At 46.7% G+C, this 268401-nt stretch overlaps 14 protein-coding genes, 1 long non-coding RNA gene and 2 other non-coding genes across 34 annotated transcripts; 6 read left to right on the plus strand and 11 right to left on the minus strand.

Moving 5' to 3' along the window:
- Nucleotides 1-19642: 19642 nt before the first annotated feature.
- Nucleotides 19643-20528, minus strand: LOC138766137 (uncharacterized). The gene is made up of 3 exons (XR_011358681.1): nt 20445-20528; nt 20237-20269; nt 19643-19913 (listed from the first exon to the last, which is right to left on the minus strand). It is a non-coding gene; the product is annotated as an uncharacterized lncRNA (long non-coding RNA).
- Nucleotides 20529-33981: 13453 nt separating this feature from the next.
- ZMYND19 (zinc finger MYND-type containing 19) lies at nt 33982-39965 on the minus strand. 2 transcript variants are annotated; one of them, XM_069986200.1, is made up of 6 exons: nt 39661-39965; nt 37328-37387; nt 37134-37240; nt 36622-36762; nt 34706-34886; nt 33982-34617 (listed from the first exon to the last, which is right to left on the minus strand). In XM_069986200.1, exons 1-6 carry the CDS (start codon nt 39709-39711, stop codon nt 34474-34476), a joined length of 684 nt encoding a protein of 227 aa, XP_069842301.1. In that variant the 5' UTR covers nt 39712-39965; the 3' UTR covers nt 33982-34473. The 2 variants fall into 2 exon arrangements, with proteins under 2 accessions (XP_069842301.1, XP_069842302.1); XM_069986201.1 differs by lacking the exon at nt 39661-39965 and adding an exon at nt 39440-39526.
- Nucleotides 39966-48857: 8892 nt separating this feature from the next.
- RPL12 (ribosomal protein L12) lies at nt 48858-54974 on the minus strand. The gene is made up of 7 exons (XM_069942920.1): nt 54811-54974; nt 52931-53004; nt 52720-52818; nt 49498-49579; nt 49188-49274; nt 48994-49106; nt 48858-48915 (listed from the first exon to the last, which is right to left on the minus strand). Exons 1-7 carry the CDS (start codon nt 54845-54847, stop codon nt 48910-48912), a joined length of 498 nt encoding a protein of 165 aa, XP_069799021.1. The 5' UTR covers nt 54848-54974; the 3' UTR covers nt 48858-48909.
- Nucleotides 50240-50366, minus strand: LOC138766718 (small nucleolar RNA SNORA65). Its single transcript, XR_011358757.1, has one exon. It is a non-coding gene; the product is annotated as a small nucleolar RNA SNORA65 (small nucleolar RNA).
- On the minus strand, nt 53078-53201 carry LOC138766717 (small nucleolar RNA SNORA65). The gene has a single exon (XR_011358756.1). It is a non-coding gene; the product is annotated as a small nucleolar RNA SNORA65 (small nucleolar RNA).
- A 236-nt stretch (nt 54975-55210) lies between the features above and the next one.
- LRSAM1 (leucine rich repeat and sterile alpha motif containing 1) lies at nt 55211-86173 on the plus strand. Of its 2 annotated transcripts, XM_069942918.1 has the most exons (25): nt 55215-55385; nt 62916-63025; nt 63633-63689; nt 67042-67086; nt 67443-67520; nt 67600-67668; nt 67753-67837; nt 68483-68604; nt 68686-68776; nt 68851-68981; nt 69106-69135; nt 70124-70246; nt 70326-70465; nt 71126-71170; nt 71758-71828; nt 72185-72284; nt 73503-73590; nt 73669-73743; nt 77532-77612; nt 79724-79819; nt 80125-80223; nt 80302-80433; nt 80686-80758; nt 81889-82037; nt 82123-86173. In XM_069942918.1, exons 2-25 carry the CDS (start codon nt 62951-62953, stop codon nt 82246-82248), a joined length of 2181 nt encoding a protein of 726 aa, XP_069799019.1. In that variant the 5' UTR covers nt 55215-55385; nt 62916-62950; the 3' UTR covers nt 82249-86173. The 2 variants fall into 2 exon arrangements, with proteins under 2 accessions (XP_069799020.1, XP_069799019.1); XM_069942919.1 differs by lacking the exon at nt 77532-77612 and having other exon boundaries at nt 55211-55385.
- Nucleotides 86174-90811: 4638 nt separating this feature from the next.
- Nucleotides 90812-118318, minus strand: FKBP15 (FKBP prolyl isomerase family member 15). 4 transcript variants are annotated; one of them, XM_069986194.1, is made up of 30 exons: nt 118142-118318; nt 113018-113130; nt 112806-112887; nt 110701-110770; nt 110532-110606; nt 109496-109594; nt 109262-109411; nt 105182-105250; nt 104744-104887; nt 104485-104612; nt 104308-104356; nt 104103-104222; nt 101917-102013; nt 101713-101816; nt 101322-101427; nt 100665-100774; nt 100474-100587; nt 99435-99529; nt 99142-99244; nt 97329-97500; nt 97039-97175; nt 95434-95580; nt 94848-94928; nt 94653-94754; nt 94224-94277; nt 94041-94142; nt 93712-93819; nt 92825-93495; nt 92483-92573; nt 90812-91697 (listed from the first exon to the last, which is right to left on the minus strand). In XM_069986194.1, exons 1-30 carry the CDS (start codon nt 118189-118191, stop codon nt 91620-91622), a joined length of 3621 nt encoding a protein of 1206 aa, XP_069842295.1. In that variant the 5' UTR covers nt 118192-118318; the 3' UTR covers nt 90812-91619. The 4 variants fall into 4 exon arrangements, with proteins under 4 accessions (XP_069842295.1, XP_069842298.1, XP_069842296.1 ...); XM_069986197.1 differs by lacking the exons at nt 112806-112887; nt 118142-118318 and having other exon boundaries at nt 110532-110601; nt 113018-113099; XM_069986195.1 differs by lacking the exons at nt 113018-113130; nt 118142-118318 and having other exon boundaries at nt 110532-110601; nt 112806-112888.
- Nucleotides 118319-118519: 201 nt separating this feature from the next.
- On the plus strand, nt 118520-133434 carry SLC31A1 (solute carrier family 31 member 1). 2 transcript variants are annotated; one of them, XM_069986394.1, is made up of 5 exons: nt 118520-118620; nt 129931-130093; nt 130429-130501; nt 132036-132204; nt 132351-133434. In XM_069986394.1, exons 2-5 carry the CDS (start codon nt 129971-129973, stop codon nt 132550-132552), a joined length of 567 nt encoding a protein of 188 aa, XP_069842495.1. In that variant the 5' UTR covers nt 118520-118620; nt 129931-129970; the 3' UTR covers nt 132553-133434. The 2 variants fall into 2 exon arrangements, with proteins under 2 accessions (XP_069842495.1, XP_069842496.1); XM_069986395.1 differs by lacking the exon at nt 118520-118620 and adding an exon at nt 126579-126663.
- On the minus strand, nt 133313-140541 carry CDC26 (cell division cycle 26). The gene is made up of 3 exons (XM_069986399.1): nt 140487-140541; nt 137394-137482; nt 133313-136079 (listed from the first exon to the last, which is right to left on the minus strand). The coding sequence occupies exons 2-3, from the start codon at nt 137472-137474 to the stop codon at nt 135903-135905; spliced, it is 258 nt and encodes an 85-aa protein (XP_069842500.1). The 5' UTR covers nt 137475-137482; nt 140487-140541; the 3' UTR covers nt 133313-135902.
- On the plus strand, nt 140522-154493 carry PRPF4 (pre-mRNA splicing tri-snRNP complex factor PRPF4). The gene is made up of 14 exons (XM_069986393.1): nt 140522-140605; nt 141923-142090; nt 142899-143085; nt 144132-144219; nt 144840-144919; nt 145994-146087; nt 146570-146664; nt 147196-147254; nt 147559-147682; nt 151424-151513; nt 151594-151716; nt 152261-152368; nt 152534-152652; nt 154083-154493. Exons 2-14 carry the CDS (start codon nt 141931-141933, stop codon nt 154274-154276), a joined length of 1521 nt encoding a protein of 506 aa, XP_069842494.1. The 5' UTR covers nt 140522-140605; nt 141923-141930; the 3' UTR covers nt 154277-154493.
- A 655-nt stretch (nt 154494-155148) lies between these two features.
- Nucleotides 155149-161164, minus strand: RNF183 (ring finger protein 183). Of its 2 annotated transcripts, none has more exons than XM_069986396.1 (2): nt 161067-161164; nt 155149-156069 (listed from the first exon to the last, which is right to left on the minus strand). In XM_069986396.1, the coding sequence occupies exon 2, from the start codon at nt 156012-156014 to the stop codon at nt 155460-155462; it is 555 nt and encodes a 184-aa protein (XP_069842497.1). In that variant the 5' UTR covers nt 156015-156069; nt 161067-161164; the 3' UTR covers nt 155149-155459. The 2 variants fall into 2 exon arrangements, with proteins under 2 accessions (XP_069842497.1, XP_069842499.1); XM_069986398.1 differs by having other exon boundaries at nt 161061-161159.
- Nucleotides 161165-164511: 3347 nt separating this feature from the next.
- On the plus strand, nt 164512-165126 carry LOC138765844 (RING finger protein 223-like). Its single transcript, XM_069942938.1, has one exon. It carries the CDS (start codon nt 164512-164514, stop codon nt 165124-165126), a length of 615 nt encoding a protein of 204 aa, XP_069799039.1.
- A 3209-nt stretch (nt 165127-168335) lies between these two features.
- On the minus strand, nt 168336-200473 carry WDR31 (WD repeat domain 31). 2 transcript variants are annotated; one of them, XM_069986862.1, is made up of 11 exons: nt 200349-200473; nt 190277-190398; nt 189338-189467; nt 188580-188654; nt 188332-188476; nt 187629-187729; nt 186732-186799; nt 185203-185344; nt 184600-184762; nt 183331-183476; nt 168336-168468 (listed from the first exon to the last, which is right to left on the minus strand). In XM_069986862.1, exons 2-11 carry the CDS (start codon nt 190321-190323, stop codon nt 168430-168432), a joined length of 1056 nt encoding a protein of 351 aa, XP_069842963.1. In that variant the 5' UTR covers nt 190324-190398; nt 200349-200473; the 3' UTR covers nt 168336-168429. The 2 variants fall into 2 exon arrangements, with proteins under 2 accessions (XP_069842963.1, XP_069842964.1); XM_069986863.1 differs by lacking the exon at nt 168336-168468 and having other exon boundaries at nt 182959-183476; nt 200349-200471.
- On the plus strand, nt 169442-172776 carry LOC138802584 (RING finger protein 223-like). Its single transcript, XM_069986053.1, has 2 exons — nt 169442-169485; nt 169721-172776. The coding sequence occupies exons 1-2, from the start codon at nt 169442-169444 to the stop codon at nt 170430-170432; spliced, it is 756 nt and encodes a 251-aa protein (XP_069842154.1). The 3' UTR covers nt 170433-172776.
- A 9103-nt stretch (nt 200474-209576) lies between the features above and the next one.
- Nucleotides 209577-221807, plus strand: BSPRY (B-box and SPRY domain containing). 2 transcript variants are annotated; one of them, XM_069985878.1, is made up of 6 exons: nt 209577-210061; nt 215788-215886; nt 216342-216572; nt 217345-217370; nt 219026-219150; nt 220071-221807. In XM_069985878.1, the coding sequence occupies exons 1-6, from the start codon at nt 209639-209641 to the stop codon at nt 220589-220591; spliced, it is 1425 nt and encodes a 474-aa protein (XP_069841979.1). In that variant the 5' UTR covers nt 209577-209638; the 3' UTR covers nt 220592-221807. The 2 variants fall into 2 exon arrangements, with proteins under 2 accessions (XP_069841979.1, XP_069841980.1); XM_069985879.1 differs by lacking the exon at nt 215788-215886.
- Nucleotides 221808-223522: 1715 nt separating this feature from the next.
- On the minus strand, nt 223523-240396 carry HDHD3 (haloacid dehalogenase like hydrolase domain containing 3). 9 transcript variants are annotated; one of them, XM_069986278.1, is made up of 5 exons: nt 240141-240158; nt 231252-231319; nt 230309-230414; nt 226388-226493; nt 223523-224524 (listed from the first exon to the last, which is right to left on the minus strand). In XM_069986278.1, exon 5 carries the CDS (start codon nt 224478-224480, stop codon nt 223770-223772), a length of 711 nt encoding a protein of 236 aa, XP_069842379.1. In that variant the 5' UTR covers nt 224481-224524; nt 226388-226493; nt 230309-230414; nt 231252-231319; nt 240141-240158; the 3' UTR covers nt 223523-223769. The 9 variants fall into 9 exon arrangements, with proteins under 9 accessions (XP_069842379.1, XP_069842383.1, XP_069842377.1 ...); XM_069986282.1 differs by lacking the exons at nt 231252-231319; nt 240141-240158 and adding an exon at nt 240378-240396; XM_069986276.1 differs by lacking the exons at nt 231252-231319; nt 240141-240158 and adding an exon at nt 240283-240370.
- Nucleotides 240397-242744: 2348 nt separating this feature from the next.
- Nucleotides 242745-258756, minus strand: ALAD (aminolevulinate dehydratase). The gene is made up of 12 exons (XM_069986744.1): nt 258693-258756; nt 252151-252279; nt 252027-252077; nt 250878-250974; nt 250637-250772; nt 250375-250458; nt 250210-250298; nt 249947-250002; nt 249006-249093; nt 245421-245507; nt 244975-245104; nt 242745-243972 (listed from the first exon to the last, which is right to left on the minus strand). The coding sequence occupies exons 2-12, from the start codon at nt 252261-252263 to the stop codon at nt 243911-243913; spliced, it is 993 nt and encodes a 330-aa protein (XP_069842845.1). The 5' UTR covers nt 252264-252279; nt 258693-258756; the 3' UTR covers nt 242745-243910.
- Nucleotides 258757-268401: the final 9645 nt, after the last annotated feature.

Consider the following 268401-nt stretch of genomic DNA (forward strand, 5'->3'; position numbering starts at 1 on the left):
CGCCCTTGGCAGGGACTCAGCCTCTTGCAAACTAGAACGCAGACAGACGGGATGCGGTGATTTATCCGTCATCGGACGCGCAGATATAACTGGCCAGGTAAGAAAGACTTTCCTTTCTTACGTACTATCTGTGCCTCAGGGGAACGGATCGAATGAGATTCCCGTCACCTGTGTTCTCTATATGTTTGTAAAGCTGAGTCTAATTTGTTAGACAAAGAACTCTGTAACCCAGGAAAGGACAAGGTTAAAGTGCTGCATTGCCGTCGCAAACTGTTGTGTGATTGAGATAAGCTGTTGCTGTATTTATGCTGAATTAAGGAAAGGGATTGCCGAACTTATTCATTTCTGCGTCCTTACGGGGAGGCTGTGATTAATGCTTAACCCTTGTAATACAGCATGGCATCGAGAACAGCTGCGAGGTCACAGACAGTAGGCATATAACTTTTGGAGTGAACGGGTTCCTGATAAGTGATATCTGTCTCGAGCAGCGGGAACAATACTTGTATTGATCCCATTATTTGTGCTTGTACTGTGGTAGAGAGCAGGTCAGAAGATCTGTGAAATACCCCCTTGCCCCCTAGGAGGAATTAGCAACGAGGGACAGTAGGTTGCTGTAGTGCGTCGCCATAGTGTGTCACTGTGACGGCTGGGCCTATAGCGGCTGTGCTTGTTAAAACCTAAGGTTTAGGTTTCGTTCCCCAATACGCTACCTAGGGATTAGCTGAGCAAGGATGAGACAGTTATTCTCTAAAAGAAGGGATCCCCAGTCTCCACAAGAAGTTTATGTGAAGCTGATGTGAAGCTAAGGAAGATATAGTTAGCGATGGGCATGAGAAGATGCAGTGCAAGATCTAGAGCAGATCTTTAGGAGGTTTGATATGAAGGCAGATGCATGCCTTACCCCCACCAACCTCTGGATCTCTGACCAACACCTGGGAAACCCCTTACACTCCTGTGCACACTTATTTTTGCCTTGTGGGTAGGTAACCAGACCTACATGTAACATGCAGGGCAAATGGGTCCTTGGAATTTCCAGGAACCTTGGGGGTTAATCGAAGTACTATCCCTAAGGGGGAATCAAGGATTAGAGTTCTAAGAGGGGAGGGTGTGGAGTAGATAGATGAGAGCCAGAGGGTCAGACAGAAGGAAAACATTTAGGATAATGGGTGGGAAGCACAGGTCCAGCTGGGTGGACATGTCATGTGCCGGTGACCAACACTATCTAGATAAGACAGAATATTGTAGTGTGTGGCAGACCTAAGCCACATCATTATGTTACATTATTGTACCCAGTTTATATCTGTATACAAACCCCAGATCCTGCGAAAAGCCAACCTACGTCCAATGGTGGCGTATAGACCCTTTGTTCTGCAGAAATCTTCCCCTTGGTCGGCTGTTGAAGTAGTTACTGTGATTTAAAGTGCCCCTGACCTGATAGTAAGACCAATGCCTTTGTGGAGGTGGGCAGCCTAACCTCAAATAGTGTACAGTGCCATATAAGTGTCTAAGTACAATGCCACGTACTCAGACAAGGAGAACAGTCCAGCTCATTGCTAGATACAGTACTGAGAGAGCTGAAGAGGTTAATTAATGCTGCGTAGTGAAGCAGCATACAAAGTACATAATGTGTGTTATTTGTTATGTTTTGTACAAGGCCATCAACCAGCTCTGAGGGCTGCAGATCACATGCAAGCAGCATTAGAAAAAAAAAAAAAATCAGAGCTGTTAGTGTAATGTAATGTACGCTCCTACATTATACTGTATTTCAGCCAGTTTTACTAAGCTGATGTCCCCTCTAGAAGTATGTTACGTGTTAAAAAAAATGTTGATCATTTTCTGTTGTCCCGACCGTGGAACATTTGCTTATTTAGCTACGCCACTTTTCTGTAATCAGCCCTCAAAGATGGCGACTGAAAGCCAACCACTCCCCATATCATCCACGTCTGTATTATAATTGTGACGTCTCAAAACCATGCCCTAAGCCAACAACCCTATATCCGGTTATCTAGTCCGGTGGCCATTTTAACTCCTGGCATTTCTGTCCTCCGCCCATATTGCTTAGTGTCACTGAGGGGGCGGGCACAGGACTTTCCGATAGAGTCTAACAACTGTTTTGCACATTTATTAATGAATATTATTACCTGATGGTGAAGAAAGTTAGACAAAGGTTTGTTGAAAGGAAAAGTATAGAGATTGTTTGAAGGAATCAGGTCTAGTAGACCTGTTAGTGTATAAGATTGTTATACGGAAGTGTCAGTAGGAGGAGTCAGAGGGAAAAAGCACGTTTATTAGGAATGTCAAGAGAAAGTGATAATTGGTAAAGATCAAACACAGACGTTTGTGCACTTATTAAGAAGAAGTAGTTTACTACTGTAATATATATATATATATATATATATATGTGTATATATGTGTACACAACTATCCTAATAAGTTCTACGCAAATTGTTTTTTTTTATTCTACTAAGTTATAAGTATGTGTGTCACTGTCCAAGGTTACAGTCTGGTGTATAGGAGCACATCTGATATCTTCTGTAACTTCAAGGATGTTTAGAAAAAAAAAAAAAAAAAACTTCCAAAAAGTTTTAACTCTTGTATCTATGATTTTACTGCTCACTGCTCAAGGTTAGAAGTGAGGTACAGAGCGTTCTACTTACTGATAAGAGACGCTTACTAGAGGAATGGATTCATTTCAGCTAATGATGGTACAAATTAAGCTGAAGGTTCTGACAAAAAGAATTATTCTATATACCGTATGTTTTACATTTCATCTTTAAGGTGTGTTTTATTTAATTTTTTTATCAAAAGAAGGTTAATATGGGACGAGTGTACAATGTTTAATTATTTTTATTTGTTATTTTTAGGGGTAACAGTTTTGTGATGATTATAGCAAACTAGCTCATGACTATATTTATATATTGTCTTATCACTAGTAAAGCCACACCCATATCCATGGCTCCAGTCTGCACTCCTTATGCCCCCCCCAATATATATATATCTTGTGCTAAGTGCATTGAATCCAGCATATCTGTTGACTCTTGATGTGGATTCAAATGGGGGAGGGGATAGAGGTAAATGGAAATGGAGTAGCCAATTTTAATGTTTTAAAAAAAAAAAAATTTAAACCCCGTACAAACTTTATATTTTTGAATAAGGATGTTTTTGTTACTTATTGTGTTTGATATTTTAAATTGTGAAAGATGAAAATGTAATTGAAAGCCCAATATTAATGAAAGTTTAAAAGTTGTTTATTGTAGATTATCCCAGACTTTTCAAAGATGGATGACACAAGACGCAAGGATATATGGTGACCGCCATGCAGCGTGACGTTCCACTGCAGAAACCGCTCCTGCCATAAGCTGGAGGTGAGGACAATCACTGAGACATGTAGGATGGTTGAAGGTAACTGTGCAGATATCTATATGAAGCCCACCATTATGGGTTAATTGGCAAATTAGAGATTTGTTTGGTCCCTGGGCTTACCAAAAACACTTGTAAAAAAAAAAAAAAAAAACTGTTCAAAGAAGAAAAGCTGCCATAGAGCGGCTGACGCAACGTTCACGCAGACAAACCCTGATGCCAAAAAGGGTGATGGATGATGGATAAAGCTGGTGATGCGGTGGTTTCTGTGCTCTTCCCAAGGTAACAGCGTACAAAGCGTACAAGGGAATGGGGAGATGTTTCCAGTCTCTTCCTGAGGTAACCGTACATAGTGTACAGGTGGAGGGGAGATGTGGATCTGTTTGTTTTTAAATCTTTTCCAGAGACGATCAGCAACAAGCTGAGAGACCAGCGGATGGAGAAGAGGTACTGGGTAAAGATGGCATGCAGACAGTAAGTAAGTAACTGTGTTTGCCGCCTGCCTTGTATCCCACTGTAAGTTATCTGACAAAACCAGCAGAAGGAAGCCATGTGTAATGTGGTGCAGTATCCTCACATTGGGCGGCCCAGGGGTCAACAAATATAGCAGAGAGGGTTGTGTAGGGCTGTATTATCTTCACCTGTCATAACCTACTGTAAGTAACACGGTAAAGTGCCTGTCTGCATAGTCTGTCATCTTCCTGCCTGTTTTAGGGAATGTAAGTGGACGTCATCCACCTGCCACAGGTGGCTATATAGGTATGTCCTTGTCTGTATTGGTGTCTTCTTTACAGGTCAAGCCAAAACTATGGGAGACGACAAAGCCAATGTCTGAGGTGATATTAGTGGCCTTAAAAGAAGCAATATAACTGAGGCCAAGAGTCCAAGTGTCTGTAAAGAGGCCTGTCAGTCAAAAGATGGGTTTAAGGATAAAGGATCCATACCAATGTTACTATTACAAAAAGGATCATATGATATATATTATTCTCATAAAAAGGCTTTGAAACCTTAGGTGATGTATCATTTACACTTTGCTGTTATTTCTATGGTGGTTATCTTATGTGTAATATTTGATGATCTCAGTCAGACAAGAGACAATTCAGTAGGATCCAAATATTATATCGGTAATAAGCGCCCAGTTACTTCATATTATTGGTGTATGTATTATACTATATGATTATGTACAGGAAGAGATGTGACCATGCGACCAGTCATTAGTCCTGTGTGATCTAATCATAAAGACGTTTTCTAGGTACAAAATGAAGTAAAAAGACTAAAAAGAAGTGGAAATTTTGAGAATCCCTTACTGAAGATTGTGAACTCACTAATTGGTTATTATAAGTGAATCTAGTGGTTACATAGTAGGTCACATTGTGGAGATTTTATTGCATTTACCTGTTATGCTGTTTTTGGTTTATGTATCAATCAACTTTTATTTTTGCTTTTGCCATGAGATAAGATTTGCTCACATCAAAATTTTTTCTTTTCAGAAACTTTTTAAAGTTAGTTGTTGTGACTTTCCAATACCCACATGATGCCGAAGTGGTAGAGTCCTTGTGATAGAGTCACGTCTGTTATATACAGTGAAGAACTTATTGTCTGATCACTCAGTGTCACAGGGAGACGTAGGAGTGACAGGAGACTAGTTAGGTTCGGGACGGAGGATTGTCTTACCTTTAAAGCAGTCCTACGGTAAAGGGACCTAGAGAAGGGGGCTACATCTGTAGTCAAGATTAGGGACAAATCTTAGGGACAGGAGTGATGAGACAATAAGGTTTGGTTATTTTGATAAAATCCGGAGAGGTATTTGTCATATATATATGATTGTTTGAGTATTGATAATAAGCTTTTATTTGTTTTGTTGTAACTGCTGTAAGTTTGTTCCGCCATCTATAACTTTCAATAAAACGTATGGTACTATTTTTGTCTATCCTATGGTGATGCCCATAAACTAATGGGAGTCCTTCAGGGTCTCTTCCAAGTGGTCTTATGCATAATACTGATCTGTTTTTCAGTAAAAGTGTTCATGTGTATTTTCTCTCGTATAAAACCTCGACAAACAGGAAGAAGCTTCACCCTCATATAAGAGACTAACGTTACTATGCTTTCTTTCTCTTATCGGTTCTCTTGAATCTGTGCCGCCTGGACATTTCTGGAGGTTGGATGCTGTACTAGTACTTGGAGGATGTTTTCACCTGTGGTCCCTTGATCAACCTGCGGCTGAGGGTAGAGTCCTTAAAACCTCCGGCTACGACCCAACCACCAGTGATGAACCATATCCATGCTCCACGGATGTCAAATGGGGGAATGATAAGGCCAGCGATACGATTTTACCTACCTGCACCGTACCTATATGACTACACCTATATATATTGCCCTCTTAAGAGACTGGAGATGATCAGAGCGTGATGAGAGCGTGATCAGAGGGTGACAGAGAGATGTTCTGGATAAAGAAGAGGAATGCTGGAAGCACGTCACTGAGAACAACTCCTGGAAAGTTATCATTTGTAGACACAATCCCCAAGGACCCAGAGACTCTTATCTATAAACAATTTATGGAAAACAAATACATTGTGCTCTTGGATTCATGAAAAAGTATCTTTGTACAGAATGTATTGTTTTAACCTTTTTGACCTTTTTGAATAATAATAATGAATACTAATATAGATGCCATTGCGCATGACTGAATATCTAAATCACTAGCACCGCCTCATCTATGTCTTATTAGCATTTGTTACCACCCTATATTTTATCTGTCTATAAAATGTGATTACCATAATAAAACTTGGGCCATTTTCTCCAGGCTTATAATCATGATACACTGTCTTATCTGTGTCAGTGACGTATAAGTAACGAGCTGGTAATACTGCAGGATTCCAACTCTAGATATAATTAAAAAACCATCCTTTACCTGGGTTTTTGGCTTCTCTCCATAGAGAGAGGTCAACATATAAATTTAACCTCAACAGTATATACTGGTATATAATCCCCTCATGTGGCTCCTCAGTATACCACCAGTATAATACAGTGAGGTGTGACTGGTATATAATCCCCCATGTGGCTCCTCAGTATACACCAGTATAATACAGTGTGGTGTGACTGGTATATACTGGTATATAATCCCCCATGTGGCTCCTCAGTATACACCAGTATAATACAGTGTGGTGTGACTGGTATATACTGGTATATAATCCCCCATGTGGCTCCTCAGTATACACCAGTATAATACAGTGAGGTGTGACTGGTATATACTGGTATATAATCCCCCATGTGGCTCCTCAGTATACACCAGTATAATACAGTGTGGTGTGACTGGTATATACTGGTATATAATCCCCCATGTGGCTCCTCAGTATACACCAGTATAATACAGTGAGGTGTGACTGGTATATACTGGTATATAATCCCCCATGTGGCTCCTCAGTATACACCAGTATAATACAGTGAGGTGTGACTGGTATATACTGGTATATAATCCCCCATGTGGCTCCTCAGTATACACCAGTATAATACAGTGAGGTGTGACTGGTATATACTGGTATATAATCCCCCATGTGGCCCTCAGTATACACCAGTATAATACAGTGAGGTGTGAGGCTGCTGGTATACTGAGGAGCCCACATGAGGGGATGATGCTGCAGGAGGTATATAGCTATATACATTGGTGTGAGAGGTTGGTAATCAGAGCTGTGTATACAGTATATACCAGTCAGGGCCGTCTTAACAGCATTATGGGCCCCTGGGCAGAGGTGCGAATTACCCCCCCCCCCCCCCCCCCCTAGCGGCCGCTGCCCCTCTTATCTGGTAAGGTACAGTGGTACCTTGGTTTAAGAGTAAATTGGTTTAAGAGATCACAGTTTTTCAAAACTGTGACTTGGTTTAAGAGCATTGTTTTGGTTTAAGAGCTCCCTGTATTGGGTGGGAGGGCGGGTGGAGGAGGGACATGGTCTGAATAGCAGGGTCTACAGCTCTGTACTCTGACCCAGGAAGTCTCCCTCACCTGCCAAATCATAGCAGATCCACTTCAGGCTGGGGCTTACATCAGGGGACAGGACTGTGGGGGGGGGGGGTAATCTCTCCATAGCTGTAACCCCTCTCTCCCCGTACAGGAGCGCTGCATGTATGTGCCCACATCTGTCCTGCTCATCCCATCATGCTCCCTGCAGTCTCTATCAGCCCTTGTGTTTCCCATTCGCTCCATTACTGTACAGTAACTTATAATATCACAATATGTTTGTTTCATCTGTTTTACATGTTATTCAGAATAATAAATCATTATTTTTTGGGTGTGGAACCAATTGTCTGCATTTCTATAATTTCTTATGGGAAAATTTGCTTTGGTTTAAGAGTGATTTGGATTACAAGCACGGTCCTGGAACGAATTATGCTCGTAATCCAAGGCACCACTGTATATTGCCTATAATAGTGATTGTCATATATGTTGCACACATACAGTATATCACTATTACAGGCAATATACCTTACCACCTATTTATCTACCATATAGATACAGGTATAAGGGTGGAGCAGTAGGTAGGTGGTTATATAGCCTATAATAGTGATATATGTGTACAAATATATATATGGGGGGTACAGGTATATGTGGGGTATACAGGTGGTGGGTAAAAGCCTAATTAATATATATTGGTGCCCCTCTCTATATATGAGACATTTGCTGTCCCTCTGCATATACGCCATGTTGTCTCCCTGTATACTGTATAATACAGGGAGTCTGTGTATACTGTATTATACAGTATACAGGGAAACAACACAGCTTATATATATAGAGAAGGGCAAAACAACATGTCTTATATATACAGAGGGGCAACAACATGATTATTATATATGAGAACCATGTTGTCTCCCTGTATGTATACTGTATAATACAATATACAGGGAAACAACATGTCTCATATATAGAGAAGGGCAAAACAACATGGTTCTCATATATAATAGTCATGTTGTTGCCCCTCTGTATATATGAGACATGTTGTTTTGCCCTTCTCTATATATAAGCCATGTTGTTTCCCTGTATATTGTATTATACAGTATACATACAGGGAGACAACAATGGAGTGATAGGTGAAGGATAAGTATATAATACACTGCTGTATACACTGAATGGAGATATATATATACACTCAGGAGGAGGATAAGTATATAATACACTGCTGTATACACTGAATGGAGATATATATATACACTCAGGAGGAGGATAAGTATATAATACATTGCTGTATACACTGAATGGAGATATATATATACACACTCAGGAGGAGGATAAGTATATAATACACTGCTGTATACACTGAATGGAGATATATATATACACTCAGGAGGAGGATAAGTATATAATACATTGCTGTATACACTGAATGGAGATATATATATACACACTCAGGAGGAGGATAAGTATATAATACACTGCTGTATACACTGAATGGAGATATATATACACACTCAGGAGGAGGATAAGTATATAATACACTGCTGTATACAATGAATGGAGATATATATACACACTCAGGAGGAGGATAAGTATATAATACACTGCTGTATACAATGAATGGAGATATATATACACACTCAGGAGGAGGATAAGTATATAATACATTGCTGTATACAATGAATGGAGATATATATACACACTCAGGAGGAGGATAAGTATATAATACACTGCTATATACACTGAATGGAGATATATATACACACTCAGGAGGAGGATAAGTATATAATACATTGCTGTATACACTGAATGGAGATATATATACACACACTCAGAGGAGTTACACCCCCGATCCCTCCCCCTCCCTGTTTACCAGTTCACCCACGGCCCTGTCTGCATCCCTGCAGAGAGCACTCCCATGATTAACCCCTTCCCTGCCAGCTAGCCTCCCCCCTCTGGTATCAGCACATACTCACTCAGGCTTTGTGCTTCAGGCCTCCAGCTTCTCCTTCCTCTCAGGGCTCTGCTGGTGACGTCACTCTCCTGCTCCGCAGGGGAATGCAGGGGGTGAGAGAGACCTCTAGTGGCCGGAAGCAGAATGCAGCTTCCGGCCACAAGAGCGAGCTGTGCACAGCCCCTATGTACCAGCGCTGATCAGGAGCACTCCCAGTTACAGGGCCAGGGAATATGACACAGGGCAGGGGCCCCCTAGGACGCATGGGCCCCCGGGCAGCCGCCTACCATGCCCAATGGTTAAGACGGCCCTGATACCAGTCACAGCTCTGATTCTCCTGGCCTCTCACACCAATGTATATAGCTTTTCCCCTCATGTGGGCTCCTCACCATTACCTGGCTCCCTGCAGCACACGGCCATCTTCATCCTTCAGGCTCTTCTGGGGCAGGAGTGGTGTCCCTGCCCGGCCCTGTAGCTGGGAGGAGAGAGCGGCCTCTAGTGGCTGGAGGCAGAATATACAGACTCCAGCGTATACTGACAGCTTTACCTTATTTACTTATGGTTTGCTTTGGGGGCCCTTACGGGGACGGGGCATGACGTCATGGGGACTGTTGGCAACTATGGGTATGTAGCCCTGAAATCCCACAGAGGGTTGTGACAGAATATGGACAGTTTAACCCCTTCAGGACAGAGCCCTTTGATGCACCAAAGTCCGGGTCAGATTAGTGCAATGTTCCTCCTCGCCTTCTAAGAGCCAGAGCGCTTTTATTTTTCCACCTACAGGGCTGGATGGGGTCATTTTTTGCTAAATGATCTCTAGTTTTTATTAATATCGTATTGGTGTAACAGAAAAATTGTGATCGCTTTTTATTAATTTGTTTCTGATATATAATTTATTAAAATCAGCAATGCTGGTGTGTTTTTTTTTTTTTTCCGTTTAGGCCGTTCATCGCGCGGGAACAATAATGTTATATTTTAATAGATCGGACAATTCCGCAAGCTAATATGTTTATTTATTAATATTTTTATTTTTATAATGGGCAAGGGGGTATTTTAAACTTTTATTGGGAGGGGGTTTATAAGGGGTTTTTAATACTTTTAAAAACTCTTTTTTTATTACACTTTTTTTTCTCCACTTTTTATCACTGTCAAACATGCAATCAATAGACTGCAAGTACTGGTCTATGCTATGCCATAGCATAGCATAGATCAGTGTTATCGGTGATCTATGTATAGAGCCTGCCTGAGAGCAGACTCTATACATGGATCGCCGATCCAACAGGACGGAGGTAAGTTACTTACCCCTGCCTGTCGGCACAAGCGATCGGGACCCCCGCAGTCCCAATTACTCAGTGACAGATACCTGTTCTGTCACTGAGTAGCTTAAACGCTTCGATCGCTATAGATTGCAGCGTTTAAGGGGTTAACGAGACGCAGCTGCGGGATCGCAGCTGCCTCTCATTACCTCCGGCCCCAGACACAATGATGTGTGCGGGACCGCTCTCACTGCAGCAGTCTCGCACACATCAGTAACCCCATCAGTGCAGGAACGTACATATACCTTCCTACTGAACGGGGTATGTGCATTAGGAATGTATATATACATGTTACTGACGGGAAGGGGTTAAAGGGGTAGTTCACCCCCCCCCCCCCCAAAAAAAAAATATAAAAAAATAAAATAAACGGGTACCAGAGATTTGTAATTTACTTTTATTAAAAAATCTTCCAGTACTTATCAGCTGCTTTATGTCCTGCAGGAATTGGTGTATTCTTCCCAGTCTGACACAGTGCTCTCTGCTGCCACCTCTGTCCATGTCAGGAACTGTCCAGAGCAGGAGAAAATCCCCATAGAAAACCTCTCCTGCTCTGGACAGTTTCATGAACAGAGGTGGCAGCAGAGAGCACTGTGTCAGACTAGCAAGAATACATCAGTTCCTGCAGGACATACAGCAGCTGATAAGTACTGGAAGACTGGAGATTTTTCTAATAGAAGCAAATTACACTGGAGCTTTCTAGCACCAGTTGATTTGAAAAATTCCGTCACCCAGGTGATACCAATAAAGGAGTCTTTATGGAAACCCTTAAAGTAAAGGCCGTTCAGGTAGGCGAAGTGACAGGCCCTGAACCACAAGCCGCCCTTGTACAGACTCCCGCAGTTGGCGGACGCGTGGGCGTCATTGTCATCGTCATACGTGGAGAACTTCATGTTGTTGTGCTGAAGCAAAGAGTCTCCTGGAGAAACAGAAAGCGCAATCTATATTATAAAAATGAAAGTCTGTCTGTCTGTCTGTCTGTCTGTCCTCTATAGACTTCCAAACGCCTGAACCGTTTGACCCCAAATTTGGCACACAGATACATTGGATGCCCGGGAAGGTTATTGCGAAGGTCCCGTCCCCGCCAGATGTACAGGAGGGGAGGGGGAGGGGAAAGAGAGGCGCCCCATAGAGATGAATGGGAAAATCTCCTCACTGCAAACACAGGTGATATAATTAGCTGCAGCAGACACGGCAGTTGGAGCCTTAGCAACCAATAGGATTACTGCTTTCATTTTCACAGGGAGCAATGGTTGCTAGGGAAGCTGCCTCACAACATCCACAGTAATAACTGGTAGACCCCCTACTCCATCTATACAGTACAGGTATACAGGACCCCCTACTCCATCTATACAGTACATGTACACAGGACCCCCTACTCCATCTATACAGTACATGTATATACAGGACCCCCTACTCCATTTATACAGTACATGTATATACAGGACCCCCTACTCCATCTATACAGTACATGTATATACAGGACCCCCTACTCCATCTATACAGTACATGTATATACAGGACCCCCTACTCCATCTATACAGTACATGTATATACAGGACCCCCTACTCCATCTATACAGTACATGTATATACAGGACCCCCTACTCCATCTATACAGTACATGTATATACAGGACCCCCTACTCCATCTATACAGTACATGTATATACAGGACCCCCTACTCCATCTATACAGTACATGTATATACAGGACCCCCTACTCCATCTATACAGTACATGTATATACAGGACCCCCTACTCCATCTATACAGTACATGTATATACAGGACCCCCTACTCCATCTATACAGTACATGTATATACAGGACCCCCTACTCCATCTATACAGTACATGTATATACAGGACCCCCTACTCCATCTATACAGTACATGTATATACAGGACCCCCTACTCCATCTATACAGTACATGTATATACAGGACCCCCTACTCCATCTATACAGTACATGTATATACAGGACCCCCTACTCCATCTATACAGTACATGTATATACAGGACCCCCTACTCCATCTATACAGTACATGTATATACAGGACCCCCTACTCCATCTATACAGTACATGTATATACAGGACCCCCTACTCAATCTATACAGTACATGTATATACAGGGCCCCCTACTCCATCTATACAGTACATGTATATACAGGACCCCCTACTCCATCTATACAGTACATGTATATACAGGACCCCCTACTCCATCTATACAGTACATGTATATACAGGAGCCCCTACTCCATCTATACAGTACATGTATATACAGGGCACAACAGGTATACAGGGCCCCCTACTCCATCTATACAGTACATGTATATACAGGACCCCTTACTCCATCTATACAGTACATGTATATACAGGGCACTACAGGTATACCAAACTGTGACTGGGTAACACTGCCACACCAGACCTGACCAATACCGCCATACAGTGCTGGATAACACTGTCATATCAGACCTGACCAATACCACCATACTGTGACTGGATAACACCGCCATACCAGACCTGACCAATACCGCCATACTGTGCTGGATAACACTGTCATACCAGACCTGACCAATACCACCATACTGTGACTGGATAACACCGCCATACCAGACCTAACCAATACTGCCATACTGTGCTGGATAACACTGCCATACCAGACCTGACCAATACCACCATACTGTGCTGGATAACACGGTCATACCAGACCTGACCAATACCACCATACTGTGACTGGATAACACCGCCATACCAGACCTAACCAATACTGCCATACTGTGCTGGATAACACTGCCATACCAGACCTGACCAATACCACCATACTGTGCTGGATAACACGGTCATACCAGACCTGACCAATACCGCCATACTGTGACTGGATAGCACTGCCATACCAGACCTGACCAATACCGCCAAACTGTGACTGGGTAACACCGCCACACCAGACCTGACCAATACCGCCATACTGTGACTGGATAACACCATCATATCATACCTGACCAATACCGCCATACTGTGACTGGATAACACCGCTATACCAGACCTGACCAATACCGCCATACTGTGACTGGATAACACCATCATATCATACCTGACCAATACCGCCATACTGTGACTGGATAACACCGCTATACCAGACCTGACCAATACCGCCATACAGTGCTGGATAACACTGTCATACCAGACCTGACCAATACCGCCATACTGTGACTGGATAACACCGCTATACCAGACCTGACCAATACCACCATACTGTGACTGGATAACACCGCCATACCAGACCTGACCAATACCGCCATACTGTGCTGGATAACACCCCCATACCAGACCTGACCAATACCGCCATACTGTGCTGGATAACACTGCCATACCAGACCTGACCAATACCGCCATACTGTGACTGGATAACACTGTCATACCAGACCTGACCAATACCGCCATACTGTGCTGGATAACACTGCCATACCAGACCTGACCAATACCGCCATACTGTGCTGGATAACACTGTCATACCAGACCTGACCAATACCACCATACTGTGCTGGATAACACGGTCATACCAGACCTGACCAATACCGCCATACTGTGACTGGATAGCACTGCCATACCAGACCTGACCAATAATGCCAAACTGTGACTGGGTAACACCGCCACACCAGACCTGACCAATACCGCCATACTGTGACTGGATAACACCATCATATCAGACCTGACCAATACCGCCATACTGTGACTGGATAACACCGCTATACCAGACCTCACCAATACCACCATACTGTGACTGGGTAACACTGTCATAACACACTTGACCAATACCACCATACTGTGACTGGATAACACTGCCATACCAGACCTGACCAATACCGCCATACTATGACTGGATAACACCTCCATACCAGACCTGACCAATACTGCCATACTGTGACTGGATAACACTGCCATACCACACCTGACCAATACCGCCATACTGTGACTGGATAACACCACTATACCAGACCTGACCAATACCAACACACTGTGACTGAATAACACTGCCATACGGGTAAATACGACCCTGCAGGTATACAGGACACTACAGGTATACAGGACCCCAAAACTATACACTACAGGTGCACGGGACCTCCACCAACTATATACTACAGGTATATAGGACCCCAAACTATACACTACAGGTATACAGGACCTACACCAACTCTATAATACAGATATACAGCACCTTCAACAACTCTATACTACAGGTATACAGGACCCCAAAGCTATATACTACAGGTATACAGGAACTCCACCAACTATATACTTACTACAGGTATATAGGACCCCAAACTATACACTACAGGTATACAGGACCTCCACCAACTCTATACTATTGTTACACAGGACCCTCAAACTATGCACTACAGGTATACTGGACCCCCGAACTATATACTACAGGTATACAAAACCTCCACCAATTATACACTACAGGTATCCAGGACCCTCAAACTATAAACTACAGGTATACAAGACCTCCACCAACTATACATTACAGGTATACAGGACCCCCGAACTATACCAGTACAGGTATACAGGACCTTCACCAACTGTACACTGCAGGTATACAGGACCTCCCTCAACTATACACTACAGGTATACAGCCCCCCCCCAACTACACACTACAGGTATACAGGACCCCCCCCCCCCCAACTATACACTTTAGGTATACAGCCCCCCCAACTATGCACTACAGATATGGGAGACCCCTAAAAACTATACATTGTGGGTATACAGAACCCCTTCAACTATGCACTACAGGTATACACTAATTCCACTGATTAACTCAGATGAAACAATACCTTTAGCTTGGCCTCTTGGGCACCTTAGAACAAATCTAATTAAAACACTGACACTTTATACCCGGGCAGCGCCGGGTACATTTTCTAGTATAATATAAATCCCCCCAATATACCGCACATCCAGGAATACCACTGGTCCCAGTTACAGTTTCCTGTGTGAGTACCTACAGTTACAGTTTACTGTGTGAGTACTTACAGTTACAGTTTACTGTGTGAGTACTTACAGTTATAGTTTCCTGTGTGAGTACTTACAGTTAGTTTCCTGTGTGAGTACTTAGTTACAGTTTCCTGTGTGAGTACTTAGTTATAGTTTCCTGTGTGAGTACTTACAGTTAGTTTCCTGTGTGAGTACTTAGTTACAGTTTCCTGTGTGAGTACTTACAGTTATAGTTTCCTGTGTGAGTACATACAGTTAGTTTCCTGTGTGAGTACTTAGTTACAGTTTCCTGTGAGTACGTACAGTTAGTTTCCTTTGTGAGTACTTAGTTACAGTTTCCTGTGTGAGTACTTACAGTAACAGTTTCCTGTGTGAGTACTTACAGTTATAGTTTCCTGTGTGAGTACTTACAGTTACAGTTTCCTGAGTGAGTACTTAGTTACAGTTTCCTGTGTGAGTACTTACAGTTACAGTTTCCTGAGTGAGTGCTTAGTTACAGTTTCCTGTGTGAGTACTCAGTTACAGTTTCCTGTGTGAGTACTTACAGGTATAGTTTCCTGTGTGAGTACTTAGTTACAGTTTCCTTTGTGAGTACTTACAGTTACAGTTTTCTGTGTGAGTACTTAGTTACAGTTTCCTGTGTGAGTACTTACAGTTATAGTTTCCTGTGTGAGTACTTACAGTTAGTTTCCTGTGTGAGTACTTAGTTACAGTTTCCTGTGTGAGTACTTAGTTACAGTTTCCTGTGTGAGTATGTACAGTTAGTTTCCTTTGTGAGTACTTACAGTTACAGTTTCCTGTGTGAGTACTTACAGTAACAGTTTCCTGTGTGAGTACTTACAGTTATAGTTTCCTGTGTGAGTACTTACAGTTTCCTGAGTGAGCACTTAGTTACAGTTTCCTGTGTGAGTACTTACAGTTAGTTTCCTGAGTGAGTACTTAGTTACAGTTTCCTGTGTAAGTACTTACAGTTACAGTTTCCTGAGTGAGTACTTAGTTACAGTTTCCTGTGTGAGTACTTACAGTTACAGTTTCCTGAGTGAGTACTTAGTTACAGTTTCCTGTGTGAGTACTCAGTTACAGTTTCCTGTGTGAGTATTTAGTTACAGTTTCCTTTGTGAGTACTTACAGTTACAGTTTCCTGTGTGAGTACTTACAGGTATAGTTTCCTGTGTGAGTACTTAGTTACAGTTTCCTTTGTGAGTACTTACAGTTACAGTTTCCTGTGTGAGTACTTACAGGTATAGTTTCCTGTGTGAGTAAGTACAGTTACAGTTTCCTGTGTGAGTACTTACAGTAACAGTTTCCTGTGTGAGTACTTACAGTTACAGTTTTCTGTGTGAGTACTTAGTTAGTTTCCTGTGTGAGTACTTACAGTTATAGTTTCCTGTGTGAGTACTTAGTTACAGTTTCCTGTGTGAGTACGTACAGTTAGTTTCCTGAGTGAGTACTTAGTTACAGTTTCCTGTGTGAGTACTTACAGTAACAGTTTCCTGTGTGAGTACTTACAGTTATAGTTTCCTGTGTGAGTACTTAGTTACAGTTTCCTGTGTGAGTACGTACAGTTAGTTTCCTGAGTGAGTACTTAGTTACAGTTTCCTGTGTGAGTACTTAATTACAGTTTCCTGTGTGAGTACGTACAGTTACAGTTTCCTGAGTGAGTACTTAGTTCCAGTTTCCTGTGTGAGTACTTACAGTTACAGTTTCCTGTGTGAGTACTTACAGTAAGTTTCCTGTGTGAGTACTTACAGTTATAGTTTATGCAAAAGAGGAGCCTGTGGAGCCTCATTGAAGAGTCTCAAAACACAGGACTAGCCAGATATCCCTCCGGGAAGGACCCAGCCAAGTGGTGGCTCCTGTAAGGAAACCACCAAAACCACCATATTGAGTGGCCCTATAAGTCAATGTAATGACAAGGGATAAACCAAGGTTAGGTATCCATCCACACACAGCTGTTTCAGGGTGTTGCCCCTCATCAGTGTGGAGCAGGATTCATGTTTCCCAGGGGGCAATGCATCTAGGACTTCACTGCATTGAGCGCTTTCACTAGCAGCCGGCAGTGTTGTCGTTTGGCTGGTCTCCCTGAGTTCAGCAACCTGTTTCTCTTATGGCTCTACTAGGCATTGCTCCCACCTAGCCAGAATCCTGCTCCACACTGATGAGGGGCAACACCCCGAAACAGCTGTATGTGAATGGTTACCTGGCCTTGGTTTATCCCTTGTCATTACATTGACTTATAGGGCCACTTAATATGGTGGTTTTGGTGGTTTCCTTACAGGAGCCGCCCCTTGGCCGGGTCCTTCCCGGAGGGATATCTGGCTAGTCCTGTGTTTTGAGACTCTTCAATGAGGCTCCACCGGCTCACTAACCTGTGGCTCTCCAGGCAGAAGAACTGTGGGACAGTGGCACAGTACATTAGAGAGGACAGTGGCACAATACAGTAGAGAGGACAGTGGCACAGTACATTAGAGAGGACAGTGGCACAATACAGTAGAGAGGACAGTGGCACAGTACATTAGAGAGGACAGTGGTAGAGTACATTAGAGAGGACAGTGGCACAGTACATTAGAGAGGACAGTGGCACAGTACATTAGAGGACAGTGGCACAGTACATTAGAGAGGACAGTGGTACAGTACATTAGGGGGTACAGTGGTAGAGTACATTAGAGAGGACAGTGGCACAGTACATTAGAGAGGACAGTGGTAGAGTACATTAGAGAGGACAGTGGCACAGTACATTAGAGGACAGTGGTACAGTACATTAGAGAGGACAGTGGTACAGTACATTAGAGGACAGTGGTACAGTACATTAGAGAGGACAGTGGTACAGTACAGTAGAAAGTAAAGTCACACAGTTCAGTGTTGTCCAGTTCACCATGTTTAGTGCTCTCCCCTCTCTGGTCCCCCATGTCCCCTTTGTTCACTTCTCACTGGCTCCAGGGGTCTTCTCCTATCTACTGCTGTAATGTCCAAGTACAGGTGTAGCGCTATGTCTGTTATACCAGTGGGGCAAAGTGCCTAAGCCAAAGTATCCTCCTGGTATCTGCTCGGCCTTCTCTGGAAATCTTGAGGGGTTAGCTTCTCCCAGTAGTTCAAGCATGGGTAGTCGCGCTACCGAACCTGACACTCAGTGGACTTGTTTGGTAAAAAGTGGTTGTTCACTTATCTTAAGTGTGAATACGAAGATTTCTTCTTGTGCAACCCTAAGTCACTATTCATGTTATCTTGGTACTCCACTACTTAGGCAAGGTCCCCAAGACAGCCCCTGAGCCTAACCCAAGTGAAGCTACACTTCTTCTATCGGTCACTACCTCAAGCACAACTCACACCTGTGTCTGCACTTGTTTCTATATTAACCTTTATTGCACTAAAGATCTTCCTTGTTCAGCTGTTCCTTGCTCAAGTGCTGGACCTGCACCCACACATTATGCTCCCCTTTACAAAGACCAGTGCCAGTGAGAACGGGGGTGGGTAATGCCACACCTGGCCACCATGACAAGTGATAACACCAGAGCCCACCTGCTGTATACCACACGTATGCACCCCGGGCCATGGCACTGCTGAGGCCAGTGATTGACTAAGCCTATTGGTCCTTTCACACGGAGCGATAATTCGCCCAATCGATCGTTTAACGATTTTGAAGTAACAATGTGTTTTCTATAACGATCAGCGTTTAGACAGAACGATAGATCGTTTAAAAAGATCAGTATTGCGATCGTTTTAAGATCGCTTAAGCCCATCTCACACATAGGGTAAATTTGAGAACTTGTTGAAAGATCAAAATGAATGATTTCTCGCTCGTTGTTTGATCGTTTGCAGCGTTTACACGAGCCGATTATCGCTCAAGTGCGATTGTTATCGCGAAAATTTGAACGATAATGGTTCCGTGTAAAAGCACCATATCTCAGTATTACACCCCCAGCAGTAACTTGTACTTGTCCTTCTCACATAGAGTACTGAAGGAGGAGTATTTGGCGTGATACTTAACGGCGTCAAAATCCTGGAGGTCAACGCATAGCTCCCAGTTACCTGTGAGGAGACAGAGGTCATAGTGACAGCCATATCTTTATGTCTGTTACCTGCTGATCTGAGCACTGGGTGTATACAGAAGAGGCGGATGTATCACAGTCTGATAGGAGCAGGGCCTACAGCAGCACAGAATATTTCAGAACACAGTTTGCTGATCTGGTGGGAGGAGACACTATCCCGTCCATTTATATTAGTAGGGGTCATTCAGCTTGTGGATGTTTTCATTCCCCAGCCAGAATTCCTGATGGCTTCCGAATCCTTCTGTGTAAGATTTCCAGTCACGGTTGAAATCTACGGATCCATCCCAACGTCTCTGGAACACCTGCACATGGGAACAGAGAGGACAATACCAGTCACTTATGATGGCCCCTTGCTCCTGCAGAGTTTTGCAGTCTTGGGCACCTATATACTGTACACACAGTGAGAGGAAGGTGACTGGTGCCATCTGGTGGCTATTCTGCAGAATGCAGGCTCTTGGAGGCCATCACAGTGGCCCCTTTGTCGGGCTGGTATATGTTAGTATATCATTTTATGTGGCATGGAGTAACATGGCAAATCTTGCAGCATGTGGTAAAGTGACAATAGATTCCTCTGGTATTCAGGAATGTTATAACCAGCGATTCTTCCCCTCATGAGGCCACTTACCTTGGTACCTGGAGTCTTTGCAGTACCCGCCACCTACAGGATACATGAGAGAATTATCACCATTATAGGATCACGTATCCAGGGAGTGGATTAAAGGTTCCATGGGCCCCAGGCTGTTCAGAGATTGTGAGCCACCTGTCACCCAACTAACCACGTCTGCTAATCTTATACCCTTGCTGAGGGGGCTGTATAACATCAGATCATTTACCTTGGGCGATGGCGGCCAGGCTCAGGGTCATCCACATGTCTACCCTCTCACTGTGTGGCAGTCTATACAACCTCTTTATATACCACGCAACCTCTGCACTGTGAGCAAACCCAGAATCAGGGATGAATGGAGCCGCAGACGGACAGTAAACTTTGTGCAGTAAATACATGAAGCAATCCATCGGTTCAGCAAGGTTCCTGGTAAAAATTCTTTGCAATCCATTAACCCCTTCCTGTTCTTGCCAATCCCATTTTTCCCTTGGAGGAAGTGTGGTGTCCCACCACGGGTGTTGCTATTGGTTACACCCTTCGCAAAAGCCTGTACTTATTGTGTGTGTAAGTGGTGATGTAGTAGTGATAAAGTTTCGCCACAAGATGTCACTATTGTAGGTATATGTACTTCGTTGCTGCACAGCTGAAGTATGGAAAGGGTTATTGTTTGTTTATGTGTCACATGGATCTGTGAACCAATGGGAGTATCTTCTGTCCTATCATCTTCTTCTTTACTTCTTCTGTATGCACTCTTCACCCATTCACAGCACACTTTACAGTAGCTGTAGATAGGAAATCACGTGGGTAGAGGAAGTGTAGTGGTCTTTTATGTCTGGACTTTGTAGAGGAAGGACGCAAGCTAGAACACTCTCTACAGAGGTCTTTTGGGCCCTGGCCCTTTGCCAGGTCCCCAGTCTCAAGAGTCAGTCTTATTCAGCTAACAGTTTCTCCCTCAGTAACTCTACAAAACACTATGCAGTGTCAAGCCCTTCACATGAGAGGACAAGTCAGAGATTAACCCAACCCACGCCGTGGACTAGGAGACTCCACAACAGCAGAAAGCTTGGAACTGATCCGGATAGAGCAAAGTTGCTAAGAGCTTATGAACTCTATCTCGCAGCTTGGGTGGCAGCAGGAAACCCTCAGCATTCCGCTCATCCCAGGTAACAAGGTCTGGGTCTCGTGTCACCCTCTAAGACGGGTCCCCCGAAACTGATAGGGCAAGAGGTGGTTCATTCTGACAAGAGTCGATGCACGGGCACAAGTATTCTCTTTCAAGTATTCTTCTATTTCTACCTCATCCTCCAACATCTCCGCAGAGCACAGTACTACTTGGGGTGGGACTCTCACAACATCCTCTTCTCTGCTCTTATGATCCTTTATATCTCTTAACATGCAACTCACTCAGCACAGCTGTGCTACTTGCTTTACTGTTATTACAGATCTGGTTCTCAAACTATCAAGTGTCATATGAAGCCTAAAGTACTCTGTCAATGCAAAGCTGTATGTTCTACTGCACACAACTATTTTCAGAGTAAACAAGAGTTTATTTATTGTAAAGAGACTCTGTGATTCTTCGTCCTGCACTAACACAGCACACACCATATGCTTGGGACATTTCCCCTTTCTGTGGGTGGTAGTTTCAGTAGTCCGGGTGTGTCACTACACCACTCCGGACCACCGTGATAACAACCCAAGGGACCCCGTAGCAGCCCGGCAGGTCACTGACCACAGGGGAACAAGGTGTAACCGGCCCTTTAAAATAAAAGCAGGTGTGCCCCCATACCTGTGTGCCCAACCGGCACTGGCATCATGACATAACATCTCAGGGTCCGGTTACATCTCGGCCAACCACCATACCGCTGGCCTCACACTTCACCACCTAGCAAGTGACTAGCAGAGCCTCTGCTATAATACCGCGAGGGCTCATCACAGGAGCTCCGTAAGGACTTGTTTTCCTGCAGTCATGGCCGGGTATGTCCACCTACAGCCCCTGAGCCCCTCTGTACCTGCTCTATACCTGCTGAGCCCCTCTGTACCTGTTCTATACCCGCTGATCCCCTCTGTACCTGTTCTATACCCGCTGATCCCCTCTGTACCTGTTCTATACCCGCTGAGCCCCTCTGTACCTGCTCTATACCCGCTGATCCCCTCTATACCTGCTCTATACCTGATGATCCCCTCTGTACCTGATGAGCCCCTCTGTACCTGATGAGCCCCTCTGTACCTGCTCTATACCCGCTGAGCCCCTCTGTACCTGCTCTATACCTGCTGAGCCCCTCTGTACCTGCTCTATACCCGCTGATCCCCTCTATACCTGCTCTATACCTGATGATCCCCTCTGTACCCGCTGAGCCCCTCTGTCCCTGCTCTATACCCGCTGAGCCCCTCTGTCCCTGCTCTATACCCGCTGAGCCCCTCTGTCCCTGCTCTATACCCGCTGAGCCCCTCTGTCCCTGCTCTATACCCGCTGAGCCCCTCTGTCCCTGCTCTATACCCGCTGAGCCCCTCTGTCCCTGCTCTATACCCGCTGAGCCCCTCTGTACCTGCTCTATACCCGCTGAGCCCCTCTGTACCTGCTCTATACCCGCTGAGCCCCTCTGTACCTGCTCTATACCCGCTGAGCCCCTCTGTACCTGCTCTATACCCGCTGAGCCCCTCTGTACCTGCTCTATATCCGCTGAGCCCCTCTGTACCTGCTCTATACCCGCTGAGCCCCTCTGTACCTGCTCTACACCCGCTGAGCCCCTCTGTACCTGCTCTACACCCGCTGAGCCCCTCTGTACCTGCTCTACACCCGCTGAGCCCCTCTGTACCTGCTCTACACCCGCTGAGCCCCTCTGTACCTGCTCTACACCCGCTGAGCCCCTCTGTACCTGCTCTACACCCGCTGAGCCCCTCTGTACCTGCTCTACACCCGCTGAGCCCCTCTGTACCTGCTCTATAACTGCTGAGCCTCTCTGCTGTCTGAGGAGAGCCTATCCTTTCCCCATGTGAGGCCATCCTAGCCTCCCAGCTTCCTGAGGCAAACCTTCTCATTCACCCTTCTCTGTCCTGTAGAATGGGAGAATGATATGCTGATATACCTACAGCTAACAACTATTGTTCCCGATTGTCTTGAGGTAACCAATTGTTTTCTGTATGATGGCACCGCCTATCAGACACGTTCTAATACTATACCCTGACCAAACTGGGAGGTATAAATCTATTGGAATTGATGGAAGAGAACTAGTTAGTATACCCCTTTTCCCCCGGTGGTTAAGAATGAATTTTTATTGAATCTTTTAAAATTACGTATACACCCGTGTGAAATGTGCAAATCACTACGCTGAATAGTATAGTCCCGATTATACGCTACAGTATTTCTTCATACTGCAGTGCGAACCCAGTAGACTATTGTGACATTGGGATCAGTCTGAGGCATGGTTTTTAATTGTAATATGGGCATGGATCACTGTATGAAGCCACTAAGAAGGGAGCTAGTGAGCATTAAAAGTTATGACAGCAGCGCACACTATAAAGATCAGGCAGGAACTGTCCAAAGCAGCAGCAAATCCCAATAGAAAACCTCTGGACAGTTCCTGACATGGACAGAGGTGGCAGCAGAGAGCACTGTGTCAGACGGGAGAGAATTCATCACTTCCTGCGGGACATACAGCAGTTGATAAGTACTAGAAGATGGGAGATTTTTACAAATCTGTATAACTTTTTGGGACCAGTAAATCAATCACTAAGGTACCCCTTTAAGGAAGCATACAAAAAAAACCTCCAACACCGGCAGAAAATCAATAGATAAAAAGGACTAAAAAAGAAAAATCTGGCAGATGTAACATGAATTTTTAACTACTTGAACTTTAGAATTTGACCCGAGGTCGGTAAACTTGCCGTGCACTGCCCACACGTCCATTGGCTGTGAAGCGTCAGCCTTTCCTTTGATCATACAAAGTAATCTCGCCCCACACACCCGCTTCCCTCCTCTTTACACCTGAGCTATAGATCTATCCTTTTCCATTGTATATCTGCAGATCACTGTTTGGACTTTTATATCAGCAATGCTTCTTACTTATGTTTTATAGTATCGGTTTACAATCAATGCTTTTAACTACATCCATCCTATGTTTTGCACTGTTATCATACCTTGGACCTGATGAAGGGAGTAGTAATATTCCTGAAATGCGTTGGCTGCATGATTCATAATATATATGTGCTGACGCACCCCCGTGGTAGTGTGGAGGTACGGCGGGTCACTTGCTAAGTGGTAGAGTGTGAGGCCAGCGGTATGGTGGTTGGCCGAGATGTAACCGGACCCTGAGATGTTATGTCGTGACGCCAGTGCCGGTTGGGCACACAGGTATGGTGGCACACCTGCTTTTATTTTAAAGGGCCGGTTACACCTTGCAACACACTTGATAGTACAGGATCCAGAGCTGAGATAAGAGTATAGCGAGTGGTACAGTCATGCCGACTGGGTTGCATGTTGTGAGATACAAAGAATCAGAGGAGCAGTGAGGAGGATGTCGTGAGAGTCCCGACCCAAGTAGTACTGTGCTCTGCCGAGATGTTGTAGGATGAGGTAGAAATAGAAGAATACTTGAGAATACCTGTGCCCGTGCTCGTCGGAATGAACCACCTATTGTCGGAATGACCCACCAGTGTCGGGTGACCCGTCCTAGAGGGTGAAACAAGGCCCAGACCTTGTTACCTGGGGTGAGCAGACTGCTGAGGGTTTCCTGCCGACACCAACGCTGCGAGATAGAGTTCCAAGGCTTCTAGCAACTTTTCTCTATCCTAGCTTTCTGCAGATACTGTCCTGCACTGTGACTCTCCTAGTCCACGGCGTGGGTTGAGTTACTCTCTGACTTGTCCTCTCTTGTGAAGAACTTAACTCTGCATAGTGTTGTGTAGAGTTACTTAAAGAGAAACTGTTAGCTATGTCTTGTCTTGCTTCCTCACTGTACAGAAACCTGACTAATGCTACGTTTGCACGGAACGATAATTCGCCCGATCGTACGATTAACAATGTCGGAGTAAGGTTTTTTTTTTTCATAACGATCAGCGTTTAGATGGTACGATATATTGTACAGAAATTCGTTTTGCGATCTCTTAAGCCTATCTCACACATTGGTTAAAATCGGCGAACGACTGTTCACATGGAACGATCTGCGATCTACGATTATCGTTCAAATTCGACTGTTATCGTGAGAATTCGCACAATAATCGTTCCGTGTAAACACAGCATAAGACTGACTTTTAAGGCTGGGGACATGGCAGAGGGCTAGGGCCCAATCAAACCACTGTAGGAAGCGCTCTAGCCTGTGTCCTTCCTATACAAAGTCCAACATCAAAAGACCCACACTTTCTTACACGATTTCCTATCTGCAGCCACTGTAAGGTGTAATGTGAATGGGTGAAGTGTGCACATAGAAGAAGTAGAGAAGATGATAGGAAAGGAGAAGAAGATACTCTTATTGGTTCACAGATCCCCGTGACATCTTACATAGCAGCATCTTGTGGTGAAATTTTATCACTACTACATCACCACTTACCTACAATAAGTACAGGCTTTTGCAAAAGGGTGTAACCAATAGCAACACGTGTGGTAGGACACCGCATCTACATCATATACAAAGTATTTCTTGTTCACATGAGTCCTTTCCGCTAACAACTAATGCCTAGGTCCTGGGTTTGGGGCCCTTGAGAAGCCAGAATTGTGATGCAGGGACATCTCCCTGTTTGTATCACTGTGGCTTGCATCAGGACCGGCCAGGGATATCCAGACAAGTGTTTGATGTCAATACCGTTCATGTTCAGCATCTAAAGGTGAGAGTAACACTATACAAAAACATCTCTCCTTTGTGTGACAGTGGCACATATGTTGTGGCTTGTATGTTTTTCAAATAATATCAAATAAAGTCTAGCCTCACTTGTGGCTGCTATAAACCTAGCCTCTCTTGCGGCTGCTATAAACCTAGCCTCTCTTGCGGCTGCTATAAACCTAGCCTCTCTTGTGGCTGCTATAAACCTAGCCTCACTTGTGGCTGCTATAAACCTAGCCTCACTTGTGGCTGCTATAAACCTAGCCTCTCTTGTGGCTGCTATAAACCTAGCCTCTCTTGTGGCTGCTATAAACCTAGCCTCTCTTGCGGCTGCTATAAACCTAGCCTCTCTTGCGGCTGCTATAAACCTAGCCTCTCTTAATATAGCATACAGCATAGATACAGTAAGGCGTTGTATTCTGATCCGGACAGAAATCTGTATAGAGTACATCCGCAATCCATATTTTATTGTGTATCCCCCCACCAAAAAAAAAATAAAATAAAATGCAGTGCTCGGTAATATCGTTGAACTGGTTCAAAAAAGATGCCGAACCCCTAAAAAGGTCACATGATCTGTGGATCAGAATGCGTACTTTTAAACTACAGATTGCGTGAACACTAACTTTAATACATAACTGCAGATCCGCAATTTCGGGCTGAATTACGGGTAATTACATGTAAATGAGCCCCAACAGAGTCAATCGGTAATAGAACCAAACCTACAACATAGATACGCTAATAGATCCAGGCTTTGTGCATAGGTACGGTAATAGAACCAAGCCTATTACATAGATACGCTAATAGAACATGAATTAGTGCATAGATACGGTAATGGAATCAAGCCAACTACATAGATACAGTAATAGAACCAAGCTTACGGAAATAAAATTTGTCACCTGTAATTTTCTTTTCCTGGAGTCCGAAGGCAGCACAACAATGGGTTAAGTTCAGGTTCCCTGGAACAAGTCAGAAGAGACTAATTAGCAGTAATTAACAATCAAAGATAATTAAGCTCCTATAAGACCGCAGAGAGACCACCAACACACTGAGTAGTATGCAGCAAAAAACAACTTTATTGGGGGGGCCTTTGTGCTGCCTTCGGACTCCAGGAAAAGAAAATTACAGGTGACAAATTTTATTTCCTTCCTGGACGTCCTCCGGCAGCACAACAATGGGATTTGTGAAGCCTTTTAAGGGGGGGAAATACTCTCTGCAGCCCCTCGTAGCACTTTTTTGCCGAAGGCTGAGTAGGTAGACATGTCTAATCTGTAATGTCGGATGAAGGTGGCCGGACTTGCCCACGTCGCCGCTCTGCAGATTTCTTCCTGCGGAACGCATCTGGATTCTGCCCAGGAGGTGGCAGTAGATCTCGTCGAATGAGCTCGGAGATGACTTGGAATTTCAAGACCTTCTTTATTGTAGCAGAAAGCTATAGTGTCTCTAATCCACCTGGACAGGGTGGGCTTGGATGCTTTATTACCTTCTGTTGATGAAGAAAAAAGAAGGAAGAGGTGTTCAGATTTTCTTACTGCACTGACTCTGCTCAGATAGCATAAGACTGATCTCCTCACATCCAGTAGTGCCACTGCAGGATCCGTAGAGTCAATGGAAGGCAGGACGATCTCCTGATTCATGTTGAAGGATGATGATACTTTGGGGCGAAACCCCGGAAGGGTACGTAATACTAAACAGTCACCCAGGTCTCTCAGGTAAGGTTCCCTCGATGACAGCGCCTGGAGTTCGCTCACCCTTCTTGCTGAAGCCATAGCGACCAGAAAAAGTGTTTTCCATGACACATATTTTATGTCTGCCGTTTCAAGTGGTTCGAATGGTTCTTGAACCAGATGCTTTAACACCAGGAGTAGATCCCAGGAAGGCAAGGGACTTCTTACTGCAGGTACTATATTCTTCACAGCTTTGAAGAAAGTCTTGACCATCGGATTATTCGAAAATTTCCCATTAAGATGTGCATTAATCGCTGTGAATTGCAGCTTCAAAGTATTTAGTTTCAGACCTTTTTTCAATCCTTCTTGCAAGAAGTGTAGAACTGAAGGGAGGGAAACTTCTGAGGTAGAAGGGCTGATGGTAGACTTAAAGACCTTCCAGATTCTTTCATGTCTTGAGCGTGTTTGGTTTCCTGGCTTTTGCTAAGGTTTGTATGACTTCTTCTGAGAAACCTTCTTGGCGAAGTTGATCTAGTTCACCAACCAGGCTGTTACGTGGAGTCTCTCGAGATCTGGGTGGTATAGTCCCCTCTGGGAAAGGAGGTCGGGACGAGGTGGTAGCTTCCAGAATCTTCCTCTCTAGAGTGACCAGACGAGCGAGAACCAGGCCCTGCGAGGCCAGAACGGGAGAATTAAGATGGCTTTGGCCCTCTCTTGTTTGACTTTTTCTAGAACCTTCTGAATCAGAGGAACCGGAGGGTAGGCATAGACAAAAGTTGTCTTCCAAGACATGGACATCCCGTCCAGCACGTAGGGGTTCTGATGACGGACCAGGGAACAAAACTTCTTGAGTTTTGCATTCTGACTGGTGGCCATCACGTCTACTTCTGGGAGACCAAACTTTTGGGTTATTTCCCTGAAGATCTTGGGGTTCAGGCACCATTCGCCCGGCATCAGGCGATGCCTGCTGAGGGCATCTGCTGTCACATTCAGGACCCCTCTTATGTGAACTGCTGAAATGGCAAGAATGTTCTTCTCTGCCCACTGGAATAGTAGTCTGCATTCCGACATCAAGGAATCGGATCTCGTTCCCCCTTGCTTCTTCAGATAGAAGACTGTTGCCATGTTGTCTGACTGCACCAAGACCTCTTTGTGGCGAATCAGAGGAAGAAAATGCTGTAACGCCAATCTGACTGCGTGCAGCTCTTTCCAGTTTGATGACATCATCCTCTCTTGTGAGGACCAAGCATTCTGGATCCACCTTTTCCCTACATGGGCACCCCAAGCCCAGAACGAGGCATCCGTGGTGACGGTCACTTTCGGACGAGGTAAGAGAGATACTCCTGTCTCTAGACGGCCTGGATGCAACCACCATGTCAGGTCTTGTCTTGTCTTGTGAGAAATGAATAGTGGCTTGTCTAAGGTTGAAGAAGTCCTCTTCCATGATGTCAGGATGTCCTCCTGAAGAGCTCTCGTGTGTGCCCGTGCCCAGTTCACAGCGTCTATGGATGATGTTAGGCAGCCTAGAGTCCTCATCGCTCGTCTTACTGAAGAATGAGGATGGACTATTACATTTCGGACTTCTGCTCTCAGTTTCCGGATTCTTTCGGTTGAAAGAGTAAGAGTCATTTGGTGCAAATCCAGAACAAATCCTAGATATTGGACCCTTTGTGCGGGAACCAGTTGAGACTTTTCTCCGTTTATGATAAACCCGTGTTCTTGAAGAAAGTTTAGAGTGGTGGCCAGCTGAGAGCGAAGGAGAGACTCTGACTGTGCTTTGATGAGCCAATCGTCTAAGTACGGTATTACGGTTATTCCCTGTAGACGAAGAGCTGCTGTTAGAACTACGGCCACTTTTGTAAATACCCTTGGCGCGGAGGACAGGCCGAAGGGAAGGCATGTAAACTGGTAGTGATTCTGAGTCTGATGATCGAGGATAGCTACTCGCAGAAACTTCCTGTGAGCTGGAATCACTGGAATATGCAGGTATGCATCTGTTAAGTCTATTAATGCAAAAAAATCGTTTGGCTGCAGACAGGCGATGACTGATTTTATATTTTCCATTTTGAAGTGTTTGGATACCAGGTGCCTGTTTAGGTAGGTTAGGTCTATTACTAGCCGGAACTTTTTGTTTGGCTTTGGCACGGTGAATAGTCTGGAATATACCCCTCGGCCTCTTTGACTGAATGGAACCTCTTCCAGGGCACCTTTCAACAGGAACTGCTGGACCAGGGGGGGGGAAGGTGAGGATCGGATGAGGTGTTTATGAAGAACTTGTCCTGAGGAATGGTTCTGAACTCTAGTGAGAGACCCACGGAGACGACTTTGTGCACCCACAAATCTTCTGTAGACTTCCGCCAGGTGGAAGAAAAATGTAGCAGCCTTGCCCCCACTGGTGGAACTGATAGCCTGGCGTCATTGCTCTGTAGATCTTTTGGACTGCGGCTTTTCCTTTTTAGGATTGTAGGTTGTCGAGTCTCTGGTCTGTCGGGAATTGCGAAAGCGAAAAGGCCTATAGTTTTTCTTAAATTTTGGTGAGGTGCGTCTCCGATGAAACGGTTTCCCAGGTTGTTTCTTCACAGATGAAGGATACACCGCCTCCTTGTCTTCATTGATATCTTTTAGAATTGGGTGAAGTTGGGGTCCGAACAGGCTTTCTGGATCAAAGGGGAGAGAGCAGAAATTATTCTTAGAGGAGAGATCACCCGACCATTGTTTAATCCAGAGACACCTGCGTATGGAATTCGTTAATGCCAGAGTGCGAGAACTCAAACGGAGAACATCAACCGGATAGTCACATAAAAATTCAGCGGCTCTTTTCATCTGAGGGATTTTATTAATAATATCCTCACGTGGTATTCCTTCTTCCAAATCTCTGGTCAGATGACTGAGCCAGGTGCGGAGAGCTCGGGCGACTGGGACTGCTGCAAGTGAAGCCTTAGCTGTAAAGGAAGCAGAGGAATAAGCTTTTTTAGACAGCGTATCTGCTTTCTTATCCATAGCATCCTTCAGTAATGTTGCTTCATCAGAAGGATAAACCGAGTTCTTGGATAGCTTAGCTACAGCTAGGTTTATTTTAGGGGGCAACTCCCATGCTTCACACTCTGTAGCGTCTATTTTATACAGATTTTTGAACCTGGCCCCAGGGTCCACCCTTTTCTCGGGTTTTTTCCAGTCTGCTTCGGGCCGCGCGTCACTTCCGGTTTGGGCACTTCCGGTGACGTCACTTCCGGATTTCCTGGCGCGCACGATTGGTCCGCAATCTTTGTGCCTCCCGCCGGAAGCACGTCATCCCCGGCCGTAACGTCACATCCGGTCTGACCTCCAATCCCGGAAACGCCATCTTGACACGTGGAGGACACCGGAGGACCCTAACTTCAGCAGAAACACCGGGGATATGCGGGACCGCACACAGGATAGAGTTATTGCAGGTACTCGCTGCATGGAACTCTAGAATAAACCTTCCTTAGCAGGAACCCTCGCTGCTATATTTAGGAAGGTTTAAGCCCACAATAGTGTTCTGAAACAAATAAAACATAATATTAGTATAAGACAAAAGTAAAAATATATAAATATAATAATAAAAAACCTGACTCCTAAGAGTCCACAGTCTCTTCTAAGATGTTTGCAGAAGAAATAAAACTCAGTGTGTTGGTGGTCTCTCTGCGGTCTTATAGGAGCTTAATTATCTTTGATTGTTAATTACTGCTAATTAGTCTCTTCTGACTTGTTCCAGGGAACCTGAACTTAACCCATTGTTGTGCTGCCGGAGGACGTCCAGGAATACATATATACGCTAATAGAACCAAGCTAACTACATAGATACGACAGTCAAGCCTGCTGCACAGTTACGGTAACAGAACCAGGCTTAGTGCATAGGTACGGTAATAGAACCAAGCCTATTGCATAGATACACTAATAGATCCAGGCTTAGTGCATAGATACGGTAACAGAACCAGGCTTAGTGCATAGGTACGGTAATAGAACCAAGCCTACTGCATAGATACGCTAATAGATCCAGGCTTAGTGCATAGACTGTAACCAGACTTCGTTCATAGATTCGGTAATAGCACCAATGTATAACACCTATGTGCCCTCACAATGTACGGCCCACACAGAACATTCCACCAGTTCAGGAGGTGCAGTGTTGTATATCCACAGGATACGCCATACTGGTAGGGAGCTGCATCTATCCTGAGAATAACCCCCTACCCCCCGGCCTGCCTGCAATAGGCACCCCGATACATCTACAAGAGTTGGCAGCAGAGAGCACTGTGTCAGACTCAGACTGGAATGAATACACCACTACCTGCAGGACATACAACTGATAAGTACTGGACTGGAGCCTGATTGACTGAGCAAGCTGGAAGCCATGCGATGTGATCCAGCTGGAGCTGACGGGGACCACGACTCATACTAGGTCCCTAGTATGAAATCTAGGTTTGTCAGTGTTTTTTCCTTCCTAGTGCCGGAGCTCTCCCTTAGGTGTTTTAGCCATCCAGATTATTGCACCGTTCATATGCCCCTACTAACCTACTGACTGCAGTAACCTCTCTGCTGCCCCAGTCAGATGCATCTTTGAGGAGAAGTGCCATGCGTATATCATTTTAGTAGTAAGGATACAGATATACATGCCCCTCATCCTTTTAGGCCCCAGCATTGCCCCGTTGACTCCCCAGCTCTTTATAGCACTTGTTTTCAGAATAATCTGATGCTATTGATTCCTGCTGCTTTGCCGCCATCTTGTGGCCACATTGTGTTTTGCCTTCAGTAGATTCTACTTTTTCTTTCCAACAGCCGAGGGCATGTGACGCCACCTAGTGTACAAAAAATGGAATAACCCTCTTCCTGATGGGGACACTTTCACTGTACAGGTCGCAAGTCTGGAAACTCTTCTCCCTCGATCTACCAGGGTTGCAGTCATCTGGGTAAAGGAGTTCAGAGTCATTGCCATTAGTGCATTCATCTGGAGATTAACCCCCCAAAAAAGGGTCCACATTAAAGGGGTACTCCGGCAAAAATATTTTCCTTTCAAATCAACTAGTTTTAGAACTTTATATAGATTTGTAAATTACTTCTATTTAAAAAAAAAAAAAATCCACAGAGTTCCAGTACTTATCAGCTGCCGTATGTTCTCCAGGACTGGAGAGAATACACAACTTCCTGCAGGACATACAGCAGCTGATAAGTACTGGAAATCTGGAGATTTTTTTTTAAAGAGAAGTGATTTACAAATCTGCATAACTTTCTGAAACCAGTTGATTTGGAAAAACTTTACTGGAGCACCCCTTTACCTACAATGCTGTAAATCATCAGCATGGATGGGTGTGGGGTCCTGTCATTTCATCTAGCGACTACAGTCCAAATGGGCTCAGCCTCAAAAGTCCAAGTCCCCTGGAGTGCTGAAGGATAGACCGCCTCCTCGCTCCCCTTCCATCTCTGAGCCCTGACTGTCAAAGAAGTGAGGAGACGTTCTATCCTTCAGCACGCCAGGTTCTGGGAACGTCTGTGACACCGGAGAATAAAAGCACTCTCCCATTCTATTACACAGCGTCCATGCAGAACCATACATTTCCATAGCTACAAGCAAAAAGATGAAACTGTGACCATGGAAATAAAGAGATACCGGATTATCAGATCTTCTGGATTACTGGAGAGTATAAACTAATACAAACTCTGCGGCATGTACTGTGTGATCGGGCCGGGTATGTGTACATAATATATACATACCAGCCACATATACATATTATATATACACACACGCACGCCTTACCACTCCTTTTAGGGCAGAGTGATGGACGGTAACTTAGACAACAAATTATATATATATATACTGTACAGAGTTGTGGGGGAGCTGCAATACTCAGCTGATGTCCATAATACAATTTGGCGATGACCAAGCTACCCTGATCATGTGATAGGGCCGAGCATACCTGCACACCAGAACAGCAGTCAGTTTCCTCATCTCACAGTGACTTGTATGGAGAGCGGCCAGGTAGAGAGCACAGGGGTTCCCACCCCACCCCCCCAGGGGGGTCTATCCCCATACAATAACCCCACCCCCCAGGGGGGTCTATCCCCATACAATAACCCCGCCCCCAGGGGGGTCTATCCCCATACAATAACCCCGCCCCCAGGGGGGTCTATCCCCATACAATAACCCCACCCCCAGGGGGGGGGGGGGTCTACCCCCATACAATAACCCCGCCCCCAGGGGGGGGTCTACCCCCATACAATAACCCCGCCCCTCAGGTACAATAACAGCATCAGACTGGGCAGCCACCATCTACTTTTCTTTTAATTTTACATGCATAATATTTCAGATCCGGACAGACCAGACTTTATGCATCCAGATGGATTTGTGCCTCGTTCCTGGTAAAAAAACAAAAAAACAAAATGGGCACAATGAATGGCAGAAAGCCGTCCCGAGAGCTGCGGCCTGAAACATTATAAAAACGGCAAAAAGAACGACTGTACATAAAACTTTACAAACAACATAAATTACAAGCCCCGGGGCGGGAGCTTTCACAGTAGTCTGTGAGACGGTAATACTGGAAGGGAGGGTCCCGCTCCTCACAAAGTCCCCCCACCAGGCGGCATAGGCCAAGTGTCCGGGCCCTCCGGCCGCTCAAGCGTCACAGGATTATCTTCAGTGCCTCTGGCGTCCATGACCAGTCACATGTAACGTGTGCAAAAAAACACAACATCCCGGCCTCCATGTACAAAATAATGGAGCACGTACAGCAAAGGAAGAGCTGCTGCTGCAGGGGGGAGGGAGTCACCGCTCAGGGTCCGGCTCGCAGTGCATGATCCGGATCTTCTCTGAACAGTGTTTTTTGTGAGCGGGCCAGTCCTTCTGTTGGCACTGAGTACCACAGTATCTCGCTAGTTGGCATCTACCACATATATTAAACTCACGGAGCTGAAAAACAAAGAAAAAAAAATGATATACTACAACTCCCAGCAGCCTCAGCCCCCTCTCCCTATACCCCAAGGAGCCCCGTACTCACCTGTTTTTCTATCATAGTACATGGGGGGTAGTGACATTCGTAGTAAGTACAGGAATTCTCTTCTTCTCGGACGACTTCTCCGTTAGCGTTATAGCAGCGAGTGACGTTCAGCAGAGGAAACAAGTCTTCTATGGGGTCAGTGGGAAGCTGCTGGATGGCCAACCAATAGAGAGACTGCTCCCTGCAAACAGATCAACACAGTCACCCCACCAGCAGAATAGTGATTACAGCTCTGGAGTATAATACAGGATGTAACTCAGGATCAGTAATGTATGTACACAGTGACCCCACCAGCAGAATAGTGAGTGCAGCTCTGGGGTATAATACAGGATGTAACTCAGGATCAGTACAGGATCAGTAATGTAATGTATGTACACAGTGACCCCACCACCAGCAGAATAGTGAGTGCAGCTCTGGAGTATAATACAGGATGTAACTCAGGATCAGTACAGGATCAGTAATGTAATGTATGTACACAGTGACCCCACCACCAGCAGAATAGTGAGTGCAGCTCTGGGGTATAATACAGGATGTAACTCAGGATCAGTAATGTAATGTATGTACACAGTGACCCCACCACCAGCAGAATAGTGAGTGCAGCTCTGGGGTATAATACAGGATGTAACTCAGGATCAGTAATGTAATGTATGTACACAGTGACCCCACCACCAGCAGAATAGTGAGTGCAGCTCTGGGGTATAATACAGGATGTAACTCAGGATCAGTAATGTATGTGCACAGTGACCCCACCAGCAGCAGCAGCAGAATAGTTATTACAGCTCTGGAGTATAATACAGGATGTAACTCAGGATCAGTAATGTATGTACACAGTGACCCCACCAGCAGAATAGTGAGTGCAGCTCTGGAGTATAATACAGGATGTAACTCAGGATCAGTAATGTATGTACACAGTGACCCCAGCAGCAGAATAGTGAGTGCAGCTCTGGAGTATAATACAGGATGTAACTCAGGATCAGTAATGTATGTACACAGTGACCCCAGCAGCAGAATAGTGAGTGCAGCTCTGGAGTATAATACATTACTGATCCTGAGTTACATCCTGTATTATACCCCAGAGCTGCACTCACTATTCTGCTGGTGGGGTCACTGTGTACATACATTACATTACTGATCCTGAGTTACATCCTGTATTATACCCCAGAGCAGCACTCACTATTCTGCTGGTGGGGGTCACTGTGTACATACATTACATTACTGATCCTGAGTTGCATCCTGTATTATACACCAGAGCTGTAATCACTATTCTGCTGGTGGGGTCACTGTGTACATATATTACTTATCCTGAGTTACATCCTGTATGTACACAGTGACCCCACCAGCAGAATACAGAGTGCAGCTCTGGAGTATAATACAGGATGTAACTCAGGATCAGTAATGTAATGTATGTACACAGTGACCCCACCAGCAGAATAGTGAGTGCAGCTCTGGAGTATAATACAGGATGTAACTCAGGATCAGTAATGTAATGTATGTACACAGTGACCCCACCAGCAGAATAGTGAGTACAGCTCTGGGGTATAATACAGGATGTAACTCAGGATCAGTAATGTCTGTACACAGTGACCCCACCAGCAGAATAGTGAGTGCAGCTCTGGAGTAGTATAGTTATGTTGGGTATTGTGCCCACATTCTGTTATTATAGTCATTACATGTCAGGTGTTATGTGCTCAGAGTATGGGGCTGGTGATCACACACTTTACTATTTGTATGGCGGCCTGGCACCCGCTGCAGGTATGGCCTCTAGTCCTCAGACTGGCTGATGATTCTATGTGATCTGTAACCCTCTTCCATCTGGTGAACTACTACTCCTTTCTCCCTAAGTCCACTAGTGCATACTAGGAGTTGTAATTCCACAACAGCAGATTAGCCACAGGTTACGTGACATCCGCCATTACCTCTGCTTGCTCGACACTTCTTCTATCTCAGGTTTCCATCCCCAGGGAACCAGCTGCAGATTGTCCAGTCTATTATCCACCGTGATGCCGTTGAGGTGTAAGACCTGGAAGCCGGGTGCAATCCCTCCTTTATGCCTCTGCCTAAAACAGGGTCAGGATTATTAAAGGGGTAGTTCACAAAAAAAAAAAAAAAAAATCTTTCAAATCAACTGATGCCAGAGATCTGTAATTTACTTCATTAAAAAATTTCCAGTCTTCCAGTACTTATCAGCTGCTGTATGTCCTGCAGGAAGTGGTGTATTCTTTCCAATCTTTCTATGGGGATTTGCTGCTGCTCTGGACAGTTCCTGACATGGACAGAGGTGGCAGCAGAGAGCACTGTGTCAGACTGGAAAGAATACACCACTTCCTGCAGTTGATTTCTTGAAAGGAAAAAAAAAAAACAACAACCCCTTTAAAACATGATATCTAATAATCACTGTATACACACACAGGGGTGGCCGGGTACTCACCATAACAATTCATGGAGCAGGCGTCCTGACCCCCGACCCTTGTACTTGTCAAAGGCGTAAGCAAAGATCTTGGCCCCATTGCCATCGGCGTCCACCTCCATCCGAGCCTGAGAAAGAGGGGGAAGAGGAAGATTTTACTATAAGAAAATCCCTTTAAATATCTGGATCCTATAAATGACTACAGTAAAACTTACTTCAAATGAGTAGTTGTCCACCAGGGGGATGTCCTGCTCATCGATCAGCGTATACTTTATCTGAAAGGAAAATGTCGGGTTAATTCTGCAGCCAATACAAGATCTCTGCTTGCTGTCAGTGAATGGGGCATCCCTGGTTATAGCCTGAGGCTGCAGAGGGGGTGATGCTCCACCTGAAAGCTAAGTGTAACAGTCTGCAGCCCGGAGTGATCAGCACAGGGGATTGTTCACACTGGATGAAACTGCAACAAACCCTCAGCTGTGATAATACATAAATGGGATTGTTTACCGCTCCCTGACAGCAAACAGGGATCCTGCACGTGAGGCCGGTGACGTAACCGAGGCCTGAGAGATCCCGGCAGCTTCAGGCAGGGACACACCCAATGTGTGGGAACAATCCGCAGGTGTCACACACCCAGCAGCAGGAGGAGCCATGGCCGACACTGAGAGAACAATGCACCCACCGCCCTACAGCCGGCACTGACTACAATCCCCATCATGCTAAAGCTTTGGCTGCCCACACATGATGGGGACTGTAGTTCTGTAACAGCCGAAGGGCCACAAGTGGGACACCTGTGCCATAGTGTTATCTGCCGCTGAGCATGATGGGAGTTGTAGTTCTGCCCCAGGTCAGAACCCTGGCAGATCAGACAGTAAATCTGGTCCATGTGCTGTTTGGCTGGGGCAGTCTATCGCTCGCTGTTATCAGCCACATGGGCTGGGGGCAGTCTATCGCTCGCTGTTATCAGCCACATGGGCTGGGGGCAGTCTATCGCTCGCTGTTATCAGCCACATGGGCTGGGGGCAGTCTATCGCTCGCTGTTATCAGCCACATGGGCTGGGGGCAGTCTATCGCTCGCTGTTATCAGCCACATGGGCTGGGGGCAGTCTATCGCTCGCTGTTATCAGCCTCTGCAGCTGGGGGCAGTCTATCGCTCGCTGTTATCAGCCACATGGGCTGGGGGCAGTCTATCGCTCGCTGTTATCAGCCTCTGCAGCTGGAGGCAGTCTATCGCTCGCTGTTATCAGCCTCTGCAGCTGGGGGCAGTCTATCGCTCGCTGTTATCAGCCTCTGCAGCTGGGGGCAGTCTATCGCTCGCTGTTATCAGCCTCTGCAGCTGGGGGCAGTCTATCGCTCGCTGTTATCAGCCTCTGCAGCTGGGGGCAGTCTATCGCTCGCTGTTATCAGCCTCTGCAGCTGGGGGCAGTCTATCGCTCGCTGTTATCAGCCTCTGCAGCTGGGGGCAGTCTATCGCTCGCTGTTATCAGCCTCTGCAGCTGGGGGCAGTCTATCGCTCGCTGTTATCAGCCTCTGCAGCTGGGGGCAGTCTATCGCTCGCTGTTATCAGCCTCTGCAGCTGGGGGCAGTCTATCGCTCGCTGTTGTCAGCCGCAGGGGCTGGGGTAGTCTATCGCTCGCTGTTATCAGCCTCTGCAGCTGGGGCAGTCTATCGCTCACTGTTGTCAGCCACAGCTGGAGGCAGTCTATCGCTCGCTGTTATCAGCCTCTGCAGCTGGGGGCAGTCTATCGCTCGCTGTTGTCAGCCGCAGGGGCTGGGGTAGTCTATCGCTCGCTGTTATCAGCCTCTGCAGCTGGGGCAGTCTATCGCTCACTGTTGTCAGCCACAGCTGGAGGCAGTCTATCGCTCGCTGTTATCAGCCTCTGCAGCTGGGGCAGTCTATCACTCGCTGTTATCAGCCTCTGCAGCTGGGGGCAGTCTATCGCTCGCTGTTATCAGCCGCAGTAGCTGGAGGCAGTCTATCGCTCGCTGTTATCATCCGCTGAGGGCAGTCTATCGCTCACTGTTATCATCCGCTGGGGGCAGTCTATCGCTCGCTGTTATCAGCCGCAGTAGCTGGAGGCAGTCTATCGCTCGCTGTTATCAGCCGCAGTAGCTGGAGGCAGTCTATCGCTCGCTGTTATCAGCCGCAGTAGCTGGAGGCAGTCTATTGACCGCTGTTATCAGCCACCAGGTGATCACTGACTATGGATAATAGAAGTAGTAAAGCGGCTGCAGTAGTATAACTCTCATGGTGCCCGGACATGGAGGGGTTGTAGTTTTGCAGCCACTTCCTGCGCCCTCTGCAGGTGGGGTGACTACCGCTGCATTACCCGGGTCACCCACTAGGTGACGCTGCGGCACCGCCTCATCTGCTGACAGCGCCCTAAGCGGCCGGTTTTAAACCTGGACAGGGGGTGGAGCCAACAAGCCTCCGCCCACAAGCGGGTGTGCCCACACGAGACCTACGTACCAACGTGTTTGACCTGCCAATTAGTCGTTATTATTAATAGGTGGGCGACTAATGGCGGGCAGCCCCGAGCCCGGGTCTCACCTTGCCGGCCACCCGCCCGAGCCGCACGATGCCGAGCTTGAAGTCAGTCATGGCCGGTGTGAGGTGAGGGAGTGACAGACGCACGCCGCTTCTCCTGCCCGTCCACCTGGAAGGAGCTGAGCCTGCTGCGTTCTCGCTGCGTCTTCTGTGGACGAGCCCCTCCCACTTGGCCGGTAACGGTCGCCGGTGACGCCAGGGATCGACCGACCGGGCTCGCCCCGACGCCGCACGAGGGAGACCTGGGCTGCCACGCACCGCCTCTCCCCCTGCCGCGCTCTCAGGCGACACCCAGAAGGGGCGGGGCCAGGGACGCCGGCGGACCAATCACAGGAGATAACGACGGGAAGACTATGGCGCGCGGCCGGTAGACGCGAGCCAATCAGGGAGCTCGATGGGCGGGTCCTGTCGGCCTTTCTTGACGCCACGAGGGGAAGGGGCGGGCCGGGCTGACAAGTGACGTCAGTTTCGCGGGAAAAAGAATTTCTAGGCGCCAGCTAGTGACGTAAGCGCCCGAGGAACAGGTGTCAGGAATTAAAGGGCCAGTACAGCTGTGGCTGCACAGGTCGCGCGGAGCCTGCCGGGAGTTGTAGTTTTAGTCGTGGGCTGTAGACATGACCCCCCACATATTGTATGTCTGTCTGGGGATCACTCCCAGATAATAGAGTATTGTGTTTAATGGATTTTCCGCTCTGTTGTTCACATTGCAGAATTTTCTGCTACAGATCCACAAGTCAATTCTTTGGGCGGATTCTGCTAGAGGAATCCTATAGAAGTCAATGGGGGCTTAAATTCTGCCAGACAAGACAGACTTTGCACATACCAGATCCGCAGAAGATTTCATGCTGCAAGTTTGCAGCGAATCCATGTAGTTTGAGGTTGACTGGCCCCCTTTAACCCCCCGCCCACAGCCCAAAGCATACAGTACCTGCCCGGCGCCGCCGCTGCCCGTGAGGCTCCTGTCGGTGCTCATCAGCCAATCAGTGCATGGCAGAATACTTGCCTATTCTTTAATGTGAACATACCCTAACACACGGCAGCAGGAAGCAGACCAGACAAGACCTCTATTAGAGTTCCCATTCTTCTTTAATAACAATAATAATAATGCTTTTATTTGTATAGCGCAGACAGATTCCGCAGCACTTTGCATAGTTTCGCCAATTATTGCTCCCTGTCCCCATATTAGGACTCACAATCTAAATCCACTTATCTGTATGTTTTGGGTGTGAGAGGAAACTGGAGTACCCGGAGGAAACCCACACAAACACGGAGAGAACATACAAACTCTTTGCAGATGTTGCCCTTGGTGGGATTTGAACCCAGGACCCCAGCGCCACCATGCTATTCAGCTTTGGCACAAAAACTGCAATGGTGGTTTTCCAAAAAACTTCCAGGTTGAAAACCAGCCTCAGCCTATGTTCCCACACAGTATTTTTGCTACCAAAACCAGGAGTGGATGGAAAACAAAGAAAGGCTATGTTCACACACTGCTGAAATTTAGTGGATAACCACCATTTAAAAACCATGATTGAAAATAAAAAAGCACCAAGCACCAGTTTAGGCGTTTTGGCTGATAACCCTCAGTGTGTGACGGCAGCCCTTAGGTCTTCAGTCTTCTGAGAGAGTCAGCTTCCTCCAGTGCGGCTATAGAAATTAAATGTAGGACTTGCTGCTCCAGAATTTCTCTTCTGTTGCCATCTAGTCCTTTTGAAATTAAAAACCTTCCTAAGGGAAGGGGTTCTGAAGAGAATATCCATACCGGATAGTACTTATAACCCAGGGATCCTGAATTGTAGATGCCCAGGCTTCCCAAAAATTTGTAAGCCGCCCGCCTACCGGAATCTTTTCGTAGTCAAAAATTGGGCTTCTTTGTGCCCACCTTTGCCACCTGTCTGGAGGTGCCTCTTCTATGGGATAAGATCCCTCTACCTCTATTGGAATACCTGGATTGCCTTCCTCTCTGTGGGATCTCCCTCTTTTAAACTGCCTCCGAGCTGTAGGTAATTGAGAAAGGGACTTCCCCTTCTTATCCGACAACTCCTCCATAAGGGAATCCAACTCTGCCCCGAACAACCTCCCCTGGTAATACCCAAGGTTGCAGAGATGGTACTTGAATGGGTTATCACCTGTCCAAGGGTTTAACCATAAAGCCCTTCTACCTGCGGTAGAAAGGGCCATTGTTCTGGATGCCAACCTAATCTGTTGGGAGAAGGCATCGCAGAGGAAATCAATTGCTAGATTGATCTTCTTCTTAAATTGTGAGAGAATGTCATCTCTCTTCACTCCCTTCTCTATGTCTTCTTGAGACTTAGCTAGCCACCTCCTTAGTGACATACCTCAAAGGAGGACACCGAAACAGACGTCTGAGCGGCAGCAGCTGAGTATGATCTCGTTAAGGCCACTTCTACTCTTCTGTTTATTGGGTCCTTTAAGCTGGACCCATCCTCTGCTGGTACTATGGTGAGTTTTGAAAGCTTTGCTATGGCCACATCTACTTTTGGTAGAGCTATCCAGTCCTTGGTCTGCTCCTCCCTTACATTATACATCATCTTGAATCTTTTACTGAGGACCGCCAATTTCTCCATTCTGCTTGGATCACTTCCATAATTTTGTCCTCCAGGTAGAAAGCTCTGCCCCTGGAGGTGGATGGTGCTTCTGCATTTTCAGCTGGACTAATTTCCGCCAATACAGCCTTCACCAGCTTCTGAATCCTGTCAACTGGAAAATAATTATTTTCCGGTCTGACCTCCTCTCCTTCTGAGGATGCAGAATCTAAAGCGGATGATGCGTCAGCTTCATCAATTATAATAAGTTCCTGATCCGAATGTGACTCCGGAGGAGAAGAAAGGCTTCTATGGGCTCTCGTCCTTGGTCTACCCCTCAGGGAGTCCTTCAACTCCCCAATGGACTGCCGAATGAAGTCCTTCACCCAGACTACAACATCTTGAATGGAGGGCTCATCCCTGTTTGGTAAGTTTCTGCGACAATTCTGGCACAACATAGAATCAGCACCATCCGGAAGGGGTGTATCTATGGTAAAAACACATTACATTACCCTATTGGTATATGACTGCGAGGTATAAACCTCGACTTACCACACTGGATACAGGATAAATTCTTCTTTTTTGAAGTGGTTTTGCGTCCAAGAGAACCTCTGCCAGATTCCAAGGAAGACATCTATAATACATATTAGGGAGAAGGGTGAGACGGTCGGCACTATTAGTTCGCAGGTGAAACTCTTTGAAGCACAAGGAAGGAGACTCTAGAGAGGTTTGCATATGGGGTGCTACCGTGCACTATATGAAAACAAGTTCATTCCAATAGTGATACGAAGAAAAGAAAGCAGCAAGGTGCACTCACCATTTTGCAGTAGTGTAGCTTTATTAAGGATTAAGGTTCAATCCATGCGAGTAGTGTGGACGCCAACACCCTCCACTGGGATGACAGCCGTTTCACGCCCTAATTCGGCGCTTCGTCAGATCAGCGCCGAATTAGGGCGTGAAACGGCTGTCATCCCAGTGGAGGGTGTTGGCGTCCACACTACCCGCATGGATTGAACCTTAATCCTTAATAAAGCTACACTACTGCAAAATGGTGAGTGCACCTTGCTGCTTTCTTTTCTTCGTACATCTATAATACATATGTAGCATTAACCCCTTAACGACATCGGGCGTAAATTTACGCCCTGATGCCGGTAAGGGAGTTCAGAGCGGGGCCGCGCGGCGACCCCGCTCTGAACCGCGGCGGTCCCGGGTGCCGCGTGTAGCCCGGGACCGTAGGTATTAGCGGGCACGGTCCGATCGCCGTGCCCGCTAATACAGTAATCAGATGCAGCTGTCAAACATGACAGCTGCATCCGATTACCGGACGCAGCGTCATCCCTGGTGTCTAGTGGGGAGATCGCTCCTCCGGGATGTTATCCCGGAGGAGCGATCTCCGTAAATGAAGCCGGCCGGGGACCGCTCCAAGATGGCGCCGTCCCCGACTCGGCACTCGTTTACTTCCGGCTGCAGCAGCCGGAAGTAAACGAGTGCCTATCTCATGGATCTCTGCAGCATAGATATGAGAGATCAGTGTACTTATACTAGAAGTCCCCCAGGGGGGCTTCTAGTATAAGTGTAAAAGTTAAAAAAAAAAATTTCATTATTAGTAAAAAGCCCCCTCCCCTAATAAAAGTCTGAATCACCCCCCTTTTCCCAGGTTATAAATAAAAGTAAATAAATAAACAAACATGTTTGCTATCGCCTAGTGCGTAATCGTCCGAACTATTAATCACACTCCTGATCTCGCACGGTGAACGACGTAAGCGCAAAAAAATCCCAAAGTGCAAAATTGCGCATTTTTGGTCGCATCAAATCCAGAAAAATTGTAATAAAAAGCGATCAAAAAGTCGTATATGCGCAATCAAGGTACCGATAGAAAGATCACATCATGGCGCAAAAAAATGACACCTGACACAGCCCCATAGACCAAAGGATAAAAGCGCTATAAGCCTGGGAATGGAGTGGTTATAAGTGTCGTATATTTGTTGACAATGGTTTAAATTTTTTACAGGCCATCAGATACAATATAAGTTATACATGTTACATATCGTTTTAATCGTAACGACTTGAGGAACATATATAACAAGTCAGTTTTACCCCAGGGCGAATGGCGTAAAAACACGTTTCCCCCAAATAAACAAAATGCGTTTTTTTTTTCAATTTCACCACACTTTGAATTTTTTTCTGGTTTCGCAGTGTACTTTATGCAAAAATTCAGCCTGTCATTGCAAAGTACAATTAGTGACGCAAAAAATAAGGGCTCATGTGGGTCTCTAGGTGGAAAAATGCAAGTGCTATGGCCTTTTAAGCACAAGGAGGAAAAACCGAAAACGCAAAAATCGAAATTGGCTCTGTCCTTAAGGGGTTAAAATATACTGTCAAGAATATCCCCAGCATGTCCATCAGAGTGTCATTACCTTGCTTGTAGAGACTCCTCTGCTAAACTTTCACCAGAATAAGGATTCAGCAATGAGAGCTGCGGCACAGCCTGCAATACAGCAACTAAGAACCCCAAACTGCACCTCCTTAGTGAAACACCCGGTTTAAATGGGCGCTTTTGGCGCCGACTCCGCCTCTTATTAACGCCCCCCTAGGGGGGCGGATGCATGAGTGGGCTAGTTATACTAGAGGGGGTGGAGTTTTTTATTTTAACTCATTAAAATATTCCCTTGTCCATGGGTTTACAGGGGCAGAGACACCCCATCTGTTGTGCTGCCAATTAGGACGATAGGGAAAAAAATATTACCGCATAGTGAACGGTGTGAAAAAGAAGCAGTAAAAAAAAATGGCAGGATCGCTGATTTTTTTATTACATTTTATATATAAAAAAATTATAAAACGTGATCAATCTAAACAAACTAGAGATCAGGCCCGTAGGTAAAAGAATAGAAGCGCTATAAGAGTCACAATACGGCCATTTTAAATATACATATGTGTAAAAAAAAGTTTTACTGTTAATAACAATAGTAAAACATTAGAAAACCTAGTAAACCTGCATATCGCTGTATTCAGACTGACCTATAGAATCAAGATAAAAAAAGAGTTATCGCTTATAGAAGGCAAGGAGGAAAAAAACGAAAATGTAAATTGTCGCGGTCCTTTGGTCTCTGTCCTAAAGGGGTTAAAGTAAATTTACCATTAGGCACATAGATTTTTTATCATGAGCTGATTGGCTCAGGGATCCTGTTGGCACGGTTCTTTTTTTTTTTCCGGAACATCACCCGAGAACAGGAAAAAAAATAAAATAGACCGTGCCACCGGGATCCCTGTGTCGATCAGCTCATGGTTAAAAAAAAAAAAAAAAAAGTATGATATATATATATATATATATATATTAGTCCTGTTACATTCTATGGGTTAGGATGGGATCTCGCTGCCGTCTGCCACAGTATATGTACATCCTGCTCTTGGCAGGTACCTGTAGCAGTGTGAATGCGCTCATACATATCAAGAAATCACCGTCATTTCTCAGTCAGTTGGAAAATGGCTCCTGGTTTCCACATGTCTATAAAATGAGGTGCCCAGGACTGCTTTTGGGCCATTGTACATTGTCACATTACCGGGGTCAGTAACCATGGAGACACATAACTCTGCATAGGGCATGGTACTAAATTCAGATCTGTGATTGGATGGATGAAGAGATGTATGGCGCCGTCTTAATCAGATACTGTTGCCCATAGCAACCAATCACAGCTCCGCTTTCATTTTACTAGAACTTTATGAGAAGTGACAGCTGAGCTGATTGGTTGCTATGGGCAACAGCCTGTCAGTATATCCAGAGATGGGGACAGGACGTATGGCTGTACTACAAGCGCCATGATAAACCCTGGATGTATCAGATTTTTTTCTTCACTGCTCTTCCCGGTGCTGCGCTCCATGTGTTACAGCCAGGCTCTGGATCAGCGGAATGGTTGGGAGGTATCCGGAGGATGAATACATGAGTGACCCGGCTGACGCTGACTCAGCAGGTGTATTCATCCACACTTGCTGCCGCGGACGTGATCTGCTGACTGCAGCCGTATCCCTAATGTGTCCGCTATGAGCTCACAGCTATACAATGGGGGAGACGGATGTGAGGTCTGTACATGAGTGACTGAAGACCCAAGCCGGGACATCTTATACGGCAGGAGTGGGGAACCTTGGCCCTCCAGCTGTCACAAAACTACAACTCCCATCATGCCTGGACAGCTAATGATGGGAGTTGTAGTTTTGTGGCAGCTGGAACGCCAAGGTTCCCCATCACTACTTCTGTTAGTGAATCTCCTTTACTGTTTTCTACACTTGCCATGAGGTTCAGCACATACACTATGGAGGACAGAAGTATCAGCCCCTCCACAAGTTTTCAGCACATTCTGCACCCATAGACATCACTATGGAGTCGCTCCCCCTCCGCAGGTATAGAAGCTTCTGCTCTTATGGGGTTTTCTACAGATCAGGCAGTGATGTTGGGGATAGGCCAGGCTCACAGTCTCCATGGATGGGTTTGGTGTCCAGTCACGTTCCCCCATATATCTATGGACCTTGCTGTAAGCTCTGGGGAAGCAGAAGAGGCCAAACCTAAACTGTCCCCACAAAGACAGAGGCAACAACTGTCCACAATGTCCTGGTGCTGAAGCATTAAGATTTCCCTTCACTGGAGCAAAGAGGCCATAGAGAGGTGTGATCCATCACAGAACACGTCTCCTCTGCTCCAGAGTCGTGGTGGCAGCTTTACACCCCTCCAGCTGACACTGAGCATTGTGCTGGGTGATGTAAGGCCAGCATACAGCTGCTCAGCCATGAAGCTCCCAGCGGGCAGTCTTTGTGCTGATACCAGATGAGGTTTGGTCTCTGCAGTTATGGAGTCAGCAGAACGGTGGTGACTATTCTACACTATGCTCCTCAGCACTCAGGAACCCCGCTGTGTAATGTATGTGGTCTCCACTTCATAGCTGAATCTCTGTGGACCCTAAACATTTCCTGCTAATTAATAACATGTCAGATGATGTTGACGAACAGCAGCTTAGAGGAAACCTATTCCTTTACAAATGTCTAAGGACAAACATCGGCTCAGAATGATGTTATAGATGGAAGGAACTACAGCACCATCCCCTGTGTATGGTCCCGTGTACAGAGCAATGCTGCAGGGCCATACACAGTGTAAGTGCTTGTGCAAGGGGCAAAACCCCTTCTAACCGCTCATTGGCAGGAATGGTGACAATTTACCTTGATAACCCCTTTAAGGCTGGGACTATATGACATCTGTTATATACAGTTAATGTATTAGATGTAGCATTGCAACATTCAGCTTACCAGATCACTGCCACAAAGCAATAAGTAGCGATGAGCTAATTTACAGTACAAACTAAGGAATCGCTTCATGAGCTCAGGTGCCATCAGTGCCACTCCTCCCGGGGGCTTGGAAAAGCTGAATCCAGTCCTTGGAAACTTCACAGGTCGGATCTAGCTTTTCCAGGCAGCCAGGGAGAAGCGGCACAGACTCCAGAGGCAGCAGGCTGACAAGCCGAGCTAACAAAGCGATTTACTTAGTTTTTACAGGTAACTGCTGCCAGACATCCAGTGTATGGATCCTTACTGCAATCTATTCATCCCCTATTGTATAAGGGTGTAAACTGAGATTACTACAGCAAGATTAGATATCCAGGGGTTAGATCCTCAGCAGTACAGACTACTGCTCCATTCAAGCCATGACCCCCCCCCCCCCCCCCCATTGACACATCTGAGTGCTGGTGGCTAGCTACATAGGAAAATAAGAGCATTAGGAAAATAAGAGCATTGGCCACTTTAGGACACCCATGTTTTTATACAAGGGGCAGGGGCTTCTGTTCAGAATCCTCTTACCACAGCAGATTCATAGCCCGGCTCAACCTGCCCAACACAGTGTCTTATGTCAGCTAAACTATGGCTGACATCTGTCCTACACAATCCATGGCTCTACAGCTGCTGAAGACTACAACTCCCAGCATGGCCTTTGGCTGTAAGAGCATCCTGGGAGCATAGAGACAAACCAGATTGGCTTGCACTGTAATAGGGAATGGATCCAGAAGCCTCATCCATATTATATATTCCACCCTTTAAGACAGTGCTTCTCAATTCCAGGCCTCACCAACAGGTCATGTTTTGAGGTTCTCCTTAGTATTTCACAGGTGATATAATTATACTCGTGCATCAGGTATGATCACAGGTGTGCTTTGTATGGGATATCCTCAAAACATGACCTGTTTGTGAGGCCTGAGGACTGGAATTGAGAAGCACTGCTTTAAGGGGTACTTAAAAAAAAAAAAAAACTCAAATTAACCTGTGCCAGAGATTTGTAATTTACTTCTATAAAAAAAAAAAAAAATCAAAAAATCTCCAGTCTTCCAGTACTTAACTGCTGTATGTCCTGAAGTGGTGTGTTTTCTCCAGTCTGACAGTGCTCTCTGCTGCCACCTCTGTCCATGTCAGGAACTGTCCAGAGCAGCAGCAAATCCCCAGAGAAAACCTCTCCTGCTCTCCAGTCTGGAGAGAAACAACTTGCTACGGGACATATAGCAGCTGATAAGTACTAGAAAACTTTTTTAAAAATAGAATTACTAATCTCCAGCACTGGTTGATTTGAAAGAAAAATTTTGGTTAACTCCTTTAAGCCACTGTAAATCAAGACAGGACAGAGAGTGAGGATCAAAGTTTTATTGCTGAAAAAAATATTCAGGTCCTCTTCATGGATTTAGCTCTGTGGGGGAAGAGAAAGAAAGAGGTTACAGGAGGCAGGGACCATGGTGGTATGAGATGTAATAGGAGCGGCACTTACTGCTGGGCACTCCACTGCACCGCTGTTAATGTCATCTATGATATCGTGGGGGTGTCTGCCGTCCACATTGCAGCCCACGGACTGTGCCGTGCCCAGGATCTCTTTGATGGTTCCTATAGATGAAAGGAGATTTAGCATTTATGGAGGACAGATCCAGAAACACTATATACCAGAGGCCGCACCCAATCACTCACCGGACAGCTCTCTGGCCAGAGATCGGTGCCTCATCTGACGGGCGATACTAATCACTTCATCCATGCTGACGTTACCGTTGTGTTTTACTGTTGATATAAGCAGAAGCTGCGGTTAGGTCCGGCCTGGATACTAGTCAGCAATGTCTCCGTCCTTACGGCACAGAGTCACTCACAGGTGGGGTGAACCTGTTTCCTAGAGGTGGAGTCTTCTCTTAGCACACCACTGGATTATACACAGCCACATCAGGCTGCTATAGTGGCGGGTGGCTGTACAGGGTCTCCATAGAGGGGAGAATATGTGAGCACTTACTGTTCTTCTGCTTCTTCCTGTCACGGGGAGGCTCCTTGAGGGCCTTGATGATCAGAGCGGATGCCGATGGCACAACCTCAATCTGCAGGAAGGATAAACCATGTGAGGCTCGTCATTAGGGGATATCCAGATGAACACAGCGCCTCCCCTGTCCATGGTTTGTGTCTGGTATTGCAGCTCAGGGCAAGTAAAATGAATGGGACTTAGCTGAAATGCAACCTGGGACACTTTTGCAATAGAACAGGCATGCTTGTATGAACCCATATAATTTCTTCCCCACTTGATTTAAAGGGGTACAATATTTTTCTTTCAAATCAACCTGTTTCAGAAAGTTATATAGATTTGTAATTATAAATACAAATCTCCAGTGTCCCAGTACTTAGCTGCTGCATGTCCTGCAGGAAGTGGTGTATTTTCCAGTCTGACAGTGCTCTCTGCTGCCACCTCTGCCCATGTCAGGAACTGTCCAGAGCAGGAGAGGATTTCTATGGGGATTTGCTGCTGCTCTGGACAGTTCCCAACACGGACAGAGGTGGCAGCAGAGAACACTGTTGGACTGGAGAGAATACATCACTTCCTGCATGACATACAGCAGCTGAGAAGTACTGGAAGACTGGAGATTTTTTATTTAGAATTACAAATCTATGTAACTTTCTGAAACCAGTTGATTTGAAAGAATACTGTCGCTGGATTACCCCTTTAACTTCTCAGCTGTGTCTTCTTACTTACTCTACATTCTCTTCCATGTACCCAGTCTCTCGGCACAGAGTCAATCACATGCAGACTGACCCTGTTTCCTAAGATGGGGTTTTACTCTTAGCACACCACTGGAATATACTAGGTCACTGGAGGACCAGCATAGTGGCGGGTGGCTACTCTGCAAATACCAGTCTATCAGAATTACCCAATACTGTAAGAGGCAATACCCTTGAGTGGTCAAGGAAGATCAGCTGACTTGCAGGATTCCTATTTCGCCAAATTAAATGACAACTCCAGCCAAAACTATTTATTACTTAAGAAAGTTAGGCAGATTTCTAATGTACATTAATTATGGGAAATGCACATGTAGGGCTATTTCCCTTAATTTAGTAGATCAGGGAGACTTCAGATTCTCAAAAAAAAAAAAAAAAAAAAAAAAGATTACGTCACAAACTGGGGGTGTAATTACAATGGAGTGTCCAGCAGGGGTGCACTATATATACAAGTCAATGAGTACCATTGACTTCTATATATAGTGTGCCCCTGCTGGACACTATTGTAATTACAATGGATGTGTATGTAAATGGTATACAGTGTTTTTGATTGAATACATTTATGGAATACTTAGGGGAGCAAGAACCGCCGCATGCCCGCCGCTCTGGACTAGAGTAGTAGCTGGGTTATATCGCCGCCGCTGCTGCTGATAGCTGCTGCACAGTGATGAGCGGCTTCCCCTATCATCCCCCTTCGCTCCCCCCTACTCCTCCGGCCAAACTTTACACTGACTGTGATGGCTGACTGTCCGGCGCCGCTCTCCGATCACACATGCCGGCCAGGGACACCAGGAAGCACCGTGAGCCAGCATGTGTGATCGGAGAGCGGCGCCGGACAGTCAGCCATCACATGGTCAGTGTAAAGTTTGGCCGGAGGAAGGGGGAGCGAAGGGGGATGATAGCTGCTGCACAGTGATGAGCGGCTTCCCCTGCACCTATCAGCAGCAGCGGCGATATAACCCAGCTACAACTCTCCCATCACCATGAGTGTAGTAGTTGAGTCTAGTCCAGAGCGGTGCGCGTTCGGTAGCGGTTCAGCGGGCGGGCCGTGGTTTGGAGAGTTACTGTACTGATTGAATACATTTATGGAAATCAAAAACACTGTATACTGTATTACATTTACGTACACATCCATTGTAATTACAATGGAGTGTCCAGCAGGGGCGCACTATATATAGAAGTCAATGAGTACCATTGATATATATATATATATATATATATATATATATATATATATATATATATATATATATATATATATATATATATATATATATATATATATATATATATATATATATATATATTATATATATATATAATATATCAATGGTACTCATTGACTTCTATATATAGTGCGCCACTGCTGGCGATCCATTGTAATTACACCCCTGGTTCGTGACGTCTTTTTTAGAGAATCTGAAGTCTCCCTGATCTACCAAATTAAAGGACAACTCCCGCGGGACCCCCCCCCCCCCAAAAAAAACAAACAAACACCAGACACCATACTCACCATCCCTCCGGTGGCGATCGCCACTCCCATTCGCCCGCCGTCCGCCTCACCGTCACCGCCGTCCAGCGATCTCTGATTTCTGGGTCCTGGGGATGGAAAAGGCTGCCAGTGCGCTTGCGCACCGGCAGCCTTTTCATTGGCTGGAGCGCATCACATGGCTTCCAGCAACCTCAGCCAATCAGGGCTGACGAAGCTGGAAGCCATGTGATGCGCTCCAGCCAATGAAAAGGCTGCTGGTGCGCATGTGCACCAGCAGCCTTTTTCCGTCCCATTCACTCTCTATGAAGACGCCGAGGAGGAAGAAGACCCGGACCGCCCCCCAGCTCTGACGTCGTCGTCACCAGATGCCGCCCGGGAGAAGAGGACAGTGACGATCGTAATAGGTAATGTATATGACGATCGTAATAGGTAATGTATATATTCTTTAACTTCTGGGCGGGGGGGTCAGGGGTCCGAAAGTGGGGGAAGGGGGCCAGACCGGGTATTTAACCACATTACAAAGTTATATAACTTTGTAATGTGTGTTAAATAAGCTAAAAAAAATTTTTTCCGTGGGAGTTGTCCTTTAAGGGAAATAGCCCTATATGTGCATTTCCCATAATTAATGTACATTAGAAATTTGTCTAACTTTCCGTAAGTAATAACATTAAAAAATAGTTTTGGCCGGACTTCTCCTTTAAGTGATTGAGCACATGCTCAGACTCCAGCCCTGCAGTATAGCCTTGGCTGTCCAGGCACGGAGCCGGAGGGCATTAGTCTGACACTGCTGGTCTAATATATTATATAGGCTAGAGCTCCACGTCGTCCCTACAGGACACCAGTGACACTCCCATACCATTACATTATGCAGATCCCCCATAGTGTTGCAGCTCAGCAGGGTACATCTATGGCACCACTGTCCTGCCCGTCAGCTCTATATGGCGGTATATATACACGGTACAGATATGGGCACAGTACCTGAGCCTGTCTGTTCTGGATGGTCAGCTTGACAGTGATTCTCAGCCCCTTCCAGTCACCGGTTGCCTTGGCAATGTCATCACCAACTTTCTTGGGAGACTGAAAGGAGAAGGACACGTTAGATCAGGATTCTTACCCTAGATATGAGCGCACCCCCCCCCTCCCCCCCCCCCCCGTAACGCCCCATGTAACAAACAATATGGAAACTTACCAGACCCAGGGGTCCGATTTTAGGGGCCAGAGCAGAAGTGGCTCCCACCTCTCCACCGGTGCATCTCAGGAAAACTAAGAGCAAGAGAGACCAAAATGAGACCACAGGAGCAGTGAGTCCGGACCACAGCCGGGGGGCGCTGTACAGCTGTGTTCTCCATCTTTCGGCACAGGGCGGATCACAATACAGAGCGACCCTGTTTCCTAAGAGGAGGTCACTCTAAGCTCACCACTGGATTATACCCAGACACAAAGACTGGTATAGTGGCGGGTGGCTATAGTGCTCATCACCACACGATGTGGTGACATGCTTTGGCTGTCCAGGCATGATGGGGGTTGTAGTTTTGCAACAGTTTGACACCACAGCCTGATCATCCATAGTAAACTAGCAGGTAGTCTGAATACGCTGTCACTTATGTGGAGAGAAGAAACCAAGAATTGATCTGTCCCTTTAAAGTGCCTTGGCTAAACACCACAACTCCCAGCAAGCTGAACGGCCTAGAGATTATGACCAAGCCCTTGAAGCGGCATACCCCGATGTGGCTGTACACCTGGTACACTACTACAACTCCCATTATACACTGACAGATTTTACAGCAGTGTTCAGACATCAGCAGCTGTTTTGGGATGTCTGTACCACGGCTGTAACAGTGACTACAAGTCAGGCAGCGGACAATGTAGAGGGTCGTACTTTGACCCTTTCCTTGTTCTCTCTTAACCCAATCTGGACGTCTAAAATCATCTGTATCCACTGACAACACGCTCAGCTCCCCCCCCTCCCTTTGTAGTCACAGGACATGTGATCTCCTCTCTGGGGACTGAGTTAGCAGTATTCACTTAAAGAAATCATCTCCATGCACCTGTGCTGCTTCCATAGGCTTACATGTGTCCCTGAGCCTAGGTCTCTAATATGAAGCATTATAGTTCTCTGCTTGCTGTCAGTGTATGCAGACATATGTACCTGTCATGTCACATGTTTGTATATTGTACATTTTATGGACGTTCTTAGTGTCTGGATGGACCTAGAATGTTTTCACTCACAGTCAGCAAGCAGAGATCTAAACCTACCCCCCCCCCCCCCCAACCCCTGGTAAACAGATGCCCCTATGTGGCACATAGCTACACCATGCGGCATCAGCTCTGCTACATCTTCAGCTAGTATGGAATACATATTGGTGTTATGTGACGCAAAAAAACAGTGTTTACTGCGCAATAGTAATGACAGCAGCGGGCAAGAAATCTAAGGGGGTGGAGTAATCAGGGAGATGCATGATGGGAGGTAGCCCATCTATCACATCTGTATATAATATAGAATAGCAGTGCATTAGTTTATGCTACATAACCATCTCCTTTATCCATAGGTTTTAGTATTCTAACACTACAGGCTATAGGTCAGTGACTGCCAACCCTCAGCTCTTGAGAAACTACAACTCCCAGCATACAACAGCTGGAGTTCCAACAGGATGGGGGACACTTGTCCATGACTGCCACTGACTAGAATCAGGACCCTTCAGGTACATCCTATTATATGAGACAAAAACAACAAAAAAACAAATAAAAAATTCTACCCGTCAGGGGTCTCGAACCCGGGACCCGCACACTCCACCCACCCCTTACTACAGGAATACCGTATTTACTGACGTGCTGAGCCGCGGCACTGCTCATGGGCGCGTGTACCACAGTAAATACAACTAACACCACAGGCCTGATACACGGTAACGATCCTGCCCTCACCCCGCCCCCCCGGGGATCAGCCTCCGTGCACATTACCCCGGCAGACAAGTACCGTGAGAGCCACCCGGCCAGCTCCTGCGCTGCGGCCTGCCCGGTGCAGGGGGGCTCCGCTTGGCGGCTCACATTTCCCTCTCCCGCCTCACGTACCGACTTTAATTTCGGTGGGATCGAACTTAGGAGGCATGATTGTGCCGGACTAGGGGACTCCGCTTCACTCGGGCCGGTTTTGGTGTCGGATGAACCCGGATTCGGGACGACCGAAGAAAAGTTGCACCTCCACCAGCTGGGAAGCGTAAGGAGAAAAGAGGGCGGAGTTATCGCTGCGCTGTGTAATGAATGCCCCAAATCTCGCGAGATCTCCTCGTGCCTCCCGGTGGCCGCCATATTTGTTCCTGTTGTAAACCCTAGAGAATTCCTAAGGGCGGCCATATTTGTTGCTGGATGCCCAAGCTACTGCCCTGATAAACGGGACAGAGAACATAAACCCTCACTTATTATTGACTGTCCCTCTCTTACATAGTGAACCATAGTGTTACCCGACTAATCTACAAACCCGGAACCAAATAGAATGTTATACACCGACTGACCGCTAGGGGAGCTCGGCGAGTGTTGTGCTATGGGGATCACGTGATCACTGGGACCCGGAAGCGTCTGATGGCTGTAGTGAAGCTGCTGGCAGGACGCTGAGGGGCCCCGGTGTGTCCCTTTGGCCCCCTCCAGCGGTGAGTACCCGCCACACCCTCCCTGCTCCTGATAGACAATGGCCAGTGCTCTGTCAGCTGTGGCTGCTCTGATTTAGGATGCTGTATGCACTTAGTATCACAGGTGATAGGCTTAGATACGGTAGCTCAGCTTATAGTATCACAGATGATAGGCTTAGATACGGCAGCTCAGCTTATAGTATCACAGATGATAGGCTTAGATACGGCAACTCAGCACATAGTATCACAGGTGATAGGCTTAGATACGGCAGCTGAGCTTATAGTATGACAGATGATAGGCTTAGATACGGCAGCTCAGCTTATAGTATCACAGATGATAGGCTTAGATACGGCAGCTCAGCACATAGTATCACAGATGATAGGCTTAGATACGGCAGCTCAGCACTTAGTATCACAGATGATAGGCTTAGATACGGCAGTTCAGCACATAGTATCACAGATGATAGGCTTAGATACGGCAGCTCAGCACATAGTATCACAGATGATAGGCTTAGATACGGCAGCTCAGCACATAGTATCACAGATGATAGGCTTAGATACGGCAGCTCAGCTTATAGTATCACAGATGATAGGCTTAGATACGGCAACTCAGCACATAGTATCACAGATGATAGGCTTAGATACAGCAGCTCATCACATAGTATCACAGATGATAGGCTTAGATACGGCAGCTCAGCTTATAGTATCACAGATGATAGGCTTAGATACGGCAGCTCAGCACATAGTATCACAGATGATAGGCTTAGATACGGCAGCTCAGCACATAGTATCACAGATGATAGGCTTAGATACGGCAGCTCAGCACAGTATCACAGATGATAGGCTTAGATACGGCAGCTCAGCACATAGTATCACAGATGATAGGCTTAGATACGGCAGCTCAGCACATAGTATCACAGATGATAGGCTTAGATACGGCAGCTCAGCACATAGTATCACAGATGATAGGCTTAGATACGGCAGCTCAGCACATAGTATCACAGATGATAGGCTTAGATACGGCAGCTCATCACATAGTATCACAGATAATAGGCTTAGATACGGCAGCTCAGCTTATAGTATCACAGATGATAGGCTTAGATACGGCAGCTCAGCACATAGTATCACAGATGATAGGCTTAGATACGGCAGCTCAGCACATAGTATCACAGATGATAGGCTTAGATACGGCAGCTCAGCACATAGTATCACAGATGATAGGCTTAGATACGGTAGCTTAGCACATAGTATCACAGATGATAGGCTTAGATACGGCAGCTCATCACATAGTATCACATATGATAGGCTTAGATACGGCAGCTCAGCACATAGTATCACATATGATAGGCTTAGATACGGCAGCTCAGCACATAGTATCACAGATGATAGGCTTAGATACGGTAGCTTAGCACATAGTATCACAGATGATAGGCTTAGATACGGCAGCTCATCACATAGTATCACATATGATAGGCTTAGATACGGCAGCTCAGCACATAGTATCACATATGATAGGCTTAGATACAGCAGCTCAGCACATAGTATCACAGATGATAGGCTTAGATACAGGATCTGGAATGATAAGAATGGTGGCCCGTAGGTTGAGCAGAGCTAATCTGGTTCTGAGTCACTGATGTGTAATCTGGGAGGCTGCGCTTATACATGTGTCATGGGGCTGAACCTCAAGAGATGGAAGCTGCGGTTCTTATGTCTACCTGTTCTAGATCACCCCTGAATGTCAGTGTGAGGTTCCTTTATCTACCTGTTCTAGATCACCACTGACTGTAAGTGACAGGTTCTCTCATCTGCCCATTCTAGAACACTTCTGTCTGTCAGTGGGTGGTTCTCTCATCTACCCATTCTAGATCACCCAGATCTATTCACGCTGTTAATCTGTTTGTTCTAGATCACTGACTGTCAGTGGGTGGTTCTCACAATTGCCTGTTCTAGATCACTCATGTCAGTGTGTGGTTCTATTGTCTGCTTGTTCTAGATCAGGGATGTCAAACTCAGGCCCTCCAGCTGTTGCAAAACTACAAGTCCCATCATGCCTGGACAGCCAAAGCTTTAGCTACCCAGGTATGATGGGAATTGTAGTTTTAGAAGAGCTGGAGGGCCTGAGTTTGACACGTCTGTTCTAGATCACTCCTGTCTGTGTTCATGTTATTCCTCATGCCTGGCTTTTGGTGTACGCTTGTTCTCTGTCTTTTCTGCCCGTTGCAGATGACCCCTGACTGTTGGTGTCCGGTTGTTCTTTGTCTGTTCTGGATATCCTCTGTCAGTGTGCAGTTCTCTCTTCTACCTGAGCTAGACTTTCAGTGTGCAGTTGTTCTCTGTCACTTCTGCCGGTTCCAGGTCTCCTGCTACTGTCAGTGTTCCCTTTTCTCCTTTGCCTTTTCTAGAGTATTTCTGGCAACATGTGGTTCTCTTTTCTCCTTGTTCTAGAGTGTGCCTGACTGTCAGTGTGCAATTCTTTTCCCTCTGTTTTAGATCATTCACAACTGTCAGTGTGCGGGTGTCCCTTGTTCTGGATCACCCCAGTGACTGCTCCTTGTCTGTTTGCGCCTGTGAATTCTTACATATTTGTAAATCACTTAATTCACTAAAAATGACTCCTCCCCCCAAAAAAATCTTAAAGTGACTCTACCATCAGGCCCAGGCAGAAGCACAGGAGGCGGGCCGACTTAACCCCAGTGGGAGGAAACCCCTGGCCCTCTATGATATAGATCCATTGATTCTAATGGAGTCACATCATGGAGGGGCTGGGGTTTCTTCCCACTGGGAGTGGGTCGGCCGCCTCCTGTGCTTCAACCTGGGCCTGATGGTACAGTCACTTTAAGTCATTTTTCTGTAGTTTACTTCCTGTTGTTAGAGGAAACCTGTCTTTAGTAACAGCAAAATCAGGACAGAACACAGGGAGTAGGGTCAGGGCTTAGTATGTGTAACATGATTATCCAGCTGTAATAGTAATTTAATTTGCTAGAGCTCTGTACACACCCAGCTGTAATAGTAATTTAATTTGCTAGAGCTCTGTACACACCCAGCTGTAATAGTAATATAATGTACTAGAGCTCTGTACACACCCAGCTGTAATAGTAATTTAATTTGCTAGAGCTCTGTACACACCCAGCTGTAATAGTGATATAATGTACTAGAGCTCTGTACACACCCAGCTGTAATAGTAATTTAATTTGCTAGAGCTCTGTACACACCCAGCTGTAATAGTAATATAATGTACTAGAGCTCTGTACACACCCAGCTGTAATAGTAATTTAATTTGCTAGAGCTCTGTACACACCCAGCTGTAATAGTGATATAATGTACTAGAGCTCTGTACACACCCAGCTGTAATAGTGATATAATGTACTAGAGCTCCGGCCGCACCCAGCTGTAATAGTGATATAAGGTACTAGAGCTCTGTACACACCCAGCTGTAATAGTGATATAATGTACTAGAGCTCTGTACACACCGGGCTGTAATCGTGATATAATGTACTAGAGCTCTGTACACACCCGGCTGTAATAGTGATATAATGTACTAGAGCTCTGTACACACCCGGCTGTAATAGTGATATAATGTACTAGAGCTCTGTACACACCCAGCTGTAATAGTGATATAATGTACTAGAGCTCTGTACACAACCGGCTGTAATAGTGATATAATGTACTAGAGCTCTGTACACACCCGGCTGTAATAGTGATATAATGTACTAGAGCTCCGGCCGCACCCAGCTGTAATAGTGATATAATGTACTAGAGCTCTGTACACACCCGGCTGTAATAGTGATATAATGTACTAGAGCTCTGGCCGCACCCAGCTGTAATAGTGATATAATGTACTAGAGCTCTGGCCGCACCCAGCTGTAATAGTGATATAATGTACTAGAGCTCTGTACACACCCGGCTGTAATAGTGATATAATGTACTAGAGCTCTGTACACACCCGGCTGTAATAGTGATATAATGTACTAGAGCTCTGTACACACCCAGCTGTAATAGTGATATAATGTACTAGAGCTCTGTACACACCGGGCTGTAATCGTGATATAATGTACTAGAGCTCTGTACACACCCGGCTGTAATAGTGATATAATGTACTAGAGCTCTGTACACACCCAGCTGTAATAGTGATATAATGTACTAGAGCTCTGTACACACCCAGCTGTAATAGTGATATAATGTACTAGAGCTCTGTACACACCCAGCTGTAATAGTGATATAATGTACTAGAGCTCTGTACACACACCCAGCTGTAATAGTGATATAATGTACTAGAGCTCTGTACACACCCAGCTGTAATAGTGATATAATGTACTAGATCTCTGTACACACCTGGCTGTAATAGTGATATAATGTACTAGAGCTCTGTACACACCCAGCTGTAATAGTGATATAATGTACTAGAACTCTGTACACACCCGGCTGTAATAGTGATATAATGTACTAGAGCTCTGTACACACCCAGCTGTAATAGTGATATAATGTACTAGAGCTCTGTACACACCCGGCTGTAATAGTGATATAATGTACTAGAGCTCTGTACACACCCAGCTGTAATAGTGATATAATGTACTAGAACTCTGTACACACCCGGCTGTAATAGTGATATAATGTACTAGAGCTCTGTACACACCCAGCTGTAATAGTGATATAATGTACTAGAGCTCTGTACACACCCGGCTGTAATAGTGATATAATGTACTAGAGCTCTGTACACACCCAGCTGTAATAGTGATATAATGTACTAGAGCTCTGTACACACCCGGCTGTAATAGTGATATAATGTACTAGAGCTCTGTACACACCCAGCTGTAATAGTGATATAATGTACTAGAGCTCTGTACACACCCGGCTGTAATAGTGATATAATGTACTAGAGCTCTGTACACACCCGGCTGTAATAGTGATATAATGTACTAGAGCTCTGTACACACCCGGCTGTAATAGTGATATAAGGTACTAGAGCTCTGTACACACCCGGCTGTAATAGTGATATAATGTACTAGAGCTCTGTACACACCCAGCTGTAATAGTGATATAATGTGCTTTAAAATGGATTTACCAATAGAAGTCAGTGGGATCCGCTATTTGTTTCGGATTGTTACCTTTTGGCGCCTGTACTGTCCGCAAAAACGCAAACTGGTTACAGCTTTTTTATCCTGATCAACTTTATTTAGACTGGTGCAGGACAGATATATAACAGGTCCGCACAGAAACATGGCCGCACACAGTCTGTATTGTTTGGCCGATTGTGAATGTTGATAGCGGAAAGAATATACGGCCTTATTGTTTGTTCTGATCACTCTCCTCTGTCTGCGATTTTCCTACATATAGATCACCCCGATGTCTGGTCGTCCTGTCATGTCTGTTTTGCTTCAGCCCGGACTGTCAGTATGCAGTTGTTTATTGTTCTGGAATACTGATCACTGTCAGGCTGCTGTTCTCACCTCTGTTCTGGATCTCCCCTGTCAGCCTGTGGTTCTCCCTCATGTTCTGGATCTCCCTTGTCAGAGTGTGGTTCTCCCTCATGTTCTGGATCTCCCTTGTCAGAGTGTGGTTCTCCCTCATGTTCTGGATCTCCCTTGTCAGAGTGTGGTTCTCCCTCATGTTCTGGATCTCCCTTGTCAGAGTGTGGTTCTCCCTCATGTTCTTGATCCCCCTTGCTGTCTGTTTGTGGTTCTCCCTTATATTCTGAATCTCCCCTGTCTGTTTGTGGTTCTCCCTCATGTTCTGGATCTACCCTGTCAGTGTGTGGTTCTCCCTCATGTTCTGGATCCACCTTGCTGTCAGTGTGTGGTTCTCCCTTATATTCTGGATCTCCCCTGTCTGTTTGTGGTTCTCCCTTATATTATGGATCTCACCTGTCTGTTTGTGGTTATCCCCTGTTCTGGATCTACCCTGTCAATGTGTGGTTCTTCCTCATGTTCTGGATCTCCCCTGCCTGTCAGTGTGTGGTTCTCCCTCATGTTCTGGATCCCCCTTGCTGTCAGTGTGTGGTTCTCCCTCATGTTCTGGATCCCCCTTGCTGTCAGTGTGTGGTTCTGGATCCCCCCTTGTTGTCAGTGTGTGGTTCTGGATCCCCCTTGCTGTCAGTGTGTTGTTCTGGATCCCCCCTGCTGTCAGTGTGTGGTTCTCCCTCATGTTCTGGATCCCCCCTGCTGTCAGTGTGTGTTTCTCCCTCATGTTCTGGATCCCCCCTGCTGTCAGTGTGTGGTTCTCCCTCATGTTCTGGATCCCCCCTGCTGTCAGTGTGTGGTTCTCCCTCATGTTCTGGATCCCCCTTGCTGTCAGTGTGATGTTCTCCTCTGTTCTGGATCCCTCTTGCTGTCACTGTATTGTTTTCCCTCATGTTCTGGATCCCCCGTTGCTATCAGTGTGTGGTTCTGGATCCCCCGTTGCTATCAGTGTGTGATTCTGGATCCCCCCTTGCTGTCAGTGTGTGGTTCTGGATCCCCCTTGTTGTCAGTGTGTGGTTCTGGATCCCCCCCTTGCTGTCAGTGTGTTGTTCTGGATCCCCCCTGCTGTCAGTGTGTGGTTCTCCCTCATGTTCTGGATCCCCCCTCGCTGTCAGTGTGTGGTTCTCCCTCATGTTCTGGATCCCCCCTCGCTGTCAGTGTGTGGTTCTGGATCCCCCCCCCCCCTGTTGTCAGTGTGTGGTTCTGGATCCCCCCTTGTTGTCAGTGTGTGGTTCTGGATCCCCCCTTGCTGTCAGTGTGTTGTTCTGGATCCCCCCTGCTGTCAGTGTGTGGTTCTCCCTCATGTTCTGGATCCCCCCTGCTGTCAGTGTGTGTTTCTCCCTCATGTTCTGGATCCCCCCTGCTGTCAGTGTGTGGTTCTCCCTCATGTTCTGGATCCCCCCTGCTGTCAGTGTGTGGTTCTCCCTCATGTTCTGGATCCCCCCCTCGCTGTCAGTGTGTGGTTCTCCCTCATGTTCTGGATCCCCCCCTCGCTGTCAGTGTGTGGTTCTCCCTCATGTTCTGGATCCACCTTGCTGTCAGTGTGTGGTTCTCCCTCATGTTCTGGATCCCCCCTGCTGTCAGTGTGTGTTTCTCCCTCATGTTCTGGATCCCCCCTGCTGTCAGTGTGTGGTTCTCCCTCATGTTCTGGATCCCCCCTGCTGTCAGTGTGTGGTTCTCCCTCATGTTCTGGATCCCCCCCTCGCTGTCAGTGTGTGGTTCTCCCTCATGTTCTGGATCCCCCCTGCTGTCAGTGTGTGGTTCTCCCTCATGTTCTGGATCCCCCCTCGCTGTCAGTGTGTTGTTCTCCCTCATGTTCTGGATCCCCCCCTTGCTGTCAGTGTGTTGTTCTGGATCCCCCCTGCTGTCAGTGTGTGGTTCTCCCTCATGTTCTGGATCTCCCCCTTGCTGTCAGTGTGTTGTTCTGGATCCCCCCTGCTGTCAGTGTGTGGTTCTCCCTCATGTTCTGGATCCCCCCCTTGCTGTCAGTGTGGTTGCTGTGTCCTCGGTGACTGGTCTCTTGCAGCGGCTGGCGGCAGGGAGTGGTCTGGCAGTGTGTTCTCCGGCGCTCAGCTCTGGATGTCTTCCCTTCTAGCTCGGTGTGTTCCCGGGATCTCCGCGCTGACAGATATGATGCCGCTGTTCTTCAGGAAACCGAAGCCGAGCGGGGAGGCCAGAAAGCGGCTGGAATATCAGATGTGTCTGGTAAGAGGAGGATGGGATAGAGGAGGCTGAGCCGCTGCCAGGAGGTGACCTCATGCCTCATCCGTCTCCATGTGCGGCTGAAGAGCTAGCACTCATCCTCAGCTCCAGGTCACGGGTTCTCTTATAGTCTATGTGATTCAGCAGAGCTGGTGCTGCGGGGGACGCCGACAGCATTTCTTATTCTATTAGTAAATGTATTACATTAGCTTCACGTGATCACATGACCCAACACACAGGAGGTCGGGGGAACTGTCACTTTAAGATTTTATTTCCACTTTAAGACAGGGCAAGCAGAGCGGAGTTTGTTCTTTGGCTCATAAGTCATATGTTCTTAGTGGTTTTACACAGGACTGCAGGAGAATCAACTGCAGACAAACTCAGCTCTGCTACACCCGTCTGTGGCCCAGGATCCTGTGAAGTACTGCTCGCCTACCTGACACCGGGTTTATGGAGATCCAACATATATATCTCCCAGCCCGAGCCCCTGTGATAGATCCAGAGCGCCCCCTTATGGTCTACACGGGGGGGCGGGGGGGGGGGGGTGGGATCTGCCCCAGTAAGGGGTTCTGTATGGGACCAGGATCAGCCATGTCTGTATCTATTCCAGGCCAAGGAAGCCGGAGCAGATGACATCCTGGACATCTCCAAATGTGACCTGTCAGAGGTGACAACTATCTATCTATCTATCTATCTATCTATCTATCTATCTATCTATCTATCTATCTATCTATCTACCTACCTATCTCCTATCTATCTATCTATCTCCTATCTATCTATCTATCTATCTCCTATCTATCTATCTATCTATCTATCTATCTATCTATCTATCTCCTATCTATCTATCTCCTATCTATCTCCTATCTATATCTATCTATATATCTATCTCCTATCTATCTATCTATCTATCTATCTATCTATCTATATATATATATATATATCTGTCTCCTATCTATCTATCTATCTATCTATCTATCTCCTATCTATCTATCTATCTATCTATCTATCTATCTCCTATCTATCTATCTATCTATCTATCTATCTATCTATCTATCTCCTATCTATCTATCTCCTATCTATCTCCTATCTATATCTATCTATATATCTATCTCCTATCTATCTATCTATCTATCTATCTATCTATCTATCTATCTATCTATCTATATATATATATATATATATATATATATATATATCTGTCTCCTATCTATCTATCTATCTATCTATCTATCTCCTATCTATCTATCTATCTATCTATCTATCTATCTATCTCCTATCTATCTATCTATCTATCTATCTATCTCCTATCTATCTATCTCCTATCTATCTCCTATCTATATCTATCTATATATCTATCTCCTATCTATCTATCTATCTATCTATCTATCTATCTATCTATCTATCTATCTATCTATCTATCTCCTATCTATCTATCTCCTATCTATCTATCTCCTATCTATCTCCTATCTATCTATCTATCTATCTATCTATCTATCTCCTATCTATCTATCTATCTATCTATCTATCTATCTATCTCCTATCTATCTATCTATCTATCTATCTATCTATCTATCTATCTCCTATCTATCTATCTCCTATCTATCTCCTATCTATATCTATCTATATATCTATCTCCTATCTATCTATCTATCTATATGTATATATATATATATCTGTCTCCTATCTATCTATCTATCTATCTATCTATCTATCTATCTATCTATCTATCTATCTCCTATCTATCTATCTATCTATCTATCTATCTATCTCCTATCTATCTATCTCCTATCTATCTCCTATCTATATCTATCTATATATCTATCTCCTATCTATCTATCTATCTATCTATATGTATATATATATATATCTGTCTCCTATCTATCTATCTATCTATCTATCTATCTATCTATCTATCTCCTATCTATCTATCTATCTATCTATCTCCTATCTATCTATCTATCTATCTATCTATCTATCTATCTCCTATCTATCTATCTATCTATCTATCTATCTATCTATCTATCTCCTATCTATCTATCTATCTATCTATCTCCTATCTATCTATCTCCTATCTATCTATCTCCTATCTATCTATCTCCTATCTATCTATCTATCTATCTATCTATCTATCTATCTATCTCCTATCTATCTATCTATCTATCTATCTATCTATCTATCTATCTATCTATCTCCTATCTATCTATCTATCTATCTATCTATCTATCTATCTCCTATCTATCTATATATCTATCTCCTATCTATCTATCTCCTATCTATCTATCTCCTATCTATCTATCTCCTATCTATCTCCTATCTATCTATCTATCTATCTATCTCCTATCTATCTATCTATCTATCTATCTATCTATCTATCTATCTATCTATCTATCTCCTATCTATCTATCTATCTATCTATCTATCTATCTATCTATCTCCTATCTATCTATCTCCTATCTATCTCCTATCTATCTATCTATCTATCTATCTATCTATCTATCTATCTATCTATCTCCTATCTATCTATCTATCTATCTATCTATCTATCTATCTCCTATCTATCTATCTATCTATCTATCTATCTATCTATCTCCTATCTATCTATCTATCTATCTATCTATCTATCTATCTATCTCCTATCTATCTATCTCCTATCTATCTCCTATCTATCTATCTATCTATCTATCTATCTATCTATCTCCTATCTATCTATCTATCTATCTATCTATCTATCTATCTATCTATCTATCTCCTATCTATCTATCTATCTATCTATCTATCTATCTATCTATCTCCTATCTATCTATCTCCTATCTATCTCCTATCTATCTATCTATCTATCTATCTATCTATCTATCTATCTATCTCCTATCTATCTATCTATCTATCTATCTATCTATCTATCTATCTCCTATCTATCTATCTATCTATCTATCTATCTATCTCCTATCTATCTATCTCCTATCTATCTCCTATCTATATCTATCTATATATCTATCTCCTATCTATCTATCTATCTATATGTATATATATATATATCTGTCTCCTATCTATCTATCTATCTATCTATCTATCTATCTCCTATCTATCTATCTATCTATCTATCTATCTATCTATCTATCTCCTATCTATCTATCTCCTATCTATCTCCTATCTATATCTATCTATATATCTATCTCCTATCTATCTATCTATCTATCTATATGTATATATATATATATCTGTCTCCTATCTATCTATCTATCTATCTATCTATCTCCTATCTATCTATCTATCTATCTATCTCCTATCTATCTATCTATCTATCTATCTATCTATCTATCTATCTCCTATCTATCTATCTATCTATCTATCTATCTATCTATCTATCTATCTCCTATCTATCTATCTCCTATCTATCTATCTCCTATCTATCTATCTATCTATCTATCTCCTATCTATCTATCTATCTATCTATCTATCTATCTATCTATCTATCTATCTATCTCCTATCTATCTATTTATCTCCTATCTATCTATCTCCTATCTATCTATCTATCTATCTATCTATCTATCTATCTATCTATCTCCTATCTATCTATCTATCTATCTATCTATCTATCTATCTATCTATCTCCTATCTATCTATCTATCTCCTATCTATCTATCTCCTATCTATCTATCTATCTCCTATCTATCTCCTATCTATCTATCTATCTATCTATCTATCTATCTATCTCCTATCTATCTATCTATCTATCTATCTATCTATCTATCTATCTATCTATCTCCTATCTATCTATCTATCTATCTATCTATCTATCTATCTCCTATCTATCTATCTCCTATCTATCTATCTATCTATCTATCTATCTCCTATCTATTATCTATCTATCTATCTATCTATCTATCTATCTATCTATCTATCTCCTATCTATCTATCTATCTCCTATCTATCTATCTATCTATCTATCTATCTATCTATCTATCTATCTATCACTCACTCTAGTAACCCCCATCCCTTTGCTGTATCTTGCTCTCAGGTCCCTGATGCTGCTTTTTCCACCTGTCGGGCCCTACAGAAGAAGGTGAGTAATGGAGCCCAGGGCCCCTGGACTCTTCGGCTTAGTTCACACTGTGTTTGCATATAGTAACACATTGTGTTGTGCGCCACACAGCAGGACTGGAATCCGATTGCAGTATATACATATATGTATAGACATCAGCTCGGATGACTACACTATAGTATACAGCAGGACCCGTCTCCCGCTGCCATACATTATAAGGTATACGGGATTGCAGTGTGTATATAGATATATATATATATATATATAGGGATAAAACCATAGGAAGAGCAGTGAGGACAGCGCTGACAGTGTGGGATCAGGGCCCACAGCTCTGCAGAGTATTTCAGCAGTGCTGATGTTTCGGACTCTCTTTCCAGGTGTTGATCCTTCACAGCAACTTCCTGTCCCAGCTGGTCCCTAAGTCCTGCCACATCCTGGACTTGGCCACCTTAAAGGTGAGCGTGCCGCCCTGTGTGTTATAAACCTTGTCCCGCCAGACACTGATTCACCCCCGCCACCTTTCTTTTTGCGCAGGTTCTCGATCTCCATGACAACCAGATCTCCTCGCTCCCCGCAGATATAGGACAGCTGAAGTCTTTACGGGTAACATTAGCAGATAGCAGGGGGCTTTGGAGGGAATTCTATTTGGGTGACATCATTGTGTCCTCTCTGTTTTTCGCCTTGAAGGTGCTGAACGTGGAGCGGAACGCTGTGCGTTCTCTCCCTGACTCCATCGGGGACCTTGTCCAGCTACAGACCTTGAATGTGAATGGTGAGTGCCCAGGGGATGGATATAGCTTCTTTATCCATCATCTCCATCAGCATAGGTCATTGATAACTGATAACAGAGCAGGAAGCGGACAGCACCTAACATCTGATAGTGGCCGTGCCAGGTTACTGCAGCTAAGCTCCCATTGACATTAAAGGGGTACTCCGGCGAAAAACATTATCTTTCAAATAAACTGGTTTCAGAAAGTTATATAGATTTGTAATTTATAAATCTCCAGTTTTCCAGTACTTATCAGCTGCTGTATGTCCTGCAGGAAGTGGTGTTTCTTTCCAGTCTAACACAGTGCTCTCTGCTGCCACCTCTGTCCATGTCAGGGACTGTCCAGAGCAGGAGAGGTTTTCTATGGGGATTTGCTGCTGTTCTGGACAGTTCCTGACATGGACAGAGGTGGCAGCAGAGAGCACTGTGTCAGGTTAAAGAGAATACACCACTTCCTGCAGCACATACAGCAGTTGACAAGTACTGGAACACTGGAGATTTTTTTTTAAATAAAATTAAATTACAAATCTTTGGGAAAAAAAAGTTTTCGCTGGAGTGCCCCTTTAATTTACACAAAGCTGCAATGCTTCGGTAAGGCCACTGGAGGCATCTGGGAGGCGCTTATCTCACTTTGGAACATTTACACAGGGAATAAGCTGAAGCAACTTCCTCCGACGATCGGGGGTCTGCGCTGCCTGCGTACATTGAACATCAGCGAAAACCGACTCAGCGAGCTACCTCCGGCCCTGGCAAATGTCCGCACCTTAGAGGTAAGGGGTCTTATAATAAGCGTGGGGATAATATTGGCTTATATATGGCTGCCATCATGGCCTCTCCCACTCTCTCCATAGACTCTGACTCTGGACGCTTCGGGGATGGTCTTCCCTCCAGCCTCGGTGTGTAGTGAGGGGACAGAGGCGATCCTGAGGTTTCTATGCAGGGGTATGTAGACATCAGGGGGGACGTATGTGTAATGCGTCACCATCATAACCACATCTTCTCCCTCCCACCCGCAGATCTCGGCATCGAGTACTGCCCCCCCTCCCAGTACCTGCTCTCCGTCCTGGAGAACGACACCTGCGATGCTACAGCCGATGCACTAGATGGCGCTTTTCTAATGTCTTTGAAAGAGGAAACTGAATGGCAGGTTAGTATCTAATGTGTGATGGATCTGATAGGAGATTGTTTTGCAGCAGCTGGGGTGCCTTGCTGTACATAGTCTTGTGTATATAAGTAAAGACTCTTCTAACCGAGACGTCTTTGTTTTACAGAACAAATTTTCTGAATATGAGAAGAGAAAGGTGAGTCCTGCAGCGACATGAGCGATGTGTAAAGATTAGACGCCTGATGTTACTGCTTAGTATTATCTACTGATCAACCTCAGGGAATAACAGGGATGATCGGCCTGACAGGGGGGTCCGGGACGTCTCACAGGCTGTAGGAGAACACATTACAGGGTTAGGGGGTCCAGGCCCTGGGGGGACACTTGACAAGCCTATGAGATTCGGGCCCCAGGGGGCACATCACGGAGATATTGGGTCTAGGCCCTGGTGGACACATCTTACAGGGCTATAGGTTCCGGGCCCCAGAGGGCACATTACAGGGTTAGGGGATCTAGACCCTGGTGGACACATCTTACAGGGCTATAGTTTCCGGGCCCTAGATGGCACATTACAGGGTTAGGGGGTCTAGGCCCTGGGGGGACATCTCACAGGGCTATAGGTTCCAGGCAGGGTTAGGGGGTCCAGACCCTGGGGGACACATCTCACAGCACTATTGATTCTGGGCCTGGGGGTACATTACAGGGTTAGGGGGTCCAGACCCTGGGGGACACATCTCACAGGGCTATAGGTTCTGGGCCGGGGGGGTGTTACATTACAGGGTTAGGGGGTCTAGACCCTGGTGCACACATCTTACAGGGCTATAGGTTCCGGGCCCCAGAGGGCACATTACAGGGTTAGGGGGTCTAGACCCTGGTGGACACATCTTACAGGGCTATAGGTTCCGGGCCCCAGATGGCACATTACAGGGTTAGGGGGTCTAGACCCTGGTGGACACATCTTACAGGGCTATAGTTTCCGGGCCCCAGATGGCACATTACAGGGTTAGGGGGTCTAGACCCTGGTGGACACATCTTATAGGGCTATAGGTTCCGGGCCCCAGTGGGCACATTACAGGGTTAGGGGGTCTAGGCCCCGGGGGACACAGGTTTACAGCAGATCAATGTATATGGGTCGGTAACTTTAATTCTTTTCATCTTCCTCATCTAAGTTTTTCTGATTTTTTCAGGAACAGAAAATGTTAGAAAAACTGGATTTTGAGCGTCGTCTGGACCTGGGGCAGCGAGAACACGCTCAGCTTCTCTTACAGTATAACTCTCAGAAGAGCGAGATCTTACAGACAGTGCGGGAGGTGAGTGCTCGGCCTGGGGGGCAGGTAAGGGGCACATGTGGGCTACATACACTCAGGGTCGCCCTCTCTGTCTGCTCAGGAACAATCGCGCTTAGAGAAAGGTCTGAACGAGCACCAGAGACAGCTGCAGAATGACCGGCAGAAGCTGCAGGAACAGCTCAGACTGATGGAGAAGGGGATCTCATGCCGCATCTCCAATCTGCTGGAAGAGAACCGCAGGTCAGACATAATCATCACTATTCTGTGGCTGCAAAACTACATTTCCTATCATGCCAGAGGCTGTCAGGGCATGCTGGGAGTTGTAGTTTTGCATTCAGCTGCTACTGTCAGCCATGCATGTTGTATTTTTCCTATATAGTATAACATTGCTGCATAGGATGTAGCTGTCAGATCCCAGGCTGGATGTAGCTGTCAGTGCCTGGGCTGGATGTAGCTGTCAGCGCCTGGGCTGGATGTAGCTGTCAGCACCTGGGCTGGATGTAGCTGTGAACACCTGGGCTGGATGTAGCTGTCAGCGCCTGGGCTGGATGTAGCTGTCAGCGCCTGGGCTGGATGTAGCTGTCAGCGCCTGGGCTGGATGTAGCTGTCAGTGCCTGGGCTGGATGTAGCTGTCAGTGCCTGGGCTGGATGTAGCTGTCAGTGCCTGGGCTGGATGTAGCTGTCAGTGCCTGGGCTGGATGTAGCTGTCAGTGCCTGGGCTGGATGTAGCTGTCAGTGCCTGGGCTGGATGTAGCTGTCAGTGCCTGGATCCTGGTCAGTGACCATTCTCTATTGACCTCACATGATGCCATACAAGTGCAGTGGTGCTGGAATATGTGCAAAACCTCCATGTCTGATTCACCCTGGACGTCATCTTCAAACCCTCTCATTGATTTGCAGACAGAAGCAGAGCGCGTCTATTCTGAAGTCCCTGGAGGATGAGAGGTGGGTGAGGAATCCGCTCAGCAAGGATAACCTCTATAGTTTCCATCTCTGATTATCTATCTATCTATCTATCTATCTATCTATGTCTCTATCTTCTATCTATCTATCTATCTATCTATCTATCTATCTATCTATCTATCTATCTATCATCTATCATCTATCTCCTATCTATCTATCTATCTATCTATCTATCTATCTATCTATCTATCTATCTATCTATCTATCTATCTATCTATCCATCTATTATCTATCATCTATCTATCTATCTATCTATCTATCTATCTATCTCCTATCTATCTATCTATCTATCTATCTATCTATCTATCTATCTATCTATTATCTATCTATCTATCTATCTATCTATCTATCTATCTATCTATCTCCTATCTATCTATCTCCTATCTATATATCTATCTATCTATCTATCTCCTATCTATCTCCTATCTATCTATCTATCTATCTATCTATTATCTATCTATCTCCTATCTATCTCCTATCTATCTTCTATCTATCTATCTATCTATCTATCTATCTATCTATCTATGTCTCTATCTCCTATCTATCTATCTCCATCTTCTGCTTTGCAGGATTAAAATGGAGCAGCTTATGGCAATAACCCAGGAAGAAGCAGAAAATCTGCGCCGTAAGGAGGTGGCATGTAAGTACTACTCCTGTCTTCACTGAAGTGACATCTCCCAGTGCCTCAGTGCTGCATGGTGTCATCCATGTGCCTTACCGATGTGGTTATATCAAGCCCTTTAGAAGTAGCTGTGATGGTGGCCATATTGTTACAGAGACTGCTATGGCTAGTGATGTAGTGATGTATATTAGCCTGAACCATCATGGGATGTATATATATATATATATATATATATATATATATATATATATACACAGGTTACTGCATGCCATCATATCTATATGATGTATGCCCTTGTGGCTACTGAAACCTGCTCCAGCCTTCACAGAGTTTGTAAAGAACAGCAGCCATGATGGATGTCCTTCTCTCTCCAGCGGCGATGCAGCAGATGCTGGAGGAAGCGTACAAGAACAAACTTCTGCAGATGGCGTACGAGTCCCGGCGCCAGGAGATGGTGTACCAGACCTGCTCCAGGTGAGATGGAAAAATCCAGAACTGACAGCGCGGACACATGGGAGCTGTCAATGATTGTGCCGCCATAAGTCACCTAATAACCAGGAGGCGTCAGCGGTTACTAATGACTGTCCTGTCAGCTGGAAATCCCTCACAGACGTCAATCATTCCCTATTTCTGCAAAGTCTGGCCGCAGGGATCAGCAGTCACTTATTGTTTTATTGTTACAGATCTTAAAGGGGATGTCTAAAGGTACAAAAAAAGTGATTTTTTTTTTTTCCCCTCTGTCCAGGGCTGCAGCTGGTATCGCAGTACCGGACACAACCCATGCACATTAGTGACGCTGTGGGAAGACTTACCCTTTAAAGGGATTTTTCACCAATTTTTTTTTCTTTTATATCAACTGGTGGCAGAAAGTGCCAGATTTGTCATTTACTTCTATTTAAAAATCTCTAGTCTTTCAGTACTTTTCAGCTGCTGTATGTCCTGCAGGAAGTGGTGTGTTCTCTCCAGTCTGACACAGTGCTCTCTGCTGCCACCTCTGTCCATGTCAGGAACTGTCTAGAGCAGGAGAGATTTTCTATGGGGATTTGCTACTGCTCTGGACAGTTCCTGACATGGACAGAGGTGGCAGCAGAGAGCATTGTGTCAGACTGGAGAGAATACACCACTTCCTGCATGACATACAGCAGCTGTTAAGTATTGGAAGACTGTACATTTTTAAATAGAAGTAATTTACAAATCTGTATCATTTTTTGACACTAGCTGATTTGAAAGAAAAAGTTTTTCACCGTAGTACCCCTTTCTTCTGAAAATAAGAGGTATATGTTGGTTGTCTGGTGCACACCCAATAGCTGAACCTGGCTTTTTACTACAGCTCACACCTACCATCAGGAATCAGAGATAACTATGATTCCCATCGCTTAAAGGGGTTCTCCAGGGTTAAAAAAACATGGAGGGGTGGGGGCCTTCTTTCAGAAACAATGCCACTCTTGTCCTAGTTTGGGTGTGGGGGATTTTACAGCTCAGTTCCATTGAAGTGAATGGAGCTTTATTGTAATACCACACACAACCTGAGGACAAGGGTGGCGCGGTTGTTGCAGGAATGTAGCAGTGATTTAAAAGTAATGGAAAAAAAATCAAAAAGCAACATTATCTTCAGGTGACAAAGAAACACAAAGATGGTGAGAAAAAACAAACAGCCCCGGTCTCTCATACTTGTGGATTTTCTCTTTGCAGTTTGGCCAGAATGGATCGCAAGATCCAGCAGATCCAAGCGTGGCAGCAGCTGGATCAGAATAAAGCCATCAGCCAGATCCTGCAGGAGGTACATGAGACGTCTCCCATACAACATGGCAGCCGCCCAGGGGAAAGCGCGCCTGACTATTAACTCTTTCTCTTCCAGTCGGAAATCCAGAAGGCGGCCTTTGAGGCGCTGCAGTTGAAGAAGGATCTGATGCACAGGCACATACGAGAACAGGTGGGTGTACGGGCAAGACGACAAGACGGCGGTGTGTGTAGTGTTACCCCTGACGTAAGGAAGGCGGCCATTGTTTTGGGAGCGGACTTAACATTTTCCGGCTGGATGTTTATGTGGATGTTGGTCCGGCCCTCAAAATGCATTGGCTGAAATATTAAATCAGTATTTACCATAGTCACACAAACCAAGATGGGGGTGCGTGTTACAGATTATCACCCCCAACCTCATACTGCAATAGTAGCGTCTGTTACCTGCGCTTCACTCCAAGCATGCAAGATTGAGGACATGCTTGCAGTTATAGTTCCACAAAAAGCCGCAGGTTCCAGACACATAAGAGGGCGTCCATGTTGATTAATCATATAAAGAAGAGATCCACAATCTTGTCATATACTTTATAGTTTCACTGTCTCATTGGCTTAAAGATCTCTGCTTGCTGTCAGGCTGACAACCTTTACAGACCTGAGATTGTTCACAGCTGAGGGGTTGTCACAATTGTATCTAGTGGATTCAGTCCTGGATTAGCTGAATAGTTTGGCCGATACATTGTAGCAGAAGTGGAGACGAGTGTTGCAAACTGGATACAATTATTACAACCAGACAGCTGTGTGAGATTTTAGGGTAGGATTGGTTCTTAAAGGGGAACTCCAGTGAAATGTTTTGTTAATTTAAATAAACTGGGTTCAGAAAGTTATAAAATTTGTAAGTTACTTCTATTAAAAAAAAATCTCCAGTCTTCCAGTATTTATCAGCTGCTGTATGCCCTGCAGAAAGTGGTGTATATTTTGCTGTATGACATGGTGCTCTCTGCTGCCACCTCTGTCCATGTCAGGAACTGTTCAAATCAGCAGCAAATCCCCATAGAAAACATCTCCTGCTCTGGACAGTTCCTGACATGGACAGAGGTGGCAGCAGAGAGCACTGTGTCAGACTGGACAGAATACACCACTTCCTGTAGGACATACAGCAGCTGACAAGTACTGGAAGACTAGAGATTTTTAAATAGAAGTAAATGACAAATCTGTCTAACTTTCTGACACGAGTTGATCGGAAAGAAAAATACATTTCGCTGGAGCACCCCTTTAAGATCTAGATTTTACAGAATAGTTTCCAATCTCTTCCAGCAAGCAGAGGTAAATAGAGAGTCAAGGAAACGTTTCATTATTCGGAGACCCTTTAAGTCCCTTTAATAAGACAACACAGTTGCCGTCTGACATTGGTAAATGCTGTTTTCTCCTGTCCTGTAGCGAACCCTTTGTCCGGTGGCGTTTAGAGAGAAGCGCTCCTCCCTTTCATCGCTGACATTTTAGCATGTTCCTTCGCCTCGCTTTGCTGGTTTTTAGTTTTTTCTCTCTCGCCACATCTGGGATGAGGAAAATAGGGACAACCTGTTTGTGTAGAGTACAGGGGTCAAACTAGCGGCCCTCCAGCTGGTGCAAAACTGCCCAGGCATGATGGGCATTGTAGTTGTGCCCCAGCTGGACGACCGTGAGTTTGACCCCCCCCCTGCTGTACAGTATTTGGGGGACGTTCTAGGCTGCCGGGTCTGCAGCGACATCTATATCCTATGACTCCCTGTTATGTCTATCAGGGGAGATCAGCAGCATTCACAGTGATTGCCATGACGAGGGGGACAGAGCGGCCCCCCCATCCATATGAGATCTCGCCTAATCTATTGAGATCCTCTGTTGCCCATAGCAACCAATCACAGCTCAGCTTTTACTTTTTACTATGCTCTGGTAAAATGAAAGCTGAGCTGTGATTGGTTGCTATGGGCAACACATAGACTCTGACTATAAGACAGCGCCATAAATCTCAGTTTCTCACCAGTGTTAAGATCTCCGCTCGCTGTCAGTGAATAGGAACATGCTTGTTCACAACCCATACAGATCTGACAATACCTCAGCATTTTACAATATAGCAACAAAATGGGTGAAATATTAAAGGGGCACTCCACTCAAACGTAACTTTTGATATGTCGCTGCCCATGGTGAGACTAAAGCCCTTATTCCACGGGTGACTGAGAGGAGCAAACGAGTGCTGACAGCTCCCCGCTCGCTGCCACAGCTATTCCACGTGTCGGCAGCCAGCAGGCTGCCCGGGTGATCGCTAGTTCGTCCAGGCAGCCTGTAGAGCATAGCTTCAATCTGCTGCCGCCGCTCCTGTTCCGCGGGGAAACGGCAGCAGATCGCTGCTATCATGGTCGTTTGTCTTTCAACATGTTGAAAGACAAACGACAGCAACGATCAGCCGACATTGTTCATGTCAGCTGATCGTTTCCTTCTATTACACAGACGATTATCGGCCGTACAGTTATCTTTACGTGTAATAGGGCCTTAAGAATTCCATCCATTCTTGTTATTACCTATTCAGTCTCCTTCCTCCAGTTCTCGGCTGCTACTTTCTACTGAAGACACAAAAATCTGTGTGTGAGCTTTTCTCTCTGTCTCACGCTTCTCCCCCTCCCTTCTGAGACGGTTGATGTGTACAAGTTATCTGCAACTTTGTAGCTTCTTAGTAATGCAGGGAAGGATTAATCACTTAGTTCATAACAACTTGACCTCACATTAACCCTCCCAGCATTAACCCTCCCGGGGGTGGGAGACGGAGAGAACAGCTCACACACAGATTTTTTTTTGTCTTCAGCAGAAAGCATCAGCTAAAAACTGGGGGAAGGAGACTGAATAGGTAATAACGAGTATGGAAGGAATTGTTAGTCTCACCATGGGCAGCAACATATCAAAAGTTATGTTTGAGTGGAATACCCCTTTAAGAAATCCCATCCGTACGCTGCATGCAGATTTATTTTGCTTTTCCCCATTGGCTTCTATGAGAAATAAGTCTGCAGTGACGTGAAAACATTACATATCGTATTTATGATCATTTACATATTCTGCTCCAAAATCTGCCACGGTAATTGTTCATAGCTCTGATCTGCACTACCATACATAACCTGAGGACAGGTGTGGCGCTGTCCATGCTTTTTAATGCTTTTACGTATAGCTACATCAGGGATGGGGAACCTTCAGCCTGCCAGCTGGTGCAAAACTACAATACCCATCATGCTTGGACAGCCAAAGCTTTTAGCTACCCAGGCGTGATGGGAATTGTAGTTTTGTAACTGCTGGAGGGCCACAGGTTCCCAATCCCTGAGCTACATGATGAAGTCTGACACCACTATTTGGAGGACCCCAGGAAAGCCGAATGACAGTGTCTTTAGCGGCGGCCATACTAGTTGCCACTCAGTTTTGCTAGAATGATGTCTTTAATTGTAACTACAAGGACCCTTTAAGTAACAGCTTATGCTGGGATCACGCTGTGTTTGTGTTTACATTTAAAGGGGTTATCAAAGCCTGTAGTTGCTTTCTTCCAGAAACAGCACCACACATCTCCTCTGGTTGCATGCAGTATTGCAGCATGGTTCCATTTCAGTGAATGAAGCTGAGATGTAATACCACACACAGCCTGAGAAGAAGGGTGGCGCTGTTCTTCTAATCCTGGATAACCCATACCAGAATTTATTTCCCATTGACTTGCATTAGCCGACTACGGTTTTGTATACAGCAAAATTAAACAGAAATCCAAAGCGCAGTGTGAACCCCGCCGTACCTAGACCTTGTGTGACGGTAGACTCTGATGCATGCATCGCATTGTAGCCTGATCGGAGTGAACCCCTCGGCTGCTGCAGGGGTCCCCCCATCCTTCCCCTCCAAGGCTTTGCTCGGCACTACGATGGCTCTTGATAGTGAGATCCTGTTCACCCCAACCCTGCTGTCTCATCTTCTGTCTAGATTTTATTAATAGAAGCTGAGTTAATGCAACTGACTCAGCTGGAGGTAAAGAGGAAAGAACTGGATACGGAGGAGCTCCAGGTATGTGGTCCCCCCGGGGGTCTCCAGACACAATCCCCTTAAGCTTCTTATACATTTTGGGTTTTATTTCCCTTCAAACTTTAAGAGCATGATCCGTGCCGGGGTGGGGAGCATTCCAGTCATTGTCAAACGCTGGCCCTTTAAGGTGTCAGTCATTGTAGTATGAAGAGACAGGCGGTGGGATATGGCACAGGCAGCCATATTGTAGGGTCACCTTGCGTTCCGTCTTACGTAGCTTCTTCTTGATCTTGAGTTTGTCTTGTTTGTTTGTCAGTCGTCCCGTTCTACCGAGTCTTACCGTCGCTAACACTGGGGTCTTGTGTCTCGTCTTTGTGTTAGTCCTAATAGTCCTTAGTACAATGTTCCCCAACCTGCGGCACTACAACTCCCATCATACCCAGATGGCCTCACTGAGTAGCTGCAAGATAAAAAACTGTCACTGTACATTATGGGCTTCCTGCTAGATAGGAACCAACCGCTGTGAGGTACAGAAAAACAGCCGCTCTTATGGCAGACATGGCTGAGGCTGGGAGATGCCTAACTGGCCATTGATTCCCTCTACAAAATCATCAGTGTGATGGTGTCTCCTAAAGTCATGCTACTTATCTTGTACTGATCCTAAGTTACATCCTATATTATACTCCAGAGCTGCACTCACTATTCTGCTGGTGGGGTCACTCCTGAGCTACATCCTGTATTATACTCCAGAGCTGCACTCACTATTCTGCTGGTGGAGTCACTGTGTATATACATTACATTACTGATCCTGAGCTACATCCTGTATTATACTCCAGAGCTGCACTCACTATTCTGCTGGTGGGGTCACTGTGTATATACATTACATTACTGATCCTGAGCTACATCCTGTATTATACTCCAGAGCTGCACTCACTATTCTGCTGGTGGAGTCACTGTGTATATACATTACATTACTGATCCTGAGCTACATCCTGTATTATACTCCAGAGCTGCACTCACTGCTCTGCTGGTGGGGTCACTGTGTACATAAATTACTGATCCTGAGCTACATCCTGTATTATACTCCAGAGCTGCACTCACTATTCTGCTGGTGGGGTCACTGTGTATATACATTACATTACTGATCCTGAGCTACATCCTGTATTATACTCCAGAGCTGCACTCACTATTCTGTTAATGTTAGTTGGAATGAATGTCTCGTCTCCCTCGTCTGTCCTTAGATTTGTGTTTGTTCTGTGCAGTTTTATGTTTTACTCTTTTGTGTCACTTATAACTAAATCTCATCCCGATTCTGTTCATCATGTATAGTGGTGAGTGAAAGTCTGTACAGCATTATGGCAGCGTCTCCTCCTCCTCTTTTTGAATACACATATTGTGGAGCTGCTAAAGCTGAGTGGGAGGAAGCGCCGGACATTTCTGTGCTTTGCATTAGTGGAGTTAACGTCATCTGAGCAAACAACCATAGAGGGTGGCGCTGTTGCATTGTTGTCTATGGAAAAAAGTCAAAACCCTCTGTATGGAGAAAAGTGGTACTGCAAGTCACTTGTATTTAAACACTTTCAATCACCACTATGCATTTCTTGTCTGTGATCTTGATCTGTGTGGGTTTTGTAGGTTAAGAATGTATTTTTATATATATATTTTTTATACTATAGTGCCAGCACCATAGACCCTAATGCCAGTATCATAGTAACCAGTTATGCCTTGGTACATAAAGGAGGATTGCTGTCATTTCATTAATCTTTTTTTGGGTTATTTTGCATCATTGCTTCCTAGCAGCAGCTCCCATTCATAGATCATGCTTGTCCCACTGCTGCCCCAATACCCCACATACACCCCTTCAGCCTGCTGTCACTATTATAGACCCCTTTGTTTGGGAATCTGTGGGTTGCAGGTCCTTTCCCTAAAGCCAGTGTACCCCAACCTGTGGCTCTCCAGCTGTTTCCATACTACAACCCCCATCATAACTGGACAGCGTAGTTTCACAGGAGCTGGAGAACCACAGATTGCGTGGTGAAGCCTAAAGGCATGGCATGTCCCCACCCGTCCCCAAGATGAATTTGCCCTAAATATGTACAATGATCAGTGCTTCCCGTGACCATCTATATCTGACTGTGTTTTTGTTGCATCAGTGGGTGATAGCGGAGCAGCGTCGGGAGCTAAGTGACCTCCTGCAGCAACTGCTTAAGGACAAGAAACAAAGAGAAGAGGAGCTGATGGCCATACTGGTGAGCTATTAAGTCCGAGCCTTTTGTTAGAAGGGTTCCTTGTAGATCAGCTGATCGCTGCTGGAACCCACAGTGATCAGCTGTGGAACCTTACAGCAGGTGTTTGGTTTCCCTGCAGCACTCCGCTAGGTGAATTGCAGTATTACAATTTTCATGAAAATCAGTATACTGCGCTAAGTCCTCCAGTCAAGATGTCCATCATCTCAGCCTTAAAAAATGTTTTCTGATCCTGACAACCCCTTGGCCATGGTTCACATTCAAGGGGCCTTCAGTATGTGACGTGCACCTCCTTCTCTTCCCTCCAGGTGGAAATGGATGCAAAGAGCGAGGCCAGGCAGGAAAACTATTGGTTGATCCAGTACCAAAGACTCTTAAACCAGAAGCCTCTATCTCTCAGACTGCTGGTAGGTTCTAGTTCACCCCCCACCTCTCGCCAATTCATTGTTCTTTACCAAAACTCAAGACTTGTATTGGTTCCTTAGGAGGAAGGATTGGAGCATGAACTGGTGGATCTTCTCAAGGAGCTGTCTGCCGAGAAGTATTTGCCTATATTTGCTCACCATAGGTTCTGTCTGGAGATGCTGGAGAAGATGGCGCCCGATGATCTTAGGGAGGTAATTGTGCAAGGTCTTATTGGCTCAGGATCTTCCTTTGTTGGTAACCAGTTTACTGAGAGGTTTACACTGTTTAGTGCATGAATGGGGAATCTTCCGCCCGCCAGCTTTTGGAAAACTACAATTCCCATCCTTTGGCTGTCTAGGCATGATGGGAATTGCAGTTTTGCAACAGCTAGAGGTCTGATGGTTCCCTATACCTAGTTTCATGGCTTCTCTATGTGGATTCTCAGTGGTCTTCTCTCACTGCAGATCGGCGTTGAAGAGGTTGGTCTGCAGATCTCTATAATCGAGAAGGCAAGAGAGATTCGCTCACTCAGGAGAGGTAATGTCATGTATGGTCAGTATAGAGCGGGTGAAGGCTGTGCACTATGGTCCTATAGGAGAGCAAGTACCCAGCACCCGCTGCCAGCTCTACCTGCTCTTCACTCTATGTAACTATAGAAGTTGGAAAGTTTGACCCTAAGCACAGGTGTCAACCCTACAAAACCACGATTTCCATCATGACTAGACAACTAAAACTTTAGCTGCTCAGGCATGATGGGAATTGTAGTTCTGCAACAGCTGGAGGGCTTCAGGGTTGACCCCTGTGCCTTCAAAGAACACTTCAAGGAAAACTGGTGACCCATGTTTTTCTTACTGTTTGCTTTGCTCAGCTGATTATTAGGGTCTGTTCTCACTACAGAAATTGTGTGGAATGTCAACCGATTGAAATTCCATGCTAATTCCATAGTGTGAACGGACCCTTGGAGGAGGAAGCTGAGGGGTGAACTGATCCATTATAATCTTTACACCACCTAAACCACCTCTCCTGGGATCTGCTAAAAGCATGCAGTGCTGCGCTGAGGCCTTCTGCCCTTTGTGTTAGTGAATTGTTCACCCTGTTGTGGGAATGGGGCTGATTGTATCACGGTATAGGGGTAACATCCGCACCCAACAAATGTAGATTTCTCCCTGGATTCACATTGACGGAAATTCTGCCTGAATCCACTATGGGATTGATTGCCATACGGGGACAAGTTTTTATAAATCTTTTGCCTGTTGTTGGGTCTAGGGTGGAGCAGGACACAAGAATTCCCTGGTGACCTTTAACCCCCTGTCATGCTCCTATTTTTTAGGCCATGTTCACACGTTTAGTTTTGTCAGGAGGATTTCTTGCCTATAATCTGCCATAATGTACCGTATGTGAATAGGGTATTTTATGTATTATCCAGAACAGGGGCGGTGGAGCATGACTTGGTTGTAAAGAACGCCAAGGAAGTGGTTTTACCTTGTGAATGGCCCTGAGCATCTGCGCATTACAGGCCTGGCTCACTAATTTCAGTAGCGGCATGACACTCATTGTCTCTCTGAACATGACACCCCTTAAATTGCAAGTTATTATTGATGTCGGCTTATCAGAGTATCTCCAGTATTGCTTTGGTTGTAACATGAATCTTTCCTACCTGGAAACAGAGTTACCTAAATCGTTGGACAAACTGAGCCCCACAGAGGCTGAAGCTAGCGCACCCCCAGCCGGAGTGCCCACCCCGAGCACTCCCACCCTCTCACTACCTGAAGTGGCTAACAGCCTCTCTGAGTGTGTGGTGTGCATGGAGCTCGAGGTAAGCTATAGCCTGGATATCCCAAACTTTAAACATGGGGGATTCATGAAGTGTTATATAACTACTCTGTCCCTTCCATCTTCAGGCCCAATCGATATTCCTTCCCTGTGGACACGTCTGTTGCTGCGCCAACTGCGGCGATGCCCTCCAGACATGCCCCTTGTGCCGCACAGACATCAGTCAGCGCATTCGGATATACCAGAGCACTTAAGAACAACGGAGGAACGTGTGGTAGTAAATGAAGGAACAAAATTCTTCATGATGACCTGACTGTTATTATGGTGGCTGCTGGATATAGAGTAGTGTCTGACCTCCAGTGATGCTTCAGTATGTATTCTGCGCTCCTCGTCTGCCCCTGTGGTTTGTATGGCAGGGTATGGTCGTAGTTACGTTACCTTGCGCTCTCCTTATATATATTCCTCCACTTCCTGCGCGGCTTTCTTTAGTAACACTGACTCTCTCAGGTGTGAACAGGGTTTCTTTTTGGGCCATTTGCACTCCGTATCCACCCGGGGAAGGGAGACGTAGCAGGATCTCAGAACCCTAAAAGCCATTTTTATTCCTGTTATTTTGTATGTAAATGTATGTGTACCATATATTAATTTATTACATTATATCATGTGGGAATGTCCAGGCACCTATAGCTGTTTACAGTATCCTCATGCTTTACTGTATGTATGAAGGGCGCCATACTGATTGGGAACCCCGTCCAGCAGTTACTAGTGAAGGATGGGGCTCCCGCTGCCTTTCTCTGAGCTGCTCCCCACCTCTTATAAATGGAAGGGTGGGGAAAAAAATGATTATTTTCATGAGAAGCTGTGAATGATAACGTTGTGTGCAACAATATCCGATTTCCCAGGTTTTAGCATTAAAAATCCATTTCACTACATTAGTTGTGTTTATCTGGCGCTGCACCAAAGGGTTGGACCCCCACTGATCAGCTAGTGCTCCCCCAGTGGCCAGGGGATCACCTTTAGTCTTGGGACACCCCTTTAAATCACAGAATTTAAGTTCCGGCCCCCCAAGTCAAGGACTCATCATAAATGCTGGCAAGCACGGTGTCGCTGGACCAATTTATAAGCAAATCCGGCATGCCCTAGCTGTTGCAGAACTCCAACTACCCTCAGGGCATGATGGGAGTTGTAGTTTTTTAACAGCTAGGATGCACTGGACTAAAGTGTGGCTGCTGTTGTGTAAGACGACATGCACCATCTCTCTTTGCTAATTGTTCATATGCGGGTCATGTGATCAGTCCCCTGACTCTTTTGCACGATAGGCGCTATGTTGCCAGTCATATGACTTTTTTTTTAGGCAGACATGCTCTATGCACCATTCTCAGTTAGATCATTGTATACTCGTAGTAATGAAGCCGTATGATGAGATGCTTTTACAGGACATCCCTTTAGATCAGTAATGGGGAACCTGTGGCTCTCCAGCAGTTGCAAAACTACAAATCCCATCATCCTTGGACATCATTGGTGGGAATTGTAGTTTTGCAACTGCTGGAGGGCCATTCCCGCTGTAAAACCCCATGTTACTTTGGCCTAGAGTTTGTGCAAGTCTGATGGGGCAGGAGGACAGTAATATTGCACCAATAGTATTTTACTATCCAGTCATGTCCATACATTCCTTCCTATACCCAATGGTGTAAAACCAATAGGCCTCATGAGGCCCGAACTGCCTCAGAGACTGGTAACCCATAGCAACCAATCAAAGCCCAGCTCTGAGCAGTGTAGATAATAGAAGCTGAACACTATTTGGTTGCTATGGGTAACCAGCCTCTGCGCAGTGTAGATAATAGAAGCTGAGCTCTGATTGGTTGCTATGGGTAACCAGCCTCTGCTCAGTGTAGATAATAGAAGCTGAGCTCTGATTGGTTGCTATGGGTAACCATCCCCTGAGGTGAGCTGAAACCTCTTCTGCCCTCTGCAGCTTTTTAACCCTTTAGTGACTGGGGGTATTTGGTGCCATTGTGACCAGGTTTGTTTTGATTCATTTGTGCTGTGATTTTTTAAAATTTTATTTTAGTATTTTTATACGTATTGTACAGATGTTTTGTTGACCATTATTATTCACTATTTAATATAGACGCGGGCAGCGGGCTCTAGGCTATTTTATACAAACGACACCAGTCCAGATTTTGACAGAACACCAATGTAAATGCAGAAGGGGCGGGGTTTATGCAAACCACACCCAGAAACGGGAATTGTGCGGGTGCAATAAACTGGTTTTGGGGGGGGGGGGGGGCAGGACTAAAAAGTGTTATTCAGGCTTAAAAAAACATGGCCAATTTCTTCTAGAAATGCCGCCACTCTTGCCCTCAGTTCATCTGATGTGAATTGAGCTGAACTGTAATACCACACACAACCTGAGAACAGGCGTGGCACTGTCTGTACTTCCTAACTTTTAAGGCAGGAATGAAGAACCCGCGGCCCTCCGGCTGTTACACAGCTACAATTCCCATCATACCTGAACTGTTCAGATATGATGGAAATTGTAGTTTTCTAAGAGCTGGAGGGCCGCAGGATCCCCATCCAAAATCAGGTAATCTAAAAGAATATGTCGGCCTTAGTGCAAAAATGATTATGCTGCTGGGGCAGAGGGAATAGAAAATCCTGACCTGGCTCCATTATCCTGCAGCTCCCGTTCAGCCCCCCCTGGTCCCCCAATCTCATCCCTGAGACAACGACCTGCTGACTCACTGGTCCAAAAAGAACACAGCGGTTTAGCCAGCAGCTTCTGCTCGGAACCAGGAGGAAGAGACTAGTGAGGGATCAGAGCTAAGTAAATCCGTTTGTTTTCTATTTCGACCCAGCAGCTTTGACCCACACAACGTCTATTTTAAACATGGGCGTTTCATGCTATTTACTGTCAAAACCCAAAAAAAGACGTTGCGTTAACACACCCTTAACAATATTTGTCTAGGGAATAGTTTTTACATTGAAAGTCCTCAGTCTGATAAAAAAAAAAAAGGATACTCATCTGCCCTGATCCCCCACTATTGTGACACAGCCAGTCCTGCTTCTTGCTTAGCCAATCACTGACTGAGGTGGGTCACTGCTGCAGTTTGATTGGCTGAGTGTTAGGAATGAGACCAGGAAGTGCTGCATGGCAGGACCGCACTCCATAGAGTGGAGGTGAATCAGGAGCAGGTGAGTACACATTTTTGTTTCTACTCCAACCTGAGCACATTTCAATGTAATAAGTATTCTCTGGACATCCTCTTTAAGACCTGCCCCCCCAGAGTGCTCCTAAAGTGGACACATTTGGATAGAGTTTGAATAAACCCAGTTCCTTTTGCAGTCCAGGTTTAGGGATTGTTCTGCCAAAATCAGGATTGTTGGTGTGAGCACTTGGCCTGTGTGTTCTCCACTACTATCCTCTTTACATATGACAAATATACGGCCCATCATAACCTATGAAAAGCTAGTATTACCGTATAAGCAGAGACCGGATTGGCTGCTATTGGTCAATGCATTTTCTTTGCATCTCCCCCGGCGTGCTGAACATTACCTACCTGGGCACGGTGAGACGGTGGCATCAGCAGCAGATGTATCTGTCTTCCTGGGTTTATGGGGTTCAATCGGAGATCTGATGATCCACGGTAACATCATAGGGACCTATTGGTTATTATAGGTCATCAGGCCTGTGGTCAGTGCCGGGATTTGTGCCCATAGTCCACTCATGTGCGGCAGGACTCTGCACCCCTCCCGGACAGCAGGCAAATCATTCACTGTCCAGTTAAACTGTGCAGGAACAGGTGAGGAGACCGGTCAGGTGAGGGGCGCTGTCTGGGGGCTCTTAACCATTAATCATCCCCTTTCATGTATCTTGTAGTCAGTGGGTCAATAAAGGGTTAGCTGAACAAGCGATCATCTGCGAGCTTTATTCATGGCGGCTGATCACGTGACCTCATCAGATCCCTAAACTTCATTACATGATCCCCCCTGCTGTATATATATTTATTGACCCCTGTGCCAAGATGTGTGCTATTGGGTGCATACACTCTATGCTGTATCTGTATCACGTCTCTATGCCTTTGTGCTCTGTACACTGTGTCGTACCCCACACCATGGAGGTGTCCCCCGACCCCACACCAGGACCTGTACTTATAATAAAAAGTGCCTTTGCATGGAGATTAGTGAGTGTGTTTTCCTTTAAAAAAAATGCATTTAAGGCAGGGATGGGGAATCTTCAACTGTCCAGGCATGATGGGAATTGTAGTTTTGCAACAGCTAGAGGGCCAAAGGTTCCCCATCCCTGATTTAAAGGATTAGTAAAACATGGCGTCTTTGATTTGTAAACAGCACCACTTCTGTCCACAGGTGGTATTGCAGTTTTTAAACCTGAGCTGCAATATCTGGCACAAGATGTCGTAGTGTAAAAACTAACATGTTCCAGTATTCGGCTCTGATCTAGACAATCTGTTAAAGGGGTTGTCCGGCGATAAAAAATTATTCACAGAATAACACACATTACAAAGTTATACAACTTTGTAATGTATGTTATGTCTGTGAATGGCCCCCTTCCCCGTGTCCCACCACCCCCACCCGTGTACCCGGAAGTGTGGTGCGCTATACATACCTGTCACGTGCCGACCACGGTCTCCGATCCTCAGCAGTGACGTCTTCTTCGGGAGGCCGGCGGATCTTCCCGAGTGCTGGCCGCCCTCTGCAGCATCATCCGAAGCTCAGCCGCGATTGGCTGAGCATAACTGTGCTCAGCCAATCGCAGCTGAGCAGCTGATGACACAATTGCATCGTTTTTATTTCCTTAGAATGTATACGTTAAACGGATTGCAAAAACGCAGTGTGAACCCAGCCTAAAAGGGGCTGAAGATACAGCAAATCTATTAGGAGCTGTACATTTATTTAAACTTTTAGCATATATCTGGCTGTTTGTGCAGCTATAAACCAAAATCTGGGCAAATCTTAGGGGTGTGCACACATTCTGCGATTATGGTCTGTGCGCAAACCGGCATGCAGAACTCCTGGCATCATGATTGATTAAGGTACCGGGAGCTCCAAATTGGCTTAAAGGACAACTTCGGCCAAAAAGTAATTTTTAATATGTTATTACTTATGGAAAGTTAGATAAATTCCTCCTGCCGGCTCACTACCTGATGTCACCCGAGCTGCCGGGAGTGACATCAGGAAAAGAGTCGGCTGGAGTGGCAGTGAGCTCTGCAGTCAGTCCCCGGCAGGGAATGTGAGTGCATCAGCAGGGATGTGCATGTGATGGGGATAGCCCTGGTACTCTTTCCCCATTATCTGCTCATACTATGAGCAGATGATGGGAGGAGTAGTACAGTGTATATGTGGTGGTGGTGGGGCTGTTTGATGATTGGGATGACCCTGGTACTACTCCCCCATCATCTGCTCATACTATGTGTGTGTACATTGACATGTGTTACATAGACATCAATTCAATCCATAGAGTGTCCAGCAGGTGGCACACCATATATAGAAGTCAATGGTACTCATTGACTTTATATATATATAGTGCCCCTGCTGGACAGTCCATAGGAATTACATCTCATTCATGATGTCAGTTTTTGAGAGAATTTGAAGTCTCCATGATCTACTAAATTAAGGGAAATAGCAGTATACGTGCATTTCACATAATTAATGTACATTAGGAATTTGTCTAACTGTCTAAGTAATAACATATTAAAATCCTTTAAATCCTTGTGCTTCTGTACAGACACACTATGTCAGTACAGTAGTGAGAAGATTTAAACTGTTTCGGAGTATCATACACTGTAACAATCATCTGTAAACCCCACTTGATCAAGATGGCTCACCTGGCTTCAGATCTATCTATCTACATACATACATACATACATACATACATACATACATATATATATATATACACACACACACACACACACACACACACACACACACACACACACACACACAAGAATGCCACATTCAGTGACAGCAAGCGTGCAATGAAAATGGTGAACCCTAAACTATTTCCCCTATCCTGTGAAAAGTTGGGCTAAAATACCCCTTTAAATGGCAGCATACACAAGTCATATAGCTGACAACACTGATATATCTTTTACATAGTGTAACGCTGATGCTCCTCTGCTATTGAGACTTAAGTGTCGCGCCTCCTCCATGATGATTGGCAGCTGTCTGCAAATACACAATATAGGTAGAAAGCAGTCAGTTGGCGGCGGGTGGGCGGAGGAAGCGAGACCTTGTGAATTTCGAGGACTACAGAGCGTGCGCACAAATTGGGGAGGACGGTGTCCCTGCACGTGGTGCCCTAGATATCAACAAGGGCGTTACACGGTGTGAGCAATACACCTATGTTACATGACACACAAATGTATATAAGGAAGTTGGAAAACTTTCCATTATACAATGCACAGCCCCCCCCCCCCCCCCCCCCCCCCCCCTTTCTGGTAAGAATATACACTGAGCAAACATAAGCACTTTCCTGGAATAACATGTTCTCAATGTACAATACTAACCCCTGTTCCCCCTGAGTGGTCAGGACAACAGTGGTCACTGCAGGAGTCCGACCAAAGTGCGGCCCACCCCACAAACACCCTATGCACTACTGCCATCTTAACCCCGTCTATGAACACTCACCTCGGTTAGTGATAAATCCACCGACCATGTCCTGTATAAGAAGTCCACACAGAGCTGACGAAAAATCAGACAGGCAAGACGGTGGCTGCCATTCTGTGAAGCCCAAGGATCAGGGAGTCCATAATAATCAGGGACTCCCCTCCATCATAAGCTGTGGTGGTGGAGAGCTTCATGGTAACACTTTATGGGACTAGATACATTGGTTTCGATCACCTTGAGTAGTCAGATTCCCAGTCTACATCGAAACCAGGATTCATCATCTGAACAAGAGACCAGAATCCGGTCCCAAGGTATGGTCACATGGACACGAGCCGTCGACGCCACTAATAAATGGGACGTTCATTAATTAAAGGAGAATTTGGCACATTTTGAGTGACATGGAGGCCATGGATCTGCCAGCTCTGGAGGCCCAGATCGCAGACAGTCCAGGAGAGTGCGCCATATGTTATGAGATTTACAAGACCTCGTCCAAGTCAAGGGCACCGAAGACCCTGCAGTGTGGGCACAACCTCTGCCTGCACTGTCTCCGGAAGCTGGTGTGCCGCAGCTTACTGATGACCTTTGTGGTGTGCCCCTTCTGCCGTAACGTCACCATCATACCTGATGAAGGGGTGCAGGCCCTGAAGACTGATGAAGAGACCCTGCGCCGAGCTTCCATGGCCACCAACGACTCTGATGCTCAGTCTGAGAGTTCTGGTTGCTCTAGTGGAAGAAATTCACCATCTCTGTCCCAGGACAACATGCAGTCTCCTCGACCATCCATCTTCACCATCAGCGAGGTGATAGTCCCTGATGAAGGCCAGATATGGGGCGGCAGGTATATGCAAGAAATTCGCAGCACCTATCTGTTGGGAATCACTCGGAGGGTGGCCCTCTCCGAAGCCCACCCATCTCCCACCTCTACGTCTTTCTCAGCAGACAGCCTAAGACTTTGCTTCGCATTGGGACTCATCGTATCACTAGCCTGTGTTTTCTTTATACTCATATTCTTGAAGTAGGTAAGAGGCAAGAACGTCCAAGACGGACACCTTAAGAAATAAGGGTCCGAGGGGACTGAAGACATAATGACGCTCTCCAGATGACTCGCTTATTGGCTGCACACAGGTCACCGCATGACTCACGGACTCAGCATCTACATTGATTCTCCACTGATTCTTCCAACCCAATAAAAATCCAGATCTGACTATTTAACCCTTTACTTACCCTGGTCCTCCTCAGGTAATATTACATTTTTCACATCTACAGTAATGGAGGGGGGTCTGTAGCTGCAGCCTCTGTATTTGTGATTCTGTATTACTGCTGTCAGATTTGTAAAAAGCAAAACAAAAAATAAAAATAAAAAAAATAACATGGAACCAAACCAATGAAAAAGTAAGGTATTTTAGGTTTATATCTGCTTCAAGGGGTTGTTCACTAAAACATTTTTGTTTTTTTATTTCAAATCAACTAGTGCCAAAAAGTTCCAGAAATTTGAAATTTACTTCTAAAAAAAATCTCCAGTCTTTTAATACGTATCAGCTGCTGTATGTCCTGCAGGAAGTGGTGTACTCTCTCCAGTCTGACACAGTGCTCTCTGCTGCCACCTCTGGCAGAATACTTTTTGGTGACCAACCCCTTTCAGTCTATGTTATTGGGAGTATCCCACTGATTCTAATACAATGAGAAGGAATTCTGCTGCCGATTCGGCTGTGATCTGGGAGGAACTTGACAACAAGCGGGTAATCTCCTTACAGCGCCACCACAGGGGAAAGTAAGTATAACTCCTTTTTTAAATCATTACTGTCGTTTGCAGTAACAGTTACTGATCGCATCGGGTATTACTCCTGAGACCTCCTGAGATACAACCGGTACAGTGCGCTCCACTCCACAGCAGACAGGGACATGTTTGCCCCATACACTGAATGAGATTTGATTGACAGCTGGGGGGATTTATCTCTTAATCGCAGCAGGTCTCAGGAGAAAGACCCAGTGTGATCAGTAACTTTTAACAAGTTAAAATGACAACTGTCAAATCAATGGGTTGTCAGTATAATGCAAGGGCAGGCTGAGTCCTTGCAGAACACTCCAGTCGTGGCTGATAACAGGGAGCAACTGTATATAACATGTAATGAGGCTTGCTTTAGATGTAGTGTTCCTTGAGGGATGAAGCATTTAACATAAAAAGAGTAGAGGCAACTAGAAAATCCGACACTGCCGAACTTGATTTATTGACGTACAATGTGCTTTATGCATCTACAGAGTATTAAAAAAATACAAGGGAATTAGTTCATTATCTGGTTAGTAACATACAACCTGCGACAACTAATACACGCAGAGCCCCTGATCACAGGCGGCAGGGGGGTGAGCCCACAGCTTCTCCTGCACTGCATCTTAGGCCATAAACTCCCTTTTGCACTGCATTCTGGGTCATAATCTCCTTCCTGCACTGCATTCTGGGTCATGACTGCCTTCCTGCAGTGCACTCTGGGTAATGGGTGGTCTCCCACAATGCACTCTGGGTAATGGGTGCTCTTCCGCAGCGCACTCTGGGTAATGGGTGGTCTCCCGCAGTGCACTCTGGGTAATGGGTGGTCTCCCGCAGTGCACTCCGGGTAATGGGTGGTCTCCCGCAGCGCACTCTGGGTAATGGGTGCTCTCCCGCAGCGCACTCTGGGTAATGGGTGCTCTCCCGCAGTGCACTCTGGGTAACGGGTGGTCTCCCGCAGTGCACTCTGGGTGCTCTACCTGAAGGCGACAGTTGACATCAAGTGTAGGTTCCAATCCGCAGTCAATAATCATCATATTTTACCAGTACAGCAGAACATATAGATATGTGACTGGAACAGACATGGATTCCTTGGCGCTGACCATAGACGCTTGTAGCTTAAGAAGTTCATGGTTCCTCCAGTTTTCTGGTGCTTGCACTCTCATTTACTTGAGATGTTGCTGAGCAGTTAAGTCTTTAATGTTCACCTTTAAGACCTGGACATTATAGTTACCCCAACCAGTCTAAGTCCTCATCTTCATCGTCATCTCCAAAGAGAGGTGCCGGGGGAGGACGTCCCTTCATGCTCTAAAGATGGAGGACACAGTCAGTCATGGGGAAAAAGAAAGCCTAAGGCTGGGTGCACACTACATTTTTGCAATCAGTTTTTTGCAAAAAACGGATGGAAAAAATGGATGCAACTGAGTGCATCCGTTTTTCCATTAACTTCAATTCTTAAAAAAATAAAAAATAATCCAATTTTTTGACGGACACAAAAATGAGGTTGACCACGTTTTTGTGTCAGTCAAAAAAAACGGATCCGTTTTAATCTGTTTTTTTTTATTTTTTTATTATGGAAGTCAATGGAAAAACAGTTGCATCCGTTTTTTCCAAAAACGTAGTGTGAACCCAGCCTTACAGTGAAAATGACACGTCTGTGCTGTGCTGCCATTACCGTGGTATCTCACTGCATATACCGTATGTGATGGACATGGGACACATGACTGTGGGAACCTATCGCTCACCAAACCCGTGACATTCTGTACATATCAACACCATGGCCCAGCTTTATCGATGGGTGTAAAATATCCACTGGTGTAAACCGCCCACAGCAACCAATCACATGTTACCAGATCTAAAAGCTGAGCTGTGATTGGTTGCACTAGTTTACACCCTTTGATAAATCTGGGCTTATAAGTTAATGTAAAGAGAAGGGTCGGGGGACCACTGGTGTAAAAGGAATGGTATAGAAATGCATAGGATTATATGACTGAGATGTGAAGTTTCACCTACCGCCGGCCTCATTTATGGTGGGAGAAGACAAGACGGACTGGTTACTGAACAGAACAAGTCAATGGGGTAAGAACACTTACTACTTCCTCCTCTTCTTCCTCGTCATCGTGTTTTGCTTTGGTCGCAGGAGAGGCGGCTTTGAACAAATCCTCTTCATCAGACTCATACAGACTGAAAGGAAAGGGATACTCGGTGAGCACAGACTCATAGACAGTGGCCATGACCTATGGGCCCACATATCCACCAGTAACCACCTGGGGCAAGTAATATGGCCGATATAGTGAGCTCATCTGTCAGCATCATGTCGGTACATTACACAAACTATTCTCCTATAGGAGATGAACCAGACCCGCATGCGACTATACGACATCTCCTGGTATTGCTGGGCAGCTCGGGGTCTGGAGTCAGAGGCCTGAACTCACCTGACATCAGCCGTCTTCCCCTTGGTCGGGCTGGCGTCAGCCTTCTGCTGGGTCTCCGGACCTCTGGTAGGGATCTTTCCCTTTGGAGGTACAGGGCTGCCACTTTCCTCATCGCTTCCAAGCGGTGGTGGATCTTCCAGTTTCTCATCCTCCAGTTCATTGGTCTTGGATACAGGAGGAGTTAGCTCCTCAGACTTATGATTGTCTTCCTTCAGGTCTTCCTCAGACACCCCAACTTCTGGAGGAGGTTCACTGACTACTTTATCATTACTGGTGGTGGTCCTGGTCTGTAGAGATTCTCTGCGGGTCTCCTCCACAGGGGTCACAATACTGGACTCGGGCATATCGCTGGAGATCATGTGTACCAGGGCAGAGGGGGTGTCCGGATCCTCCTCGATCACCTTCACCACTTCTTCCTCCTCCTCCAGCACTTCCGATACTTTGGGTGCTTCTTGGCTCGGATACCCGTTGACCAGTTCTTTAGTCTCCGGAGTCTCCTCTATCTGTCCTTGGTCTACTGAGGTAGGCACACTCAGACTTGGCGGAGGAACATGTTGCTCGGGTTGTGCTGCTGTTTCGGCCTCTTCCTCCTCCTCCTCTTCTTCCTCCTCACTGCTGCTGCCCGCAGGCTGCTCGTCTGGAGTTTTGTTCAGTAACTGTAGTGTGGTCGCCTGCAGAGAAATCACTCCATAAAACATGTCTGCTTGCTTTACATACAAAAGCCGATTATCCATCTATTACCCACATGAGGGTCTGTTACAATGTATCAGGGAAGGTAACCCTCAGTGAGCTAAACAAGGCAGCACAGGCTGACCGCTCCTAAACTGATACACTGTAACAAAACCTGCCAGCTACTAGAGACAGACTACCATCATGGAGTCCGTTACCTTTATGGTGCTCATGATGGTCCCCAGCACTGCCCGGCCTGTGTACGACTCCTCCAAGTCAAACTCTTTCCTGAGGGACTGGAACACTCCGTTCATGATCTTCTTCACCTGAAGGGGGCAAACATGCACATAACTACTGTATGAGGCTGTCAGGGCATGCTGGGAATTGTAGTCTCTCAACAGCTAGAGAACCACAGGTTGCAAAGCAATGTAGAAGAGGAGCTATATGGTTGCACATGATTGGGGGCCCCACAGATGTAGGGACCCCTAGTAAGTCAGAGCTCTTATCTATCTATCTATCATGTATTACGAGAATCAGATGACCTCACCTCCTCGGCAGGATCGCTGACCGGACGTCCTTCATCTCGGGTCACGTGTCCGTCCCTCAGCTGTTCGGTCAGTGATGCGACCTGATTCTGAAGCTGTGCACACTGTGGGGGGGGGGGAGACACAAACCACAATGTAGATAGGGATGGATTGTTGTCGGGGTGCTGAGATAGAGGAGACCTCACCTTCAGCCGCAGCGGCTCCAGCTGTGCTGCCCCCTCCTGCAGACGGGAGAGTTTCTGCTCATGGTGATCAGCGGGGTCAATAATCAGTCCAGGACAGAATCAGAGCAAATATAATCAAAAGGATTAGATATATTAGTGAAAAGGTGTGATACTCTGCAGCCCGAATGAAACATTCTGCAACAAGCTTACCATCCCTCCATATCACTACTTGCTGTCAGTGAATGGAAACACTAAGCACAAACAAGGGTGCTTAAAAAAATTACGCCAGTGCAGAGCTGTGATCATGCGCTGTGCTCAGTTTTAGGCAAGAATGTTTCTATTCACTGACTGGAAGCAGAAGTTGTGAGAAGGGGGAGACACGGAAACATTTGGGATATTGGAAAGCTGCAGACTTCTCAGCTTTAGTTACATAATATAAAGTGCCCTCACCGCCTCGGCCAGGTCTTTTGCAGACAGCAGGTCACTTTCTCTGGTGCGGATTTCGCGGAGTTGGTTATTGAGAGAGGTCACCTGACTCTGTAACTGGGCGCACTGCAGAGGAGACATGGAGAGGCATACCGCGGTCATGTGACCCTGTGCCATCCAACAAGACATGGCAGGCTATAGAGCATAACCCATACTCACCTTCTCCTTCAGGGGCTGTAACTGAGCGGCCTGATCCTGGAGCTCCAGCAGCTTCTGCTCATCGCGATCCCGGGAGGACAGCTTCATACAAACAAGAAAAGGTAAGTATCAGAGTGCATGGCAGACCCATATATGTAAGCATCCGGCGGACTGTGGGGTCACAGCTGATCACTCCTATAAGGGGTATTCCCATCTCACCCATCATGTGGAAAAGCCATAGAGGTTTGAGGTGGGAACATTCCTTTATCAAAAGGGGGGTGTTCACCAAAACTTTTTTTTTCTTAAAATCAACTGGTGCCAGAAAGATTTGTAATTTACTTCTATTAAAAAATCTCCAGTCTTCCTGTACTTATCAACTGTTGCATGCCCTGCAGGAAGTGGTGTAGTCTCTCCAGTCTGACACAGTGCTCTCTGCTGCCACCTCTGTCAATGTCAGGAACTGTCCAGAGCAGGAGAAGTTTTCTATGGGGATTTGCTGCTGCTCTGGACAGTTGATTTGAAAGAAAACATTTCATGGTGAACAATCCCTTTAATAATCATTCATCAGTCGACTGTCCACACAGCAGCCCCTCTGCCCTGTAGTGACCTGCTCAGCGGTGGCCTGCTCGCGGCTTTTCTTCAGTTGTCGTCTCAGACCCTCAATCTCCTCCTGGAAGGATCGCCGTAGCTCCTCCTGCTCTTCCTCCGCTCGCTGACGCTCTTGCTGTGACTTCTTCTTCCTCTCGGACAGACTCTGCATTACATACAGTATACAGATCCTCAGTATTCTCCTACAGATCACGCTACTTATTCCTTGTCCTTTCAAGATGTCATCCGTACCCATTTACTTTAACAGCAGGAATGGACAACTCTGCAAACGCTACTGAAGCATGAGATAGTCTGCAGTCTTCCATGCTTTACCCTGTAGGATGCACATTATAGCACAACAGCAGCTATACGTCACACACCAGGTGACCATGGAGGTACGAGGCACAGGTTAATACATCTCCCTATAGACTAGTAGCTAGTAACCATGGAGGTACGAGGCACAGGGTATATACATCTCCCTATAGACTAGGAGCTAGTGACCATGGAGGTACGAGGCACAGGGTATATACACATCTCCCTACAGACTAGGAGCTAGTGACCATGGAGGTACGAGGCACAGGGTATATACATCTCCCTATAGACTAGGAGCTAGTGACCATGGAGGTACGAGGCACAGGGTATATACATCTCCCTATAGACTAGGAGCTAGTGACCATGGAGGTACGAGGCACAGGGTATATACATCTCCCTACAGACTAGGAGCTAGTGACCATGGAGGTACGAGGCACAGGGTATATACCACATCTCCCTACAGACTAGGAGCTAGTGACCATGGAGGTACGAGGCACAGGGTATATACACATCTCCCTATAGACTAGGAGCTAGTGACCATGGAGGTACGAGGCACAGGGTATATACATCTCCCTATAGACTAGGAGCTAGTAACCATGGAGGTACGAGGCACAGGGTATATACATCTCCCTATAGACTAGGAGCTAGTGACCATGGAGGTACGAGGCACAGGGTATACACATCTCCCTATAGACTAGGAGCTAGTGACCATGGAGGTACGAGGCACAGGGTATATACACATCTCCCTATAGACTAGGAGCTAGTGACCATGGAGGTACGAGGCACAGGGTATATACATCTCCCTACAGACTAGGAGCTAGTGACCATGGAGGTACGAGGCACAGGGTATATACATCTCCCTATAGACTAGGAGCTAGTGACCATGGAGGTACGAGGCACAGGGTATATACACATCTCCCTATAGACTAGGAGCTAGTGACCATGGAGGTACGAGGCACAGGGTATATACATCTCCCTATAGACTAGGAGCTAGTGACCATGGAGGTACGAGGCACAGGATAATACATCTCCCTACAGACTAGGAGCTAGTGACCATGGAGGTACGAGGCACAGGGTATATACATCTCTCTATAGACTAGGAGCTAGTGACCATGGAGGTACAAGGCACAGGGTATATATCACATCTCCCTATAGACTAGGAGCTAGTGACCATGGAGGTACGAGGCACAGGGTATATACACATCTCCCTATAGACTAGGAGCTAGTGACCGAGGTCTGAGGGACCATATATACTAGAGTATACGCCATATATGTAATGGTCTAGTGCCGGACACCCATTCAGGTCATTCACCTTTTCAAGATTCTCCTTCTCTATCTTCAGATCGGAGATTTCCTCCTCCATGGTGATCAGTCTGAGCTCCAGGGTCCGCCGGCTTTCCTTCTCAGTTTTGGCGCATCTTTTGGTCTGCTCTGACGTCTCTTTCACCTCTGGTTATACAGGGAATCATCAGACCACTGCTTGCTGTAGGCCAGTGGGGCGTGCGCTCACCAATGGGCCAAGCGTGCACTCACCAATGGGCCAAGCGCGCACTCACCAATGGGCCAAGCGCGCACTCACCAATGGGCCAAGCGTGCACTCACCAATGAGCTGAGCCTGCAGGGAGCCAAGCTCCAGGCGACACTTCTCCGCTTCTTGTAAGGAGGCTGCAAGCTGAGTCCTTAGATCCATCTCCTTCTTCTGATACGCTGTCACCTCCAGCTGAAGGCGGGACACCTGCCCGGTGGCAGCCGCCAGCTCTTCTGCTACTTTGGCCTGGAATGAGGAGTGGACAGTGAGCAGCCCAAGCAGACGCCATGACATCACTAGTAAGCAAACTGTGGCTCCGCAGCTGCCAGTAATCTACAACTTCATTCATAGACAGCCGGCATCCTGGGAGATGTAGTTCCTCAAGAGCTGGAGAGCTACAGGTTGCCGACCATTAGGCTGAAGCATCGTTCAGCTTATAGCGACAATTGTGCCGTACAGGAGAGGGTGTGACATGTTAGTATCATGCTGGGAGAGTACTAATCTGGAGCGCACAGTGCTGGTAAGTATCACATCTGTTATATAAGACAAGAGAGGAAGGAAGGAGGGAGGAAGAGCCCGCACACCTCACCTGATACCTGCCTAGATCCATGTGCAAAGCATGCTGGGAAAGAGAAAGCAGCGACAGTGAGGACAAGCAAGCGAAACAGAGAGCTATGGGAACACAACAGAGCAACCAGAACTGGTCATCACTATATTCTGTACATAGGAGCAGTATTATAGTAGTTATATCCCTGTATATAGGGAGCAGTATTATAGTAGTAATATTCTTGTATATAGGAGGCAGTATTATAGTAGTAATATTCCTGTATATAGGGGGCAGTATTATAGTAGTTATATTCCTGTATATAGGGGGCAGTATTATAGTAGTTATATCCCTGTATATAGGGGGCAGTATTATAGTAGTTATATCCCTGTATATAGGAGCAGTATTATAGTAGTTATATTCTTGTATATAGGAGCAGTATTATAGTAGTTATATTCCTGTATATAGGAGCAGTATTATAGTAGTTATATTCCTGTATATAGGAGCAGTATTATAGTAGTTATATTCTTGTATATAGGAGCAGTATTATAGTAGTTATATTCCTGTATATAGCAGCAGTATTATAGTAGTTATATTCCTGTATATAGGGAGCAGTATTATAGTAGTTATGCGGTTTAGGGAAGAAAAAGAGTGCTGCACCTCACACCTATGGCTGATACTAGTGCCGCTAGGCTAAATAAAAAACACAACAGAATTTTGTGTATGAATTGATCAAGCCATACTGCCCCATGTACCTCATGCCGGTATCTGATACACATGGGTCCCTACACTAAGTCCACACCGTGCCAGTCAGTGGCCACCAACCCCGCAGGCACGCACAGTCAGGGAACGGGGGCCATGGGACGGCCCTGCGACCCCCATGCCACAGGACCAGACCCAAAAACACCACACCAGAACCCAGCCAGCACCGCCGGCGGAGAAGGTCGCCCCCAAACAGCACACGGTGTGGAGTTAGCGTAGGGACCCGTGTGGACCAGAGGACCTGCGCGGTGGTACACGGGGCAATATGGCTTGATCAATTCATATACAGACACTCTGGTGTTGATTTTTAATATAGGCCTAGCGGCATTAGTATCAGCCATAGATGGGATGTGCAGCCGTTCCACTCTCTCCAGTTCGTGTATTATAGTAGTTATATTCCTGTATATAGGAGCAGTATTACAGTAGTTATATTCTTGAACAAAGGAGACAGCATTATAGCACATATTTCTATAGCTATAAAATCGGTTTATATCATATCTCTATGGGTAAGCTAAAATTAATAAACCTATGAGCATTCGACCAGTAATGAGGCAATGATACATGGAGCTTCGTAGAAATACCTTTTCTTGCATGGCATGGAGCATCTTTGCTTGCGAGCTCTCAGATGAAGTCTTCAGTGAGTCGTTCCTCTGCTCCATTAGCATATTACTCTGTTCAACATACCTGTCCAGAGAGAATAGAGGTGGTAAATACAACATCACACAGCAACAGGATGGAGAAATGTTATTAGCCTTGAGTATATAAAACTATCTAATGAAATGCATGTGACCAGCACCCCTCCAAGCTAGCATGGATGACTGAAGTGTTATTCCTATTTCCTGACACTAGGAGGCAGGCTAGTTGTGTATTATACCTCTGGTTGCGGTTTATAAGTTCCCCAATCTTCACATTTTGCTCCTCTATGCGGCTGCTCTTATCTAGGACTTCCTGCTTCAGGCGTTCATTTTCCTAAAAGGCAAAAAAAAAAAAACAAATGAGAGGATTTTACGAACTTTTAAATAGTTCATGAACCGGCCGTTCGATGCCCTTCTATAGAATCTCCCATGAGACCTTTAAACCCTAAAAACCCAACACTGTGGACCAACAGCCATCTAGAGATTTGTAATTTACTTCTATAAAAAAAAAATATCAAGTCTTCCAGTACTTATCAGCTGCTGTATGTCCTGCAAGAAGTGGTGTATTCTCTCCAGTCTGACACAGTGCTCTCTGCTGCCACCTTTGTCCATGTCAGGAACTGTCCAGAGCAGCAGCAAATCCCCATAGAAAACCTCTCCTGCTCTCCAGACTGGAAAGAACTTCCAGGACATGTCATGCAGAGCATACAGCAGCTGATAAATACTGAAAGACTTGAGGTTTTTTTATTTTATTAAATAAAATTACAAACATGTGGCACTTTCTGACACCAGTTGATTAAAAAAAAAAAAGTAAATTACTCTAATTTAAATTACTTTAATTAGTTCCTAGCAAACAGCATGGAGACATAACAACCAACTGGGTCCATAGAATTACAACTGTGTTTAAAGATATAACTAGAACAAGGGAGCATGTGCAGCACTGCTCTATCCACACTATTCCCGGAGGGATATCTGGCTAGTCCTGTGTTTCGAGACTCTTAAATAAGGCTCCATGGGTTCTTCTTTTGCATATTCATTTTTCCCAGGGGGCAATGCACCTAGGATTTCACTGCATTGAGCGCTTTAACCAGCAGCTGCCGGTGTTATCTTTGGCTGGTCTCCCTGAGATCAGTGATCTGTTTCTCTATTCACACCAATGGCAGAGCTGCGATTCTCCACATTCAGGCTGCATTTCCTATGATATCTGATAAGTAAACTTATGTCCTATCTACAGAGGTCACAGGTAAGTTATAGTCCCTGCACCCTCTCCGGCCTCACCTGGATGATGCGTTGGATATTATTCATGATCATGGCGCTTTCCATAGTGATGGATGATATTCCTGGGAGGAGATGTGAGGCTCCGGTTGTATTTTCCTTCTGCAGAGTGTCCACCTGATCGGACAAGGAAGAGAGTGAGAGGAGAAGAAGCCAAGGAGGCCAAAGAGCCAAACACACAGGTATCTCCTCACCTTAGAGGCCAGGGTGTCTATCTTATCAATTACTTTACCAATGGCCATCCGGATCTCAGTGCTGTGCTGCCGCGCTTCCGTCATCAGGAAGGAAGTGACATCACCCGAGGCTGGACGGGTAGAAATACATAATAGCAACACATGCATGGATACACACAGAAAGCCCCTGATTACATAACGGAAGCCATGACACTGTGCCAGAATAATCCCATTATGGATCCAAGGCTCCCAGTTAATCTATAACAGGGTCTGGTTGGGCATTTGTACAGCAAGTAAAGTCCTGTATGTTGCGCTACTCTTGCTGTCAATGGAGTCTAAGGGAGGGTTCACACTATGACATGTCAGTTCTTTTGGCGGAATGTGGAATCCGCCCGGCCATAGAATGGTGTCTATGGGACAGGTGGAGTTGCGTACAAGTGACGGAATTCGCTGTAACTTATCTGCACAGATTCCGTAGTGTGAACCCACCCTAATGTGACTAATACTTCACACAGCTGAGGGTTTGTTACATTGGATCTATTGTAAGTTTGCTGCAAATTTATGGAAATTGCTAGAACATCATTATGACATGTGACCTCATTCCAACTCATTTTAGTTAGAAAGAACTTCACTGGCGTAAGATAATAAAAATGGAAAGTAAGAGAAGACCCCCTGTACCTTGATAAGCCGCTGGCTGCTGAACGGGTGCAGGGTACACATGGCCCACCGGCTGCAGCTGGGTTGTAGGGTTCTGTGGATATGTATACTGGATTCCAGTGTACGGCTGTAAGACAGGAGTGTTACCTTATGTACCATAGCTGCCCATAGGTTATAATGTTACAATGACAAACATCACAATGGGCTATTATCATCATCATGTGATATTTATAAGGATATGAAGCCGACATTTTATGGGGTAAAATAAGGACATACTAAAAGTAATTTTTATATCTTTTTAAATTGTGTATAATATCTTTTTTCTAGTAAGGCTAATGTAATGCTTGCAATGCCCCAAATCCACCACTAGATGGCTCTGTGGTCACCTACACCAAATGCCAAGTAGTTTTACCTGAAAACCAGCAGCTGGAGCGGCCTGAGAAGGAAGATGGCCGACAGGTAAAAGGGCGGCAGATGAGGCGGGGAGCCCGGCCATTGGCTGCTGCTGCTGAGGGACTGGAAGTAACAACCATAAAGATCAATGAGATGAACCCGTACCAGACAAAGTATACGGATCTGAAGCATGTCAGAGGTGACAGGCAGGTATATACAATACCTGGGGCAGCTATATGAGGAGGGTGGCTGATCTGTGCTGTGGGCCGGACAGGGAGGGGAGCTGCCGGATGTGGGGAGACTCGCTGGGTGTTAGGGTCCTATAAAGAAGAGACATCATACATTATAACACTGACACATTCACTCACAGTCAACATCCAGGTTATGTGGCTCTATATGCTTGAAGGGATACTACTCTGGCGAAAATCTTTCTCTTTCAAATTAACTGGTTTACAAAAGTTCCAGAGATTTGTAATTTACTTCTACTTAAAGGAGAAGTCCGGTTATTATGTTATGTTATTACTTATGGAAAGTTATACAAATTTCTAATGCACATTAATTATGGGAAATGCACATGTAGGGCTATTTCCCTTAATTTAGTAGATCATGGAGTGTTAGAAATCTCTCAGATACAGCAATTTCACGACCCAGGGTGTAATTCCTATGGAGTGTCCAGCAGGGGGGCGCTCTACATGTAGAAGTCTATGGGACTTTATTGTGTCTATGGATGTCTATGTAAACTAATGGAATGTTATGTACAGTGTGCTTTATTGAATGAATACATTTATGAAATACTTTGGGGAGCAAGTGTCCTTGCTCCCCAAAGTATTCCATATATGTATTCAATCATTTGCAGGGCACCGAGCAGGGAGGGAAAGATGTGCCGGTGCATCTACATCCCCCCTCCCTCCATGCTAGGTGCTGCCGCTGCCACCTATACGCAGTGATATTCCCCCCATCATCTGCTCATAGTGTGAGCAGATGATGGGGGAATAGTATCAGGGCCGATCTCCATCATTGGTACGCCCGCTGATCCGCCATCCGCCGCAATCCCACCGACGCACTGAGCTATATACACTGAACTACTACTCCCATCACCTGCTCATATTATGAGCAGGTGATGGGAGTAGTAGCTGGGTTATGCCTATCACTTGCCTGATGCCGCCGCCCTCCTCCTTCTTCCAGGTCCGGCAAACTTCCCCCTATCCCGGCTGACTCCCCGTCTGGCCCGGTGCTTCCTGGTGTCTGCACTGACCATCCTCTCCCACACGTGCCGGGGGGGGACACCAGGAAGCACCAGTCAGCTGGGATAGGGGGAAGTTTGCCGGACCTGGAAGAAGGAGGAGGGGGGAGCGCAGGGGGCATGATGGCTCCTGTGTGATGAGCGGCTCCCCCTGTGCCTGGCGGCGGCATCAGGCAAGTGATAGGTATAACCCAGCTACTACTCCCATCACCTGCTCATACTATGAGCAGGTGATGGGAGTAGTAGTTCAGTGTATATAGCTTAGTGCGGCGGCGGGAGTGCGGCAGATCGGCGGGCGGCGGATCAGCGGGCGTACCAATGATGGAGATCGACCCTGGTACTATTCCCCCATCATCTGCTCACACTATGAGCAGATGATGGGGGAATAGTACTGCGTATAGGTGGCGGTGGCAGCACCGAGCATGGAGGGAGGAGGGAGGTACATGTACAGGCACCTCTCTCCCTCCCTGCTCGGTGCCCTGCAAATGTACTGATTGAATATATATATATGGAATACTTTGGGGAGCAAGGACACTTGCTCCCCAAAGTATTCCATAAATGTATTCATTCAATAAAGCACACTGTACATAACATTCCATTAGTTTACATAGACATCCATAGACACAATAAAGTCCCATAGACTTCTACATATAGAGCGCCCCCTGCTGGACACTCCATAGGAATTACACCTTTCGTTGTGACGTCACTGTTTCTGAGAGAATTCTAACACTCCATGATCTACTAAATTAAGGGAAATATCCCTATATGTGCATTTCCCATAATTAATGTACATTAGAAATTTGTCTAACTTTCCAAAAGTAATAACATATCAAAAAATAATTTTGGTCGGCCTTCCCCTTTAAAAATATCCAGTCTTCCAGTATCTATCAGCTGCTGTATGTCCTGCAGGAAGTGGTGTATTCTCTCCAGTCTGACACAGTGCTCTCTGCTGCCACCTCTGTCCATGTCAGGAACTGTCCAGAGCAGCAGCAAATCCCCATAGAAATCCTCTCCAGACTGGAAAGAATACACCACTTCTTGCAGGACATACAGCAGCTGATAAATACTGAAGACTGGAGATTTTTAAATAGAAGTAAATTACAAATCTCTGGCACCAGTTTATTTGAAAGAATTTTTAATTTTCGTGTGACACAAACTTATTCTACCTCAATTTCAGAGTCGCTGGAGTCCGGCTGTGGAGTGGAACTTCCCGCAAGGAAGGGTAACATTGGCTGACCCATCTTTGCCATACGGGAGATGAGCTTCGCCTTCGCCATATCTGGATTCTGCCAACGCAATGCAAAAGCCAATGACCAACAATAAACTACAACGAGTGTGCGGTAACAGAGGTGGTGAGGCCCGGGTACTTACTGCCAGCTGCTCGCTAATGGAGTTGGACTTGGCACGAACGTCTGGATCCCTGGAGGAGAGGACACATGAGTAACTGTAACCACCATACTGACATTCAGTAATCTGGGAAAGCTGGGTGATAAAATGTCAGTGTTCTAGAGTGGGGGCCATGTTGGTTGCAGGGCAGGAATCACGTACCCAGGCTTAGGTGGCACAGATGTTGGCGGCTGAGGAAGACTCTCAGCGGGAATACTGTCTGTAATGGAGACTGGGGAATCACGGGAGCCGATACTTTGCCTGTCCGCCGCCTGCTCCTTCTGCTTCATCTGTAAGGAGAAGAATGGAGATCAGTGTTCCCCAACCTGTGGGATCACTACTGCACCCATCATGCCAAGTCAATGGTTGTCAGGTCAGCAAGAAAGCCGCAGGCCTCTAGAATAACCTGAACGTTACTCACCCGCTTCACTTCCACCTCGAAGATGAGGGTGGCGTTAGAGGGGATTCTGCCGGTCAGTCCCTGAGAACCGTATGCCAGCGCTGGGGGGATCATCAGAAGCCTTCGGCCCCCTTTCCTCATCCCCGTCATTCCTTCCTCCCAGCCCTGGAGAACAAGAGACAAAACATGGAGAATAAGAGATCAAACTGTACAATATGTCAGCACTACTACTGCCATAATGGCTTCATCTTCTCTAACTCTGTGTTACATATTTCCCACCATGATTAGGAGAAGGGTCCTGTCTGCGGCACCTACACCACCTATCCTATCACGGCTTTCTACATACAGATGTGGCTGGGCACCACTGTCCTGAAGCTGTCCCATAGATTAGGGGCCCACAGCACCGCTCCAACCCACCTATTCCATGTAAGAGGGAAGGGCAGACGTGGCGCTCCTCACCTTTATCACTTTACCAGAGCCCAGCTTCAGCCGCAGCAGCTTATCCTTCTGAACATTGGAGTCAAAGACCTACAGGGAAACAACAACAATAAGGTGAATGCTGGGATTACTGTAACATCAGGGAGCACCCCCCTCCCCCCCACACACACAGGCAGACCCATACTGTAGGACCATCACTCATACTATAAGCAACATCACTCATACTATAGTACTATAGGCATTATCACTACAGCACTATAAGCATCACTCATACTATACCAATTTAGGCATCCTCAGCATCACTCATACTATAAGCACCCTCAGCATCACTCATACTATAGTACTATAGGGATCATCACTCATACTATAGGCATCCTCAGCATCACTCATACTATAAGCACCCTCAGCATCACTCATACTATAAGCACCCTCAGCATCACTCATACTATAAGCACCCTCAGCATCACTCATACTATAAGCATCCTCAGCATCACTCATACTATAAGTATCCTCAGCATCACTCATACTATAAGCATCCTCAGCATCACTCATACTATAAGCATCCTCAGCATCACTCATACTATAAGCATCCTCAGCATCACTCATACTATAAGCATCCTCAGCATCACTCATACTATAAGCATCCTCAGCATCACTCATACTATAAGCATCCTCAGCATCACTCATACTATAAGTATCCTCAGCATCACTCATACTATAAGCATCCTCAGCATCACTCATACTATAAGCACCCTCAGCATCACTCATACTATAAGTATCCTCAGCATCACTCATACTATAAGTATCCTCAGCATCACTCATACTATAAGCACCCTCAGCATCACTCATACTATAGGTATCCTCAGCATCACTCATACTATAGTACTATAGGCATTATCACTACAGTACTATAAGCATCACTCATACTATACCAATTTAGGCATCCTCAGCATCACTCATACTATAAGCATCCTCAGCATCACTCATACTATAAGCACCCTCAGCATCACTCATACTATAAGTATCCTCAGCATCACTCATACTATAAGCACCCTCAGCATCACTCATACTATAGGTATCCTCAGCATCACTCATACTATAGTACTATAGGCATTATCACTACAGTACTATAAGCATCACTCATACTATACCAATTTAGGCATCCTCAGCATCACTCATACTATAAGCATCCTCAGCATCAGTCATACTATAGTACTATAGGGATCATCACTCATACTATAAGCACCCTCAGCATCACTCATACTATAAGCACCCTCAGCATCACTCATACTATAAGCACCCTCAGCATCACTCATACTATAAGTATCCTCAGCATCACTCATACTATAAGCATCCTCAGCATCACTCATACTATAAGTATCCTCAGCATCACTCATACTATAAGCATCCTCAGCATCACTCATACTATAAGCACCCTCAGCATCACTCATACTATAGTACTATAGGGATCATCACTCATACTATAGGCATCCTCAGCATCACTCATACTATAAGCACCCTCAGCATCACTCATACTATAAGCACCCTCAGCATCACTCATACTATAAGCACCCTCAGCATCACTCATACTATAAGTATCCTCAGCATCACTCATACTATAAGCATCCTCAGCATCACTCATACTATAAGCATCCTCAGCATCACTCATACTATAAGCATCCTCAGCATCACTCATACTATAAGCATCCTCAGCATCACTCATACTATAAGCATCCTCAGCATCACTCATACTATAAGCATCCTCAGCATCACTCATACTATAAGTATCCTCAGCATCACTCATACTATAAGCATCCTCAGCATCACTCATACTATAAGCACCCTCAGCATCACTCATACTATAAGTATCCTCAGCATCACTCATACTATAAGCATCCTCAGCATCACTCATACTATAAGCATCCTCAGCATCACTCATACTATAAGCATCCTCAGCATCACTCATACTATAAGCATCCTCAGCATCACTCATACTATAGGTATCCTCAGCATCACTCATACTATAGTACTATAGGCATTATCACTACAGTACTATAAGCATCACTCATACTATACCAATTTAGGCATCCTCAGCATCACTCATACTATAAGCATCCTCAGCATCAGTCATACTATAGTACTATAGGGATCATCACTCATACTATAAGCACCCTCAGCATCACTCATACTATAAGCACCCTCAGCATCACTCATACTATAAGCACCCTCAGCATCACTCATACTATAAGCACCCTCAGCATCACTCATACTATAAGCATCCTCAGCATCACTCATACTATAAGCATCCTCAGCATCACTCATACTATAAGTATCCTCAGCATCACTCATACTATAAGCATCCTCAGCATCACTCATACTATAAGTATCCTCAGCATCACTCATACTATAAGCACCCTCAGCATCACTCATACTATAAGCATCCTCAGCATCACTCATACTATAAGTATCCTCAGCATCACTCATACTATAAGCATCCTCAGCATCACTCATACTATAAGCATCCTCAGCATCACTCATACTATAAGCATCCTCAGCATCACTCATACTATAAGCATCCTCAGCATCACTCATACTATAAGCATCCTCAGCATCACTCATACTATAAGCATCCTCAGCATCACTCATACTATAAGCATCCTCAGCATCACTCATACTATAAGCATCCTCAGCATCACTCATACTATAAGCATCCTCAGCATCACTCATACTATAAGCATCCTCAGCATCACTCATACTATAAGCACCCTCAGCATCACTCATACTATAAGCATCCTCAGCATCACTCATACTATAAGCATCCTCAGCATCACTCATACTATAAGCATCCTCAGCATCACTCATACTATAAGCATCCTCAGCATCACTCATACTATAAGCATCCTCAGCATCACTCATACTATAAGCATCGTCAGCATCACTCATACTATAAGCATCCTCAGCATCACTCATACTATAAGCACCCTCAGCATCAGTCATACTATAGTACTATAGGGATCATCACTCATACTATAAGCACCCTCAGCATCACTCATACTATAAGCACCCTCAGCATCACTCATACTATAAGCACCCTCAGCATCACTCATACTATAAGCATCCTCAGCATCACTCATACTATAAGCACCCTCAGCATCACTCATACTATAGTACTATAGGGATCATCACTCATACTATAAGCACCCTCAGCATCACTCATACTATAAGCACCCTCAGCATCACTCATACTATAAGCACCCTCAGCATCACTCATACTATAAGCATCCTCAGCATCACTCATACTATAAGTATCCTCAGCATCACTCATACTATAAGCATCCTCAGCATCACTCATACTATAAGCACCCTCAGCATCACTCATACTATAAGCATCCTCAGCATCACTCATACTATAAGCATCCTCAGCATCACTCATACTATAAGTATCCTCAGCATCACTCATACTATAAGCACCCTCAGCATCACTCATACTATAAGCATCCTCAGCATCACTCATACTATAAGCATCCTCAGCATCACTCATACTATAAGCATCCTCAGCATCACTCATACTATAAGCATCCTCAGCATCACTCATACTATAAGCATCCTCAGCATCACTCATACTATAAGCATCCTCAGCATCACTCATACTATAAGCACCCTCAGCATCACTCATACTATAAGCATCCTCAGCATCACTCATACTATAGGCATCCTCAGCATCACTCATACTATAAGTATCCTCAGCATCACTCATACTATAAGCACCCTCAGCATCACTCATACTATAAGCATCCTCAGCATCACTCATACTATAAGTATCCTCAGCATCACTCATACTATAAGCACCCTCAGCATCACTCATACTATAAGCATCCTCAGCATCACTCATACTATAAGCATCCTCAGCATCACTCATACTATAAGTATCCTCAGCATCACTCATACTATAAGTATCCTCAGCATCACCTAATGGTTACATGTTCGCGCCGCTTTGTCACCATTCAGATGAATCGAATGTTCCATAACTTTCTGTAACAGATCTGCGGCTTGTGGACACATGTGACACATATGGTGATGTGCCTAACAAATGTCTGGTACCTGGCCGATCCCCTGGTTCTGGAACAACCATCCTGTGTAGGCGACTTCCATCAGGTCTCCCACATCTGCGGCTTGTCCCTCCCCGGGGAGGAGATCCTGGGAGATCACGGCGTCCATAGACGGGACACTGTTACACTTGGCGAGGCAGACCTGTGACCAGCGCGGCGTGTCAGACACCACAGATACGTACAGAGATGCAAGAACACACATATACACATTATATACACCTGTCACCTGTTTACTGAATTCTACAGCGGCCGTTTCAGACTCGAACATGACGGACCAACTCTGCCTCTGGTCATCATAGAAGGCGGCGTAGTTATTAGGCTGGACCTGCCGAGAAGGAAGACTCACATTTAAAGGGATACTCCAACTTTTTTTTTTCTTCAAATCCACTGGTTTCACAAAGATATAGTGGTTTATAAATTACTTCTATTTAGAAATCTCCAGTCTTCCAGTACTTATCAGCTGCTGTTTGTCCTGCAGGAAGTGGTGTATTCTTTCCAGTCTGACACAGTGCTCTCTGCTGCCACCTCTGTCCATGTCAGGAACGGTCCAGAGCAGCAGCAAATTCCCATAGAAAACCTCTCCTGCTCTGGACAGTTCCTGACATGGACAAAGGAGGCAGCAGAGAGCACTGTGTCAGACTGGAGGGAATACACCGGCTGCTGCAGGACATACAGCAGCTGATAAGTACTGAAAGACTGAAGATTTTTTAAATAGAAGTAAATTACCAATCTGTATAACTTTTTGACACCAGTTGATTCAAAAGAAAAAGTTTTTTGCTTGTTTACCCCTTTAAGGAAACAGTGACCTCATAGACCCATCATCTTAAAGGGTCCAAGGGGGTGGAGCATGACATAAGGATGCTCTATGGACCTGTGACCTCCGTCATGGTCCGTCCTCACAGGGAGACCACTGGGAATAACATATTGGGGCATACGTAACATGTAGTATTACACAGCAGTGATAAATCTGGGCCAACGTGAGGAGCTTTAGTGAACCTGGCCGAAGGGGCGACATACACTAAAGCGTACTATCCCCCCCCCCTCCCCGCCATCTTTCAGGTCCCGATCTCCTTGTGAGGTTACACGCTATCTGCTGATTAATATTCATGGCCCCTCACCTGTATATGGGACGGCTCCATCCCAGCTCAGTAAAGGCTTTGTGGGATTTGCAGCCACTTTCTAACAATCGGCATTGTTCTATGGGATCCGAGGAGGAACAAGGGGATTTAGATAGGAATCGGGTAACATGACAGCGGACTTACCGTGAGCACAAATCCAGGATGTATCCTGACGGTGGTGACCGGCTGCTGCTGGCTGATATACAGCAGGATCCTGTACTACAGTATACAGAGAGGAGGGGGAGGGTGAGCGCTGCACAATAACAATGGGGAGACATTCTATCATCTATACCATCACAGCTATTATACTCACCTCCTTAGTAGTATGATTGCCCAGAACTGCCGCCCCAAACTTGCCCTGCTTCCCATACTGTCCATTCACACTGCACAAAGAGGGGAAGGCAAATAACTGAAGAATATATACACTGATATTGTACTCCAGAGCTGCACTCACTATTCTGCTGGTGGGGTCACTCTGTACATACATTACTGATCCTGAGTTACATCCTATATTATACTCCAGAGCTGCACTCACTATTCTGCTGGTGGGGTCACTGTGTACATACATTACATTACTGATCCTGAGTTACATCCTGTATTATACTCCAGAGCTGCACTCACTATTCTGCTGCTGGGGTCACTGTGTAAATACATTACATAACTGATCCTGTACTGATCCTGAGTTACATCCTGTATTATACTCCAGAGCTGGAATCACTATTCTGCTGGTGAGGTCACTGTGTACATACATTACATTACTGATCCTGAGTTACATCCTGTATTATACCCCAGAGCTGCAGTCACTATTCTGCTGGTGGGGTCACTGTGTACATACATTACATTACTGATCCTGAGTTACATCTTATATTATACTCCAAAGCTGCACTCACTATTCTGCTGGTGGGGACACTCTGTACATACATTAGGCTAGGTTCACACTGCGTTTTTGCAATCCATTTTTTGCAAAAAAATGGATGAAAAACTGATGAAAAAAACGGATGCATTTGTTTCCGTTTTATTTTGACGGACACAAAAACGTAGCTGACACTATTTTTGTGTCCATTAAAAAAAAAACGGATCCGTTTTGATCCGTTTTTTTTTTACAATGAAAGTCAATGGAAAAACAGATCAAAACGGATCTGGTTTTTTTTTTACGGACACAAAAATAGTGTCAGCTACGTTTTTGTGTCCGTCAAAATAAAACGGATCCGTTTTGATCCGTTTTTTTTACCTTGGAAGTCAATGGAAAAACGGATGCACACAAATGCATCCGTTTTTTTTTTATCCGTTTTTTTGCAAAAAATGGATGAAAAAAACGGATTGCAAAAACGCAGTGTGACCCCAGCCTTACTGATCCTGAGTTATAATGTAGACTCTCTCTATAAGCTGTGGCGGTATACAGGTGGGCTGGGCGGATCAGGGTTTGCACGGTGGTGGCGAAGTGGGGGTATACGGGTGGGTTAGGGGGTCTGTACTCGCCATTTATAGGCGTGCGTAGCGGTATACGGGTGGGCTGTGGCGGTGTGGGGGTATAAGGGTGGGCTGGGTCACTATTTATAGGCGTGCACGGCTGTGGCAGTATACGGGTGGGCTGTGGCGGTGTGGGGGGTCTGTACGGCTGTGGCGGAATAGGGGTGGGCTGGGGTCTGTACTCACTATTTATAGGCGTGCACGGCTGTGGCGGTGTGGGGGTATACGGGTGGGCTGGGGTCTGTACTCACTATTTATAGGCGTGCACGGCTGTGGCGGTGTGAGGGTATATGGGTGTGCTGGGGTCTGTACTCACTATTTATAGGCGTGCACGGCTGTGGCGGTGTGGGGGTATACGGGTGGGCTGGGGTCTGTACTCACTATTTATAGGTGTGCACGGCTGTGGCGGTATACGGGTGGGCTGTGGCGGTGTGAGGGTATACGGGTGGGCTGGGGTCTGTACTCACTATTTATAGGCATGCACGGCTGTGGCGGTGTAGGGGGGTCTGTACAGCTGTGGTGGTGTGGGGGTATACGGGTGGGCTGGGGTCTGTACTCACTATTTATAGGCGTCCATGGCTGTGGGGGTGTGGGGGTATACGGGTGGGCTGGGGTCTGTACTCACTATTTATAGGCGTGCACGGCTGTGGCGGTGTGAGGGTATATGGGTGTGCTGGGGTCTGTACTCACTATTTATAGGCGTGCACGGCTGTAGCAGTATACGGGTGGGCTGTGGCGGTGTGGGGGTATAAGGGTGGGCTGTGGGGGGGGTCACTATTTATAGGCATGCACGGCTGTGGCAGTATACGGATGGGCTGTGGCGGTGTGGGGGGTCTGAACTCACTATTTATAGGCTACACGGCTGTGGCAGTATACGGGTGGGCTGTGGTGGTGTGGGGGGTCTGTACGGCTGTGGCGGAATAGGGGTGGGCTGGGGTCTGTACTCACTATTTATAGGCGTGCACGGCTGTGGCGTACAGCACTGTTGGGGCTGCTCCGCCGCCTCCGGGGGGTTTGGGGGATTTTGTACCTGGAAGATGAATAAAGAGATGTGAACACAATGCGGGTATTATTCCTGCCTCCCTTCCTGAGACCCCCCGCCGCCTCCCACAATGGCTTCACATAATGACCCCCCGATGATGCGGGGTCCGTGTCCTCACCGGCGGCTGGCACTGCGCCCTTCTTCGGCTGCTTCGGAGCGGTGTACTGGAAGGATTCGTTCCCCTGGGCGGCCACCGTCTGGTCCATCCCGAACAGAGAAGCCAGCTTGGCCCTAGAAAAAGAAGAAGGGGGGTTACATGTTAAAGCTGCAAGACCATCTATACAGCACGACTGTCACTCGGCTTTCCTGGAGTCCTGAGCGGCACAGAACCCCAGGAGATGGCGGAACATACAGGAGGAAAGAACTCTGCTTGCTTTTACATCCAGTAAGGACACAACACTTCTCACAGCTGAGGGTTTGTTACAATGTCCATCTAGTCTAGGGAATCCAATGTATCAAAGCCACAAGATGTATCACCAAGGATTGGATACAATGGTAGGAAACCCTCAGCCTTTACGTTTGCAAAACTACGACTCCCATCATGCCCGGACAGCTCTCCCACTGTTGCAACAATACAACTCCCACCATGCCTGAACAGCCAAAGCTTTAGCTGCCCAAGCATGATGGGAGTTGTAGTTTTGCACCAGCTGGAGGGCCGAGGTTCCCTTTCCTGGTGTATATGATGGTTCCGTCTCTGACCCGTGCCTCTCCTGCCAGCAGTAGTCTATCCTCCATGGCCGGGGGGCGCTCTCCACCACTTCTCCTTCCATCTACGCAGCCGGCCAGGTGTGATGTCCGTCACCTCTCTGTAGAATGTGGCACTGCCGAGCGACCTGCGTCCATCTCCTTCCCAGGAGAGAAGCCGGGGCAGGATGTCAGGGCTGGACCCCACGCTAATGCACTAACACCGATCATCTGACACCAGTTTAGGGCACAGGCAATTTCCTCAATTCCCTAAATTCTCCACGGTCGGGGGGGAAGAGAGCGTCACAAATGACCAATAGGGGGCGACTACGTTATGGTTACCTCATTTCTAAGATGCATCCCCATAAGGTACCCAACCAGAATGATGGGAGTTGTAGGTTTGCAATAAGAGAAGGAGAACAGACTGCTACAAAACTACAACTCCCATCATGCACTGACAGCAGAAGTTTTCCCAAATCAATAGCTCTGTAACTGCTGCAAAGCTACAACTCCCATCATGCACGGACAGCTGAAGTGTCCTCCAATCAATAGCTCACTAGTCATTAGAAAACTACAACTCCCATCATGCCCTGACGGCTGAAGTATCCTCCAATCAATAGCTCAATAGTCGTTACAAAACTACAACGCCCATCATGCCCTGACGGCTGAAGTATCCTCCAATCAATAGCTCAATAATCGTTACAAAACTACAACGCCCATCATGCACGGACAGCTGAAGTGTCCCCCAATCAATAGCTTAATGACTGCTGCAAAACTACGACTCCTATCATGCCCTTACGGCTGAAGTGTCCCCCAATCAATAGCTCACTAGTCGTTACAAAACTACAACTCACATCATGCACTGACAGCTGACGTGTCCACCGAGCAATGGATCGCTAGCAGTTAGAAAACTACAACTCCCATCATGCACTGACAGCTGAAGTACTCCCCAATTGGTTATTCTACAACTATAAAAAAATAAAAACTCCCATCAGCTGTCAGACGTCAGGACATGATGGGAGTTGTAGTTCTGCAACCACTGGAGAGCCTGAGGCTGTGGGACGTTACTGCAGATGTAAATGTTCCTGTTGACCGACTGCAAACACAACACGTCATGGCTGGAAGGAAGCAGCCATGTTTCTCCACGCTCCTAGTGTGGGGAGGGGGAGGAGGGGGCTGAATATAAGCATTATAACGCTGCCTCGTATTATTACAGACGACCCGGACAGACACGAGGTCACAGAACGGACAGGGACGGAAGATCCGGGGGCACGGCCACTTCTGAGCGACCATTCATTATAGGAGTAGACTGCACGGCCACCAGGACTGATTCTACAGGGACTGTCACCCAGCTTTCTCAGGCACCTGAATGGCTGATGATGTATAGAACAGGGGGGGTCATACTCAGGCCCTCCAGCTGTAGCAAAACTACAATTCCCATCCTGCCTGGACAGCCAAAGCTTTAGCCTTATGGGAATTGTTGTGCTGCACCAGCTGGAGGGCCTGACACCCCTGGTATAGAAGGAAGGTGGAATCACTATACCAGTAGTCACCCAGCTTCAATCTAAAATTACTGGGGGGGGGGGGGGGGGGGAATTAAAGGGCATCAAGACCTTTACTCATCTACTGATTGGTTACTAGGGGGAGACAGAAACTGCTAATCACATGACCCACTGATCACATGATTTTTTAGGGCACAGTCAATGACAGTGCAGGTTGCCATCCAGGTTTCCCAATGTCTTTCTCGGCTTATAATGTATCAGCCGGGTCACCCAGCTTTCCTAATGGCTTCTAATGAAAAGTTAAAGGGGAACTCGGGCGATTTTTTTTTTCAAATCAGGGTGTATCAGAAAGTAATAAAGATTTGTAATTTACTTCTACTCAAAAATCTCCAGTCTTCCAGTACTTATCAGCTGCTGTACGTCATGCAGGAAGTGGTGTATTCTCTCCAGTCTGACACAGTGCTCTCTGCTGCCACCTCTGTCCATGTCAGGAACTGTCCAGAGCAGCAGCAAGTCCCCATAGAACCCCCCCCCCCTTCCCCCCCATCAAGGGCCTGGAGGACAGATCCATGTAAAGATGGGCAACCCCACCTTTATGGAGGCCATACTGCTTGTCACCCAACTTACCCTGACCAAGCTTGTAATGTAGCAGTCATGGAGCTAGAGGTCAGATCCAAGTGGAGTCCCTGTTATGGAGACCATAGTGGTTGTCACCCAGCTTTCCCCAAACCAGATATACTAAGTACTAAATAGACACGACAACACAAGGAGAACGAGCCTTGCAGCTGCAGGAGCCCCATGATGGCTGCCATCACCTGACGCCGGATCACAAACACACAGTCACCGTCCTGAGCTTCTGCTTTTTAGCGCTTATCCTGCCACTTCCTCCTCATAACCTGATCCTACCAAATCCCCACCAGCATGGAGGGGTGCGAGGAAGGGAGCGTCTGTGTATTGTTCAGCCAGATCAGGGAGGAGTGTCCGACTGCAGCGTTCATCAGGAGGAAGCCTATGTCTCATGGTCCCTGACTGTAATGCGTTGTAGCTGATCTGTGCCCCCCATTGCTGTAGCCATTGTCCGCCCCCTCCCAAAAAAAAAAAAAAAAAATTATTTGATTTTGAGATTTGTAGTTCACCTCTATTAAAAAATCTCATGTAGTTCAATACTTCCAGTACTTATCAGCTGCTGTATGTCCTGCAGAAAGTCGTATGTTTTCCAGTCTGGAGAGCAGGAGAAGATTTCTATGGGGATTTGCTGCTGCTCTGGATAGTTCCTGACATGGACAGAGGTGGCAGCAGAGAGCAGTGTGTCAGACTGGATAGAAGAACAACTTCCCGCAGGACATACAGCAGCTGATAAGTAATTGAACACTGGATTTTTTATTTTTTTTTTTATAGAAGATAATTACAAATCTCTGGCACCAGTTGGTTTGAAAGAAGATTTTTTGGGGGTGAACTACCCCTTTAAACATCTGACATGTTCCTATAGTTTCATCCTCTGGGTAACAGGACAGAGGCAGGGATGGAGAACCTGGGACTCCTCATGTTAGTACAGCCAGCTCAGGCATGATGGGAATTGTAGTCCTGTAACAGCTGGATTGCCGCAGGTGCCCCATCGCTGGGTTAAAGGAACGTTCCTGTTTTGTGAGCTTGTTACTTAGGGATTCCCCTATACGCCCAGTGAAGAGCCGTAATGTGTAATCCTCACCAGAGACGGCGGCCATGATCCCAGGATGTGAATGAGGCCTCTGTACAGGATGGCGTAATACGGGGTGATAACTTCCTTGTAATCGTGAAGGCCCGGGTGCAAGTGACGGACCCGGGTGCCAGTGATGTGAAACTGATGCCACAGATAATGTATCACAGCGGTGCGGAGACATGGGGGCCCTGTGTACCCCAAGTGGGATGAGGCTGAGCACTGTATGAGGCTGCCAGATACAAGTGACAGCTGTACTCCGTTGTCACCGGCAGCACCAAAAACCCCTTCTCATAACTGGTGGGGGGTCCCAGGGGTCAGACACATCTCCTACCCTGTGATGATTGGGTTAGGATGATGCCCCTTAAAGCTGCTGTGAAACTACAACTCCCAGCATTGCGGCTATTAGAGGTTTTTGACAGATCTAGCCTGTAAAAAGGCCGATCCTCTTCACTGACTGCAGGCGGAGATCCGGAGAAGGGGAAGAACCGAGGCACAAAGTTATCACGAAGTTGTAGAACTCTAATAACCTTAGTTCAGGTTCTAGGAGCGGCTGGGACCCGGTGCCCCTCAGTGCAGCTGCCAGTGACTGCAGCAAGGGCGTGACCCCTGACCAGTGACTGCAGCGAGGGCGTGACCCCTGACCCTGACCAGTGACTGCAGCGAGGGCGTGACCCCTGACCAGTGACTGCAGCGAGGGCGTGACCCCTGACCAGTGACTGCAGCGAGGGCGTGACCCCTGACCAGTGACTGCAGCGAGGGCGTGACCCCTGACCAGTGACTGCAGCGAGGGCGTGACCCCTGACCAGTGACTGCAGCGAGGGCGTGACCCCTGACCAGTGACTGCAGCGAGGGCGTGACCCCTGACCAGTGACTGCAGCGAGGGCGTGACCCCTGACCAGTGACTGCAGCGAGGGCGTGACCCCTGACCCTGACGAGTGACTGCAGCGAGGGCGTGACCCCTGACCCTGACGAGTGACTGCAGCGAGGGCGTGACCCCTGACCAGTGACTGCAGCGAGGGCGTGACCCCTGACCCTGACCAGTGACTGCAGTGAGGGCGTGACCCCTGACCCCACTGCAGTCAGATCACTATGAAAACCAACCGCAGCCATGACAGGTCGCCCGAGGTCACATGACTGCCCTAGCAGTGGGTCACCGGTCGCTGTGGACCTACAAGTCCCATCATTCCTTGTCATTCCAGACTGCTGGGACTTGTAGTTCCACACTTGAAGCATCACATTATATGGAGCTCTATTCCTTCCCCATCACTATAACCTTTCACTATATGTCAGTAAAGTTACTACCATCAGGTCTCTCTGACAGTAAGTAGGGGCCCTGCCTCCCTCAGGGGCCACTTACCCTCCAGAAGGGGATAAAAAGTCAGCATCTTCCTCGTCCGGGCCAAACATGATAGCGAGAAGTAGTGGAGACCGGGAGCAGCCACCCCCACCGGCAGCCAGCTGCCTCTTCCGGGCTGCCTGACAGTCACAGGGTAGTCAGCTGACTCCCTTCACTCCCCCAAGTGGTTTTTCCTTTACCGCTGTCGTAAAGCAAAAGTTGGGAATTGCCGTCAAAACATATCATGTGGCGACTGTGGAACGCAGGACCGGACACTTCCGCGAGTATCACGCCTCGCTGTGGATAGCCAATTGTAGAAGGTGGTTGTCAGGAGGGGGCGTGGCTATATTGGTTCTTTCAATGAGTGATTGTAGTAAGCCGCGCCCATCGGGTCATCAGTGGGCGGGGTCTCGGCGGCGGATGTGTCAGTCGGCGGAGAAGGCTAGTGGCTGTGGAGCTCGGAGGTGACTGCGGTCAGAGAGCGGCGGTGGAGGCGGCAGGTGAGGGGACAGCGGCTCCGGGGGGGGAGGAGAGTTCAGAAAAGTTTCTCCTAGAGTTTACAGTGTGCGGCTGGTGAGATGCTCTGCAGCAGAAATAGAGCGATACTCTGCAGAGCCTGCCGTCCTAACATAGCAGGGACCCCACCAATCTAGTCTATAGGGGAGGGCGCCCCCTTGTGTGCGGGGACGTCATTACACTGACCTTCCAATATATCTGCTGGGGGTTGTAGTTCCTAGTAAATAGCAACCAAGGTCCTCCCTCCCCCCAAACATGAAGGAACCCCATATACTGGCTGTATAATATATAATATAACCACTCATCATGATGGCAGTTGTAGTTTGTGATAGGTTGGATATCACTTTGTGTCCAGGCATGCTGGGAGTTGTAGTTCTGCAATGCTGAAGAAGGTTAGATATAACATGCTGGGAGTTGTAGTTTTGATATTAATTTGCCCAGGCATGCTGGGAATTGTGGTTCCGCAATGTTGGAGATGTTGAATATCACTTTGCCCAGGCATTCTGGGAGTTGTAGTTCTGCAATGCTGGAGATGTTGGATATCACTTTGGCTGTCAGAGCATGCTGGGAGTTGTAGTTGTGCAATGCTGGAGGAGGTTGGATATCACTTTGGCTGTCAGAGCATTCTGGGAGTTGTAGTTGTGCAATGCTGGAGGAGGTTGGATATCACTTTGGCTGTCAGAGCATGCTGGGAGTTGTAGTTGTGTAACAGCTGGAGGGTGTCAGGTTAGAGAATAATGTTGAGATGTATCCAGTCTGACACACAGTAACAAGCCATCAGAGCAATGATGAGTGACGTGCTCAGGAGACGAGTGTCCGTGTGATGGTATATCATGGCGGATACCTGTCCCAGTCCCTGAGCGCGTCACATGACCACTCTCCCATGTTATAGATGAGGAGGAGCCGATCGATGATTGTGGGGGAAATAACTGCGATTTATTATCTTCTGGGAGTCCAGGGGGCGGAGTCAGCCAGTGATTGACAGCCCAGCTCAGCTGCAGGCTTTGGGCCACATTATGATCTCTGCTATTGAGCTTCTTATAATCTCTAATAAATTATCACATAATACCACAGTGTGATAAACCACAGGCCGTTGCCGCCCGGAGGGTTTGGCACAGTCTGGTTTTCTGTGACAAAATGGCTGCCCGCCAGGTCATCCAGTCATGGTATCACCTTGGATTGTTATAATGGTTTACAATCTGTAATAACATGTCAGGAGATAAGAAGGGAGGTCTGGGGAGCTGCAGTGGCTATATATATCTGTGTAATACAGCGGCCATGTGCCCTATAGTGCATGTGTAATACTGCAATACAGCGGCTGTATATCCAGTGTCATATAGAAAATAAGTGACAGTACCAATAGTAATAAAATAAGCGCCATATGATGCCACCATACACTGCTTAAACATCTACTGCTATATAGGGAGTGCTGCACAGTAGTGCAATACTAGTAATAATAGCTGCACACTATATAATGCTGCCATACAGCGCTCATATGTCTAGGGAACACCAGTCTATAATGGAACAATGGCTCCTTTTAGCACTGATGTAATACCGCCATGTAGGGGACATAACACTGTGCCATGCTGTATCAGTAACCATAACAGCGTATTTATATACTCCCGCCATACAGTGCCTGCATCTCTAATTCCATCCCCTGCACACATAATAGTGCCATACAGAGCAATAACCTGGTTCCTTAGTAATACCACCATATAGTACATATATAAAACCACCACTGTAATACCAGGAAGGTGTTTGAAAGTAGTAGGTTAAAGGACCGGTTGGCACAGATGGGCAGTTACCACCCTGTGATTGTTTACCTGTTGGGAGACTACAACTCCCAGCGTCCTCAGACAGCCTGCAGTAGTCAGGACATGCTGGAAGTTGTAGTTTTGCAACAGCTGGAAGGCATGAGGTATAGATAGACCCTTCTGCCCCCTGAGCTGTTTATGGCAGCCCCCTTGGAGGGTCTATAGGTGGTCCGGAGTCACAGACCATATGCCGGGTCACTATAGGTGCACACTGTGCCACCTCACTATATACTGGAGAGTCTTCTGTATCTAGTGCAGTGCTGTCCTGGATACATTGTATCACCCTGTATCCACATCACAATGTATCCAAATCTCTTGTTTACTAACAAAGCAAATACACCTCAACATTACTCTATGTGACCTTAGGGGGCATAGCCCCCATTGTGCCCACCACGCTGCCCTGTATACCAGTCTGTATACACAGTGACCCTCCTGACCCACATGAGCCCGAGGGCCCTGTGATTGGCACCATAGAGAGTCCATACTGTGATACGTCGTCTCGGCAGCTCGTTCCCAGGATTAACCCTGCAGCCTCCTGGGGTCACAAAGCACTGGCTCCTCCCCCCCCAAGGGGTCATGTGAAGTATGATCAGGATGATCAGTGTAATACCCCTGACAACTCACCCCCAACCCCCCCCCCCCCCCAATCACTTTTAACCTTGCCTACATAATCTGGTCACTTTTAACCCTTTCCTTGCTGCAGCATCTATAAATTTCTATGTACAGTCCAATAATCGGGAGGTCACGCCCGAGTACTTGCCTGGTGGTCCGGCACTGGTGACGTGTCTGGTGGTGCCAGTAGTGTGTATCCAGCCCGCGTGTTTGCTCAGCCCATGGCATGGACATTGTGCCCGTCGTGTTTTGCTTGGCTCTCGGCGTGTTTGTCGCAGCGTTTGCTTTTTGCTTTTCTGCCTTCCTCAAACACAGAATGGATTTTGTCACGTTGCCGACCTCTGACCCCGACAGGAAAGGTAAAAACCTCGGTACACAACGCTGAATTATCCTGCAGGCTTCTGAGAAAGCTGGGTGACCACCATGGCTGCCGCTGAAATCCTCGATGTGTCGTCACCCAGCTTTCCCAGGATCCTAAATCTGAGTTCTACAGATACAGGAAAGCTAAGAGACAACCTGTGTAGAAGCTGTAACGGCGGCCATATTGGTGAACCATATATTCCGATATTCAAATTTATATACAGTTTATTTTAACCCTGTAAAATGAGGAAATAAGTCGACTTTCCTCAGTCTAGATAGGAAGCTGTTCCCCTTGTACCTCATATACTTTGTTCACAATCATGTGATTAATGTATAGGGGTCACATGACTGTCACGCCTCGCAGCTCACAGCATCTGGTCACACTCACTCGCTACATATTTGTGTGACTATCCCTTTAAGAACTAACAGTCCTGAAGCCTATAACCACATGGTTCTGGTAAACTGGAGCATACCATTGGGAAATTCAGGGGGTGTTTGCAGTTTTTATTTATTTTTTTTGCAACGTGATTAATCAAGACTTCAGACTGCCAGTAAACTCGGCCACAACCCATTTAGGGTAAAGAGTGCACTCCAATTCACGTCTATGGTAATAGCATCAAGGTTGCATGCTGCCGCATAGCCCATGACCTGGGTGTTTGTGCTGTTGGACACTGGTTTGTAAGAAACTGTTCATTGTGAAATCCGTGATCTCAAAGTCCATCCGCAACGATGGCTCCTCTCCCTGAGCTGCCCTGCCCGGGGAACCTCAGCAAATATGTCAACATTTCGGCTATGATCAGATCTGTACCTATTGTTTTACAGTCCGGCTCAGTGATCACAGACAAGGAGAAACCTCATTATCCGGATTAATCTGGAGGAAAACTGGGAACTGGGCCGAACAATAGTGACTGTGTACAGGAGGAATCGCCAAAACTAATGTGAGATTAAGGGCCAGCCCCAGCCACCCGCGATTCAACCACTATAATACTGAAGATAAGATGTAAACAGATTCTATAGATAAAAAAAATGTGCTATACTGTCTCCTATGTATAAGAATATAACTACTATAATACTGCTCCTATATACAGGAATATAACTACTATAATACTGCTCCTATATATAGGAATATAACTACTATAATACTGCTCCTATATACAAGAATATAGCTACTATAATACTCCCCCCTATATACAGGAATACAACTACTATAATACTGCCCCCTATATACAAGTATATGACTACTATAATACTGCTCCTATATACAGGAATATATCTACTATAATACTGCTCCTATATACAGGAATATAACTACTATAATACTGCTCCTATATACAGGAATATAACTACTATAATACTGCTCCTATATACAAGAATATAACTACTATAATACTGCTCCTATATACAAGAATATACTACTATAATACTGCTCCTATATACAAGAATATATTTACTATAATACTGCTCCTATATACAGGAATATAACCACTATAATACTGCTCCTATATACAGGAATATAACTATAATACTGCTCCTATATACAAGAATATAACTACTATAATACTGCTCCTATATACAAGAATATACTACTATAATACTGCTCCTATATACAAGAATATATTTACTATAATACTGCTCCTATATACAAGAATATAACTACTATAATACTGCTCCTATATACAAGAATATAACTACTACTATAATACTGCCCCCTATATACAAGTATATGACTACTATAATACTGCTCCTATGTACAAGAATATAACTACTATAATACTGCTCCTATATACAGGAATATAACTACTATAATACTGCTCCTATATACAGGAATATAACTACTATAATACTGCTCCCTATATACAGGGATATAACTACTATAATACTGCTCCTATATACAGGAATATAACTACTATAATACTGCTCCTATATACAAGAATATAACTACTATAATACTGCCCCCTATATACAGGAATATAACTACTATAATACTGCTCCCTATATACAAGAATATAACTACTATAATACTGCTCCTATATAAAGGACTATAACTACTATAATACTGCTCCTATATACAGGAATATAACTAATATAATACTACTCCTATATACAGGAATATAACTAATATAATACTACTCCTATATACAGGAATATAACTACTATAATACTGCTCCCTATATACAAGAATATAATTACTATAATACTGCTCCTATATAAAGGACTATAACTACTATAATACTGCCCCCTATATACAGGAATATAACTACTATAATACTGCTCCTATATACAGGAATATAACTACTATAATACTGCTCCTATGTACAAGAATATAACTACTATAATACTGCTCCTATATACAGGAATATTACTACTATAATACTCCCCCCTATATACAGGGATATAACTACTATAATACTGCTCTTATATACAGGAATATAACTACTATAATACTGCTCCTATATACAGGGATATAACTACTATAATACTGCTCCTATATACAGGAATATTACTACTATAATACTCCCCCCTATATACAGGGATATAACTACTATAATACTGCTCCTATATACAGGGATATAACTACTATAATACTGCTCCTATATACAGGGATATAACTACTAAAATACTGCCCCCTATGTGTATACTATATCTGCTATAGGTGGTCACATATCATGATAGATGGCGGTATTATGCTGGTAGATATGTCGGTAATCAGGTGTCAGGTGTGACATAATCTTTGCTGTATCGCCTCCTGGATAATCCTGTATCTTGGCTTCTCTCTGTTTCCTTGTTCCTCTCCGGCTCGGTCGCTGAGGATCTGCATGTACTGACGGTCGGGCCCGGCGGCTGCAAACGTGTCGCGGAGATGGAAAATCACTGCGCTGATCGCTCCACGGCTGCTGATCCTGCGTCATTTCTCTTTTATGATTGTTGTATAATTTGCTCAGTAAATAAATCAATTACAGTTATAAATCTGCAGTTTTATTCCATGTGGTCATGATGCCCTCTGGCAGCAGCCATGACACATGGGGGGGGGGGGGGGGGTCACCCAGCTTTCCACAGACCCTGTCATACCTGCATAGCTAAAGCTTTGGCTGTCCAGGCATGATGGGAGTTGTAGTTGTGCAGCAGCTGGAGGGCGGCAGGTTCCCCGTCTCTGCTGTAGATGGTGGAGAGCAGGGCAGGGTTTGGTGGAGGCCTCATTCCTCCTTTAGGACCGGGCCTCACCTCATCCAATAATGTAGCAGAGCTGGTCATGTGTATATGGTGCCCAGCTATGTTGATGGGTGTTATGGAGACACTGAGCATGTGCGACCACCACTTGGCTGGATAGGATCATGGACAGCCCATCAAGCCGGTTGGGTCAAGGAGGGTACGAGCCCCACCTGCCGTGCCATGTCTGATCCTCTCTATAGGCTTCCATTGTTCTAAGTCGTCTGCAGTCCTGCCGTCCATTATAATAAGTGTGGATGTAACGCTGACTCAGGGATATGTGCGGACCCTGAGGAACAGCCGATAACATTGTTCTCCTGTCCTATCAGTGGACTCAATGGCTTCTTTGCCGCTCCTCAAGCATGGCGTTTACCCCACATAGATAAGACCGTGTGACTCCTGGACGTTCCATAGTGTCAGGCTGTACGGACGGGGGCATCATAAACTCCTCCATCCATGTCCTCTGGACTCCTCGGAGAAGCCGCCATGTCCCGCCACTATTAGACTTTGCCCGGCCTTGTAGTTCACGTGAAAACAATAAAGTTACAGTTGTTCAATAATGGAATTTTATTGCTAATGTTATACTTTGGGAAAAACTCGGATCAAAAAGTGATATGGTGGGATATCACATGGCGGGTAGTGAAGACCCAACCAGTCGTGGTCTCGGCTCTCCAGCGCTGGGATCGAGAATCAGTGAGGGTCTCGGTAGGGTCCCAGAGAGGGGAAATGCCACCAAAGGGCCCCCACACACACACCAACTTATTTACTTATTTTTTTTCTTTTCATTTTTGGTATTTTCAAAAACTTTTTAAAAAGTCTTTTTTTTATTATTTCTTTCCGGACTCCTCTATACAGCGGCAGACACATAGTCTTGGTGACCCCCGATGCTTCACCCTTTACATTGGATGGTGCTTCACGCTCGGCCCCGGTGGTGGAGGAAACAACTATAAGGAATCTGGGTGTTCTGCCAGTAGTTTGCTGTTTGCTCACACTTAGTGTAGTGTGTACTTTTGGGGAACGTCCGGGCTAATTGTCGTGTGCAGGAGCTCGAGCACGTCACCTATCAGGGAAGAGCAGCTGGAGGTGAGAATCAGACACTTAAAGGGACGGCGCCCAGATACAGGGTGGGTGGCTGGACCATAATAATCTCTCCCTCAGGCTGGAGGCTGTGTCATACATAGGGTAATAAGAGGTGTTCTGGTTGGTAGATCAGTACGAGCGCTAGGACATCCCGTGATCGCCAGAACAGGGTCCATGGTCTCCATGGTCAGTGGAGCAGCACCCTGAGACTATGAGAAATAAATCAAAATCAACTGGTGTCATAAAGTTATATAAATTTGTAAATTACTTCTATTTTAATAATCTTCAGCCTTCCAGTACGTATCAGCCACTGTATGTCCTGCAGGAAGTGGTTTATTCTTTCCATTCTGACAGTGTTCTCTGCTGCCACCTCTGTCCATGTCAGGAACTGTCCAGAGCAGCAGCAAATCCCCATAGAAAACCTCTCCTGCTCTGGACAGTTCCTGACATGGACAGAGGTGGCAGCAGAGAGCACTGTGTCACACTGGAGAGAATACACCACTTGATGCAGGACATACAGCAGATGATAAGTACTGGAAGACTGGATTTTTTAAATTGAAATAAATTACTAATCTACATGACTTTTCTGACACCAGTTGATTTAAAGAAGTTTTTTTTCCCCTTAAAAAAAAAAAAAGAGGAAATGACTGGAGCCCAAATCTTCCATCCTGGGGGGGGGGATATATTCTTTGTTTTAGTCTTTTAGTATATTTAATGTCTTCTATCCTTAGTGCAGTGTATGGGGTTTAGCTGCACTAACCAGGTTAACCCCTTGTGGTGCTGCCTGGTATAGATATAAGAGACAGGGATGTGCCGGGGATGTCGGCCACATTTGGCCGGTGATGTAGATGTAAATGACGGGGAGGAGTCGCCTGCGTGTATCTAAGCCTCGGCCCGCTCCTCCCTCACACCTGACACCCTGGGGAGTCACAGGAGATCGCATCCTCCGGGCCGGTGAGCTCTGATTTATTATCACTATTCTCCCATCATTTATTGTATCTTGTTTTTGGATTTAAAGGGGCAATAATCTGGTTTTGGGTGATAGGAGGGGGGTGTACAATATATAAGTAGTTATGGCTGTGGGGACTCACTGGGGTCCAGGAAGCTGAGCTCGGAGAGCTGTTTGTAGGGTTACCTGCTGCCCTAAGAGGCTAGATACCCTGTAAACAGCACCTTACGTCTTTACTAAAATTTCCAAAACTACAACTCCCATCATGCCTGGGCAACCAATGCTTTAGCTTTCACTGTCCAGGCATGATGGGAATTGTAGTTTTGTTGCTGGAGGGCTGAAGGTTCCCCATCCCTACTGTATCAAGTATTCGGGGACCTTGCAGCGCCACCACAGGAGAAATGAAGTATTGCACCCAGTGAAATTAATGGACTGTTAATGTGATGGATACACAGAGAGTCTGGGGGATTTATGGCACTGTAGTAAAAGATTCTCTGTGTTGTTGCCCACAGCAACCAATCACTGCTCAGCTTTCACTTCTCATACTGTGCTGGTAAAATGAAAGCTGAGCTGTGATTGGTTGCTGTGGGCAACACAGAGAGCGCCATGAATCCATATGCAGATTGAATGCTACTATGCAGCCTGCTGGGGGTTGTAGTCCTTTGTGCTACGTATGCATTCCCGCTGATAAATCCTCTGGAAGAATCTAATTTAAGCATTCATCCATCGTTTTCCAGTCTTGCTCAATATTTCCGTCATGTCTGCATGAGTGCCCGGGTTATATCATCCGGCCTGGCATCTGGTAGAATCAGTACAGTAGGCGATAGCAGCCGCCATAGCTGTGAGGCATGACTACAGACAGGTGGGGGAGCTGTGGCCTATAGCAACCATACAGACCCCCTGAAGAAAGGAGGGCGGATGACTGACTGGTTGCTATGGGCAACGCCTCCATATTGTGTGTGAGGCCTATGATGGTTGGTGGGTTGTATAGTACCGCCATGGCCGTAGGCACCATAGAAACAATCACAGTACACCTGCTATCCCCTAAGAGGGGCGCACTTTGTTCTGTAGTAATATATTATATACGCCAAATGAAATGCTTGATGAGTTGCCCCTCAATGTCCGCTCCTTGTGTGGTCACATGACATCCTGGAGAGCGCCGTGACCGGACACGGTGGATGAGGTGGGTGTATACTTCATCATGGGGGGGGGGTCATCCAGGGTAAACACTATTATTCTGCTGCGTACAGGAGGATGTGCCCAATCCAGGGGGTCTCCTTACACTCGGCTGTAGACATTAAGTACAGGGGGGGGGGGGGGAAGGGTACAGAAATAAGTTACATCCGCTATACACCGTACTGAGCACAGATGGAAACCTTCTGCCCTTCTGATGTTGCAAAACTACAATTCCCATCATGCCTGGACAGCCAAAGCTGAAGCTTCTCAGGCATGATGGGTTTTGTAGTTTTACAACAGCTGGAGGGCAGAAGCTTCCCCATCCCTGGTACACAGGAAAACTAAAAAATCACGAAAGGTTAAAAGAATAGAAAAAGGAAGGTGAGATTTCACTAATTAGATGGAAAGTGTTTGGTCCAGTGTAATGTGATTACCTGTAACGTCCACGAGACGTCCTCATCTACGGGAGAGAACAAGCCCCGGGCGCCCTGAGACCTTCATCCAATGTGAAATCAGGTTATAGAGATAATGATGGTCCGCCATGTGTATCCAGCCCAAAGATAGGGGCGACGTGCGCAATACTGGGGATGGAACAGATGTAATGTATGTACAAAGTGACCTCACCTGCAGAATAGTGAGTGCAGCTCTGGAGTATAATACAGGATGTAACTCAGGATCAGTACAGGATCAGTAATGTAATGCATGTACACAGTGACCCCACCAGCAGAACAGTGAGTGCAGCTCTGAAGTATAATACAGGATGTAGCTCAGGATCAGTACAGGATCAGTAATGTAATGCATGTACACAGTGACCCCACCAGCAGAACAGTGAGTGCAGCTCTGAAGTATAATAGAGGATGTAACTCAGGATCAGTAATGTAATGTATGTACACAGTGACCCCACCAGCAGAACAGTGAGTGCAGCTCTGAAGTATAATACAGGATGTAACTCAGGATCAGTACAGAATCAGTAATGTAATGTATGTACACAGTGACCCCACCAGCAGTATAGTGAGTGCAGCTCTGGAGTATAATACAGGATGTAACTCAGTACAGCACAGTACAGATGTATGTATACAGGTCCTCAGGCTTCTATAGATGTTCTGTATAATAGCGCTCATAGGTAGATGTACCCCAGTACTATGTTGATCACTACTATTTAGACCTAGAGGATATTTTGTTGTATTACAGATCATCTCTGCTCTTTAGATTTCAGCATTTATTATCTAATCTGTAGTCGGACTGTCCCCGGGGGCCGCTGTCTGGATTGCCCTGGACAGATACTCATCTATTAAAATTGAATTAGTTTGTACTCATCTGCAGATGACGTCCGGGTAGAGCTGGTCCCTTACATTATACTGATATATTTGTCCACCACCTTCTACCCTGGAGCACTGGATGACGCTGTAGCTTGCTTAGATCTTACACAGAAAGCTTAGAAAAACATGGCCACTTTGAATTGAGAGGAGATGAGTTGCAATACTACACTTAACCTGAGGGCAAGATTGGCAGACTTAAAGGGGTAGTTCACCAAGAAAAAGTTTCTTTCAGATCAACTGGTGCCAGAAAGTGCCAGAGATTTGTAATTTACTTACATCACTTATCAGCTGCTGTATGTTCTGCAGGAAGTGGTATTCTTTGTAGTCTGGAGAGGAGGAGAGGTTTTCTATGGAGATTTGCTGCTGCTCTGGACAGTTCCTGACATGGACAGAGGTGGCAGCAGAGAGCACTGTGTCAGACTGGAAGGAATACACCACTTCATGCAGGACATACAGCAGCTGATAAGTACTGGAAGACTTGAGATATTTTTTAATAGAAGTAAAATACAAATCTATATATCTTTCTGAAACCAGTTGATTTGAAAGGAAAAAAAATGGTGAACAACCTCTTTTAAACATTCTGACAACCCCTTTAACATTCAGTATAAGGCCCTGTTCACACAACGGAATCGGCACCGAGATTCACGCAGGGGGTTTCCGCACGGAATGTTCATGCTGATTCCGTAGTGTGAATGGGGCCTAAGGGGGGGCATATTTCTGATCTTTAGAACCAATGTAACCAAATGTAAGTACAAATGTGTTGTTGTTTTTTTGTAGGGTTGACGGTGGAGAATAGCAGGTTTTTAAGGTTTCCAAAATGTCCCACGACCACCATTCCATGACCACGCCCGACCCCCACAGTGGTCACCACCATCCCACCACAACCGGGCACCATCACGGAGGAGAAGGCAGCGGAGGAGGTGGATCTATGCACATGATGGTGAGTTTTTGGGAGTCATATAGAAAGTGAATGGAGTTAAGAGTGTACAATACTCCCAGCTCTCCCAGTGTCCTGAATGGCAAATCCACCCAGTTAAACAGCAGGGATGGGGGTAATATCTGGCCCTCCAGCTGTTGCAAAACTACAATTTCCATCATGCATGGACAGCCAAACTGGAGCTGGAAGGCTGAAGGTTAACCATCTCTGTTATACAGCAATACACAAGAAGGGAGCTGCTAACCATTCAGGTGCCTAGAAAAGCTGGACATGAAAGAAGAGGGGGATTGCCCTACAGCAGTAACCGCTGACCGTCTCCCCTTTATTTCCCTGCACAGCACATGTCCTTTTATTTTGGATATGAGAACGTGGAGCTTCTGTTCTCGGGGCTGGTGATCAATACTCCGGGAGGTCAGTATGTGTGCCCTTTCCGTATTACACCCTCCATCTTGACGTTTATTCTCTCTAAACTACTTCCAGTAGTAGAGAGGGTCACATGACTGATCTGACTACACAGGGTTTGTAGTCTGTAACTGTAGAAACCTCCCTGGCGGTCAATGAAGGATGTACGGTAAGAGACGACGGTGACAGCTCCTTACATATACACTGAACCAGATACTAAAGCATTTCACACTAGACAAGCGCTGCGTCCTGTATACTGCACCTCGTCTAGTGAGTCTAATATCATTTAAAGGGGTAATCCAGGATTAGAAATAGCACAGAGGACAGGGGAAGTTGCTGTTTCTAGAGAAAATCAGATTTTCTTTTTCTAAGCCTGGACGGCCCCTTTAAGCCAACATTCTGGGCATTAATGCCACACTAAGTTACTAAGCCCTAGTCTGTATATCCTATCTGCAGTCGTGACATAGTACATACATCCCTGACCGTAAAAGGGTTTAAAGGGGTAGTCCGGTGGAGGGACATTTTTTTCCTGACACGGATGAATAGGTGGCTGAGGGAAACGACGTCCACTCACCTCCCCGGTTCCAGGGGCGGGTCCCGTATGGCGGCGCTCTGGTCTCCGGCCGCTTCCTGGTTTCTGACGTGGGCCCGAGACGTGACATCTCAGGTCCGCTCAGCCAGTCAGTGACAGAGGCGGGATCTGTTTCAGCTCCGCTCGGATCCCGCCTCTGTCACTGACTGGCTGAGCGGACCTGAGAGGTATCGTCTCGGGCCCACGTCAGACACCAGGAAGCGTCCGGGGACCGGAGCGCCGCGATGTGGGACCCGCTGCTGGAACCGGGGAGGTGAGTGGGCGTCGTTTCCCTCAGCCACCTCCTCCCTGCCGGAGTACCCCTTTAAAGGGGTACTCTGGCAAAAATTTCTTACATACAAATCAACTGGTGTCAGAAAGTTATGTAGATTTGTAATTTACATTTATTTTAAAAATCTCCAGTATTTCAGTACTTGTCAGCTGCTGTGTGTCCTGCAGGAAGTGGTGTATTCTCTTCAGTCTGACACCGTGCTCTCTGCTGCCACCTCTGTCCATGTCATGAACTGTCCAGAGCAGGAGAGGTTTTCTATGGGGATTTTCTGCTGCTCTGGACAGTTCCTGACATGGACAGAGGTGGCAGCAGAGAGCACTGTGTCAGACTGAATACACCACTTCCTGCAGGACATACAGCAGCTGGCAAGTACTGGAAGACTGGAGATTTTTACATACAACTTTCTGACACCAGTTGATTTAAAAGAAAGAGTTCCGCCGGAGTACCTTTTTAACACAGCGGCCATACTAATGCCTTCTCAGCCCTCATAGTCTTACAGCGTATCAGTGCAGCTATAGATATTGCTATGTGGGGTCACATGACACTTCCCTCTTGATCCCGGCTCCTGACTGGCATTGTGGCGGGGTATGTGTGATATATGAAGGATCTTCCATGATGTGTTATGGGGGAGGTGTACAGCACGTACTGACCTGCATCTCTTTCCATCCTCTGCGCTGTAGAGATGGCGGGGGCCTTCGTGGCCGTCTTTCTGCTTGCAATGTTGTACGAGGGGCTGAAGATCTCACGGGAATCTCTGCTCAGGAAGTCACAAGTCAGTATCCGTTATAACTCCATGCCGGTACCAGGACCCAACGGCACCACCCTGATGGAGACTCACAAGACCGTAGGGTAAGACCCTCAGCAATCACCCCCTCACTTCTGTGCAAACAGGGGAGGCCATTAGCTATATTGGTTATGCAGGGGACTCGCAATAGGAGAATATGGACACTCCCTCTAAGTCATGCTTTATATTAACCTGTTCTCTCTCATTACAGACAACAGATGCTGAGCCTCCCCCACCTCTTTCAGACTTTTCTCCATGTCATCCAAGTAGTGATCAGCTACTTCCTCATGTTAATATTCATGAGCTACAACGCCTACCTGTGTATTGCAGTGGCAGCCGGAGCCGGCACCGGCTACTTCCTCTTCAGCTGGAAGAAGGCGGTGGTGGTGGACATAACCGAACATTGCCATTAACCCAGGTCTAAGGGTTTAGGCGATGGGACATTGGGTATCGCTGGCAAGGAACTCCGTCTCCCCCATAGAGACGATGAGTGACCAAAACAACCATCTTCTTCGATGCCTTCTTCTATTTTTAGTTTTGATATTACGTCTGTAATTATTGTCACATCAGTGTCTCTATAGTCCAAGATCGCTTGACCAAGCCTTAACCAGCAGTGGATTTCCTATGGAGTGTTCCTTGAAGAACATCGTAACATCATGTCCAAGAAAATCAAGTCAATGCCTCTCTTAACCAGCAGGGGGCCCCGGTAGCCTACATCAAGTCTTAATCTCTAGATCAGTGTAGACTTGGAGGAGTCTCATTGGACAATTCTTCAAGACCTCACCCAAACCCTTATACAGTCAATGCCGTTTTCTGCTCATTTTGATTCATCTCATCTCTAGGGAAATTTTATTTCGTCCCATCATATTCGTGATCAGGAAAAATTCCGTAATTAGGATCACCCATGCTTTCCAGTGGTGGTTTGCAATCCCCTCCCCCACGGAGCTGTGGAATCATTGCTTGGCAGTCGTCTCTAAGCCCCTCCCTTGCTTAGCCCCGCCCCTGAGGAGCAATCCAAGAGCTCGATTTACTCATTTTGACAATTAGGTGCAGAATTGATAATAGAATCGAGAGCGAATTAAGTTGTCACGTAGATGACGTCTAATATAGATTGAAGATAGACATTTTTTTGAAGTTTCACTTTATTTAAAATCTTATTTTGTTTTTATGCAATTTTTTTTAGTATAAATGTGAACCTTTTATGAAATGTACGATTTTTTTTTTTTTTGTCCAATAGTTGAAGTCTCAAAAAAATAAAATATTCAATCCTTTTAATAAAATATTAATCGTGACAATTGTTTGTTTTATTTAATTTTCCAAAGCAGGAAGTGAGCGACATCTTGTGGCAGATGGCGGTATTTCAGCTATATGCAGTTAGGCTGCATTCACATGTCCCGTGAAATTGTCCGTCTTCGTGGATCTGCGACCAATGACAATTTCAGAGACCATTGATGTGAATACAGCCATTCACATGATTCATGCCACAACCCGCACCATGAAAAAAATAGGACCTGTCTTAGTGCGGATTGCTGCACGGATTCCTCCCCCCCCCCCACCGCTGCAGGGATGACAGGAGAGCACGGCTTCATGTTCACCAGAAGTGGCCTGGACTACAGTGTAATACCTGCCACTTCCAGGGAGCGTGTTTAGCCAGTCTGCACGGGAGTAGGTGAGTAGTAGATGCGCTCTCCTGTCTTCTGAGCGGCGGGGCTCCGGCTAGGTGATCTGTGAGCCTCCTCCGGATTGTGGCACAGATCGTGTGAATTAGGCCTTATTCTGTTCAAATTTATTATCTTCAGGAATGGCAAAGGGGGGGTGTCGGAATATGAAAAGATAGGTTTTCAGAGTTACTTATGTCATCCTAAAGGTTCCCATACCTTTAGATAGAGGTCAGGCATGATGGAAAGTCACAGTCTGACTCCTTTGTTCTGAGAGAGATAAACCGCAGTCAGAGCTCTCTGGCTGCAGATTAACCCTCCCCATACAGAATACAGGAAAGCTAATCTGTGCTGCACATTCATGTGTATGGGGAAGACAGGAGTGATGATTGACAGCCATTAGTTATTGAAGGTGTATGGCCACTTTTCTTTGTGTATTGTACTATGTCAATTTTCAGAGTACAGCTGGTGGGGATATATCTGACTATTCCACCGGACGATTATCGTTTGCATAATCGTTAACGATTAACGATCTCAAACGACCGCTAATGCGAAAGACCTGAAAACGTTCACTCATTTCCATGGAACGATAATCGTTACTTATGATCGTAATTGCGATCGTTTCTTCTTCGCTATTTATTCGCTATTGCATTCGTATCTATTGCGAACGACCGAACGATGTCTTATTCAATGCGAACGATTTGCGAACGAGCAACAATAAAAATAGGTCCAGGTCTTATAAAGCGATCAACGATTTCTCGTTCGGTCGTTAATCGTTAACTGCATTTCAACCGAACGATTATCGTTTAGATTCGAACTATTTAACGATAATCTGAACGATAATCGTCTGGTGGAATAGGGCCCTAACACAGCATTAGTAATGTATGTACACAGTGACCCCACCAGCAGAATAGTGAGTGCAGCTCTGGAGTATAATACAGGATGTAACTCTGGATATGTAATGTATGTACACAGTGACCCCACCAGCAGAATAGTGAGCGCAGCTCTGGAGTATAATACAGGATGTAACTCAGGATCAATAATGTACGTACACAGTGACCTCGCCAGAAGAATAGTGAGCGCAGCTCTAGAGTATAATACAGGATGTAACTCAGGATAGTAATGTAATGTATGTACACAGTGACCCCACCAGCAGAATAGTGAGTGCAGCTCTGGAGTATAATACAGGATGTACAGTGACTTATTCGTTTACATAAAGAATGAATATAAACTCTTAAGTCTTTGTACATCAGTCTTCATTCTGCTTTCCCTCTCAGGATGCAGCAGGAGCGCCATTCTGTATGTATGGATATACATTATTAAGTAATGATCAGTTATTTTTAATGGATCAGTAAGCACCAGTCAAGCAATGTAAATGTGATGTGAGGTTCCCTGGAAAACACTCTTCCATTAGTGCAATTCTACACATTGTGGATACTACCAATCACCTCTGTGCTAAACTAAGAAAACATCTGATACTGAGGTGCTGGGGGGGGGATATACTGCAGTCCGACTCCTCACCACTAACCAAATAAATGAGATGACCCAACGTGTGCCCCTGCCCTCTCACTGACAGCCTATGCCCATAGCAGCAGTCGTCACTTATTTCTTCCACCATGCAACAGAGTAAAGTGCATCCTGGGATCTACACAAGGATGGCAGCAGTGTATCTGGTAGGATTAGGATAGTGCTAAGGAGGCGGCCAGCAGAACTGTGACTGACTGCAGTATACTGACAAGGGTGACACCTGCTCAGTGTATTGTCACATGTGAATGCAGCCATCTTCATAGCTACACATTTTAATACACTCATGCCACTGAACAACACTGGAGTCAGCTTCTCCCTCGTGTGGGCTGGCTGATAACAGAGGATAATAAACTCCAAGTAACTCCATAACAAAAGGAAAGACGTGAATCTCCTCAGCGTCTCAGTCTCTTTAACACCAAGCCTCAGTGTTCAGGTTCTTCACCATTTTGGAGCCTCTTATAGTAAATCCCATTGTCCTATGCGATGTGCGTTCTCCAGCAGAGATCAGAGCCTGCAGGCCACAAGTCACATGAGAGGGATGAGCATGAGATCCAGCACAGATCTCATCCCCTTCAATGCTAAAACTCAAAGTTTCCAAACTGTGTGCTGTGACTGTTGGGTTTGGGCTGTGGCTTGTACCCGATCCGATCATGTATGGTCTGTTCCCGAGTCTTAGAATCTGTGCTGAGGGGGGCGGCAGCAGCGTCTGCCTCACTGGATGACAGGTCCACCTCCTCCCGCTGCTTCTTTCGACTCTGCGAAAAGAAGGAGATGATGCCGTATAAGAGTACAGACCTAATACTTCTCACAGCTGAGGGGTTGTTACAATTGTATTCAATGTACTAAACAACAGCAGCAGCACTTCCTCCATGCTTCTCTAATAGTCTGTTACAATGTATTGGTCTGGAGTCAGAGCTGTAACTAACGCTGTGTCAGGCCCCCTTCACACGTCCAGAAAAACCATCCGGATTTCCGGACCCATAGACTTTAATTGGTCACGGACACCCTTCCGGATTTTTCCAGAAAAAATAGGACATGTCCTATTTTTGTCCGGAATTCCGGCCCGGACGCCCCCATAGAACTCAGTAAAGTGCCCGGAGTGGTTGAGAGCCTCTCAGCACCTCACGCGATCATCGCGCCCCCCTGGAACTTCAGCGGCACCCCACACCTCCCTGTCAGGGCATGATGGGAGTTGTACTTCTTCAGACCGTGGCCGTCCAGGCTGCAGAAGTACAACTCCCATCATGCCCTACTGTCAGGTCATGATGGGAGTTGTAGTTCTGCAGCCTGTGATCACCCAGGTTGCAGAAGTACAACTCCCATCATGACCTATCAGCAGGGCATGATGGGAGTTGTAGTTATGCAAGCTGTGACCATCCAGTTTGCAGAACTACATCTCCCAACATGTCCTATTTTTTCTTCTGATCAGGAAATCCTGACGGCTTTTCCTGAAGATAAAAACTGATTACTTGATACCTGATACTTTCCTGGTGCCATTTGAGGCCTCCTGATCAGGATTTTCTGACAGTAAAAACTGACACGGATGTGTAAATGGGGCCTAAGGGTTGGTAATACCTGGATGTTCCTACTCGCATCATATAAATAATAAGGATTTAAAGGGTTATCCTTCAATATGGGCACCTGACCTGGGGACAAGAGCGGTGCTGTCTCTGGGAAAAAAGCGGCCATAGTTTTTTTCCAGAGACAGGCTGGATAATCCCTTTAATGAGAAGCTTATAATTATGCTCACAGAAATGATTATCTTCCTCTCACTGCAGTGATACGTTACCACCACTTAGTGTCACTATAGAGCAGCTGCTCTGTCATCCCATTTACAGGATCCCTACAGAACTTCTGGGGCAGGGATGTCAGACTCAGGCCCTCCAGCTGTTGCAAAACTACAATTCCCATCATGCCTGGTCAGCCAAAGCTTTAGATAGTCAGGCATGATGGGAATTGTAGTTTTGCAACAGCTGGAGGGCCATGGGCACCTGTCCTGTAGGCAATCAGGTATTATCCATCATACATGAGCGCTGGACAGAGGGGGGAGTAGTTAGGGATTTTCTCACCTCCAAATCCTTCCGGATGCTCTCAAACTCCTCAATGTCGTCCAGCTTCAGCTCCAGGCGGGTCGGCTTCCTGCGCAGCATCTTATGGACTACAAAGAAGGAAGAGGAGGTGTTATTATACGGCAGCGGCCTGTGACCCCTCAGCCAGATGTTACTATACAGCAGCGGCCTGTGACCCCTCATCCAGATGTTACTATACGGCAGCAGCCTGTGACCCCTCATCCAGATGTTACTATACGGCAGCGGCCTGTGACCCCTCATCCAGATGTTACTATACGGCAGCGGCCTGTGACCCCTCATCCAGATGTTACTATACGGCAGCGGCCTGTGACCCCTCATCCAGATGTTACTATACGGCAGCGACCTGTGACCCCTCATCCAGATGTTACTATACGGCAGCGGCCTGTGACCCCTCATCCAGATGTTACTATACGGCAGCGGCCTGTGACCCCTCATCTGGATGTTACTATACGGCAGCGGCCTGTGACCCCTCAGCCAGATGTTACTATACAGCAGCGGCCTGTGACCCCTCATCCAGATGTTACTATACGGCAGCGGCCAGTGACCCCTCATCCAGATGTTACTATACGGCAGCGGCCTGTGACCCCTCATCCAGATGTTACTATACGGCAGTGGCCTGTGACCCCTCATCCAGATGTTACTATACAGCAGCGGCCTGTGACCCCCTCATTCAGATGTTACTATACAGCAGCGGCCTGTGACCCCCTCATCCAGATGTTACTATACGGCAGCAGCCTGTGACCCCTCATTCAGATGTTACTATACGGCAGCGGCCTGTGACCCCTCATTCAGATGTTACTATACGGCAGCGGCCTGTGACCCCTCATCCAGATGTTACTATACGGCAGCGACCTGTGACCCCTCATTCAGATGTTACTATACAGCAGCGGCCTGTGACCCCCTCATCCGGATGTTACTATACGGCAGCGGCCTGTGACCCCTCATCCGGCCCTCATCCGGATGTTACTATACGGCAGCGGCCTGTGACCCCTCATCCGGATGTTACTATACGGCAGCGGCCTGTGACCCCTCATCCAGATGTTACTATACGGCAGCGGCCTGTGACCCCTCATCCGGATGTTACTATACGGCAGCGACCTGTGACCCCTCATCCAGATGTTACTATACATGACACGTCATCCAGACAGCAACAAGTGTCAGCAAGAGCCCTATCATGTGTGATACCACCTGCTGAGCCAGAGTATCTAAGCATATCCTGTGTGATACCGCCTGCTGAGCCAGAGTATCTAAGCATATCCTGTGTGATACCGCCTGCTGAGCAAGAGTATCTAAGCATATCCTGTGTGATACCGCCTGCTGAGCCAGAGTATATAAGCATATCCTGTGTGATACCACCTGCTGAGCCAGAGTATATAAGCATATCCTGTGTGATACCGCCTGCTGAGCCAGAGTATCTAAGCATATCCTGTGTGATACCGCCTGCTGAGCAAGAGTATCTAAGCATATCCTGTGTGATACCGCCTGCTGAGCCAGAGTATATAAGCATATCCTGTGTGATACCGCCTGCTGAGCCAGAGTATCTAAGCATATCATGTGTGATACCGCCTGCTGAGCCAGAGTATCTAAGCATATCATGTGTGATACCACCTGCTGAGCCAGAGTATCTAAGCATATCCTGTGTGATACCGCCTGCTGAGCAAGAGTATCTAAGCATATCCTGTGTGATACCACCTGCTGAGCCAGAGTATCTAAGCATATCCTGTGTGATACCGCCTGCTGAGCCAGAGTATCTAAGCATATCCTGTGTGATACCACCTGCTGAGCCAGAGTATCTAAGCATATCCTGCGTGATACCGCCTGCTGAGCCAGAGTATCTAAGCATATTACCTGTGATACCGCCTGCTGAGCCAGAGTATCTAAGCATATCCTGTGTGATACCGCCTGCTGAGCCAGAGTATCTAAGCATATCCTGTGTGATACCGCCTGCTGAGCCAGAGTATCTAAGCATATTACCTGTGATACCGCCTGCTGAGCCAGAGTATCTAAGCATATCCTGTGTGATACCACCTGCTGAGCCAGAGTATCTAAGCATATCCTGTGTGATACCGCCTGCTGAGCCAGAGTATCTAAGCATATCCTGTGTGATACCACCTGCTGAGCCAGAGTATCTAAGCATATCCTGCGTGATACCGCCTGCTGAGCCAGAGTATCTAAGCATATTACCTGTGATACCGCCTGCTGAGCCAGAGTATCTAAGCATATCCTGTGTGATACCGCCTGCTGAGCCAGAGTATCTAAGCATATCCTGTGTGATACCGCCTGCTGAGCCAGAGTATCTAAGCATATTACCTGTGATACCGCCTGCTGAGCCAGAGTATCTAAGCATATCCTGTGTGATACCGCCTGCTGAGCCAGAGTATCTAAGCATAACCTGTGTGATACCGCCTGCTGAGCCAGAGTATCTAAGCATAACCTGTGTGATACCGCTTGCTGAGCCAGAGTATCTAAGCATAACCTGTGTGATACCGCTTGCTGAGCCAGAGTATCTAAGCATAACCTGTGTGATACCGCCTGCTGAGCCAGAGTATCTAAGCATAACCTGTGTGATACCGCCTGCTGAGCCAGAGGATCTAAGCATATCCTGTGTGATACCGCCTGCTGAGCCAGAGTATCTAAGCATATCCTGTGTGATACCGCCTGCTGAGCCAGAGGATCTAAGCATATCCTGTGTGATACCGCCTGCTGAGCCAGAGGATCTAAGCATATCCTGTGTGATACCGCCTGCTGAGCCAGCGTATCTAAGCATATTACCTGTGATACTAAGCCATGTATGTAAACCTATTATATGAAAGCTGTGTATGTAAGTGCAGTATGTGTGATACTGCCTGCTTAGCCAAAGTATCTAAGCCTACCATGTGTAATACTCTCCACTGAGCCCTGTATATGAGTCCACCATGTATCTAAGCCTATCGTGTGATACTCTCTGCAGAACCACTTATGTAAGCCTCTAATGTGGCATGCTCAGCCACAGTATCTAAGCCTCTCGTGTGTGATACACTGCTGAGCCATGTATCTAAGCCTATCCCGTGTATCTCAGCACAGCCCGGTTACCTCCTCACTCGCGCCTCTTCCGCCCTTTCCCTACACGTCCTGTTATGTCGTCACTTCCGCTCAGCTGACCCGGAAGCAGTTGGTGTAACGTGCAGCCGCCGCTCGGAGCCGTGTATCAGGTAATCTCCGCTGTTTCTCCGGTTCTTATTGCCGGTTTCTGCCCCCCCCCCTATTTACAATGTGTCCTGTAGTCCGGTGTGCTCAGCCTGTGACTCCCAGGATGTCGGTGCATGATGGGAGTTGTAGTGTTGTCACAGTTTGGAGGACATGGCTATAGAGAATGAATGGCCGTACATATGTGCTGTGACCCCGGAAATATGAGGACAGTGGGGCAGGGGACAGTGCTCTGTGTGACTGAGGGATCAGGGGACAGTGCTCTGTGTGACTGAGGGATCAGGGGACAGTGCTCTGTGTGACTGAGGTATAAGGGGACAGTGCTCTGTGTGACTGAGGTATAAGGGGACAGTGCTCTGTGTGACTGAGGTATCAGGGGACAGTGCTCTGTGTGGCTGAGGTATCAGGGGACAGTGCTCTGTGTGACTGAGGGATCAGGGGACAGTGCTCTGTGTGACTGAGGGATCAGGGGACAGTGCTCTGTGTGACTGAGGGATCAGGGGACAGTGCTCTGTGTGACTGAGGGATCAGGGGACAGTGCTCTGTGTGACTGAGGTATCAGGGGACAGTGCTCTGTGTGACTGAGGTATCAGGGGACAGTGCTCTGTGTGACTGAGGTATCAGGGGACAGTGCTCTGTGTGACAGGTATCAGGAGACAGTGCTCTGTGTGACTGAGGTATCAGGGGACAGTGCTCTGTGTGACTGAGGTATCAGGGGACAGTGCTCTGTGTGACAGGTATCAGGAGACAGTGCTCTGTGTGACTGAGGTATCAGGAGACAGTGCTCTGTGTGACTGAGGTATCAGGGGACAGTGCTCTGTGTGACTGAGGTATCAGGGGACAGTGCTCTGTGTGACTGAGGTATCAGGGGACAGTGCTCTGTGTGACTGAGGTATCAGGGGACAGTGCTCTGTGTGACTGAGGGATCAGGGGACAGTGCTCTGTGTGACTGAGGGATCAGGGGACAGTGCTCTGTGTGACTGAGGTATCAGGGGACAGTGCTCTGTGTGACTGAGGTATCAGGGGACAGTGCTCTGTGTGACTGAGGTATCAGGGGACAGTGCTCTGTGTGACTGAGGTATCAGGGGACAGTGCTCTGTGTGACTGAGGTATCAGGGGACAGTGCTCTGTGTGACTGAGGTATCAGGGCTGATCTGAGGACAGTGCTCTGTGTGACTGAGGCCTCACCAGATACCAGTGCAGATCTGCCATTCTGTCACCTGGGAAAGCTGGATCCCCATTCCATGTATTATAATGTATCCATGTGGGACAATGGCTGGCTGCCCCCCTCAGTACTTGTATTATATCGTCTTCCTCCACAGACGCAGCCATGTCGGATGATGAGGGTCCCCCGGTGGTGAAGAAGTCTCGGATTTTCTATGGCAGTTTGGCGGATAAAGAGAAGGAGCGAATCTCTAAGGGAGAAGCGTCGCTGGGGAGGGCTGCGGTGAAGGCCGGAATAGAGGCCGGGAACATCAACATCGGAGGAGGTGACGGAGCCACCTCACCCGGATACCAGACTACTGATCCCAGGGGTGACAACTACAACCCCCATCATGTCTGCATAGTCTAAGGATCCTCAGGCATGATGGGAAGTGTAGTTAGGCAACAGGTTCACCCCGGGTAGAGATACAAATTAGTCAGTCTCTCACCGACCAATAGACTCTTCTCTGTTTTCAGGATCTTTGCTTGCTGTCATTGAAAGGAATCCTTACTATTTACATCCAGAGGGCTAAAGTCCGTACAGACATATTATATACAACGCTCTAGAAAAAGACGAAAACACCACACACAGGGGCGCTAATATAGTAGGTGTGATGGAACGAAGCAAAACAAAGCAGATATTGTCAGACTAACAAGACGGTAGACACAACACTACTGAGCATATATCATAAGGAACCTGCCCGCTGCCCGGCAGATACCGTCCGTCACAACGCCCAATACAGCAATATCCAACACCACAAACAGCCATGTACTCGGAGCATCCAGATGATACATTGCTATCCTGCTTCTGCTTGTTTCTCAGGGTGAAGAATACAATGCTCTGTGAGCGTTCTCAGGCTGATACTTTGAATCGATACTGATATGTTGTAACAAAAAGGGCAGGCAGATACGAAGAGATCTGTGCAGCTCACAGAGCATTGTCTAGGCTGGGAACGCAAGTGCTCATGTTCCTGTTCACTGACATCAAGCAGAGATTTTGGAAACATTAAAGGAGTGGCCCTTTAATTCAGCCATCAGTGTGGAGTGGCCCTTTAATTCTGCCATCTCTGAAGCTTCTCTTTCCCCCCACCGCAGGAGAGTCATTCGACCTTGAAGAACACATCAGTGAGCGGCAGGCGGAGGTTCTCGCTGAGTTTGAGCGCAGGAAGCGAGCGCGACAAATCAATGTGTCCACGGATGACTCGGAGGTAAAGGCCTGTCTGCGGGCCCTCGGGGAGCCCATCACTCTGTTCGGAGAGGGGCCGGCGGAGCGGAGAGAGAGGTGAGACCTTCAGCAGGAACCCTATTTTTTAAAAAATTCTTGCCTATCTTAAAGGGATTGTTCACCAATTTTTTTTTTTTCTTTCAAACCAACTGGTCCCAGAAAGTGCCAGAGATTTGGTATTTACTTTTATTAAAAATGTCCAGTCTACCAGTACTCATCAGCTGCTGCATGCCCAGCAGGAAGTGGTGTATTCTCTCCAGTCTGACACAGTGCTCTCTGCTGCCACCACTGTCCATGTCAGGAACTGTCCAGAGCAGGAGAGGTTTTCTATGGAGATTTGCTGCTGCTCTGGACAGTTCCTGACATGGACAGAGGTGGCAGAAGAGAGCACTGTGTCAGGCTGGAGAGAATACACCACTTCCTGCAGGACATACAGCAGCTGACACCAGTTGGTTTAAAAGAAAAATCTTTTTCTTGCACCTCTGCTTGCTGTCTGTGAATAATCCCATTCTGATATGTCCTGCGTATCCGAGCCCCATTGTCTGGTATTTCGAGGTGAGCACAACCCCAGCACGCTCGAGTCCAGTCTGTCAGCATTTTAATATTTGAGGCTGAAGAAGATGGATGCCGCCCCAGGGGGTCCTGGAGGATACGGCCTTGTGGAACGATAATTCGCACGATTAACGATTTTGACCGAACAATGTTTTTTTTTATAACGATCAGCGTTTAGACGGAACGATACATCATACGGAAAATTCGTTATGAAATCATTGAAAGACTGTTTACACGGAACGATCTGCGAATTTTTTGCGAACGACCAGCGATAATTTGAGAACATGTTGAAAGATCAAAATGAACGTTTTCTCGCTCGTCGTTTGATCCTTTGCTGCGTTTACACGTACGATTATCGTTCAAATTCGATCGTTATTGAGCAAAAACGAACGATAAATCGTTCCGTGTAAAAGGACCATTAGGCTGCATCCAGCTTCATGATGGGAATGTCCCAAAATCACTGACACAAAGCAGAGAACCTGGAGACTGTGGATAGAAGATGGATGGGTCCCTTATGTAAGCTTAGTTATAAATCATCTTATTCTTTACAGGTTACGAAATGTTCTCTCAGTAGTTGGCACAGACGCCCTGAAGAAGACCAAGAAGGAAGAGGAGAAGGCCAAGACGTCAAGTGAGGAGGTACAGGATAGGTTTACACAGGGCCTTATCCACACTTCCCTTTCCTTGTATTACACTCCAGAGCTGCCGCCACAGCATCACCTGCTTGTTCAGTGTCTGACTCTGGTGACTTGTATTCTAGGAAATAAAATGCTCTGCGCCCTATATAGGTGCCCAACCTCCTCCTCCGCCTCATCACCGCCATCTCTCCTCATGGGATAAGCGACCAGCTCCACCAAACTCGCTGCTCTGTAATGTGTATGGAGGCATTAATAGGGGGCAGTGTCTTTTTACAGTCTGTTATATTGGCATCCAGCAGAATAGTGAGTGCAGCTCTGGAGTATAATACAGGGTGTAACTCAGAATCCGTACAGGATCAGTAATGTAATGTATGTACACAGTGACCCCACCAGCAGAATAGTGAGTGCAGCTCTGGAGTATAATACAGGATGTAACTCAGGATCAGTAGTGTAATGTATGTACACAGTGACCCCACCAGCAGAATAGTGAGTGCAGCTGTGGAGTATAATACAGGATGTGACTCAGGATCAGTAATGTAAACACAGTGACCCCAGCAGCAGAATAAGAAGCTTTTGGGCAGCACTGGGTCCAGCTAACAGTAGTTGCTATTATTTTTCCAGTACCAACACACCTGGTATCATGAGGGACCCAACTCACTGAAAACCGCCAGACTGTGGATCGCTCGCTATTCTTTACCCCGGTATGTAATCTCCTGGCAGGAGGGATACAGACTGTTATGCCTGCACAGCAAAAGAGAAGCTTTTGCAACAGCTGGAGAAACAAAGGTTCCCCATCCCTGCCCTATATCCACCTCTTCTCCTATAACATATATGAGACGAGGATTTAGGGGTTTAACCATGTATATATTATAGAAGACGAAGATATAGGGGATCAATCATGTATATATTATAACATATACTATATATGTGACTGATCCCCTATATCCTCCTCTTCTATAATATATAACACATACATGAATGATCCCCTATATCCTCCTCTTCTATAACATAATATATACGTGACTGATCCCCTATATCCTCCTCTTCTATAATATATAACACATACATGAATGATCCCCTATATCCTCCTCTTCTATAACATAATATATACGTGACTGATCCCCTATATCCTCCTCTTCTATAATATATAACACATACATGAATGATCCCCTATATCCTCCTCTTCTATAACATAATATATACATGAATGATCCCCTATATCCTCGTCTTCTATAACATAATATATGTGACTGATCCCCTATATCCTCCTCTTCTATAATATATAACACATACAGTACATGACTGATCCCCTATATCCTCGTCTTCTATAATATATACCTGACTGATCCCCTATATCCTTGTCTTCTATAACATAATATATGTGACTGATCCCCTATATCCTCCTCTTCTATAATATACATGACTGATCCCCTGTATCCTCCTCTTCTATAACATAATATATGTGACTGATCCCCTATATCCTCCTCTTCTATAATATATACATGACTGATCCCCTATATCCTCCTCTTCTATAATATATACATGACTGATCCCCTATATCCTCCTCTTCTATAATATATACATGACTGATCCCCTATATCCTCCTCTTCTATAATATATACATGACTGATCCCCTATATCCTCCTCTTCTATAATATATACATGACTGATCCCCTATATCCTCCTCTTCTATAATATATACATGACTGATCCCCTATATCCCCGTCTTCTATAATATATACATGACTGATCCCCTATATCCCCGTCTTCTGTAGAGCGATGCAGCGTCTGGAAAATGCCCGGGAATACAGGCAGATCCCAGAATCCACCAGGACGTCCCAGAAACAGGATCTTCACAAATCTCTGCGAGTGAGTAGGCTATCACTCACCTGTGGGCGGCCATGTTGTGACTGGAATGCTCCAGGGCGTCGCCATTGAACATTCTGATTTCATACGTTGTGCAGCTTATGGGTTAATATACTTTCCTTCGCCATCTCTGCTTGCTGTCAGCAAATGAAATTCATTGAGATGCTAAAAACCTGAACTTGTCCACTGTGGAGGATTTGTTACAGTGTAGCAGCATAAGAACTATGGGTCAGGAGTCAGGAGCTGCCGTGCTTAGTGTGACCTGCAGTGACCCACTGTACCAAGACCCTCCACTGGACAAGGTCAGGGTGGAGATAAGTTCACACCCGTTCACTGGCAGAAAGATTTCACTGTATAAACTTTATTAATATATAAGAATTATAGGAAAATGGCGATCGGGTTTGATGTTTTGTCTCCATCCCGTGGGGGGGGGGGGGGCATTGGCAGCGTCTTACCACAGCTAACCATCTTTTCTCACTCCGCAGTCCTTGAATAACTTCTGTAGTCAGATCGGAGACGATCGCCCTCTGTCCTTCTGTCACTTCAGTCCGAACTCCAAACTCTTGGCTACGGCGTGCTGGTAAGTCAGACTGTTACTTTAAAGGGGAAGTTTACTAAAAAAAAAACTGGTTTCAGAAAGTTATATAGATTTGTAATTTACTTCTGTTTAAAAATCTCAAGTCTTCCAGTACTTATCAGCTGCTGTATGTCCTACAGGAAGTGGTGTCTGTCACAGTGCTCTCTGCTGCCACCTCTGTCCATGTCAGGAGCAGGAGAGGTTTTCTATAGGGATTTGCTGCTGCTCTCATCAGTTCCTGACACGGACAGAGGTGGCAGCAGAGAGCACTGTGCCAGACACCACTTCCTGCAGGACATACAGCAGCTGATAAGTACTGGTAGACTGGAGATTTTTAAATTGACGTAAATTACAAATCTCTGTTTTTTTTCTAGCCCCAGTTGATTTGAAAGATTTTTTTTTTTTTTTTGTAATGAACTACCCCTTCAAGAATAGATGGCTGCATGTGTACAGCACGGCCGGCTGCAGCTTCTATAGACTACACGGCCATGCCTGATATGAGTCACATTGATGATCTTGGATTTCTCCTCCCAGGAGCGGACTCTGTAAGCTGTGGTCAATTCCAGACTGTGAACTTATCCGGACATTAAGAGGTAAACTCCAAGTCACGTTATGTGAGATCATCGGTCACCTCCAACCTCTGGCTCCTCAACGGCCACCGTGCTGGGAGTTGTAGTTCTCCACACAAAGTGTTAGAGCAGGGGTAGGGATCCTTGGCTCTCCAGCTGTGGCAAAACTACAACTCCCATCATGCCTGGACAGCCAAAGCTTTAGTATGATGGGAGTTGTAGTTTTGCCACAGCTGGCGAGCCAAGGTTCCCTACCCCTGTGGTAGAGGGTGTGTAGGAGACATTCACTGCCGGTGTAATTTTTATATGGGATTTTTTATTTCTCCAGGACACAACACGAATGTAGGAGCCATAGTGTTTCACCCCAAGTCCACACTGTCACTGGATGAGAAGGACGTGAATCTGGCCTCCTGCGCCGCAGACGGTTCCGTCAAATTGTGGAACCTTGAGAGGTGAGAATAGCGTGAACCATCCTGCTCCCGCACCCAGCATGCATCGTGGGGAGGACGCTGGAGGTACCCTACATCTTGGGGGTAGTAGTATTAAAGGGGAACTCCAGCCAAAATGAAAACTTGGCTGGGGGGGGGGGGGTAAGGGTAGTGTACATAATAAAGACGCTCTACTTTCCCTGTGCCACCGCAGCACCACGTCACAGGCTCCTGGATCCCCACCAGAAATCTTTCCCCGGGTTCTGTTGCCATCACGACCCAGGGGAAAATACCCCACCCAGCTGATAGATTGCCCACTCAGCCAGTCAGTGACTACAACAGTGTTCCCTCCTAGTCACTGACTGAGCAGGCAAACCATCAGCTCGTGGCACCGCTGGAGCAGCAGATCCAGGAGGCAGTGGGGGTCCAGGAGCAGTAAGGCAGCTCTGCGGAGACACAAGGTAAGTAGAGCTTCTTTATTATGGCCGACCCACCCCCTGCTTGCAGCCAAATCCATGTTGGTCGGACTCCTCCTTGACGATGCATGCACACTACGGAATTCCCGCGTATGACCTGCAGCAGGTTCCGTCGCTCGTACCCATACACGGCAGTGCGCATCTCCGCCCGTGCCATAGACACTATTCTATGCACGGGCGGATTCCGCATTCTGCCGAAAGAATTGACATGTCACTTAGAACTTATACACTGTGTAATGAGGAGTGCAGGGCCTGAGGGGGCGGAGCATTACACATTCATAGAAGAACAAAGAGAGAGAGCCTGTCGCTCCTTCAGACCCTATACCAGGAATACCAGTAAAGCTTCATCGCTGTATAACAGGTCTGTAACTTTCTGGTAGACTTTGTGTCTTCAGGTCGTGTATTGTTTTCTGTGTTTGCTGTCAGTGAATGGAAATACACTTGAGCCCAGGCACCTGATACAGATGGAGCGGTCTCATACACTTTCGTCCATCTTTGTTGGACATCATTTTTTGGTCTATGCTTGTAAACAAGAATCTCTCCCTTCGCTGAATGCAAGCAGGGCAGGAACCTTGAAGTCTGAAGAATTGAAACAAAATCTACTAGAAAGTTGGTGAGCTCCTCATCCCACACTGATAACGCGAGCGTTCCATGAATCCAGAGCTTGTCTTGGATCCGGCGTGTTTTGTTGCTCCTATCTTCTTCCTTTCTGTCCTGCCTGTAACTATCCTGAGAGGCGTTGTATAAGCGAGGCTCCCGGGGGTCATGTAACACTCTCATCTGCCCTGGGTATAGGATGGGCCTCTAGGGATTAGTTCACAATCTTGTGGCTGTGACTTTACTTCTATTTTTCAAGGTGTTAAAGTGAGTTACAAAAGCACCGACTCCTAGGTGTCCTGCCGTCATTGGGTAGGGGGCGGCAGCCATCTTGGCCTCTCTAGCAGGACCAGGGTTTTGGCTCCTGTGTTATGTGGTGGGGAAGGCTTCCCTGGGCCAAAGCCAAGATATATCACATGTTCAGGTTGGATCCCCATTCACGTTTTCTGTCTGATCCCAATATTGTGGGGTCTCTTGCATTGTCCTTGTGTTTCTCCCCTTGCTTCTCTTATATAGGGGGCCCTTCTCTTGTGGTACCCCTGTGTTACCCATCTATGGCTCATATAGGGCTGATCCCATATGTCTCTTGTGTGACCCCCTATAGAGTGGATTGTTCCCATGTACTATCTGGCCCCCATAGAGTAGGTTCCTCTCCAGTGCTCTTCTGCCATCTCCTATGTGACCCTGATTGAGGGGGCTTTTCTCCGGAGCTGTGTTTTGAGGTTTCTATAAAGACCCCCTTGATGTTTTGACTGTAAAGGAATGGGCTCCCCTCTTGTCCCACGTGTCTCCCCTGGCCCCTATAGATCGGGACCTTTCCAGTACCATCACTGTGTGTCTCTTATTTGACCCCTGTAGATTGCCGCTCGCCTCCTGCGCCGCCCCCCCCCCCCTCCTGTGCCGCCCCCCCCCCCCTCCTGTGCCGCCGCTCTCCTCCTGTGCCGCCGCTTGCCTCATCCTCTGCCGTAGCTCTCCTCCTCCTGTACCGCCGCTCTCCTCCTCTGCCGCCGCTCTCCTCCTCCTGTGCCGCCGCTCTCCTCCTCCTGTGCCGCCGCTCTCCTCCTCCTGTGCCGCCGCTCTGCTCCTCCTGTGCCGCCGTTGCCCGCCTCCTCCTGTGCCGTCGTTGCTCGCCTCCTCCTGTGCCGCCGTTGCCCGCCTCCTCCTGTGCCGCCGTTGCCCGCCTCCTCCTGTGCCGCCGTTGCCCGCCTCCTCCTGTGCCGCCGTTGCCCGCCTCCTCCTGTGCCGCCGTTGCTCGCCTCCTCCTGTGCCGCCGTTGCCCGCCTCCTCCTGTGCCGCCGTTGCTCGCCTCCTCCTGTGCCGCCGTTGCCCGCCTCCTCCTGTGCCGCCGTTGCCCGCCTCCTCCTGTGCCGTCGTTGCCCGCCTCCTCCTGTGCCGTCGTTGCCCGCCTCCTCCTGTGCCGTCGTTGCCCGCCTCCTCCTGTGCCGTCGTTGCCCGCCTCCTCCTGTGCCGTCGTTGCCCGCCTCCTCCTGTGCCGTCGTTGCCCGCCTCCTCCTGTGCCGTCGTTGCCCGCCTCCTCCTGTGCCGTCGTTGCCCGCCTCCTCCTGTGCCGTCGTTGCCCGCCTCCTCCTGTGCCGTCGTTGCCCGCCTCCTCCTGTGCCGTCGTTGCCCGCCTCCTCCTGTGCCGTCGTTGCCCGCCTCCTCCTGTGCCGTCGTTGCCCGCCTCCTCCTGTGCCGTCTCCTGAGATGCCGCTGTTGAGCTTGTCCTGCATTGACCCCACATGGCGCCCTCTGCAGGTGATGTGGCCGCTCTGATGAAACAGTTAATCCCAGAGACAATAAGCTTCCTCTGTACCGGTGTGGAGATGCCAGCTGCTCCTCAGGAGACAAAAGGAAGGGAGCGTCCATCTCCTGCTCACCCGGTCACTGCGCAGCCTCTCTGGACGTCTGTACACAGTGATAAGAGGGGAGCGAGTTCTCTGTAACAGCCAGGGGCTCAGGTGATCTGATATTAATAGCAGGAGATAATCTGCCTTCATCCCCCCCTTCCTGGAGAGCAGCGTGCGCTCTGTGCGGATGGCGGCCCCCGCTCTCATTATCTTCCTTATTAGTAGCTTTCTTGCCTCTCATAAGTCTCAGTCCCTGGAGAAGCCATTAGAGGCAGCACTGGGGACGGGGACCGTTGTCCTGGTGAGTGATCCCCGCAGGGACCAGATGAGATCACCCCCAGCCTGCAGACCCTACAGTCACATGAGCCGCCGCTGATCCCCTGTAGGGTGCACAATCCTCCAGACGGGGGAATACAGCGCACAGATCAGCGGCATCACTCGGCTTACACTCTGATCTTATAAGCATCTGTCACGAGTCAGCTCTCCAACCTAGAGACAGGAGAGGAAAGGGGCCATTTATTGACCCATCGATGGTGCTTGGTTCTAGAAGGTGGACTCCCTCCTTAATGGGGTTATTCAGGATAAGAAAAACATGGCCCCTTCCAGAAACAGCGCCTCTCCTGTCCTCAGTTTGGATGCGGTATTGCAGATCAGTTCCATTGAAGTGAATGGAGCTGAATTGTAATACCACTCACAACCTGAGAAAAGGGGTGGTGCTGTTTTAGTAGGTAAGTAGGTGTTTTTCTTCTAATCGTAGAGAAACCCTTTAAATAAGGCATACTCAGACATGTATGGAGATCCCAGCTCTCCTCAGCGATCACTGTCTTTTATGTCTTTTCTTGCAGTGATGAACCCGTTGCAGACATTGAAGGACACACGGTGAGGGTGGCTCGAGTAACATGGCATCCATCTGGGCGTTTCCTGGGTACCACATGGTACGTATCACATGATGCATTGAGTATATGGTAGCGGTCCTAGACTTAGAGGTTACTGACTCCCCTTTGTGTCTCTTCAGCTATGACAGGTCTTGGCGTCTGTGGGATCTGGAGGCGCAGGAGGAGATTCTGCATCAGGAGGGTCACAGTAAAGGGGTGTATGACCTCTCCTTCCACACAGACGGCTCCCTCGCTGGTACTGGGTAAGAGGAAGCAATATGTTATCATTAAACTACAGGAGTCAAACCTGCCGCCCTCCAGCTGTCCAGTACTACAATCCCCATCATGTCTGCACAGCTGAACCAAAGCATGATGGGAATTGTAGTTTTGCAACATTTGGAGGGGGCGGCAGGGTTGACTCCTGTGCCCTAAACAGTCCAGATAATATAATATAATATACAGCCCATCACAGACATAGTGTACTGGAGCCTATAGGGAAGACATCCTCTACCTGCCCCCTTACAGCCCATCATTGTAGGGGGTATAGTCAGGAGGGGTGGGGGTGCGTTTGGGAAAGGCGCACTGTATAGCGGCACCTCAGTCTGCTCTCCAGTGCTTTATAATGCTCAGGATCTGGGACTCTCTGGCTGTTGTGAGACTATAACACTGAGCAGGCAGAGCAGCTATAGAGCCACAGGCTACAGGCCACTCCTGTAGAGGATGGTGCAGCCATGATGGTATCAGTGCTGGGGGTTATGGGGCATGCATCTTCTGACTCACATGACACAATGTGTTTTCTCCTTACAGAGGTCTGGACGCCTTTGGGCGAGTGTGGGATTTGCGCACTGGTCGCTGCATTATGTTTCTGGAAGGCCACCTCAAGGAAATCTACAGCGTTAATTTCTCTCCTAATGGGTAAGATGGTTGGGGGCACCCAGGGGTCGTGGGTTAAATGTCCAGCAGACTCTGGATTATCAGGAAGCCCCGAATAAGAGCTGATCCCTCTGCTGCTTGTCCGTTTGGGATTTTCCTGTCTCTATCCGCTGCAGCAGCAGAGTTACTGATCACGTTACTTTTTAGGTTTCACATTGCCACCGGCAGCGGGGACAACACCTGTAAAGTCTGGGACCTCCGGCAGCGGCGCTGCATCTACACCATCCCGGCGCACCAGAACCTGATCAGCGCAGTGAAGTTTCAGCGTGAGTACACACACCGAATCCTGCGCAGCTGAGGGGAGTTTGTTATAGGGCAGCACTCCGCACATCGCTGTAACTCCCATCATGTCCTGGTGGAGGTCAGCAAGGAATGGCTGGAGTTGGAGTTCTGGAACATTTCGGGAACAGCAAATCTTCTACAGCCTTCATTATATATGGAATCTATGGCTTGTCTGCAATACAAGCTCTGGTATCTGTGTATGGGACCAGCCCCATAATGTCATCACATTCTCCTAAGGATCTCTCGGTAGTGCAGCTTCAAGGGAAGTGTCTAGAGGCGTGGCCAGGGCAGCGCCTCAGCTGTCAATCAAGAAGGGAGCGGGCATTGTGGCCACACCTCCATGACACTTTTGGACTGTGATAAAAGATCACCTCTCCACCATAGCAGCCACATAAATTGCCATTTCCAATCTGAGGGGAAAGTTCTGCACAGAACAAAAAATTTAAGAGAAAAAATATTTCTATACATACAGCAATCACCTAGTATAATGGCTCATTTCTTTCCCTCTATCTGGCAGCACAATAGAGGAGCTGTGTCCTGCAGCCTGTGCCGTGACTCACCGTATCCAGCGGCCGTGTACACGGTATACAGCGCCTGTAGTCTGCCCCCACACTGCACAGCTATTGTCCTGTGTAGGGAGCACTTCCAACAATAACATAACATGAGCCAAATGCTCCAAAGAGTTTCCTTAAATATTAAAGTCTCTTTTCTTTTCTCTTTCCTTGCACTATAAGGTGTAAACATGATGGAGACATGATCCCCACGCTGTGGTTTATAGATGGGTCCTGTTCTGTCATATGTACGGGCTACCAACAGGCAAGACAATGGTGCACAGTCTCTATCTCCACCAGTGTTCTCTGCTGCTGCAGACCTACAACTCCCATCTGTCAGGGCATGCTTTGTGTTGTAGTTTTGCTACAGGTTGAAGAACACTGCTCTATATCCATCTTGTTTGTATACAGGATGCCTTGTCTATGGTCAGCCCATAGATCAGGGATGGGGAACCTTCGGTCCTCCAGCTGTTGCAAAACTACAATTCCCATCATGCCTGGACAGCCAAAGCTTTAGCTACCCAGGCATGATAGAAATTGTAGTTTTGCAACAGCTGAAGGGCCGAAGGATCCCCATCCCTGATATATATACTACAGAACATTGGGCATCGTTTCCTACAGAGGGTATATATGTGTCCGCCATCTTTATACATTGGTCTGTGCTCCAAACCCCTTCATAAGTCAAATAATGATATTCTGGCTGCAGGCAGCCGCCTCTAGGGGGAGCTCTATAAATCTCTACATAAGCTTCCAGTGGTGGTGTCTGCGGGCGGACAGAATTCTATCATTATGTAGAGGACTTCCCACCCTGAGCTCTTAGCGGTTGTAGCGTCACTCATCATCTTTGTTCCCCCTCCTTACAGCCACCAATGGACAATACCTGCTGACCGGAGCCTACGACAACACGGCCAAAGTGTGGACCCACCCGCTGTGGTCTCCTCTGAAGACGCTCGCTGGTCACGAGGGGAAAGTGATGGGAGTGGACATATCCTCGGACGGAGAACTCATCGCCACCTGCTCCTACGACAGAACGTTTAAGCTTTGGATGGCGGAATAAAGATTTAAACCAATGAACATTGAGCAGAAAGGTCATGCGATCTAGAACTTTGCTCTGTAAGTGCTGTGCAACTACAACTACCCAGGACATGCTGGGGGTTTTAGTTCCACAATAGGATGGAGACTGCTGCAGTCCTGGATATGAGAGCACAATACGGAAAGTGTTTACTTTTTTATCTTTATTTTTTTTTTTTAACTAAATAAATTCTTATTTCCTAGTTGAGGCCGATCCGTCTCTTTCTGGCAGCTGGAAATGTCTAATGTTATAGGGTACAATATAAAGACGGGTTTCCACGATTAGACAAACACAGCTCCACACTTGGCTTCTCACTTGAAGTGGAGATGTAATGCCACACACACCCTGAGGACACGGGAGGCGCTGTCTCTGGAGGAAAGCAGCTATGATTTCTAATCCTAGATAAACATCCCCATCCCATCCACTTCAATAAAGCCAAACACAATCCCTGAACAGGTGGGGTGCTATTTCTGGAAGTAAGCAGCCATGTTTTTCTTCTACTGGACACCCCCTTCAAGGATTGTAATAATAGTGCGCCATCTCCTCCTATTTGTAGAATAGTAATGCTGGCCAAAGTGGTTGATGTCATGTGACTGCGACCAACCTGCCCCTCCCCGGTCTCTGCTGACAGAACTAGGACAAAAAAAGTAGGATTAGAAAAACATGGCTGCTTCCTACCCAAAACAGCACCACCCCTGTTCGCAGGTTGTCTGTGGTATTGCAGCTCAGTTTTACAGTAGTGGGTGTAATACCGCACACAAAAACCTGTCTTATCCTGGCTAATTCCTGACAATTCACACTGCAACTAGCAGAATTTTGAATGCAGCTCTGGATGTGATAAAGCAGAGATTCCAAAATTTCAGAATACATAAATTTATAATAAAAAACTTTGAGACCAGAATGAAAATTAAAGGATCGTAACAGCTGAGTTACAATCAATATGGCCGCCATTGTTGCGGCACAGCTTTGGTGATAGGGTCAGAATCCTGAAAGAGTTGGGTCACATGTTAAAAGGTGAAGCTTGGGAGTCGGACCCTTTATACTGCACAATAGAACACTGAAGCAATGGGTGGTCTCCTGTATTGTGGTATTTACAGGGGTCACAAGGCTGGATGCATCATCATCCCTGACAACGCGTCTCGGTAGATCCCAGTCCGCTTTGTGGGGGTCAGCCCGGTCCCCACAGTAACTTGCGAGTCCAGAAAATGGAAAAGATTAGCAGCATACTGACCACCAGCATCGTCATCATCATGTAGGAAAACATACGGAACTGGGGGTTCCGCAGACACTGCCAGGAAGGGTTGTCAGAGGGAATAGTGGATGGGGGTGTCTGTACATGAGTTTGTTGAAGATCATACAAGGACCCGGTATCCTGGGCGACGTTGAGGGTATACACAGAGGGGGGGCGGTGGAAGAAGGTCAGCCTCCGGGAGTCTCTAGCAGACAGTCCATGCTTCTCCGGCTCCAGTTTGAGTTGGCTGAGGACGGCCATGTTGGTGGGAAGGTCGGTGATCACCTGGTCCAGGCGGAGCATTGTGGTGTGGCGGCACAGCGGGCAGTGCAGGCGGTTCCTCACCTGGGTGGTGAAGCTCAGGTGGGCCAGGCACTCCATACAGAAGGTGTGCTGGCAGCTCAGCAGTTTGGGGGTCCGGAAGGTGTTGTTGTACGGATTCCAGCACACGGGACACTCACATTCCGGGTCGGGTTTGGAAGAATCTGCCATGTTTATCGGTCATTTACAGCTGGTTACATAGTCCAGGATCCTGACCAATCAGATTCTAGAGGAAACAACAACATGTATGTAAAACATTGTAACCAACTGGGCGACAAGATGATCAGGTGATCTCTTCCCCCCCCAACAGACATAATCCCACCAGTCCTAAGACACAATGGTCTGACCCCCGCTTCCCCCCAGTAGTAAGACGCAATGGTCTGACCCCCGCTTCCCCCCCCCAGTAGTAAGACACAATGGTCTGACCCCCGCTTCCCCGAGTAGTAAGACGCAATGGTCTGATCCCCGCTTCCCCCCAGTAGTAAGACGCAATGGTCTGACCCCCGCTTCCCCCCAGTAGTAAGACGCAATGGTCTGACCCCCGCTTCCCCCCAGTAGTAAGACGCAATGGTCTGACCCCCGCTTCCCCCCAGTAGTGAGACGCAATGGTCTGACCCCCGCTTCCCCCCAGTAGTAAGACGCAATGGTCTGACCCCCGCACACATCCTGTTTACTTCAATTCCCAAATATTACCATGAACTTTGACCGCAATAAAGTCGCTCTCTGTGTCTACAGAACTTTGCTCCCGTCGGGCTGCGGCCGCTCGCTGCCACCATCTGCTCAGGAAGCGCTCGGGGACATCATACACACAGGGACGTATCCCATCATACACTGCACAGGGCCGCCCTGTAAGGTGCAAGAGGGGCTGCCAGGAACAAGATGGGGGGCTCCCCACAGCCAGCGGATACTAACAGGGTACAGGATAGTGACACAGTGACACTTGGGGTACAGGATAGTGACACAGTGACACCTGGGGTACAGGATAGTGACACGCTGACACTTGGGGTACAGGATAGTGACATGCTGACACTTGGGGTACAGGATAGTGACACACTGACGCTTGGGGTACAGGATAGTGACACGCTGACACTTGGGGTAGGGGATAGTGACACGCTGACACTTGGGGTACAGGCTAGTGACACGCTGACACTTGGGGGACAGGCTAGTGACACTTGGGGTACAGGATAGTGACATGCTGACACTTGGGGAACAGGATAGTGACACTTGGGGTAGGGGATAGTGACACGCTGACACTTGGGGTACAGGATAGTGACACCTGGGGTACAGGATAGTGACACTTGGGGTACAGGGTAGTGACACTTGGGGTACAGGGTAGTGACACCTGGGGTACAGGATAGTGACACGCTGACACTTGGGGTACAGGATAGTGACACTCGGGGTACAGGATAGTGACACTTGGGGTACAGGATAGTGACACGCTGACACTTGGGGTACAGGATAGTGACACTTGGGGTACAGGATAGTGACACTCAGGGTACAGGATAGTGACACTTGGGGTACAGGATAATGACACGCTCACACTTGGGGTACAGGATAGTGACACTTGGATTGGTGTTCTGGGCACCCCCCTCCCCCCTCAGTATTCTCGTCTTGTAGGATCCTGGCGCTGTGGATACGGATCTCAGCCCTGAGGCTCCAGGATCTTCTCCCAGTAAACACTGTGACTTCCGTGTACTGGGAACACTCCGCTCCTCATACAGCACTGGAGGTCGGGGGACACTATAGACTATGCTGCCATATGGGGCTATACATTTTGGAAACACACTTTTTACTTCTTAGACCCCTGACAATAAGCCGACTATGGGGGAGGGGGACCCCTTTATGTCGGTGACTGTGAGGAGAAAACACCTTCCCTGTTACTATCTATAAAATCCCAGGGAACTCGCGTAAAGGACCAGTAACCCTATAATGGGGGCCTATAGAGCTTAGATCTGTGACGTGATGATTTGGGGGTCTCAGCACTGGAGATGTGTGATAATATATGGGGGGTATTCCTACCCAGGTGATCTTCAGGTAGAGGACAGTCTGCTGCCCCCCTATTACACAGAGCGACAGCAGCAGATCATTACCAGGATGATAGTTGCCGTTTCAGCCTGTTGAAAGACAACGATCATCCGACATCGTGCACAAAGGGGCAGAGGGGACAGAGGAGGTGGGGGGGACAGAGGAGATGGGGGGCACGGAGGGGCGGAGGGGCAGAGGGGACAGAGGAGGTGGGGGGCACAGAGGGGCTGAGGGGACAGAGGAGGTGGGGGGCACAGAGGGGCTGAGGGGACAGAGGAGGTGGGGGGGACAGAGGAGATGGGGGGCACGGAGGGGCTGAGGGGCGGAGGGGACAGAGGAGGTGGGGGGCACAAAGGGGCTGAGGGGCGGAGGGGACAGAGGAGGTGGGGGGCACAAAGGGGCAGAGGGGACAGAGGAGGTGGGGGGCACAGAGAGGCAGAGGGGACAGAGGAGGTGAGGGGCACAGAGGGGCGGAGGGGACAGAGGAGGTGGGGGGCACAGAGGGGCGGAGGGGACAGAGGAGGTGGGGGGCACAGAGGGGCGGAGGGGACAGAGGAGGTGGGGGGGACAGAGGAGGTGGGGGGCACAGAGGGGCTGAGGGGACAGAGGAGGTGAGGGGCGGAGGGGACAGAGGAGGTGGGGGGCACAGAGGGGCAGAGGGGACAGAGGAGGTGGGGGGCACAGAGGGGCAGAGGGGACAGAGGAGGTGGGGGGCACAGAGGGGCGGAGGAAACAGAGGAGGTGGGGGGCACAGAGGAGGTGGGGAGCACAGAGGGACGGAGGGGACAGAGGAGGTGGGGGGCACAGAGGGGCTGAGGGGACAGAGGAGATGGGGGGGACAGAGGAGGTGGGGGGCACAGAGGGGCTGAGGGGACAGAGGAGATGGGGGGGACAGAGGAGGTGGGGGGCGCAGAGGGGCTGAGGGGATAGAGGAGATGGGGGCACAAAGGGGCAGAGGGGACAGAGGAGGTGGGGGGCGCAGAGGGGCTGAGGGGATAGAGGAGATGGGGGCACAAAGGGGCAGAGGGGACAGAGGAGGTGGGGGGCACAGAGGGGCAGAGGGGACAGAGGAGGTGGGGGGCACAGAGGGGCTGAGGGGACAGAGGAAGTGGGGGGCACAGTGGGGCGGAGGAAACAGAGGAGGTGGGGGGCACAGAGGGGCAGAGGGGACAGAGGAGGTGGGGGGCACAGAGGGGACAGAGGAGGTGGGGGGCACAGAGGGGACAGAGGAGGTGGGGGACACAGTGGGGCGGAGGAAACAGAGGAGGTGGGGGGCACAGAGGGGTGGAGGGGACAGAGGAGGTGTGCGGCACAGAGGGGCGGAGGGGACAGAGGAGGTGGGGGGCACAGAGGGGCTGAGGGGACAGAGGAGGTGGGGGGCACAGAGGGGCTGAGGGGACAGAGGAGGTGGGGGGCTGAGGGGAAAGAGGAGGTGGGGGGCACAGAGGGGCGGAGGGGACAGAAGAGGTGGGGGGCACAGAGGACGTGGGGAGTACAGAGGAGGTGGGGGGCTGAGGGGAAAGAGGAGGTGGGGGGCACAGAGGGGCGGAGGGGACAGAAGAGGTGGGGGGCACAGAGGACGTGGGGAGTACAGAGGGGCTGAGGGGACAGAGGACAGAGAAGGTGGGGAGCACAGAGGAGTAGGAGGGGACAGAGGAGGTGGGGGGCGGAGGGGGCAGAGGGGACAGAGGAGATAGGGGGCACAGAGTAGTAGGAGGGGGGTCTGGTAGCTTATTTCTCTATGTAATATATATATCAGCCTGATAACAGAGAACAATAGACTGCAGTCACCAGTCTCTGTGGGATACAGGATTTGGATTATATTGCATACATACATATATATACATATATATATATATATATATATATATATATATATACACAGTACATACACTCCCCATACACATACTTATATATACAATACATACACTCCCCATACACATACTTATATATACAGTACATACACTCCCCATATATACATATATACAGTACATACACTCACCATATATACATATATACAGTACATACACTCCCCATATATACATATATACAGTACATACACTCACCATACACATACTTATATATACAGTACATACACTCCCCATATATACATATATACAGTACATACACTCCCCATATATACATATATACAGTACATATATATATACATATATACAGTACATACACTCCCCATATATAAATATATACAGTACATACACTCCCCATACACATACTTATATATACAGTACATACACTCCCCATATATACATATATACAGTACATATATACATATATACAGTACATACACTCCCCATATATACATATATACAGTACATACACTCCCCATACACATACTTATATATACAGTACATACACTCCCCATATATAAATATATACAGTACATACACTCACCATATATACATATATACAGTACATACACTCCCCATATATACATATATACAGTACATACACTCCCCATATATACATATATATACAGTACATACACTCCCCATACACATACTTATATATACAGTACATACACTCCCCATATATACATATACACAGTACATACACTCCCCATACACATACTTATATATACAGTACATACACTCACCATATATACATTACATACACTCACCATATATACATATATACAGTACATACACTCCCCATATATACATATATACAGTACATACACTCCCCATACACATACTTATATATACAGTACATACACTCCCCATATATACATATATACAGTACATACACTCCCCATATATACATATATACAGTACATACACTCACCATATATACATATATACAGTACATACACTCACCATATATACATATATACAGTACATACACTCCCCATATATACATATATACAGTACATACACTCCCCATACACATACTTATATATACAGTACATACACTCCCCATATATACATATATACAGTACATACACTCCCCATATATACATATATATACAGTACATACACTCCCCATATATACATATATACAGTACATACACTCCCCATATATACATATATATACAGTACATACACTCCCCATATATACATATATACAGTACATACACTCACCATATATACATATATACAGTACATACACTCCCCATATATACATATATACAGTACATACACTCCCCATACACATACTTATATATACAGTACATACACTCACCGGCAGGGGCGCTCATGTCGGCGGACTCGGCCCGGAGTCTCCGGGATCCGCGCGGTGCGGGGAGCAGTGAGGAGTGACGGGAGGTCTGACACATCGTGCAGGTAACAACGGCAGGTGAGGGGGCGGGGCGCTGATCAGGGGGCGGGGCCAGCAGCTGCATGTGTGTATGCAGCCAAAGATCCCTGGCTGTTTTCTGTGTGATACTGTCTGCTGTGCTGCTGTATCTAAGCCTGTCCTGTGTGATACTGTCTGCTGTGCTGCTGTATCTAAGCCTGTCGTGTGTGATACTGTCTGCTGTATCTAAGCCTGTCCTGTGTGATACTGTCTGCTGTGCTGCTGTATCTAAGCCTGTCCTGTGTGATACTGCCTGCTGTGCTGCTGTATCTAAGCCTGTCCTGTGTGATACTGTCTGCTGTGCTGCTGTATCTAAGCCTGTCCTGTGTGATTCTGTCTGCTGTGCTGCTGTATCTAAGCCTGTCCTGTGTGATTCTGTCTGCTGTGCTGCTGTATCTAAGCCTGTCCTGTGTGATACTGCCTGCTGTGCTGCTGTATCTAAGCCTGTCATGTGTGATACTGTATGCTAAGCTGCTGTATCTAAGCCTGTCATGTGTGATACTGTCTGCTGTGCTGCTGTATCTAAGCCTGTCCTGTGTGATACTGCCTGCTGTGCTGCTGTATCTAAGCCTGTCATGTGTGATACTGTATGCTAAGCTGCTGTATCTAAGCCTGTCCTGTGTGATACTTTCACTAACACACAAGTTGCCCCAGATTTTCATGCCATGTACAATGGTGCAAAACTGAAACTTATCATCAACTATGAAGATCTAAATTTAAAACATAACTTTTATTTTATTTGATACTAAAAATGTGCGATTCGCACTGTGTGATACTGTCTGCTGAGCTGCTGTATCTAAGAATATCATGTGGGATACTGTCTGCTGAGCTGCTGTATCTAAGCCTATCATGTGTGATACTGTCTGCTGAGCTGCTGTATCTAAGAATATCATGTGGGATACTGTCTGCTGAGCTGCTGTATCTAAGCCTGTCCTGTATGATACTGTCAGCTGTATCTAAGCCCATTCTGTGTCATACTGTCTGTTGAGCTGCTGTATCTAAGCCTATCATGTGTGATACTGTCTGTTGAGCTGCTGTATCTAAGCCTGTCATGTGTGATACTTTCTGCTGAGCTGCTGTATCTAAGCCTGTCATGCGTGATACTGTCTGCTGAGCTGCTGTATCTAAGCATGTCCTGTGTAATACTGTCTGCTGAGCTGCTGTATCTAAGCCCATTCCGTGTGATACTGTCTGCTGAGCTGCTGTATCTACGCCTATCATGTATGATACTGTCTGTTGAGCTGCTGTATCTAAGCCCATCCTGTGTGATACTGTCTGCTGAGCTGCAGTATCTAAGCCCATCCCGTGTTATACTGTCTGCTGAGCTGCTGTATCTAAGCCTGTCGTGTGATACTGTCTGCTAAGCTGCTGTATCTAAGCCTGTCATGTGTGATACTGTCTGCTGAGCTGCTGTATCTAAGCCTGTCATGTGTGATACTGTCTGCTGAGCTGCTGTATCTAAGCCTGTCCTGTGTGATACTGCTCTTCTGTTGTGGATCTCCTCAGATCCTGTGTTCTCGGCTGTCTATATCAGGGTGTGTTCACACTGAGTAAATGTGGTGGAATCCTGCCGGCCTATCGCACTGACCACTTCCACATAAGACTCCTCAGCAGAAGGTGGCGGGATCCTCCAGGATACACGGCTGCCTCTATGAGAGCCTGGAGCGCTGCCACCATCTACTGGTCACCCAGCAAACTGCACAGCCGAGAAGCCGCAACTAGGGATGGTCCGAACCCGCCAAGGTCGGCCCACTCCGTGCAGCGGGCGGATACAGCAGGAGGACCGCCTGGAAAACTGGGATACAGCCGCTGGATCCGCCCGCTGCACGGAGCGGGAATCATTGCGGAGGGTTCAGGTTCGTACGAACCCCATCCGAACCAGGTTCGGACCATCCCGAACCGCAACCAAACCGAACACCTTATAAACGCAAAATATCAGGAGCCGCCGATATCCCTGACACATATAGTGTTATTATAGAGACGTGTAGTGGGGTACAGGATAGTGACACTTGGGGTACAGGATAGTGACACTTGAGGTACAGGACAGTGACACTTGGGGTACTGGATAATGACACTGGGGGTACAGGATAGTGACATGCTGACACTTGGGGTACAGGATAGTGACACGCTGACACTTGGGGTACAGGATAGTGACACTTGGGGTACAGGATAGTGACACTTGGGGGAACAGGATAGTGACACTTGGGGTACAGGATAGTGACACTTGGGGGAACAGGATAGTGACACTTGGGGTACATAGTCAGAGTCTGATTATTTACATTATAATCGGAAAACTGGAATTACCAGAACCCTGAGAACTCCACTTAAAAATAAGAATACTGGATCCCTGACAGGTAAGTAACAATACTGAGAGCCCCCCTATAATATCACCCCCGGCTCATTCACTGCAGTCTCTGAGGTTGGGCACCTCTGTGGGTACTCCCCCTCATTGACCCTCCTGGGGGCAGGTGACTGGGGGGGTGTATCTGTGCTCCCCCTCATCGACCCTCCTGGGGGCAGGTGACTGGGGGAAGTATCTGTGCTCCCCCTCATCGACCCTCCTGGGGGGGGGGGGTATCCGCCGCCCGTGGACTCTGTTGTAGTCACATAGACGACATTTGCATCCGGCCTCCCCAATGTAAATGACTCCATGAAGGCAACGGATCTAAAAAGTAGATAATGAGATCTGGTGCGGCGATGAATACGAGGTGCGGTGTCATTGTCAGCGTGTAATGTGATCCTGTGTCACTGTATGAAGCCACGCCAGCACAATGAGTAAATAGTGTTACTAGGAGCAGTGTGAACACAGACCTGACCAGCATACAGCATACAGCCTCCAGCCTCCAGCCCCAATCCCTCTAACACAGTGCTGTACGGAGGAGGAGGAAGACATGGAGGACCACCTGTGACCCCTGTATCCTGCGGAACCTGTGACCCCTCTATCCTGGGGGACCTGTGACCCCTCTATCCTGTGGGACCTGTGAGCCCTGTATCCATTGGGACCTGCCACTCCTCCATCCAGCAAGACCTGTGACCCCTCTATCCCATGGGACCCATAACCCCCTTCATCCTTCGAGACCTGTGACCCCTCGATCCTGCGGGACCTTCGACCACTGTATCCTGCCGGACCTGTGACTCCTGTATCCTGCGGGACCTGTGGCCTCTCTATCCTGCCGGACCTGTGACTCCTGTATCCTGCCGGACCTATGACCCTTCCATCCTGCGAGACCTGTCACCACTGTATCCTGCAGGACCTGTCACCTTCAGGTATTTCTGATCCTAAGATGCTGCCAAGACATTATCAATACTCTGGGGACCAAGTTCTCTGAGGATGGGCACCCCTGGGGCACTTTCTTCTGGGGTGAAGGACATGGAGCAGGAGTATTTGGTGCCCGAGTGCCCCATCTGCTTTGCGTCTTATGACAACGTCTTTAAGACCCCCCTGCTGCTGCCGTGCTCGCACACCTTCTGCATGGAGTGCTTGTCCAAGCTTTGCGTATTTCAGAAGGAGATGGAAACGTTCTGCTGCCCCATGTGCCGGGCTGTTGTCACCATCCCACCAGGGGGCGTCCCTCAGCTGCCCCCTAACATGAACATTGTATCCCGGTTCCCTCCATGGATGGGCGAGCTCCAGAAGGTGTGGATGGAAGGATCCAAGCTGTGCTGGAGGAAGGGGTACGACCACAATTATGTAACAGCTACCCCCAATACTCTGTCCCACTACCCCCCAGGGCAGGAGGAGAACATGGTGATCAGCATCTACCTCCTGAGCCCTGCCGCCCCTGGCTTCTCACAGAGCGCTGACCTGGTGATGGTCCCGCGCCAGCCTCGTCATCATCGCTGTAACTTACTGCTGCGGAACTATGGCTGCATCTTGTGGCTCTTCATCTGCTGCATCATGTTGCTGTTCTTCATGGTGTTTCTGCCGACATATCTGCGACTATAACTTGTATCTGGGGAGGTCAACTGGTCTTCACATCACCATAAGAGAACCAGCCATGGCCGCCATCACAGATGTGGTCACATCCACCCCTTCATCTCTCCAGATAATTGGTACAGACTAAGCCTCCATTACTGGATCACTGGTCGGTGATGGACAGACTAAGCCACCATTACTGGGTCACTTGGTCGGTGATGGACAGACTAAGCCACCATTACTCGGTCACTGGTCGGTGATGGACAGACTAAGCCACCATTACTGGGTCACTGGTCGGTGATGGACAGACTAAGCCACCATTACTCGGTCACTGGTCGTGATGGACAGACTAAGCCACCATTACTCGGTCACTGGTCGGTGATGGACAGACTAAGCCACCATTCCTGGGTCACTGATCGGTGATGGACAGACTAAGCCACCATTACTGGGTCACTGGTCGCTGATGGACAGACCCAGCAACCATTACTGGGTCACTGGTTGGTGATGGACAGACTAAGCCACCATTACTGGGTCACTGGTCGGTGATGGACAGACTAAGCCTCCATTACTGGGTCACTGGTTGGTGATGGACAGACTAAGCCACCATTACTGGGTCACTGGTTGGTGATGGACAGACTAAGCCACCATTACTGGGTCACTGGTCTGTGATGGACAGACTAAGCCTCCATTACTGGGTCACTGGTTGGTGATGGACAGACTAAGCCTCCATTACTGGGTCATTGGTTGGTGATGGACTCCTGGGGGTCTGGCCGCCATCGCATATATATGACATTGGTGGTTACATCCATCCCCTCATCTCTCTGGACTATCGGCCAAGCCTCCGTTACTGGGTCACTGGTCGGTGATGGACTCCTGTGTGTCTGGCCGCCATCTTGTGTGATTTATCTGATGTATAGCTCTCCTCCGCTCTCACTGTAGATTAATAACCGTACAGGGACTATAAAAGACGTCATTCTACAGAGCTAGCACCAAATGTATGACGATAATGTCACGCTAATTCTGCAAAATAAAACTAGTGATTGCATCACCGCCATGTTGTAGAAAGTTCCCTCCATAATGTATGTCTGTACTGACCTGACAGAGAGTTTATGCGTAAAAAGCCTTAAAGGGATGTTCTCATCTCATCTACTATAGTTATACTTGTAGGAGTCGACAAGTTATATATTTTTGCAGATACAATTATTTACCAAACTTGTCTCCTGCTCCTGATATGTTGCTCTTTCCCTCCCTTTGTTGACAGCTCTTTGTCTAGGTTACCGACCACCACTCTGCTCTAAAAGCAGGTCTATATATAGCTCACTTCCTATACAGGGTGGGATACATGTCCTATAGTCCATAGTGTATCCTCTCCCAGCCATGTCTCCTCATGTCCTATAGTCCATAGTGTATCCTCTCCCCACTCTGTCCTCCTCATGTCCTATAGTCCATAGTGTATCCTCTCCCAGCCATGTCTCCTCATGTCCTATAGTCCATAGTGTATCCTCTCCCAGCCATGTCTCCTCATGTTCTATAGTCCATAGTGTATCCTCTCCCAGCCATGTCTCTTCATGTCCTATAGTCCATAGTGTATCCTCTCCCAGCTCTGTCCTCCTCATGTCCTATAGTCCATAGTGTATCCTCTCCCAGCCATGTCTCCTCATGTCCTAGTCCATAGTGTATCCTCTCCCCGCTCTGTCCTCCTCATGTCCTATAGTCCATAGTGTATCTTCTCCCCACTCTGTCCTCCTCATGTCCTATAGTCCATAGTGTATCCTCTCCCCACTCTGTCCTCCTCATGTCCTATAGTCCATAGTGTATCCTCTCCCAGCCATGTCTCCTCGTGTCCTATAGTCCATAGTGTATCCTCTCCCAGCTCTGTCCTCCTCATGCCCTATAGTCCATAGTGTATCCTCTCCCAGCTCTGTCCTCCTCATGTCCTATAGTCCATAGTGTATCCTCTCCCAGCTCTGTCCTCATGTCCTATAGTCCATAGTGTATCCTCTCCCAGCTCTGTCCTCCTCATGTCCTATAGTCCATAGTGTATCCTCTCCCAGCTCTGTCCTCCTCATGCCCTATAGTCCATAGTGTATCCTCTCCCAGCTCTGTCCTCCTCATGTCCTATAGTCCATAGTGTATCCTCTCCCAGCCATGTCTCCTCATGCCCTATAGTCCATAGTCTATCCTCTCCCAGCCATGTCTCCTCATGTCCTATAGTCCATAGTGTATCCTCTCCCAGCTCTGTCCTCCTCATGTCCTATAGTCCATAGTGTATCCTCTCCCAGCCATGTCTCCTCATGTCCTATAGTCCATAGTGTATCCTCTCCCAGCTCTGTCCTCCTCATGTCCTATAGTCCATAGTGTATCCTCTCCCAGCCATGTCTCCTCATGTCCTATAGTCCATAGTGTATCCTCTCCCAGCTCTGTCCTCATGTCCTATAGTCCATAGTGTATCCTCTCCCCGCTCTGTCCTCCTCATGTCCTATAGTCCATAGTGTATCCTCTCCCCGCTCTGTCCTCCTCATGTCCTATAGTCCATAGTGTATCCTCTCCCAGCTCTGTCCTCATGTCCTATAGTCCATAGTGTATCCTTTCCCAGCCATGTCTCCTCATGTTCTATAGTCCATAGTGTATCCTCTCCCAGCCATGTCTCCTCATGTTCTATAGTCCATAGTGTATCCTCTCCCAGCCATGTCTCCTCATGTTTTATAGTCCATAGTGTATCCTCTCCCAGCCATGTCTCCTCATGTTCTATAGTCCATAGTGTATCCTCTCCCAGCCATGTCTCCTCATGTTCTATAGTCCATAGTGTATCCTCTCCCAGCTCTGTCCTCATGTCCTATAGTCCATAGTGTATCCTCTCCCAGCCATGTCTCCTCATGTTCTATAGTCCATAGTGTATCCTCTCCCAGCCATGTCTCCTCATGCCCTATAGTCCATAGTGTATCCTCTCCCAGCCATGTCTCCTCATGTCCTATAGTCCATAGTGTATCCTCTCCCAGCTCTGTCCTCCTCGTGTCCTATAGTCCATAGTGTATCCTCTCCCAGCCATGTCTCCTCATGTCCTATAGTCCATAGTGTATCCTCTCCCAGCCATGTCTCCTCATGTCCTATAGTCCATAGTGTATCCTCTCCCAGCCATGTCTCCTCATGCCCCCAGTAGCTCTGCGGATTGTGGTCTCCATTGTGAGCACATGATGTGATGTGTCCTCAGTCCTTTATAACTTGTAATATTCCTCATAGTCTCAGTGTCTATTAGAACATCAAGGTAGTCCACAACAGGATTGTTAGAGCCAGGACCAACAGAGAAGCCCACATTAAATCTCTCAGCGTTCCTTAGACTTTGCTTAACAGAATGGTCGGTGTGAGGTTTGGCTGTAAAAGAAAAACATAAGAAATTAAAGGGGTATTCCGCTCAAGCTAAAACACATGCTGAATCATCTCTCCTCCTAAAGACTAACAATACCTTCCATACTTGTTATTATCCATTTAGTCTCCTTCCCCCAGTTCTGAGCTGCTGCTTTCTGCTGAACACACAAGAATCTGTGTATGAGCTGTTTGCTCCATCTCCTCCCCCACTGGAAGGCAGATCAATAAAACGTCACTGGACTACTACCAGCAATACTGATAACACTAGTAATACTATTTATTCTTCTGGGACCTAAAAGAGATTTCGCTAAACATTGTCAGGTGCCCTGTATATTTCCCCATCCTCCCCCCAGTATGATCCTCTCAGACTCATCCTCTCCCCTAAAGCAGTGTCTGGCTGCCAGCCCTCCCTCCTGAACCCCTCATATGAATGCACGTTCAGCCCATTGTTCATATTTTTATGTCTCATCCTTCTCGCAGTCTGGAGGGCTCCATAAATATATTATATGGTCAACCAATCGCCCCAGAATCGGTGAGTGCGGCAAACTTAAAATGTAACGGGTCCATCCGGCAGCTACATATGAGCCTTCACGATGCTCTTGACTTGGCAGTAATCCCTGACCAACCCTCCCGGGAGCCCCCTGTGGAAGGTGCATAGTATGATCATTGTGCAGTTCTGGTAAGTTCAGTTCCTGGTACTTTTGCAATTTTGTTAAATTATAACTTTTATTATGATGAGGGCAAATAAAAGTATTATGTACTATGAAAATGAGCCATTAAGTCTTCTCTTTTTTGTTTCGCTTGTATGAATGACGTCTGGCTGGAACAAGGAAGACTGAAGCGATCAAAAGAGGAGACAGAGCTCAATGTCTGTCCCCCTGTCCTATAGTAGTGATCCCCAATCTACCACCCAGATAGCAAAAACTAGACAATAGCCTGCAAAGGTGTAAAAGAATTGCATAGTAGCCTATAGGATAACATGGAGACTCCTCAGCTTAGCCGTATAGCAGGACGGCCGCACGGGTATGTAACCTATAATATCCACAAGACTCATTTTCCTGCAATATAACACTTTTCATTGCACTGAGAATAATAAAAAAGTTATAATTTAACATAGAAGTGAGACATAAAGCCATACTGTATATAAGGAGCGGCGGGGTCACTGTCCTGGGATAATGTCATCATGTGACCATACTAAATACTGCGACCAGGTACAGTGTGAACACACAGCGGAGCAGATCCTGTAAGAACTCCTCAGAAGAAGCTCCTTGACTCGCTTTCAGGTATTTCTGGTCTTAAGATGCCACCAAGACATCTGTAACGCTATACAGACCTCGTGTTCTGAAGACTCGCCACCCTTAGGACACTTTCTGAAGTTGACCGTAAAGCAAGATCCTGGGGTGACGGACATGGAGCAGGAGTATCCAGTGCCCGAGTGCCCGGTCTGCTTTACGTCTTATGATAACGTCTTTAAGACCCCCCTGCTGCTGCCCTGCTCGCACACCTTCTGCATGGAGTGCTTGTCCAAGCTTTGCATCTTCTTAAAGGATCAGGAGACATTTCGCTGCCCGGTATGCAGGACGACTGTCAGCATCCCACCAGGGGGCGTACCTCAGCTGCCCCCTAATATGGACATTGTATCCCGATTCCCGCCATGGATGCGCCAACTTGAGATGGTTTGGATGGAAGGATCAAAGCTGTGCTGGAGGAAGAGGAACGGCCAGAACTTCACCAGAAGAACCCAAACCCCTGTGTCTCATGTCCCCCCGAGGCAGGAGGAGAACATGGTCATCAGCATCTACCTCCTGAGCCCTGCCGTCTCTCGGACCACAAACCTGGTGGTGGCTCCACAGCAGCCAATTCATCATCCCCGATTCTCAAGGAACTGCGGCCGTATCTCGTGTTTGTTTTTTACCGCTTTGCTATTTTTTCTGTTTGCCTTCATATTTTTCCCGATGATGCGTCATTAACTCTATGGATCCATGGAGGTCGTCTGTTCTTCATGTAGAAACCCAAGCAACTCCAGACAAAGTTAACAACACATTATCCTCCCTGATTCTGACAGGATATTCTGCCAACCTGATTACAGGAGTCTGTCTCCACGTGCCACTCCCCGGGTGACTATCCAATATAACAGATCACAGGAGTCCGGCTCCACACTCCACTCGCCAGGTGGCTGTCCGATTCCACTGATTACAGGAGTCCGGCTCCACACTCTACTCCCTGGGTAATTGTCCGATTCCACTAATCACAGGAGTCCGGCTCCACACTCCACTGCCCATGGGGCTGTCCGATTCCACTGATCCCAGGAGTCCGGCTCCACACTCCACTGCCCATGGGGCTGTCCGATTCCACTGATCCCAGGAGTCCGGCTCCACACTCCACTCGCCAGGTGACTGTCCGATTCCACTGATTACAGGAGTCCGGCTTCACACTCCACTCGCCAGGTCACTGTCCGATTCTATTCATCACAGGAGTCCGGCTCCACACTCTACTCCCTGGGTAATTGTCCAATTCCACTAATCACAGGAGTCCGGCTCCACACTCCACTCCCCAGGTGGCTGTCCGATTCCACTGATTACAGGAGTCCGGCTCCACACTCCACTCGCCAGGTGACTGTCCGATTCCACTGATTACAGGAGTCCGGCTCCACACTCCACTCGCCAGGTGACTGTCCGATTCCACTGATTACAGGAGTCCGGCTCCACACTCCACTCGCCAGGTGACTGTCCGATTCCACTGATTACAGGAGTCCGGCTCCACACTCCACTCGCCAGGTCACTGTCCAATTCTATTCATCACAGGAGTCCGGCTCCACACTCTACTCCCTGGGTAATTGTCCAATTCCACTAATCACAGGAGTCCGGCTCCACACTCCACTCCCCAGGTGGCTGTCTGATTCCACTGATTACAGGAGTCCGGCTCCACACTCCACTCGCCAGGTGACTGTCCGATTCCACTGATTACAGGAGTCCGGCTCCACACTCCACTCGCCAGGTGACTGTCCGATTCCACTAATCACAGGAGTCCGGCTCCACACTCCACTCCCCAGGTGACTGTCCGATTCCACTGATTACAGGAGTCCGGCTCCACACTCCACTCGCCAGGTGACTGTCCGATTCCACTGATTACAGGAGTCCGGCTCCACACTCCACTCGCCAGGTGACTGTCCGATTCCACTAATCACAGGAGTCCGGCTCCACACTCCACTCCCCAGGTGACTGTCCGATTCCACTAATCACAGGAGTCCGGCTCCACACTCCACTCCCCAGGTGACTGTCCGATTCCACTGATCCCAGGAGTCCGGCTCCACACTCCACTCCCCAGGTGACTGTCTGATTCCACTGATCCCAGGAGTTCGGCTCCACACTCCACTCCCCAGGTGACTGTCTGATCCATCTGATTACATGTGCAGTGCACTTCTCCCCGTTATAACTCACAATGGCAGCACAAGACCTGGGAACAAGACCTGACACAATCTAAACATTTGACATATCTGGATAACATGACAGTAATGCTTTAATGTGATCGATCTGATCAGTTACTAAACGTCTCATCCTTTTAGGGGAGACTCTGGTTTTAGTAAATTGGAGTTGAGCTAATTTGCACACTTTTTCCCATGGACCTTTGCCTCCAATAAACTCCACGAACCAAGTCTCTTAAAGAAGAACCAGTGCCCCCGGGACTCTCTTCTGTACTATTTGGCATATTTTTTACCTATTGAGCACTTCCTGAGAATAAGTCTTGGAATAAACCAATTTATAACAAGCAAATTGCTGCCACCCATAGACGTCTTATGAGCGGCCGTCATTTACATAACAGTGCTGGACTTTCCATTATGAGCGCCGGCAGTCGGCAATCTTCTGCACTTGAGGTGATATCGGGGATCAGGCGCCATTGTATTGTGTTGGACTGGACTTTGAAACGTGTTGAGAACATTTACAATTGTACATATTTCCTAGACGTATCTTATCAGTTTACACGTCAGTCTTCCTCAATGATTGAGGTCAATGCACCCCCACAGATTGCATACATGGTGTGGACCGGGGAGGGGGGGGGGGTCTCATTCTTCAGTCTACTATAATGTTTCTGTATGACTAGTACTGCTCCACTATAACATATATACAATATCAATCTGCATCATCTGTGAACGGTGTAACAGTATAAATATAAATGTCCGCCACCTTGACAACCACAAAAAAATTCTTGAAATTTTGTAAAATAAAATGAAATATTTGATCTAGTAGAAAGTTCCCTTTAAATAGTCTTCTGATGTGTTGGTTGGGGAGATGACGTTTATTTTATTCTTTCGTGTAAAAACATAAAATGTTGCCCGAGTTACATGATTTACTTTTGCAATGAGTTATTCCACACCCCCAAACCTTAAAGGGGCTCTATCATGAAGACAACCACTCTCGCAGACTTAAAGGGGTTATCCGGGCTTAGGAAAACATAGTCGCTTTCTTCCAGAAACAGCACTACTCATCTTCAGGTTGGGTGTGGGGGTTTTGCAGCTCAGTTCTATTGAAGTGAATGGAGCTGAATTGTGATACCACACACAACCTGAAGACAGGGGTGGTGCTGTTTCTAATCATCTCTCAGAAATGGATAAAACTAATATCATGTAAAGTCAGAAAAGGGTAATTCAATTGTTCTGACTAGGAAACTTCTATTCAATGGTGTTTGGACCTCCAGAGATGGTGCCACAGCTGTCCATGGGTTCAATCAGGTATTACAACTCTGCTCTATTTAAAGGGACACAGTGCTCTCTGCTGCCTCCTCTGTCCATGTCAGGAACTGTCCAGAGCAGCAGCAAATCCCCATAGAAAACCTTTCCTGCTCTGGACAGTTCCTGACATGGACAGAGATGGCAGCAGAGAGCAGTGTGTCAGACTGGAGAGAATACACCACTTCATGTAGGACATACAGCTGCTGATAAGTACTGGAACACTGGGGAACATTAAATAGAAGTAAATTACAAATCTTTATAACTTTCTGACACCAGTTGATTTAAAAACATTTTTTTCTCTCTCTCTGGAGTACCCCTTTAAGTAAATGTAACTGAGCTGCAATACCACACACAATGTGAGGACAGGTGTGGCGCCAAATTCTAATCCTGCACCACCCCTTTATATGTACAGCTCCTCCGATGTGAACCATCTGATATCTGGGTGATTCATGGCAGATCAGTGAGTGCAGAATACACAGGTTGTGATATTATTAGTGACCTGGACGTCCTGTCGGCGGCTATCAGATTCTAATGAGTAACTCTCGGCCGGTCTCCCCAGCGGCAGAATGTGTTTGATGGCTTCCTCCGCAGTCGCTGCATTGTTCCCTTCCCCAATTGTTTGTGTTGCTATGTGATGAGGGAAGGACGAATGACCCAAGAATCACACTTGGCTCAAGACTGGATGAAACCCGAAGCCGATTGTTGGTTACCAGGCGAAGGAAGCGACGTACATAGAGAGAGATAGCTGCAGAGCGAGCTCGCCGGCACCAGCAGGCTGCGTGTAATAATAACATCAGCTACAGCATGGGGAGAAAGTAAAAAAATGGAGATCAGTCAACGACAGGTGAGAATCCATAACTTACTTACATAACATAGGACGGGGGTGAGGACATGGTGATAGAAGACCACTGTGTGTCTCTGCAGGGAGAAGATCCAACCTAGACTGTGGAGCATACCAAGTAGGGGATGGGGACATGGCCACAGGGGCCCCACCACCACCAGCAGCAGCTGAGGATCCTGAGGAACATGTGGGCAGCTTCCTGGAGTGTCCCATCTGCTACGTCTCCTATGATAACATATTCAAGACGCCCATACTGCTCCCCTGTTCTCACACCTTCTGTATGGAATGTCTCTCCAGACTTTGCCTGTTCCTTAAGACGTCTCAGGAGTTCTCCTGCCCCCTGTGCCGAAGCTTAGCCCAAATCCCACCAGGAGGGGTGCCGAAAATGTCGCCCAACCTGGAGGTTATAGCCAAGCTTCCACCCGAACTGCAGACTCTTCAAGATGTCTGGACTGATGGATACAAACTGTGCTGGATGAAAAAGACCAACTCGACAGAAGGTAAAGGATCCCTGGTGACAATACATCTGTTATCCAATGGCGGGAACCCTCGGCCAGGGCCAGAGGAGCCCATCTCCATTCAACAGACTAGCTGCCGGGCCTTCTGCCACAGCGTGTGGGGTATTGGGTTCACTATTCTCACTATTGGGGTCCTGCTGTTCACAATTCTCTTCCTACCCATATACATGAACCAAAAATAACCCAGACGTCTGCTGTGATTCTACGGGATGAGATGGTGCCGCCTCTGTTTCTCTCATAAAGTACAAAAGTACATAAAGTCTTGAGATGGTGAAATTATCAGTCACTTGTAAGGAGATCTTACAATCATATGAAGGTTGGAGGACTTCAGCCCTGACCAAAACTGATTTCCAAGATTCCATCTAATCCAATCTATTCCTCCTAAATCTACCTATCCCATTGTACCCCAGTGTATCCCAATCTACCTATCCCAGTGTATCCCAATCAATCTATCTATCCCAGTGTATCCCAATCTACCTATCCCAGTGTATCCCAATCAATCTACCTATCTATCCCAGTGTATCCCACTCTATCCCAGTGTATCCCAATCTATCCCAGTGTATCCCAATCAATCTACCTATCTATCCCAGTGTATCCCACTCTATCTATCCCAGTGTATCCCAATCTATCCCAATCTATCCCAGTGTATCCCAATCTATTTATCCCCGTGTATCCAAATCTATCCCAGTGTATCTAATCTATCCCAGTGTATCACAATCTATCTATCCCAGTGTATCCCAATTTATCTAACCCAAATGTATCCCACGGTATCCTAATCTATCCCAGTGTACCCTAATCTATCTACCCCAGTGTATCCCAATCTCTCCTAATCTATCCCAGTACATTCCAATCTATCTTAATTAGAGATGAGCGAACCGGGTTCGGGTTCAAGTCCATCCGAACCCGAACGTTCGGCATTGGATTAGCGGTGGCTGCTGAACTTGGATAAAGCTCTAAGGTTGTCTGGAAAACATGGATACAGCCAATGACTATATCCATGATTTCCACATAGCCTTAGGGCTTTATCCAAGTTCAGCAGCCACCGCTAATCAAATGCCAAACGATCGGGTTCAGATTGACTCCAGCATCCTCGAGGTTCGCTCATCTCTAATCCCAATCTATCCCAGTGTATCCCAATCTATCTTTCCCCATGTATCCTAATCTATCTATCCCAGTGTATCCTAATCTTTCCCAGTGTATCCCAATCTAATCTTCCTATTTCAATATATCCCACATTATTATTATCTAGAATCTCTATCCTGATGTATCCTAGTGTAACCTATGTATCAGTATCCTGATCTATCACACTCTACCCTAATCATTGTACCTCCATCTCGCTAAATCTCATCCACCTATTTTAATTTATCCTAGTGTCATTTATCTCAATCTATCTTAATGTATAATATCCATCCCATCTATCTAATCCATCACACTCTATGGGTCCTTTTACACGGCCACATTTCCATTGTCTTTAGAAGGCAAGATTAACGGCGTGGCCGGGCCGCACAAACAATCATTGTATCATTTGTGCAGCTATTTAAATGTATTGCCTTAGGCTGCACATTATGTTTACACTGAGAGATGTGCGGCCAACAGTAATAAATCTTACCACTGATCACAGACACTTTTACAAGGGGCGGCAATCGGCAGAAGGAGGGCTTCTAGCAACGCGTCTTGACGATAATCGTCTGTGTAAAAGGATCTATCTGAATTTTACCTATCTACATCTAATCTATCCCAATGTATCCCATGTAATCTATTATCCTAATCCAATCCATTGTAACCTAATCTATGTAATTCAGTCATTCCATCAATCCAATAAACTCATTGGTGGCCACTACTGAAGGACTGAGAAGGACTGGGCGCAGGAGGGATCAGTGGGGGTCCCAGCTGCTGATCATTTATAGACTTATTATCAATATTTATTGCAGGACCCCCAATATTGTCAGTATTTTTATGTTTTACACAGATTTTCATATTCACATTTTATGTAATTTAATTTTTACATTTTACAAATAAAAAGAAAAAAATGATGACAATGGAGCTGATGGGTGATGGGTCCATGTGTAAATGAAGCTGATAGGCGATGGGTCTATATGACAATAAAGCCGATGGGCGATGGGTCCATATGACAATGAAGCTGATGGGTGATGAGTCCATATGTAAATGAAGCTGATGGGCGATGGGTCTATATGACAATAAAGCTGATGGGCGATGGGTCCATATGACGATGAAGCTGATGGGTCCATATGACAATGAAGCTGATGGGCGATGGGATCATATGACAATGAAGCTGATGGGTGATGGGTTCATATGACAATGAAGCTGATGGGCGATGGGTCTATATGACAATGAAGCTCATGGTCGATGGGATCATATGACAATGAAGCTGATAGGCGATGGGTCCATATGACAATGAAGCTGATGGGCGTTGGGTCTATATGACAATGAAGCTGATGGGATCATATGACAATGAAGCTGATGGGCGATGGGTCCACATGACAATGAAGCTCATGGGCGATGGGTCGATATGTAAATGAAGCTGACGGACAATGGGTCCACATGACAATAAAGCTGACGGGCGATGGGTCCATAGGTAAATGAAGCTGCTGGGCGATGGGTCCACATGACAATGAAGCTGCTGGGCGATGGGTCCACATGACAATGAAGCTGCTGGGCGATGGGTCCACATGACAATGAAGCTGCTGGGCGATGGGTCCACATGACAATGAAGCTGCTGGGCGATGGGTCCATATGCCAATGAAGCTGATGGGCTTTGGGTCCATTTGACAATGAAGCTGAATGTCAATGGGTCTATATGTAAATGAAGCTGATGGGAGATGGGTCCATATGACAATGAAGCTGATTGGTGATAGATCCATATGACAATGAAGCTGATGGGCAATGGGTCCATATGACAATGAAGCTGATGGGAAATGGGTCCATATGTAAATGAAGCTGATGGGTCTATATGACAATGAAGCTGATGGACGATGGGTCCATACGACAATAAAGCTGATGGGCGATAGATCCATATGACAATGAAGCTGATGGGCGATGGGTCCATATGACAATGAAGCTGATGGGCAATGAGTCCATATGACAATGAAGCCCTGTATAGGGATTACTGCTCTGAGGGCTCCTAAGTGGCAGAACATATAAGGACCGTGCCTATGCCCCTTTCGTCTCCATTCAGTTTGCTTATGGTCCAGACCAATACAAAGCAATCACATCGGATATTGTCGGATACATATGGCCGCCTGACCGCTGACTCAGCAGTTTAGATACAGAGAAGGGGGTGAGTTGTGTTACTAGGTGTGTGCCCACACAGTGAATAGGGTGTAATTAGGGCAAGACGAGGCTTGTAGCAGCCGGAGCGGGGCATTCACATACACAATAGACAGATAGGGAAGCCAAACACACAGGCTGCACCTTCATTCAAAGTTCATGCAAACCACAAATGGCTCGGGGACTGCCCCTCTCTGCCGGCATTGTGTGATATCACCGGGGAAAGACAGCAAGGAGTGGGAGCTTTTCTTTTGTCTAATACTGAGTTGTTGCGCACTGTATTCTACTGCACAATTTATGAAGGCAAATTAGCTCGATTTCAAGAGTTTAGGCCTCGTTGGCCATTTCTCCGTTTTGCGCCAGGAGGGGGCATGGTGTCGGATTAGCCAGACCCCTCACAGATCACTTCCCTTTTTCTGCTATGTGATAGGTGGATATTATAGCAATAATGTGGTGGAGGACTCTATAATACTCACCCCAGCTGCTGCAGAACGGCATAGAACACCAATAGGTTGTGGCAGAACCTCATAATACATGCATCAACTACTGCAGAAAGTCCTCAGTCCGGCAGCTGCAGAACCTCATAATACATGCATCAACTACTGCAGAAAGTCCACAGTCCGGCAGCTGCAGAACCTCATAATACATGCATCAACTACTGCAGAAAGTCCTCAGTCCGGCAGCTGCAGAACCTCATAATACATGCATCAACTACTGCAGAAAGTCCACAGTCCGGCAGCTGCAGAACCTCATAAAACATACATCAACTACTGCAGAAAGTCCACAGTCCGGCAGCTGCAGAACCTCATAATACATGCATCAACTACTGCAGAAAGTCCACAGTCCGGCAGCTGCAGAACCTCATAATACATGCATCAACTACTGCAGAAAGTCCACAGTCCGGCAGCTGCAGAACCTCATAAAACATACATCAACTACTGCAGTACTAAGTCCAAAAAGCTACAGAACCTCATAACACCTTGTTATGATATTGTGAAAATTCTCTCACTGACAGCAGTTTTCTCCAGTGGGAAAAATTCAAATGAACTGGTGCAAGAGATTTGTAATTTACTCCATAGTGTGCACTGACATGTCAGTTTTCAGCGGCCGGATAGAATCCCGGCCGGAGCGTGTACTATGTGTATACGCTCCGGCCGGGATTCCATAGGCGGCAACGGCACGTATGTTTTCGTATAAATCACGGCCATTGTTGCAATCGGCAACAACGGCCATAGTTATATGAAAATGTAAGTAGTGTTAACATAGCCTTACACAGTGCTCTCTGCTGCCACCTCTGTCCATGTCAGTAACTGTCCAGAGCAGGAGAGGTTTTCTATGGGGATTTGCTGCTGCTCTGGACACTTCCTGGACAGAGGTGGCAGCAGAGAGCACTGTGTCAGACCATAAAGAATACACCCCTTCCTGTAGGACATACAGCAGCTGATAAGTACTGGAAGACTGGAGATTTTTTTATAGAAGTCAATTACAAATCTTTCTGACACCAGTTGATTTGAAAGGAAGCATTTTTCGCCGGAGCACCCCTTTAAGCTTTGGAAGAAGCAATATGCATCCCCTCTCCAGAAACCAGGAAAGCAATTCCTTTAGGAGTCCATGTTGTCCACTCCGGCACCATTATGACTCACTTACTGCCATGCTCCTTCTTAGCTCGATCAGGGCCACATAATCACACAAAACTGAAGCTAAACACAAAAGCAGAAAGAAATTATCAAGATCCCTATGAGGTTTTAACATAAGGTCAATGCAGACAATAACTTATTGCAATGGTTTCCAACCTGTGGCAAGACTACAACTCCCAGAATGCCCTGACAGATGAAAACTTTACAGGGCATTCTGGGACAAGTAGTTGTGCACCAGCCATGGAGCCACAGGTTGCAAATCACTCTGAACGTTTTCATATATCTCGTCTATGAATCCCCCCCCCCCTCCTACCACTACAAGGGCTCATTCCAGCGTATCACAGCTCTGCGTAGTAATCGGCCGCCATTCACTGACAGGACGCCTACAGCTGGAGAACAATGAGGAATCACAATGTCCCAGATTTGCATATTTTTTATAATTTGCAGAAAAGGCAACACAACGCTACGGCTCTCAGGTTAACCCCTTAAGGACCAAGCACCCCCCCCCCCCCCCCCCACAGAACTTTTAGATTTTTTCTTAAATTATTCCAACCACATGGCCATAAGAGGGATTGTCCTTTTTTTGAGCCAGATTTTATATTTCATAGAACATGTAATAATCCACCATTAGTTTGCCCCTCGTTGTTATTCTCTGGAACGGGTTAATGGCGGACCTGAGGTTCTTTGTTAGGCCCCGGCTGTGAAGAGAACCCATTGCAATCGCATTACATGACCCTAATGGGTGACAAAGATAGTCCCCTCACTCTATAAAACATCTAAGATGCTGCAGATACTATTAAAGATGTGTGCCAGAGATATTTTTTTTTCTTTCTTTCAAATCAACTGTTGTCAGAAAGTTATATAGATTTGTAATTTACTTCCAGTACCTATCAGCTGCTGTATGTCCTGCAGGAAGTGGTGTATTCTTTCCAGTCTAACACAGTGCTCTCTGCTGCCACGTCTGTCCATGTCAGGATATACAGGCCTATAAACCTCGTGGTCAGTCCCCCAGGTATCACACATTTATCATGGTCCTGTGGATGGGTGACAAGTGTTATAAGAAAACCATCCCAGCCTAGTCCGGCTCACACAGGGGCAGCTTCTTGTCTACGAGATCCAAGTTAATACATAGACGTTCTGTATTTAAACATCTTTGTTTTACGGTTACCTTCTCATGTTGCGTCCATGTGTTCCCCAACCTGTGGCTTTCTAGCTATTGAAAAACTACTACTCCCATCATGCCATGACAGCCGATGGGAGTGGTAGTAACAGATAGAGGCCTAGAGATTTGAGACCAGCAATGCAACTTCTTGATGCCCGGAGTTATAGAATCTGTATCCCTGTTTGACCATCTTGACAAGTCATATATAGGCCACAGCAATCTACTTTAATCAGTATATAAGTATAACATATATACAACATGGATCCAAGGTGTAATAAACCATCACAATCTTACCGTTCTTATAGAGGACGCATCTATCACACAGGCCTATAGACTAACAGTACAATAGAAAATGTAAACATTATACATTATAAACTACAGTAAAATCCCAGACTAGAAGACATTCTGGATTATTGGACGTCATGGAGAACAATACAGACCTAACCTGTAAGCCCTGCCATCATCTCTTTATACATTACCAGTGCTTCTGATCCTGCGGTTTGTGCTGGACTATTGGAAATTCAAGTGCTGGATTGAAGGAAAGTCAGTGCGATCACATTTGATTTTTAAGGTAAAAGCAGGAAAGACTAAAAAGAATTTTCCAGTGAATTGTCATGGATCGGAGAGGAAGTACCCCCCACCCCTACCCCTTGGCTGCTCTCAGTACAGAGACCTTTCATAGATCCGGGGGACCGTCCTGCAGCTGCTGCGGGGAACATGCAGACAGACATGGATTCCTGGGCAATAACCAGGCTGTGCCCAAGAGAATTGCTGATATCCACATTCGGCTAAACCTTAGGGTGGTATTACATGGGACAATTTTTTTGCGATAAACAATCTCAGACGACCGCTTTGACAAACGATCTTGAAGCGTTTCGGAAGGGGAACCCCAGTCTCTTATTAGAATGGAGCAGATCCAGCGTGTGACCACTGCTCCATTCTAATGGGGGTCCCTGCTCTTCAGTTTGTGAGTGGTCTGAGTGCTCCAACCACTAGGGGATTCTTTTTTCAGATATGATTAGCCATTTAACAAATGTCTATGATCTGGAATGTCCGATTAACGCTTCCCTGTCCTTCAGAAAAACTTTTGACATTTCAAAAGTTTGATCCTCCATGATGTCACTGCTGAGCCCCCCCCATCAATCAGGAGATCATGCGGTAGCACACGTCACTTCCCTGCTGTCAGTTATCTCTGTCCTACAGCCCAGTAGACTTATAATGGGACCATACAGAGAAAAAGCAGAGATTGCTGCAAGTCAGGGGGTGAGGTGCGTCACCGCTCAGTTCTCCTGGTTGGGGGGGGGGGTCTCACAAGGTGATCAACAACTTCTGACATGTTCCTGTGGAACGCCAAAGGTTTTTCTAAATCTGTGGTGTAGCTAAACCTTTGGCTGTCCAGGCATGATGGGAATTGTAGGAGGGCCTGTAAATGAGTTAATAAATTATTTATGGTTAAACCTAATATTTGGGGATGGGTCCAATCCCATCATCCTGAGCTGCTATGAGGGAACAACCGTCACATTTACCATTTACAGATACATTGGCGGAAACATTTCACATTATTTTACAGGTTCTATAAAAATGATTGATAAAGCTGCCCGTTATATCCTGAGCCATCAGTGGTCGCCTGTGGACTCTGGAGCAGCATATGAGCTACTGTAAATGAACCAAAAGAGGAGAAGAACAATCTATATTGGGTGGGGGTCTACCACATTGAATATACAATAGACTGAAGGTAGACCCTCCCAAGAAGATGGGTTGTTCCTGTCCAATCTTTCTGTTCACCCAGGACTTAAAGTGTAAGTATCATTTGTAAAAACTTCTAACATGTCATAGAGACGTGTATGGGTGGGGGTCCGGGTGTTGAGACCCCCGCCGATCAGTGCGCATTCTGCCCCTTCATCTACGCTATACAGAGATGAATTCCATAGACTGCTAATATGAGTAGTCTACTAAATTATAATGGGAGCTTTCGGAAGTTATGGGAGCCAGTCGGAAGTTATAATCCAGTTATACTTCAGTTATAGCAGAGATGAAGGGACAGTGCGTGCTTAGCTGCCAAGCGCTTCGGCCTCTTCATTCTAGCACTCGTCAGGGTCTCAGCACCGGGACCCCCACCAATACTCACTTCTGACATGTCGCTATGACATTTCAGAAGTTTTTATCAATTGATACTTACACTTTAAGCAGAAGTGACCGTCAGCCGCTGATTCACTCAGTGTTCAGTGTCCACATTGGCCTCAATATAACTCAGATCATTACAATAAAACACTGAACATAAAGTAATAACCAACATACATAAAAAAAAAATCTACAAAAAACATTGGTCACAATTGCTGGATAGAGAACAAGTAGGATCAGTAGAGAGTGCTACAAGTGCTTGGTTACTAATGGGGACGGCTCCAAGTGTGAGTGTTCATCACAAGGGGACGGATAGGCAGTGCTACATCTCTACAATGATCACTACATGGCAGCTCATATAAAATATACAATGTCCTCCTCCATGACAGTGCTGTAATGTGAAGCGCTGAGCCGCCATGAGGTCACCAGCGGCAGCAGGGAGGCATAGGATCGCCATTGTCTTGTGTGACCCCTATGGAAGTGCTTGGAGGTATGGGCTGTCCCATACACAATGTGAATCCCCTGGCTGCGGTGATAGGACACTGGGTGAGGGACAGTCAGAAGTTTGCCACCTGTTGTAGTGCAGCCCCCCTGCTGCAGTCTATGTGCAGGGACTGGATTCCGGAGTTGAAGCTGGCGCACAGGATGGAGGTGTTATCACAGACCGCCAATGACGAAAGGGGCCCTGAGCCGTCCAGGAACAGGCTGCTCACACACGCTGTGGAGAGAGGGAAAGAGAAGCACAGTAGGAAGCTTGCAAATTATAGAGATGTAAAGGCCGTACTGGACGCAGGGTGTGTATATCACTAGAGATGTCAGGCCAGCCCTTACCGTACATCACACAGGGTGATTCGTGGCCGCCGGACGATTTTTAAACATGTTGAAAGACAAGATCGCTGTCTTTGTGATGGATAAGCATCCTGTGTAATGGGGCCTTAACAAACAAGTGAGTAAGGAGTAGTTTTAACTTTAACTTTTGAAATGTTGCTGCCCATGGTGAGACCAACAATTCCTTCCACACTTGTTATTATCTATTTAGTCTCCTTCCCCCAGTTCTGAGCTGCTGCTTTCTGCTGAAGACACAATAATCTGTGTGTGAGCTTTTCTCGCTGTCTCCCCCCTCCCTGCCTTCGGAGACAGCTGATGTAACCAAGTCCCTGGCAGGCTGTATCTGCAACATTGTAGCTTCTCTTTAATGCGGTGAGGGTTAATCACAGGGAGTTCATTAGCAACCTGACCTCAGAAAAACCCTCCCAGCATTACAAATAAGCTACAACGTTGCAGATAAAGCCTGCCAGGAACTTGTCAGCTGTCTCTGAGGAGGGGAGACAGAAAGAACAGCTCACACACAGATTTTTGTGTCTTCAGCAGAGACCAGCAGCTCAGAACTGGTGGAAGGAGACTGAATAGATAATAACAAGTATGGAGGTATTTCACTACATAAAGTGTAAGCTCATTATTAAATCATCACTTTATAACTGGTTTGGGTCAAACCTCTCAATGCCCCCCAAGATCCTGACATGAAGTGTCCACAATATTTATCTAGTGCGGCGTCACCTTCATTGGTTTCCCTGTACAAGTGCACGTCCCTGACCCAAGTAAGTGAATAGGCCTGGCTGCAGTCTCCTTCACAATCAGGTGGCCAGGAGGGGCTACTGTGCAAGGACTGTCCTGTCTATGGCACAATATCAATGCAGCATCCCCTTCATTCTCACAACTAGGTGGGGTCTAGCATTCCCCTGGTCATAAATTGTTGGCATATCCCAGTGACAAGTCAGCAGCACCTTATAAGATGGGATGACCCCCTCAGTTAAGAAGACGAATAGAAAACAATCACGTACCAGCAGTATCTCGCTCCCAGACCTTCACCGTGCAGTCATGGGATGTGGTGGCCAGCAGGGGGGTATCAGACATACCCTTAGGAAGGAAAATGCAGGACGTGGTACTTTGTAGGTGCCCCTTGTATTCACATACTATGTCTTTAGTCTGTCGGAGGTCCCACAGCTGTAGAAGAGACATAAGTTTAAAGTTCATCACTAGAGATGAGCACGACTAAAGCATGCTCAAGCTAGATCGCTGGGTATCTGGATACAGGTGGCTGTTGGATGCCGACCCAGGGAGTCCTGTACACCATGGATACAGCCTATGGCCTATGGAGATACCATGAATAGAGAGGAGTAATGCTTGGCATTAGAATACCAGTGGCTGAAGGAGTGAGATGCACCTCTAGGCCTATGGCTGTATCCAAGTTTCCCAGGATTCTGTAGGGCTGCATCCAACTTCTTCAGCCACCGGTATGCAAATGAATTTTTCATCCTTGCAGGGAGATAGAAGCCCATGCTGGAGGTATCTGGCAGTGGTTTTCTCCCCTTTCTGAATTCAGCGTGCTTGTGTAATAATGAGGTATTATGAGTCACGGCTGCCCTATCATATCAGTGTCTCACCGTAGCTTCACAGCCCTGTCCGCCAAAGCCATTGCTGCTGGTTACACAGTAGTTGCCATCTTCACTGACATCACAGTGCATCTGAATGTACTGCTTGACGGGGAACGTGTGCGCCACCTGCAGGTCACGGGTGTCCCAGACACTAGAAAATACAGCATTATAGTAGCATGAATTCCTGATCATGTAGAGGGGGCTGCAGCGACTACTGAGTAACGGGCAGTGAAGGGGGCACAGTCTATACTACGAGAGAGGCCAATCTAAGTGTAAGGGGAGATCCGGAGAGGTAGATCCACCGAATTACCGTTTTAGCTATGTAAAAAGTGTCCAGGCTTGATGGTTTGCCTAATAGATTTGTCGGGTTTTAAAGTGATATTGTTCCCCCTTTTCATATCCGGAGTTCTCAGCACCATTCTTAAGCTTATATTCTGGAGATTTCATATTTTACCCTATAAAGGATTTCTTGGTGATCTATCCCCTAACAAATGCATGCTATTGTTGGTGGCCAGGGCCGTATGGGCGGGGCTTCACTGCCATTGTGTCCCATATCCCTGCCTCAGTGACATCATCAATGCCCCCTCCGTGTCGTCATAGGAATAAGCCGACCTAGAGGCATAGGCCCTGCCCCCTCTGTGATGGCCGAATCAGTGTGGGCGGGGCCTAGGCCTCTAGGTCGGCCAATTCTAATTTCGCTGCTGAGGGGTGGGGCTTAGACACATATGACGTCACAAGGGTGGGACCTACGGCATCAATGAGGGCACAGCGGCCGTGAAGCCCCACCCATTTTTGAGGGGAGAGACCACTAAGAAATCCTTTAGGCTATGTTCACCCAACGTAACTTTTCGTAAAAGTATGGCTGTTGTTGCAATCGGCAACAACGGGCGCACTTTTTACGTAACGCTACGCTGCTTAGCCTTCTATGGGATCCCGGCCAGAGCGTATACACATCGAATACGCTCCGGCAGGGATCTCCCGCGTCGCCACAAAGAACTGACATGTCAGTTTTTTGCGGACGCTATTCAGTGAAAGCTCTGTCAGTTCAGACAATGAAGCGAGTGGCTCCAGCCGCTTGCTTCACTGTGTGCTGTGGGGAGTTTTAATGTGAGCGTACACGGATGCGCCCGCATCAGAACTCCGCGGGCTGAAAGATCATCCGGCCGGTACTGCAGTACCGGCCGGGATGATCTTTTCAGAGACTGGCCGCTCCATGACCAGGCCGGGTCACGGAACGGCCGGTCTTTTACACCATGTGAACATGGGGCGACAATATCACTTTAAAGGAAACGCCCACTTTTTAGTTTTAAACCACAAAAAGACGGGTCTGACGGTTTTTAGAGACTTTTGTGTTGCACGAGGTTAGTAAAAGTGGTGAAACAACAAATCAACAGAGAAAAACTAGCAAAAAACATCAATTTGATGACGTAAACGTAAGTAAATCAAAGCTAACATATCTATCACTAAGGATGAACATTTCTGTAAGTAGATTTGTGTAGTTAGCTTCATCCTATGAAATGAATCCAGGAGTCACTGACCGGGTGGTTTTATCCTCAGAGGTCTGGACAATGTACGACCCTCCAGGAACCCAACACAGGTGAGTTACCTACAGAACACAAAGACAACATCAGGATCCTCCACCAGAATTCTTAGATACTGCAGCACATAAGGGGTTAAACGGCTGGGATATGAGGGAACTCCGATCCCAGCCTCATATTAAGGGTCCTTTTACATGAATCCATCTTAGGAGACTCTTCAGCGAGATCGGTGTTCTTTTGCAGTGGGCACGATTAACCAGGCGGCCCGGCAGCATAAACCATCGCTGTATCGTTCGTGTGGCCATTTAAATCTATTGCCGTTGGCCGAACATCCAGAGTTTTCACAGGAAAATGATGCGACCAGTCGAGGGTAAGGCATTTTCCCCGTCCTCAGCTGATCGGTCACTTCTATACAGGCCGATTATCGGCCGAAGGAGTATGTCTAGCGACACACCTGACCAGTATTCGGCCCATGTAAAGGGCCCATAAGAAAGCCCCAGCTGCAGATGGCAAGAGCTTTCTAGGATTTTCTATAGGGATTATCCTTCGGATAGATTATCAGTATGTGATCAGTCCTTGGGATTTCCACGATCAGCAGAACAAAACAACTGCGTCATCGTCAGGAAGATAAACAATACCTCTGACCCATTGTTATGCAGATCAGACCCCCACCAAACGCACACTGTCCATCAATATAAAATCCTGGGAGCCCCCCTTTATAGCTTTCTCTAGATGTAATGCTGGCTAATGCTGCCCCCTGCTGGGCTGAAGACAAGTGAAGTAATCCAGCCGCCCTGTCGGAGCTGACACCTGTGCACCGCACACTGGGACGGACCCTCAGCCCTTTGCAGAGGATAGGAGGAGTTATTTACCTACGAATATACTAGATTAACTCACCAGATTTCTGGACACAGCGGCTTTGAGCAGACACCGCCCGGACTCCACATCCCATTTACACAGAGTGTTGTCTCGGGATCCCGACACCAGCTTAGTACAATCTGCAAACAACCCAAAGAAAGTCTCATCTACCAGGAACAGTATAGTGGTCTGCAGCTGCTTAAAGGGATTGTTCCCCAAAATAATTTTTCTTTTAAATCAATTGGTGCCAAAAATCTGTATCTTACTTCTATTAAAAATCTCCAGTCTTCCAGTACTTATCAGCTGCTGTATGTCCTGCAGAAAGTGTTGTATTCTCTCCAGTCTGACACAGCTCTCTCTGCTGCCACCTTTGTCCATGTCAGGAACTGTCCAGAGCAGCAGCAAATCCCCATAGAAAACCTCTCCTGCTCTGGACAGTTCCTGACATGGACAGAGGTGGCAGCAGAGAGCACTGTGTCAGACCGCAAAGAATACACCACTTCCTGCAGGACATACAGCAGCTGATAAGTAATGGTAGACTTGAGTTGTTGTTTTTTTAAAAAGTAAATTACAAATCTCTTGCACTTTAAGACACCAGGTTATTTTAAAGAAAACATTTTTCACTGGAGTACCCCTTTAATACATCCAGGGTGTTGGCAGCTTAGGGACTAGAAGCTGCAGCAGATCAGATGCTATGAACAAAGGTGCTATTTATTATTTGGATGGATGAGTGAGTACGGACCAGGGCTTACTGCCAATCCAGTGACGATTAAGTGATGTCCGATGTACTTCTGAGCGCTGCCGGCCTTACAGTGCAGATCCCACATGAGAACAGTCTTATCCCGAGAGGCGCTGAAGAAACGGTTTGACCCAAACACACAGGTAATCTGTAAGGGGAAGCCATAATATAGATCACTAGACCAGAAGACACAGCACATCTGGATACTTTCCATGTAAAGGTGAGCTCTATCAAAATATCCATAAACTTACCTTAGACACCTCTCGGTCGTGTCCAACAAATCTCTTCAGGGCGGTGCCTGTCCTCCAGTTAGAGACGACGACAGCCTGTGTGATAGTGAAGCAACAGAAGGATACTAAAATGATACTATGATAGGCAGGACAATACATCCGCTGTCTGATCACTGCATAGGGAATATACTTTATATTAAAGGTGTCAAACCTTCGGCCCTCCAGCTGTTGCAAAACAATCCTACCATGCCTGGACAGCACAAAGCTTTAGCTACACAGGCATGATGGGAATTGTAGTTTTGCAACATCTGGAGGGCCGCCAGTTTGAGAAACCTGCTTGATATCAATACATTCAGTCTGTAAGCGCAGCAATATCCATGTATCCAGGGTGCATTGTGGGAAGATGATGCATTCAAGCTGTGCAAGGGCAAAGGAACCCAACAGAACCACAATGCAGTTGTTAGTTTTGAGTATCAGCCAATATATAGAGACTGTGGGATGCAAGATTATTCAACTAACACATATTAACCCTGATCCTTCCATCAAATCTGATCAATTAGTAAGAACCTTATTTTTGGCTAGGCCCTATGGGTATTAGATGGAATGGTTGGGTCAGTGATGTCTATGGCTTTCCTCTCCAGGCTGAACAAGCGGCTCAGTGTCCATAATCTCTGCCCGTCTTCGGAGTCTTATAATCAGACAGAAATCCGAGCCCTCCTGTTACTTACAGGGCAGCTTGATGTCTCCGGCGCTCGGTGACTCGGCAGCTAAATACTTACCTTGTCTTTGCCACCTGAAACGCAGAGGTCGGATTTCAGAGCAGCGATGTATGTGACAGCGTCATTGTGGGCCCGGCTGTACTGCTGGATGGTCTGTATCGGCGTCGGGTCCTCTACATGACTGTCGGCCCTGTGCATTGAAGATAAAGGCATGCTGCTATAGATTATACACAACACTGCAGTCTATGAAGCAGCCATATACATAGAGTGCTGGATCAGCTTGGAGAGGAGGGGGGGGGGGGATGTAAGGCTGGCATACATGTAAGACAGCTATGGGCCAAAGACCCCTCTAACCAACAGTCATGGCTCCTGATCCCCACATCCTCTCGTAGCTTTTAAATGGGGGGGGGGGGGGGGGGGGGGGGGGGTTGTAAGCCAATATGACTGATACCTTAGGGGGAAGACCCCTGTGTATATCAGATTTCATGGTGCCACTCAAGTTGCCATGTTCAGCCATCACATGTATACGTGTATGTTATTGTTTAGCTGACACCGATCACCCCCAACACAACCCTTGACCCCCAACACATGCATTCTCAGTGTGCAAGTGCTCTAAATGGGAAGAGGGAGAGGAAAGAGTCACTACTACTAAACTCCTCTGTCCTCCTTCAGACACCCCCCCATGCCCCTCCAGGACCCCCCCCCCCCCAGATACCGCTAGTGATGGCTGATGTCCCAATGTCCCAGGCAGAGACCTAATGTATATGATGCGGCATATCATCTGTTACCCCGATCTCAGCGCAGGGTCCGCACTTACATACTGCATAGTGATGTAATATGAATAGTGATATCTTGAAGCCTCCTGACAAGGACCGGTGACACTGACGGCCGTTCTATGCATCACATATCGGCGCTGTCACCTCATAGTACCCTGCCCTTTGACCTGTACGGAGGATGGTTACCCCAGCTGGTTGAACATTGAGCCGATCATACATTTACCTGTACTTAGAGCTGTTACGCTTGATTTTACTTTGGAATTTTCCCATTATCCCAACTGGGGGTGAATGACAGGAGCCGATGGAGCATTAAAGGGCCAGACATGAGAAATCCTGAGCGGCAGCCTGTGGGGAGGAAGAAGATGGCTGTCATTACTACCTTATAGAGTTATCCAGAAAAATCCATGTGGTGAGAAATACTTCTGTGACCTTGTCGGAGTCTGATCTACGAATCCGGAAAGGTCACCGTTCTCACAATTGTTTGTTGGCCAATACAGGTGTCACTCCTAAAATACTGGGATCGAAAGTATTCACCACCACATGGATCCCGACTTATAAAGAGCCAAGAGATACTAACAATACAATATTATAGTACCATACAGTATATACCATACATTATAGTACCATACAGTATATACAATATTATAATGCCATACAGTATATACAATACTATAGTACCATACAGTATATACAATACTATAATACCATACAGTATATACAATACTATAGTACCATACAGTGTATACAATACTATAATACCATACAGTATATACAATACTATAGTACCATACAGTATATACAATACTATAGTACCATACAGTATATACAATACTATAATACCATACAGTGTATACAATATTATAGTACCATACAGTATATACAATACTATAATACCATACAGTGTATACAATACTATAATACCATACAGTATATACAATACTATAATACCATACAGTGTATACATTATAGTACTATACAGTATATACAATATTATAGTACCATACAGTGTATACAATACATTATAGTACCATACAGTATACACAATATTATAGTACCATACAGTATACACAATATTATAGTACCATACCGTATATACAATACATTACAGTACCATACAGTATATACAATACAATATTATAGTACCACACAGTATATACAATACATTATAGTACCATACAGTATACACAATATTATAGTGCCATACAATATATACAATACATTACAGTACCATACAGTATATACAATACAATATTATAGTACCATACAGTATATACAATACATTATAGTACCATACAGTATACACAATATTATAGTACCATACCATATATACAATACATTATAGTACCATACAGTATATACAATACAATATTATAGTAGCACACAGTATATACAATACATTATAGTACCATACAGTATACACAATATTATAGTGCTATACAATATATACAATACAATATTATAGTACCATACAGTATATACAACACAATGTAAGCATGGCTTCTGGTAAAAATGACAACAAACCGCACTCTAATGTCTGTCCTCATCTCCCCACTGCATGTGTGTATAGCAATACTGCTGTATATACTGCAGGGAGAAGAATCTATAAGTGATCTATAGACTAAAACTGGTCACATAGTAAGGGTATGTTCACACCGAGCAAATGTGTTAGAACTCCGCTGCGGAACTCTCTGCCATGAAACCCCATCTGCCTCAGTGTCCCATAGGATCTCTGTGGAAGGACTTGTGCGCATCCGCTCCCGCCGCTCTCCCAGCAAAGAATTGACATGTTAATTCTTTGCGCAGATTTGCGGGATTTTATGGCGGAGAGTTTCGCAGCGGAGTTCTAACACATTTGCTCGGTGTGAACATACCCTAAAGTGGAAGAGTGTCTCCAGTCATTTATTTCCACAATAGATAGATAGATAGATAGATAGATAGATAGATAGATAGATAGATAGATAGGAGATAGATAGATAGATAGGAGATAGATAGATAGATAGATAGGAGACAGATAGATAGATAGATAGATAGGAGATAGATAGATAGATAGATAGATAGATAGATAGATAGATAGATAGATAGATAGGAGATAGATAGATAGATAGGAGATAGATAGATAGATAGATAGGAGACAGATAGATAGATAGATAGGAGATAGATAGGTAGATAGATAGATAGATAGATAGATAGGAGATAGATAGATAGATAGATAGATAGATAGATAGATAGATAGGAGATAGATAGATAGATAGATAGATAGATAGATAGGAGATAGATAGATAGATAGATAGATAGATAGGATATAGATAGATATAGATAGATAGGAGATAGAGAGATAGATAGATAGATAGATAGATAGATAGATAGATAGATAGATAGATAGATAGATAGATAGATAGATAGATAGATAGGAGATAGGAGATAGATAGGAGATAGATAGATGGATAGATAAATAGATAGATAGATAGATAGGAGATAGATAGATAGATAGATAGATAGGAGATAGATAGATAGATAGATAGATAGATAGATAGATAGATAGATAGATAGATAGAGATAGATAGGAGATAGAGAGATAGGAGATAGATAGATAGATAGATAGATAGATAGATAGATAGATAGATAGATAGATAGATAGGAGATAGATAGATAGATAGATAGATAGATAGATAGATAGGAGATAGATAGATAGATAGATAGATAGATAGACAGGAGATAGATAGATAGATAGATAGATAGATAGATAGATAGATAGATAAATAGATAGATAGATAGGAGATAGATAGATAGATAGATAGATAGGAGATAGATAGATAGATAGATAGATAGATAGATAGATAGATAGATAGATAGATAGATAGATAGAGATAGATAGGAGATAGAGAGATAGGAGATAGATAGATAGATAGATAGATAGGAGATAGATAGATAGATAAATAGATAGATAGGAGATAGATAGATAGATAGATAGATAGATAGATAGGAGATAGATAGATAGATAGATAGGAGATAGATAGATAGATAAATAGATAGATAGGAGATAGATAGATAGATAGATAGATAGATAGGAGATAGATAGATAGATAGATAGGAGATAGATAGATAGATAGATAGATAGGAGATAGATAGATAGATAGATAGATAGATAGATAGGAGATAGATAGATAGATAGATAGATAGATAGGAGATAGATAGATATTAGATAGATAGATAGATAGATAGATAGATAGATAGATAGATAGATAGATAGATAGATAGATAGATGTATGAGGGATCAGTGACTCATCCGCACTGGATATATTACAGTCTGAGCAGATTACAGACTATATACAGGTATACAGATATCACTGCTGTAATGTAGTTACAGATCTGCCTCTTCAACTCCATCTTTGAGGATCAGTCACTGATCACATCAAACAGAGAACAGATCAAAGAAGAAAATGAGCCCAGAAAGAAGGAGAACGCGGCAATCACTCACCCGTCCCGGTGCCCGGCATTATGTCGCCATGGGAGACGGTAAATCCCATTAGGATAACCAGCGTCAGTCTGATTGACGTGACACCTTCAGGAAGCCCATTATAAGGGGAGGAGGCGCGGGGTGGCCTGAGGTACTTACACCCCGTCATAAGGACGAGGGATTTAAAGGGATACTACACCTGAGATGGTCAGCACATGCATAATACAGCAGCTTATACTAGTAGTATGTGATATATACAAACAAAAAGGAAGCGCTTAGAGGGAAAATATGAATATTCTTTATTTACTGTGTGTGTGTTCTTTATATTTTTTTAAACAATAAATAAAGAATATTCATATTTTCCCTCTAAACGATTCCTTTTTGTTTGTATATAATGAATTGTGCGTTAGGATTTTTTTCTTTGTTAATTTAGTAGTATGTGATACAAATGGTTCTGGGGGTCTCAGCACCGGAGATGTGTCACATATAGTGATCACAGAGACATAGAAGATTGTCGGCAGGAAAAGCCCCCCTGGTCCATCTAGTCCAAACTTATATTATCTCATAGATTTTTGTATATACCAAACAGGTTTCCATTCACTTCCTGTAGATTTACCAACCACATCTGCTGGAAATTTCCTCCAAGTATCTACTACTCTTTCAGTTAAGTGATATTTCCTTATGTTGTTTTTCATCTTTCCTCCAATGACTTCTCACTGTGTCCTCTTGTTGTTGTGTCTAGTCAACATATATAAAGGTTCCCTTTCCCTTCTTCCCCCTGTAACATATATATAGGTTTCCATCCTGTTCCCCCTTTCCCTTCTTCCCTTGTAACATATATAAAGGTTCCCATCATGTCCTCCCTTTCCCTTCTTCCTCCTGTAACATATATAAAGGTTCCCATCATATCCCCCCTTCCCCTTCTTCCTCCTGTAACATATATAAAAGGTTTCCATCATGTCCTCCCTTTCCCTTCTTCCCCCTGTACCATATATAAAGGTTCCCATCATGTCCTCCCTTTCCCTTCTTCCCCCTGTACCATATATAAAGGTTCCCATCATGTTCTCCCTTTCCCTTCTTCCCCCTGTACCATATATAAAGGTTCCCATCATGTCCTCCCTTTCCCTTCTTCCCTCCCGTAACATATATAAAGATTTCCATCATGTCCTCCCTTACCCTTCTTCCCTCCCGTAACATATATAAAGGTTTCCATCATATCCCCCCTTCCCCTTCTTCCTCCTGTAACATATATAAAGGTTTCCATCATGTCCTCCCTTTCCCTTCTTCCCTCCTGTAACATATATAAAGGTTTCCATTATGCCCTCCCTTTCCCTTCTTCCTCCTGTAACATATATAAAAGTTTCCATCATGTCCTCCCTTTCCCTTCTTCCCCCTGTAACATATATAAAAGTTTCCATCATGTCCTCCCTTTCCCTTCTTCCCTCCTTTAACATATATAAAGGTTTCCATCATGTCCTCCCTTTCCCTTCTTCCCTCCTGTAACATATATAAAGGTTTCATGCCCCCTTTCCCTTCTTCCCTCCTGTAACATATATAACGGTTTCCATCATATCCCCCCTTTCCCTTCTTCCTCCTGTAACATATATAAAGGTTTCCATCATGTCCTACCTTTCCCTTCTTCCTCCTGTAACATATATAAAGGTTTCCATCATGTCCTCCCTTTCCCTTCTTCCCTCCCGTAACATATATATAGGTTTCCATTATGTCCCCCTTTCCCTTCTTCCCTCCTGATTATGTAGATTTAGAGCCTTACATCTTTCCTGATATGGTTTATGTCTCACACCCTCCATCATTTTTGTAGCCGTCTATGGTCCCGTTCTCTTTATCAGTATCCTTATGCCGGTGAGGTCTCCTGAACGTACACAGTGATGTCACAAAAGCTATATACAGCGGGATCACAGTCTCCCTCTTCTTACTGCCGATATAATACTCGGATAGAGGATTCCTCCTTCCCAGGTGCATCATCTTACATTTGGGAACATTGACCTGTTTTACCATTTAGATCAGATGAAGTAGGTATAACAAGGGACGGGGCCGGTTCTGCACCTGCTTCTCATCCCACTGAAGAACACCACGGTCTAATGGCCGATAACAGGAGGTGACAGACTGCATTCAGCCAGGAATAATATCCCATCAGCCGATCAATAGCAAAGGGGCAGCTGACTATGATATGCTGTAATATGCTGACAGACACTATAGCTATAACACCATATGACACCAGGGCACTATGACTGTCAGAGATGGGGTCACCTGATGGGGTAGTGCAGCAAACAATAGGCCAATAGTATAGCCCGGGATCGCTCGTAGCCAGCATGGCTGTCCTTGTTGGGAGTGGGATTACACCAGCCAGCTGACACCAGGTATATAGTTGAATGTAGCTTTATTATAGGATAACACAGTGCCACCTTCATCAGGTCCTCTCTACCCCTTCTGCTCTTCTGGGACTTTCTACATGATTTTGGGGGTGCCTGGGGTGATTTTTGCCCCTTCATGCAGAAGAGTGAGGTAAGCCATCGATGTTGGGGAGAGGCCGGGCTCACAGTCTCCATGGATGGGTTTGGGGTCCAGTCATGTTCCTCCATGTCTTTATGGACCTCGATGTCATGGGAAAAAGAAGAGGCTGAACCCAAACTGTCCCGACAAGGATGGAGGCAACAACTGTCCTCAATGCCTTGGTGCTAGAGCATTCCCTTCCCTTCACTGGAGCAATAAGGCCGACCCCTAAGGAGCCCCCATACCATTACCCTCCTCCATCATACATTACAGCGGGCACAGCCAGGCAGGGAACGTTCTCCTGGCATCACCAAACCCAGACCCGTCCACCATACGCCAGAGAGAGAAGTGTGATCCATCACAGAACACGTCTCCTCTGCTCCAGAGGCCAGTGGTGGCGGCTTGACACCCCTCCATCCGGGCATTGGGTTGGGTGATATAAGGCCGGCATACAGCTGCTCAGCCATGAAGCTCCCAGCAGGCACAGTCTTTGTGCTGATACCAGATGAGGTTTGAGATGAGATTCTATTACACTGGTATCAGCTCTATACACCATTCTATTACACTGGTATCAGGGTCTATACACCATTCTATTACAGTGGTATCAGGGTCTATACACCATTCTATTACACTGGTATCAGGGTCTATACACCATTCTATTACACTGGTATCAGGATCTATACACCATTCTATTACACTGGTATCAGGGTCTATACACCATTCTATTACAGTGGTATCAGCTCTATACACCATTCTATTACACTGGTATCAGCTCTATACACCATTCTATTACACTGGTATCAGCTCTATACACCATTCTATTACACTGGTATCAGGGTCTATACACCATTCTATTACAGTGGTATCAGCTCTATACACCATTCTATTACACTGGTATCAGCTCTATACACCATTCTATTACACTGGTATCAGCTCTATACACCATTCTATTACACTGGTATCAGGGTCTATACACCATTCTATTACACTGGTATCAGCTCTATACACCATTCTATTACACTGGTGTCATGGTCTATACACCATTCTATTACACTGGTATCAGCTCTATACACCATTCTATTACACTGGTATCAGGACCTATACACCATTCTATTACACTGGTATCAGGACCTATACACCATTCTATTACACTGGTATCAGCTCTATACACCATTCTATTACACTGGTATCAGGGTCTATACACCATTCTATTACACTGGTATCAGGGTCTATACACCATTCTATTACACTGGTATCAGATCTATACACCATTCTATTACACTGGTATCAGGACCTATACACCATTCTATTACACTGGTATCAGCTCTATACACCATTCTATTACACTGGTATCAGGGTCTATACACCATTCTATTACACTGGTATCAGGGTCTATACACCATTCTATTACACTGGTATCAGCTCTATACACCATTCTATTACACTGGTATCAGGGTCTATACTCCATTCTATTACACTGGTATCAGCTCTATACACCATTCTATTACACTGGTATCAGGACCTATACACCATTCTATTACACTGGTATCAGGACCTATACACCATTCTATTACACTGGTATCAGCTCTATACACCATTCTATTACACTGGTATCAGGGTCTATACACCATTCTATTACACTGGTATCAGGGTCTATACACCATTCTATTACACTGGTATCAGGACCTATACACCATTCTATTACACTGGTATCAGCTCTATACACCATTCTATTACACTGGTATCAGGGTCTATACACCATTCTATTACACTGGTATCAGGGTCTATACACCATTCTATTACACTGGTATCAGGACCTATACACCATTCTATTACACTGGTATCAGGGTCTATACACCATTCTATTACACTGGTATCAGCTCTATATACCATTCTATTACACTGGTATCAACTCTATACACCATTCTATTACACTGGTATCAGCTCTATACACCATTCTATTACACTGGTATCAGGGTCTATACACCATTCTATTACACTGGTATCAGCGCTATACACCATTCTATTACACTGGTATCAGCTCTATACACCATTCTATTACACTGGTATCAGGATCTATAAACCATTCTATTACACTGGTATCAGGACCTATACACCATTCTATTACACTGGTATCAGGACCTATACACCATTCTATTACACTGGTATCAGGGTCTATACACCATTCTATTACACTGGTATCAGGGTCTATACACCATTCTATTACACTGGTATCAGGGTCTATACACCATTCTATTACACTGGTATCAGGGTCTATACACCATTCTATTACACTGGTATCAGGGTCTATACACCATTCTATTACACTGGTATCAGGGTCTATACACCATTCTATTACACTGGTATCAGGCTCTATACACCATTCTATTACACTGGTATCAGGGTCTATACACCATTCTATTACACTGGTATCAGCGCTATACACCATTCTATTACACTGGTATCAGCTCTATACACCATTCTATTACACTGGTATCAGGATCTATACACCATTCTATTACACTGGTATCAGGGTCTATACACCATTCTATTACACTGGTATCAGGGTCTATACACCATTCTATTACACTGGTATCAGGGTCTATACACCATTCTATTACACTGGTATCAGGGTCTATACACCATTCTATTACACTGGTATCAGGGTCTATACACCATTCTATTACACTGGTATCAGGGTCTATACACCATTCTATTACACTGGTATCAGGGTCTATACACCATTCTATTACACTGGTATCAGGACCTATACACCATTCTATTACACTGGTATCAGGGTCTATACACCATTCTATTACACTGGTATCAGGACCTATACACCATTCTATTACACTGGTATCAGCTCTATACACCATTCTATTACACTGGTATCAGGGTCTATACACCATTCTATTACACTGGTATCAGCGCTATACACCATTCTATTACACTGGTATCAGCTCTATACACCATTCTATTACACTGGTATCAGGATCTATACACCATTCTATTACACTGGTATCAGGACCTATACACCATTCTATTACACTGGTATCAGGACCTATACACCATTCTATTACACTGGTATCAGGGTCTATACACCATTCTATTACACTGGTATCAGGGTCTATACACCATTCTATTACACTGGTATCAGGGTCTATACACCATTCTATTACACTGGTATCAGGCTCTATACACCATTCTATTACACTGGTATCAGGGTCTATACACCATTCTATTACACTGGTATCAGGGTCTATACACCATTCTATTACACTGGTATCAGCACTATACACCATTCTATTACACTGGTATCAGGGTCTATACACCATTCTATTACACTGGTATCAGCGCTATACACCATTCTATTACACTGGTATCAGCTCTATACACCATTCTATTACACTGGTATCAGCTCTATACACCATTCTATTACACTGGTATCAGCGCTATACACCATTCTATTACACTGGTATCAGGACCTATACACCATTCTATTACACTGGTATCAGGACCTATACACCATTCTATTACACTGGTATCAGGGTCTATACACCATTCTATTACACTGGTATCAGGGTCTATACACCATTCTATTACACTGGTATCAGGACCTATACACCATTCTATTACACTGGTATCAGGACCTATACACCATTCTATTACACTGGTATCAGGGTCTATACACCATTCTATTACACTGGTATCAGGGTCTATACACCATTCTATTACACTGGTATCAGGGTCTATACACCATTCTATTACACTGGTATCAGGGTCTATACACCATTCTATTACACTGGTATCAGCTCTATACACCATTCTATTACACTGGTATCAGGGTCTATACACCATTCTATTACACTGGTATCAGGGTCTATACACCATTCTATTACACTGGTATCAGGATCTATACACCATTCTATTACACTGGTATCAGCTCTATACACCATTCTATTACACTGGTATCAGAGTCTATACTCCATTCTATTACACTGGTATCAGGATCTATACACCATTCTATTACACTGGTATCAGCTCTATACACCATTCTATTACACTGGTATCAGGATCTATACACCATTCTATTACACTGGTATCAGGACCTATACACCATTCTATTACACTGGTATCAGGACCTATACACCATTAGATTACTTAGAGGCGGTCTCTGGCCTTTCCCACTATACAGTGTAATAATATGATAAGATATCGGTTACAATACACACGGCGCCTCCTGGCGGCTGAGCTGCCGCGGTCACACACACAGACATATCCACCACACATACAGGATACAAGAAGCTCCGGACATGAATGTTACCCCTCTCGGCGCCTCTTTCTGCCCCCGGGGCTTCTCCATCCTCCCCGCCACCTCCTACCGCCGTCTCCGTCTCCTTAGCGACGCGGCACCGGTTACCAGGGACCGGGCGTCACCTGGAAAAGCCTCCCCGCCGAGCCCGACACATTGGTTCCGCCTCTTACACCGCGGGCAGGGGGAACCTCGTGTCCCAGTGCCCCCAGTCAGTCCCTCCCCGGTTGTTGTAGTTTTTCAACAGCTGAAGAGTCACAGACTGGGAGACACTGGTCAGAGGGAAGACATACTGGGATTGAGAGTTGGGTTTCTGCTTTCAGTTCCTGAAGGACCCCTGGAAGCTGCACTCTGGTTGCTATGGTGACCAATAAGCAGTCCCCATAGGCCCTGTTCACACCATAGTTGACGTCATTCATTTTAAGGGGGTCCATTAGGTTTGTGGCCTCACTACTTGGTCTGATATTTTTATAGAATCTGATCAGACGGACCTCATCCCTGGTGTGAACGCAGCCTAAGACTCTCCACATGCTGCCATCTTGCATCCCATATGTTGGTCATGTCTTACAGGACTTCAATGGGATATTATCTGGATAAGGAATCCATGGCAGACTGATGACATCACATGTAGACGTATGATGTCATGCACTCCCATAGGCTAACACTGCAGTGCACCCATATTTATACGTCATAGATCCTAGCATCATGTCATCAGCCCATACATCTGAGGGTGGGTTCATACTGAGGAATTCTCGCGGATAATGTCCGCGGAATTCCGCAGTATGTCCGCGCACACGGCCACGCGCCTTTCCGCCGGCTCCATAGACACCATTCTATGGGCCGGCGTATTCCGCTGTCCACCAAAAGAAGTTACATGTCACTTCTTTCGGTGGATAACAGAATATGCGGCCCATAGAATGGTGTCTATGGAGCCGGCGGAAAGGCGCGCGGACAGCCGAAGGAATTCCGCGGACATTTTCCCTGAGAATTCCGTAGTATGAACCCACCCTTATACTAAAGTCCACCGTCAGTGTTCGTAGTATAGGGGCCTCCCGACTCTACCGACAGATGAAGGAGGTAAAGAGGGTCTAGGAACTTTGGGCCCTCCAGCTGTTGTAAAACTACATTTCCCATCATACCAAACGCTGAAGGTTCTCCACCCCTGGTCTAGGTATGAGATTATCACCTGGCCCTATTGTTTTCAGAGAAATAAGCTGCTGCCAGGACTATCTGGTTGCGGCCTACCCCAACACATAGGGACAAAAGGAATATTTGGTTGTGCTGAACAGTCATATGTATGGGGAGGCGGTAATGGTTGCTGAGCTGACACTTATTAAAACTGGATCACCACCTTAAAGGAGAACTCTGACAATTATTTTTTTTTCTTTCAAATCATGTGGTGTCAGAAACTTATACAGATTTGTAAATTACTTCTATTTCAAAATAAATCTCCAGTGTTCCAGTACGTATCAGCTTCTGTATGTCCTGCATGAAGTGGTGTATTCTTTCCAGTGCTGCCTCCTCTGTCCATGTCAGGAACTGTCCAGAGCAGAAGAGGTTTTCTATGGGGATTTGCTGCTGCTCTGGACAGTTCCTGACATGGACAGAGGTGGCAGCAGAGAGCACTGTTTCAGAATACACTACTTCTTGCAGGACATACAGCAGCTGATAAGTACTGGAAGACTTTAGATCTATATAACTTTTTGAAACCAACTGATTTGAAAGAAAAAGATTTTTGCCCCTTTAAAGGAAGTTTATAGAAGGGGACTGAAATATGGATTCATCTGATATATAAATCACCATCAGATTCTCTCCTCTTAGTGTGAACACACGCCTGCAGGTTCTTAGGAGACAGACGGATGGTGGGAGTCCCGCTTCCCGTAATACATGTAATATAAGGTCAGGCTGTTATCCGATATGACAGGCGGTGACAATGACAAGTGACGTCAGCCATGACTGCTTGTAGTCGTCTCCAACACGGACCGGCATTGTCTGTATAACTCGTGTAACGTGTTTAACCTGATCTACCGGTGAAAGATGACAAACATTCTATGAGTATCCGGATGTTTCGTACTAGAGGATAAGGCAGGCGTCCATGTTGTGTCAGTGAATCTTCACTGACACAACATGAGGAGACTGTCAGCAAGCAGACGCTGATGGATCTGGTATTCCTAGTTGTTTTTATATGTATAATGGTGTCATTGTGTTCTGGGACATATGGATGGGAACCGCACTATAATCAGCAAGCACGGATCAGCCTACCTGTTGGTGGTTTCCATTTGAAGCTTTTTTTAAAAAAAAATTTTGAATGACACTAAACAGAAATAATAAGAGTCCTTGAGTCGCTATGTTCCTATTGGTCTAGACAGAAACATGAGACATCTTACACCATACCCAGTGTGCCCCACCTGCCACACTGCTTGTGAAATTCAGATTCCAGTGGCCAATTGCCTTTACTGGGAGAACTGGTCAAACGCGTTGTTGCTGACTTCTAAATAGAGTCCAGTCTGGTCGGATCCTTCATTCAGTGCACGCAGCTTTCCCAGAGTCCAGAGCGGCACATTATCCTCCGTACACGTCTGACCATGTTAGTAAATACCCTGGGTCCCCGCGAGACTGATGATAAATAGGTAACCGAGTACGGAGCGGATATCTCTGAGTGTACACATTCCTCAATGTGACGTCAGGAGTCATAGTCAAATGAAGGAGAGGCCGAGCACGTGTGACAGGAGAGAGCAGGTGTAACGGTGGCTTATTCTACAGGTGAAGAAACAGAATGTGTATAACAGCAGAACTACAGCACCACAGAGCACTACTACTACAGCACCACAGAGCACTACTACATCACCACAGAGCACTACTACTACATCACCACAGAGCACTACTACATCACCACAGAGCACTACTACATCACCACAGAGCACTACTACTACATCACCACAGAGCACTACTACTACATCACCACAGAGCACTACTACTACATCACCACAGAGCACTACTACATCACCACAGAGCACTACTACAGCACCACAGAGCACTACTACATCACCACAGAGCACTACTACTACATCACCACAGAGCACTACTACATCACCACAGAGCACTACTACAGCACCACAGAGCACTACTACATCACCACAGAGCACTACTACTACATCACCACAGAGCACTACTACATCACCACAGAGCACTACTACATCACCACAGAGCACTACTACATCACCACAGAGCACTACTACAGCAGCACAGAGCACTACTACTACATCACCACAGAGCACGTGTGACAGGAGAGAGCAGGTGTAACGGTGGCTTATTCTACAGGTGAAGAAACAGAATGTGTATAACAGCAGAACTACAGCACCACAGAGCACTACTACTACAGCACCACAGAGCACTACTACATCACCACAGAGCACTACTACTACAGCACCACAGAGCACTACTACAGCAGCACAGAGCACTACTACTACATCACCACAGAGCACTACTACAGCACCACATAGCACTACTACAGCACCACATAGCACTACTACAGCACCACATAGCACTACTACATCACCACAGAGCACTACTACTACATCACCACAGAGCACTACTACATCACCACAGAGCACTACTACATCACCACAGAGCACTACTACATCACCACAGAGCACTACTACTACATCACCACAGAGCACTACTACTACATCACCACAGAGCACTACTACAGCACCACAGAGCACTACTACATCACCACAGAGCACTACTACTACATCACCACAGAGCACTACTACATCACCACAGAGCACTACTACATCACCACAGAGCACTACTACATCACCACAGAGCACTACTACATCACCACAGAGCACTACTACTACAGCACCACAGAGCACTACTACATCACCACAGAGCACTACTACATCACCACAGAGCACTACTACTACATCACCACAGAGCACTACTACAGCACCACAGAGCACTACTACTACAGCACCACAGAGCACTACTTCATCACCACAGAGCACTACTACATCACCACAGAGCACTACTACATCACCACAGAGCACTACTACAGCACCACAGAGCACTACTACATCACCACAGAGCACTACTACATCACCACAGAGCACTACTACTACATCACCACAGAGCACTACTACATCACCACAGAGCACTACTACTACATCACCACAGAGCACTACTACATCACCACAGAGCACTACTACATCACCACAGAGCACTACTACATCACCACAGAGCACTACTACTACATCACCACAGAGCACTACTACATCACCACAGAGCACTACTACAGCACCACAGAGCACTACAACATCACCACAGAGCACTACTACTACATCACCACAGAGCACTACTACATCACCACAGAGCACTACTACATCACCACAAAGCACTACTACATCACCACAGAGCACTACTACATCACCACAGAGCACTACTACTACAGCACCACAGAGCACTACTACATCACCACAGAGCACTACTACATCACCACAGAGCACTACTACATCACCACAGAGCACTACTACATCACCACAGAGCACTACTACTACAGCACCACAGAGCACTACTACATCACCACAGAGCACTACTACTACATCACCACAGAGCACTACTACATCACCACAGAGCACTACTACAGCACCACAGAGCACTACTACTACATCACCACAGAGCACTACTACATCACCACAGAGCACTACTACAGCACCACAGAGCACTACTACATCACCACAGAGCACTACTACTACATCACCACAGAGCACTACTACTACATCACCACAGAGCACTACTACAGCACCACAGAGCATTACTACTACATCACCACAGAGCACTACTACATCACCACAGAGCACTACTACAGCACCACAGAGCACTACTACATCACCACAGAGCACTACTACAGCACCAGAGAGCACTACTACAGCACCACCACAGAGCACTACTACTACATCACCACAGAGCACTGCTACTACATCACCACAGAGCAATACTGCATCACAATTGGGCACTACTACATAACCACAGAACACTACTACTGCATCACCATTGAGCGCTTCTACTACATCACCATTGAGCACTATTACTACATCATCACAGAGCACTACTACAGCTCCACAGAGCACTATTACTACAGCACCACAGAGCACTGCTACATTACCACAGAGCACTACTACTACAGCACCACAGAGCACTACTACTACTGCACCACAGAGCACTACTACTAGAGCACCACAGAGCACTACTACTACATCACCACCACAGAGCACTACTACATCACTACAGAGCACTACAACTGCAGCACTACTACAGCGCCACAGAGCACTGCTACTACAGCGCCACAGAGCACTGCTACTACAGCACCACAGAGCACTACTACTACATCACCACAGAGCACTACTACTACTGCACCACAGAGCACTACTACTACAGCACCACAGAGCACTACTACTACAGCACCACAGAGCACTACTACTAGAGCACCACAGAGCACTACTACTACATCACCACCACCACAGAGCACTACTACATCACTACAGAGCACTACAACTACACCACCACCACAGAGCACTACTACATCACCACAGAGCACTACAACTACACCACCACCACAGAGCACTACTACATCACCACAGAGCACTACAACTACACCACCACCACCACCACCACAGAGCACTACTATATCACCACAGAGCACTACAACTACACCACCACCACCACAGAGCACTACTACATCACCACAGAGCACTTCTACAGCACCACAGACCACTACATCACCACAGAGCACTACTACAGTACCACAGAACACTACTACATCCCCACAGAGAACTATTACATCACCACAGAGCACTACTACTACATCACCACCACAGAGCACTACTACAGTACCACAGAGCACTGCTACTACATCACCACAGAGCACTACTACTACATCACCACCACAGAGCACTACTACAGTACCACAGAGCACTACTACTACAGCACCACAGAGCACTACTACTACATCACCACAGAGCACTACTACTACAGCACCACAGAGCACTGCTACTACAGCACCACAGAGCACTACTACTACATCACCACAGAGCACTACTACTACAGCACCACAGAGCACTGCTACTACTACAACTACTACTACAGCACCACCACCACAGAGCACTACTACTACAGCACCACAGAGCACTACTACGACATCACCACAGAGCACTACTACTACAGCACCACAGAGCACTGCTACTACATCACCACCACAGAGCACTACTACAGCACCACAGAGCACTACTACATCACCACAGAGCACTACTACTACAGCACCACAGAGCACTGCTACTACTACTACTAAACTACTACTACAGCACCACCACCAGAGAGCACTACTACTACAGCACCACAGAGCACTACTACTACTACTACTACTACTACAACTACTACAGCAGCACCACAGAGCACTACTACTACTACTACAACTACTACAGCAGCACCACAGAGCACTACTACTACTATAGCTACGATAGGAAATGACTACTACAGGGTTATAGTGTCCTGTACATTATTTTGCAGTAATACTCACCCCACCAATTCCCTGCCGCCCCCATGTCCCCACCTCTCTGGCCCCCCTATACGCTCTGTTTCATGGGATCCATGATTCACCAGCCATAGTGCTGACACATCCACACCAGTGGGGTCACCGCTGCGGCCAGTCATTAGGGTCCTATTCCACGGGCCGAGCAGGGCCCGATCAACGATGTAAAAGAGCGGCGATCTGCTAGATCGCCGCTCGTTTACTGGGCCTATTCCACGGCCCGATGATCGTTGAGCGAGGGCTGCAAGGACATCGTTCCCGATGTCCTTGCAGCCCTTGCAGCATCATACATTACCTGGCTGCAGGGCTTGTCCTTCGCTCCGTCTCCTCCCCGGGTCCCGCGCGCTCTATCTTCTGAATGGCCGGTCAGCTGACAGGCCACACTCAGCCAATCACAGGCCGCGGCGGTCCCGGCCTGTGATTGGCTGAGCGCTCCATCAGCTGACCGGCCATTCAGAAGATAGAGCGCGCGGGACCCGGGGATGAAGACAGGGCAGAGAAGAAGCCCTGCAGCCAGGTAATGTATGATGATGCTGCTGCTGTTTCTTCTCAAATCGTCGGTCAACCGTAGCGATGCGTGGTGGGGGAACGATGATTTTAGGTCTGGCCCTAAATGAACGATCAGCCGATGACACGATCAGGCCGCCACGGCCTGTGATTGGCTGAGCGGCCTATCAGCTGACAGGCTGCTGTGAAGCTAGAGCGTGTGCGGGACCCCGGGAGAAGCGGACGGCAGGAGCAGCCCTAGAACGTGGATGGGTAATGTATATCGTTAGTCAGTGGCGGTCTTTGGCACCAAGCACCCCAAGCGATCGCTTGGGGCCCCCAACATCCAGGGGGGCCCCCATGCCCCGCTCTTGTGCTCAAGACTGCTGGACAGGGCCGCTGCCCCGCTCGCTGCTGCCATCTGAACTGTAACTATGAGCACTCGTAATGAGAGCTCATAGTTACATGCAGCAGCACTGACAGGGCGGGAGACATTGGCCCCCTTCCTGTCAGTCACTCTTGTGGCCGCAGGAAGTGTTTTCCCTATGGTCACAAGTGGCAGCTTTGTCCTTGTGGTACCGGCACACAGGGGGGCTATAGACTACTGGGGATTCACAGAGGGGTCTATATACTACTGGGGGCAGCACACAGGGGGTCTATATACTACTTGGGGCAGCAGAATGGGGTCTATATACAACTTGGAGAGCACACAGGAGGTCTATATCCAAGTGGGGGAGCACACAGGGGGGGCTATATACTACTGGGGGAGCACATAGGGGTCTATATACTACTGGTGGGGCACACAGGGGGTCTATATACTACTGGGGGAACATACAGGGGGTCTATATACTACTTGTGAGGCACACAGGTGGTCTATATATAACTAGGGGGAGCACACAGGGGTCTGTATACCACTGGGGCAGCACACAGGGGTCTATATCTAAGTGGGGGAGCACACAGGGGGGCTAAATACCCGAGGGAGCAGACAGGGGGCCTATATTCTAGTGGGGGAGCACACAGGGGGTATATACAACTGGGGGCAGCACACAGGGGGTCTATATACAACTGGGGCAGCACACAGGAGGTCTATATACTTCTGGGGGAACACATAGGGGTCTATATACTACTGGGGGAAGCAAACAAAGGGTATATACTACTGGGGGCAGGACACAAGGGGTATATGTTACAGGCGGTAGCACACAGGGGGTATATACTACTGGGGGCAACACACAGCGGTCTATTGTTTTGGAACGCGTGTCGAGGGGGGGGCCCCAGACATAACTTCGCTTGGGGCCCCAGAAATGCCAAGACCGCCCCTGTCGTTAGTCGCCGGCCACGCACCGCTATTACACGCAGCGGTGCGCGGTCGGCGCCTGACGAAAATAGGGTCTAACCTATATCAACGATCAGCCGATGATCGTTGTCATCGGCTGATCGTTGCATTTATTACACGGAGCGATAATCAGCCAAATCGGGCGAATTCGGCCGATTATCGTTCCGTGTAATAGTACCCTTACTGTTTTTGTTATTTGATACAATATAATGATCAGATGTTTGCAAATCGGATCGCTGATGTTTGCTGAAATACACACAGAATAAGATAGGATAGAGATAGATAGTAGATAGATAGATAGATAGATAGATAGATAGATAGATAGATAGATAGGAGATAGATACATAGATAGGAGATAGATAGGAGATAGATAGATAGATAGATAGATAGATAGATAGATAGATAGATAGATAGATGGATAGATGGATAGGAGATAGATAGATAGATAGATAGATAGGAGATAGATAGATAGATAGATAGATAGATAGATAGATAGATAGATAGATAGATAGATAGGAGAAAGATAGATAGGAGATAGATAGATAGATAGATAGATAGATAGATAGATAGATAGATAGATACGTGATCTCGCCGGCTATTGTAGTACTACAAGTCCCATCATTGCTCTCAGTCTTGCGGTGGTAGTGACGGATTCTGCCCTCATTGGTCACTGGGACAGTCCACACTGGTGCTGCGGGGAGGGGCGGGTGGTCTCCTCCGGAGCAGATGATCTCTGACAGCTTCTCCTTGGTAACTTTGGAGCAACCTTTCAGCTTTGTCACCGTCTCCTCGGCTCCTCCCAGGGGTTGTCTCACTACCTGGGGACAGGTGCAGGGAGCACCGGCTGCACACATACCTAGATCTCCTGCCTGCGGGGTCCTGCTCTCCTCCAGGATGTCCTATCCAGGCTCCTCTCCTGGAGACCCCCAGCCCCCTCTATGGATGATCACTGGATCCCATTCCTGGGGGGGATCTGGGAAGCTGGACGCTCTCCAGGCAGCTGACAGGCACAGGAAGTCTCCCTTTGCTGAGGAGTGGATCCCTGACGGTCATCTGGCCACCTTATCCCTGGAGACTTCCAATGTGGAAACCATTGATCTAGAAGACCACCCATCTCTCGATGAGACGCCTGGGAGGATTGACGTGCAACAGGGACCCGTAGACTACTCAGTGTCAGACAGCTGCAGGGTCCATGGGCAGGAGCTCAGCCTCTTCTGCTACCAGGAACACAAGCTGATCTGTGCCCAGTGCAAATCCCTGGGCACCTGCCAAAGCCACAGGACCAAGCCAGTGGAGGAGAGGGCATCTCAGATCCGGGTGAGTGGTGCCCCTGTCCCTGCTGCATTGCAGAGCTCTGCCCCTCTATAGGCTGGTGCCACCCTGCAGTGCAGGGAGCTGGCGGCTAGTGAAGGGTTAATGCTGGAGCACCCTTGTATGGAGGCAGGAGGGGGGGTATGCTGCTGCTGCGGCGGAGGTGGTGGCTAGTGAAGGGTTAATGCTGGAGCACCTTTGTATGGAGGCAGGAGGGGGGGTATGCTGCTGCTGCGGCGGAGGTGGCGGCTAGTGAAGGGTTAATGCTGGAGCACCCTTGTATGGAGGCAGGAGGGGGGGTATGCTGCTGCTGCTGCGGAGGAGGTGGCGGCTAGTGAAGGGTTAATGCTGGAGTACCCTTGTATGGAGGCAGGAGGGGGGGTATGCTGCTGCTGCGGCGGAGGTGGCGGCTAGTGAAGGGTTAATGCTGGAGCACCCTTGTATGGAGGCAGGAAGGGGGGTATGCTGCTGCTGCTGCGGCGGAGGTGGTGGCTAGTGAAGGGTTAATGCTGGAGCACCCTTGTATGGAGGCAGGAGGGGGGGGTATGCTGCTGCTGCGGCGGAGGTGGCGGCTAGTGAAGGGTTAATGCTGGAGCACCCTTGTATGGAGGCAGGAAGGGGGGTATGCTGCTGCTGCTGCGGCGGAGGTGGTGGCTAGTGAAGGGTTAATGCTGGAGCACCCTTGTATGGAGGCAGGAGGGGGGGTATGCTGCTGCTGCGGCGGAGGTGGCGGCACAGACCTGACTCATTGCAGCACAAGCAGAGATTGTAGAGAGATCTCTTCTTATTATTATTCATCACCTTGCAGCTGTGCCAGGCAATCGGATCCTACCCGCCTGGCGGTGCCCGTGCCTGCTGGAGGGGCCATATGGGGGTATTCTGGGCGATCCCTTCAGATTTATCCGTTCCCCTAGAAAGCTGGGTGGCGTCCAACATGGAGCTGACACCCAGCCCTTCCAATATGGTTGGCAGCTTTTACAGAATGCTGCGTGTTAAGGCAGCTGGAGTGCGGCCTCACTTCATACCTGGGCAGATGTGCCCTTCAGGGCTCTAGGAAAGCTGGGTGCTGGCATGAAAACAAGAATGGGAAGGAGAGCCAGTGATTTTTCCCTCTTGAATCATAGTGGAGCTTCCTGGGTGCACGCCCCGGTGACACGAGCGGCGCACGCCTCTGACTGAGCCGCTCCCCGCACGGTTTGTGGTGGTGTAAGGCTGCGTTCACACGTGTAGGATAATGGGATAAATAGCTATTCTCCCTATTACGCTATTAGACAAAATGATTATCAAACATACTTAGCTGATTACCGGCCGTTGCAGCCAATAATCGCTTGGTGTAATAGGACATGTTAAAGGGGTAGTTCACAAAAAAAATTCTTTCAAATCAACTAATGCCCGAAAGTGCAGGTTTATAGTTTACTTCTATTAAAAAAAATCTCCAGTCTTCCAGTACTTATCAGCTGCTGTATGTTTTGCTGGAAGTGATGTATTTTTTCCAGCCTTACACAGTGCTCTCTGCTGCCACCTCTGTCCATGTCAGGAACTGTCCAGAGCAGGAGAGGTTTTCTATGGGGATTTGCTGCTGCTCTGGACAGTTCCTGACATGGACAGAGGTGGCAGCAGAGAGCACTGTGTAAGGCTGGAAAAAATACACCACTTCCTGCAAGACATACATCAGCTGATAAGTACTGGAAGACTTAAGACTTTCAAATAGAAATATATTACAAATCTATATAACTTTCTGACACCAGTTGATTTGAAAGAAAAAAAAATGTTGCTGGAGTACCCCTTTAAACCCCCAAATACTTCACCAGCCAGGAGCTATAGAGATGGCAAACGGGCAGAAATAGGTAACAAATGTTCCCACAGGACCCCATAACACTGACAGCCCCATAACAGTGCCCCATAACACTGACATCCCCATAACAGTGCCCCATAACACTGACCTCCCCATAACACTGACAGCCCCATAACACTGACAGCCCCATAACACTGACCGCCCCATAACAGTGCCCCATAACACTGACCGCCCCATAACAGTGCCCCATAACACTGACCTCCCCATAACAGTGCCCCCATATCACTGACAGCCCATAACAGGCCCCATAACACTGACCTCCCCATAACAGTGCCCCCATATCACTGACAGCCCATAACAGGCCCCATAACACTGACCTCCCCATAACAGTGCCCCATAACACTGACAGCCCATAACAGGCCCCATAACACTGACAGCCCATAACAGTGCCCCATAACACTGACAGCCCATAACAGTGCCCCATAACACTGACCTCCCCATAACAGTGCCCCCATAACACTGACAGCCCATAACAGTGCCCCATAACACTGACAGCCCATAACAGTGCCCCATATCACTGACAGCCCCATAACAGTGCCCCATAACACTGACCGCCCCATAACAGTGCCCCATAACACTGACAGCCCCATAACAGTGCCCCATAACACTGACAGCCCCATAACAGTGCCCCATAACACTGACCTCCCCATAACAGTGCCCCATAACACTGACAGCCCCATAACAGTGCCCCATAAGACTGACAGCCCCATAACAATGCCCCATAACACTGACCTCCCCATAACAGTGCCCCCATATCACTGACAGCCCATAACAGTCCCCATAAGACTGACAGCCCCATAACAGTGCCCCATATCACTGACAGCCCATAACAGGCCCCATAACAGTGCCCCATAAGACTGACAGCCCCATAACAGTGCCCCATAAGACTGACAGCCCCATAACAGTGCCCCATAACACTGACAGCCCCATAACAGTGCCCCATAACACTGACCTCCCCATAACAGTGCCCCCATATCACTGACAGCCCATAACAGGCCCCATAACACTGACAGCCCATAACAGTGCCCCATAACACTGACCTCCCCATAACAGTGCCCCATAACACTGACAGCCCATAACAGTGCCCCATAACACTGACAGCCCCATCACAGTGCCCCATAACACTGACAGCCCATAACAGTGCCCCCATATCACTGACAGCCCATAACAGGCCCCATAACACTGACAGCCCATAACAGTGCCCCATAAGACTGACAGCCCCATAACAATGCCCCATAACACTGACCTCCCCATAACAGTGCCCCCATATCACTGACAGCCCATAACAGGCCCCATAACACTGACAGCCCATAACAGTCCCCATAAGACTGACAGCCCCATAACAGTGCCCCATATCACTGACAGCCCATAACAGGCCCCATAACAGTGCCCCATAAGACTGACAGCCCCATAACAGTGCCCCATAAGACTGACAGCCCCATAACAGTGCCCCATAACACTGACAGCCCCATAACAGTGCCCCATAACACTGACCTCCCCATAACAGTGCCCCCATATTACTGACAGCCCATAACAGGCCCCATAACACTGACAGCCCATAACAGTGCCCCATAACACTGTCCTCCCCATAACAGTGCCCCCATATCACTGACAGCCCATAACAGGCCCCATAACACTGACAGCCCATAACAGTGCCCCATAACACTGACCTCCCCATAACAGTGCCCCATAACACTGACAGCCCATAACAGTGCCCCATAAGACTGACAGCCCCATAACAGTGCCCCCATATCACTGACAGCCCATAACAGTGCCCCCATATCACTGACAGCCCATAACAGGCCCCATAACACTGACAGCCCATAACAGTGCCCCATAACACTGTCCTCCCCATAACAGTGCCCCCATATCACTGACAGCCCATAACAGGCCCCATAACACTGACAGCCCATAACAGTGCCCCATAACACTGACCTCCCCATAACAGTGCCCCATAACACTGACAGCCCATAACAGTGCCCCATAAGACTGACAGCCCCATAACAGTGCCCCCATATCACTGACAGCCCATAACAGGCCCCATAACACTGACAGCCCATAACAGGCCCCATAACACTGACAGCCCATAACAGTGCCCCATAAGACTGACAGCCCCATAACACTGACAGCCTCATAGCAGTGCCCCCATAACACTGACAGCCCCATAACACTGACAGCTTCTATCTACTATCATTAGCATCCTGATAATAGGGAAGAACTCGAGAATTCTTAGGTGAAGGTGACAATCATAGTCAGGTATCCACAGGCTGTTGTCGGACCCCCCGTAAGCAGCAGCAGTGTTAGGGGTCTCCATGGGAATATGACATCTCACGTTTCTTTTGTTTCCAGCAGTGTCACTTTTTTCGGCCGATAGCAGAATACGCCGGCCCATAGAATGGTGTTTATAGAGCCGGCGGAAAGGCGCGCGACCGTGAGCGCGGACATACTGTGGAATTCCGCGGACATTATCCGGGAGAATTCCTTAGTATGAACCCACCCTAAGAATTGACATGTCAATTCTTTGGGTGGAAACGGGGATTCCGCGCAGAATTCTGGACAGAAATGTACTCTGTGTGCACGGGCAGTCAGAAATCCCATTGTTCTCTATGGAAAGGAGCAATGTTGCATTTACACGGGCAGATATCCGCAAGAATTGCTCAGTGTGCATCAACCCTTAGTGCAGACGATTCCGTCTGTCTTGGCTAATACCTGTGCTAACTATAAAGGCAAGTCAATAGAAATGTCCCTGGGACACAGCAGTTATTAAAAGGGAACTCTGGCAATATTTTTTTCCTTTAAAATCAACTGGTTTCAGAAAGTTATAGAGATTTGTAATTTACTTCTATTTAAGAATCTCCAGCCTTACAGTACTTATCAGCTGCTGTATGTCCTGCAGAAAGTGGTGTATTCTTTCCAGTCTGATACAGTGCTCTCTGCTGCCACCTCTGTCCATGTCAGGAACTGTCCAGAGTAGGAGAGGTTTTCTTGTTCAATATTTTTATTGAGAATTTTTTAAGATTTAACAGTGGATGTTACACAACATGTTTAGAAACATTGCTCTAATAATTTTTTAGGAAAGTACAGAGGTTTTCTATGGGGATTTGCTGCTGCTCTGGACAGTTCCTGACATGGACAGAGGTGGCAGCAGAGAGCACTGTATCAGGCTGGAAAGAATATGCCACTTCCTGCAGGACATACAGCAGTGGATAAGTAATGTAAGGCTGGAGATGTTTAAATAGAAATAATTTACAAATCTGTATAACATTATCCCACCAGTTGATCTGAAAGAAAAATAAAATCCCACCCCTTTAAGGTGGAACTCCCCTTTAAACACTCAGGATGACTCCAGCTGGAGTACAGAGCTGGATCTCAGATAACGTCCAGTCGGAGACAGATCCATGTCCGGGCCTATAATTGTGGCGGCCCACAACAACAATGCCACATTCTCTGCATCTGGGAGGCGCACAATGGACTCTTTGTGCCCGGCCTGAATTCCTGGCTCCTTGGCTTCAGAGCAGGGAACACCTTGGGAGTTGGGTTACTAACCACGACGTGTGGTGACAACTCAGGGGGATCGGTTTCATGTAGGGACCATAGAGTAATCCAAGGCTCAGACGCATCATAGGCCGGGCTGGTTGGATGTATCAGTAATCTATTGTCTGTAACCAAAGGTCTCATCCTTAAAGGAGCACTCCGGGGCAAACTGATCCCATAAACATGGCAGTGAATGAGCAGCCTGTATCCATTAAGTCTGGAGGTAAACAAGCATGTTCCTATTCACTGACAGCAAGCAGTGAAAGGGTTAACCCCAGCAGAGCGCTCTTCTCTATCGATCCCACCATTATGTGACTTTACTAATGAAATGCTTCTCCCTCAGAACAAGATAGTGGATCAGTGTGAGAAGCTGCAGCTACAAACAGCGGGGATCGAGAAGTATCTCGCCGAGGCGCTGCCAGCCAAGATCCCACAAGTGGCGGTAATTATAGCCTGCTCCTTAGAGGGCATCTCAAGGCCTTGTTACCCTCTGCTTATGCTGTGTCATATGGAGGGCAGTGTCACAGTGAGTGACAGTCAGGCCAGTATGGAGCAACATGGAGGGGATGGTGCTGCCTACAACTGCATTACAGGATAGAAAGCGATCAATATCACATAAAGGGAATTAGAAATAGTTCCTATCGTGACAGCACCATATACCATCCTGTATACTGCAGAGCTGCACTCACTATTCTGCTGAAGGGGTCACTGTGTACATACATTAGTCATACCTCCCAACTGTCCCGGATTTAGCGGGACAGTCCCGAGTAGTGATCCTGTACTGATCCTGAGTTACATAATGTATACTGCAGAGCTGCATTCACTATTCTGCTGGTGAGGTCACTGTGTACATACAGGATACATTATGATGCGTTTTGCATGTTACATGTGTTACAGAGCACGGCCAGAAGCGCCCGGGAGCTGATCATCCAGCGACTGAACTTTATCCGCAATGTGTGTGACAATGAAGAGCAGCGACTCCTGGAGGAGATCCACGCGGAGGAGGAGCGGGCCCAGCAGGGGATCCTCACCCAGAGAGCCCACTGGACCGAGTCCACCAAGAAGCTGTCCGGTATCAGGAACTACCTGGTGGACATGCTGACCAAGATGGACGACCTCAACCTCATTGTAAGTTAGGCTATGTTCACATGTGGTAAAACACTGGCCGTTCCGTGACCTGGCCGGGTCAGAGAACGGCCGGTGTCTAAGGAGATCATCCCGGCCAGTACTGCAGTACTGGCTGGATGATCTTCACCACTGCTGAATTTGGATGCAGGCGCATCCGTGTGCGCCCGCATCTGAATTCCATGTTGCTCACAATGGAGCATGCGTCCAGAACCGCACGCTCCATTGTGTGAACTGACATGGTTTTCTGCAGCTGCTATTCACTGAATAGTGGCTGCAGAAAACTGACATGTCAGTTTCTTGTGGCGCCGCTAGGGATCCCAGCCGTAGTGTATACTATGTGTATGTACATATATATATATATATATATATACTATGTGTATACACTTCGGCCAGGATTCCTTAGAAGGTACCACTACTTAAGTTTCGTAATAATCACGGACGTTGTTACAACTACGAAACTTACGCAGTGGGAACATGGCCTAAGGCTTTGTTGCATATTTGCAACAACGGCCGTGATTGCTACCTAGCTCACATAGTGCTGCCTTCTATGGAATCCCAGACGGAGTGTATACACATAGTATGTATATATACACATACACATAGTATACACTCCGTCCGGGATCCCTATACTGACACTATACACAGGATCCCTAAACTGACAAGAGTGGCGCTGTTTCTGGAAGAAAGCAGCTATTTTTTAAAATTTATTTTTATTATTGCATTTTTGAACATTATAATCTTGTGTCTTTTCTTTTCTTTTTTTTTTTTCAAGGTTTCCGAGAATAAAATGGAAGACAGGTCAGTGTAACAAGCTCTGTGACCATCCTCTCGCTTCCCAAGGATATTCTATATACTGGAAGTACATTCTTCTCAGGGATTCAGGAAAAAATATATATATATAGAGAGAGAGTAATCTACTGTATAATAATCTATAGTCTCATCTCTGATAAACTTTAATCTATAATAATCTATAGTCTCATCTCTAATAAACTATAATAATCTATAGTCTCATCTCTAATAAACTATAATCTATAATAATCTATAGTCTCATCTCTGATAAACTATAATCTATAATAATCTATAGTCTCATCCCTAATAAACTATAATCTATAATAATCTATAGTCTCATCTCTAATAAACTATAATCTATAATAATCTATAGTCTCATCTCTAATAAACTATAATCTATAATAATCTATAGTCTCATCTCTAATAAACTATAATCTATAGTCTCATCCCTAATAAACTATAATCTATAATAATCTATAGTCTCATCCCTAATAAACTATAATCTATAATAATCTATAGTCTCATCCCTAATAAACTATAATCTATAATAATCTATAGTCTCATCTCTAATAAACTATAATCTATAATAATCTATAGTCTCATCTCTAATAAACTATAATCTATAATAATCTATAGTCTCATCTCTAATAAACTATAATCTATAATAATCTATAGTCTCATCTCTAATAAACTATAATCTATAATAATCTATAGTCTCATCTCTAATAAACTATAATCTATAATAATCTATAGTCTCATCCCTAATAAACTATAATCTATAATAATCTATAGTCTCATCCCTAATAAACTATAATCTATAATAATCTATAGTCTCATCTCTAATAAACTATAATCTATAATAATCTATAGTCTCATCTCTAATAAACTATAATCTATAATAATCTATAGTCTCATCTCTAATAAACTATAATCTATAATAATCTATAGTCTCATCTCTAATAAACTATAATCTATAATAATCTATAGTCTCATCTCTAATAAACTATAATCTATAATAATCTATAGTCTCATCCCTAATAAACTATAATCTATAATAATCTATAGTCTCATCTCTAATAAACTATAATCTATAATAATCTATAGTCTCATCCCTAATAAACTATAATCTATAATAATCTATAGTCTCATCTCTAATAAACTATAATCTATAATAATCTATAGTCTCATCCCTAATAAACTATGATCTATAATAATCTATAGTCTCATCTCTAATAAACTATTATTGTTCCCTTTTGTAATATGGAGGGTCAGTGACAAAAGTCAATGATCCTGTACTCACCTGGCCTGCCTCTACAACTGCTGTGCAGGCCTCTGCATCTCTATGGTAACAGACTACAAACACGCTCTGTGTAGTCTCTTCCTGCAGTCACACTCCCTTCTATCCCTGCTCCATCATACACTTATCATACCAGATCATACATTTAGTCAGACATTAAGAATTGACAGCTAGAAAGAATGTAGTGTGACCGCAGGGTAAAGTGCCATGTTTGGTAACCATGGCGACACATTGACCTTCAGTAGCGCTGTAAACAAACAATGATTGGAGTTCAGAGTTTTTTGATAGGAGATGATAACTGGACATTTCCTTTAAGAGCTGTAATACTGTCCTCAGGTGTCTTATCCGGTATATGTTTCCATTGTAGAACAGAAGAGGCAGAAGGAATCCTGGAACCGAAAGAGTCAGAAAAGTTAAACTTTAACATGAATTGTTGTCAGAGTCCATTACTGAACAGACTGTGGGCCCTGTCTGTCCTCTGCTGCACTACCGGTCAGTATAAGATACAACACCTTCTGTCAGTATAGACACTACACCTATATATACCCCTGTCCTCTCCTACACCTCCTGTCAGTATACACACTACACCTATATCCTCATCCCCTGTCCTCTTCTACACCTCCTGTCAGTATACACACTACACCTATATATATACCCCAGCCCTCTCCTATACCTCCTGTCAGTATACACACTACACCTATATCCTCATCCCCTGTCCTCTTCTACACCTCCTGTCAGTATACACACTACACCTATATATATACCCCAGCCCTCTCCTATACCTCCTGTCAGTATACACACTACACCTATATCTGCTATGCCCTGGCCCCTAGGGGCCACTCCGCAGTGTAGATGTTGCTAACAGGCAGGAACCGGGGCAGCTGTAGGGTATAGGGTTGTCACGGTGTAGGCACGAGGGTGCTACAGCTGGAAGCCGGGCTCCTGACCATGCAGGAATACTGGGCATGCGATTCTTCGTTACACCTCCTGTCAGTATACACTACACCTATATACACCCCTGTCCTCTCCTACACCTCCCGTCAGTATACACACCACACGTATATCCTCCTTCCCTGTTCTCTCCTACACCTCCTGTCAGTATACACACTACACCTATATACACCCCTGTCCTCTCCTACACCTCCTGTCAGTATACACACTACACCTATATACACCCCTGTCCTCTCCTACACCTCCCGTCAGTATACACACCACACGTATATCCTCCTTCCCCGTCCTCTCCTACACCTCCTGTCAGTATACACTACACCTATATATACCTCTGTCTTCTCCTACACCTCCTTTCAGTATAAGACCCATCTTCTTCCTGTCTTTTCTACCCCAGTGACGTATATCTTGTGCTATAACTATGTCACGTTCCCCCAGATGACGGCCGTATTCTTATTTTCCAGCCTGTGAAAACCTGACATTTGATGAGAGGACCCTGAGCCCGCTGCTCGCCATATCAGACAACAGCCTTAAGTTCCTCCCGAAGAAGGCCAAGGACTATCCCGATGGGCCTGAAAGATTCGACCACTGGCCCAACTGCTTGGCGGCCGAGTCCTTCCAGAAGGGCATCCACATGTGGAAGGTGAATGTGGAGACGTGTTGTGCCTACAAGCTTGGCATCACCTATAGATCCATCGCACGGAAGGGCTCGGGCAATGATGCCAGGTTAGGATACAACCCAGTGTCCTGGATCTTCTCCCGATACGATAAAGACTTCCGTTTTTCCTATGACTCTAAGCACGAACTTGTAGAACTTCTAAAGAGCCCCAAGCAGCTGGGCATCCTGGTGGACATGGAGGCCGGAGAGCTGATCTTCTTTGACCCTTCTTCCTGTGTTATCTTGTACAGTCACCAGACCAGGTTTAGCGCCCCCGTCAGTCCGGTGTTTGCCGTGGCTGATGACTGCATCAAGCTTGAGAAGTGACCCCCATGAAGGATGGTCCTTGGATATAAGAGACTACTTGTTACATATGTAAAGGGAAACTCCACCCAAACTGAGCGTTCTGTCCTCCAGAAGCCGAACCGTGAGATTGGTGTCCTGTCCAATGGTTGGATATGGTTGGCCACTCATGGTCCACTGGTGCCTTTCTTGCCTATGTTATGTCTACAATGTGACTACAAACACACGGGATGTGAAGCCTGACCACAGGGATGTGTGCGGCCATGATGGACTCTGGACTCCAAGTCGTAGAAATCAGTGTAAATTCTGTGTGACCCCATAAGTCACCATGTTTACCTCACACTGACGTCTAGTGAAGCCCAAGTTAAGGAACTATCAAGACACTATAATTTTTTTTTCCTCTACAAACAGCGCCACTCTTTTCTTCAGGTTATGTCTGCTATTGCAGCTTATCCTAAAACAAGGGAATGTGATTAAGCTGCAGTACCTAACACAATCTATAGACAAGAGTGGCGCTGTTCCCTGAATTAAAGTGAAAGTCCAGTGTTAGTTATTTTCTTACAAGTCACTGATACCTAAGAACATAGCATCCCTCATCTAGATGAGATTACACCGCCACCACCACCAGGATCAGGATGTTTGGTCTGGCCAAAAACGAAATATTACATGCCGACCAATCAGACAAGTGCCCTCCAGGTTATATATGAGCGGTATAGGTTTACCAGAGTGGCTTTTTGGTTCATAGAGGGGGTCCAGAGCAAGGAAGCCCCCTCCCCCAATGACATCCATATGCCCCTAAAGGGCTAGGGCCAACCATGATCAGCAGAGTGCAATAGTAACGTTGGCCGTAGAAATCTCTGTGAAATCAACCAATAGTAAGTGTTATTCCAAGTGTTATCCCATAGCGTCCATCCACCATTTATGCTTCTTATCAAAATTGCAAATCCAACCTCCAAAGGTCAGGGAGGCGGAGCCAGAGAGAGGTGGGAGGATCCTGCATCTCCTCCAGATTTGCATGCTGGTCACATGGGTTGGCTTCTTTTTCCAGATTATATATAAAGTTTTAACCCCCCGGTGACAAGCCCTCCTTATATAAATCCACTGTGGCCTTGGAGAACCCCAAACTGTGAATTGTGTAAGATACTGATACTCTGGGAGATCGGGAGGTATATTTGCACAAGATGTATAGAAGCTGTGTAATAATCCAGTGTAAATGATAATATATTATGTGTATAGTGACATCACTATTAAACATTATATTGTTCTATCACTTATGGAGATCTGCCGTCTCCCCCATAAAAGAAAAGAGTTCCCAGTAACTCCTTTCTATCTGTTTCTGGGAAAGCTGGGTGACAGGACATACGGATGCCAGTGTCTGTCTCCTAGACATCCCCCCACCAGCTCGCCCAGACCCCAGAACGGCAACCACACATCTCACCTCTCCTGTAATACTAGACTAGGCAAAGCTGACAGAAAGCGGACTGACAACCCCTGTAATGGGCCAGGTAGGGAATCAGGCTGACAACCTATCTAGTGGCCATTACATGGGCTGTCATATAGCTTTCCCAGACTCCTGATCAGCAAGTATTCCTAGTAATGCAGTATAAAAGGGGCACTGGGAAGGACTGCTAAGTGACAACCTCTCTGGCCGTGGTTACAAAGGTTGTCACCCAACTTTCCCAAACTCCTGAGTGGCAAGGGTACTTCTCTGTAATACTGTATAACTATAAGCTGTATTTGTCGTTCAGGAGTCTGGGAAAGCTAAGTGACCATCCTTGTAATGGCAGACTGATCACCCAGCTTTCCCAACATGGGATCAAGAATTAAAGAGGTTGTCCAGGCAAAATTAACTTGTTCTCTATCCACAGGATAAGGGAAAAGTATGAGATTGCAGGGAGTCCTACCTCCGTACCACCCGGTGATCTCCATATCGGCCCCCCGGCTTTTTTATTATGAATACAGCCGCGGGTACGGGTGTGACTGGTGGCTCGCTGCCCAAAAGAGCTGAGCAAGAACTTTCCAGCTTAGGGCCCTATTCCACTGGACGATTATCGTTCAGATTATCGTTAAATCGTTCGAATCTAAACGATAATCGTTTGGTTGAAATGCTGTTAACGATTAACAACCGAACAAGAAATCGTTGATCGCTTTATAAGACCTGGATCTATTTTTATTGTTGCTCGTTCGCAAAACTTTCGCAAATCGTTCACATTGAATAAGACGTCGTTCGGTCGTTCACAGTAGATACAAACGCAATAGCGAAGAAATAGCGAAGAAAAAACGATCGCAAATACGATCATAAGTAACGATTATCGTTCCATGGAAATGAGCGAACGTTTTCAGGTCTTTCGCAATAGCGGTCGTTTGAGATCGTTAATTGTTAACGATTATGCAAACGATAATCGTCCGGTGGAATAGGGCCCTTATGGTGGTTTTACACGGAGCGATAATTCGCCCAATCGCACGATTAACGATTTTGAATGAACGATTTTTTTTGTATAACGATCAGCGTTTACACGGAACGATACATCGTACAGAATATTCGTTTTGCGATCGATTAAGCCTATCTCACACATAGGGGAAATCGTTGAAAGAATGTTTACACTGAACAATCTGCGAATTTTTTGCGAACGATCAACGACGATTTGAGAACTTGTTGAAAGATCAAAATGAACGATTTTTCGCTCGTCGCTTGATCGTTCACTGCATTTACACGTACGATTATCGTTCCAATTCGACCGTTATCGATCAAATTCGAACGATACATCGTTCCGTGTAAAACCACCATTACTCAGCTCTTTCTGGCAGCTCCATAGGAATGAATAGAGCCGCCGGTCACGTGCTGTACAGACCCCCCGCAATCACTTACTTGTTCCTTATACTGTGGATAGGGGACAGGTAAATGTTGCCTGGACAAGCTCTTTAGGTTAAAGAAATCATTTTCCGCACATAATCTGTAATAATTTATTTATTGGATTTGACAATCAGAAACATACTGCCGCCATTCTCCTCCCCTAGCACCAGTCTAACTGAGTCCGACAGTCCGGTTGCTATGGGCATACTGCCTAGCAACTAGTCTTTTGTAAAGTGGTTGTTAGGCAACACATCCCTAGAAACCGCTAAACTGGCAGCAGAGTGAGAACTTATATATCTTCCTTTAGTAAGAATTTATATAGAGACCCCTTTAAGATGAGCCCCCCTGTTATTTTATAAGCCCCCTCAGTCTGGGGATCAGCTGATCTAGTGACTGGATCACGTGATCTGAGGGGATGTCCTCCCTGAGATGTTCCTGGAGGAGGAAGCTGTACATCCCGGCTTGCCTCGCTGCCTTATAATCGTTCATGTAGTCGTCCCCGACGTGAGCTGCGCACTGCGGTATCACGTCCCCCAGCTTAAGGGCCTTGTGAAAAATGGCCACATCTGGCTTAGCTACCCCGGCGCTCTCAGAGGTCAGCACAAAATCAAAATGTCCATCTAAGCCAACGTTCCTGAGGATATCCTCCAATCTCCGGTCAAAGTTGGAGATCACGGCCATCTTGAGCCCCAGTTCGGCGCACCCTTTAAGTGCCTCTCTGGCGCCGGGCAGCACCTCCCAGTTCTTAGAGGTCTGGAAATCTGCGTAGAGGGCCTCAGCCAGCGGATGGAGGATCTTCTCGTCTTGGACACCGGAGAGGCGGAATGTCTGAGACACCACGTCCTGCCACCACCAGCGGGAAGTCATACCCTGGGACAGGCCATAGTTGGGGAACACACGACACTGCTGGCGGTACACCTGCCGGAAGGAGGACTCCAGAAGGGCCGAGTCCACTTGAAGGCCCCTGCTCTTGGCTTCAGCCTGGTACCGCTGCCCAACGGGATGACGTAGACGGAGCAGGGTGTCCTTCACGTCCCAGGTCAGCAGCTGGAGTCTCATCTTTCAGCCAGGTAGATATGGAGGTGGGTGCAGAGCTGGTGGATCTAGGAGACAGCCAGTATAGCAGAATTATTATTTAAAGGGCCACTGACCTTACACGTTCAGCCTTGCTATCTCTCACACATGTTAGTGAAGTGTTTAGTACAGGATATTAAAGGGGGTGTTCACCAAAAAAAAAACTTCTGTCAAATCAACTGGTGCCAGAAAATGTCAGGGATTTGTATTTTACTTCTATTAAAAATCTTCAGTCTTCCAGTACTTATCAGCTGCTGTGTGTCCTGCAGGAAGTGGTGTGTTCTTTCCAGTCTGACACAGTGCTTTCTGCTGCCATCTCTGTCCTTGTCAGGAAATGGCCAGATAAGTATCAAATCCCCATAGAAAACCTCTCCTTCCCTCCAGACTGGAAACAACTACACAACTTCCTGCAGGGCATACAGCAGCTGATAAGTACTGGAAGAATGGATATACATATTTTTTTTAATAGAAGTAAATTATAAATCTACAAAACTACCTCTTTAACAATGAATGACACAGGAATGTTTTTTTTTCCATTGTTACCTGCATACACACGCAAAGATTGTAATTTAATTTCAAATGATATAACGATTTTTTTCACGATAATCCTCCAGTGCAATAGGGCCCTTACTCATCTGCAGAGATACCACCAGATACGGTGAGATAAGGAGGAGTAGTCGCCTCTCCTATATTACAGGTATCGTCTGGAATTTATTGTGTAAATTCTACAGCTATCAGGTTCCACCTTAAATTCCCTTCAATGTTAACCAATGAGTATTTAAGGTGGAGCTGCACGCTGTCATAAACAAAGTGGCTTTCTATGGGAGAGTGCAGGCTTTCCTGCAGAATCCCCTCCTCTATAACCGTAATTCCCTTCTGCTTGGTCGCCAGTCCCACTGTTGCAGAACTTCATCTCCCACCTTAGGCTGTCAGGGCATGATGGGAGATTCATTTTTGCAATAGATGGACAGCCACAGGTCTCTGGTTTGGCTGTCAGTGCATGATGGGAGATGTAGTTTTGCAATAGATGGACAGCCACAGGTCTCTGGTTTGGCTGTCAGGGCATGATGGGAGATGTAGTTTTGCAATAGATGGACAGCCACAGGTCTCTGGTTTGGCTGTCAGGGCATGATGGGAGATGTAGTTTTGCATTGGATGGACGGCCACAGGTCTCTGGTTTGGCTGTCAGTGCATGATGGGAGTTGTAGTTTTGCAATAGATTGACATCCATAGGTCTCTGGTTTGGCTGTCAGTTCATGATGGGAGTTGTAGTTTTGCATTGGATGGACGGCCACAGGTCTCTGGTTTGGCTGTCAGTGCATGATGGGAGATGAAGTTTTGCATTGCATGGAGAGCCACAGGTCTCTGGTTTGGCTGTCAGGGCATGATGGGAGATGTTGTTTTGCAATAGATTGACAGCCATAGGTCTCTGGTTTGGTTGTCAGTTCATGATGGGAGTTGTAGTTTTGCATTGGATGGACAGCCACATGTCTCTGGTTTTGCTGTCAGTGCATGATGGGAGCTGTAGTTCTGAGGTCTCCTGACACAGCCCTTGCCCATCCCTGTATCCTTCCTCCCACCATATAACTAGTATATAGTAAATGCCATATAAATCTAGACATACCCGCGGCCTCAGCTATGGCGTGCTGTCAGCTGTGTACTTGGGATTAACTGTTCGAGAACATATTTGTCTCAGCTGCAAGCTCCAACACCTTCCTACCTGGAAACCGGATTTGCACTCGCAAACAGCCATGTAGCGGTCACTTGGCATGAGATAGATGTCTGTATACATTGTTCTGTGTAATACGTACAAGGTTACAGCTTACACGCAAGATAACTAAGACAAGGAGGGGTTCCATACTGCCACCTAGTGGACGCTATAACAGGAATACCTTGTGTGCAGGCTTGTGTATGTAATGACATGCACTCCCCAAGCATCTGGGAACATAGGGCGGAGGTGACACCTGCTCTGGATCAGACTGGAAAGACAGGAAGTTCCTGAAAATAAAACACTGAGGAGGTTATGGATAAAGATGGCAGCCTTAAAGTGGCCACACACCTGCAATGACTGATGGTCGAGTTATTTCCCCAGTCCCTTGTGCTCCCCATACACAGGAATGTTTATCACATGCGCTCTTGTGTTCTCTATGGGGAGGGATAAGCCGCAGCCAGAAAGCTCTGACAGTGGCTTATCTCTCTCAGAATAACGGGGTTGGACAATGATTTTTCCATCATGGCCGACCCAATGACCACCGACATCATCAGGGTGATCATTCGGGAGACCCCCATACACAGGAATGTTTTGCATGACTGAGCGCTCTATGTGTCCTGTGTTCTCTATAGTGAGGGGTAACCAGCAGCCAGAGAGCTCAGACTGTGGTTTTGTCATTCGGGAGACCCCCATACACCTTAAGGCTATGTTCACATAGCGTAAGAGACCAGCCATTCCGTGACCCGGCAGGGTCATGGATCGGCCGGTCTCTGAAAAGATCATGCCGGCTGGTACTGCAGTATTGGCCAGATGATCTTTAATGCCGCAGAGTTCTGATGCGGGCGCATCCGTGCACGCCCGCATCAGAACTCTCCACTGCACGCTATGGAGCTTGCGGCCAGAGCTGCACGCTCTATTGTGTGAACTGACAGGGGTTTCTGCGGCTGCTTTTCAATGAATAATGGCCGCAGAAAACTGACATTTCAGTTGTTTGCGGTGGCGCAAGGGTTTCCGGCTGGAGCGTATACTATGTGTATGTATATATGTACTATGTGTATACACTCCAGAAGGGATCCCAGACAAGACAAGGCAACATATATATCCGTAAAAGGTTGTTGTCGTTGTTGTTGCCGATTTGAACAATGGCCGTAATTTTACGAAAATATATGTTGTGTGAACATAGCCTAAAGGGGTATTCCACTCAAACATAACTTTTGATATGTTGCTGCCCATAGTGAGACTAACAATTCCTTCCATACTTCTTGTTATCTATTCAGTCTCCTTCCCCCAGTTCTTAGCTGCTGCTTTCTGCTGAAGACACAAAAATCTTTGTGTGAGCATTTCTCTCTTTCTCCCCCCCCCTTCCCTTCTGAGACAGCTGATGTAAACAAGTTCCTGGCAGACTTTATCTGCAACATTGTAGCTTCTTTGTAATGCTGGGAGGGTTATTCTGAGGTCAATTTGCAGATGAACTCACTGTGATTAATCCTCCCAGCATTACAAAGAAGCTACAATGTTGCAGATAAAGCCTGCCAGGGACTTGTTTACATCAGCCATCTCAGAAGGAAGGAGGGGCAGACAGAGAGAAAAGCTTACTCACAGATTTTTGTGTCTTTAGCAGAAAGCAGCAGCTGAGAACTGGGGGAAAGAGACTGAATAGATAATAACAAGTATGGAAGGAATTGTTAGTCTCACCATGGGCAGTAGCATATCAAAAGTTATGTTTGAGTGGAATACCCCTTTAAATTGACAGCTGAACCTGCCGCTAGCAGCAGGTCTGGCAGTCTAAAGTCTAAGGTGTATGGGAACCTTTACAGCTGCTCGTAGACCTAAGATCATTGTCGGAGGTATGGTTATATGGAGGTGCCTTCAGCTGTCAGGGTATGCTGGGAGCAGTAGTTCTGAAAAGGCTGAGAAACACTGACCTAAGGCTTTTAGAGTTAAAGCCATAGAAAAAGTAAAAAACAGATATACTAAAGCGGGGGTTGGGGGTCACAACGTAGCATTCCTCCTTGTCTTATGGGTGTATGACGCCCTATAGTGACACGTTTAGGCAGAATAATCTTACATACTGCGGTACACTGCTGTATCTGAAGTATCCAAAAACCTGGCGACGATTTTATGTGGGCTATATGCGTTATATGGATATAAACTGTATGTAGCCGGGCTGCCATATGTGTGTGGTCACTTAGGAGTTAACCCCTAGCTGATATACGGTTATTGTATATACAATACTGTGCGGAGGAGGGGATGTTTTTTCTATTTTCCTAATTGATTATGTATACAGAGCCGAAGGCTCCAATATTAGACTAAGGACTCAGGTGGCAGATCCCAAACACCATACAACATCTCTATTCCGTGTGACAATCAACACTAATGGATTTAAAGATACAAAGATTCATATGTCACACCCAGACCCTTCTATACGGTGAGCCGGACCCTTCTATACGGTGAGCCGGACCCTTCTATACGATAAACCGGACCCCAGTCTGTACGGACCCATCTATACGGTGAGCCTGACCCCTGTCTGTACGGACCCTTCTATACAGTGAGCCAGACCCCTCTATATGGTGAGCTGGACCCTTCTATACAGTGAGCCGGACCCTTCTATACAGTGAGCCGGACCCTTCTATACAGTGAGCCGGACCCTTCTATACAGTGAGCCGGACCCCAGACTGTACAGACCATTCTATACGGTGAGCCAGACCCTTCTATAAGGTGAGCCGGACCCCTGTCTGTACGGACCCTTCTATACGGTGAGCCTGACCCTTCTATACGATAAACCGGACCCCAGTCTGTATAGACCCTTCTATACAGTGAGCCGGACCCGGACCCCAGTCTGTACGGACCCTTCTATACACGGTGAGCCTGACCCCTGTCTGTACGGACCCTTCTATACAGTGAGCCAGACCCTTCTATACAGTGAGCCGGACCCCTCTATATGGTGAGCTGGACCCTTCTATACAGTGAGCCGGACCCCAGTCTGTACAGACCCTTCTATACGGTGAGCCAGACCCTTCTATATAGTGAGCCGGACCCCTCTATATGGTGAGCTGGACCCTTCTATACAGTGAGCCGGACCCTTCTATACAGTGAGCCGGACCCCAGTCTGTACAGACCCTTCTATATGGTGAGCCAGACCCTTCTATACGGTGAGCCTTACCCCTGTCTGTACGGACCCTTCTATACAGTGAGCCAGACCCTTCTATACAGTGAGCCGGACCCCAGTCTGTACAGACCCTTCTATACGGTGAGCTGGACCCTTCTATACAGTGAGCCGGACCCCTGTCTGTACGGACCCTTCTATACGGTGAGCCGGATCCCTGTCTGTACGGACCCTTATATACGGTGAGCCGGACCCTTATATACGGTGAGCAGGACCCTTCTATACGGTGAGTCGGACCCTTCTATACAGTGAGCCGGACCCTCATATACGGTGAGCCGGATCCCTGTCTGTACGGACCCTTCTATACGGTGAGCCGGACCCTTCTATACAGTGAGCCGGACCCTTATATACGGTGAGCCGGACCCTTCTATATGGTGAGTCGGACCCTTCTATACAGTGAGCCGGACCCTCATATACGGTGAGCCGGATCCCTGTCTGTACGGACCCTTCTATATGGTGAGCCGGACCCCTGTCTGTACGAACCCTTCTATACGGTGAGCCAGATCCCTGTCTGTACGGACCCTTCTATACGGTGAGCCGGACCCCTGTCTGTACGGACCCTTCTATACGGTGAGCCAGATCCCTGTCTGCAAGGACCCTTCTATACGGTGAGCCGGACCCCTGTCTGTACAGACCCTTCTATACGGTGAGCCAGACCCTTCTATACGGTGAGCCTGACCCCTGTCTGTACGGACCCTTCTATACAGTGAGCCGGACCCCTGTCTGTACGGACCCTTCTATACGGTGAGCCGGACCCCTGTCTGTACGGACCCTTCTATACGGTGAGCCGGACCCTTATATACGGTGAGCCGGACCCTTCTATATGGTGAGTCGGACCCTTCTATACAGTGAGCCGGACCCTCATATACGGTGAGCCGGATCCCTGTCTGTACGGACCCTTCTATATGGTGAGACGGACGCGCTGTCTGTACTTACCGTCTGAACGTCTGCCCGCCTATTGTATCTGCAGAAGATGAAAACCAAAAAGGGGGCCGCAGGGGATAGATGAGGGTCCACAAGTGATGTATTTAATTGGGTAAACCTAGATAAGAATAGAAACACACAGTAACAGTGATGCACTACAAAGCCCAGCATAACCTGGAAATTACTACACACAGGAACAGTGAGACACTACAAAGCCCAGCATAACCTAGACTATAATACACATAGGAACAGTGAGACACTACAAAGCCCAGCATAACCTAGACTATAATAAACATAGGAACAGTGAGACACTACAAAGCCCAGCATAACCTAGACTATAATACACAAAGGAACAGTGAGGCACTACAAGTCCCAGCATAGCCTAGACTATAATACACATAGGAACAGTGATGCACTACAAGTCCCAGCATAGCCTAGACTATAATACACATAGGAACAGTGAGGCACTACAAGTCCCAGCATATCCTAGAAAATAACCTCTTCTGTCCTCTATGTGATTTTGTAGTTCCATTGACTAGAAGAATAGAGATGAGCTGTAATACCTCACACAACCTGAGGGCAGGGGTGGTGCTATTTTTTGAAAGAAAGTAGCTGTGCTTTTTCTAATCCTGTATAAACCCTTTTAATAAAAGTAATGTTGAGGTACTATAAGTCTCAGCATGGCCTATACATAAATACACACTTAAAGGGGTTATCCAGCGCTACAAAAACATGGCCACTTTTCCCCCTACTGTTGTCTCCAGGTCAGGTGCGGTTTGCAATTAAGCTCCATTTACTTCAATGGAACTGAGTTTCAAAACCCCACCCAAACTGGAGACTACAGTAGGGGGGAAAGTGGCCATGTTTTTGTAGCGCTGGATAACCCCTTTAAGCACTGGCGTACTACAAGTCCCAGCATGGTCTGGCATAAATGCACAGTAGAGCCCGGGCTCACCTGTGCTGGGGCAGGCTGTACAGTGCTTCTGTCTGGCAGCGCTGCTGATGAGATGTAGGGGGCTGATGCTGCAGTGTAGAGGTACAGAACAGGGGGAGGAGGGAGATGAAGGTGGAGACTGACAGCAGGGAGTATGAGGAGACTGTCAGCAGGGAGTATGAGGGGACTGTCAGCAGGGAGGATAAAGAGACTGTCAGGGGGGTCTGGAGTCTATGTTTGTTTAGTGGTCTGATCTGGGGTCTGTATTAGCTGAGGGGTCAGGTCTGGGGTCTGTATTAGTTTAGGGGTCTGGTCTGGGGTCTGTATTAGTTTAGGGGTCTGGGCTGGGGTCTGTATTAGTTTAGGGGTCTGGGCTGGGGGGGGGTCTGTATTAGTGTAGGGGTCTGTTCTGGGGTCTGGATTGGTTTAGGGGTCTGATCTGGGGTCTGGATTAGTTTAGGGGGCTGGTCTAGGGTTCTGTATTAGTTTAGGGGTCTCGGCTGGGGGGTCTGTATTAGTTTAGGGGTCAGGTCTGGGGTCTGTATTAGTTTAGGGGTCTGGTCTGGGGTCTGTATTAGGGGTCTGGTCTGGGGGTTTGTATTAGTTTAGGGGTCTGTATTAGTTTAGTGGGCTGCTCTGGGGGTCTATATTAGTTTAGGGGTCTGGTCTGGGCTCTGTATTAGTTTCTTGGTGTGGTCTGGGGTCTGTATTAGTTTAGGGCTCTGGTCTGGGGTCTGTATTAGTTTAGAGGTCTGATCTGGTGTCTGTATTAGTTTAGGGGTCAGGTCTGGGGTCTGTATTAGTTTAGTGGTCTGGTCTGGGGTCTGTATTAGTTTAGTGGTCTGGTGTGGGGTCTGTATTAGTTTAGGGGGCTGGTCTGGGGTCTGTATTAGCTTAGGGGGCTGGTCTGGGGTCTGTATTAGTGTAGAGGTCTGGTCTGGTGTCTGTATTAGAGTAGGGGTCTGGTCTGGTGTTTGTATTAGTGTAGGGGTCTGGTCTGGGGTCTGTATTAGTTTAGGGGTCTCGTTTGGGGTGTGTATTAGTATAGGGGTCTGGGCAGGGGTCTGTATTAGTTTAAGGGTCTGGTCTGGGGTCTGTATTAGCTTAGGGGTCTGAACTGGGGTCTGTATTAGTTTAGGGGTCAGGTCTGGGGTCTGTATTAGTTTAGGGCTCTGGTCTGGGGGTCTGTATTAGTTTAGTGGTGTTGTCTGGGGTCTGTATTGGTATAGGGGTCAGGTCTGGGGGTCTGTATTAGTATAGGGGTCAGGTCTGGGGTCTGTATTAGTGTAGGGGTCTGGTCTGGGGTCTGTATTAGCTGAGGGGTCTGGTCTGGGGTCTGTATTAGTTTAGGGGTCTGGTCTGGGGTCTGTATTAGTGTAGGGGGTCAGGTCTGGGGGGTCTGTATTAGTTTAGGGGTCTGGTCTGGGGTCTGTATTAGTGTAGGGGTCTGGTCTGGGGTCTCTATTAGTTTAGGGGTCTGGTCTGGGGTCTCTATTAGTGTAGGGGTCTGGTCTGGGGTCTGTATTAGTTTAGGGGTCTGGTCTGGGGTCTGTATTAGTGTAGGGGTCTGGTCTGGGGTCTGGTTTGGTGTCTGTATTAGCTGAGGGGTCTGGTCTGGGGTCTGTATTAGCTGAGGGGTCTGGTCTAGGGTCAGTATTAGTTTAGGAGTCTGGTCTGGGGTCTGTATTAGTGTAGAGGTCTGGTCTGGGGTCTGTATTAGTGTAGGGGTCTAGTCTAGGGTCTGTATTAGCTGAGGGGTCTGGTCTGGGGTCTGTATTAGTTTAAGGGCTGGTCTGGGGATCTGTATTAGTTTAGGGGTCTGGGCTGGGGTCTGTATTAGTTTAGGGGTCTGGGCTGGGGGGGGGTCTGTATTAGTGTAGGGGTCTGTTCTGGGGTCTGGATTGGTTTAGGGGTCTGATCTGGGGTCTGGATTAGTTTAGGGGGCTGGTCTAGGGGGTCTGTATTAGCTCCGGGTTCTGGTCTAGGGTTCTGTATTAGTTTAGGGGTCTGGTCTGGGGTCTGTATTAGTTTAGGGGTCTGGTCTAGGGTCTGTATTAGTTTAGGGTCTGGGGTCTGTATTAGTTTAGGGGTCTGGTCTGGGGTCTCTATTAGTTTAGGGGTCTGTTCTGGGGGTTTGTATTAGTTTAGGGGTCTGTATTAGTTTAGTGGGCTGCTCTGGGGGTCTGTATTAGTTTAGGGGTCTGGTCTGGGCTCTGTATCAGTTTCTTGGTGTGGTCTGGGGTCTGTATAAGTTTAGGGCTCTGGTCTGGGGGTCTGTATTAGTTTAGAGGTCTGATCTGGTGTCTGTATTAGTTTAGGGGTCAGGTCTGGGGTCTGTATTAGTTTAGTGGTCTGGTGTGGGGTCTGTATTAGTTTAGTGGTCTGGTGTGGGGTCTGTATTTAGTGGTCTGGTGTGGGGTCTGTATTAGTTTAGGGGGCTGGTCTGGGGTCTGTATTAGCTTAGGGGGCTGGTCTGGGGTCTGTATTAGTGTAGAGGTCTGGTCTGGGGTCTGCATTAGTTTAGGTGTCAGGTCTGGGGTCTGTATTGGTTTAGGGGTCTGTATTAGTATAGGGGTCAGGTCTGAGGTCTGTATTAGTGTAGGGGGTCTGGTCTGGGGTCTGTATTAGTATAGGGGTCTGGGCAGGGGTCTGTATTAGTTTAAGGGTCTGGTCTGGGGTCTGTATTAGCTTAGGGGTCTGGTCTGGGGTCTGTATTAGTTTAGGGGTAAGGTCTGGGGTCTGTATTAGTTTAGAGGTCTGATCTGGTGTCTGTATTAGTTTAGGGGTCAGGTCTGGGGTCTGTATTAGTTTTGTGGTCTGGTCTGGGGTCTGTATTAGTTTAGTGGTCTGGTGTGGGGTCTGTATTAGTTTAGGGGTCTGGTCTGGGGTCTGTATTAGCTTAGGGGGCTGGTCTGGGGTCTGTATTAGTGTAGAGGTCTGGTCTGGGGTCTGCATTAGTTTAGGTGTCAGGTCTGGGGTCTGTATTAGTTTAGGGGTCTGGTCTGAGGTCTGTATTAGTGTAGGGGGTCTGGTCTGGTGTCTGTATTAGAGTAGGGGTCTGGTCTGGTGTCTGTATTAGTGTAGGGGTCTCGTTTGGGGTGTGTATTAGTATAGGGGTCTGGGCAGGGGTCTGTATTAGTTTAGGGGTCAGGTCTGGGGTCTGTATTAGTTTAGGGCTCTGGTCTAGGGGTCTGTATTAGTTTAGTGGTGTTGTCTGGGGTCTGTATTGGTATAGGGGTCAGGTCTGGGGGTCAGGTCAGTGTAGAGGTACAGAACAGGGGGAGGAGGGAGATGAAGGTGGAGACTGACAGCAGGGAGTATGAGGAGACTGTCAGCAGGGAGTATGAGGGGACTGTCAGCAGGGAGGATAAAGAGACTGTCAGGGGGGTCTGGAGTCTATGTTTGTTTAGTGGTCTGATCTGGGGTCTGTATTAGCTGAGGGGTCAGGTCTGGGGTCTGTATTAGTTTAGGGGTCTGGTTTGGGGCCTGTATTAGTTTAGGGGTCTGGGCTGGAATCTGTATTAGTTTAGGGGTCTGGGCTGGGGGGGGGGGGGGTCTGTATTAGTGTAGGGGTCTGTTCTGGGGTCTGGATTGGTTTAGGGGTCTGATCTGGGGTCTGGATTAGTTTAGGGGGCTGGTCTAGGGTTCTGTATTAGTTTAGGGGTCTCGGCTGGGGGGTCTGTATTAGTTTAGGGGTCAGGTCTGGGGTCTGTATTAGTTTAGGGGTCAGGTCTGGGGTCTGTATTAGTTTAGGGGTCTGGTCTGGGGTCTGTATTAGTTTAGGGGTCTGGTCTGGGGGTTTGTATTAGTTTAGGGGTCTGTATTAGTTTAGTGGGCTGCTCTGGGGGTCTATATTAGTTTAGGGGTCTGGTCTGGGGTCTGTATTAGTTTCTTGGTGTGATCTGGGGTCTGTATTAGTTTAGGGGTCTGGTCTGGGATCTGTATTAGTTTAGTGGTCTGGTCTGGAGTCTGTGTTAGCTGAGGGGTCTGGTCTGGGGTCTGTATTAGTGTAGGGGTCTGGTCTGGAGTCTGTATTAGCTGAGGGGTCTGGTCTGGGGTCTGTATTAGTGTAGGGGTCTGGTCTGGGGTCTGTATTAGCTGAGGGGTCTGGTCTGGGGTCTGTATTAGTGTAGGGGTCAGGTCTGGGGGGTCTGTATTAGTGTAGGGGTCAGGTCTGGGGGGTCTGTATTAGTGTAGGGGTCTGGTCTGGGGTCTCTATTAGTTTAGGGGTCTGGTCTGGGGTCTCTATTAGTTTAGGGGTCAGGTCTGTGGTCTGTATTAGTTTAGGGGTCTGGTCTGGGGTCTGTATTAGCTGAGGGGTCTGGTCTGGGGTCTGTATTAGCTGAGGGGTCTGGTGTCTGTATTAGTGTAGGGGTCTGGTCTGGGGTCTGTATTAGTGTAGGGGTCTGGTTTGGTGTCTGTTTTAGCTGAGGGGTCTGGTTTGGTGTCTGTATTAGCTGATGGGTCTGGTCTGGGGTCTGTATTAGCTGAGGGGTCTGGTCTGGGGTCTGTATTAGTTTAGGGGTCTGGTCTGGGGTCTGTATTAGTGTAGAGGTCTGGTCTGGGGTCTGTATTAGTGTAGGGGTCTAGTCTGGGGTCTGTATTAGCTGAGGGGTCTGGTCTGGGGTCTGTATTAGTTAAAGGGCTGGTCTGGGGATCTGTATTAGTTTAGGGGTCTGGTCTGGGGTCTGTATTAGTGTAGAGGTCTGGTCTGGGGTCTGTATTAGTGTAGGGGTCTGGTCTGGGGTTTGTATTAGTGTAGGGGTCTGGTTTGGTGTCTGTATTAGCTGAGGGGTCTGGTCTGGGGTCTGTATTAGTGTAGGGGTCTGGTCTGGGGTCTGTATTAGCTGAGGGGTCTGGTCTGGGGTCTGTATTAGTGTAGGGGTCTGGTCTGGGGTCTGTATTAGTGTAGGGGGCTGGTCTGGGGTCTGTATTAGTGTAGGGTGCTGGTTTGGGGTCTGTATTAGTGTAGGGTGCTGGTTTGGTGTCTGTATTAGTTTAGGGCTCTGGGGTCTGTATTAGTTTAGGGGTCTGGTCTGGGGGTCTGTATTAGCTTAGGGGTCTGGTCTGGGGTCTGTATTAGTTTAGGGGTCTGGTCTGGGGTCTGTATTAGTGTAGGGGTCTGGTCTGGGGTCTGTATTAGTATAGGGGTCTGGTCTGGGGTCTGTATTAGTGTAGGGGTCTGGTCTGGGGTCTGTATTAGTTTAGGGCTCTGGTCTGGGGTCTGTATTAGTTTAGGGCTCTGGTCTGGGGTCTGTATTAGCTTAGGGGGCTGGTCTGGGGTCTGTATTAGTGTAGAGGTCTGGTCTGGGGTCTGCATTAGTTTAGGTGTCAGGTCTGGGGTCTGTATTAGTTTAGGGGTCTGGTCTGAGGTCTGTATTAGTGTAGGGGGTCTGGTCTGGTGTCTGTATTAGAGTAGGGGTCTGGTCTGGTGTCTGTATTAGTGTAGGGGTCTCGTTTGGGGTGTGTATTAGTATAGGGGTCTGGGCAGGGGTCTGTATTAGTTTAGGGGTCAGGTCTGGGGTCTGTATTAGTTTAGGGCTCTGGTCTAGGGGTCTGTATTAGTTTAGTGGTGTTGTCTGGGGTCTGTATTGGTATAGGGGTCAGGTCTGGGGGTCAGGTCAGTGTAGAGGTACAGAACAGGGGGAGGAGGGAGATGAAGGTGGAGACTGACAGCAGGGAGTATGAGGAGACTGTCAGCAGGGAGTATGAGGGGACTGTCAGCAGGGAGGATAAAGAGACTGTCAGGGGGGTCTGGAGTCTATGTTTGTTTAGTGGTCTGATCTGGGGTCTGTATTAGCTGAGGGGTCAGGTCTGGGGTCTGTATTAGTTTAGGGGTCTGGTTTGGGGCCTGTATTAGTTTAGGGGTCTGGGCTGGAATCTGTATTAGTTTAGGGGTCTGGGCTGGGGGGGGGGGGGGTCTGTATTAGTGTAGGGGTCTGTTCTGGGGTCTGGATTGGTTTAGGGGTCTGATCTGGGGTCTGGATTAGTTTAGGGGGCTGGTCTAGGGTTCTGTATTAGTTTAGGGGTCTCGGCTGGGGGGTCTGTATTAGTTTAGGGGTCAGGTCTGGGGTCTGTATTAGTTTAGGGGTCAGGTCTGGGGTCTGTATTAGTTTAGGGGTCTGGTCTGGGGTCTGTATTAGTTTAGGGGTCTGGTCTGGGGGTTTGTATTAGTTTAGGGGGTCTGTATTAGTTTAGTGGGCTGCTCTGGGGGTCTATATTAGTTTAGGGGTCTGGTCTGGGGTCTGTATTAGTTTCTTGGTGTGATCTGGGGTCTGTATTAGTTTAGGGGTCTGGTCTGGGATCTGTATTAGTTTAGGGGTCTGGTCTGGAGTCTGTGTTAGCTGAGGGGTCTGGTCTGGGGTCTGTATTAGTGTAGGGGTCTGGTCTGGAGTCTGTATTAGCTGAGGGGTCTGGTCTGGGGTCTGTATTAGTGTAGGGGTCTGGTCTGGGGTCTGTATTAGCTGAGGGGTCTGGTCTGGGGTCTGTATTAGTGTAGGGGTCAGGTCTGGGGGGTCTGTATTAGTGTAGGGGTCAGGTCTGGGGGGTCTGTATTAGTGTAGGGGTCTGGTCTGGGGTCTCTATTAGTTTAGGGGTCTGGTCTGGGGTCTCTATTAGTTTAGGGGTCAGGTCTGTGGTCTGTATTAGTTTAGGGGTCTGGTCTGGGGTCTGTATTAGCTGAGGGGTCTGGTCTGGGGTCTGTATTAGCTGAGGGGTCTGGTGTCTGTATTAGTGTAGGGGTCTGGTCTGGGGTCTGTATTAGTGTAGGGGTCTGGTTTGGTGTCTGTTTTAGCTGAGGGGTCTGGTTTGGTGTCTGTATTAGCTGATGGGTCTGGTCTGGGGTCTGTATTAGCTGAGGGGTCTGGTCTGGGGTCTGTATTAGTTTAGGGGTCTGGTCTGGGGTCTGTATTAGTGTAGAGGTCTGGTCTGGGGTCTGTATTAGTGTAGGGGTCTAGTCTGGGGTCTGTATTAGCTGAGGGGTCTGGTCTGGGGTCTGTATTAGTTAAGGGGCTGGTCTGGGGATCTGTATTAGTTTAGGGGTCTGGTCTGGGGTCTGTATTAGTGTAGAGGTCTGGTCTGGGGTCTGTATTAGTGTAGGGGTCTGGTCTGGGGTTTGTATTAGTGTAGGGGTCTGGTTTGGTGTCTGTATTAGCTGAGGGGTCTGGTCTGGGGTCTGTATTAGTGTAGGGGTCTGGTCTGGGGTCTGTATTAGCTGAGGGGTCTGGTCTGGGGTCTGTATTAGTGTAGGGGTCTGGTCTGGGGTCTGTATTAGTGTAGGGGTCTGGTCTGGGGTCTGTATTAGTGTAGGGTGCTGGTTTGGGGTCTGTATTAGTGTAGGGTGCTGGTTTGGTGTCTGTATTAGTTTAGGGCTCTGGGGTCTGTATTAGTTTAGGGGTCTGGTCTGGGGGTCTGTATTAGCTGAGGGGTCTGGTCTGGGGTCTGTATTAGTTTAGGGGTCTGGTCTGGGGTCTGTATTAGTGTAGGGGTCTGGTCTGGGGTCTGTATTAGTATAGGGGTCTGGTCTGGGGTCTGTATTAGTGTAGGGGTCTGGTCTGGGGTCTGTATTAGTTTAGGGCTCTGGTCTGGGGTCTGTATTAGTTTAGGGCTCTGGTCTGGGGTCTGTATTAGTTTAGGGGTCTGGTCTGGGGTCTTTATTAGCTGAGGGCTCTGGTCTGGGGTCTGTATTACCTGAGGGGTCTGGTCTGGAGTCTGTATTAGTTTAGGGGGCTGGTCTGGGGTCTGTATTAGTGTAGGGGTTTGGTCTGGGGTCTGTATTAGTTTAAGGGTCTGGTCTGGGGTCTGTATTAGTTTAGGGGTCTTGTCTGGGGTCTGTATTAGTTTAGGGGTCTGGTGTCTGTATTAGTGTAGGGGGCTGGTCTGGGGTCTGTATTAGTGTAGGGGTCTGGTCTGGGGTCTGTATTAGTGTAGGGGTCTGGTCTGGGGTCTGTATTAGTTTAGGGGTCTGGTCTGGGTCTGTATTAGTGTAGGGGTCTGGTCTGTGGTCTGTATTAGTTTAGGGGTCTGGTCTGGGGTCTCTATTAGTTTAGGGGTCAGGTCTGTGGTCTGTATTAGTTTAGGGGTCTAGTCTGGGGTCTGTATTAGTGTAGAGGTCTGGTCTGGGGTCTGTATTAGTGTAGGGGTCTAGTCTGGGGTCTGTATTAGCTGAGGGGTCTGGTCTGGGGTCTGTATTAGTTTAGGGGCTGGTCTGGGGATCTGTAATAGTTTAGGGGTCTGGTCTGGGGTCTGTATTCGTGTAGAGGTCTGGTCTGGGGTCTGTATTAGTGTAGGGGTCTGGTCTGGGGTCTGTATTAGTGTAGGGGTCTGGGGTCTGTATTAGTGTAGGGGTCTGGTCTGGGGTCTGTATTAGTGTAGGGGTCTGGTTTGGTGTCTATTAGCTGAGGGGTCTGGTCTGGGGTCTGTATTAGCTGAGGGGTCTGGTCTGGGGTCTGTATTAGCTGAGGGGTCTGGTCTGGGGTCTGTATTAGTGTAGGGGTCTGGTCTGGGGTCTGTATTAGTGTAGGGGGTCTGGTCTGGGGGTCTGTATTAGTGTAGGGGTCTGGTCTGGGGGTCTGTATTAGTGTAGGGGTCTGGTCTGGGGTCTGTATTAGTGTAGGGGTCTGGTCTGGGGGTCTGTATTAGTGTAGGGGTCTGGTCTGGGGGTCTGTATTAGTGTAGGGGTCTGGTCTGGGGGTCTGTATTAGTGTAGGGGTCTGGTCTGGGGGTCTGTATTAGTTTGGGGGTCTGGTCTGGGGGTCTGTATTAGTGTAGGGGGCTGGTCTGGGGTCTGTATTAGTGTAGGGGTCTGGTCTGGGGTCTGTATTAGTGTAGGGGGCTGGTTTGGTGTCTATTAGCTGAGGGGCTCTGGGGTATCACACACACAGTGCACTGCACACTGCTGTATCTTCTTACACTGCTCATCATGTAATTCTCTGCTCTATCTGCACAAACTAGGATTCGTTTGATAAAAAGGGAAATATAAGAAGTTGTTGCCCATAGCAACCAACAGACCACGCCTTCTTTCACACAGTATACGCTACACATCTCTACCAACTGGTTGCTAGGCAGCATGCTCCGCCCCCTCACGGCCCCGTGTATTTTCAGCCGAGCTCTGTCACATGACCTCTCTGCTCCCTCGACCTCACTTACCGGAAGCAGCTTCAGGAACTGCAGAGAGAAAGCTGCGTCCGGTATTATAATATTTCCCCAGCAAACAAGAGCAGTGATCTATGGTTCCGTCTCCGCTCATTCACTTCCACATTGTTTATAATGAACTTTGGAGTAATTTAGCAGAATGTGTGAGATGCTGTAATTGTAATTTCATAATGTTATGAGGAGAATGGCTGCTGTTCATTGCAGTGCAAATCCAGGTATAATGTCAGCAGGATATGGGTCCATGTTCAGATTATGGCTGGGGTTACACAGGAGCAAAGGTCACCTGGTACAGATGCCACCTGCAGGTAATGAAGCAGGTGCGGCCATGCTGCTGCCTGCAAGGTTGGGGATCACGGTGACACCGCTGGAATCTCAGGGCATCTGCTGGTGGATTCACCTATAGGGGGGATAACCATAACTTCTTCATCCTCATCTCCACCAACATGCTCCAGGTAATGGGGGCGAGACACCTCTGTGGTCACTGACTGGCTGAGCGGGCACGACGACACAGGAACCAGGGAGAAACAGGTGACCGGTGCCCAACAGTGAGCTGGTGCTGCTGCAGGGGCACAGGGACCGGTAAGTATGACTTCCTGTTTTTTTTTTCCAGCCATAGAAATTATACAAAGAAAAAAAAAACAGGGACTACATGTCCCATAAGAGGAGGGGTTTACAGAAGGAGTACAGAATATACACTGATATAAGGCAAATCAAGGGATGCAGCAACCATCAGTCATTGGAGACTCAGCGGGCATCAGTCATTGGAGGCTTAGCGGGCATCAGTCATTGGAGACTCAGCGGGCATCAGTCATGAGAGACTCAGCGGGCATCAGTCATTGGAGGCTCAGCGGGCATCAGTCATTGGAGGCTCAGCGGGCATCAGTCATTGGAGGCTCAGCGGGCATCAGTCATTGGAGGCTCAGCGGGCATCAGTCATTGGAGGCTCAGCGGGCATCAGTCATTGGAGGCTCAGCAGGCATCAGTCATTGGAGACTCAGCTGGCATCAGTCATGGGAGGCTCAGCGGGCATCAGTCATGGGAGACGTAGCAGGCATCAGTCATGGGAGACTCAGCTGGCATCAGTCATGGGAGACGCAGCGGGCATCAGTCATGGGAGGCTCAGCAGGCATCAGTCATGGGAGGCTCAGTGGGCATCAGTCATTGGAGGCTCAGCGGGCATCAGTCATTGGAGGCTCAGCGGGCATCAGTCATTGGAGACTCAGCTGGCATCAGTCATGGGAGGCTCAGCGGGCATCAGTCATGGGAGACGCAGCGGGCATCAGTCATGGGAGACTCAGCGGGCATCAGTCATGGGAGACGCAGCGGGCATCAGTCATGGGAGGCTCAGCAGGCATCAGTCATGGGAGACAGCGGGCATCAGTCATGGGAGACTCAGCTGGCATCAGTCATGGGAGACGCAGCGGGCATCAGTCATGGGAGGCTCAGCAGGCATCAGTCATGGGAGACAGCGGGCATCAGTCATTAGAGGCTCAGCGGGCATCAGTCATGAGAGGCTCAGCGGGTGTCATGGTAACGGTAGTAAACAATACCAGATGTAAAAAAAACCCATCAGTAAGCAAATTACAAAAAAAATTCAAATATACGAAAAGTAGAAAGAAATAAAACTTCTCCTTCACAATGAACCGTAGAAAGGAGGAGGCAATAAAGAATATCATGGAAAGGCATCACAGACAAAAAAGGGGAGGAAACACTCCGGAGTGACGTCAATACGATTCTCCATGTGATAAATCTGAGTGACCACCACATACCACTCATCCAAGGTGGGGGGGGGTCCGTGGATTTCCACCGCCAAGGCAAAACTGATTTCCCGGCCTGATGGAAATGGTGCGCAAGCGACTTTTTAAAACGAGATTGAGCTGTGAGGAACATGAATATGAGCACTGCCTCTGGGGACTTGGGGATAGAAACACCTGGAATTTTGTTAATGAGATGTAAAACTGTCGTCCAAAACCCCTGCAGGGGGCAGGAGGCAGGAGGATGCCCTACATAACTTTTCAAAGTCTGTCAGGGCCCTATGCGTTTTGTGAGTGCGTGAGGAAGTGGAGTAAAAGTGTTGCAGCTGAGTATATTCAAAGGAATATTTGACGGTGCAAGGGGCATTGGCAGCCCTGCATTTTTATATTTGTCTACCATACCCAATTAAAGGATAACTTCACCCACAGAGGATTTGTTGATTTTTTTTTTTTACGAATCTTCAATGCATCAGAATGGGGCTCACAGAAATGAGTTGGTTCTAATGAACTATTTTCATTATATTTTCAGGGTAAAATAAAGAATAACGTAAAAATAATTCTATACAATCTGACAAAAGACAGCCAATAAAAAGACACAGAACACTCATAATATCTAAAATTTATTCTATAAACCGAACAATGCTAAAAGACCTTTGTATCCTGCATGACGTCTGAGTCATCAGCCTGAAACAGGACAAGACTAAAACATAATGCAATAAAAAGACTGTATAACCATAGATCATTGTGTATACACTAAAAGCAGATGTCAAACAAACATAAAAATGGGAAAGTTTATTGAAGGGGTAGTTCACCAAAAATGTTTTCTTTGCTGCAGCTCTGGACAGTTCCTGACATGGACAGAGGTGTCAGCAGAGAGCACTGTGTCAGACTGGAAAGAATACACCACTTCCTGCAGGACATACAGCAGCTGACAAGTATGGGAAGGCTGGATATTTTTTAACAGAAGTAAATTACAAATCTCTGGCACTTTCTGGCACCAGTTGATTTGAATTTTTTTTTGTCATCTGCCACTTTAAAGCAAAATTACACCCAAAACTTGAAGGTTTGTGGGCGTAATTTCCCTTGGGCAGGTAGAGGGGTCTAAGGCTTTACAATATACCTTTTATACTTTATATGAACCTATGGTAGACATGAGATGATAACCTGTAACGCTCCAGTTGTTACAAAACTACGACTTCCAGTGTGTCCTCAGCTGCTGTCGGGTGATGCTGGGAGTTGTAGTTTCGCATATAGAGAAGACCACTGATTAGACATAATATAGTAAAATCACTGATCTGTATGTGATAGAAGGCAATTCTTTATAGGAAGCCATTGTTTTCCATTAAATATGGAGTAACGATAGAATCTTGTGTCAGGTGGGCAATGCAGGCTGTGCTGGAGACGGTGCTATGTCCACCCAAGTGTAGGGGTCTGGGATTGTCTCTTACAGGTCACATATAATGGCTACCAGCACATCTGCTCATGGCTGCCAGAGATAAAAATGGCCGCCTGGGCCCAGACCTCAATGATGGATTGCCCAGTTCCATGGATCACTAAATAGCCTAAGCTTTGAAGCTGCTAAAAAATATATCTATACTGTATATGTATATTTCCATCCAACATGAAGGCGATACTACTACCCCCAATGCAATCTATAATAGTGAGATGATGCCGGTTATATCAGGAACGGCTCTTGTTGGGTCTGATTGTTGAATCTATTAGCGGTATCTCTGGGCCGCACATGGACCCGGGTCTGTTGGCTCCTCAGTCACCTCACAATTCCTTTACCCATTTGAGGAGTTTAGGGGTATAGTAAGTGATGATGATGTCAGCGCCTGCAAGAAAGAAAAAGATGATGTCAGCGCCGCAAGAAGAAATATGGGGTGTATCAATGTAATCGGAGAATTGTACGTTAAAGGGGGTTGTTCACCAAAAATTTTCTTTCAGATCAACTGGTGCCAGAAAGTGACAGATTTGTAATTTACTTCTATTAAAAAATCTCAAGTCTTCAAGAACTTATCAGCTGCTGTATGTCCTGCAGGAAGTGGTGTATTCTCTCCAGTCTGACACAGTGCCCTCTGCTGCCACCTCTGTCCATGTCAGGAACTGCCCAGAGCAGGAGAGGTTTTCTATGGGGATTTGTTTTTGCTCTGGACAGTTCCTGGCATGGACAGAGGTGGCAGCAGAGAGCACTGTGTCAGACTGTAGAGAATACACCACTTCCTGCAGGACATACTGCAGCTGGTAAGTATTGGAAGACTTAAGATTTTTTAATAGAAGTAAATTACAAATCTGTATAAGTTTCAGGCACAAGTTGATTTGAAAGAAAAAAAAAATTGGTGAACAACCCCTGTAATTAAAAAAACAAACAAACATGTCCTTGGGTGGTGTAAGGTATTCAGCCTCAGTGTCTTCAGCTGACATAACGTATAGAAAGGTGGGGTGCTGTTTTTTTTGTATGATAGCCAACACTGCTGCCAAACAACAGCTCTGTCTATGTACTAGGACAGTGATGGCTAACCTTGACACTCCAGCTTTTCCAAAACTACAATTCCCATCATGCCTGAACAACCAAATATATGGCTTTGCTGCCCAGGTATGATGGGAATTGTAGTTTTGCAACAGCTGGAGTGTCAAGGTTAGCCATCACTGTAATAGGATATCCCCTGTATCAGCATCACTAAGCTGATCTGCAATCAAGAACCTGGAAAAGCTAGAAGAACAAACGGAGGCCATTTCCCCTGTCACCCAGCTAGATAATTCCAGGCCTGACATGTAATGGTTTTCCTATTGGATGGGGTACACTACAGATCACCAGACATGTCCATTGCACTCACCTGCTCTCCTGAATCCAGTCATGGCTTCTAATACTGCCACCTTGAGGTCGAAGGCTCCGGCCTGCGCTCCATGCCACAGCATTGCATACTCCCCTGAGACATGGTACACGGCAAGCGGGAGGTCAGGGTGCTGAGAGATGGAAGGAACATAGTTATATGACATCTGCTGCTCTATAACTCTACCTCCTCCTGTGTTATTACAGATTCAGCATTCAGCATCAGTTTCTGACACACGGCTCCAAACCCTCAGCACAGACATAGAGCTGTATGACACTGCTCTCTGTCTGCAGTCACTATTAGAGGACAATTGCTGCATACTCAGACCACAGCAGCATGGAGGAAACCTGTAAGAGCGACAGCAGCTAGAATATCCTCATAACTATATTCATGCAGGGGATTTGGAGCTCTGTATCAGGAAAAACTTATAGGTGTGAACAGAGACTTACCTTGTCCTTCACCTCTCTAACAAGGTCCAAATATGGCATCCCGGGCTTCACCATCAGCATGTCTGCACCTTCTCGTACATCACGGTCCTGGCCGGATGAGAGAACAGTGGTCAGAGGAGTCTTAGGCATTAAGACAGGGATGGGGAACCTTGGGCCCTCCAGCTCTTGCAAAACAGCAATTCACATCATGCATGGACAGCCAAAGCTTTCCAGGCATGATGAAAATTGTAGTTTTGCAAGTTCCCCGTCCCTGAACAAAGTTCCCCGTCCCTGAATTAAGACAAAACATCGGGTAAAAGGAGTCTGCACATGATTTGATGCTTAAAGTGACTCTGTACCTACAGTCTGCTCCCCGCAAACAGCTTATACCCCCCATCACCTAGGGTCCGGTCGGCAGGTGATGCATTTATTGTCCTAAAAAACTACTTTTGAACTTGCAGCTCTGTGTCAAATTGTAGTGGCCTAGAGTGTCTGTGCATTAGACTTGCACCGCCTCTCCTTCCCTCTTCCCCACCTTCTTCACCATTAGGAATGCCCCAGGCAAGATTTTTCCTATTCATCACCTGTCTAAACACTGCACAGGTGCTGGATTGTTAAGGTCCCTGGTGCAGTGTTCAGACAGGTGACAAATAGAAAAAAAACCTGCCCATGGCATTCTCAATGGTGAAGAGGGTAGGGAGGCGGTGCAATCCTAGGGCACAGACACTCCAGGCCACGCCAATTTGACACAGGACTGCAAGTTTAAAGTTTTTTTTTTAGGACAATGACTGCATCACCTGCCGAATGGACCCCAGGACAGATCTTGGATTAAAAGCAGCTATCCGAAGGTACAAGCGGTTAGGAGGGGGCAGATTGTGGGTACAGAGTCGCTGTAATGGCCACAGTCATGATAAACAAAATTATGTATCACAGGAACATGTCAAACCAGTAGCGTGATTTGGTGGGGGAAGAGGGGGCGGCCGCTCCCAGGCCCAAACAGGCAGGGGGGCCCACTTAAGATTTCACCAGTTAATGCTGTCCACAAAAGCTATTGCTTTTGCAGGAAGACTTAACAAATGTCTATATGCTCTAGGTGGCCCCTGGCCAGCACTACGTGCTCCTGGGGGCCCCACACGGCTAGCAAATGCTGTGCCTGATGCAAGGAGAACATACGGTTGAATTGAAAAGGCCTGCCTCCACCCTGGTCTCCACCCTGCCAATCACTGTTGGGGCTCGTTCCCACTGAGGAAAGGTAGCGGAATTCCGCGACGGAATTGTCCGCCGCGGAATGCCGTTAGCCTCCCGCTCATAATGGGAGTCTATGGGAGGCGCGCGCTCCTGCCCTGTCCGCGCTGAAGAATGAACATGTTCATTCTTCAGCGCGGACAGGGCAGGAGCGCGCGCCTCCCATAGACTCCCATTATGAGCGAGAGGCTAACGGCATTCCGCGGCGGACAATTCCGTCGCGGAATTCCGCTACCTTTCCTCAGTGGGAACGAGCCCTTGTGCTCACAAGAGGCCGTTCCCTCCCTTAGAGCTACGAGACATGAGTGATGTCACTCGTGCGCTCACAGAGCAAGGAGAGAGTTGACATTTGAAGACTGCAGCTGCACAGCAGGTAAGTATGGCTTTTGTTTTCTTAGTTATAGAGGAAGAGACCTATGGGGGTGGGTGGGGCTAACTCCTGGGAAGGATGTTATCTATGGGGGTTAGGGTATGGGATGTGCTGCCTAACTGAAAAGAGGGTAACTAATTTGGAGGTACAGTCTACTCACAGTGGTGGCGGTGGTGATGGGGTCTAAACACCAGGAGGATTACCAGGGAGATTACTGCTGGGTAAGGGAGTGGCTGCATGGGGAATACATACCAGGGGGATTACCTACATGAGATGATGCTGGAGGGGATGCCTACATGGAGGATACTATCTTTTGGGGGGGATTGCCTGATATGAGATGAAGATAGATATGAGATAAAGAGATAGAAGAATGGATGGCTATCGTATTTTCCGGCTTATAAGATGACTGGGCGTATAAGACTACCTCCAACTTGTCTAGTTAAACTATAGAATTTGGGATATACTCGCCATATAAGATTGCTTCTTTTTCAACACACACCAAATAAAAATTATTTTAATATATCAGACAGCAGCGAGATCTGAGAGGCAGAGAAGGAGGTACAGTAATACCGATAGGATACAAAGAGGGGTGTTTTTCTGGGCACAGCGCCACTTTACTATATCTCTTTTTCCCATACCCCGGATGCCTACAGCTTGCTCTGCCCTTCATACAGTGATTGCATACGGTGGGGATGCAGGTGTTTTTTTTTAGCTCCCCCCACCGTATGCGGCAACAGCAGATTCTCCAGTCTGGTTCTGAAGTTTTTCAGCACTCGCCCTATAAGATGACACCCTCATATAAGACGACCCCTGACTTTGGAGAAGATTTTCCTGGGTTAAAAAGTAGTCTTATACGCAGGAAAATACGGTAATTAGAAAACAGAAACAGCACCGTAACTTCCTTTATGTTGAGTGTGGTATTACAACTTGGTTCCATTCTCTTTTGGTGGAACTGAGCTGCACTACCACACTCAAACTTTGGAGGAGAGTGGCGCTGTTTCTGGAAAAAGACAGCTATGTTTTTGTAATACTGAATAACCCCTTGACAGAATAATCTCTGTCAAGGCTGCTCCAATATAAAGGCTCCATTATCAGCCGTAGTTGGCCGATCACTAGCCATTCCGGCCAATAATTGTGTGGTGTAATAGCTCATGTTAGACCACGATGAGCAGAGACTGTGGTCTTTTAACAAAAAGGTCTGATCATGACAGTGACGGTCTGCTGTTCGTTGCTCCATGTAACTGGAATGGCGGGAACCAATCCCGCCCCCCCCACTCCTCCCACCGGCAACGAACTGGGAACGTGGGGGAGGGGAGCGCTGACCTGACAGGTTAGCTTTTTCTTTCTCCTCAACATCTGGACGTGTAATAGCACCTTTAGTCTATGGGGCAGATTGGACAGAAATGATTGACAGTGGGGAGGTGCAGTGCAGCGCTCGCTTGTTACCCTCTCTAAAGTTTTAACATGTCCCGGTGTCATGTGAAAAGTTTTTTTTTAGTGACTAGCATGCTTTCACTGTTATGTGCTCACTAGCATGTTAAATACAAATAAAAAGTACCCAAATTATATAGGATGGTGTCTTTAAAGGGAACCTGTCACCCGGCATTATGGCGTAGAGCCCCGCCTGACTTACTGGTGGAGCCCCGGATACTTACCCTTTTCTGCAAGTCCCGCTCCTAGACTCAGTCCCCGGGCGGAGATGTCGGCGCCAGAAGCTGAGAGCGTGCTGTGTGCAAATTACCAGAGATGAGTCCGATGCCCATAGAGAATGACTGGAGCGGTCATTCTCTATGGGCGTCGGACTCATCTCTGCAGCGCACACGCACAGCTTCCGAAGGCGGGATCTCCGTCCCGGGACCGGGTCCAGGAGCGGGACTTGCAGGAAAAGGTAAGTATCCGGGGCTCCAGGGGGTCGGGAGGGCTCTTCGCCGTAATGCCGGGTGACAGGTTCCCTTTAAGAAAACTTGAATGAATCTGGTCGCCCTTCTTACCACCGCCCTGCTGGCCAGTCCTCTTGCACCGGGAGGTAATTGGTAGCATTTCCGGTCACCAAACGCAGGTTTGGACTGAGCAGCGTCCCTGCAATTACAAGAGGAAAAATAAATAGCAATACCTGACACCATGACAGCAGAGGATCTCCCTGACCTGGTGATGCCTACTAATACAGACTGGGGACATATATATCCCTGGGATGATATAGGATTGGGTAATCCACCTGCAAAGACTCTAAAAACTAGAAAAAGACTATAAGACAAATGTTCACTGTGTATAAATAAAGTTGTTTTTGCTATGGACGACCACTCCTGCTTTTCTCCACCTGAGGCCTACTGCATCCTGTATGTTCTTCAATAAGCTTTATTTACACAGTCCGGCAATGGACAATATTTATTATACCTGTATCCAGGATGAAGAGAAGCAGACTCAGGGAGTCTTTGCATTCAATAACACTACATTCCCCCTGCACAGCTGACAATGCCTTCCCCGGGTAGGATCAGTGGTCTGTCAGAGGTTTCAAGATCCCCATAGTGATTCTTTGCCATCTCACAACCCCAGTATCACTAACGCTGACTAACTGCTATACCGTCCCTCTTCTACATCTCAACTACTCCAGTATAAAGTCCGGCAGGGAGAAGCTTGGACGCCATCCAAACTATTAAACCCTCAATCACTAGAGAAACCTAACTCAACAACTCAAACACAAACTCAAACAACAAAAATCACAATGGCTGCAGTGGAAGTAAAGAAGAGATTCAGTTATGGGGGTCCAGACTCCTACACCTCAGGTTATACCTCACAATCCAGTCCGCCATGTACAGCGTTCTGTGCCAATAACCATGGAGACATTCAGAGAACTGCAATGTGACCTGTTTTGCTTCCAAGCCAAGGACTATGAAGCTATAGCCCCAGTGACTTGAATAAGTCTCACACTTACCTGAACGGGCCATAGAAGCAGGAGGCAAATTTTGCGCTATAACTTAGAACTGAAACCTGGAATAGGAAAAAAACATTAGGATATGGCTCTGTTCTTTTCTACATAGAGGTTGTCTGCGATGAGACAAATGCAGCACCGCTCTTGGTCAGCCCTGACATGCATTTTACCAGTCAAATTCTATGGACAAGTGGCGCTATTTCTCATAGTCTTCCTTCTCATTCACACTGATGTCATAATAATTGCCGCTTTTACCACAGACTTACCCTATTCCCAAAGTCATTGGATATTAAGGCCTTCTTAATGGCTCCAATTCTGCCGTCCATCATATCGGAGGGGGCAACTACATGACACCCTGCAAAACAGAACAATGCGTTAGACCTGGAAATGAAGCAACAGAACAAAAATGGAGGAAAAAAACTACACTGTACCTGCACGTGCGTATGCCAGCGCTACCTCCGCTAGTCGCTGACAGCTGCTCTCGTTCTGAATGCTGCCATCTTCTCGTAGGATCCCTAAAGGAACACAAAACATGTCAGTCATATGGTGGTCACTGTAATACCCCCCATATCCTATATGGTGATTCCTAACTATTTTCTTCAATGGGGCTGAGCTGCAGTACCAGACGTAACCTATGGACAGGGGTGTCGCTGTTTCTAGGCTGCAGCAATGTTTAAGAGATGAAAGACTTACCGCAGTGACCATGTGAGGTGTAGGGACACAGGCACACATCACAAGCTATGAGCAGCTGAGGAAAGAGACTGCGGATCTTCCGGATAGCAAGGATTGCTGGTGTGTCATCTGCATCAGCCGCCGACCCTCGATCATCCTGGGTTTGGAGAAGAATATGAGTGATTCATAAGGGTCTGACCACTGGGACCTCCCCTGTTCTTACAGAAGGCCTTGTCACTCAGTGGTCAATGATCTCTGTTACCTTTGTGACTTTGCTCGGAACGCCAAAGATCAGCACGCACTTCAGTCCATCGTCCACCAGGGGGCGCAGCATCTCCTCCAGCTTGTTCACTCCATATCTGCAATAGAGAATAAAAGGAATTGCTTATCCACACTGGATACCAACACATGTCCCCTATAGATGAATGAGGATATCAGCACTTCGAGGCAATGGGCAGTGCTCGTATATCAGAGGTGAACAGCCCAGCTCCTGGCTCCAGCAGTCTTATCTGTAAAGAGGACAGGGCGGGAGGAGGCAGCGTGCACGCTCAGCAGATAGTAGGGTGTTACATAAATCAACTCTACAGCCCATGCAGTAAAAGGATTGATCAGAACTATGATCTTGACCCACTGCTGAGCTGACAGTCCAATACAGAAATCTGTAAACCCCACTAATCCCCTAAGGGAAGAGGCCATGACAATCGATCAACCCCACTAATACTAAAAGTGTCTCTCTATAAATTTTAATTATTATTATACTCCAGAGCTGCACTCACTATTCTGCTGGTGGAGTCACGGTGTACATATATTACATTACTGATCCTGAGTTACATCCTGTATTATACTCCAGAGCTGTACTCACTATTCTGCTGGTAAGGTCACTCTGTACATACATTACATTACTAATCCTTTTCTGATCCTGAGTTATATCCTGTATTATACTGCAGAGCTGCACTCACTATTCTGCTGGTGAGGTCACTGTGTACATACATTACATTACTGATCCTGAGTTACATCCTGTATTATACCCCAGAGCTGCACTCACTATTCTGCTGGTGAGGTCACTGTGTACATACATTACATTACTGATCCTGAGTTACATCCTGTATTATACTCCGGAGCAGCACTCACTATTCTGCTGGTGGGGTTACGGTGTATATACATTATATTACTGGTCCTGTACTGATCCTGAGTTACATCCTGTATTATACTCCAGAGCTGCACTCACTATTCTGCTGGTGGGGTCACTGTGTACATACATTACATTACTGATCCTGTTCTGATCCTGAGTTACATCCTGTATTATACCCCAGAGCTGCACTCACTATTCTGCTGGTGGGGGTCACTGTGTACCTACATTACTTAGGCCTTAGCCGATGGCTGTGTCAGACATTAGTCAGTGACTACTCACCTGGCTTGCCCCAGCAGGCTGTTGATTGGTTCTATGGCATCAGAATTGTCCCTGTAATATAAATGTATAATAAGAAATAAAGTATAAAATAGCTACAAGGGACAGATGAGTGGGTGTCACTCACGTGATGAAGATGGGGTACATGAGGTTGGAGGCACTGAGGCTGGTCGCTGTGGTCTGCCAGGCCCGGAGGACGGGGTGGAAGTATCCACTGTGCAATATCGAGTCCATCTGCATTCTGTATGTAAAAAACCTGTAAACCACAGAATAAAAGCTGCAAGATGGTTGTTTATTGTTCACCGTACCTTTATAAATAAAGTTGTTTTTCAGAAAACGAAAGCACACTAGTTGCTATGGACAACCACTCCTGTGTTTCTCTACCTGGGGCCTAGTAGATTACAGAGTGTGATCACACGCTGTCCTCTCGTCAATAAACTTTATTTATACAGTCCAGCAGTGGACAATATTTATATACAGATGATTCTCCCACGGCAAGAACAAGAATGTGACCCTGAAAGAGACTCCTATCAGACACACAAGGACATGGGGGGAGGGGGCGCTAACATCAATTTACAAGGAAAATTCGAAAATGTAAAAATTTTTAATTTAATTTAATAGAACGTTCTGCTGTACACGGACAAATAAAGGAGTAGTTAGAAGAGTTCTCCTCTATCCACAGTATCAGACTTTTCTCAGGATCAGCGCCCACCAACAGGCCAGTGATCCCCTATCATTTTATCATTGGGTAACCCTTTTAAAAGGGGTTAAAGGGACACTCTAGTTTTTTTTTTAAGGGGTTTTCATTACTACATGTCTCTGCCCTTTCCCAAGTCTGTTGCATAAGGACAGACAAAAAAACAGAAGGTGCAACAGCAACCCACAGCTGCAAGGGTTTACCATATAGCCCTTGCACCTGTGGGTTGCTGTTGCACCTTCTGTTTTTTTGTCTGTACTTAAAGGATATTCCCCCCAAGAGCTAAAAAAATAAAATGCTCCTAAACCTAGCCAGTCTTACTCCCCAAGTCCCCCTGAGTATTTTGAGCCGTCTCCCGTCTTTCTAGCTGCTTCCGTTCCATAGTTACAATTTTTTTTTAAAAAAGCCGATCTATATCCAACATGGCGCCGGCCAGAAAACTACATTTCCCATCATGCAATGCTTATGCCTGATTGGTACATGATGTAGCAGAGCTGATATTCACAAGATATAGCAGTTGAGCGAGTGATATAGAGTTGAGTGAGTTGTATAGCAGAGTTGAATAAGTGATACAGCAGAGTTAAGTTAGGCTAGGTTCACACTGCGTTTTCAGCATCCGTTTAACGGATCCGTTTTTTTTAACGTCCAGAAAAATAGGGTCAGCAACGTTTTTTGGTCCGTTTTGGTCCGCCAAAAAAAACGGATCCGTTTTTTTTTATAATGGAAGTCAATGGAAAAACGGATGCACACAAATGAATCCGTTTTTTGCAATCCGTTTTTCATGCGTTTTTTTTAAAAAACGGATGCGTTAAACGGATGCTGAAAACGCAGTGTGAACCTAGCCTTAGCAAAACAGTAGAGTTGATTGTGTGATGCAGCAGAGTTGATTGTGTGATATAATAGAGTTGATTGTGTGATATAGTAAAGTTGATTGTGTGATACAGTAGAGTTGATTGTGTGATGCAGCAGAGTTGATTGTGTGATATAGTAGAGTTGATTGTGTGATGCAGCAGAGTTGATTGTGTGATATAGTAAAGTTGATTGTGTGATACAGTAGAGTTGATTGTGTGATATAGTAGAGTTTATTGTGTGATATAGTAGAGTTTATTGTGTGATGCAGCAGAGTTGATTGTGTGATATAGTAAAGTTGATTGTGTGATATAGTAGAATTGATTGTGTGATGCAGCAGAGTTGATTGTGTGATATAGTAGAGTTTATTGTGTAATATAGTAGAGTTGATTGTGTGATGCAGCAGAGTTGATTGTGTGATATTGTAGAGTTGATTGTGTGATGCAGCAGAGTTGATTGTGTGATGCGGCAGAGTTGAGTGAAATAGCAGGTGAGTCACGGGGTGGGGGGTGCTTGCCGCGGGCCGGGCGAGTTCCGGGTGCGGGGGGTGGCGCCGCTGCGGGTGAGTCACGGGGTGGGGGTGTGCTGGGGGTACCTACCGCAGGCCGGGCGAGTTCCGGGTGAAGGGGGTGCCACCGCTGCGGGTGAGTTATGAGAGGGAGTGGTGCTGGGGTAAAGTGCTGGGGGCGCTTGCCGCGGACCGGGCGATTTCCGGGTGCGGGGGGGTGCAGCCGCCGGTATGCTTGGGTGAGCGGCGGATGACAAGGGAGTGAGCGGCGGATGACACGGGTGCTGCGGATGACACCAGCACACTCTCACCCCTTATGATTGTGCACAGACCCGGTCACTCGCGGCACCCCAGGGTCCTGCAGCACCCCTGTCACCCGCGGCCCGCGGGGGGGGAATGGGGGGGGATTTGGGGTTGTGCCGTCTGTATATCCCGCCGCGAATGACCCGCGGGAGTGCCGCGCGAGTGAGCCGCTGATGACAGGGGTTCCGCAAATGATACCGGCGGTGGGCCGGAAAGCAGTTGCCGGTAAGCGCCGCCGGGGGTGACGGGGGTCCGCAAATGAGCTCAGCTGAGGCCGGTTGCCGCGGGTGAGCCGCTGGTGACGGGGGGGGGGGGGGGGGGGGGGGGGGGGGCACGTGACTGATTACTGTCTCCCTCTCTTACAGAAGCCATCCCCTGTCAGTGTCCTCCATCACTTCGGTTTGGCTGGGGTAGAAGCGCTAACCCGGCCCATTGAAGAGAAGAAGGACACGTGATGCCGTCTCGGAGGGTGGGGGCCAGGAGCAGGGAGCGTGTTGGAGTGGACTGAGAGCTGATGATTCTATGCATTCCGTGGGGGTGAATGCAGCTGGATAACAGCAAAACTGTGCAGAATCCGTTATAACTTTATATTGGAAAGATGGAAAGCTACGGGTGGGCAGCGTATTAATGCAAAAATAATTTTGGGGGGGAATACCCCTTTAAGCCACAAGCAGCGTGCAACCTGCAGTGTGAACAGAGTCATAGATGTGCTGCCAAAATTTCCCTATTTTTCTGTTGCATAATGACGTGACATGTGCCCATTTTGGTAATCTTGGCCTCCCCCATCCAATTAAATAATGTTGCAATGTTTCAGATGAACTTCCACCCCCTCCTTCCACCATTTTGGATAGACGCCCATGTTGAAGAGCCACAAGCATTTGGTAGGATAGTGATGATGAAAGGCGGCTGTGGGCGAGCTGGGCGGGCGGGTGCCAGCAGTTTTGCCAACAGAGGTTACAGTCTGGGAGGCTCAGATAAGAGAAATGCTGAGAGCGGGGAACAGTGATGATGAGTGCGGTGTGTACGGTGCCATGATAATCCGTATATATCTGCCATCTCATCATCCACAGCACAGGTGTCAGACTCAAGACCCGCCAGCTGTTGCAAAACTACAATTCCCATTATGCCTGGACAATACCGCACACAACCTGAGGACAGGAGAGGCGCTGTTTCTGGCAGGAAGGGACGATGTTTTTCCATGCAGAATCTGCAGACATAGTAAGGTGCCGCAGGGGTTGCAGAAACCCCCTTCACATTCCCCAGCCATAGATATGGGCCGTAATCTGCATAAAATATAACAGATCTGGACTCCCCCCGTAAAATCCAGAGGAAAGAGGGGCTCCATCTAAAGGCACGGGACAACTGTGCACAATACTGTACACTGTCTATACTGTGTGTACTGCGCACCATACTACATACTGTGTGTACTGTACACCATCCTATATACTGTGTGTACTATACAACATCCTATATACTGTACTATACTGTGCACCATACTGTATGTACTATACACCATCCTATATACTGTACTATACTGTGCACCATACTACATACTGTGTATACTGTGCACCATACTACATACTGTGTACTGTACACCATACTATATACTGTATGTACTATGCACCATCCTATATACTGTGTGTACTATGCACCATCCTATATACTGTGTGTACTGTACTATACTGTGCACCATACTATATACTGTATGTACTGTGCACCACACTATATACTGTCTGTACTGTGGATCACACTATATACTGTCTGCACTGTGGATCACACTATATACTGTTTGTACTGTGGATCACACTATATACTGTTTGTACTGTGGATCACACTATATACTGTCTGTACTGTACATCTTACTATATACTGTCTGTACTGTGGATCACACTATATACTGTCTGTACTGTGGATCACACTATATACTGTTTGTACTGTGGATCACACTATATACTGTCTGTACTGTGGATCACACTATATACTGTCTGTACTGTACATCTTACTATATACTGTCTGTACTGTGGATCACACTATATACTGTCTGTACTGTACATCTTACTATATACTGCCTGTACTGTGGATCACACTATATACTGCCTGTACTGTGGATCACACTATATACTGTCTGTACTGTACATCTTAGGGTGGTATTACACGAAGCGATTATCGTTCGAATAATCGTTCAATCGGTCGTATTTGAACGATTATCTTTAAGTGTAATAGTAGACAACGATTAAACGACGAACGATTGGTCGCTGGTCGTTTAATAGGTTTTGAATCTATTTTTATCGTTTGTCTTTTACACATCGTTCGCACATCGTTCGTTTGAATAAGATGTCGTTAGCCGTTCCCTGTTCATTCGCAAATTGAAAGGGGAGTGTTCTTGAATTTTGTTGCTCCAATATAACCGATAATCTTTCCGTGTAGTAAAACGAACGATTATTAGGCAACCGCTATTGCGATCGTTGGAGATCGTTTATCGTTAATCGTTAATTGAAAAAAATCGCTTCGTGTAATACCACCCTTACTATATACTGTCTGTACTGTAGATCACACTATATACTGTTTGTACTGTGGATCACACTATATACTGTCTGTACTGTGGATCACACTATATACTGCCTGTACTGTGGATCACACTATATACTGTCTGTACTGTACATCTTACTATATACTGTCTGTACTGTGGATCACACTATATACTGTCTGTACTGTGGATCACACTATATACTGCCTGTACTGTGGATCACACTATATACTGTCTGTACTGTACATCTTACTATATACTGTCTGTACTGTGGATCACACTATATACTGTCTGTACTGTGGATCACACTATATACTGTCTGTACTGTGGATCACACTATATACTGTCTGTACTGTACATCTTACTATATACTGCCTGTACTGTGGATCACACTATATACTGCCTGTACTGTGGATCACACTATATACTGTCTGTACTGTGGATCACACTATATACTGTCTGTACTGTACATCTTACTATATACTGTCTGTACTGTGGATCACACTATATACTGTGTGTACTGTGGATCACACTATATACTGCCTGTACTGTGGATCACACTATATACTGTCTGTACTGTGGATCACACTATATACTGTCTGCACTGTGGATCACACTATATACTGCCTGTACTGTGGATCACACTATATACTGTCTGTACTGTACATCTTACTATATACTGTCTGTACTGTAGATCACACTATATACTGTTTGTACTGTGGATCACACTATATACTGTCTGTACTGTGGATCACACTATATACTGCCTGTACTGTGGATCACACTATATACTGTCTGTACTGTACATCTTACTATATACTGTCTGTACTGTGGATCACACTATATACTGCCTGTACTGTGGATCACACTATATACTGCCTGTACTGTGGATCACACTATATACTGTCTGTACTGTACATCTTACTATATACTGTCTGTACTGTGGATCACACTATATACTGTCTGTACTGTGGATCACACTATATACTGTCTGTACTGTGGATCACACTATATACTGTCTGTACTGTACATCTTACTATATACTGCCTGTACTGTGGATCACACTATATACTGCCTGTACTGTGGATCACACTATATACTGTCTGTACTGTGGATCACACTATATACTGTCTGTACTGTACATCTTACTATATACTGTCTGTACTGTGGATCACACTATATACTGTCTGTACTGTGGATCACACTATATACTGCCTGTACTGTGGATCACACTATATACTGTCTGTACTGTGGATCACACTATATACTGTCTGTACTGTGGATCACACTATATACTGCCTGTACTGTGGATCACACTATATACTGTCTGTACTGTACATCTTACTATATACTGTCTGTACTGTAGATCACACTATATACTGTTTGTACTGTGGATCACACTATATACTGTCTGTACTGTGGATCACACTATATACTGCCTGTACTGTGGATCACACTATATACTGTCTGTACTGTGGATCACACTATATACTGTCTGTACTGTGGATCACACTATATACTGTCTGTACTGTGGATCACACTATATACTGTCTGTACTGTGGATCACACTATATACTGTCTGCACTGTGGATCACACTATATAATGTCTGCACTGTGGATCACACTATATACTGCCTGTACTGTGGATCACACTATATACTGTCTGTACTGTGGATCACACTATATACTGCAGAGCCTCCCCCTGGTGTGTGTATGTGATGTGCAGGGTCACTGTTATACTGCCCTGACACACTGTACAGAACCCGCAGCAGATCCGTCACTCACCTCTCCGGCAGCAGATCAGGAGTCCTGTGACTGTGCCCACATGTCACCCGGAAACTGCCTGATCCCGCCCCGCCCCCTTATTACCATACACCACGCCCCTAGCTCTGAACTCGCTGCTGACATCTAGTGGCCACATCTGGGTACTTCAGACACATATAGGGTGGAGAATATTGATGTGTTGTGTATGGGACTTCACTTGTTTCATTTCTTTTAAGTTTAGCTTTTAACAATCGTGTTGTGGTTTATTAAAGGGGTTATCTATCGTTAGAAAAAACATGGCTGCTTTCTTCCAGAGACAGCAGCACTCTTGTCTCCAGGTCAGGTGTGGTTTGCAATTATGCGCCATTCACTTCAATGGAACTGAGTTACAAAACCTGCACACAAACTGGAGACAAGAGTGGTGCTGTCTCTGGAAGAAAGTGGCCATGTATGCCGTGTTGGATAACCCCTTTAATAGTCCAACACGGCATACAAACAGGCTCAGAGCTGATGTATCCCCTCCATGGCACCCAGGCAGGCCGCTCTGCCGCTGACGTTTCGGGGGACACGTTTCCTTCCTCATGCGCACAGACACAGAGGACTGGGGTGAATTATATACAGCATCAGAATACTCACACATATCATCACATAGATATATGCAGAGAACCAAGAAGGACGTAATAAACCACATTATATAAATCACAATGTGTACACGCATGATCATAGGAAAATACCTGAGGAAAACTTACAAGATGGTACAAACTACAGACGTTATTACACCCCTTAGGACGTAATGTTTCCAAACCTGTAATTGAAAAAGTCTCACATCTGAGGAGCCCCTTGCAGGGATGGAACTAGAAATGGCCCAATAGCAGTAGATAGTTTTATCCTCCATGGTAGACATCTACCCAAGTCTTCTTCCCGCAGTAGATAGTGTTCATGATGGTAGGCATCTCCCCTTGTATCCCCCCTCCCCATTAGATAGTGTTCCTGTTCCCCTTGTATCCCCCCCCCCCAGTATATAGTGTTCCTGTTGGTACCCATCTCCCCTTGTATCCCCCCCCCCAGTAAATAGTGTTACTGACAGTAGGCATATCCCCTAGTATCCCCCCGCCCTAGTAGATAGCTTTCCTGATGGTAGACATCTCCCCTTGTATCCCACCCTCCCATCCAGTAGATAGTGTTCCTGTTGGTACATATATTCCCTAGTATCCTGCCCCCCCCCCCCCCCAGGAGATAGTGTTCCTGTTGGTACATATATTCCCTAGTATCCCGCCCCCCCCAGTAGATAGTGTTCTTGATGGTAGGCATCTCCCCTTGTATGCCCCCTCCCCCAAGTAGATAGTGTTCCTGATGGTAGGCATACCCCCTAGGATCTCCCCCCAGTAGATAGTGTTCCGGATGGTAGTCATCTCCCCTTGTATCCCCCAGTAGTGTTCCTGATGGTAGGCATCTCCCCTGGCATCCCCCCCCCCTGCAGTAGTGTTCCGGATGGTAGTCACCTCCCCTTGTATTCCCCAGTAGTGTTCCTGATGGTAGGCATCTCCCCTGGCATCCCCCCCCCCCCCCCCCCCCCGCAGTAGTGTTCCTGATGGTAGGCATCTCCCCTGGTATGCCCCCCTCCCCCCCTACAATAGGTCATATCCTATCTTGCAGCCGTTATGGCGCTAGTTATGGCCCTGGCTTTTTGCGATTTTCCTCAGTCCAAATCTCCCCTTGCTCCACTGTTGGAGTGCCAGGATCTGCTGGGCTTACTGAGTACATGTTTGGTCCGGCGCACCTGTCATTTGATGATATTTCACGGCTCACTCAAAATAGAGCTGATATATTTTTATTCTGTGAGTGATCGTGTCTTTATATTAACGCAAGCAACAACTGCTGAGTGTGAGGAGGACGCAGCAAAACAAGTCGAGAATTTAAAGGGGAACTATCAGCAGATTGGTTTAATCTACCCTGCTGATAGCCCCCTATATCACCTGGGAGGCTGAGAAGGAAGGTATGTGTCTTACCTTCCTCCTCAGCACCATTCCTGTGCTGTTAGTCGACATAATCTTCAGCTGGAAACACTGTTAGGAGCATTGCCACGCCCCCACAGCATCATCCAGCACATCGCTTCATTGATAATTAATGGGTTATGGTGGTTTTACACGGAGTGATAATTCACCCGATCGCATGATTAACGATTTTGAATGAACTATGTTTTTTTTTATAACGATCAGCGTTTAGACGGAACGATACATCGTACGGAAAAATCGTTATGCGATCGTTTTGCGATTGCTTAAGCCTATCTCACACATAGGTGAAATCGTTTGAAGACTGTTTACATGGAACGATCTGCGAATTTTTAGCGAACGATCAACGACGATTTGAGAACATGTTGAAAGATCAAAATGAACGATTTCTCGCTCATCATTTGATCGTTCGCTGCGTTTACACGTACGATTATCGTTTGAATTCGATCGTTATCGTGCAAATTCGAACGATAAATCGTTCCGTGTAAAACCACCATCACCCTGACTAACAGTGCAGGATCGGCACCGAGGAGGAAGGTAAGACACATACCTTCCTCCTCAGCATCCCTGGTGCTATAGGGGGCTATCAGCAGGGTAAATGTGTCTAACCTGCTGATAGTTCCCCTTTAAAGAAAGAAGAGTTAAAGGGGAAGCTCACCCAAAAAATTTTCTTTCAAATCAACTGGAGTCAGAAAGTGGCAGAGATTTGTAATTTACTTCTATAAAAAAAATCTGCAGTCTTCCAGTAATGATCAGCTGCTGTATGTCCTGCAGGAAGTGGTGGAGAAGAGGCTGAAAACACAGAAGGCGCTCCCTGGGTGAATCAATATAAGGATATGAAAGTAAGAGACAGGTGAGGAATGAACGCACCTAGTCGGGTTGCGCTAAGAGCACAACACCTCAAAGCGTACGATAAACATAAAGCACTCGCTGCAGCCACTCCAAATTACCGGAGACAACGTGCCATCAATGACCTGGGTAAGGTAGCAGACCATATAGTGCAGAAAGGAAGATGGAGCCTGGTGTCGCAAACACTTCCAAATGGAGCTTTTCGGGGGCAAAGAGGCCATAGTAGAACTTGGGAGTCGTTCTCATGATTCTTTTTTGTGGTACGGCTATTTACGGCTATGCCTCGTTATCAAGCCAAACAAATAAACAAGTTTAAGAACAACAACTAGGTTATAAAAAAATGGTGCCAAAAAAGGGGTCGGGGACCGCCTCACGGGGTTGCGGATGATGTCGCATACAAAGATATGTGCAAAATGCATCTGTCAATGTAATAACAATAAGTACACTATTAAAATGAAATTATAACGATAAAACCTGCATAAAAATATTATAAAAAGTTAGACATGTATGAAAAACTGGTGTCTTAGGTCACATGACTATCTGAAATGTCACGAGATCAGACTAGAACGAGAATAAAACTATGCTGTAAAATCATATATGGCAACATATAGGGGAAGATTTATCTAACATGGTGTAAAGTGACACTGGCTCAGTTGCCCCTAGCAACCAATCAGATTCCACCTTTTATTCCTCACAGACTCTTTGGAAAATGAAAGGTGGAATCTGATTGGTTGCTAGGGGCGACTGAGCCAGTGTCACTTTACACCATGTTAGATAAATTTTCCACATAGTCTTTAGAAAATTCACATTTAAATTTAAAACACTGTGCTCTAATACAAAGGATATAAACATGTTTTATGTATAATCTGATTTTATTGGCAACCATGCAAAATAACAGATACACATTAAATCACATGCAATAAACTGCGACCTGCAAGTCGCATGGTGTCAGGTTTTTATTATAATAAAAGAATACAAATAGAAGCAGCTATCAGTTATAGCATAATGCTGCTAGAGGTGCCCAAGGCACCAAGTAGAACCACCAGCAAAATAACATTGATGGATATGCAGGCTGGAAGAAAAAGGGAAAAGAAAGACAAAAGGAAAGAGAGAGGAAAAAGGGAACAAAGATGAAGAGAAGATCAGAGGGAGAGAGGGGGATGGCAGAGGGAGGAAAATGGCTACCACAGTCAGATAGGCTCGCCAACCCCAGAAACCCAGAATCTCCGGATGTCAGAAGTTAGCGGATAAGAGCAAGGAACTCCTCTGAATCCATGAACAAGCGCCAAGGAAACCATATTTTCTCAAATTTGTCAGACCTATCATGGGCCTCAGCCACTAACTCTTCCATTCTGCCAGGGTAGGTACAAGGGGAGTTTTCCAGTGTCGTGGGGATGACCGTGCGGGCAGCAGTCATGAAGTGTCGCAAGAGTCCCTTTTTGGACTTAGAGAGGGAACCCGGTAGTTTAGACAACAAAGTCAGTTGGGGAGAATTGACGACGGTCTGTCCAGAATACGCATTGTAGATTCCCAAGACTTTGTCCCAGAAGTCACAGATCCCCGGGCAAGCCCACCAGATGTGTAACATATCACCAGCCTCCGTCAGGCACCGCCAGCAGCGGTCAGAGGCCTCAGGGAACATTTTATGCAAGGTGACCGGGCAGTAATACCACCTCGAGATAATTTTGTAGTTCTTTTCCTTAGCTTTAGCAGCCATGGAAATGCCGTGGGTTAGTTCGCATATCTTCTGGACAGACTGTGAGTCAAAAGAGGTGTTGAGGTCTGCTTCCCATTTATCAAAGAAGGAAGCTCTGTCAGGGTTAGCGGTACTGACCAAGATCTGATAGATAACCGAGATACAATGCGGAATGGCAGATGTGGAGACAACTAGGTTGTCGAAGTCAGTGAGTGTCGGGGTGTAAGTGTCCCGTGGGAAGAGGGCCCTAATGAAAGAGACCAACTGATTATGTTCCAGCCAGGACAGCCGACCTCTTGTAGACTGGGCTTGAAGAGAAGCCAAGGAAGAAACTGTCCTGCCCGTCATGCAGTCACGTATTCTAGGACAGGCAGATCGGTCCCATAGCAGGAACGTGTGTGTCTGCCATCCGGGCTGGAATTTCGGATTCTGGAGAATAGGGGAGAGCGGCCCAGGGGTAATGGACAACCTCCGTTTAGCGACCCATCTATCCCAGACACAGAGCGTATGAGACATCAGAAAAGGGAGACTTGAGAAAACCTGACGGTCCTCAGGAAGTATCCAGGGGAGGACAGAGGGGCACAGGGAAAAGATCAGGTCCACCCATCTCTTCAGGCCTCTGCTGTGTACCCAGTCCAGGACCCCACGCAGAACCGCCGCCTCATGATAAGAATGCAAATCAGGGAGACCCATGCCACCCAGGGATCTGGACTGTGTGAGAGTCGAGTATTTGATCCGTGGTCTGCTCTTGCCCCAGATAAATTTTGAGATAGCACGGCGTAGGGTCCTGAAAAAGGCCACAGGCACGACAATAGGTACAGTCTGGAAGATGTACAGCAGTTTTGGAAGGACATCCATTTTTACAATAGCCATCCGCCCAAACCAGGAAGCTGGTTTCAAGAAGTAAGAGGTCATTTCTGATAAGACCCTATTCAGCAGGGGAGTGTAATTCAAGGCAAAGAGAGAGCGAAGAGCAGAAGGGACTCTAACACCTAGATACACAATAGAGTCTGCATGCCACTGAAAAGGAAAGGAGGCTCTGACCACACCAAATGTCTCCTGTGGGATTGAAATGTTGAGACCCTCAGTTTTGGACAGGTTGACCTTAACCTCTTAAGGACATATGACGTACCGGTACGTCATATGTCCGCACTAGCACTTCAAAGCGGGGCCGCGCGGCGGCCCCGCTTTGAAGTGCCGCGATCCCGGGTGCCGCGAGTAGCCCGGGACCGCTGCTATTAGCAGGCACGGTCTGATCGCCGTGCCCGCTAATTAGCTAATCGGAGGCAGCTGTCAAAGTTGACAGCTGCCTCCGATTACCGGAGGCAACGTTTCCCTGGGGTCTAGCGGGGGAGATCGCTCCTCCGGGACCTTGTCCCGGAGGAGCGATCTCCGTTACTGATGCCGGCCGGGGACGCGTCCAAGATGGCGCCGTCCTCGGCTCGGCACTCGTTCGTTTTCGGCTGCAGCAGCCGAAAGCAAACGAGTGCCGATCTCATGGATCTCTGCAGCATATCTATGCTGCAGAGATCTCAATGAGAGATCACAGTGTATATACTAGAAGTCCCCCAGGGGGGCTTCTAGTATATGTGTAAAAAAAATAAATAAAGTGTTGTTAATAGTAAAAAGCCCCCTCCCCTAATAAAAGTCTGAATCACCCCCCTTTTCCCAGGTTTTAAATAAAAGTAATCGCCCGAACTATTAATTAATCACATTCCTGATCTCGTACGGTAAACGGCGTCAGCGCAAAAAAATCCCAAAGTGCAAAATTGCGCATTTTTGGTCGCATCAAATCCAGAAAAAAATGTAATAAAAAGCGATCAAAAAGACGTATATGGGCAATCAAGGTACCGATAGAAAGATCACATCATGGCGCAAAAAATTACACCTCGCACAGCCCCATAGACCAAAGGATAAAAGCGCTATAAGCCTGGGAATGGAGCGATTTTAAGGAACGTATATTGGTTAACAACGGTTTGAATTTTTTACAGGCCATCAGATACAATATAAGTTATACATGTTATATATCGTTTTAATCGTAACAACTTGAGGAACATGCATAACAAGTCAGTTTTACCCCAGGGCGAATGGCGTAAAAACACATTCCCCCCAAATAAAAGAAATGCTTTTTTTTTTTTCAATTTCACCACACTTTGAATTTTTTTCTGGTTTCGCAGTGTACTTTATGCAAAAATTCAGCCTGTAATTGCAAAGTACAATTAGTGACGCAAAAAATAAGGGGTCATGTGGGTTTTTAGGTGGAAAAATGCAAGTGCTATGACCTTTTAAACACAAGGAGGAAAAACCGAAAACGTAAAAACGAAAATGGGCCACGTCCTTAAAGGGTTAAAATTACTAAGGTCACCAAACCGCTGAAATTCCTGGAGAATGGAGGGAAGGGAAGTGAGAGGAGAGGATATATATAGAAGCAGGTCGTCCGCATAGAGTGCCAATTTGTGATGGTCCTGCCCAAACACTGCCCCCTTGACTGCGGGATTTTGCCGTAGGGCCACAGCCAGGTGTTCCATTGTGAGAATATAAAGCGTGGGAGACAAGGGACAACCCTGGCGTGTACCATTGTGGATCGTAAATGAGCTAGAGAGTATGCCATTGGCCCGAACACGGGCTGACGGGCAGGAGTACAACGCCATGATCTTATCTACAAAATGCGGACCAAGTCCCACCCCCGCCAGGACCGACCGCAGGAACCCCCAATGCACTCTATCGAAAGCCTTTTCAGCGTCAACAGAGAGTAAGCACAGAGGGGATCCCGTACGGCCAGCCCACGACAGCAGCGAAAGCGTCCGAAGGGTATTGTCCCTTGCCTCCCTGCCAGGGACGAAACCAACCTGGTCGACATGGATGATTTGGGGGATAAGGAGACTCAGACGAGTTGCCAGTACCTTGGCGTAAAGTTTGAGATCACAATTGATAAGGGAAATAGGGCGGTAATTTTTGCAGTATTTGGGGTCCTTACCAGGTTTGGGCAGGACCACCACATGTGCCTCCAAGGATTGGCGAGGGAAGGGACATGAAACAGAAACGTCATTAAAGCACTAACAATTCCTTAAACATTTTGAAAAATCCGGCAGTAAAGCCATCAGGCCCCGGGCTCTTACCCCCTTTAGTATTAGTGATGGCTGCCCGAAACTCATCCTCCGTGAGGGGAGCTTCCAATTCTTCAGCCGACTCCGCAGGAACGGTAGGTAATGCCGTGTCTAGCAGATAAGCGGACACCCTAGTCTCCATTTCCTCCATTGGCAGCTCCGAGAAACGGCCCTTAGTATTATAGAGAGAGGAGAAATAGGAGCGAAAAAGAGCTGTGATCTCTTTGGGATTATGTACCTCCTTGCCTTGGTGATCAAGGAGACTAGGGATGTGCGTAATCCGCGTTCTCGGATGAATCAAGCGGGCCAAAGCTCTGCCGCTCTTATTGGCATGTTCATAGAGAAAGCTATGATACCGTTCCTGTTGAGAGGAGGAAGACTGAGCAAGAGTATCTTTTAGTTGTTCCCTAGCCAGGGTCAGTGCAGTCCAGTTCTCATCAGTGGCATTTCGTTTATGGGCTGTGGAAAGTGCCTCAACCCGACAGAGCAACGCTACAATTTTTGCGCTCCTCTCTCTCTTAAGCCGAGCCCCATGCTGGATCAGGGTCCCCCTAACAACACACTTAAGAGCCTCCCATTGTAGAGGTAAGGGGGTGTCATCAGAAGCATGATCTCGCAAGAAGTCCCGTATTGTCTGTGACACAGCCGCTTTGCATGCCACATCCCGAAGAAGCGACTCATTCATTCTCCACGACCATTCCCTGGGCACCAACCCCGGCAATTGCAAGGACAAAAAGATAGGAGAATGATCCGACCACAGGGCAGTGCCTATGCTGGCCGCAGGGCTAAGGGTCAGCGCAAACTGCGCCACAAAAAACATGTCCAGTCTACCATATGTGCGATGTGCATCAGTATAATGGGTAAAATCCTTATCCTTAGGATGAAGGATTCTCCAAACATCAACTAGGTTATGTAGACTAAGGATCGACCTCGCCAACGCGTATTCAGAGTGCGGCACGGCGGTCTTGCCGGAGGAGGTATCCAGGGAAGAATCCATGACCAAGTTAAAGTCCCCACCTAGAATCAACAAACCGTCAATAAAGGTGGAGGCAGTCCTAAGTATAGTACGCAACGTGCCACCTTGTTTGGAGTTGGGAAGGTATATATTTCCAATAGTGTACACCCGATTTTGTATTTCAACTTTGAGGAAAACATATCGTCCCTGAGGGCACACCAGAGTATCTAGCAATTTATGTGGCAGGGACTTGTGCAAAGCAATAGAGACACCTTTGGATTTGGCAGTAGGATTAGTGCTGTGGGACAAGACATTATAGTAATTGAGTCGCATGCGCGGAGTCTGTGAGGTCTTAAAATGCGTTTCCTGCAATAGTAAGATATGTACTTTTTGTCTATGCATGGAGTAGATAATTTGAGCCCGCTTCTGCGGGACATTCAGTCCTCTGACATTGAGAGACGCCAGCTTAATGTCCATCCCAGCCATCCCCCCACCCCAGGAAGAGACCCCAAGAGGGGAGAAGAAAAGAAAGTAGAATAAGAAGAAGAAAGATTGAGAGAGAGATAAGAAGAGAATCGAAAACACAGAGCAGAGGACTGAACCTGCAGTCGGAAATAGAAGGTTCCCCGAAGAGGAAAACCTCCGTATCCAGGTAGTAGCTACACTACCGGGAAAAAAACCCCAAATGGGTACAAGAACGCCTAAAGCGTCTTAAACTAATGAGAGACGGACTAACAGAGGAAGGTCTGCGAGTCCGCGACAGGGCACCAAAAATGGAAAATTCTAAGAAACAATACACCTTTCAGAAATGCAGGCAAAAAATGTAAGCATAACAGAACAACTCCTGGTGGGCGGCCAGGCCAGGCCACGAATCATCTCCCCGCAGAGATAGCACTCGATGTTGTAAACATATTATCTAGAGTAAGTACATATTAACTACACTGAACACAATCAAGTTAGCAAGAGAAAAATAGCAACATATGGTAGCCAACAACAAAAAGGAAAGAAAAAGATACATCCACGGCATGGAAGGCTATGTGAGGTATGAAGATGCCGGGTCCGCATAGGGTCCTCAATCATCCGGGGCAGCAGTTCCAGATGGGCGAACAGG

Source organism: Dendropsophus ebraccatus, chromosome 10, assembly GCF_027789765.1.
Source record: "Dendropsophus ebraccatus isolate aDenEbr1 chromosome 10, aDenEbr1.pat, whole genome shotgun sequence".
In the NCBI taxonomy this organism is placed as follows: Eukaryota; Metazoa; Chordata; class Amphibia; order Anura; family Hylidae; genus Dendropsophus; species Dendropsophus ebraccatus.

Excerpts from the sequence above, each read along its gene's own strand:
- LOC138765844 (XM_069942938.1), top strand. The coding sequence starts at position 164,512 with ATGGGCACCCCTGGGGCACTTTCTTCTGGGGTGAAGGACATGGAGCAG.
- ZMYND19 (XM_069986200.1), bottom strand. The coding sequence starts at position 39,711 with ATGACTGACTTCAAGCTCGGCATCGTGCGGCTCGGGCGGGTGGCCGGC. Across the intron at positions 34,887-36,621 it reads GAAGTGTCGAGCAAGCAGAG|GGAGCAGTCTCTCTATTGGT; the intron begins GTAATGGCGGAT and ends ATCTGTTTGCAG. Across the intron at positions 34,618-34,705 it reads GTACTATGATAGAAAAACAG|CTCCGTGAGTTTAATATATG; the intron begins GTGAGTACGGGG and ends TTTGTTTTTCAG.
- FKBP15 (XM_069986194.1), bottom strand. The coding sequence starts at position 118,191 with ATGTTTGGCCCGGACGAGGAAGATGCTGACTTTTTATCCCCTTCTGGA. Across the intron at positions 99,530-100,473 it reads ATATCCAACGCATCATCCAG|GAAAATGAACGCCTGAAGCA; the intron begins GTGAGGCCGGAG and ends TTTGCCTTTTAG. Across the intron at positions 94,929-95,433 it reads AGCAGGCCACCGCTGAGCAG|CTGTCCTCCCGGGATCGCGA; the intron begins GTCACTACAGGG and ends GTTTGTATGAAG.
- BSPRY (XM_069985878.1), top strand. The coding sequence starts at position 209,639 with ATGTCCTATCCAGGCTCCTCTCCTGGAGACCCCCAGCCCCCTCTATGG. Across the intron at positions 210,062-215,787 it reads AGAGGGCATCTCAGATCCGG|AACAAGATAGTGGATCAGTG; the intron begins GTGAGTGGTGCC and ends CTTCTCCCTCAG. Across the intron at positions 216,573-217,344 it reads TGGACGACCTCAACCTCATT|GTTTCCGAGAATAAAATGGA; the intron begins GTAAGTTAGGCT and ends TTTTTTTTCAAG.
- LRSAM1 (XM_069942918.1), top strand. The coding sequence starts at position 62,951 with ATGATGCCGCTGTTCTTCAGGAAACCGAAGCCGAGCGGGGAGGCCAGA. Across the intron at positions 70,466-71,125 it reads CTGCTGGAAGAGAACCGCAG|ACAGAAGCAGAGCGCGTCTA; the intron begins GTCAGACATAAT and ends ATTGATTTGCAG. Across the intron at positions 71,171-71,757 it reads AAGTCCCTGGAGGATGAGAG|GATTAAAATGGAGCAGCTTA; the intron begins GTGGGTGAGGAA and ends TCTGCTTTGCAG.
- ALAD (XM_069986744.1), bottom strand. The coding sequence starts at position 252,263 with ATGCAGATGGACTCGATATTGCACAGTGGATACTTCCACCCCGTCCTC. Across the intron at positions 252,078-252,150 it reads ATGTACCCCATCTTCATCAC|GGACAATTCTGATGCCATAG; the intron begins GTGAGTGACACC and ends TTTATATTACAG. Across the intron at positions 250,459-250,636 it reads CACCTCACATGGTCACTGCG|GGATCCTACGAGAAGATGGC; the intron begins GTAAGTCTTTCA and ends GTGTTCCTTTAG.
- RPL12 (XM_069942920.1), bottom strand. The coding sequence starts at position 54,847 with ATGCCTCCTAAGTTCGATCCCACCGAAATTAAAGTCG. Across the intron at positions 49,580-52,719 it reads TCCAGAACAGACAGGCTCAG|ATTGAGGTTGTGCCATCGGC; the intron begins GTACTGTGCCCA and ends TCCTTCCTGCAG. Across the intron at positions 49,275-49,497 it reads CAGGAAGAAGCAGAAGAACA|TAAAACACAACGGTAACGTC; the intron begins GTAAGTGCTCAC and ends TTATATCAACAG.
- SLC31A1 (XM_069986394.1), top strand. The coding sequence starts at position 129,971 with ATGTCCCACGACCACCATTCCATGACCACGCCCGACCCCCACAGTGGT. Across the intron at positions 130,502-132,035 it reads GGTGATCAATACTCCGGGAG|AGATGGCGGGGGCCTTCGTG; the intron begins GTCAGTATGTGT and ends TCTGCGCTGTAG. Across the intron at positions 132,205-132,350 it reads GAGACTCACAAGACCGTAGG|ACAACAGATGCTGAGCCTCC; the intron begins GTAAGACCCTCA and ends CTCTCATTACAG.
- HDHD3 (XM_069986282.1), bottom strand. The coding sequence starts at position 224,480 with ATGAGACTCCAGCTGCTGACCTGGGACGTGAAGGACACCCTGCTCCGT.
- LOC138802584 (XM_069986053.1), top strand. The coding sequence starts at position 169,442 with ATGGAGACTCCTCAGCTTAGCCGTATAGCAGGACGGCCGCACGG. Across the intron at positions 169,486-169,720 it reads ATAGCAGGACGGCCGCACGG|AAGAAGCTCCTTGACTCGCT; the intron begins GTATGTAACCTA and ends AGAACTCCTCAG.
- CDC26 (XM_069986399.1), bottom strand. The coding sequence starts at position 137,474 with ATGCTGCGCAGGAAGCCGACCCGCCTGGAGCTGAAGCTGGACGACATT. Across the intron at positions 136,080-137,393 it reads GCATCCGGAAGGATTTGGAG|AGTCGAAAGAAGCAGCGGGA; the intron begins GTGAGAAAATCC and ends TTCTTTTCGCAG.
- RNF183 (XM_069986396.1), bottom strand. The coding sequence starts at position 156,014 with ATGGCAGATTCTTCCAAACCCGACCCGGAATGTGAGTGTCCCGTGTGC.
- WDR31 (XM_069986862.1), bottom strand. The coding sequence starts at position 190,323 with ATGGGAAAATTCCAAAGTAAAATCAAGCGTAACAGCTCTAAGTACAG. Across the intron at positions 188,477-188,579 it reads ACGACCGAGAGGTGTCTAAG|ATTACCTGTGTGTTTGGGTC; the intron begins GTAAGTTTATGG and ends TTCCCCTTACAG. Across the intron at positions 185,345-186,731 it reads TCTGAGGATAAAACCACCCG|TGTCTGGGACACCCGTGACC; the intron begins GTCAGTGACTCC and ends TGTATTTTCTAG.
- PRPF4 (XM_069986393.1), top strand. The coding sequence starts at position 141,931 with ATGTCGGATGATGAGGGTCCCCCGGTGGTGAAGAAGTCTCGGATTTTC. Across the intron at positions 144,220-144,839 it reads CCAAGACGTCAAGTGAGGAG|TACCAACACACCTGGTATCA; the intron begins GTACAGGATAGG and ends TTATTTTTCCAG. Across the intron at positions 152,369-152,533 it reads GTTAATTTCTCTCCTAATGG|GTTTCACATTGCCACCGGCA; the intron begins GTAAGATGGTTG and ends GTTACTTTTTAG.